This window comes from Pinus tabuliformis, chromosome 5_1, assembly GCF_031772625.1.
Source record: "Pinus tabuliformis cultivar Carrire ecotype Pingquan chromosome 5_1, CPIR1, whole genome shotgun sequence".
Taxonomy (NCBI): Eukaryota; Viridiplantae; Streptophyta; class Pinopsida; order Pinales; family Pinaceae; genus Pinus; species Pinus tabuliformis.
The window spans coordinates 413,005,466-413,293,823 of NC_142305.1; positions in this window are offsets into that span (position 1 = coordinate 413,005,466).

Below are 288,358 nucleotides of genomic sequence, written 5' to 3' on the forward strand. Positions count from 1 at the left end.
CCATAATTATTGTCATGTCGGCAGTATGTCGCTCTTGAACATGGCACTTTATTTGCATTCGTGTCTGGGTGGGGATATCTCATCTCATTTTTGCCTCCATGGGTTTGGGTGATCTTGTTTGACCTCTCATATGCTCATTGCTTTGTCACCATGACCTTTGCTCATTTGATGTCAAATACTGCCAAGTCCACTGTCGTGCCGCCGATATGTTCAAAGAGAAGTTGACCTCTGTAGAATAACAACCTCCCTCTGATAGCTCACATAATTCTGATTCACCACAACATTCTTCCTCTGTCTCGTTTCGATGATGTGGGAAACACTATGGCCCACCTTCGATCAAGGTCACTTCCTGTTGACTTCAGCTCATTATCCAGGAAGCTGATCTAGAGACTCCCTTCCGGTGCCTTGGAGCCTACATGCCTCAATGGTAGGTTCTTTGTGTTCGACGTGAGGTTTTCATCATTGGGCTCCGATCGAATGATTCTACGAGTGTTCGACGCCAGCTCACTGATTCGCACGCCGTAGATTGTACCTATAGTACCTTGAGGACCATTGTCATTATTGGTGGTACCTCTTGCGTCTGTTAACAATTTTCATTATTGACTGGTAATCAGACGATGTTCATGCATGTTCGACTTCAACTCATGTATTCACATGCTTGAACTTGTACTTTTGTTCGGGGCGAGATGGAGCGCAAGACCCTGGATTTTGTCTGTTGGAATCCAGGCTGCGATTTTGTGGATTATTGTGATTATTACATGACTCATTCACTGGATGGCTGCGACCATGCCTGAGTCTATTCATCGATCCTCACCAGATGGCTGCGCCCATACCTTGGATCTAGATTATTATGTACTCTGTTATAGATGGCTGTGCCCATACCACATATATCATGTACTTGAGATATCAGTTGTACCTCTCTATGCAGATTCTCCGGCGGCAACATTTTCAGTTGCATGTGTTCTTGTAAAGCATTTCACCCCTCTCTCTCTCGGGTCTCATGCTTTAGGGGGCATCTGTTACACAGTAATTTGTCACCATTTGTCACCGTCCCTGTTACCCCTCTCCCGCAACTTTGGAGGACTCATTCCGGGACCTGTGAGAAGTGACATAACTTGAAAACACTTGCATTATGTTCCCCTAAGTATGGACTTCATATGCCCTGAAGACATCTCCTGGAGAATATCCTTAAAAAGTTCCCTTTTCCCATTAGCGCGGATCCACAGTGTATTACTCGCACCAATGGGGGAAATCCTCCAAAGAGGGCGCGCCAGTTGGCGCTCTGTCTCAGAGATATACTCGCACCAACCGAGTTTGGGAAAGCTTTTTAACAAACACACGCGCGAAGGTTCTTTCCTTTCGACTCATGAAGCTTTTTAAGGATAATGCCAATCCCATGGATGTTGTGATTAATCTTATCTCCCTTTCCTCTATCCATAATAGCTTTTTGAGGATAAACCCAATCCCATAGATGGTGTGATTGATCTTATCTCCTTCTCCTCCATCTATAAAAGCTTGTTCTGTTGCCTTTGACAAGCTAGTTCGAGCATAGGGAGAATCATACTTTCAGAAGTCTAAGAGATTGCTACAAGAGTCTTCTTTGCATTCATAATCAAAGAGAGAGAGGCTTGTTCCCAATCCCAACAAGCTTTGCAAGGCATATGTAGCTGATCACCCAGCCAAAGGAGGATTTGACATCAAAACTATGGTTGTATTCTTCTTTGTCGTTTATCAATAATAGATGACTATCATTATGGTTCCACTCTCATTGTTTCTTGTAATGATGTTTGAGTTATATCTTTTCTGACCGGTATATAATTGCATCTATTGGATTTTATGCTTGTATTTGTGTCGTTCTTTGCGTGTGCAGGTGTCCATTCATGAAGATCGTGAGGATCGTGACCGACCAGAGCAAAGGAACGGGAGTGTCGACTCTTCTACAATACTAGCATTGGAATCCAAGTAGATTCTCATCATTGACCTTTAATTTGAAATTAGGAACTTGCATGATAGCATTGTTTGATTGTTGCTAGACCCAGTCTGGGCTAGTAGGGATCGCCTCTGTCTGCAGAGGGGATTTACCTCCACAACACTCATCATTATATCATAACTAGCCACACCCTTTATCGACATGGTATCTACATGATCTTCCAATAGTGCCTCACTCACAAGGAGGCCGAGAAAGCTTTGAATGATTCTCATTCTAGAGCGTGCAATAAACATATGTCTGGATATGCTAACGCCCATAAAATCTTAAGTGTCAGTTACTTTTGGCTGATTATGTTCAAAGATTGTATCGTAGTGGTCCAAAAGCGTCACGCATGCCAGATCCATAACCATAAATACTGTGATCCACATTCTCCTTTGCATCCAATTGTCATTGTTGGACCCTTTGTCAAATGGGGCATTGACTTCATGACCTGTAACCCTAGGTCGGCTGAGGGGCATGGTTACATAATCGTTGCAGTAGATTATTTTACTAAATGGGCTGAAGCGATGACTGCATATGACAACAACGGAAAAACTACTGCAATGTTCCTCTTTAATCACATTATTGCCAGATTTGGTGTGCCACAAGCTATAGTCACAGACCATGGTAAAGAATTTCTTAATTACATGATGTCTGAACTGACGGCCAAGTTGGGCTTACAGCATGATAGATCAAATCCCTACTACCCATGGGCCAACGGTTAAGTAGAAGCCATTTATAAGGTTTTGAAAACAATGCTTCAACACATGGTTGGGATTCACAAAATGAATTGGCCTACTATATATATATATATATATTTTTTTTTTTTTTAATTTTTTAAAATTTTAAAATTTATTTATTTATTCTTATTCTTATTCTTATTATTTATTTATTTATTTATTAATTTTAATTTTTATTGTTTTTAATTTTTTTTTTTAATTTTTTTTTTTTTCAGCATTGTCGTCATATCGCACCTCTGTCTAAACCATGAATGGATTCACACCTTTTCAGTTGGTGTATGGTCTGGAAGTCGTTCTTCCCATTGAATGTGAAATTCCGTCATTGAATCTTGTTTCTGAACTTCTTCTCACTACTTCCGCCGAAGAAGAACATTTTTTGCACTTAGCTCGTCTAGATGAGACTCGACATGATGTCATCATGGCTAATGAGGCTCATAAAAAATGTGTCAAAGCACACATTAGAGAAATTTTGAGGTATAAAATGGGCCTCCTAATAAAAATGTACAACCAAAATCAATTTTATAAGAACCAATATGATCCGGATTTAAACAGGAACGCAACAAATTGCAGAGCTAACCATATACACAAAGATGCAGCGGAAATAATACTTCATTTCATTAATGGAAAATACTGAAATATGCTTACAAACAGAAATGTCAATAAACTAGCTAGGGCGATGGTAGCTTATCTCTGAGAAGAGATGTGATGGCTACATGCCTCTGAACTGTGTTACAATGAGGCTCGAAGGCCTATTTATTGTTGAGAAACAATGGACAACCCTTAACATTCCAAAACCTAACTCTAGGAGATGAAACGCCAAACTGTGGGCCCCGTTTGGGTAAATTGGTACATCAACTTCCCGGGGTCGTAACTTTGGCATACGATCTCCGTTTTACGCGTACAATAGCTCGTTAGAAAGATCTATCCGAGCACTACCACTTTGGGAAGGGCAACATCGGTCCATGGACCCATGTTGCCCCCAGATTTCCCAAAAAACGTTGTTTAGGGCCTCAAAACGGCTCCGGAAGTTCAGGACCCGAAAAACTGCTAAAAATAGTAAGTTGTGCTACAATTAAGGAAACTAAGAATGCTGAGAAAGACAATGGTGGGGGTCCAGGTGGACTTGGCAGGTGGCCACCAATATCCACCTGGATCATTCCTCCCCCCTTAGGAAGCAATGGTCCCCATTGCGTTGAGCTCCTCCATGAGATGAGGAAACTTCTGCTGAACTTGTTCCCTGGTGAGCCACTTGCCCTGCTGAAGGAGTTGGCCCGCTTTGACAACTCGATACAGTTGGATATTCTGTTGGCGAGTGTTCTTGATCTGTGTGTCCATGATCCGATCAGTTGCAGCTTGTTCCATGCAATCTGGATTTAATTCTGTGGGTTTGAGCTGTTCTGCAATGTCGGATGTGTCTAGCAATGGTGGAAAGTATGGCCGAAGGCGGTCCACATTAAATACTGGGTGCAGGCCAAGGAATGGGGGAATGCTGAGCTCAAATGCATTGTCTCCCATAGCCTTAGTAATGGTGTAAGGACCATATCGGAGTGGTCTCAATTTCCGATAGGCTCCAGTAAGGCGTTCCTTTTGCAAATGCAACCAGACTTTGTCGCCCACCTGAAACTTGTGTGGCACCCGATGTTGATCATGTCGCTGCTTGTACTTGGCATTTGATTTCTCAAGAATGTCATGGACCTGCTGGCGAATATGTTGGATTCGCTCAATGAAGCTGGTGGCCTTATCTGTTTCAGACTGGACATGAGCTGAATTCATGTGAGTAGCTGCAAGTGGCATGGCCACATCAATGGGGCATAGTGGCTGGAATCCCAAACCCACCTGAAAAGGGCTATGGCCAGTGGAGCTGTGAAGAGCTCGGTTGTAGCTGTGCTGAACGTAGGGGAGGCTCTCGTCCCATGTGCGTGGATGCTTTGAGTTATACATGCGCAGAATGTGCACAATCATCCTATTGACAACCTCCGTCTGGCCATCAGTTTGAGGATGGAAGGCTGTGGACTTCGTGAGTTTGGTGTCCAACATTGACCAGAGACTGGACCAAAAGGTGCTGAGAAACCGACTGTCCCGATCTGAGATGATAGACTGTGGGATCCCAAAGTGCACCCACACTCGTTCAAAGAAGAGTTTAGCAGTGGCTTCTGCTGTGATATTCTTCTTGCAGGCCATCATAATGGCCATCTTTGAGAACCTGTCGACGACCACAAAAACACAGTCATTTCCATGCTTAGTGGAAGGAAGGCCTGACATGTAATCCATGGAGATGGATTCCCAAGGTCGACTAGGGGTAGGCAACGGGGTATAGAGGCCTTGCTTTTTAATGGTCGGTTTGGCAATGGCACAGGCAGTACATGATCGGATGTACTTCCCAACATCCTGTCGAAGATTCGGCCAATAGAAATAGTTTTGCAGTACTGCCACTGTTTTCTCGACCCCGAAATGCCCAGCAGCCCGACTGTAGTGTGCTTCCCAAATCATCTTGGCACGCTCGCTTGAAGGAACACAGAGGTGACCGAGGTGGCATAATAGGGCATCCTGGAGGTGAAAATCTGCAACCTGCCGACCCTCCAAGAGTGTCTGGTATGTGTGGCCGAATTCTGGGTCGCTTTTGTAGAGAAGTGGCCAATCAGAAGTCTCGTGCCCGCAAGAGTTGAGCACGGTGGTTAGCGCCATGATCGGTGGTCGACTGAGGCAATCTGCAACATTATTGGTGCTGCCCTTTTTATACTTGATATTCAAGTGAAACTGTTGCAGGTATGTAGACCACTTCTGATGGCGATCATTCTGCAATTTCCCTTGGGTCTGTATGAACTGCAGAGGTCGGTGGTCTGTGTGGATGACCGTTTCCTTCCCCAAAATGTAATGCTTCCATTGTCGGCAGGCCTGTACAATGGAATACATCTCTTTATCATAAGTGGGGTACTTCCGGACTGTGTCTGAAAGTGTTTCACTGTGATATGCCACTGGATGTCCATGTTGAGTAAGGACTGCCCCAATAGCATAGTCAGAGGCATCTGTCTCGACCTCAAATGGTTGTTGTAAATCTGGTAACGCGAGCACTGGTGCCGTGCAGAGGCGATCCTTCAACTCCCTGAATGCCTTCTGTTGAGATTCAGACCAAAAGAATTTTGCTTTCGCCCCGCCCTTGGTGACTTGACTCAAGGGCCAAGAAATATGAGAAAATCCCAACACAAACCTGCGGTAGAAGTTGGCAAGACCTAGAAAGCTGCGGAGCTCTGTTAGAGTGGTTGGAGAGGGCCAATCCCGAATGACTTGGACCTTGGCTGGATCGACATGCACCCCCTGTTCATCAATGATGTATCCCAGATACTGAACCTCGGTCATGCCAAAAGTGCATTTCTCCAAATTGGCACATAGCTTGTGTTGCCGCAGTGTTTGGAGAACCTGTCGGATGTGGTGGAGGTGCTCTTCCCAACTCTGGCTGAAGATCAGAATGTCATCCAAGTATACTACTACAAAGGAGTTGGTGAATGGCCGCAAGATGTCATCCATTAGCCTCATAAAGGTTGCAGGAGCATTCGTCAATCCGAAAGGCATGACCAACCATTCGAAGAGGCCCTCCTTGGATTTGAAGGCAGTCTTCCACACATCTGAGGGTTCAATTGGTACCTGGTGATATCCTGACTTCAGATCGATCTTGCTGAAATATTTCGCCCCCTTTAGTTGGTCTAGGAGGTCATCAATCCGCGGGATCGGGTACCTATTACGGACAGTGATCTTGTTCAGCGCCCGATAGTCAATACAGAGTCTCCACGTCCCATCCTTCTTCTGTACCAACACTATCGGGCTCCCACAGGGCGAAGAACTCGGACGGATGTGACCTTTCTGCAGGAGCTCCTGAATCTGTCTCTTGATTTCATTGTTCTCCAGAACGGAGCACCGATAAATTGGTCCATTGGGTAGCGGCGCACCTGGGGTCAGATCGATGGAGTGCTTGACTTGACAGTGCAGAGGAACCCCTGCCGGGGAGGTGAAGATGTCTTCGTACTCCTCCACAATCTTGTCCATCTGTAGCTGCCGTGCAGAGGAACCCCGTTTGGAGGCCGCGGCCACTGTCTTCTTCTTCCCTTGAGGGCGTATCATCAGGAAAACAAATTTCCTGGTTTTGGAAATGATCTTACTGCATTGTTTTGCAGTAATCAAAGAGATGGCGGCAGGTGGTGCTACCTCTGGTATCCTGAACAACTTATTTCCCAATGTAATAATAATAGCACGGGGCCTTGATTCATACACAGCATGTCGCTTCCACAAGTATGGTTGTCCTAGTAATACATCACAAACTTCAAGGGGAGCAATGTCACACAATACCTCATCCGTGAAGGGCTTGATGTTGTATGGAAGGCGACACTGCTGGCTCACGCGAAGATCTCGCCCTTGGTGAAGCCACCCAATGGTGTATGGTTGTGGATGTGCTGTGGTCGGTAAGCCCAACCGCTTCACGACCTCTGCCGAAATGAGGTTCTTTTGACTCCCGCTATCAACAATGAACTGTATCGGGGAGCCCTTTACCCACATCTGGGAGTGGAAGAGACGCTCCTCCTCCTCTGGATCTTCGTGTTCATTTTTCTGGATCTTTGCGGTAGCAACAGTGGCGCTGGGATCCGCATCAATGATCTGCTTCCCTTTTTCATACCCCTTATCGGGTTCTGACTCAGAGTCGGAACATGCATCTGATTTTGAAACCTTTAGCTCAGCCACCAGTGACTGCTTGGCCCGACACTCACTTGTGTTGTGAGTGGAGCTCTTATGGAACTCGCACCATTTTCCAGTGTCCTTTCTCGGCTTCGCGGCGTTGCTCTTTGCTTGCAGCTTCGGCTGGTTGTCTTGGGCTGTCCCGCCTTGGCTTTGTCCTTTGTTCTGTGGTTTAGGGGCACCTTTCCCCTGCTTTGGATTCGCAGATCCAAAGTCTCGCTTCTTTTGTTTAAACTTCTGCTCGACCTTGACAGCATACCGGTATGCTGCGCCGAGCGAGGGGATGTTTAAGAACTGTATTTCTTCCTGGATGTACTTGTGCAGGCAGCCACGGTATTTGAGTATCAAATGTTGCTCCGAATCCTTGATACCCAACTTTGTGCGAAGGGTATGGAAAAGATTGGTGAACTCCGGCACGTCTTGGTCCCTTCCCTGCCGCAGCGTGGTCCACTTTATGTATTCATCCTCATAGCTTCCGACAGGGTAGTACTGCTCCTTGATGGCATCCCTGAATGAATCCCAGGTGGGTGCGGCTGAAAATAGTGAGCCAGTACTTTCATCCTTCTGCTCGCAGTAGGTTTCCCACCAGTCCTTGACGTGGGGGGCTGCTTTGAGAAGAGCAAAAACAATCTTTTCCCGACTCGAAAATTCATGAACAGAAAAATAACCCTCTAGCAGATTTAACCATTTATCTACGGCATCGGCGTCTATCTGACCCTCGAATATGGGGATTTCAAAATTAACTTGTACCTTAAAGGGTGTGGCGTTTCCAGAGGAGCTACTGGAAGCCGATGCGCCGTTTCTGGGTAGCCGCTGAAGGATCTGCGCAAAGCTGTCCATCATCGCGTTCCGTTGTCGCTCGAGCGCTTCTTCGAGCAAGATTTTGATGGGATCTTCTGCCCCCTCGTCTTTCTTCTCGTCTGCCATGGGAGGCCGTCGGGATTTGCGAGGCTGGTCTTGCAAAGGTTCAACCAATTCAAGCCCTAACTCCTTATATCCCGACCTTGTTGGGGACATGCAAAGAAAAACAGAGAAAAAGCAAACCGCTTTGATACCACTGATCCGGATTTAAACAGGAACGCAACAAATTGCAGAGATAACCATATACACAAAGATGCAGCGGAAATAATACTTCATTTCATTAATGGAAAATACTGAAATATGCTTACAAACAGAAATGGCAATAAACTAGCTAGGGCGATGGTAGCTTATCTCTGAGAAGAGATGTGATGGCTACATGCCTCTGAACTGTGTTACAATGAGGCTCGAAGGCCTATTTATTGTTGAGAAACAATGGACAACCCTTAACATTCCAAAACCTAACCCTAGGAGATGAAACGCCAAACTGTGGGCCCCGTTTGGGTAAATTGGTACATCAACTTCCCGGGGTCGTAACTTTGGCATACGATCTCCGTTTTACGCGTACAATAGCTCGTTAGAAAGATCTATCCGAGCACTACCACTTTGGGAAGATCGGTCCATGGACCCATGTTGCCCCCAGATTTCCCAAAAAAACGTCGTTTAGGGCCTCAAAACGGCTCCGGAAGTTCAGGACCCGAAAAACTGCTAAAAATAGTAAGTTGTGCTACAATTAAGGAAACTGAAAATGCTGAGAAAGACAATGGTGGGGGTCCAGGTGGACTTGGCAGGTGGCCACCAATATCCACCTGGATCACAATAAGAATCAAGATGATGATGTCAACCATGGGGGATGAATCACCGTTTTTGGGGTAAAAAAGTAACAAATTTTAAAAATAATAAAATAATAAAACTACTTTTTTCAGCTTGTATTTTAAACTTATCTCCTTAAGTTTTTAGTCACATTTCTAGTGGGAGTACTCAAAGGATGAAAAATTTAATTCCTCATCCAAGGAGTACCCATGTTGCATACTTTCGATGGACCCTGCTACACAAAAAATGAGAAATACATGAAAAAACGTGCTTGAAATAGTATTTTTCATGTATTTTTCATTTTTCTTGTAGCAGGGTCCATCGAAATTATGAAACATGGATACTCCTTGGATGAGGAATCGAATTCTGCATCCAACGAGTGTCCCCACTTGAAATTTGAGTAAATCCATAGGGAGATAAGTTGAAAATACGAGTTGAAAAAGTGGTTTTTTGTTTTTTTCCCACTAAAATTTGATGATGTAATCTAATATTATTTTAATATTTACACTATTATTTTATAATTTTCTTAGAAGGCCCATTTTAGACCTCAAAATCCCCCTAATGATATGACCAAAATGTTAAACCTTGTGCCTTCTTGGAGGGTGATCTGGTCCTTTTGTATGACCAAGAAGCCAATAAATTAGGAGTTGAGAAACTCGAACTAATGTGGGTAGGTCCATATATAGTTAAACGTATACTTGCAAAAGGGGCCTATGAGCTTCTAGACTTTGACAGAATTCCCTTGGCGCAACCGTAAAATGGGTTGTACCTCAAAAGGTACTATGCTTAGAACTTTTCTACATAGTCAATGTGTACACACTGTATAAGTTTGTTGGTGTGTTTGTAGTGTTTTTTCTTGAAAGTTTTCTATCGCCTCTGGTTATCTTGGATTACATTTGATTTGAATATGTCAGTGTTCCCTCAACCATATGTTGGTTATGATGATGGTGCTAGCCGTAGTACCCAAAACCTTTCGTCTGCAACATGGGCAATCTATGCTCTTAATAACGAGTTAATGAGTTTGCAAGGAATTGCATCGGTCACTCAACTAATAATATCCTTGAGTATAGAACAGTGATCAAACTATTTTCTAATGCCATTTCACATGATATTCATCATTTAGTCGTCAAACTTGATCCATAACTCATGGTGCTACATATAAATAATGTTTTTTCAGTAAGAATTCTAATTATGTTGCGTATGTTTTTAAGAGTTCATCTTTTAGAGAGAAATTTTGACTACATTGCATATCAACATGTCCCTAGAAGTATAAATACATTAACAGATGCATTGGATAATCATGTTTTAGACAAACATTTGTAAATATACAATCATCATCAAATATTGTACAGGATAACAGAATAAAGTAGAAAACATCCATAGATTAAATCTGTAAATAGTGTTTGAATTTTAGAAAAATTGTGTCTGAGACACATAAGGCTCATGGCCTACAATATCTGAATACATGCAAAAGATAAAATGTGGCTTTAAATCCCTAGGTGACTAATCTTAGTGGTGATCACGGTAACACACAACCCGATGGGAAATTTTGTGCAGTAGTTGGTTGATTCGAGTTGGCACCCCTATAGTGTTGGTGGAAGGGAAAGTACCCCTAGAGTCCTTTGGGCTGAGACTCTACCAGACTGAAAATTGCTTATACAAAGAAACACACACACACAACCATCTTTTTTACTTTTAAGCAAATTCTAATGTTTAGGGTACATACCTAAGGTCCTACGTCCGAGAAGACCGTTAGGGTGCAAACCCTTCTTGGAGTTCCCTTCTTCTTTCTCTGACCTGCAAGACAAACAAATCAAAGAACTCAACAGTACATGTATAGAAGTTTATGTATAAATCATCTTTATGCTATAAAGTTAGTTATAAATAATCTTTAAGTAACTACTTTCATAAGAATTCAACACAAGAATCTCATAAGCATAAAGAAAGATTATTCGGGAACAAAGACGTGTTTCTTTATATATAAAGGCAAATAAAGTACATATATCGGAAAGATATCACCTGAACACCTTCAGCAGGCTCCAAGCAAGCTTCCTCCCGGATTCGTTCCAGCCTCCAGCCTTCAACAAGAGCTCCTTCCAAGTCTTACTCAATGATGATGTCAAGAATGAATGATCACCAATACACATGGAAACAAGGGTTTCCTATGCAAAATGGGGAAGTGCAGGATGCACCAAGGACTTCAGACCTGGTCTAAGAGAAAAATCTCAGCATAATAATCTTGCTCTCCTTTCTCTCTCCCCTTGGCCTTCCCTTTGATGTCTTTTTATACCCTCTCCAAAGTAGTTTTTTAGTTAGGAGTTGGTTGGGAACAGTTGGGCCACGGGCACTAACAGGTGATCCAGCAGGTAAACCCGCGATCACCGCCCGAAAAAGAGGAAATTATATTTTTTTAAGTGTTTTAATAGATACACGCGGGTTGGGTATGACAGACCCGCGTGTACACGCGTTTAACACAGGGCAAAGTCGCGTACAGGGAATAAAACACTGTTTTTTAAATTTTTGGACCAGGTCTGGAAGGAGGGGTTGCCCTAGGCCATAAGTGCAGCATCACAAACCATAAGAGTGAGATTTGGAGCTATAACAGATGCCCCCTAATGTATGAGGTCAGAAGGGGAACATGATGGCCGAAATACATTAAGTAAGTACAAGGAAAGGAACTCTGCCGAAAAACCGAGGAGGACTTCACCAGAATTCAGCCTGCCAAGCCACCGAAAGGAGATCAGAAAGAAACACTGTCTGAGGCGGGCATACCCATGCTCAGGAAAAGTAAAGCATGTCCGCATATCAAGTACAAGCGGATCCACTAAGTATACAAGTATAAATGACTGTAAAAATACATAATGGATCATCTGATCATAATGAGTAAGTACATGTCTGAATATCACATATAAAACTGTCAATGATGCTGAAAGATGCAACGGATCACTGAAATCAAAGACTGATCCCATAAGGTACCAACTGAACATGATGGAATAGGATGGTACTACACTGCAAACTCAGGTGCCAGCATATAGAATGTCGCCATGACTGACTGCAACATATAAGGTGGAATGGTATCAACTAGCAGCAACAGGAGCAACTGTCAAGTGAACCAATGAATGCTGATACAACCTGAGGTCTTCACCGACCGCCGTGGTACATTTCTACACCATGGGAATAAATGATCTGAAGTCGACCATGTGAGAAATCGTTTGATTACCGGTCATTGATGTATACCGTTAACAAACGCGAGACTACTCACCGATAATGATAATGAGCGTCAAGGTACCCAGTACAATCTAACAAGTGTGAATAGATGAGCTGAAGTCGAACACCTGTAAGAATCTATCAATCAGGAGACAATGATGGTTTCCCACTGTCGATAGCGAGGAATCTGCCACTAATGACTGCAAACCCCAAGGTACTGCCAAATGGACTCTAGATCTTTGCCCCAGAGCAATGAGTCGGAGTCGATAGGGAAAGATCCGCTAGAAGGAAGGCATTAAGGCATCCTCCATCAATCTAGCGCGAGTGTAACCCGTAGGCCAATAATGTGGAAGGAATCGGACGAAAAAGATGTAGTAACCCAACCGAAGTACGTTTCCGGCGTACACAAGATGTGGCTAGCGCACGGCAGAAACCCTCTGAACCAACCAATAATGAAAGCTGACACAGAGGCGAGGTATCCACAGAAACCTTGTGTGTCAAAAATCAATGACGCTTGCAATCAACGAAAAACAAGACTAGCACTCCTAGAGAGAGTTCGAAACAAGATGCCCCCTGTTAAACAGAGAACTGTCACTGGGAATTGACTGCTTTAAACTGACCCAAACCACCAGACAGACATTCAGCCAAAAGAAAAATTATAAATCTTGAAAATTATGTGATATACGCGCCTGCAATTATTTGCAGAATGCGTGTACACGCGACTGTAACTAAGGAAACCTGCGTATACGCGGGTTTACTTAGTGCAACTTGCGTATATACGCTTCTGTAATCCAGAAAAAGTGCGTATATGAAGTGTTTCAAGAAAAATAAAAAACACAAACTGAAAAACTGGAACAGCTTGGAGTTCAAGAAAATATCAAACAGTCAGAACCAACAAACAGAGGGACTGAGCCTAGATTGGCTTGAGGACTACCCAAACTAGGAACAACAAGAATGTTGTCCCCAGTGGAGTCGCCAATTCTGGTGGAAGGGAAAGTACCCCTAGAGTCCTTTGGGCTGAGACTCTACCAGACTGAAAATTGCTTATACAAAGAAACACACACACACAGCCATCTTTTTTACTTTTAAGCAAATTCTAATGTTTAGGGTACATACCTAAGGTCCTACGTCCGAGAAGACCGTTAGGGTGCAAACCCTTCTTGGAGTTCCCTTCTTCTTTCTCTGACCTGCAAGACAAACAAATCAAAGAACTCAACAGTACATGTATAGAAGTTTATGTATAAATCATCTTTATGCTATAAAGTTAGTTATAAATAATCTTTAAGTAACTACTTTCATAAGAATTCAACACAAGAATCTCATAAGCATAAAGAAAGATTATTCGGGAACAAAGACGTGTTTCTTTATATATAAAGGCAAATAAAGTACATATATCGGAAAGATATCACCTGAACACCTTCAGCAGGCTCCAAGCAAGCTTCCTCCCGGATTCGTTCCAGCCTCCAGCCTTCAACAAGAGCTCCTTCCAAGTCTTACTCAATGATGATGTCAAGAATGAATGATCACCAATACACATGGAAACAAGGGTTTCCTATGCAAAATGGGGGAAGTGCAGGATGCACCAAGGACTTCAGACCTGGTCTAAGGGAAAAATCTCAGCATAATAATCTTGCTCTCCTTTCTCTCTCCCCTTGGCCTTCCCTTTGATGTCTTTTTATACCCTCTCCAAAGTAGTTTTTTAGTTAGGAGTTGGTTGGGAACAGTTGGGCCACGGGCACTAACAGGTGATCCAGCAGGTAAACCCGCGATCACCGCCCGAAAAAGAGGAAATTATATTTTTTTAAGTGTTTTAATAGATACACGCGGGTTGGGTATGACAGACCCGCGTGTACACGCGTTTAACACAGGGCAAAGTCGCGTACAGGGAATAAAACACTGTTTTTTAAATTTTTGGACCAGGTCTGGAAGGAGGGGTTGCCCTAGGCCATAAGTGCAGCATCACAAACCATAAGAGTGAGATTTGGAGCTATAACAGATGCCCCCTAATGTATGAGGTCAGAAGGGGAACATGATGGCCGAAATACATTAAGTAAGTACAAGGAAAGGAACTCTGCCGAAAAACCGAGGAGGACTTCACCAGAATTCAGCCTGCCAAGCCACCGAAAGGAGATCAGAAAGAAACACTGTCTGAGGCGGGCATACCCATGCTCAGGAAAAGTAAAGCATGTCCGCATATCAAGTACAAGCGGATCCACTAAGTATACAAGTATAAATGACTGTAAAAATACATAATGGATCATCTGATCATAATGAGTAAGTACATGTCTGAATATCACATATAAAACTGTCAATGATGCTGAAAGATGCAACGGATCACTGAAATCAAAGACTGATCCCATAAGGTACCAACTGAACATGATGGAATAGGATGGTACTACACTGCAAACTCAGGTGCCAGCATATAGAATGTCGCCATGACTGACTGCAACATATAAGGTGGAATGGTATCAACTAGCAGCAACAGGAGCAACTGTCAAGTGAACCAATGAATGCTGATACAACCTGAGGTCTTCACCGACCGCCGTGGTACATTTCTACACCATGGGAATAAATGATCTGAAGTCGACCATGTGAGAAATCGTTTGATTACCGGTCATTGATGTATACCGTTAACAAACGCGAGACTACTCACCGATAATGATAATGAGCGTCAAGGTACCCAGTACAATCTAACAAGTGTGAATAGATGAGCTGAAGTCGAACACCTGTAAGAATCTATCAATCAGGAGACAATGATGGTTTCCCACTGTCGATAGCGAGGAATCTGCCACTAATGACTGCAAACCCCAAGGTACTGCCAAATGGACTCTAGATCTTTGCCCCAGAGCAATGAGTCGGAGTCGATAGGGAAAGATCCGCTAGAAGGAAGGCATTAAGGCATCCTCCATCAATCTAGCGCGAGTGTAACCCGTAGGCCAATAATGTGGAAGGAATCGGACGAAAAAGATGTAGTAACCCAACCGAAGTACGTTTCCGGCGTACACAAGATGTGGCTAGCGCACGGCAGAAACCCTCTGAACCAACCAATAATGAAAGCTGACACAGAGGCGAGGTATCCACAGAAACCTTGTGTGTCAAAAATCAATGACGCTTGCAATCAACGAAAAACAAGACTAGCACTCCTAGAGAGAGTTCGAAACAAGATGCCCCCTGTTAAACAGAGAACTGTCACTGGGAATTGACTGCTTTAAACTGACCCAAACCACCAGACAGACATTCAGCCAAAAGAAAAATTATAAATCTTGAAAATTATGTGATATACGCGCCTGCAATTATTTGCAGAATGCGTGTACACGCGACTGTAACTAAGGAAACCTGCGTATACGCGGGTTTACTTAGTGCAACTTGCGTATATACGCTTCTGTAATCCAGAAAAAGTGCGTATATGAAGTGTTTCAAGAAAAATAAAAAACACAAACTGAAAAACTGGAACAGCTTGGAGTTCAAGAAAATATCAAACAGTCAGAACCAACAAACAGAGGGACTGAGCCTAGATTGGCTTGAGGACTACCCAAACTAGGAACAACAAGAATGTTGTCCCCAGTGGAGTCGCCAATTCTGGTGGAAGGGAAAGTACCCCTAGAGTCCTTTGGGCTGAGACTCTACCAGACTGAAAATTGCTTATACAAAGAAACACACACACACAGCCATCTTTTTTACTTTTAAGCAAATTCTAATGTTTAGGGTACATACCTAAGGTCCTACGTCCGAGAAGACCGTTAGGGTGCAAACCCTTCTTGGAGTTCCCTTCTTCTTTCTCTGACCTGCAAGACAAACAAATCAAAGAACTCAACAGTACATGTATAGAAGTTTATGTATAAATCATCTTTATGCTATAAAGTTAGTTATAAATAATCTTTAAGTAACTACTTTCATAAGAATTCAACACAAGAATCTCATAAGCATAAAGAAAGATTATTCGGGAACAAAGACGTGTTTCTTTATATATAAAGGCAAATAAAGTACATATATCGGAAAGATATCACCTGAACACCTTCAGCAGGCTCCAAGCAAGCTTCCTCCCGGATTCGTTCCAGCCTCCAGCCTTCAACAAGAGCTCCTTCCAAGTCTTACTCAATGATGATGTCAAGAATGAATGATCACCAATACACATGGAAACAAGGGTTTCCTATGCAAAATGGGGGAAGTGCAGGATGCACCAAGGACTTCAGACCTGGTCTAAGGGAAAAATCTCAGCATAATAATCTTGCTCTCCTTTCTCTCTCCCCTTGGCCTTCCCTTTGATGTCTTTTTATACCCTCTCCAAAGTAGTTTTTTAGTTAGGAGTTGGTTGGGAACAGTTGGGCCACGGGCACTAACAGGTGATCCAGCAGGTAAACCCGCGATCACCGCCCGAAAAAGAGGAAATTATATTTTTTTAAGTGTTTTAATAGATACACGCGGGTTGGGTATGACAGACCCGCGTGTACACGCGTTTAACACAGGGCAAAGTCGCGTACAGGGAATAAAACACTGTTTTTTAAATTTTTGGACCAGGTCTGGAAGGAGGGGTTGCCCTAGGCCATAAGTGCAGCATCACAAACCATAAGAGTGAGATTTGGAGCTATAACAGATGCCCCCTAATGTATGAGGTCAGAAGGGGAACATGATGGCCGAAATACATTAAGTAAGTACAAGGAAAGGAACTCTGCCGAAAAACCGAGGAGGACTTCACCAGAATTCAGCCTGCCAAGCCACCGAAAGGAGATCAGAAAGAAACACTGTCTGAGGCGGGCATACCCATGCTCAGGAAAAGTAAAGCATGTCCGCATATCAAGTACAAGCGGATCCACTAAGTATACAAGTATAAATGACTGTAAAAATACATAATGGATCATCTGATCATAATGAGTAAGTACATGTCTGAATATCACATATAAAACTGTCAATGATGCTGAAAGATGCAACGGATCACTGAAATCAAAGACTGATCCCATAAGGTACCAACTGAACATGATGGAATAGGATGGTACTACACTGCAAACTCAGGTGCCAGCATATAGAATGTCGCCATGACTGACTGCAACATATAAGGTGGAATGGTATCAACTAGCAGCAACAGGAGCAACTGTCAAGTGAACCAATGAATGCTGATACAACCTGAGGTCTTCACCGACCGCCGTGGTACATTTCTACACCATGGGAATAAATGATCTGAAGTCGACCATGTGAGAAATCGTTTGATTACCGGTCATTGATGTATACCGTTAACAAACGCGAGACTACTCACCGATAATGATAATGAGCGTCAAGGTACCCAGTACAATCTAACAAGTGTGAATAGATGAGCTGAAGTCGAACACCTGTAAGAATCTATCAATCAGGAGACAATGATGGTTTCCCACTGTCGATAGCGAGGAATCTGCCACTAATGACTGCAAACCCCAAGGTACTGCCAAATGGACTCTAGATCTTTGCCCCAGAGCAATGAGTCGGAGTCGATAGGGAAAGATCCGCTAGAAGGAAGGCATTAAGGCATCCTCCATCAATCTAGCGCGAGTGTAACCCGTAGGCCAATAATGTGGAAGGAATCGGACGAAAAAGATGTAGTAACCCAACCGAAGTACGTTTCCGGCGTACACAAGATGTGGCTAGCGCACGGCAGAAACCCTCTGAACCAACCAATAATGAAAGCTGACACAGAGGCGAGGTATCCACAGAAACCTTGTGTGTCAAAAATCAATGACGCTTGCAATCAACGAAAAACAAGACTAGCACTCCTAGAGAGAGTTCGAAACAAGATGCCCCCTGTTAAACAGAGAACTGTCACTGGGAATTGACTGCTTTAAACTGACCCAAACCACCAGACAGACATTCAGCCAAAAGAAAAATTATAAATCTTGAAAATTATGTGATATACGCGCCTGCAATTATTTGCAGAATGCGTGTACACGCGACTGTAACTAAGGAAACCTGCGTATACGCGGGTTTACTTAGTGCAACTTGCGTATATACGCTTCTGTAATCCAGAAAAAGTGCGTATATGAAGTGTTTCAAGAAAAATAAAAAACACAAACTGAAAAACTGGAACAGCTTGGAGTTCAAGAAAATATCAAACAGTCAGAACCAACAAACAGAGGGACTGAGCCTAGATTGGCTTGAGGACTACCCAAACTAGGAACAACAAGAATGTTGTCCCCAGTGGAGTCGCCAATTCTGGTGGAAGGGAAAGTACCCCTAGAGTCCTTTGGGCTGAGACTCTACCAGACTGAAAATTGCTTATACAAAGAAACACACACACACAGCCATCTTTTTTACTTTTAAGCAAATTCTAATGTTTAGGGTACATACCTAAGGTCCTACGTCCGAGAAGACCGTTAGGGTGCAAACCCTTCTTGGAGTTCCCTTCTTCTTTCTCTGACCTGCAAGACAAACAAATCAAAGAACTCAACAGTACATGTATAGAAGTTTATGTATAAATCATCTTTATGCTATAAAGTTAGTTATAAATAATCTTTAAGTAACTACTTTCATAAGAATTCAACACAAGAATCTCATAAGCATAAAGAAAGATTATTCGGGAACAAAGACGTGTTTCTTTATATATAAAGGCAAATAAAGTACATATATCGGAAAGATATCACCTGAACACCTTCAGCAGGCTCCAAGCAAGCTTCCTCCCGGATTCGTTCCAGCCTCCAGCCTTCAACAAGAGCTCCTTCCAAGTCTTACTCAATGATGATGTCAAGAATGAATGATCACCAATACACATGGAAACAAGGGTTTCCTATGCAAAATGGGGGAAGTGCAGGATGCACCAAGGACTTCAGACCTGGTCTAAGGGAAAAATCTCAGCATAATAATCTTGCTCTCCTTTCTCTCTCCCCTTGGCCTTCCCTTTGATGTCTTTTTATACCCTCTCCAAAGTAGTTTTTTAGTTAGGAGTTGGTTGGGAACAGTTGGGCCACGGGCACTAACAGGTGATCCAGCAGGTAAACCCGCGATCACCGCCCGAAAAAGAGGAAATTATATTTTTTTAAGTGTTTTAATAGATACACGCGGGTTGGGTATGACAGACCCGCGTGTACACGCGTTTAACACAGGGCAAAGTCGCGTACAGGGAATAAAACACTGTTTTTTAAATTTTTGGACCAGGTCTGGAAGGAGGGGTTGCCCTAGGCCATAAGTGCAGCATCACAAACCATAAGAGTGAGATTTGGAGCTATAACAGATGCCCCCTAATGTATGAGGTCAGAAGGGGAACATGATGGCCGAAATACATTAAGTAAGTACAAGGAAAGGAACTCTGCCGAAAAACCGAGGAGGACTTCACCAGAATTCAGCCTGCCAAGCCACCGAAAGGAGATCAGAAAGAAACACTGTCTGAGGCGGGCATACCCATGCTCAGGAAAAGTAAAGCATGTCCGCATATCAAGTACAAGCGGATCCACTAAGTATACAAGTATAAATGACTGTAAAAATACATAATGGATCATCTGATCATAATGAGTAAGTACATGTCTGAATATCACATATAAAACTGTCAATGATGCTGAAAGATGCAACGGATCACTGAAATCAAAGACTGATCCCATAAGGTACCAACTGAACATGATGGAATAGGATGGTACTACACTGCAAACTCAGGTGCCAGCATATAGAATGTCGCCATGACTGACTGCAACATATAAGGTGGAATGGTATCAACTAGCAGCAACAGGAGCAACTGTCAAGTGAACCAATGAATGCTGATACAACCTGAGGTCTTCACCGACCGCCGTGGTACATTTCTACACCATGGGAATAAATGATCTGAAGTCGACCATGTGAGAAATCGTTTGATTACCGGTCATTGATGTATACCGTTAACAAACGCGAGACTACTCACCGATAATGATAATGAGCGTCAAGGTACCCAGTACAATCTAACAAGTGTGAATAGATGAGCTGAAGTCGAACACCTGTAAGAATCTATCAATCAGGAGACAATGATGGTTTCCCACTGTCGATAGCGAGGAATCTGCCACTAATGACTGCAAACCCCAAGGTACTGCCAAATGGACTCTAGATCTTTGCCCCAGAGCAATGAGTCGGAGTCGATAGGGAAAGATCCGCTAGAAGGAAGGCATTAAGGCATCCTCCATCAATCTAGCGCGAGTGTAACCCGTAGGCCAATAATGTGGAAGGAATCGGACGAAAAAGATGTAGTAACCCAACCGAAGTACGTTTCCGGCGTACACAAGATGTGGCTAGCGCACGGCAGAAACCCTCTGAACCAACCAATAATGAAAGCTGACACAGAGGCGAGGTATCCACAGAAACCTTGTGTGTCAAAAATCAATGACGCTTGCAATCAACGAAAAACAAGACTAGCACTCCTAGAGAGAGTTCGAAACAAGATGCCCCCTGTTAAACAGAGAACTGTCACTGGGAATTGACTGCTTTAAACTGACCCAAACCACCAGACAGACATTCAGCCAAAAGAAAAATTATAAATCTTGAAAATTATGTGATATACGCGCCTGCAATTATTTGCAGAATGCGTGTACACGCGACTGTAACTAAGGAAACCTGCGTATACGCGGGTTTACTTAGTGCAACTTGCGTATATACGCTTCTGTAATCCAGAAAAAGTGCGTATATGAAGTGTTTCAAGAAAAATAAAAAACACAAACTGAAAAACTGGAACAGCTTGGAGTTCAAGAAAATATCAAACAGTCAGAACCAACAAACAGAGGGACTGAGCCTAGATTGGCTTGAGGACTACCCAAACTAGGAACAACAAGAATGTTGTCCCCAGTGGAGTCGCCAATTCTGGTGGAAGGGAAAGTACCCCTAGAGTCCTTTGGGCTGAGACTCTACCAGACTGAAAATTGCTTATACAAAGAAACACACACACACAGCCATCTTTTTTACTTTTAAGCAAATTCTAATGTTTAGGGTACATACCTAAGGTCCTACGTCCGAGAAGACCGTTAGGGTGCAAACCCTTCTTGGAGTTCCCTTCTTCTTTCTCTGACCTGCAAGACAAACAAATCAAAGAACTCAACAGTACATGTATAGAAGTTTATGTATAAATCATCTTTATGCTATAAAGTTAGTTATAAATAATCTTTAAGTAACTACTTTCATAAGAATTCAACACAAGAATCTCATAAGCATAAAGAAAGATTATTCGGGAACAAAGACGTGTTTCTTTATATATAAAGGCAAATAAAGTACATATATCGGAAAGATATCACCTGAACACCTTCAGCAGGCTCCAAGCAAGCTTCCTCCCGGATTCGTTCCAGCCTCCAGCCTTCAACAAGAGCTCCTTCCAAGTCTTACTCAATGATGATGTCAAGAATGAATGATCACCAATACACATGGAAACAAGGGTTTCCTATGCAAAATGGGGGAAGTGCAGGATGCACCAAGGACTTCAGACCTGGTCTAAGGGAAAAATCTCAGCATAATAATCTTGCTCTCCTTTCTCTCTCCCCTTGGCCTTCCCTTTGATGTCTTTTTATACCCTCTCCAAAGTAGTTTTTTAGTTAGGAGTTGGTTGGGAACAGTTGGGCCACGGGCACTAACAGGTGATCCAGCAGGTAAACCCGCGATCACCGCCCGAAAAAGAGGAAATTATATTTTTTTAAGTGTTTTAATAGATACACGCGGGTTGGGTATGACAGACCCGCGTGTACACGCGTTTAACACAGGGCAAAGTCGCGTACAGGGAATAAAACACTGTTTTTTAAATTTTTGGACCAGGTCTGGAAGGAGGGGTTGCCCTAGGCCATAAGTGCAGCATCACAAACCATAAGAGTGAGATTTGGAGCTATAACAGATGCCCCCTAATGTATGAGGTCAGAAGGGGAACATGATGGCCGAAATACATTAAGTAAGTACAAGGAAAGGAACTCTGCCGAAAAACCGAGGAGGACTTCACCAGAATTCAGCCTGCCAAGCCACCGAAAGGAGATCAGAAAGAAACACTGTCTGAGGCGGGCATACCCATGCTCAGGAAAAGTAAAGCATGTCCGCATATCAAGTACAAGCGGATCCACTAAGTATACAAGTATAAATGACTGTAAAAATACATAATGGATCATCTGATCATAATGAGTAAGTACATGTCTGAATATCACATATAAAACTGTCAATGATGCTGAAAGATGCAACGGATCACTGAAATCAAAGACTGATCCCATAAGGTACCAACTGAACATGATGGAATAGGATGGTACTACACTGCAAACTCAGGTGCCAGCATATAGAATGTCGCCATGACTGACTGCAACATATAAGGTGGAATGGTATCAACTAGCAGCAACAGGAGCAACTGTCAAGTGAACCAATGAATGCTGATACAACCTGAGGTCTTCACCGACCGCCGTGGTACATTTCTACACCATGGGAATAAATGATCTGAAGTCGACCATGTGAGAAATCGTTTGATTACCGGTCATTGATGTATACCGTTAACAAACGCGAGACTACTCACCGATAATGATAATGAGCGTCAAGGTACCCAGTACAATCTAACAAGTGTGAATAGATGAGCTGAAGTCGAACACCTGTAAGAATCTATCAATCAGGAGACAATGATGGTTTCCCACTGTCGATAGCGAGGAATCTGCCACTAATGACTGCAAACCCCAAGGTACTGCCAAATGGACTCTAGATCTTTGCCCCAGAGCAATGAGTCGGAGTCGATAGGGAAAGATCCGCTAGAAGGAAGGCATTAAGGCATCCTCCATCAATCTAGCGCGAGTGTAACCCGTAGGCCAATAATGTGGAAGGAATCGGACGAAAAAGATGTAGTAACCCAACCGAAGTACGTTTCCGGCGTACACAAGATGTGGCTAGCGCACGGCAGAAACCCTCTGAACCAACCAATAATGAAAGCTGACACAGAGGCGAGGTATCCACAGAAACCTTGTGTGTCAAAAATCAATGACGCTTGCAATCAACGAAAAACAAGACTAGCACTCCTAGAGAGAGTTCGAAACAAGATGCCCCCTGTTAAACAGAGAACTGTCACTGGGAATTGACTGCTTTAAACTGACCCAAACCACCAGACAGACATTCAGCCAAAAGAAAAATTATAAATCTTGAAAATTATGTGATATACGCGCCTGCAATTATTTGCAGAATGCGTGTACACGCGACTGTAACTAAGGAAACCTGCGTATACGCGGGTTTACTTAGTGCAACTTGCGTATATACGCTTCTGTAATCCAGAAAAAGTGCGTATATGAAGTGTTTCAAGAAAAATAAAAAACACAAACTGAAAAACTGGAACAGCTTGGAGTTCAAGAAAATATCAAACAGTCAGAACCAACAAACAGAGGGACTGAGCCTAGATTGGCTTGAGGACTACCCAAACTAGGAACAACAAGAATGTTGTCCCCAGTGGAGTCGCCAATTCTGGTGGAAGGGAAAGTACCCCTAGAGTCCTTTGGGCTGAGACTCTACCAGACTGAAAATTGCTTATACAAAGAAACACACACACACAGCCATCTTTTTTACTTTTAAGCAAATTCTAATGTTTAGGGTACATACCTAAGGTCCTACGTCCGAGAAGACCGTTAGGGTGCAAACCCTTCTTGGAGTTCCCTTCTTCTTTCTCTGACCTGCAAGACAAACAAATCAAAGAACTCAACAGTACATGTATAGAAGTTTATGTATAAATCATCTTTATGCTATAAAGTTAGTTATAAATAATCTTTAAGTAACTACTTTCATAAGAATTCAACACAAGAATCTCATAAGCATAAAGAAAGATTATTCGGGAACAAAGACGTGTTTCTTTATATATAAAGGCAAATAAAGTACATATATCGGAAAGATATCACCTGAACACCTTCAGCAGGCTCCAAGCAAGCTTCCTCCCGGATTCGTTCCAGCCTCCAGCCTTCAACAAGAGCTCCTTCCAAGTCTTACTCAATGATGATGTCAAGAATGAATGATCACCAATACACATGGAAACAAGGGTTTCCTATGCAAAATGGGGGAAGTGCAGGATGCACCAAGGACTTCAGACCTGGTCTAAGGGAAAAATCTCAGCATAATAATCTTGCTCTCCTTTCTCTCTCCCCTTGGCCTTCCCTTTGATGTCTTTTTATACCCTCTCCAAAGTAGTTTTTTAGTTAGGAGTTGGTTGGGAACAGTTGGGCCACGGGCACTAACAGGTGATCCAGCAGGTAAACCCGCGATCACCGCCCGAAAAAGAGGAAATTATATTTTTTTAAGTGTTTTAATAGATACACGCGGGTTGGGTATGACAGACCCGCGTGTACACGCGTTTAACACAGGGCAAAGTCGCGTACAGGGAATAAAACACTGTTTTTTAAATTTTTGGACCAGGTCTGGAAGGAGGGGTTGCCCTAGGCCATAAGTGCAGCATCACAAACCATAAGAGTGAGATTTGGAGCTATAACAGATGCCCCCTAATGTATGAGGTCAGAAGGGGAACATGATGGCCGAAATACATTAAGTAAGTACAAGGAAAGGAACTCTGCCGAAAAACCGAGGAGGACTTCACCAGAATTCAGCCTGCCAAGCCACCGAAAGGAGATCAGAAAGAAACACTGTCTGAGGCGGGCATACCCATGCTCAGGAAAAGTAAAGCATGTCCGCATATCAAGTACAAGCGGATCCACTAAGTATACAAGTATAAATGACTGTAAAAATACATAATGGATCATCTGATCATAATGAGTAAGTACATGTCTGAATATCACATATAAAACTGTCAATGATGCTGAAAGATGCAACGGATCACTGAAATCAAAGACTGATCCCATAAGGTACCAACTGAACATGATGGAATAGGATGGTACTACACTGCAAACTCAGGTGCCAGCATATAGAATGTCGCCATGACTGACTGCAACATATAAGGTGGAATGGTATCAACTAGCAGCAACAGGAGCAACTGTCAAGTGAACCAATGAATGCTGATACAACCTGAGGTCTTCACCGACCGCCGTGGTACATTTCTACACCATGGGAATAAATGATCTGAAGTCGACCATGTGAGAAATCGTTTGATTACCGGTCATTGATGTATACCGTTAACAAACGCGAGACTACTCACCGATAATGATAATGAGCGTCAAGGTACCCAGTACAATCTAACAAGTGTGAATAGATGAGCTGAAGTCGAACACCTGTAAGAATCTATCAATCAGGAGACAATGATGGTTTCCCACTGTCGATAGCGAGGAATCTGCCACTAATGACTGCAAACCCCAAGGTACTGCCAAATGGACTCTAGATCTTTGCCCCAGAGCAATGAGTCGGAGTCGATAGGGAAAGATCCGCTAGAAGGAAGGCATTAAGGCATCCTCCATCAATCTAGCGCGAGTGTAACCCGTAGGCCAATAATGTGGAAGGAATCGGACGAAAAAGATGTAGTAACCCAACCGAAGTACGTTTCCGGCGTACACAAGATGTGGCTAGCGCACGGCAGAAACCCTCTGAACCAACCAATAATGAAAGCTGACACAGAGGCGAGGTATCCACAGAAACCTTGTGTGTCAAAAATCAATGACGCTTGCAATCAACGAAAAACAAGACTAGCACTCCTAGAGAGAGTTCGAAACAAGATGCCCCCTGTTAAACAGAGAACTGTCACTGGGAATTGACTGCTTTAAACTGACCCAAACCACCAGACAGACATTCAGCCAAAAGAAAAATTATAAATCTTGAAAATTATGTGATATACGCGCCTGCAATTATTTGCAGAATGCGTGTACACGCGACTGTAACTAAGGAAACCTGCGTATACGCGGGTTTACTTAGTGCAACTTGCGTATATACGCTTCTGTAATCCAGAAAAAGTGCGTATATGAAGTGTTTCAAGAAAAATAAAAAACACAAACTGAAAAACTGGAACAGCTTGGAGTTCAAGAAAATATCAAACAGTCAGAACCAACAAACAGAGGGACTGAGCCTAGATTGGCTTGAGGACTACCCAAACTAGGAACAACAAGAATGTTGTCCCCAGTGGAGTCGCCAATTCTGGTGGAAGGGAAAGTACCCCTAGAGTCCTTTGGGCTGAGACTCTACCAGACTGAAAATTGCTTATACAAAGAAACACACACACACAGCCATCTTTTTTACTTTTAAGCAAATTCTAATGTTTAGGGTACATACCTAAGGTCCTACGTCCGAGAAGACCGTTAGGGTGCAAACCCTTCTTGGAGTTCCCTTCTTCTTTCTCTGACCTGCAAGACAAACAAATCAAAGAACTCAACAGTACATGTATAGAAGTTTATGTATAAATCATCTTTATGCTATAAAGTTAGTTATAAATAATCTTTAAGTAACTACTTTCATAAGAATTCAACACAAGAATCTCATAAGCATAAAGAAAGATTATTCGGGAACAAAGACGTGTTTCTTTATATATAAAGGCAAATAAAGTACATATATCGGAAAGATATCACCTGAACACCTTCAGCAGGCTCCAAGCAAGCTTCCTCCCGGATTCGTTCCAGCCTCCAGCCTTCAACAAGAGCTCCTTCCAAGTCTTACTCAATGATGATGTCAAGAATGAATGATCACCAATACACATGGAAACAAGGGTTTCCTATGCAAAATGGGGGAAGTGCAGGATGCACCAAGGACTTCAGACCTGGTCTAAGGGAAAAATCTCAGCATAATAATCTTGCTCTCCTTTCTCTCTCCCCTTGGCCTTCCCTTTGATGTCTTTTTATACCCTCTCCAAAGTAGTTTTTTAGTTAGGAGTTGGTTGGGAACAGTTGGGCCACGGGCACTAACAGGTGATCCAGCAGGTAAACCCGCGATCACCGCCCGAAAAAGAGGAAATTATATTTTTTTAAGTGTTTTAATAGATACACGCGGGTTGGGTATGACAGACCCGCGTGTACACGCGTTTAACACAGGGCAAAGTCGCGTACAGGGAATAAAACACTGTTTTTTAAATTTTTGGACCAGGTCTGGAAGGAGGGGTTGCCCTAGGCCATAAGTGCAGCATCACAAACCATAAGAGTGAGATTTGGAGCTATAACAGATGCCCCCTAATGTATGAGGTCAGAAGGGGAACATGATGGCCGAAATACATTAAGTAAGTACAAGGAAAGGAACTCTGCCGAAAAACCGAGGAGGACTTCACCAGAATTCAGCCTGCCAAGCCACCGAAAGGAGATCAGAAAGAAACACTGTCTGAGGCGGGCATACCCATGCTCAGGAAAAGTAAAGCATGTCCGCATATCAAGTACAAGCGGATCCACTAAGTATACAAGTATAAATGACTGTAAAAATACATAATGGATCATCTGATCATAATGAGTAAGTACATGTCTGAATATCACATATAAAACTGTCAATGATGCTGAAAGATGCAACGGATCACTGAAATCAAAGACTGATCCCATAAGGTACCAACTGAACATGATGGAATAGGATGGTACTACACTGCAAACTCAGGTGCCAGCATATAGAATGTCGCCATGACTGACTGCAACATATAAGGTGGAATGGTATCAACTAGCAGCAACAGGAGCAACTGTCAAGTGAACCAATGAATGCTGATACAACCTGAGGTCTTCACCGACCGCCGTGGTACATTTCTACACCATGGGAATAAATGATCTGAAGTCGACCATGTGAGAAATCGTTTGATTACCGGTCATTGATGTATACCGTTAACAAACGCGAGACTACTCACCGATAATGATAATGAGCGTCAAGGTACCCAGTACAATCTAACAAGTGTGAATAGATGAGCTGAAGTCGAACACCTGTAAGAATCTATCAATCAGGAGACAATGATGGTTTCCCACTGTCGATAGCGAGGAATCTGCCACTAATGACTGCAAACCCCAAGGTACTGCCAAATGGACTCTAGATCTTTGCCCCAGAGCAATGAGTCGGAGTCGATAGGGAAAGATCCGCTAGAAGGAAGGCATTAAGGCATCCTCCATCAATCTAGCGCGAGTGTAACCCGTAGGCCAATAATGTGGAAGGAATCGGACGAAAAAGATGTAGTAACCCAACCGAAGTACGTTTCCGGCGTACACAAGATGTGGCTAGCGCACGGCAGAAACCCTCTGAACCAACCAATAATGAAAGCTGACACAGAGGCGAGGTATCCACAGAAACCTTGTGTGTCAAAAATCAATGACGCTTGCAATCAACGAAAAACAAGACTAGCACTCCTAGAGAGAGTTCGAAACAAGATGCCCCCTGTTAAACAGAGAACTGTCACTGGGAATTGACTGCTTTAAACTGACCCAAACCACCAGACAGACATTCAGCCAAAAGAAAAATTATAAATCTTGAAAATTATGTGATATACGCGCCTGCAATTATTTGCAGAATGCGTGTACACGCGACTGTAACTAAGGAAACCTGCGTATACGCGGGTTTACTTAGTGCAACTTGCGTATATACGCTTCTGTAATCCAGAAAAAGTGCGTATATGAAGTGTTTCAAGAAAAATAAAAAACACAAACTGAAAAACTGGAACAGCTTGGAGTTCAAGAAAATATCAAACAGTCAGAACCAACAAACAGAGGGACTGAGCCTAGATTGGCTTGAGGACTACCCAAACTAGGAACAACAAGAATGTTGTCCCCAGTGGAGTCGCCAATTCTGGTGGAAGGGAAAGTACCCCTAGAGTCCTTTGGGCTGAGACTCTACCAGACTGAAAATTGCTTATACAAAGAAACACACACACACAGCCATCTTTTTTACTTTTAAGCAAATTCTAATGTTTAGGGTACATACCTAAGGTCCTACGTCCGAGAAGACCGTTAGGGTGCAAACCCTTCTTGGAGTTCCCTTCTTCTTTCTCTGACCTGCAAGACAAACAAATCAAAGAACTCAACAGTACATGTATAGAAGTTTATGTATAAATCATCTTTATGCTATAAAGTTAGTTATAAATAATCTTTAAGTAACTACTTTCATAAGAATTCAACACAAGAATCTCATAAGCATAAAGAAAGATTATTCGGGAACAAAGACGTGTTTCTTTATATATAAAGGCAAATAAAGTACATATATCGGAAAGATATCACCTGAACACCTTCAGCAGGCTCCAAGCAAGCTTCCTCCCGGATTCGTTCCAGCCTCCAGCCTTCAACAAGAGCTCCTTCCAAGTCTTACTCAATAGAATGAATGATCACCAATACACATGGAAACAAGGGTTTCCTATGCAAAATGGGGGAAGTGCAGGATGCACCAAGGACTTCAGACCTGGTCTAAGGGAAAAATCTCAGCATAATAATCTTGCTCTCCTTTCTCTCTCCCCTTGGCCTTCCCTTTGATGTCTTTTTATACCCTCTCCAAAGTAGTTTTTTAGTTAGGAGTTGGTTGGGAACAGTTGGGCCACGGGCACTAACAGGTGATCCAGCAGGTAAACCCGCGATCACCGCCCGAAAAAGAGGAAATTATATTTTTTTAAGTGTTTTAATAGATACACGCGGGTTGGGTATGACAGACCCGCGTGTACACGCGTTTAACACAGGGCAAAGTCGCGTACAGGGAATAAAACACTGTTTTTTAAATTTTTGGACCAGGTCTGGAAGGAGGGGTTGCCCTAGGCCATAAGTGCAGCATCACAAACCATAAGAGTGAGATTTGGAGCTATAACAGATGCCCCCTAATGTATGAGGTCAGAAGGGGAACATGATGGCCGAAATACATTAAGTAAGTACAAGGAAAGGAACTCTGCCGAAAAACCGAGGAGGACTTCACCAGAATTCAGCCTGCCAAGCCACCGAAAGGAGATCAGAAAGAAACACTGTCTGAGGCGGGCATACCCATGCTCAGGAAAAGTAAAGCATGTCCGCATATCAAGTACAAGCGGATCCACTAAGTATACAAGTATAAATGACTGTAAAAATACATAATGGATCATCTGATCATAATGAGTAAGTACATGTCTGAATATCACATATAAAACTGTCAATGATGCTGAAAGATGCAACGGATCACTGAAATCAAAGACTGATCCCATAAGGTACCAACTGAACATGATGGAATAGGATGGTACTACACTGCAAACTCAGGTGCCAGCATATAGAATGTCGCCATGACTGACTGCAACATATAAGGTGGAATGGTATCAACTAGCAGCAACAGGAGCAACTGTCAAGTGAACCAATGAATGCTGATACAACCTGAGGTCTTCACCGACCGCCGTGGTACATTTCTACACCATGGGAATAAATGATCTGAAGTCGACCATGTGAGAAATCGTTTGATTACCGGTCATTGATGTATACCGTTAACAAACGCGAGACTACTCACCGATAATGATAATGAGCGTCAAGGTACCCAGTACAATCTAACAAGTGTGAATAGATGAGCTGAAGTCGAACACCTGTAAGAATCTATCAATCAGGAGACAATGATGGTTTCCCACTGTCGATAGCGAGGAATCTGCCACTAATGACTGCAAACCCCAAGGTACTGCCAAATGGACTCTAGATCTTTGCCCCAGAGCAATGAGTCGGAGTCGATAGGGAAAGATCCGCTAGAAGGAAGGCATTAAGGCATCCTCCATCAATCTAGCGCGAGTGTAACCCGTAGGCCAATAATGTGGAAGGAATCGGACGAAAAAGATGTAGTAACCCAACCGAAGTACGTTTCCGGCGTACACAAGATGTGGCTAGCGCACGGCAGAAACCCTCTGAACCAACCAATAATGAAAGCTGACACAGAGGCGAGGTATCCACAGAAACCTTGTGTGTCAAAAATCAATGACGCTTGCAATCAACGAAAAACAAGACTAGCACTCCTAGAGAGAGTTCGAAACAAGATGCCCCCTGTTAAACAGAGAACTGTCACTGGGAATTGACTGCTTTAAACTGACCCAAACCACCAGACAGACATTCAGCCAAAAGAAAAATTATAAATCTTGAAAATTATGTGATATACGCGCCTGCAATTATTTGCAGAATGCGTGTACACGCGACTGTAACTAAGGAAACCTGCGTATACGCGGGTTTACTTAGTGCAACTTGCGTATATACGCTTCTGTAATCCAGAAAAAGTGCGTATATGAAGTGTTTCAAGAAAAATAAAAAACACAAACTGAAAAACTGGAACAGCTTGGAGTTCAAGAAAATATCAAACAGTCAGAACCAACAAACAGAGGGACTGAGCCTAGATTGGCTTGAGGACTACCCAAACTAGGAACAACAAGAATGTTGTCCCCAGTGGAGTCGCCAATTCTGGTGGAAGGGAAAGTACCCCTAGAGTCCTTTGGGCTGAGACTCTACCAGACTGAAAATTGCTTATACAAAGAAACACACACACACAGCCATCTTTTTTACTTTTAAGCAAATTCTAATGTTTAGGGTACATACCTAAGGTCCTACGTCCGAGAAGACCGTTAGGGTGCAAACCCTTCTTGGAGTTCCCTTCTTCTTTCTCTGACCTGCAAGACAAACAAATCAAAGAACTCAACAGTACATGTATAGAAGTTTATGTATAAATCATCTTTATGCTATAAAGTTAGTTATAAATAATCTTTAAGTAACTACTTTCATAAGAATTCAACACAAGAATCTCATAAGCATAAAGAAAGATTATTCGGGAACAAAGACGTGTTTCTTTATATATAAAGGCAAATAAAGTACATATATCGGAAAGATATCACCTGAACACCTTCAGCAGGCTCCAAGCAAGCTTCCTCCCGGATTCGTTCCAGCCTCCAGCCTTCAACAAGAGCTCCTTCCAAGTCTTACTCAATAGAATGAATGATCACCAATACACATGGAAACAAGGGTTTCCTATGAAAAATGGGGGAAGTGCAGGATGCACCAAGGACTTCAGACCTGGTCTAAGGGAAAAATCTCAGCATAATAATCTTGCTCTCCTTTCTCTCTCCCCTTGGCCTTCCCTTTGATGTCTTTTTATACCCTCTCCAAAGTAGTTTTTTAGTTAGGAGTTGGTTGGGAACAGTTGGGCCACGGGCACTAACAGGTGATCCAGCAGGTAAACCCGCGATCACCGCCCGAAAAAGAGGAAATTATATTTTTTTAAGTGTTTTAATAGATACACGCGGGTTGGGTATGACAGACCCGCGTGTACACGCGTTTAACACAGGGCAAAGTCGCGTACAGGGAATAAAACACTGTTTTTTAAATTTTTGGACCAGGTCTGGAAGGAGGGGTTGCCCTAGGCCATAAGTGCAGCATCACAAACCATAAGAGTGAGATTTGGAGCTATAACAGATGCCCCCTAATGTATGAGGTCAGAAGGGGAACATGATGGCCGAAATACATTAAGTAAGTACAAGGAAAGGAACTCTGCCGAAAAACCGAGGAGGACTTCACCAGAATTCAGCCTGCCAAGCCACCGAAAGGAGATCAGAAAGAAACACTGTCTGAGGCGGGCATACCCATGCTCAGGAAAAGTAAAGCATGTCCGCATATCAAGTACAAGCGGATCCACTAAGTATACAAGTATAAATGACTGTAAAAATACATAATGGATCATCTGATCATAATGAGTAAGTACATGTCTGAATATCACATATAAAACTGTCAATGATGCTGAAAGATGCAACGGATCACTGAAATCAAAGACTGATCCCATAAGGTACCAACTAAACATGATGGAATAGGATGGTACTACACTGCAAACTCAGGTGCCAGCATATAGAATGTCGCCATGACTGACTGCAACATATAAGGTGGAATGGTATCAACTAGCAGCAACAGGAGCAACTGTCAAGTGAACCAATGAATGCTGATACAACCTGAGGTCTTCACCGACCGCCGTGGTACATTTCTACACCATGGGAATAAATGATCTGAAGTCGACCATGTGAGAAATCGTTTGATTACCGGTCATTGATGTATACCGTTAACAAACGCGAGACTACTCACCGATAATGATAATGAGCGTCAAGGTACCCAGTACAATCTAACAAGTGTGAATAGATGAGCTGAAGTCGAACACCTGTAAGAATCTATCAATCAGGAGACAATGATGGTTTCCCACTGTCGATAGCGAGGAATCTGCCACTAATGACTGCAAACCCCAAGGTACTGCCAAATGGACTCTAGATCTTTGCCCCAGAGCAATGAGTCGGAGTCGATAGGGAAAGATCCGCTAGAAGGAAGGCATTAAGGCATCCTCCATCAATCTAGCGCGAGTGTAACCCGTAGGCCAATAATGTGGAAGGAATCGGACGAAAAAGATGTAGTAACCCAACCGAAGTACGTTTCCGGCGTACACAAGATGTGGCTAGCGCACGGCAGAAACCCTCTGAACCAACCAATAATGAAAGCTGACACAGAGGCGAGGTATCCACAGAAACCTTGTGTGTCAAAAATCAATGACGCTTGCAATCAACGAAAAACAAGACTAGCACTCCTAGAGAGAGTTCGAAACAAGATGCCCCCTGTTAAACAGAGAACTGTCACTGGGAATTGACTGCTTTAAACTGACCCAAACCACCAGACAGACATTCAGCCAAAAGAAAAATTATAAATCTTGAAAATTATGTGATATACGCGCCTGCAATTATTTGCAGAATGCGTGTACACGCGACTGTAACTAAGGAAACCTGCGTATACGCGGGTTTACTTAGTGCAACTTGCGTATATACGCTTCTGTAATCCAGAAAAAGTGCGTATATGAAGTGTTTCAAGAAAAATAAAAAACACAAACTGAAAAACTGGAACAGCTTGGAGTTCAAGAAAATATCAAACAGTCAGAACCAACAAACAGAGGGACTGAGCCTAGATTGGCTTGAGGACTACCCAAACTAGGAACAACAAGAATGTTGTCCCCAGTGGAGTCGCCAATTCTGGTGGAAGGGAAAGTACCCCTAGAGTCCTTTGGGCTGAGACTCTACCAGACTGAAAATTGCTTATACAAAGAAACACACACACACAGCCATCTTTTTTACTTTTAAGCAAATTCTAATGTTTAGGGTACATACCTAAGGTCCTACGTCCGAGAAGACCGTTAGGGTGCAAACCCTTCTTGGAGTTCCCTTCTTCTTTCTCTGACCTGCAAGACAAACAAATCAAAGAACTCAACAGTACATGTATAGAAGTTTATGTATAAATCATCTTTATGCTATAAAGTTAGTTATAAATAATCTTTAAGTAACTACTTTCATAAGAATTCAACACAAGAATCTCATAAGCATAAAGAAAGATTATTCGGGAACAAAGACGTGTTTCTTTATATATAAAGGCAAATAAAGTACATATATCGGAAAGATATCACCTGAACACCTTCAGCAGGCTCCAAGCAAGCTTCCTCCCGGATTCGTTCCAGCCTCCAGCCTTCAACAAGAGCTCCTTCCAAGTCTTACTCAATAGAATGAATGATCACCAATACACATGGAAACAAGGGTTTCCTATGAAAAATGGGGGAAGTGCAGGATGCACCAAGGACTTCAGACCTGGTCTAAGGGAAAAATCTCAGCATAATAATCTTGCTCTCCTTTCTCTCTCCCCTTGGCCTTCCCTTTGATGTCTTTTTATACCCTCTCCAAAGTAGTTTTTTAGTTAGGAGTTGGTTGGGAACAGTTGGGCCACGGGCACTAACAGGTGATCCAGCAGGTAAACCCGCGATCACCGCCCGAAAAAGAGGAAATTATATTTTTTTAAGTGTTTTAATAGATACACGCGGGTTGGGTATGACAGACCCGCGTGTACACGCGTTTAACACAGGGCAAAGTCGCGTACAGGGAATAAAACACTGTTTTTTAAATTTTTGGACCAGGTCTGGAAGGAGGGGTTGCCCTAGGCCATAAGTGCAGCATCACAAACCATAAGAGTGAGATTTGGAGCTATAACAGATGCCCCCTAATGTATGAGGTCAGAAGGGGAACATGATGGCCGAAATACATTAAGTAAGTACAAGGAAAGGAACTCTGCCGAAAAACCGAGGAGGACTTCACCAGAATTCAGCCTGCCAAGCCACCGAAAGGAGATCAGAAAGAAACACTGTCTGAGGCGGGCATACCCATGCTCAGGAAAAGTAAAGCATGTCCGCATATCAAGTACAAGCGGATCCACTAAGTATACAAGTATAAATGACTGTAAAAATACATAATGGATCATCTGATCATAATGAGTAAGTACATGTCTGAATATCACATATAAAACTGTCAATGATGCTGAAAGATGCAACGGATCACTGAAATCAAAGACTGATCCCATAAGGTACCAACTGAACATGATGGAATAGGATGGTACTACACTGCAAACTCAGGTGCCAGCATATAGAATGTCGCCATGACTGACTGCAACATATAAGGTGGAATGGTATCAACTAGCAGCAACAGGAGCAACTGTCAAGTGAACCAATGAATGCTGATACAACCTGAGGTCTTCACCGACCGCCGTGGTACATTTCTACACCATGGGAATAAATGATCTGAAGTCGACCATGTGAGAAATCGTTTGATTACCGGTCATTGATGTATACCGTTAACAAACGCGAGACTACTCACCGATAATGATAATGAGCGTCAAGGTACCCAGTACAATCTAACAAGTGTGAATAGATGAGCTGAAGTCGAACACCTGTAAGAATCTATCAATCAGGAGACAATGATGGTTTCCCACTGTCGATAGCGAGGAATCTGCCACTAATGACTGCAAACCCCAAGGTACTGCCAAATGGACTCTAGATCTTTGCCCCAGAGCAATGAGTCGGAGTCGATAGGGAAAGATCCGCTAGAAGGAAGGCATTAAGGCATCCTCCATCAATCTAGCGCGAGTGTAACCCGTAGGCCAATAATGTGGAAGGAATCGGACGAAAAAGATGTAGTAACCCAACCGAAGTACGTTTCCGGCGTACACAAGATGTGGCTAGCGCACGGCAGAAACCCTCTGAACCAACCAATAATGAAAGCTGACACAGAGGCGAGGTATCCACAGAAACCTTGTGTGTCAAAAATCAATGACGCTTGCAATCAACGAAAAACAAGACTAGCACTCCTAGAGAGAGTTCGAAACAAGATGCCCCCTGTTAAACAGAGAACTGTCACTGGGAATTGACTGCTTTAAACTGACCCAAACCACCAGACAGACATTCAGCCAAAAGAAAAATTATAAATCTTGAAAATTATGTGATATACGCGCCTGCAATTATTTGCAGAATGCGTGTACACGCGACTGTAACTAAGGAAACCTGCGTATACGCGGGTTTACTTAGTGCAACTTGCGTATATACGCTTCTGTAATCCAGAAAAAGTGCGTATATGAAGTGTTTCAAGAAAAATAAAAAACACAAACTGAAAAACTGGAACAGCTTGGAGTTCAAGAAAATATCAAACAGTCAGAACCAACAAACAGAGGGACTGAGCCTAGATTGGCTTGAGGACTACCCAAACTAGGAACAACAAGAATGTTGTCCCCAGTGGAGTCGCCAATTCTGGTGGAAGGGAAAGTACCCCTAGAGTCCTTTGGGCTGAGACTCTACCAGACTGAAAATTGCTTATACAAAGAAACACACACACACAACCATCTTTTTTACTTTTAAGCAAATTCTAATGTTTAGGGTACATACCTAAGGTCCTACGTCCGAGAAGACCGTTAGGGTGCAAACCCTTCTTGGAGTTCCCTTCTTCTTTCTCTGACCTGCAAGACAAACAAATCAAAGAACTCAACAGTACATGTATAGAAGTTTATGTATAAATCATCTTTATGCTATAAAGTTAGTTATAAATAATCTTTAAGTAACTACTTTCATAAGAATTCAACACAAGAATCTCATAAGCATAAAGAAAGATTATTCGGGAACAAAGACGTGTTTCTTTATATATAAAGGCAAATAAAGTACATATATCGGAAAGATATCACCTGAACACCTTCAGCAGGCTCCAAGCAAGCTTCCTCCCGGATTCGTTCCAGCCTCCAGCCTTCAACAAGAGCTCCTTCCAAGTCTTACTCAATAGAATGAATGATCACCAATACACATGGAAACAAGGGTTTCCTATGCAAAATGGGGGAAGTGCAGGATGCACCAAGGACTTCAGACCTGGTCTAAGGGAAAAATCTCAGCATAATAATCTTGCTCTCCTTTCTCTCTCCCCTTGGCCTTCCCTTTGATGTCTTTTTATACCCTCTCCAAAGTAGTTTTTTAGTTAGGAGTTGGTTGGGAACAGTTGGGCCACGGGCACTAACAGGTGATCCAGCAGGTAAACCCGCGATCACCGCCCGAAAAAGAGGAAATTATATTTTTTTAAGTGTTTTAATAGATACACGCGGGTTGGGTATGACAGACCCGCGTGTACACGCGTTTAACACAGGGCAAAGTCGCGTACAGGGAATAAAACATTGTTTTTTAAATTTTTGGACCAGGTCTGGAAGGAGGGGTTGCCCTAGGCCATAAGTGCAGCATCACAAACCATAAGAGTGAGATTTGGAGCTATAACAAGTGTATCTCTATAAACAGATTAAGTTATCATCAACCCCAATATCTGTAGCATGACTAGTTAAGCCCTCCACATGGTGCTCAAACTCAGCTAATTTATCTACCAAGTCTAGATCTCTTAACTCCTCCATCTCTGCCTCATCGACTCTAGCATGTCCCAATTGCGACCGCGCTCGTCGATGAAGTGGGGACATATCCCACTAGTCTCATTGGTCTGATATCTGCATGTAAAACTGATAGTTAGTCTTTGATATGTTAAAAACATTTTTTTTTTGTTGTAAAACTTAAAGAACCAAAAATATCCAAAATGACATTGTTTTTACCTACGCCACTCCATTGGTCATCTTCAGGTAAAACGAGCTCTGGGTCTCCACGGAAATAAGCTCCAACATACAGGTAGTTCTTGATCATAATGAGTTGTTCCAGCAACCATCTAAATAAATTAGGAGTGAATGTCATCCTAGACCGTCAATCATGTCAAGCCACTAAGTCTACCCATTGCCTCATCTGAGGCTCCCTAGGTCTAGGTAGCTCACAAGACATTGAGGTTGCAGTAATGGTACCGTCTACAAAGTGAATGACACTATGATAGAACCATACCCAAAGTTATTCAATCGTTTAGTATTTGCTCTATTGAGTTGTTCCTTTAGATTGACCAAGACCCCCTCAGACCAGTGGAATATCATAGATGCCAAGCATTCTAAAGCATACTACATTTGGGACTTGGTAGCTAAATGTAGAGAAACACTGTCAGCCAACCGAGTAATGGTAAATAGGATTGTATTGAGGGGGGGTTGAATAACATCCTTTATTTCGATTTTCCCATCCTTAGTTTCTTGAGAGCGAGGCTAACAATGGATAACTATGTAATCCCGCATTGTCTCTCCACCTATCTTGTATCAAGATAATGAAATGGGAGCCCCTCTACTTGAGAGCCCTGTTAGAAAATAGATGTCTTCAACATCTATAGTGACAATGTTCTCTCCAATCCTGAAATATTTTCCACGTACGTCCCAGGCTCTTACCAAATATTCCAAAAACTCTAGCTGGGCCTTCATGCCTGGAATCTGGAAGAAATTAAGTGGCCCACAATTTCTTAAAGCTTGCACTGTTGCTTGATCATTTGCAACAATCATGACTTGAGCCTCATGCTCCCTTTCTCTCTGACTTAAAGCCATTTTTACTTGAGTAGATATCTGCAAAATAACATGAAAAAATACATAAAATTAGCAATGTGAAAACTTTTGGGAGAAAACTACTTAAAATCAAAATTTTGGAACCCTTACTACACTCATTACATTGTTCATTCATGAAAAAAGTGACCCATCAAACTTACCCTCCTTAGTAAGTGTGTTGGTTTGCACTGATCAGTGTAAACTAAGCTGACCCTTCACACCTCCTGATATAAGAAGAGTGTGATGGGCCTAGGGCGAATTCTAAGTGCCAAAACTTCAAAAAATCTTCCCAAAAAATGCATCAAAAAAGAAACGAAAACCATGAAATTGACGAGAAAGGATAAACCCCTTACCTGGAACTAATGGTGCTAGAAATGGTTCACCGGATTGGCTACAATAACCTGCTAAAGATTCAAGGTAAAAACTACTTAAAAATCTCTCAAATTGGTAAAATGACAATGGTAAGAAATAAAGTTACTTTTTACACTTTCAGGTCAAAATAAGTCATTATTTTAATAGTTTTTTAATGTTTTAAACCTAATTTTACCATATAGCATCTATTTTTAATGTTTTTATAGTGTTATGAGCAGGTTAAATGATAATGAAGGACGTAATGCATGTTACATTTAAAATACAGGTCATTTTGATGAATGAGTGTATTTTATTGCTTTTTCGGGCTTGTTAAACTTACAAAAAAGGATCCTCCTAGAATCCTCTTTAAGCTCTTTTTAGACTTCCAAAACATGAAAGGATTGTCGAGTACTTGTCTTTTCAAACTCATTAAAGTAAATGAATTGACGTATGCCAATATAAGTTTAGGCCTTTTCTGGACTGGATGGGCTAGTTACAAAAAAGGAATACTTTAGTCGAACATTGCTAAAAGGTTATCCTAGGTATTATTTTACACCTTTTCGGCCCTAAGAGACAAATTTACAAAAAGCAACATATTGGAGTTTTCTTTTCGCCCCTTTTCAAACTCTCTAAACATGAAAAATAAGTCGAGTTATGCATTCGCTGGACTCATAAAACTATTAAACAATGTTGGAATCGTCAAGCATAACGAGATCGAACAATTCCTTCTCAGGGTTCGTTAAAAATACTTAGAAGGAATCATCCTAAGGATGAGCTTATAGATCAATCATATGTTATCCTCCTCAAGCTTGTCAAAATTAAAGAGGTACTCTCTAGAAACAATTAGGAAATTAGGAAAACATGCATCAAACCTATTAATGGCAACGAGTCGATCTTGAACATGACACTCTTTCACTTCATCTTCGTGATTCCTTTGGGTTGGGGAATTTTATTGCCTCTCTGTTGATCACACCTTATTGGAAGCCTTCATGATGGGTCTTTGAGTCAATGCTTCCAACTCCATATCAATGTCATCTATATTTTCAAGAGAAATTCCACCCTCAGTTGACATCTGCTACAATACCCTTAAGCCTGACTTCATGTCTGTCACTCCTAGAATAGCTCTGCATCATCACATTCTGTCTCAAATCTTGATACCTATTTCATGTCGTTGATGGGGGATGCATTAAGGTCGTCTTGTGATGGGTCGATTCTTGTCAACATCAACACATTATCCAAGAAGTTGACTTAGAAACTCCCTGCAGTGCCTTGGAGCTTGTATACCTTAATGGAAAGTTTCCTTACTTTGGGCGATAGGTTCTCAACATCGGTCTTCAACCGAAATATTTTGTGTGATGTTCGACTTCAACTCATTTATTTGCACCACATATATTGTATTGTAGTACCTTGAGGGCCATTATCATTATCGGTGGTTCCTCTCGCATTTGTTAACGACTTACATCATTGGTCAATGATCAGATGGTGTCTACCATGTTTGACTCCAATAAATTTATTCACATGGTTAGACTCACACTATCGATTGACGAGGTAGGAGACCTCAGATCTACTTTCATCCATCCAGGCTACAATTTCAGGACTCACAAAAGATTACAAAATATATTGGCTACGATCATTTAGAAATTTATCCTAGCATGGGTCTACAATCTGTCATCATTGGATGTGATTCTTATTATTTTACATGTACATGTAAATTGGCTTATATGCTGAGTATGGGTATTCCTACCTCAAGAATGATATCATGATGATTATGTATTGTAACAAATAGTTAATGATCTCGACCAATCTATTCTTGATCCAGACTTGTCACATGGTAGAGCACCTCGATCCTCAACCACTGCTTATGAATTTGTACTTTAGGGAGAAATTTGTTACAGGTCATTTTGTCACATCCAATCGAACGGACTTGAAACCAGATCAACCAACGTCCATTGACACTTTGCATTCATCCCCTGCAAAGCCAAGAGCATCCTCTCTCCAAAAGTTTCAAGAACTATGGGTTAAACAAATTAAAGCCCTAATTTTTGGACTCATCACACTTAGCCTTCATGCAAACTTCATTTTTCCAAGTTGTGAACAGAGAAATTGCACTGACCAACACATGTTGCTTTCACTGCAAGCGTGATGGCCCTTGGAATAGGGTAAAATAAAAAAGAATTTCAAATTTTTTCTTTCTAGAAGCTTCCCAAGTGGTTTTAACTATTTACTATCTGATTACATCTTGAACTCCTACTCTTGAGGTCTTATATCTTATCCCTAGAACTTATCCTCCCTCTAATGTGGTTATAAGTCCTAGAATGGTAAATCCCAAACCACCACTTTTACCCTATAAACTCACTGCCTTGAATGGAGTCTGGATTGGATTTTGGAGACTCTTAGTTATGCCCTCATGTTGTTTCTTTTTGCCTAAGGATCCATTATCCATCCACACACTTGAGTTGTGATTGAAGGCTTGCTTTGTGGAAAAGGAAGGACTAGATAGTTGGGACACATCTACAAGGTCAAGATCGGAAAGGGTTGTTTCTTCTCCTACATTCATTAATATAAAAAGTGCTTTGTTTTCCTATACTTATGTCTCATTTATGAATATGTAGAGCAATTCCCTATGATATTAGTATGTCTTTTAATATTTTCCCCTTATCCTTCTCTACTTGATTGGATCAGCGTGGAAAACACCGAAACATAAGGAACCGAGTGTAGGAATGAGGTTACTAAAATAGATACAAATATCATGGTTCGATGCAAAACTTTTCTTATGCAAGTATTATATTTTCCATCAAAACATCATCGAGGAAAAGGTGTAACCAAGATGAAGAAGAAGGACTAAAATTTAGCCAAATGTTGCAGTGTCATAAGGTCCTTTTCATTTTGCCACATACATTGGAACCAAAACACACTTACACACAAAGCTTATACTCAAAATTAAAATACTGAATGTGACAAGCAAACAATACAACAAAGTATATACATAGGGCAGGTCACAACCCTAGATTGTCATTGAAAATACTATTTCAAATCTTGGCCATTTATAGGAAGAAAGTCAGTCTTCCCATCCAATAATTGGAGGTGATAAGTGCGGTGGCCAAGTTTGTCATGAAAAATGAAAGGTTTGATCCACATGGACTGGAAATTGGTGTGTTTCCCCTTCTCTTCGTGGTATTTGTCCCACTTCAATACCAGGTCACCCACACTAAATTCCTTCTTCCCCACAAACTTCTTAACAAACCATCTCTTGATATGGTTCTGATGAAGAGAATTTTTTTATTTTGCTTTCATCCTTTCTTTCGGTAACTTCAAGAGCCTATTTATCCTACTCTGAACCAAAAGACAAGGCTTACCCTGAGAATATTGTGATAGTTGAAGGGAAGGAAAGTAATTTTTCAGAGGTAGGATGGCTTCTTTTGCATATACCAAAAAGTAAGGGGAGGTGTTCAGAGAAGGTTTAGGCATGACATGGTAAGCCTAAAGAGCGTTCACCAAAGAATTGTGCCAGTTTCTCTATTTAGAGAAGATGGTATTCCTCTATGGATAATAATTAGCTGAATGTTTCGATACAATGCCATTTTCTAATGAAAAATCATAACGTTTAACGAATGAGAAGTATGTTGCATTACAAAAAAAAGTGATTTCGGAACGCCAAACTTTGTAATAATGTTCTTCTTGAGGAAGTTGATGACTTCCTAATCATTCACTTGCTTGAGAGGAATCACTTCTATCCACTGCGTGAGGTAATATGTAACAGCGAGAATGTAGCGGTGTTGCTTCGATGAGTGTGGAGGATCTCACTAATAACATCTAAGGCCCATTTTAGGAATGGTTCTTCTACAAGAATGGGCTACAATGGGGCAACCGACTTCTTATCTCATCCAACGCATTTCTAACAAACCAAACACTTGCAAGCATAAGCATGGGAATCTTTAAAAAGTATGGGCCAATAGAAACCGACTCACATAACTTTGTGCGCAGTAGTTTCATTTTGTCCTCCGGCTGGTCCATCATGGAAGTCACGCAATACCCTTTCTTAATCAAGTGCTTCCAAGCATTTGAGCAAGACCCCATTATGGTGCTTCCTGAAAAGCACCTTGTGTACCAATTGATAAGATAAAGCTTTCAATTTAGTATCCCTCTTCTATCTCATTGATAAATTAGAAGGCAGGGTACCATGCTCAAGATATTGTCACACATACACATACCAAGAGTTAGATGCGTCAGTGGGGTTAACTTGTTTGATATTATACATTTCTATTTCCTGCTCCCACTCAGAAGAATCATCTTCCGGTGAAGTGGTTGCTTTTGCTACTAGCTTTTGCTTTTGATGATATGAATAAGCTTCTTATTGGTTGACTCGACAAGACCCTTCCCCTATGGATAATAATTGGATGAATGTTTTAATACAATGCCATTTTCTAATGAAAAATCATAAAGTGTCAACAATGATAAGTATGTTGCACTATAAAAAATAAGTGATGTCGGAACACCAAACTTGGTAATAATGTTATATTTGAGGAAGTTGATGACTTATAGGTCATTCACTTGCTTGAGAGAAATTGCTTCTATCTACTGCGTGAGGTAATATGTAGCAGTGAGAATGTAGCAGTGTTGCTTCGATAATTGTGGAGGGATCTCACTGATAACATCTAAGGCCCATTTTTGGAATGGTTCTTCTACAGGAATGGGCTACAATGGGGCAACCGACTTCTTATCTCGTCGAATGCATTTCTAACAAACTGGGCAGTTGCAAGCATAAGCATGGGAATCCTTCAAAAGTGTGGGCCAATAGAAACCGACCCGCATAACTTTGTGCGCAGTAGTTTCACTTGCAAAATGTCCTCCAGATGGTTCATCATGGAGGTCACACAATACCCTTTCTTAATCAGGTGCTTCCAATGATCTGAGTAAGACCCCATTGTGGTGCTTCCTGAAAAGAACCTTGCGTACCAATTGATAAGATAGAGCTTTCAATTTAGTAGCCCTCTTCTATCTCATTGATAAATGAGAGCGCAGGGTACCATGCTCAAAATATTGTCACACATATGCATGCCAAGATTTAGATGCGTCAGTGGGGGTAACTTGTTTGATATTATACATTTTTGTTTCCTGCTCCCACCCAAAATAATAATCTTCGAGTGAAGTGGTTTCTTTTGCTACTAGCTAGCATAGACCATGGTCATTGATAGTGTGAACTGATTTGAACTCAAGATCGTATTCTTGCAAGCTAGTAATCTAGTTCTCTTTTATTTCACCCAACTCTTTTTGAACAAACAACGATCTAATAACTGGGTGTGGCACAAAGATAATAACATGATTCTTCAGAAGATAAGGACTAAAGTGTTTTAGCGCCTTGTAGACTGCATAAGCCTGTTTATTGATGGTGGAATAATTAAGTTCAGGTCCTTGCAAGTCAGCACTCATGAATGATAGGGATGCTCATTATCCTGATCATATTTTTGTATAAGAATGACAATGAGAGAAGTATAAGAAGCGAAGGTGTACAACAGGAAATCTCTGCTGAAATTTGGATTATATAACGTTGGTGCTTTTGTGATCACTTGCTTAATAAGGGTGAATGATTCCTTTTCCCTTTTATCCCATTTATAAATTTCATCCTTCTTTATCATCTCTTGCTACGAATTCGCTATCTATGTGTAATCATAGAGGAACTTGCGAAGGAAATTGATTTTCCCTAAGAAGGATTGCGTAGCTCTCTTGTTCACTAGGAATGGGATATAAGTAATAATTCTGACCCATTCAGGGTCCGCCTTAATCCCTCTCTTTGCGATGATATGGCCCAAGAGATCTCCCTTAGACACTGCGGTAATTCTCTTCTTAGGATTAAGAGATATCCCATATTTGTGACATGGCTTGAAAATTTGCTTTAAATGGCGTAAGTGGTCATATCTTTTTTCAAAAATACTGTCACATCATCCTAGTAGACCACAACGCTTTGTCCAATCCGTGAAATGTGATTTCCATAGTGCATTGAAAAGTTTGACTTGCATTGATAAGTCCAAAAGGAATCATTTTAAAAGTAAATGTACCCCACTTATCTCTAAAAGTTGTCTTAAGCTTGTCGGGTTTTGACACCAAAACCTGGTTGTATCCCGAAAATATGTCCAACAATGAAAACATTGCAGACACTTATACTGTCTATGAAATATATTCTATCGATGTAACTTGATAGTTTTCTTTGTCCAAGGTGATTCAGATTGCGAAAATCCATGCACAGGTGTATTTCCCCGAACTTCTTCCATACTAGAACTAGATTTGAGACCCATGTTGAACGACAAACTTTAAAAATTATCTGAGCGTCCAACACATTTCTCAACTCTTTCTGAATGAGGGGATCAAGAGTCAGATGAACTTTTCGCAGCTTCTGCTGAAAAGGCTTGGACCCTTCCTCAATTGGAACCGCATGCTGGATAGCTCGCACGTCGAAAGTCTTAAGATCATGTACGTCCACGCGAAAACATCTCGGTACTGCTTAAAGAGGTCGATGGAAGCATGTCACGCTTGAGGTGTGTAGCAAGTACCGATATTCACGAACTTCGGATCTTCCTATGTACCAAGGTTTATCTGTTCGTACGACAGGGTTGAGCTATGAGCCTTTGTGTTGACTGGTCCCTTAAAGTGATTTTGCAAATTGTACAACTTTTCCAATGTCACCACACCCTTGGGAATGAGGTTTCCTTTGTTTTCTTGTGTTGCATCCTGCAAAGTTTTATCGTGTTCGTCTTCATTAATGGTTGTGTCTTTGAATACATCAACGTTCGTCATAAAATCTAGTATCTACTAGTCATCATTGAAAATACGAAAAATTAGTGATATTAGAAGGAACGGATGGCCTATAAATAATTTCAATAGAAAATCCATCCCTTAACGATGACAACCTAGCTGTAGGATTTGATAATGTATATTCAACAATGTTTCAAATTCTATGAATAGAAATAATATTAAAAGCTTGGAATTGCGAAATTAGATGCCATAACTCTAGTTGATAGCTTTTGAGATTAGGTGAGATAGTGTATCATATTACGTCCCTAACGTGTGATTATTTCAGTGTCACCTATTGCTTTGAGAATCTCAACTTTGAGGTCAACAAATTTCTTCAAACCAAGAATGAGTGCTTCATATTCTGTGACGTTGTTGGGGCACTCAAATTCCAAGAGGTAAGAGATCATATGTTTTCTCTGTTGCGGGACTATTAAAATGAACCAGCTCCAAAGCCCTCCTACATTTTCGAATCGTCAAAGTATAAAATCCAAATGTTAGAAATGTTAGAGCTACGTCCTATACTACTACTATCTATATCTATTGTACAAAGGTTATTAGCACAAGTTATATTTTGAGGAAGGAGTTCCAACTGTGTATCAGGTGGGACGAGTGAAAGTTGTGCTAGATTACATCTGTGATCTAATTCCAGAAAATAATTTCCAAAAATCACCTTTGCAAAACCCATTGGTTCATTTTTTCCCTCAAGTTGTATCATGATATGCTTCATGCAGGGCTCTCTTTCAACTCGAATATGGTTATTTCTGCCCTTGTATGGAAGCCATAAGTGAGACAAGTTCATCACAAAGTATCCTTCGAGTTTGTTGGAACAATCTCTACTAAGAAATAAGCCATAGGCTTCGGGAATGTCCACAACTACGCTATTTATACACTGGTAAACTCTATGATTAGATGACAAAAAAATAATAAGATTGTTGAGTTCACCAATTGCCTAGACAAATGATCTGTCCAGTTGTATGATTCGTGCATTAGTTTATCCCATTTAGCATTTATTTTCTTAACAACATACAATGGCATAGAATTCACGTATGAAACAAAATCAACCAAACAGTTTTCAACATTATAATTAAAAAAATCCAAATTTAAAAAATTGGAGAGTAGAGAGTGTTAAAACTTAAATTTAGAACATTTACAATAGATTTGATAATTTCGTGAGAGATACCAGACATTACCTGAGAAGCATAAACTTATTTACCTGTCGAAGTGTGTGATGAGAGTGCCTGGATAACCAGTTCTCATTGTCCCATTATCTTTGAGAGCTCAAATATTAAAATGTTAAGACGAGTGGTTTTCATATCTTCAACAATGTTATAGTCAATACTTTTTGTCTTAACAGGTTGTGCTAATGAATCAGGTGGTGTAACTTTATCCGCTGCAACAGGAGTGGTGGACTTGTTCTTATTGCCATTGGAAGTGTTATTGGAAGAAGGAGCACTTCCAGACTTGTTCTGTGAACTCTAAGTTGGATTAGAAGGTGGTAGAATCCTTTGTAACGACTGTTTCTTAATTTCCTTCTTATAAATAGGTCCCTTGCTCCTCAAGTTGTATCATCCAATGCACTGCTTGGGAGGAGTTTCACTCGCTGATGGTTGATCGACACTCTGCTTATCATCATTGTATATGACACTGGTAATGTTCACTAATTGTCCAACACCTGATCTTTCTTCAGTCATGACAGGTTCATTTGTTTCTTCACTCTGCTCAGGTTGCTCTTCCGCTAATAGGGTATCAACCAAATTAGCCATCATAGTGTTCATGTTGTGGTTCCATTGTGGGGATATATTTTATGGATGTTTCTGCTGGTGAAAAGTGCAAAAATTATCCATGCCCAAGCTTTCGATATTGAACACTGTGTTATAAATCTGAGCAGATTTGGCCATCTGTGTAGATTTGGCTGGTTGAGAGTTGTTGTTCTTTTTAAAGAAATGCATCCTAAAAGACTTGTTGTTGGTGGTGGATGCCTCACTTGACCTTCTCTTCAACTCTGGTACTTTGTTCGTGAGCAGCTTCAGAGACTTGGTCAAGCTTTCCATATCGAGATATTCTTTGTATTTAGCCTTACTAGAAGAGGATTGGTTTTTCTTGCCAGCTTCTTTGGAGTCTTTTGGATCATGAGTGTCTTCAGTAACTTTAATAGAATGCAAATATTTTTCAACAACAAGAGCTTCTGCAAAGTTTAAGGCCAACGTGTTCTTCACATCTCTTTTAACAAATAAAAAAATGTTAGTAAGAAAGGCAACTATTAAATAATCCTTAGTGATATCATCATGAGGTTGTACATCAACGGGAACTTGTTCAACAAGCGAGTAAATATCTGGTTAAATTCTTTAACTCGCTCTTTGTCCCCCATTTTCAAGTTCCCAAGTTATTTTAATAACATGGCGAGAGTCTTATCATCAACATTTTTTTTCTAGAAATAGCTTCTTAAACTCCCATCTATGGATTGAATTGATTGGAAGTCTGTGATACCACATAGAGGGTCTACCTTCTAAAGTGTACGAAAAATTTATGCAAACAACATCGTCGAAACGTACCTCAAGAATCCATAAATGCATGTAGAACTCGTACAAATGGTATTCAACTTTGGTCTTCTTGTCTAGATCAAGCTTTGACAACAACTTTTTTTAATGTTTCAGCATCTCGTGAAGATTGTCCAGAAGAGTGAGCGGCCCTTGGCGCATCCAATCCAAATCAACATCAACCATGTCTGTTATCATGTGAAAACCATACACTCATCTGTACACATTAGAAGACTCTCAGTGTCAGTGATCAACACATAGATAGGTTACATCTTCAGCTGGAAGCACCATGAAGACCAAAAATTAAAATATTTCCTAAGGTTCAAGTTAAAAAATTGAACTGCGCGGTATCGAAAAGTCTAGTGAACACCTCACGACATGAACTTGCTTGAGGAACACTCCAAATCTTGACATGATGGGATGACAAATTCGACCCTTGAGACCCAAGAAGCCTTTAAGGAGAGGAGAAGGTAGCTATAATCTCATTTATGACGTGAACCACCACATTGATGAGCCAAGGAGGGAAGGAGTGTCCAATTTTTTTTATAAATACAAGTACATGGAGAGTTAAGAAACAAGAAGAAGTAGAACATTGTTATGCTGCCAAAATTTCTACCTAGCAACCAAGCATTTCATTGAGAAAATAATTCCATCATTGAGAGTGTCTTCTATACTTCTTTGAGAGAGAGAGAGAGTTTGAAAGGAGATTGAGAAAGATAATTCCTTGTTGAGGAATTTTTAGCACCATTGCTCAAACAATTCTCTTCAAGTGTATTATAGTCATCAATTGTAACTCTTCTACTTTCAACATTCAATAAAGAGGACCCTTTTCCTAATTTTTTTTGATTTGTTTGCTTCATTAAGCTTGTTTATATGTTATATAGCGTATTTTTTAGTTTATGTTAATTTCAAGCATTGTTTCCATTACTTTCAATGCTTTGTTTATCCATTTTTTTCCTCTAACAACATCCAATTACTTGTGTGATCCTTGTAGGTAACAAACAACTCCAAGGAAGGTTTCTTTGGTACTCGTAAGAAACAAACACACCAATACAATATGGAGACTCCACTTATTGCCTTTCTTTGATCTAATTGTTGGTTTGCAAGACCTTTCTCTCTATATTTTCACTCCATTGTGCCTCTATTAGTTGTCTAGAATTTTTGCAGGCCCCCTCGGACTTGTTTTCGGCAGGGAAAGACCTCTTCTTAATTTCTTTCGTTGATCATGCGACTTTTAGAGTAGTAAGAGAATCCTTGCATCAAATTGAAATCGGGATTACAAATACTCCTCCCATCACTGATACTAAGATCCAGAGTTTGACCGCACCCTTAAATGCCCCACCTCATGAAACCAACCATCCATCATCTTTACAAACTACGATAAATGCAGATATGCACACCATTCATTACATTAGCACAAAACATTCATTATATGTAGTACACACATGCAACATTTGTACCAACAACTTTCATAGTTTAGACACATATTCTATATTGCAAACATTTGGACAATGTAGCATACGACACCTCCCGTTTCAGGTAATCCCTGAACACCACCCTCACATAGAGGAAGATTCCCTGACCCCTAGGATTCCAACATCATCTTAGGAACCTTCTCCCACTCATCACCAAGCCACCATCATGGAAATTCTCCCACCACTTGGTGTTGACGACACACAACACCACATATGATTCATTTCCTCGACCGTAGGAATCCTAATTCACGTTGTATGCACATAATTTCTTAGTGTCAACACCGCTTCGCCCACTACAAAGGTACTACCACCACTGACTATCCAAACCCATCCAATATGCACATTGTCAACGTCTTTGGGTTCTACGAAAACAATCAACGAGTCGTTCTCTTGTTTGTCAACCAGCACCGCTAGGTCCCAATCCCATCCTCACGACCTCCCACAACCTCTTTCACCATTAGAAAATAATTTTCACTCAAATGAAGATATTTTGGAGGCCATGATGGAACCAGAGTTTCCTTGGGATGCCATGCATCATTACTCTTTCCTTTTACCTGAGAAAGTATTCTTACCTATTGATGCACCAAGCCACACTATATGCATAAAAGAAACAAATGAGTTCCCATCACCAGTACAAGTATATTGGTTCAAAAATCCCATTCATACACTAGATGTATTCAAGGAATGGAATATATCTAATATATTACCTATAGTCAAGGTAGATATTTCCACCAAGTCCAACTTAGTCGAAGAAATATCGTTGGGGGCATCATGCTTCCAAGACAAAGTGGCCTCATACAAAGCCCTCTTTCAAGAATATATAGACATATTTGCATGGTCTTACCAGAAATGCCATGAATTATTCCTACAATCGTGGAGCACCACATCGACACATCGTCTGATGCCTACCCTGTTAGGAAAAAACAACGTCAACTCCACCCCTCTAAAGCAAAAGGGATTAAATAAGAAATAAACAAGCTTCATAAGGTGAGTTTCATCTACCCAATCGCTTACGTATCTTGGGGTTTCTAACCCTGTACCCTTCATGAAGAAACATGGCACCATTCGAGTTTGTACTAACTTCAGAGATCTGAACTAGGCATGTCCCAAATACAATTATCCTACGCCCTTCATCGATCAGGTAATCGATGCATGCGTCGGACACGAAGCCTTATCCATCATGGATGGCTTCTCAGGGTATAACTAGATTAAAATATGACATATCTATCAGTACAAAACAACTTTCACTACCCCATGTGGCACATTCGCCTATCGAGTAGTGCCCTTCGACCTTAAAAACATTGGTGCCACCTTTCAGCGGGCCATGAACTATATCTTCCATGATTTTGGTCATCTTATACTAGCCTAGGTAGATGACCTTATAATGCGATGCAAAAAGCGCTCTGTAACAACCCTAGGTTAAAAGTTCATGTAATAAAGTTAATAAAGGAAAAATCAGACCAAGGTCATGGGACACATATTGCAAGTTGAATGTTGGGAAAACATCCTAGTGGGAATCACTTGTTGTTTAGTATCGCTAAGGGGAAATTGGAAAAGGCATTGGGAAAGGATTTGACAAGGAAAAAAGGAATTATTGGCATTTTATTAATGAAAATAAAGGAAAATACGAGAAAAGGGAGGTGAAAGGTCACATGTTACATCTGAGGAGGAAATTGAAGGAAAATAGAGGGAAAATGAAGAAATTAGAGGCATTAATAATAAAAAGGTTTCTAAGGATCAGTTCACAACTTTTTTCATTCTAGCTTTTGGCTGGTTAGGCTTTTGTTAGTTGAGTTTTGGAAATGGCTTCAGAGAGGAGAAGATCACCAAGAGGAGAAAGAAAGAAATCAAGCAAAGGAAAGCAAAGGAAGGACAAGGAAAGAAAAGAAGTCAAGGATCAAGCAAGAAAGAGATGGATCATGCGATTTCAATGGGAATACTTGCAGGTAACAGGTTGCATGTATGATTTCCTAGCTAGTTTTGGCATGCATGTTACATGCATGTGTGTATTTGGTTAATTTGATGTCACTGGCATGGATTTTTTTTGGGTTTGATAGTGGTTTCAACCTTGCCTTTCCATTTCCAGATAGCCATGATGTGATGGGATTCATTCTTGGTTGATATTTGGATTACCAAAAGGTTTTTTATCTCTGTGAGGTGGTCTCAGGAAAATCCCAAATGTTGGTAGTGGAGATGGTTTTCTTTGGGAAGCCCTCAAGAGGTGGTAGAGACAGGTAATTTCCTCAAGGGATGGTGAAGGATTTGATGGGCCTCCAAATTAGACATAAATTTAGTCCCATATAACCTTTCTTAGTAACATAAAGGCTATATTGACCCTCTCCTTCTACATTTAATAATGCTTTTCTATCTTTAATATGTTCATAGGAAGGTTTAGAGGTAATTGCATATTATGTGCCTAATATTATTCATTTTTTGCAGAATATTGAGAGACATTGGAGTAATTTTTGAATGAGATAATATAGGGAGTTTCTCCCTACTACAGGGGGATCAAGATTGGATAATAAATGAACAATATATTATGAAATTATTTCACAAATTATGGAGCTCCAATGATTGAGAAAATCTAGGAATGTGCTCTCTGTCATTTAATGTAGATTCCTAGTGTTGAGAACCATATCTTTTGTTTGAGGGATTTGGGAGGGGAAAGCTTCCTCCTTTCAAGGAGAATGCTTCCTCGTCATTTTGTATAAGTACGATGCGAATTGGCCTCTAGGGGCATGTATTTCTTCGTCTTCTTGTGGATAAAACTTGTTATTTAGCAGCTCCACTTTCATTTCTAGCAGGGATGTACTTGGCCATCAAATAATGAAGTTTGGCGCCATTTTTAGCTTCTAAAGCTTGGTTTCCTTCATAGGACTTTGATTTTCCTTGGGCTTGGCCATCTGAGGAGCCTCATATTCCTCTTGTACAATTTTTTTATTTCCTTTGAATGAATTTTTCACTCGCATCTCTTATTTTTTCATTTACTTTTCATGCTTCTTTTGTTGTAGGTTACATTGGTTAAATGATTGCAGTGATTTTTTTTGCAGGTTATTTATAGATTCACAAGCATGATCCATCTTTAGAACAACTTTGAAAAGTCATATTCTCCATTGAGCTACTTGGATTGGTCTACTAGTTCACAAATCTAGAATTTCTGGAAATCCTTTTTAGCAAAATAGTAGTAATTTTCTGCTATTTTTTAGAATGTGTTAATGAGCTTTATTTGAGTTAATTCCACCTGTATTGGGTCATAAAAACATTAAAGTTAATAACAAAATTTATCCTATATCATTTTCTTGGTAGGTTACCTAGCTCACTAGTTCTTGAATTTCTAGTTTTTAGAGTAGTAATTTTATGCTATTTTTTAGCACGTGTTAAAAGGGGTATTTTGGAGTGATTCCACTTGGAATGGAGTCCCAGGACATCCTACTTAATAAAAAAAATTCCTCATCCCATTTTCATTTAATTTACTTGGGAATTCAGTAAGTTATCTTTCTCCTGTAGCAAAACAAGGCCTCTTGTAGAACCTCCTATAACACTCATGTAGCACGTGTAAACTTGACCATATTTTCTCCAAAGCTTGGTTTTTCTCTCTTAGGCTTGAATAATGACCCCTAGGCTCTAAATCCATGATTGGGGAAGAATAAACACCACTTAGGACTTTCCTTTTTACAAAGTAGATTAGGCCTATTTCTTTGAATTCATGCTCTTAGGATTTCAATTACAAATTGTTGTTCTTGCATATGATTAGTTTCTTTTCAAGGAAAATTTCACATTCTTCAATTAGAATAATGATTCACATTGTTGCAAGTAGCACAAGGTTTACATTATGCAAATAGACAAGTACTTTTATTCCTGCAAATGGCATAAGCTTTACATTCTTGCAATTAGGATTAGTGTTTACATTTGAGCAAGTAACATTTCCATTTTTGCAATTAGTTTAGGATTTGCTTTCATGAAATTCACTCCATTATATAAGATCAACAAAATAAGGACACATTGTATGCTGCACATATAGTGTTGACACCTCTTAAGTTTGTACGAACCCCGGGTTGATAATTTAAGTTGGTAGCCTTGTGAGTTGCAACATTCTTGTTGCAATAATGGGGCTCATCACTTTTTGGCGTCATTGTCGGGGAGGTGTCAAAGCATGCATTTTTTTCTTCCATAGTTTATTCATTTCTTTTACTTTCTGCAAGAAAAAAAAATTCACTAGGCATATTTCATTTCAAAGAAAAAAAAATTGCATTGCATTAGCATTCTTATTCAATTTTTTTTATTATAAAAAAATACTTCTCCAACACCAAAGCCCCCCCCCGTTTGATTACGTGGTGCAGTAAGAACCACATCACCATCCAATTTTTCAGATATAAGAAGAAGAGGTGGTATAGAAGGTAGAAGAAATGGATGGAGATGATGAAGAAGATCCTCTTGGATTTCCCATTCAATATACTGATATCAATGTTCATGTGAAGAACATCCCTCCATATTTCCTTCCCAACTTCCATGGTATGAGGTCAGAGGATCTGGAACCTTTCTCTTTGAATTTTAAATCCTTTGTAGATATTATGGTTACTTATTAAAAACTCAAAAATTAAGATTGTTTCTGGAAACATTGAAGGATAGAGCTCTTAAATGGTTTATGAGTTTAGGGACTAATTCAATAATATCATGGAACGATATGCAAAATATATTTCTAGAAAAATATGAAGATCATGATCCTAAAGAAGAATATTTAGAATGACTAAAAAATAAGATGAGAGCCTTGAGGATCTAATAGAGAGATTTATGTAGAATGCTAAGAGGGAAAAATTGCATCATTTAGGATTTGATACACTAAAAACCCTCTTACTTAGAACAATTAGGGACGAGTAGATTGATCTCCTTGATATCATGAGTAGAGGTGATGTATACAAATTATCATTTGAAGAAATTTGTGAAATATGCAAGCGCATATCAAGAGGAAGGGCAAGAGTAAGTAAATCCACTCAAGATTGGTAAGTCCATCTGAACTTGGAAAGTTGCTTGATAACTTTAAAACATAAATTCTTATCAATCTAAAAGAATGAGTATAAATATTAAGAATGAAAAACGAGCAAAAAGAAGATGTTGATGTTTGTGTTGTCCATGAAAAATCACATGTTATTAAATATTTCCCATCATTATTGAGGTTGAATGAAGTTTACCAAGAGGAAAAGGGAGCAATTCAATCACCAAAGCAGCTATGTTATTGTTGACGGTGCTAGACCCGCCAACATGTCAAGGGGATCTCTTCGGTAAGAAGTCCCTCAGACTGTTTGGAGTACGAGTCCCAGTAGTGGGTAGTAAAGCTATGCCTTGACTGCGATAGCGCGCAGAGGTAAGTGTGATATCTTTGTCGAAAGAAAGTGTGTGACCTTGCAACGAGTCAAGTGAGATGCATGGGGGTTCTAACACACGAAGAGAAAGGGAAGTGCGTCCCTTAGAATCCTGTAATAGTGCGCAACTTTAAAGGAACACACGAGCTGGAAAGCGGATACAATCGTATACAAAATAGTTCATACACAAATGCGTAAGTTAAACAACATACATTTCTAAAGTAACCAGAATAGTCGAACTAAAATAACAACATATGCATGAAGATGTGTTGGCTCTGTTATATTATAAAATGAAAGTTCCATCCATACATACACCATTGATAACCACTAGCCCCAATAGTGGACCATTATAGTCAACGCCGCCTGCTCCTCCAAAAAGATGTACTTTCTTTGCACTATGGAGAAGCCAAGGCTTGTCCCAATACTCTCCAAGCCTTCTCTAAGTAATGCCTAGCCAAAATATTGGCTCCCAAAAGCTTGTTCTATGAGTTATGAAGTTCTATATATAACAAAGGGTGGGGTGACCCTTGACATTCCCCTTTGACTCTTGGACTCATGAATCTTCAAATTTGTTACATATAACTCTTTACATTATATATGTCTGTTTCCATTCCACTAATGGCACTTGGAATTTCACTTTCAATACATTTATAAAACACAATTTCTACATATGCCCATGTGGGACAAAATAGACTTGAGATAGCTTGACAAGACAAACAACATCACTCAGGGTCTTGGGGAAAGGCCAACTCAAAAACCTCTTCGCGGTGATCTTCGGTGATGAACTGATACCAAGTTTGGTACTGCTCTATTGTATCCCCGTACTGTTTGATGGCATCTTTGTCGAAGTGGACCCTTGCCTCCATGGCTTCCGGGTATATGGTTATGAAACCTCTGTCGAGCTCATCCTGAAGCATGCACAACACTGTCTTGAGTGCGGCAGGACCACTGATGTACCTTTGCATATTCTCTGCGTTGATCTACAAGTCATCACTGGTGGCTATGCACATCAAATGCTCTATGTACTTGTCGACATCCAAAATGAATTGGTTCTTCCTCAGGTCTTGTGTGAAGGTTCCAATGGAAGGGATCTTGTGCATTCGTACTATGACATCCAATCTCCTGAACAACCATGCATAGGAAGCCTCAATACTGGTGATGAGCAGAGGGAGCTACTCATAATTCTGGATCTACATCTGAATCCGTGCTTTGTCAAGCTCAACATGTGGCTTCATCTTCTTGTGCAAGTAAAGTGGGGATCCCTTATACCTCATTGTCCATTATTGCATGTACGCAATAGTAGTGTGAATGTCTTTGGGTGTTCGGGCTATCTGCGCACACTAATTCTGAAAGCCATGTAAATGGATAACTGCTTTGTGCATGGTGAAAAATCTATATACTCTCTGCATGGTGGCCTCCAAATGTGATATCTCTACCACCATTGCTTTCTTCATCTCTGTCATGGTGGATCCTGTGGACTGCTATGCTCTCTGACTGGCCTCTTGCAAGTCCTTCGCCATTTGATCATTCTCTGCTACCAAGAAATTGGCCGTTGAACTCATTGATTTTGCATAAGCCTTAGAAGCCTCAGCCATGGAAACTATATGTCTTCTAACATCTAGTACAATCACCCTTTCTTGTGTGTGAACAGGTGATGTATGATCATCCAGAAGTTGCTTTCTTTGTGCCTGTACAATCCTTTGCTATGTCTCGTCAAATTCCAGATTGTACACATCTATCTTCGGATCATCTTCAAGGAGAACAACTTCTCCTTGCTCGCTCAGGACTGGTTGTGGTTCTGGGGGTGACAGAGATTGTGGTTCAAACTCGAATGCCCTTGGACTGAGATCGATGTCTTGGTCCTCTATCTCTGGTTCTGTCTTTATGTCTGTTACCTCAACCAACTTCTCAATCTGTTGAGCAAGTTCCCGAATCTTCACCTGCTCACCTTGTTCATCATTTGTTGGGTGCTCTGCTGCTTCAACCTGTATCCATGCATTTTTCTCTGTCAATGTGCCTTGTCCTTCTTCCTGATCATGTTTATGCTTTTCTTCACTTTCTCTTCTCCTGATTTCTTGTTCTTCTTTTAGCTTCTTCTCTATCTCCTACAATCTCCCTTTTGTCTCTTCAAATCTTTGCTTCTCCCTCTTTCTCTGCACTACTCTCCTATCGCGTTGTCACCTCTTTGCATCTATCTCCAAATATAATTTCTTAATAAGTGGATCTTCTTTGAACTTGTAGCTTTTCTCAACCTATTCACTCTCGACAATCTTCCTGTTGCCTTTGTCTTGAGTCAGTTTGCTGCTCAATGTTGCTGTTGTTGTTGCTTCATGTGGTGTTGCTGCCTGCAATGCTTCTTTCCATTCTACAACCATGCTGACTAGTTCAATCCTGGAAAAGTTGTCTAGGAAGAAAGCTCCAAAGGAATCAGGTACAACTTACTTAGAAAGGTGTTATTATTTGCCTAAAAAGGTTGAATCCCTTGAGGATTTATCGTTAGATATTAAATTTGAAATTAATTTACTCAAATCTATGTATCAAAGTAGTCTTTCAGACACTTTCCTTGACTCGAAAAATTTAAAGACCTTCACCCCTAGTTCTTCCATCCCAAAATTAAAGCCATTACCACAACATTTCGGGATTTTGTCTCATTTTCAAAAAATAGAACCAAAAGTATAGTAAATTCAGGTGGTTGTTGCTAAGACTTCAACCTTTCCTTACTTCATACCATTTTTATTTTCTTCAACCATTCATTTGCCTTTTGTGGGTGTCCAAAATCTTGTTTTATCAACCATTATCACAACAGTCTCAACTCCTTTAACATTTGTTGTCCAAACTCTTATTCTTAGTGTAATTTCATCTCCGAGCCCTATGGCTGCTAGATATGCGCCTTTAATCCTCCAAGTATGATACATGACCACCCCTTCAATTATAGACATTGTATGATCCATTTTGATGGCACTGGACTTTACACAACTCAACAACATGTAGACAAGCTTAATGACTTCATTGATTTAGAAGAGATTGACCATGAGGACATCAAAATGAGACTTTTTCCATAAAGTCTATCAAGACGGGTAAAGATATGGTTTAGATCCTTACCTACAAAAAGTATCAATGCGTTCTAGTAGTTTGAATACATATTTCTCACCAGGTGGGAGATGATGAAAAATCCCCTATAGATTTTAGCTAAATATGAAGGTTTAAAAGGGAATCCAAGGGAGTGAGTGCAATAATTAATAGCTAGATTTAACAGAGTTTACAATTAAATTCTAGCTTGGTTAAAATCTCCTCCTCGATTAGCCTTGTTCGATTATCCTAATGGTTTTGATGCTGAAATGTATTATCAACTCTGGGAGATAAATCCTATCACTTTAGAGGCAATTAAGAGTAATGCAATTGGAGTAGAAGCCAATTTGTTGGCCAAGAAGGAAAAAATGAAAGCTGAGAAGAGAGTGGTGTTTAAAGAAGAATCATCTTCTTCACGTGATCTGAAATTTGATGTAATGTTGAAGACAATGGAAAAGTTGGTTGATAAGCCAACTCCTTCCAGGGCTGAAAATCAACCTTAGGTGAGAAATCAAAACTTTAGAAGACCTCAAGGGACTCAAAATCGTACAAGGTAGCAGAAGGGTGCTAAATATTAGCAAGTTGTCAGCTGACCTCCTTTTCTAGAGGGATTTTTTAATGAGGAGGTCATCGAGGAAGAAGATCATCAGATTGGATGTTATGATGATAATTAAACAAAAGTGTTTCTCACTAAGGAGGAGCATTATATTTTTGTTGGGTGCTCAGTGGAAAAGGACAACATTCACATTTGTGATTCAATAGTTTATCACTATGGATATAACAATGCAGTAGTAGATCTTCAAAGGTAGTACCATCTCAGAGGTTAGACTATTCCTATTAATACTCCATCATAAAAGACATCAACTGAGCAACATGTTGATTCAAGGAAGGAAATACTGAAGATATGAGATGAGCCTAAGAAGGAAAATTTGAGAAAAATAGAAGAATCTAAGAAAGAGATTAAGTAGTTTGGAAAAACACAATCAACTTTCAATATGGAAAGTGAAATCAGTAAGTTGAAAGCATCCATTCGTTTGATGAACTTTTAAAAAATTAATAGCTTAGAAAAATAATATTTACAATGGTTAATAGTTCAGAGAGTGATCAAGTTAATTTAAACTCAAAAGATTCCCTAAATTTAGATGATGATGCGATGGAAATTGCTTTTGGTCCACATGTCACTATTATAAGTGATGATGTTCCCCCATTCTATTTAATTCTAAACATACACGATATGATTCTTCATAATGCTATGTTATACTCTGGAGCTTAACATAACCTGATGCCTAAGTTATTCATGGACCATATAGGACTTTATATTACTAGGCCTTACAAGGACCTATTCTCATTTGATTGCAGAAAAGTAAAATGTTTAGGGTTGAAAAAAGATCCAGTTGTAACGCTCGCACATATACCTACCAAAAGTGAAATGAGGGACATAGTGGTAGAAGGTATTCTAGCTAGATTTGAGATGCTATTGTCTCAGTCCTAGGAAACAATATTATGAGCAACATTGCAGATGGACGTGTCGTACGCTTCAATATCATTGTTTGGTTAGTTGAAAAGATTAAGTAGGGAAGTCCAAATGGCCTATATGGTAAGCAGTAGAACTCAACTAGATAATCATCCCAGTTATGAAGTAGATACAAAGGTATGATCTTGAATTTTCTTTAATGTTTTTTGCATTAACAAAGAAGTATCTAAACACGTTAAAGTCAATGTCTTAAAAAAATAGGTTCAAACATTTTTAGATGAAGTATGGAATTTGTATTTCAATGGCTCCACTTGTGCAAAGGGTTGTGGGGAAGGAATTTCGATTGTTCTGCCATAATGTACTATTCAGTTACATTCATACAAACTGCATATTCACTGTACAAACAACGTGGCAGAATATGGAGGTATGATTATTGGGTTGAGCCTATTTAGAGAGAAGAAAGCGAATAAAATTCACATTTTTATAGTTTCAGAGGTAATTGTAAACCAAGTCAAAGGAACTTTTCAAAAAAAACACCCAAGAATGAGAGCCTACCAAAATGAGATGTAGGATTTGTTTTCAATTTATTTTTATGAGCATGAGATCTCTCTCTTCCATAGAGAAAAAAATGGAAATGTAGATTCTTTAGAAAAAACTGCCAGTGCATTTAGAATTCCTATTTATTGTAATGGAAAATATGCGATCAATTTGACACATAGGCCTTCTATCCTAGATTATACTAGGAATTGGGAGGTGTTTGAAGGAAAAAAAATTTAGAAGATTTCTTGAAAGAACTCATGAATTTCCTAGCACTCCAATGGAAAAATATGAAGAAGAGACCACAGAGAAATACACTGAAACAACACTTTTCTTGAATATTGTTGTTGGACAGGGTATAATTCAAGTATGTAATCATATAATCCCTAGAGTTTTAGTTCCTTTAAAGAGATTATTTGATTCAAATGGTGTTCAAATTAAGCCTAAAATCCTTCCAAGAGATGGGGAGATGGATTATTGCAATTTGAGAACTAAAGATAATGCAAAGATGGTTAAACTTTCTAACAATTTAAAACTAGAACATAAGCTAAAGTATGCAAAATTTTTAAAGGAGTTTGCAGTTGTATTTTCTTCGAGATATGAAGACTTAAAAGTCTATGACAAAATTGTCATCCAACATACTATACCACTTAAGGAAAATGAGAATCCCTTTAAACATAAGTTAAGAAGGATCAGTCCAAAGATGTTGTTGCTGATCCAAAAAGAGGTTAAGAGACCATTGGATGCAAAAACACCATCCCACTAAGATTTTCATATTGGATAGAAAACTTGGTACTAGTCAAGAGAAAGAGCAGGGAAATTCGCATGTGCTTGGATTTCATAAAGTTAAATAAAGTCCCATTGAAGGATAATTATCCTTTACCAAAAATGGATCAAATTCTGCAAAAATTGGTTGGCTCAGAAAGGATTTCGATGTTGGACATGTTTTCTGGATATAATTAGATAATGGTTAATCCAAAAGATCATGACAATACTACTTTCACCACACCATGGGGCACATATATGTATTAAAAAATGCCATTAGGACTCATGAATGTCGAAGCCACCTTCTAGAGAGCGATGGATATCACTTTCATTCATGAAAGAGATAGTTTTATTGTAATTTATCTATATGATACTACTTTCTTTTCAAAATACGCATTTCCTCATTTAAAACATTTGAGGACAGTCTTCATTAAGTGTAGGAAGATTTGAGTTTCTTTAAATCGGAAAAAAATCATTTCACTATGAAGGAGGGGAAGTTGTTGGGTCACATAGTATCAAAGGAGGCATTCAGATAGATCTCAACTGAGTGACAACAATACAAAATACTGAACAACCAAGAAACAAGAAAAAGTGTAGCCATTTCTAGGTAAGGTAAATTTTTGGGGAAGATTTATCGCAAAATTTGCAAATATTTTTAAGGTGATGTCAAACATGCTTAAGAAACGAAATAAGATTAAATGGAATTAACAAGCTAAGGAATCCTTTATTTACATACAAAAGGATTTAGGTCAAGCTCCTTTACTCACTAACCAATATTTCTCTAAAGATTATTTTTTTTTCATTTTCTTTCGAACACACGATCTCCTATGTTTTACTTAAGAAGAATGGGGAACGTTAGGAATAACCGATTTCATTTTTTAGTAGGGAATTATGAGATGTTTAACTGAAATATAAAGTAATGGATAAACATGCATATGCATTGATTAAATCACTGAAATATTTTAGGGTCTTTATACTCCATTATCATGTGATTTCCTATGTACCAGATGCTACAATAAAAAGTATTTTGATCCAACCTAATAGTGATAGAAAGAAGGGAAAGTGGGTTGCTAAGACATTATATTTTGATTTGGAAATTATGCCTACCAAATTAATCGAAGGACATGGTTTAGTTAGGCTACTGACTTAAACAAATATTGATACTTTTGATGTGAATTCAAATATTGAATTATTAGAATTCCCAAAGGATGAGTCAATGGTTAAAGAGGATGACTGTTTCAGATTTTTTTCATGGTATACTGGTGTCATTTATGTATTTCAGAATCTACAAGTTCCATTGGGGACAAATAAAGCTCGGGACCAATTTTTAAGGCTAAAGTATGCTAAATATTGTCTTTTGGATGGTTATTTAGCTTGGAAAGACCCAAAAGACATCTTATTGAATTTCCTAGTAGAAGAGGAAGCCAAAGCCATGATCAAAGAATATCATGAAGGAGCCTATGGAGGAAATCATTACTGGAAGGCTACTATTGATAATATCTTGAGAGCAGGATTCTACTAGCTACATTTTTTTCTAATGTGAGAAAGGAAGTTACAACCTCCCATAAATGTCAATTATTTGAAACAAAGACCAAATAAATTTGGTAGAAGCACCATTTCAACAATGGGGCCTTGAATTCATAGGCAAAATTCATTCGACATAATTACCCCAACACAATTCGATCTTAACATGAATGGATTACTTTACCAAATGGATTGAGGCACTTCCAAGCAAGAAATCTATCGATCTCATTGTTATTAAATTTTTAGAAAACTTTATTTCTAGGTTTGGTAGTCCACAAATAGTTATTACTCATAATGTATAGTGTTTCAAATCCAAAAGACTAATAAAATTCTATGATGAGTACGATATTAAACTTAGTCATTCAACAACCTATTACCCTCAAGGTAATGGACTATATTACACCTCAAACAAAAGTCTTATTAGAATTAGAAAAAAGATATTATAAGACAACCAAAAGGTTTGAAATAAAAAAATTATGTTTATTTGTGGGTAGATAGGATGAGTGCTAAAATTTCAATAGGTACTACCCCTTTTAAGTTAACATACAGTGTTGATGCAACATTCCTGGTTTTATTTGGAATTCGTGTTATGACATATTTACAAGAATTAGGAGAAGAACTGAATCATCTACAAATGAGGATAATCAGTTAATATATGTACAAGACGATAGATATAAGGTGTATGAAAAGTATTAAGAAGTTCATAATCAAATAAAGAATTTTTTTAATAAAAATACAAAGGAAGGTTATCTTAAGTGCCTAGACCTACTTTTGAAATGGGATGCTCACATTGAGGATAAATGTAATCATGGGAAGTTTGAAAACATCTAGAAAGGTCCATATATAATTGAAAATCTTTGTTGTAAGACCAATTTCAGTTTATAAGATCTGAAAGGATTATTGCTTCTAGGATTTCTAGTCAATGTACGTTTCCTGAAAGATTACATTTCCTGAACAAAGAATGTTTCACATTTCATTGTAAATATCTATATTTTTGAAAGTAATTATAGGTGTGGATGAGAATTATAAAGAAATTGAAGCCCGAGTAGATGTCCCTAAGGTTTTGATAATGTTTATTAGGGAATAAATTTTTTCAAAGGAGTTATTGTTTTTCCAAAAATCCCAACAGGGTCTGTAAAACAAACATGTTTTAAAAATATCGTTTTTCTTTATTTAAATTTAGTTGAAGTATTTCTTCGAGAAAGATTTTTTGTAATAAATAGGCTTTTGGTTTGTGGGGTTCTTGCTACCACCAATTATTGAAAACATCCCCATGGAGCCAACTATTATCACATTCAGTTAGGTTTCAATTTTTTTAAAATGTTGACAATTACAATGTAGACAATTTTTTTTGTCATAAACATGAGAAATGTTGATAATGGGACTATCAGTTCTTTTTAAGTTCAGAAAATTATTATAGGAGTACATTGACAATGGCAGTGATATCATTATTGAGTATCGACTAATAACAGGAGCATCAATTCCAAAATTAAATTAAATTTTTGATTTTGTAAACAATCTGACACAATCCACATCAGCAACAAAATAATCATTTCCCAATCATGCCACGATAGATCTAAATGTGAATGCTACGTGTTGAAAGGATGGTTTTTCACCACTGAAGAGGTATCATTTTTTTTATAATCATCGAAGGGTTAAAACGTTATTTCACTAGTCAATAAGGTATTCTTCCTTAAACATAAATGTTTTTTCTTGCATAGTAATTTAACCATTTCATTTGTAAGTTTTGTTAGTTTCTATTGCTAGAAAGTTGTTCGGCTCAATGTACTTGGCATAGATACAAGATTAAATTCTGGTCTCTCATATACATAATCTCAAAGCTTTAAATATAATGGGAAAAGGCGAGAAGCTTAACATAAATGAATGGAAAGGTCCCAACCTTCTAGAGATTTACCTAGATATTTAGTAGGAATTCCAGCGGACTCAGTGGCAGGAATTTTTCCAACGATGCACCAATTACCATGAGGATGTGGTGCCTCAATCATTTACCCAAGGGTTTTACAGTAGGCGTGTGGAGGTAGGAGGGCTTTCATTCTTGGTCATAGATGAACTAATGGAAGATGTTACAACTTTTCCTATAGATGGGAAAATGTTTTGAGAAGTCATGTTCTAGCTGGGATTGATGTCCCACATTTCCTGAAGCTCGAGTTCAAAGGAAAAAACTGGAAGGTAGGGGTGCGTATATCTTGGCTACAAGAAAAATGGCATAGGCTACTATGAGTTAGCCAATCATATTTCACGTGTGAAGGGATTTCTAACCGGGTAAACTCATACCATTTTCATTTATGAGATCATCTAGCAGGACAGGTAAGAATGAATACATGATATTTCTTCTTAGAAAGTCTCAAGCACACGATTGCTTGAGTTCAGACTAGAACGAACCCATCCCCACATTTCACTTATCACAAAGCCTTAATTAAGTTGTTAATTTAAGTTGAATTGGGCAAATCTAGAAGAATGTGGAGCCATTTCCTTTTATGGGGAGTCTTTCAACCCCATATTCCTAAGGGTAAATGAGGGAGGAATAAGGGTACCAAATAGGGAAATAAAACTCAGGTAGGAACCTCCTCTTAGTGCACCTCACTTAGAAAACCCAAATTTGAAAGGATAAATACATTCCCTCATCTTCTGGACCTAAAATTCCTAAGTTTTATGCTAGAATTGATAGTCTTGAAAAGACACAACATATTGTAAACCCTACCACAAAAAATATTCCTCCTACAAAGAATTACACTCACATTGAAAAGCCATCCATTGAAAGTTCTCCTGCAAAAAATCATCTCCCAGAGAATATCAAATGAAAGAGGCATGACCATAAACCCCATGATGAAGAAGTTCTAGATGAGGAAGAACCATCCTTATTTGAAATGTTCAAAGGGGTTTAAAGACCTCATCATAGGCCCTTAAACAAATTGAGGTTGAACATAACATTGAAACACAATCCTGACCTCACTAAGGAAGTAATGGATGTGGATAATGTCCCATTAAAGGACCTGCTACTAAATAAAGAGAAAACTATAGATTCTAAAGAGTTAAAGGCTAAGGAATCTATAAAGAAAACCCCTATGGAAACTAGATAGAGAAAGAGGTAGAGGATGGATAAGGTGAATGCTCTTTTGGAGGCGGCCAATACACTCAACTAAGAAACTAGTAACCATTTTTGGGTTTTTGATTATTCACATTTAAAGTGAATTTTGTTGATCTATCACTGATCATGGACTTGTCAACATTTAGGTACAAAATGTCATAGAGGAGAGATGACATTCCCATTGTCAGTGAATTTTGAGAAGAAACAATGACATTTCTATTTTCATCACATTTTGAAAGAAACAATTTCAGAAAATTAATGACAGTCAGCCCTTTAGCAAAGCTATTAGTTCAAGCACTTAAGAGTGTATTCCAACAGAATGACCGAGAAAACAGGAGGAAAATAGAACTTTGCTTTTGAAGGATGAACATGATTGATCTACAATGACGGAAGCACAACAATGATGTATTTTCTCATTCCCATTTTCAACATAATTTTCAACAAGTTGTTTTTATTTTGGGAAAAAACTTGATATGTTTAAATATATTTTCAGATGCATCCCCATAAGATATTTATACTTGTATTATTATATTATTGTAATTACTTTTGAGCTACATACATGCTTCAGTTATTGTAATTCTTGCATAATAAATAAATGTAGAATGAAAAAGGGTTGGTTTTTATTTGGGATACAAGATCCTTCTGTATTTTTAAGCAGATTCAATCAAAACAGTCTTCATGAGAATTTACAGAAATTCTTATGTTGTAATTTGTTGTTTGTCTATTGCTTTACTTCATATTTCCTCATGTCTTAAAAACTAAGTGTATATGATTGGGATTCATATTTTATGGCCTTTTTTCTTTATTTCCCAGGCATTAATAATTGTTGTTCAATTAACCCTTACACTAATTTCCTTCATCTTCCTATAAATCACTTCAGTTTCAAAGGAATTATTGATACCCTTCTTTTCTTTTTTTCTCATTGAAACCACATTTGTATCAAACCATATTGGGATGGACTCCATGACTAATGGTGGAGCTTTCACATATCTCAGCTAAAATTCAGTCATTTTTAGATAAATCTAGCGATTAGAGTCAATTGAAAACCTTCTACTATAGCAACCTTGATTAATTGAGTTTAGGGAGAGATCCCTATCTAGGTTTAAGGGTCAACTTTCAACCTCAAATTGGTATGAGGTTACCTTAGATTTTTTCTTGCAACCAACATTTTCTCTAAGTGATAACATTATCTATGCTTCATCTTCATGAAAAATTAATTACTTTTCATATATTCAACCTCCAAAGGGTCTTCAATCAACATTAGAATCCTTTGGGTCATCATGAAATGTCTTCTTTCCATTTTGGTCCATGATATGCTTCATGTCTCCATGAATGATGATAGCTCTCTTTCATTCTTCTCCTTCATGTGTCCTTCTTTATGCTTTCTCCTTACTATCTGCTCTTGGGCATCACCTTGTCATGGTGAGATAGTACTCCTGGAAATGAAAATCATTCATGACAAGGAAAAATCAATTTAAAACATCTATCATATTTCTACCTACCTCATGGAATGATTTCCTCATGATAGGCTCGTGAGAGGATTACAAGAAGAAGGCTTGATTAAGAGGGTGTAGTTAAGCTTGTCAAGATTCACAAGAGGGCTTCAAGGTGCACTTATGAGCTCAAGCAAGAGAGAGAGAGAGAGCTCACAGGGTAGAAGGGCATACTTTGAAGAGATGAAGGAGTGAGGCTTGAGGACTTCAAGCCTTCAAGGTGCACTTACGCAATCCAAGAGAAAATGAGGGAACAAGGTCACACTCTGAAGAGATGGAGTTAAGCTTTGGGCCCTTAGGACATCAAGGTGAACCCATGCGCATGATAAAAAGGATGTTGCACTAGTGCATGACATAATAGGCACAAAGGGAAAACATTCAAGCCTTCGATATATGCTCATATTATTAATGAGGGCACAATTCTTCGTGTCAGAGGAGTGCGCTCAAGCTTTAGGCTTTATGATTGATCCATGCACTGAAAGGGAAGGATGAAGCATCATGCTTAATGAGTGTGACACGTGATTTAAGGGTTCATTCTTTGTGAGTGTGACATGCACTGTAACACGACATAAGTCTTCATCTTGAAAGAGTGTGCTCAGAGTCTGGAAGCATGCTCATGGTTTTGAAGTGCACTCACGCTCTTAGAGTGGGATTTTTAAGGCAACAAGGACCTTTTTCTTCCAGAGTATGATTTTTTAGAGGAGAGAAGGACCTTTTTCTTTTGAAGTGAAATTTTTCGCTAATCGCTTCAAGTAAAATTGATTGGTTCAAAGTGTGCTTTATTGTTTCAAAGTGCAATCATGATTGCAATGGTGCAATTCTCTCCAACAATGGCTACTTGTTCATATAGAATGTACTTTTTAGTCAGGAGAGCCACATAAGGCTAGGTCACTTATCCTTAGGAAATACTAATGAACCATGAGAGTAAGGAGACCCTAGAAAGGACATAGTGCACATGTATGGGAGGGAATATGGGTCAATAAGGCTCATTGATAAATTACCCTTGTTACATACTAAGAAGGCTAATGCCTCCATTGAATAGTAGGACCAAGAAAGGGCTTTAGAACGTCTAAGTGTGAGACCAATATAGTAAAAGAGAGAAATTCATTTGATAAAATCTCAAACATGGGTCAAACACATGAATTCCATTAATGCATGCCAAGGGAATGCACAAGACTCACGAACAATAGTCACATCTTCAAATGATAGCAAAGCGACACTTGAAACAATAGGAAAACATGCAAATGAACTTGAAAAATATATATAAATTTAAGGAAACACATGCGAGAGAGAATATAACATGAATATGACACTTGTTAAGATAAAAGAGAGAGCCACAAAAGTTAAATTGACATTTCAAACATAGAGGTGAGTAAAAGTGATGGTTTAGAAAACTGACTAAAATAACAATACAATTGCAACCAAAGTGAGGGAGACTGTCAAAAAAATGTGCACCCACTATTGGCATGAGCTAAGAATCACACAAACATTGTCTTGATGGAATTTGCTATGTTTATTCAAGCTTCCATAAAAGAATTGTTCTCAAGAAAACATCAAAGACTACACATGTGAGTGCAAGTGACTTCACAATTTGAAGCTAGGAAGGAGACTTGAACATTGTGCAAAACATGAAACGATCATGCAGTAACCATAGAGCGATAGACCATAAGATCCTAAATAGGCTTGAAAATTAAAGTCTGAGAAAAATTTAGGAGGGTGTTGATCGTAGTGATAACACTTGGTGACACACTAGTAGCACTCTAGCTTCTTTGTTTACATTTAATTCTCTAAGTGCAAGGTATCAATATTTTAGGAAATATTGATTCATGTTGTGGATTACCTTGGCTTTCATACTTAACCTGGTTAGGGATACAGTCCCGTCCATTCCATTACTTGGTTAAACACATATAAATTCTTTTCAAATCATAATTATTTGGATATAGTAAAGGTAATATGTGCAATGTGTTTAAGATGTTCAGAGTATGAGTTTCATCTCTAGTGTTTCTTTGCTACCATAAGACATGGACACTACAGCGCTAGAGTCACTACGAGAGAAAAACTGTTGCTTCACTACTAATGATCATGGACAATAACCTGGTGAAGTCACTTGCATCACCTCCCTATGCAGGAAACCTTTCTCTTCTTTCAAGATTTTTTATTTAATAGGATTGTGCTTCAACGCTTATTATTTTGAATGGGAAGAAGAGGGATCTCGACTTATGGAGATTAGAGGAGGTTTTCCCTTCAAAGAATTATTTATCGTCCTTTAATTTTCATTTTCTCACTAATTCATTTTCCCCTTATCCTTTCTCTACTTGCATTGATTGACAAGAAAAAAACTATTTACTCATAATATCGAGTTGAGGAATGAGGATCCTAGAATATATCCATGATTTACAATATGACCAAAGCTATTCCATTCAATTAGATCATATTTTATATTCAGACATCAAGGACTCTAAAGATATGTAAACCCAAGATAGAGAAGAGGTAATACATTAGCCAAGAATTATTTTTCATCACAATTTCCCTTTTCAATTGTTTCCACATTGTCTTTTGAGCCAAACAAGAAAATATTTCATGCAAATTCCTGTTGAACAAAAAAAGGAAAATGGATGCCAAAAAAGAAAAAAGAAAAACCAAAATAATCAAGAAAATGGAAGCGAGACATAAAAACAATGTACAAGATAATAAAATAAACAAATGAAAAGACTCAATGGAGAATAGGGTAGAGGGCAGATGCAGTGCAAGGGAAACTAAATGCAATTAAGACTACTCATAAGCTAACAAGCTAGAAGTTCAGGGCTAAGTGTAATGATATTTCCAATGAAGCCAACATAATTTCTTCCAAACTACAATAAAAAAGATATGAGCAAGGAAAACCAATATAGAATAATGTACAAAATAAAAAACATTGGATAGTGGATGAAAAAGATAGTGAGGTGAAGGGGAAGTTCATATAAGAACATTTTCTTTAATGGAACTAGATCGGAGGTCTAGATATTCTAAAACAAAATATTCTTGAGAAACTGAAGATAAAATGGTGTACTTTGGAAACCATCATCATATACAGTAACAAAATGAGAATCATCAAGATGATTGTTGTCCAAGACTTCAGACTAATTAAGCTAATTAACTTTATTTTACTCATCATCAAGATTGTTGGATTCAAACTCTCGTAAGGATGGAAGAGCATATTCTTGAAATGAAGTATTTTGAAAAAGACAAGAAATATCAAAGAATCCTCACTTTATTTCTCCTCTACCTATGGGAAATGACTACCTTGTTCTTTATCAAATGTTTGAATTTGGAAGAGATTCATCAAGTAGATCAAGGATAAAGGGATCATAAAAAGAGATGATAGATGATAGCAGGTATAAAAATCATATTTAAGACTAGAGTTATGTGTGTCAATACCATATTGATAAATAGAGGGTTCAACCTTCACCTTGGGTTCCATGAACCATTCCAAGGATTTATCCATAGGCTCTGAACCATGGAATGTGGGACAAGGTTGAGAATATGGATTAGGAATTTGATTTCTAGATTTCCCAACTTCAACATTATCAGAAGGAGGCGCCCAAACTAGTACTGGAAAAGGAGGACAAGGAACAAAATGAATATTAGGTTCCTCCTCTGGAGTTAGAGAGGTCTCACAATTTACTAAATTTGAGGGAACATAACATCAGGGGGTTTAGATTCATCATGTAAAGAGATATCAACCAAAATTTCAAAATTCCTTTTAACTAAATCCCAATCCAAATTTTCTCTAGGGAACTCATAACACAAGTGAAGGAATATATTAGAAAAAACCTTTATTGATTCATTATAGAACCTTCTTAGTTAATAATTCCTTTTGAAAACATCTCGTAATCATACCTATCAAAGTCCTAATGAAGTTCCTTTATAAATTGATAAAACGAATGGATGGAAGTATATGGAAGGGTATAACACCACAAATTAACATGACATTCAAGAATGAGGAATAAAATCACATGAGAAATATTTTCATCATCAATTTCATAATATTCACAAAATTTAAGAAAATCAAAAATGTGCTTGACTATGGTTGTTCCATCCTCACTGTCAAATTTCACTTGATGCAAGTCATAAATAGGGTTATTGGGGATTAATTGTTAACCATCATATGTGTTGAGTAGCAGAAGCCCTGCGCAATGGTTAGAGGGCGTGAAACCTGAAGTTTTGGGTAAAGTTATTGTAAAGACTCCGCGAAACGCAATTTGTACTAGACTAGAGTCAAAGCGTAGTCTGCCAAAAACTAATGTAAATAAAGGTAGATTGAGTCGGCCCACCCATGGATCATGGTCCATGGAAAGGTATAAATAGAGCAAGGATCTATGGGTAGAGATAGTTAAGTTTTTGTTTTTGATGATCTAAATCTGAGATGTAATGGGTGATTGAGGGAAGAAGTCTGAAAGCATCTGTAAGTCCGAGTCAAGGGTTTGGGTAGGAGAAAGAAGCTCTGCATTTGTGTGCGCAGAGGCCTGAAAGAGTCTGCACCTATGTGCACAAATCCCTTCAACTGAGTGTGCAGGGAAAATCTGGATGTAATGGTGGTCAATTGGAAATAAAGATAAGTTTCTTCTGAATTTCTGTGGTAAATCTGAATTATCACAAATCTTCTTTTGTATCGTTAATACAACTGTTTGATTTATGCGCGTTGCCAAATAATTGTGAATCTAGGTTTGATCTTAACCTGCGAACTAGATAACTATGATAAATGTTTGCTTAAAGACCTCTCTAAGTAGATCTGGGTTATAATACTTAATCAAATAAATTAGATATGTAATCAGCATGGTAAGAGAAAGCTAAGGTTATCTGGATCTACGTGGATCTAGTGCAGCGCAAGGCTACACGACGGTGCATGAACCTCTCAGACCACATCTAAGCATGCCAAGGGTGCGAAAACCTAGTTGTAGGTCCCTCCCCTGCTACCTCAGGTGAGACCTCAGTCTGTGGGTTGTTTCTGAAAGGATCAATAGCTGCGGGATTTTCTTAGATAAATAATTCTTCCGAACCTAGGTTAGGCCCATATGAGCCAACAAATGGTTCTGTTGTCGGGACTGGGATTTGCGTAAGGGGTGTCTGATGTGGGAACACTGGAACCCTACAAAGAAAGAGATTGGAGAGTGGTGGGATATGAAATTCCACAATTTCGCAGTTCAGGAAAATAGAAACCCACAAATATCATAAGAAGATTGGTTGGACTGGCATATATTCACAGACATTCACGATATCTTCTTTGTGTCATTCCTGGTAGAGATGTATGAGTGGATCGCAAGGCTAGATGATAGTGTGGGAAGGTGTAGATTGGACTAGCCTATTGTGTGGACCCTGAAACTGGTGCGCCAGCTAGAAGCCATCGAGGATAAGATTTCACATGCAGTAGATCATTGGTTGGATTGGGTAATAGGAGTATTTATCATTGAGTTTGCGATAGATACCATCGTGAGCTATAGCGAAGCAGAAAGGTGATTTCTTCAAGGACCACGAGGTAGGTATATCAAGTCATTGAATACGTGGATTAAGATGTTGTTATGTGAAAAATAGATTATGAGAATTGATTAATGTCTGGAGTAACACGGAGTGGGAAGAATATAGAGCAGTCCTTTAGCTTCCATTTCTCGGGAAAGCGAGGAGGAGCTCATGAGGTTCTCATCGGGAAGTGCGGTCCGGTTGATCAGAGAGTGCTTCCCCCTGATACCACCTCCATCCATGCCACCACCCGCTTCACCTACATCAAATCCATCCACTCCAACGCCAACCCCACCCCCAACTCCAACAGCCTCAAAGATCGGGATGGCAAGTTCAGTTAAGCTGCCGATATTTAAAGGTGCGGGGAATGAGGAACTAGGACAATTCTAGTTTGTGATAACATCTCTATGGGATGCTCAGGGTATCTCAGACGATAACATCAAGAAGGATACCCTAATTAGTGTGCTTGAGGATCGCGCACTGACTTGGTACATGAAGTATTCAAGTGATCATCAAACTGAATGAATTACTGCAATCTAGGAGGCGCTAAATCGTGAACTTGGGCACCCAAAGTTAGGGGCCCAGTTGGTTATTGGGTTCAAAGAGATTGTAATGATGCTTAGTGAAACTCTGTGGGATTTGGATCAGAGGTTGAAAAGTGCTATCCGCGATGCCAACATGACATTAACCGATGAACAACACTGCGCATGGGTTATGGCATCATTGAAACTACATCTGAGGATGGCCCTATCACAAGAAAATATCTCAACCCAAGCCGAGGCACTGGAGATAGCAATGAGGTTACATGATACCCCAATACTGGACCTAGGATTGGGAGTTCAGCAAATCCACACACAACTTCAAAACTTGAATTTAGAACTATAGAGCTTGAAGCAAGAAAGGGTATCCCAATCGAAGGTATGTACAAAGGTAGGATGTATTAAATGCAAGAGCCAAGTGCACGATAAGGACCATTGTCTTGTCTTTCCGAACTATATGGCGGGGGGAGGCCTGATGCCATTAAAAGTGGAGATACAAGCAATACCAAGTGCCGTGCCTATGCTCTGGTGCACGATTTGCCAGGTGGCTGGGAAACACACAACAAATAACTGCCAACTATTGCAAAAGTATACCCAGATCATGCAACAGTTGTATTGTAACATCTGTCGATCGGTGGGACACGATGAGCGAACATGTCGAAGTTATGTCTTAATGGTAGAAGGAAACCCAGCTTACCGAATGTAGACTGAAGTGCGGGGAGGATTTCAAGGACGTGACCGAGGAAGAGGAATTCGGCGTGTGTAGGGTCGAAGACCGTTAATCTATTATAATTGTGGTGGACCGGGACACTACGCTCACCATTGCACTAACCCGATCAGAACTTCATGCCCCTACTGTGAGAAATTTGATCATGAAATGGTAGACTATCCTACCTTAATTTCCCAACTACGTGAAAAGGGAGCACTCCAACCTCCACCAACCCAGAATATCTAGATGATGCGAGCAGAGCCTCGAGAAGATGATCCCAGTAAAAATATGGTACTAAGAAGTGGTGCAACTATAGGAGGTCATCTGCAAGAAGAACGTAAGGGGTACGATACAACTATAAATGCACATGACTTTGAGCTAAAACAAGGAAGGATGATGACGAGGAAAGCTCAGCGGGGTGGTACGGAAGCTTCTACCGTGGGTAGAAGAAATCAAATGGAGTTAGGGTTGGACCCCTACATGGTTAGTACCTTTCTAGAAACCTACATGAAACTGTTGCGTGATAGTAAGGCCCTTCAAGGGTTGCAAGAACTGATCACTAGGTGTGCCGAATCCAGTGACCCACAGGTAGTCTAGAAAATAGGGAGACATGCTCTGCGCACCAGACAGCAGATGAGATTGACAGCACAAATAGGTGATTATGAAATGGATCAGGTCATTCTAGACTTAGGCTCTGATGTGAACGTATTACCTAAGCAAACATGGGAGTGCATGGACAAGCCTACACTGCAAAGGTCCCTAATCCAGCTGCGAATGGCCAACCAACAAGAGATCTTACCAATGGGTCAACTGCAAGGAGTAACCATGGATGTCGACAATGTATGTACACAGACCAAATTCAAAGTCATAGAGATTGTTGATGATAGTAACCCGTACCCAACACTACTTGGAATTGATTGGGCAACAGACATGAAAGGGATCATTAGCTTGAAAAAAGCGAAATATGACATTCGAAAAGAAGTCACTGCGAGTGGTAGTTCCGTTGGACCTCAGGGAGGGAGAATGCTACACCGAACCCATGCAAGACAAGGACAATGATGGTGAGCTTTATTGCATCTATCAGATAATAGCGTAGGACCATGATCAAGAGAATTCAACAGACAGTGGAAGGATCCCGTGGGAATGAAATACCAACAACACAGTGAATGAGGAAGAGGAAACTAAATGATGGAAGAACTGGTTGCAGGAAGTCACAACACTTAACTGCAATATGATGATTCACTCACTGAGACACGTAACCACTGAGGAAATACAACAGCCAAAATAAGGCGCCACAACAAATGCAATACAGCTCTCCTAGTTCATCACTAGGTACGCAACAATGACACTGCATAAGGGGCGGAAACTAAGACGTGCACACCTATGGGGGGGCCGCTAAAGATAAAATCTAAGAAACAGTTCGAGGTATGCATGGGAAGATGTACACGGTTGTTAAGAAACAAGTGCAAGATATGACAAGAGGGATGGATGGTCATTGAACTAGAGATTGTCTCCATTGTCAAAATAAATAAAGTTTCCTTCAAATCATTAGAGTTACAAATGTGTGGTTATTTGTGCCTACGATTCTTTCTTAGACTCATGAAAATCCTGTCAGTGATAGGAGCTAAGTTCCAAATGTTAAACAAGGACCTCACCTAACATATTTAAATTAGAGAGAAAATAAACCCAAATAGCTTCTCACTTTATTTCAAAATTTCATTCTGTGCTTAATTTGAAATTTGAAATCATGGTGTGCTAGTAGCATCATGCATGGTGTGTACCATGATTTACATCTTAATTTGAAATTTTAAATCATGGTGTGTACAATCATTTACAACTATATTGTAATGAAAACGAACATTAGGAGGATGTTTACCAAACAAAGGAGACAAACATTGTTGGAGCACACAGAGTGGGCCCATCCAAGTAGCTGGAAAATGATTGATGGCTAGCTAGGCAACAAAAACAAACATCAACTAGTTAGACTACAAACTTTTCTAATTTTATTTTCCTTCTAAAAATCTTAGAAAATTGTATTATTTTAACATGTTTCCTCAATTAAGTTTTTCTATGGAATTTCAAAGTTTTACAATTATTTTATAAAATCTAATATATTTAATATTTATAAATAAAATAGATAGTATAAACAAAATTGATTAAGAATAAACTTTGATCAAACATAGGAAAGGCTACGAGTAGTTATATATTTTCTTCTCAACATTACTTTATTAATAAAAGTGGTAATATTCCAAAATGTTTGGTTTCCTAGATTTTGTGAGCCTTGGTATTGCACCAAAAATGTTGCAATATCCTTGTGTTCCTCAACTCAAATTATAAAACTAGTGTTTGTACAAAATTCAAGGTGACAGTGCCATATGCATAGTAGATCGGGTTCCACTCATGCCACCATCAATTATGACATTAGATCAAAAATATCTCAGAGACCCTTCCTCCTACGAAATTAAAATGAAAACTTGCTAATAAAAGGACAATTAGAAATTGCTTCTAGCTATGAAAATAGAAATTCCATTGACCAACTTGTAAAAATGTAACTAATATATTTATGAAAGGAAAAATGCTAACTTAGTTGTAGAAATAAAGTTATGTTATCTTGTGGAAGAGAATTAGAAGACAACCCTAGAAGAGAGTAGAATCCTAGACAGTCTAGAACTGAAAATGAGTTTGGTACATCATCAAAACAAAAAAAATCAGAACACCCAGAGTAAGAGCCTATCCAAATTCAAGTACCTGCAAGAAAACTTCATTAAACTGAACTTTGAGAGGGCTTCCAAAGGAAACCCCGGATGATCCAGATTTGGAGGGATATTCAGGGATAGCCAACGACGCACAAGATGGGGCTATGCAGATCGGGGAGGTATAATGAGTAATAATGAAGCAGAATTGATGGCAGCATATCAAGGAATTAGAATAGCAATTAGAAATATATATACTTAGGTGGATATTGAAGGGGACTCACAGCTAGTTATTGAAAGTCTTAGGAAATTGGATAATGGCAAAATTTGGGAACAAGTAGCGAAGAGTTGGAGGACGGCGGGTTTAATACAAGATTTGGTAGACATCATGAGACGAATAGACTATAAAAATTTTAGCCATGTAAAAAGGGAATGAAACAAAGCTGTTGACTTCCTAGCCAACTGGGGATGCAATGAATAGGAGGGGCAGATCGATAATATATGGCCAATGCAGGTGGACAAACCACGATGGGAGATCTTTACATCAATTAACACTCAAGATGATAAAGAAGCGACAATGGCATGAGAAAAGCTACAGACGGCCCCCGATCGGGGTGGAGGAGATGGGGAAGCATGGTAAAATGATGAAATGGGCAAGGTGGTAGGATGAACCACCATGAGTCATTAATATAACTCAAGCCGGAATGATGGAGCTCAGAATCGGCAGGATCCCGAGGCCAGGATTTATCAAGGCAATCAAGACAGGTGATGGTAAGAAGGATAGTGATGAGAAGAGGAAGGGAGATGGTGAGAAAGGGGGCATGGATGCGAGTGGTCAGAAGGTAGATGGCAAAAGTTTAAAGGGCACTCCAAGGAAATGCAAGCGTCGAAGGAAGGAGACGCAGGGCAGAAGAAGAGGAGCGGTATTCCGACAGAGGGTGGTGGTGCAGAGGAGAAAAGGAAGAATGGTTAGTACCGTTAAGAGAATTTGGGATAGGAGCACTAAGGTAGCTCTCTCCCCCACACAGATAGTGAGTACAGGTGGCGAAATTGCAAGACACACCACACCTACAGAGAGTAAGATAGAGATGGAAGCAGCCACAAAAATGGAAGTAAAGGAGGTAGGGTAGAGTAGAATCACACGCAGAACTTGGGAAGGCATAGCCTAGGGTCAGCTGACAGGGGAGGAACGAGCATTCGATGCAAAAGTTCAGATAATAGAGAGGCCACACCAAACTAGATCTAGAAAAGCAGGAGAAAGGAAGACCCGGAGACCAGGGGGTGACCAACAACGCACAAGAACAAATGTCGAGAAGCGAACTAGAGGACAGTGAGGTGAGGGATTAACAGAGAGTATAAATTTTGAAATTGGGCAAGGAAGTGAACCAGCAGCAAGGAAAGAGCCCATGCATCCAGGCAGGAGAGGCAGGTGTCAGGGTAGGGGCAGAAGTAGGAAATTCGAAAGGCAGCAGGTGAAGTCGGAACCGCTAGTGGAGTGGAGACGAGGGCGTCGAACCATGAATCAGATGGTTCAAGAAGTGGAGAAAGCTTACAAAGAAGGCACGGATATTGAGATCCGTAGGATAATCTAGGAGATGGAAGCTAAGGCTCTGCAAGAGGATTCATAAACTAAGATGGAGGACTCAGGAAATTTGATTCCCGATCCAGGTAATACCAGAAGTTGACTGTCTCTTTATAGGCAGGCATTACATGTTTACTGGGTTGTAAAGAGAGTTATGGCAAAAGCGATGGAACAGGTAGCAATGGAATTGGCTAAGGAGGCCCAGGGCATCCCGAACTTAAAGAAAGAGATGAAGAACTTCCAGATTACCCTGCTCATGCAAGAATGAAAATCTAGAAGAAATTAAACAACTCTTGAAGATGATAGTGCCAGAGACAAAAGCTAAAGAGACCCTACTTGAAAACGTGGTAGACTAATATGTCATGCTTCTTTTTTTTATTTTCGTTTAGTTTTTTTTAAGAGATTGTTAGATAGTCATGTCCTCAGTTTCATTTACAGTTTGCTTACAATGTTGGATAGTAGCAAGTGTAGTGCTTTTGATAGTAGAGTTCACTTGGCATGGACTGATGGACTGAAACTTTTCTTTTACTAGATGGCTATTAAGGATTTTAGGTGGCCAACAAAACCAGTTTCCCTTCGGGGTGGGTTGAGGTCACCAAATGTTTGTAACTATTATAACTTGATGCAATAGAAAATGAAAGATCCCACTTTTACAGACAAAATAAAAAGTTATGTTATCTTGCGTAATTCATCAAATTAACTCATGTACTTGTAGAAATGAAACCAACCTATCTTGCATAATTAATCAAACTACCAATCAAAATTGCATGTACCATCTCCCTAGTTCATACTTTCTCATAAATCATTAACATACTTGCATGATAAAGAAACTAACTCTACTCTATTTTTGCACTGAAGAAAATTAATGTTTGGAGTGGCCTAGGAGGTTTCCCAAATCATATTTTCCCAGTTGGGCATCATTATGAATCTATGCTAAGTTGAATTTGTAGTGGGGATCGAAACTGACGAAGGAAAATGCTGCTAAAAGTCTATTATAGGTGATTGCTACACGAGGTATGTAATGCTACATGCAGGCCTGTAATGCTACAGGAGGGCATCTTAGTGGCTTTTTTAGGTGAAAACATTGTCTTAAGGGTATGGAGAGGTGTATAGTAGTTTAAGAAAATGAAAGAGGGTTGCTCTGAGCCTGTAGCCAAGCTCAAGACCTCTCGAAGGCCCATATTGCACTAGGATGAGTGCTCTCGTTCACCTAAGAAGAATGAATTATAAAATAGGTTTTTGGGATAGATTTTTGAAGTGGAAGGGGAAGATGAAGGATATTAGGATGGAAGTGGTGAAGGTGCCCTTTCCTATAGATCAACCAACCTTGCAATCAATCACATGCATGCATCCATTTATCATTAACAAAATGAAATAGCTTATGATGGAAAATATTAGTTCAATTTAAATAACATCTAATTCATGCAATACCACTCATATAATCACTAAACTGACTTCTAAACTATACAAAGAAAATGAAAACCATGACAACTAACTCTAATATATTTCCAGGAAATCATAAACACAAGCTTTCTCGGTTGTGGTTGTGCATCCTTCCACTCTTTCTCCCACAAGACACTAATAGAGAAAAAGAAATTACTAACTAGGTGACTAAAAACGTTAGTCACCATATCTTTTCCAAGTGAAATTCTACAAGAAATGAGCAATGTTAGGTGACCGAACTAAAAACTACAAACATAAGTCACTAATTTAGTCACGGGTTAAAATATGTGAGAAGCTAATAAGCAATACAACTAAAAATGACTAAAATGAATGACTAATTTAGTCTAGGAACAAAAATGCAACTACCTAACAAGTACTACAACAATATGAATCAGTTTTTCATGTTAGTCATCTTAATTGTGTCAAGCAATCTAAACTTAGAAATGATAGGCGATTGAAAGGTCATCCTTCCTCAAGCACTTCTTCGTCCTCACATGGTGTATAGGTGAGCCAACTTTGCATTATTTATCTCTAATACTTTGTAATTTAAAAACAAATTATTTAAAAAAAAAAAAAAATATTTTATTTGGTTTAAAAAAATCTATTCATTGAATCTAATTGGATCTAGTTCAAATTTGAGATTAATTTGAAGAGAAATTTTAATTTCTGAGACTATATTATCAAATAAAAAACACTTTAATTTCATATTAACCGAACTAGGTCCATCTTAACCCTGGATCTGTCATGCACAGAGAGGGATCCAATATCTCGAGGTGAATCATTTTTTTCTAGTGAAGAACATGAGGAAATGTTTGCACCTCGAGATATTGGATCCATCTCGACACTTGATGGTTATAGGGTTAATATGGATTTAGGATGGTTATATAATACTATATAATATCTATATTTATATTTGTGTCTCTTTTTTATTCCCTCTCTCTATCTTACCCACCAAACATACACACACTCTCTCCTCATCTCTATCTTCCTTCCTCTCTATCCCTTAACTCCCACTTCCCTCTATCTCTCCCCCCCAAATCACTCTCCTTCTCTCTCTCTCTCTCTCTCTCTTCCTTCCAAATCTATCACTATATCCCTCCCTTCATGTCCTTCTCCATCTCCATGTCTCCATCTCTCTTCCTTACCCTTCTCTCCATTTCTCTATCCTCTCCTCTTCTTTCCCGTACCTCCTCTCCTCTCTCCCTCACCCTCTCTCCATATCTTCCTTCTCACTCCTCTCTCTCTCTCCTCCTCTATATATCTATGTCTTTGTTATTTCCTACCTATCTCTCCCACTCCAACTCCATCTCTCTATCTCTCTCCTCTTCCTTCATTCCTCTGGCTCTGTCTCTCCCACCTCATTCTCTATCCCCCCATCACTCCCTATTTCTCTCTCTCTCAGCCCTCTAACTTTTTCACTATCTCCCTCCCTCTCTCTTCCCCCTCCCCAACTCTCTCTTAAATTTGATCACATTGTATTGTGTTTAAGAAATTATCTAAATTAAAAAACTTAATTGGTTGTAAAATATTAAACCTATATTTTCGATCAATCATGTCAAAGAAAATAAAAAATTTCAAAAATTTAAAAAATCATCAACTATATTTAATCTAGTATAATTAGTCAATTTTCTTGATCTCATCCCTTGGACCATCAGCTAATATGGATCTAAGAAAGTTCTTTATATATATATATATATATATATATATATATATATATATATATATATATATATATATATATATATATATATATATATATATATATATATATATATATATATATATATATATATGTATATATGTATATATATATACATATATATATATATATATATATATATATGCATATATATATATATATATATATATATATATATATACATATATACATATATACATAGAGATATATATACATATATACATATATATATATATATATATATATATATATAATTTTATTAAAACCTTAATTTAATTTCTATGAGGATAGAAGGTTTAGATATATCTCAAATTGTAACATTTTCCCTTTTAGATTCAATTAAAAAAATGTTGTAAAATTAAATTAAAATAAAATATTTTTACTATGAAATAAGTTATGGTTTTTTGGCATGTGATATGGATAAGCCATGGCATTGTAACAAAGCTTATTTACAAGTTCATATTCATAGTAAAGTGAGGGTGAATATCCCTCGTTAGCAATATTTTCGTATTGTTATAAAATATTTTGACTGTGAAATAATTTATAGTTTCTGGGTATGCAGTATTGATAATCCATGGTATTACCCCATGGTATTGTAACAAAGGATATTTTTACAAGTTAATAATATCTACCATATTGTGGGCATGAATATCCACGGTTAAGAATCTTGTCATATTGTTATAAAATATTTTGGATGTGAAATATTTTATTGTTTTTTGAGTTGTAGTATTTATAAGCCATGGTATTGGCCCATGGTATTGTAACAATGCCTATTCACAAGTTAATAAAAAAATAAAAAAATTCTCAAGGCACATATGGCCAAACAACCTATCCTATCAAAATGTACACATGTAGTCCAAATATGGCTATAAGCTTCCTAGTAGAATAATAATAGTGCTCATGTTAGCATGCCACTACGTAAGCTATCTTGCACAATAGCTGACTAGTATGACCAGGCACACCAATAGTATGTCATTATAGTCTCATAGGAAGTCGGTAAACCCTAGTCTTTGTTATTCCATGGGTAGACCCATCCATGTGACACTCACCCTTTGCAATGGCCTCGGCCACATTCACATCATGCAGTACCTCTCCTTCTTCTGCAACAACCTATACTACTGTTTGTGCTTGTTTTCAGTATCGTTTACACCGAAGATAAGAGGAACCCATAGGTCGAATGGATCTAATTTATACATGTAGAAATAAATAGTTTAGTCTTGGATGTATAAAAAAATTATCTAAAATTTGTTAAAATCGAGAAAGGATCAAAATGTTTCTTGTTTTACCTATGGCACACCATCGCTTATCATCAAGAAGCACAAGCTTTGGGTGTATACTGAATTCCATCGCTTCATATGAATATTCCTATATCATAATGAGTTGCATGAGCAACCATTTGAAGAAGATTGGTGTGAAAGTCATCCATGACAGACTTGCATGTCTGGACATGAGACCTACCCACCTCCTCATCGATGGGACTCTCAGATTTGTGGGCTCGAGTGAGATATGATATGTCCTAAGTAATGGAATCTTCTCTAAGGAAAAATAAATCAAGATTGAACCATAGCGAAAGTTCTTCAACCACACATCCTTGGCCTTGGTTAATTCTTCCTTCATGTTTGCTGGTACTCCCTCACTCCAGTTGAATACTATCGGCATCATACATTATAGAGCGTACTGCATATAAGACCTATTGGCCAAATGTATAGTAGCACTACCGACAAATATGGTAATGATAAACAAGATCATCCTCAGAGGACTCTTATTGTTGTAGATGAGAGGAGTTATGTGAGCTGAGAAGAGTTATGTGACATATATTAAAGGATGCACTGCACCATTTTATGACACCAATCATCTCCATGCCACAGTAGTGGATATCTATTACATAGGGGGAGAATCAATAAAGTATTCCACTGTAAAGAATTTCTACGTCGGGGACGAGGAATGAAAACGTGGGATTTATAATTTTATTACAAAACGAGGCTTATGCGATGGAGAGAAATCAAGGATTTCATGGACCTAAGTAGAGGCTGGTTCGACAATCACCTATAAATACTCAAGCATTATTTTGGAAGGTGATGATACAGTTTGATAGTTTTATTTTGTTAGCTTGAAAAATAAATATCAATAGGGGTCACAAAGATGATCCATATAGGGAAGAATTGCAAGAGTAGGATTGTTTCTAAAATTATATCTATAGGCAATTCAAGGAACTACTAAAGAGGATTAGTGCAGGTACAACCAAATTCTCATAATGAAAGGAATTTTTCATAGTGTGATTCGATGTTCATCGGTGACTAGGTAGCTACAAATACTTATTGTTACATTTAGGTACAATTTGAGTCCCATTCTGAAGTCTCTAATTTCATTTATTGATAGTCATTCTTGTGTCCTTGCCTCTCTTAATTTCATTGTGATAGGATTTGAATGGGTTCAAAAACCAAGCATATCATTGAGTAAAATAGACACCCACATGTCACTACATGTCATTGTGCATACTCTCTATTTTTTAGACACTTATAAGTGAGAAATATGATGTCTGCACAACTAAAAATCCTAGCATGCATAATGAATCTAGTCTTAGAATGGAAATCGAAACCATGAATCATAAAATACCAATAAATTTGTGACACGGAGTAAAAAACACAATAAAGGATTATGTGCCAACATTGTCTATTTAGTGCAAGATACTACTAATACTTCATAATTTTTAGCGATGGTGGATGTCACGAAGATGCCTCAAGCAAAGTTACTGACTTGAAGATAAGATGGTCTATGCAACTATTTACTTTAAATAGGCTAAATTTAGGTAATTAAAACAAGTTTAAAAATCACTAGAAATACCACCCCTGTTTATTTTAAATAGCCTAAATTTAGGTAATTAAAACAATTTTGAAAAACACTATAAACCCCACTCCCACATCATTTTATTTCTAGCTGTACAAGATAATATTGAATATAGTTAACAAAATATACATTTCACAAGTACTTTACTACTTCTTCAAGTCTTTGATGACTCCAAGAAGTTTTGATTCATTTTCAAATATGGAATGACAACCATGATGTTGTTCACAATGTAATATCATTTTTTTCACCTATTCTATTACAATCTACTAGTATTATTTTATAGAAACTTAAAAATTCATCACTAGAGATCAAATGACGATTAATCTTCAATTTCCCTAGATATAAAAAAGAAGTGCCATAAATTGGTCACATATGGAAAAATTACATATCCGAAGAAAAATATCATATCTTAAACAATCTTTTGTCCCTCAAAATTGATTAAAAATAAAAAATAATAAACCTTAAAATAATATACGAAAACATGTTCACATAAACAACAACTACATGGATAATGGATAACCTCTACATGACACTATTATTATTTACAAAATATCCATATTCAGAATACACATAACTAATAATTGAAACTATTACTTACTATCATCCACCCTTCCTTTAAACAATGTCCAGTCACATGTCGCTATTCTTCAACACTTTATGCCTTACGACGTTTCCTTTGCAACATCTGGTGCAAATGCTAGTTTATTCTTGTTGTGATATGAAGGTAAAGTAAGTGACAAGTTAATTTATGAGCTTTATCACCTTAACTTAATCGACTCTTACTTGGTTGTAAAATGTTTTTCAATTTTATTTTAAATTCTAAAAATTGTTTTATACCATAAAGTGATTCAAAATAGAGTTTTGGATATAATCAATATATATATTTTTAAGGTATAATTTTTGAATGATAAGAACATATTGAACTCTACCTTTCTGAATTAAAATCTACGAGGTTTTGAGGAATTCTACTTATGTGTTTCAACACATTAAATGCCTATATATAATATATATGAGATCAATAGATATTTAAATTATTCTTGGAAAAAAATAGCATGGCAAATGTAAAATATTTTTTCCACATTTAAAATATTGATTGAAATGTTATTTTGGCTCTTATTTATAACGTTCTAAAAATTGCAAACTAAACTTAATTTTCATTATCACACTCTAAACCCAATAAATATTAAAAAGCTAAGGCTTATGAATTCCTCCCAATGGGACAATTTGAAGTTCAGGTAACGAAAACTATCCACCTACCTCTAAAAGTGATCATGCAACCAAAACTTCAAAGCTCTAAGTTTATTACATCATGCAACCATAAGTTGAAAGCTCTAATTTTCTTTCACTGTGAAAGTTAATATGCAAATGATAGGTTGCATTAAAATAATTATAACTGGATGAAATCAATGAATGAGAAGTGTCTTACACATTTAAAGACCTATTATTATCAATATTTAAAGAATCAACACAATAATTTTTTTGTCATGTTGTCTGTGCTCCTTGAGACTTGACCTGTGGCTTAAGGAGTTGTGACTTTGGGGAATATTAGTCGTCAAAGTCATTTGGGGATTGCATCTGGCCTGGACCATGCCAACCCTTAGATAACTAGATTTTTTAGCATGTCTTCTCCCCTAAGCACAGGGCACAACCACCCCTCGTGAGGTTTGATCCCGGGTCACCATGCTAATGAGGCCCATTGTCAAACAGTTGTGCTAGTGAAACTTGACAATAATAAGCACAATATTAGAAACAAGGAAAAAAATAAAAAAAATGAAAATCACATTTTGAATTTCAAGATTAAAATTAATTTAAAAATATTTTTATAAATAATTTATTTTATTAATTGTTTCTTTCATTATTTACCTAAATATGAAATGTAAATTTATTGATTTACTTTAAATTAAATTAATGAAACTACTATGTTTTAATCATCCATAAGCCCATTCATTAATGGAATGCTTTCAAGAGAGAATTTATTTGGTATCAATATCCACTTTGTCCTTGGAGTTCAAACCTTTGAAATCTGAACCAAACCAATCATATGATTTAAAATTGACACAATCTATAAATTGTACTCAAAAGTATTTAAAACTTGAAATTATTTGGTTTGAGAGTTTTGTACGAGTGACTTTGACATAATGGTGATTTTTTACCTTAAATTATGTGTATGTAACTCCTTATTCTAGTGGATGCAACTCCCTTGTTTCCTTGTTACAGTTGTTGCAACTCCCCTATTTCCTTGTTACAATTGTAGCAACCCCCCTTTAATGATGAAAACTCACCTATAACTTATTACTAAAACTTTACTACTATGGTGTCAACTTATATACCATATTTACATATAAAGAAATTAATTAGAAAATGTTCTTTTAAATTGTAAAATTAATTATGTTTCTTTAACTATTTTTTCTTTTGTTTGATTTTATTATTTCAAAATTTAGTCAATAATAGTTTGATTTTTTATTAGAACCATCTTATTTAATGCAATTTTTATCATTTTGTAGTTTTGATCATTCTGTTAGGTAATGTGTTTCGTCATAAGTTAAGTTTAGCTAAGTGACAAGTAAATTTTTTAGAGTTTCTCACATGAATTTAATTGGCTCTGACTTGGTTGTAAAATGTTATACAACTATATTTTGAATTTTAAAATACATTTTATGCCATAAAGTGATTCAAAATCAAATTTTGAATACAATATTTGAATTGCAGAAATTTTCATCCTTATTTATGATTCATTAATTAAGCATTAGTCTTGTTAGGCATGCATTCATCACCATAATTAGTTTTCCACTAGATTAGATTTTTATCTGCTTCTTTTTTTATTGATTTAGCTATTATGCAAGTCAATCATGTGAAAGGTGAACCAAATAAAATAGATGAATAAAACAAATTATATAATTTTAAATTTGAGTGCAACTCCTTCTTTAGTGGTGTAAATTCCATTACTTTTAGGCAGGGAAACTCCCCCGTAATGGTGGAAACTCCCTTGTACGTTACTAAAACAGAGTATTGTTTGTTGAAATCTATGTTTTACTTGTTGAAAATTATATTTTTGTTTCTATGTTCTTGATATTTATTTATAAGTTGGAAAAAATAGTTATATATTATGTTGTGTTTCACCACATACTTCTCCTATTGTTCACCTTCTCATATATTGGCAACTCAGCAGAAGGCATCAAAGCCATTTATTAAAAAAAAAAATCTATAAAAAAATATGGTTATATGCTTAAAACGTTTGAATATTTTAGGTGATTTAATAATTTTTTTGATAAAACTATACCCATACACCGACTCTTAAAATTATGCCAAATTGTTTGCATGAAACAAGTCCAACATTGTCCATGAGCAAGAAGAAGAAAATATTATTATCGCTCTTCCTTAAGGGATAAATTAAAAAAAGACTAGCATTGTCAAAGAGCAAGTTACATAAAATATTTACCATGAGCTTCAGAAGAAATTTACTATTATTATCCCTCCTCCTTAAAGCTGCAAAAAAATAAGTTTACCATTGTCCATGAGCAAGTTGCATAAAATATTTACTGTTATTATTGCTCCTCCTTAAAGATGCAAAAATATTTACTATTATTATCAATCCACCTTAAATGTGCACAAAATTTCAAATTATATTTCTCTTATCATCACTTCAAGTTAGAGTCAAATTTGAAGTAAAAAAATAATCTTTTAAATAAAACAATACAATAGATACTTAGAAATTTACATGCTCAGGAAGCAAGTGCAAGATATGACGAGAGGGATGGATGGTCATTGAACTAGAGATTGTCTCCATTTTCAATATAAATATAGTTTCCTTAAAATCATTGGAGTTACAAATGTGTAGTTGTTTGATCCTACGATTCTTTCTCAAACTCACAAAATCCTGTCACAGATAGGAGATAAGTTCCAAATGTTAAACAAGGACCTCACCAAACATATTTAAGTTAGAGAGAAAAGAAACCCAAATAGCTCCTCACTTTATTTCAAAATTTCATTCTGTGCTTAATTTGAAATTTGAAGTCATGGTGTGACAATAGCATCATGGATGGCAGCATCATGCATGGTGTGTACAATCATTTACAGCTAGACTATAATGAAAATGAAAATTAGGAGGATATTGATGAAACAAAGGAAATAGACGTTGTTGGAGCAGACAAAGTGGGCCCATCGAAGTAGCTAGAAAATGACTGATGGCTAGTGAGGGCACAAAAAAAAACATCAACTTGTTGGACTAAAAACTTTTCTAATTTTATTTTCCTTCTAAAGAGCTTAGAAAATTGTATTATTTTAACATGTTTCTTCAATTCATTTTTTCTATGGAATTTCAAAGTTTTACAATTATCTTATAAAATAAAATAAAATAAAATAGATAGTATGAACAAAATTGATTAAGAATAAATTTTGATCAAACATAGGAAAGGCTACAAATAGTTATATCGTTTCTTCTCAACATTAATTTATTAATAAAAGTGGCAATATTCCAAAATGTTTTGTTTCCTAGATTTTGTGAGCCTTGGTATTGCACCAAAAATGTTGCAATATCCCTGGGTTCCTCAACTCAAATTATAAACCCAGTGTTTGTACTAACTTCAAGGTGATTGTGCCATATGCATAGTAGATAGGGTTCCACTCATGCCACCATAAATTATGACATTAGATCAAAAATATCTGAGAGACCCTTCCTCCTACTAAATTAAAATGAAAACTTGTTGATAAAAGGACAATTAGAAATTGCTTCTAGCTATGAAAATAGAAATTCCATTGACTCAACTTGTAAAAATGTAACTAATCTATTTATGAAAGGAAAAATGGTAACTTACTTATAGAAATAAAGCTATTTTATCTTGCATAATTCATCAAACTAACTCATGTACTTGTAGAAATGAAACCAACCTATCTTTCATAATTAATAAAACTACCAATCAGAATTGCATGTACCATCTACCTAGTTCATACTTTCTCATAAATCAATAACCTACTTGCATGTTAAAGAAACTAACTCTACTATGTTTTTGCAGTGAAGAAAAGTAAGGTTTGGAGTGGCCTAGGAGGTTTCCCAGATCATATTATCCCAGTTGGGCATCATTATGAATCTATGCTAAGTCAAACTTGTAGTGGGGATAGAAAATGAGGAAGGAAAATGCTGCTACAAGTTTGTTATAGGTGATTGCTACATGAGGTATGTAATGCTACATGTAGGCCTGTAATGCTACGCGAGGGTGTCTTAGTGGTTTTTGTAGGTGAACACATTGCCTTAAGGGTATGGAGAGGTGGATACTAGTTTAAGAAAATGAAACGGGGTTGGTCTGAGCCCACAGCCAAGGTCAAGACCTCTCAAAGGCCCATATTGCACTAGGATGAGTGCTCTCATTCACCTAGGAAGAATGGATTATAAAATAGGGTTTTGGGATATATTTTGGAAGTGGAAGGGGAAGATGAAGGAGATCAGGATGGAAGTGGTGGAGGTGACCTTTTCTACAGGTCAACCAACCTTGCAATCAATCACATGCATGCATCCATTTATCATTAACAAAATGAAATAACTTATGATGGAAAATATTAGTTCAATTTAAATAACATCTAATTCGTGAAATATCACTCATATAATCACTAAACTGACTTCTAAGTTATAAAAAGAAAATGAAAACCATGAAAACTAACTCTAATATATTTCCAAGAAATCACAAACACAATCTTTATGGGTTGTGGTTGTGAATGCTTCCACTCATTCTCCCACAAGACACTAGTAGAAAAAAAAATTAGTGACTAGGTGACTAAAAACACTAGTCACCATATCTTTTCCAAGTGAAATTCTACCAAAAGTGAGAAATGTTAGGTTATCAAACTAAAAACTACGAACATAAATCACTAATTTAGTCATGGGTTAAAATATGTGAGAAGCTAATAAGTAATACAACTAAAAATGAGTAAAACGAATGACTAATTTAGTCTAAGAACAAAAATGAAACTACCTGTTGATGCCTCGAAAATCGCTGCAACAACAATGGGGGATAACCACCTAGTCCGGACCTTAAAGCAACTCCTTTTTCGTTTGGTGTGGTGGCTCCGACTGGTTTAACTAGGTCCAGTTACCTTCTCCCTATTGTTATTGGTTTATGATGTATCTTTACCTACCAATAGACAGGGATATCGGATCACTTCTTCTTGTTGATCAGGCAAGAGAATGACCCTTAAGTTGATTTGGGTTCAGCCAAGCCACAACTAAAATTTTGCCTCTTTGAGGAGAGGACTTAAAAGAATGTAGAAATTACTCTAAATGCAAGCTTATTCTATGATGCAAGAAAAAGAAACTAATCTAAATCCTATCTTAATTAGGCAGATATAGATCTAACCCAACTAAGAGCAAGATAATTAAAGTATTGGGATTTAAATATGTCTTGTTTATAATGAATATCAAGTTAATGAAGTAGTTCAATTAACTGATACTATGGTTACGAAAACACATCCTATTGAGACCTCTTAACTGAAATAATAAACCAACAACATTCAGGAAGTAGTTCACAAAAATGATATTAATTATCAAATCAGTAAAGCGAATAATTGAATAATGATATGTTGAAATAGTTCACAACACATTACCATTCAATAAATCAGTTTTATAAGATAGATTTATGAGTAAATAGTTACTCAAAAATGAGAAATTAATCCATAAAAACAGAGATGCATAATAAAAATATTGAGACAAATTACCCATATTAATAGTAGTACACAAACATGAATAAAATGACACATTCTTGTTACCATAAAAATAAAACTGATATTTGAAATAGTAGTATTAGGAATACCAATTTATTTCATCCATAGTCTCCAACAGCTCTTTACATTTATTTACTGCAAACTTTGCCCTTCATGTATAGTTCAAGATACAAAGGGAAAATCCCCAATAATCCCCAGTTCTGAGATTTTCTCTCCTCTCTCCTACAACTCTAAATTCCTATTACAGTAATGCTTTTAGAAGTCTATAATTGCAGAGGAGAGCAGCCCCTTATTACATTCTGCAATCTATTATTTATACTATTTGCAAAGGAATTCTTGAGAGGAAAGTTTATTGAAGGTAAATCTATCAAATGCAATTTTATTTGCTCAAAAATTTAATCTTCAATTGCTGGAGCATTCTCATTAATTAAGATCCTTTTCTTCATATCTCTTCTATTGTTTTCATGTAAAAAGAAATAAAAAATGAATTAAGATGCAACAATAAAATCAAATTATCATTTCTGGCATTAAAACAAATCCAATCAAATTTAATTAAATAAATAATTAAAAATAAAATATAAGCTCTCTATTGATGCCTGGGATGTTTCAATTGGCCAAGGGTATCAATGACAAATGGATCTGCAATTAAAAGAGGCTTGGGCAAATGAAAATGCAGAAAATAACTCAAAAAAATGATTTTGTTTTAGAAATTCGTAGCTTGATATTCTACTTGATTTTTGACCCAATAAATGACCAAATCTGTTAGTGAAACTTCCTCAGAAATATTCTCCTTGATTTTATCTTTCCAATGAGCCATCTTGGGCCTCATTTGGCCAAGTATAACTAAATCTATGAACCTCCAAAGTTGATGGATCAAATCTAACATAAATCTGGAGATTTTGTTGCTGGGCTAAAAATCAGAATTTTTAATTAAAAATCTAATCCTAATTTAAAATTATAATTTATTTGTTAATTATAAACTAAACTAATGAATTAATATCTAATTAACTAAAATATTAACTATTTATAAACTAATTAATATTAATATAAATAATATTTAAATTTTAATTAAATTAATTAAATATTACATATTATTAATTAATATAATATGTTACATATAAAATATTAATATAAAAACTAATATTAAAAATATAAATATACACTAACCTCTATTACCTTTATTCATTCCATTCCTTTTAACTCATTTACTCACGTATGAGTCATGGCTTGAAGTTTAAAAAGAAAACCAATTGAATAACCAAAGTGTCATGAGACTTTCGTTTGCTTTGAGTTTTAATGATCGGCATCGGGGTATGGTATGTATCAGGGTTTCAAAAAATGTGCTCATTCAAAATGTCCCGATGCAATAAACAATCTCCGATATGATGTAATAAAACTTTTGTTTAATCGGTGATCGACATTGGGAGGGGGAGGTGTCAGGGGTTCATTAAACTTGTCACATATGAAACCTCCGATGCGATTAAAGCCTGCGATGTGATTTAAAATCTCTGATGCGATCAGAAGAATTTTATTATATTCAATTTTTATGTATTAACTTTTATTTTAATTAAATTAATTATATATTAATTAATTTAATTAATTTAAAATTTAACATTAAATATCAATTTTAATTTTGGTTTTATTTTATGAATTTTAGTTTCTAAACTACAGCCACTTGGAAAATAAATAAAAAGAATAAAAATAAACTACAACCACTTGGATGTTTGGGTTTTCGAGATTAGTGATCTATTTTGAAAATTGGAATAAATTACTAAAATCCCGATGTTTCATGATTTGGCTGCATAACTAAAAATGGAAAAATGTTAGTAAAAACTCACTACGGGTTAATATTTAAAATGAATGCATTATTGAACTAATTTATTTACAAAATGCAATATTGTACATTTTATGCATTTTTAACCCAGGCTACATAAATGATGAGACTTCAAAGGAGTACCATTTTCAAACCAGTTTACCAAATGAAACGAAACAAGCGTCAATGGGAAGCTTATAAAAAATTGATTTTAAAAAAGAAATCAAAACAAGAATCCAAAGAAAACGAAAAATTAACAAAAGCGTAGGGAAATCAACTAAATAAAAATCCAAAAAGGTGTTTAGCCAAAATTTTTATAGAAAGGGTCCCCATTATTTGAGTTGAGTAAGTCAATAATGGGGGGTTGTGTTTTCACCACAACAATGGCGACACACGGGAGAAGAACCAGTTATCTCTATTTGATATTAATGAGATTTTCTGAAAATTAAAGTAAAAATAATTAAAGAAGAGAAAATTATGTTTGAAGTGTTTGACTAGGTTCATTAATCTGAATAAATGCCAGAATCATCTAACTGTAATTTTCCTTAAAATTCCTCATAAATTAAAATATTTCAAAACTCTATATGAGTCCTTAATTAATTGTAGAGATAAAGCAGGGGTCACTTTACAGCTTAGCTTTTAAAATATACTCATTTGTCACAGGTAGAGCCACTACTACCAGCAAACATCTATAGTCTCGACATGGTTACCTTTTAATCATCAATGATTCAGAATCCTATCTTTTTAAGAATTATTGACCTAGAGATAAATCCATTATTATTATTATTATTATTATTATTATTATTATTTGTAATTCTTAAAAGCCATTGTCCTGGTTTTCTAGCCAGATAGTTGACAATGCCATTCACTGGTTATAATTTGACTGAACAAGCTGGCTCGTGATGAGATCCCTTGTCTTATAATTGTTGGCAATCATAAGCCATTACCCTGGTTTGTTTAGCAGTGTTGGTAATGTCAGCCTATTTTTCCACTATGATCATGGTAAGCAGGCTCATGATGAGACGTCTTATCTTTTAAGTTTAAATATATTTCTGGATCACACTCTAGAAAAATAAGACTTTCTGGGACAGGGAGAATCATTGACTCCTTAAGAGTTAAGAATGACAATTTCACAGTTAAAAGTGCTTTGCTGTAAAGTGTCTTTACTTGGTTAAAAATAACTTTTCTTGACTGATAATAGAACTTTGAAAGATCTTAATAAAATATTGAAATCTCAAAATGATTACAATTTTGATGAAAAATAAATTTCTTCAGATTTTATAATACTTTGCCAACTTCTCTTGATTGGTAATCCCTTCCTTAAGTATGTCTACCTTTATAATAAGAAAATCAAACTTTACTAAGAGTTTTAAGAAAAAGCTAATAGGTGCCTATTAAATTTTTTTCTCCCTGTATGCTAACCATTGTTAGGTAACAAATAAGCCTTCCATATAAATCACGACAAAGTCACCAAAATCAAAACTGAAAACCAAAGGAAAAGAATTTAAGCCAAAGTGAGAAAAGAAGTCAGCAAACCAAAATAAAAATGAAGAAATTTAAAAGTCGAAAGGAAAATCCAAGTTTAGAAATACAAACTCTGACAAGAATGGTTATATCAATGTCTCAACAATATGAGGTAAAAGAAAATAATCATGTAATCATTCCTTCTTATATTGAGATTCAGAAAAATTACACCTTGTAGGGTTGTAAGTGTTTTAGGCTTTTTGGATAGCGGCGATGATAAAATTCAGCCACAATGAAAAATTTCTGTCTGATATCATTCTTCTTGTTTCAAAGCATCATCTTAATCATTTTCTAATTAAAAATGAATTCTTAAAGAAACAGACTAAAGGTTATGAAACTTCCTGGTGTGGTTGTTTCAATGAGGATTATCGCTGCTTCTTGAAATAAAGCCAGGAGAAAAGTATAACACTTCGAAAATATGATCCGGCCGAGGATTGAAAGCTTTTATGAAGAGCTGCAAAATAGATTCATATGTCAGAAAAAGAAAAATGAAACTAAAGTAACGAAATGGAAATTAATGAAAGTGGGTACATGAATCTTACCATTGGATAATTGCTTTTGATCTTACCTAAAAGGTATCAGTTTTTCCAAACTAGCTGACTTCTTATTTTAATTAACATTAAAAACATGAAGAAGTCAAACTAACAAAAATCCTATAACCCAAAATCATTATTTATTTTATTTAAACTAAAGCAAGCAGTAAAATGTAAAAATGGAATGCTTAGTGTTCAAGGGAAAACAAATCCATCAGAAATGAGAATGAAATTTTGCAGTAATGACTGTTTTTCAAAATATTATAAGTTTCATATAAACTCCATGATTTTATAAATTGTCCAGAATCAAAACCAAATCCAAGATAATAAAATTTAAATATGAAGATAGAGAGGTATTGAATTCCTTTTTTAAGTATGGAATTATATATTTAAAACTGAAATACATGAGAAATGAAAATAATTTAAATATGCTGCAAATTGGTGATTAACTGCTTTCTTACCATAGTGGTTATCCAAGCTTCATTTTAAAATAATATATTGTCGTATCAAATAATTCGCATCACATGTTTCTTCACCATGCTTCAAGTTAAATTTGCAAGACTTCACCTTTGTTGCTATGGCATATATCAATTAAATGTTAATGGCTTAGAGGCATGCATTGGAAGCTATCACATCAGAGATTGCAATGGCAAATTTCCTATTAAGACCATGCGATGAGAGCATGTGCAATGAAATGAAGCAATCGCATCATTAAGGAAATATTATATTAGGGATCGAGGCATATTTACATTGTGCTTCCCACATCGCACATCGCAGATTCGGAGATGTGATGTGAGCATAAATAAAAATGCGATGAAGCGATTGCGATATCGGTGATTGCTAATCGGTGTTTGGCAAACTTTTGGTACCCGATGTAACACAATATGATTCTTGCGATGCCGATATGCGATGAAAGTATACTCGATAACTTTATGATGAAAATTTAATAACATATCGGATCTGAGACGCCCGCTCCTTTTAAAGTTATGCTCCTATCATTATTGCGATTGAATGGACGCGATATTTTATAAACTTGATTTGAATTTCATATCGGGTCCAGAATTATGTGGTCATCGCAATATCGGTAAAGTTGCTTATCGGAGATCGGCGATTCATGATAATGGAATTATATTCAACTGCAAACCTCCGATATGCGAAATGTGATGTGACATATGAGCGAGGTAATACATCGGAGATATTTTATGAACATTTTGCTATCAAAAATGCTAGAAGCTACTTCTGATGAAATATTTCGCTACCAATGCTTGTGATATGGATGATGTGATTGACGAAGATGAGAAAAATGAGAATATTGCAAACATTTTCATTGAAGTATCAACAATATGAAAATCAAGTTGAATCCTATGATATTGCTTGAAATTTCAATTGGGTTTTTTGATGGTTGAAAGCAAAGTTTAAAATGCTCAAATTCTAATGAATTGCAAATAAACTTTCCCTGAACCTGTTGCAAATTTGAAATCGTTTGCTGCTTACTTCAAGTTTTTGAAAACAAATGAAAACCTGTAAATAAAATAGAACACGAATAAAAAATAAACTAAGGAAAAGAGAAACTAATAAGAGATGAGAACGAACTTGTAAATGCGTACCTGGAAGGAAATCGTCTGTAGATTTTACCTCATGAATCTTCAAATCTTTCCTTGGATCTATCAAAATTCTGACTTTGTTCAAAATCATCCCATCATTTATTCTAAATCAGAGTGTGCAATCAGCTTAAATAAAATCTGTTTATTTATGTTCAGAAAATACAAAATTTACCAAAAATAAATATGAAACTATGCTTCCCTTTTAAATTGCAACAACAATTTATTACCTCTGCTCATTCCGAATTAATCTTAAGAAAAATCTGTATTGTTAGTGACTTGTTCAATAATGCCTTTAGTAAATAAATATGATGTGTATTACAACATCAAATAATAAACTAAAGATCAGAATGGGATAAAGCCACTAATTGTGGAAAAATGTCAAAACAGATTTGAATGTGTGCACACAACAAAATGGGTATCTTTAAGGTCAGCTTAGCAAATTTCAAGGAAGATAATATGAACTTCATATGATTACCATGAAAGATTAGACTGACTAATAATGATTGAGTTAGAATTAAGCTTATCATAGACAGTCATACATTTCATGAGATAATGAGATCGTGAAGCTTTTATATCCTCAAAACCTTTATCATATAAATTTCGAAAGAAAATCTTAGAAGGAAATCCTGAAATGAAGAAAAGTGGCTTTGAGGCGATTGATGCCAAGCAGGGAAAATTTTAAGAACCCCCCTAAATTTATAAATATAATAAATGGGCGAATCTCTATGGTATATAGGAAAAATGGAAGGCGATTTTATCAATAATATAATATGTATATATAATTTTTTGGCGAATCTCTCACCAGGCATGGCGAATATTTACTCAATTATAAAATCTTGTAAAATCTTGGCGAGTCTTTCACTAAATAATAAAACTTTGTAAAGTCCTAGTGAATCTTAGCATAGGCTACATGCTGGTTTAATTCCCCCATTTAAATAGGCTACATTCCAGGTGAATACCATGGGTCAATACCATGTGCCATTTTGGTGAATACCATGGGTCAATACCATGTGCCATTTTTATTTTTATTAATTCTAATATTAGGGTTAATAATGTTTTTTTGCATGGTATTAATAACAATCTAGTCCATGGTATTTGTCCCATAGTATTTTGGCCATAGGTTTCACCTAAATATAACCCATTTTTTGAGTGTTCGTAAATATAAGGTGACTTATGGAGTAAATATAAAAAAATGTTTTATTTGTTTACCATACCTCTCGTTTATTTATATTTTTATTAATTTACCATACCTCTTTTACAAATATGGTATTTGGCCCATAGGATTCACTTAAATAAAACCTCTTTCTTGAGCCTTCATAAATAGAACGAGGGTTATGGACTAAATATAAAAAGAGGTTTTATTTATTTACGATACGTCTAGTTTATTTATATTTTTATTTATTTACCATACTTTTGAGTAAGTATAAAAATACGTTTTATTTATTTACCATACCTCCACTTTACTTATATTTTTATTTGTTTACACCCTTACATGTATATAAGGTGACTTATGGAGTAATATAAAAAATGTTTTATTTATTTACCATACCTCTCATTTATTTATATTTTTATTAATTTACCATACCTCTTTTATAAATATGGTATTTGGCCCATAAGATTCACTTAAATAAAACCTATTCTTGAAAATGGGCGAATGAATTCACTCAAATAAAACCTATTCTTGAAAATGGGCGAATGGAAGGTTGTAAGTCCTAATTTCAAGGGCTAAATTTACCTTTTTTACCCTCTCCCTTAAAATAAGGTGGGCTATTTGAGGTAATTTGTAAAAATGCACTATGATACAAAATATTCGCCCACTAAAAATTTAAAACCCCTTAATTTCGCCAAAGGGCGAACATTCGCCCCTAAAATTATCCTTGATGCCAAGTGAAATATTAATTGAATTTAATCAAGACATTATTCAAAATAGGCAGAGTAGAGGTATTGATGTAAGAAATTTAAAAAGGAAAGCAAGAATTAAAATTTTATGATATGGAAAAAATGTTTTCACTGAACATGTATGAGAATGGCTGATTGATTTGTTTTATTTTTAATCTACAGAACTGTTGAAAATAAATTAACTACATAAATTAAACTAACTAAATTAATTATACTCTTATTCTAACCATATACATGGAAATGACTAAGTATAGTCATATTTCCAGTGTAGCCATTCTCTCATTTTTATTCCTGCATATATGTACAGTTCAAATGTTAGTAATAAAAATACAAATCTAACTAAACTAAGGAAAATAAATATGAAATTAGAATGTACAGTTATTGTTAACAACTTAATTAAAACTTCTTTCTCTTGAAATTTCCTTTCCAATTGAATACCAATTGGATCATAGAAATCTGGATGGATTTCTATTAAAAATTGGGAAATGTTCAAAGGAAGAGATAACAGGCCAGATTATGAAGATGAATTTTTAGATTCAAAGGCCTGAAAAAAATTGTTAGTGTTATGTACAAATATTAACTTATTGACAATCTTCTTTGAGGGAAAAATTTCCAAATATTTTTCAAATGAATTAATGAAAAATGGATGGAAATCTTTCAAATGAAATGAAAAATTATTAATTAAATAAGTGAGGAAATAAAAATAAAATGAAATCACTATTTTTACAACTAATGTTACAACACAATTGGGATCATTTTGAAATAATTTCTTTTTCACAAGGATTGGCCAAAATTATGGAATTTGAGTAATTTGGAATTCCAATTTGTGAATTAGAAAACGAATTATGATTATGAGTAGGGATGGTAGTTTGATCATGATATGAATCATAAATTGGGATGTTTCATCAAATAGTGAAATCATGAAGATAATTTTCTGCTCTAAAATGAGGATTAGTTGAGATAATTCCTAAATTGAAGCATTCCTCATTCTCAGATGTTATTTGAATTTTATCATGAGGATTTTCTTGAGAAAAAATGAAATCAACATCCTCAATATCAGAGTAATTATCATAAATGACGTCACAAGATTCTCTAGAATTCCCTTCAATCTCATCCAATATATCCAAACAAGGAGGAACAAGAATTTCATGTTCATTAATGGCAAAAGAATGATAATTAATTTCTTCTCTATATTGATAAAAACTTAATGGTAATTCATTTAGATCAACCTCTTTATTTTCTGAAATATATTAATACCAAGAGGGGAAAAATCACCATCATTAAAAATATCATGATAAAGGGAAAAATGTGAACCCGAAACAATGTATTTAAAAGTGTCTATTTGAGAACTCTTGTACATTATGCTCAATGTAAATTTCAGATTTCAGATCATTCCTTTGCGTGCTCATGCTTTTTTGAAGAACGCTGCTTTACTGCTCTGATTTTGACATTTGTTCATCATGGAAAGATTCAGAAATTTGTACAACAGTTTTCATTTTATTATTTACTTTGATCGTTGCTGGCACTTGCTGATTTCCAATCTGATTTTATGAATTTACCTCAAAGTAGCTTTCAGATTTCAAGGCGGCTCTTTCTTCAAAATTGCTGCTATTGTCTTTTTGAATTTGATTAGAAATATTTTCCAAGCTTTGTGAAACCACTTCATTACAATTTATTTGCACATTCAAGTTGGAATTCTCATTTATATTAGAAGGGGATGGAGCAAAACTTAAAACCAATTTCATATGGATTGGGAATGGGAGGAAGAGAACAAATATATTCAAACCAATCTAGTGATTCTTCTTCTGTAGGTTTATCTTTGATTTTGAATCTTAAGCAATTAAGTGAAATCAAATATTAAAATAATTAATAGACTCATTTTCAAACCTTCGTAGATATTCAATTTCTTCACATACCTGTTCATAATCATAGCCGCCGAATTTACAAATGAAAATTGTAACAAATTGATCCCAGCTGCGAATTGAGGCAACTTGAAGAGTTTTACACCAGTTTCTGGCTTTTGCTGCAAACGTGAGAGTTAAAATTCTGCAGAAAATGCCTTCATCAATTCCTTGAAAATCATAATTTGAAACATTTTGAATAAATTGAAAGACATGATTAAAAGCAGCAGAATTTCTCTTACCATTGAATTTTAATTGATACAAGAGTCTTACCACTTCGGGTGGAGTATTAGAATATGCACGTCCATGGATACAACTCCAAATTGGAAGTTTAAGAGGAGCCATCATAATAAATAAAATATTAAAATTGAAAAGACTCCGATAGACAAAAATTCTCGGCCCTCCTTCTAGTGCCAAAAATGTTGATGCCTCGAAAATTGCTGCAACAACAACGGGGGATAACCACCCAGTGCAGACCTTAAAGCAGCTCCTTTTCCATTTGGTGTAGTGGCTTCGACTAGTTTAACTAGGTCTAGTTACCTTTTCCCTATTTCTATTGGTTTATGATGTATCTTTACCTACCAATAGACAGGGATATCATATCACTTCTTCTTGTTGATTAGGCAAGAGAATGACCCTTAAGTTGATTTGGGTTCAGCCAAGCCACAACTAAAATTTTTCCTCTTCGAGGAGAGGACTTAAAAGAATGTAGAAATTACTCTAAATGCAATCTCATTCTATGATACAAGCAAAAGAAACTAATCTAAATCGTATCTTAATTAGGCAGATATAGATCTAACCCAACTAAGAGAATGATAATTAAGGTATTGGGATTTAAATATGTCTTGTTTATAATGAATATCAAGTTAATGAAATAGTTCAATTAAATGATATTATGGTTACCAAAACACATCCTATTGAGACCTCTTAACTGAAATAATAAACCAACAACATTCAGGAAGTAGTTCACAAAAATGATATTAATTATCAAATCAGTAAATCCAATAATTGAATAGTGATATGTAGAAATAGTTCATAACACATTACCATTCAATAAATCAGTTTTATAAGACAGATATCTGAGTAAGTATTTACTCAAAAATGAGAAATTAATCCATAAAAACAGAGATACATAATAACAAGATTGAGACAAATTACCTATATTGACAATAGTGCACAAACATGAATAAAATGGCACATTCTTGTTACCATAAAAATAAAACTGATATTTGAAACAATAGTATTAGACATACCAATTTATTGCATCCATCTCTCTGTCCCTGGTCTCCAACAACTCTTTACATTGCTTGAACTTCTACTTTCAAGGCTGAATCCATAATAGTGCAAACTTTGCCCTTCATGTATAATTCAAGATATAAAGGGAAAATCCTCAACAATCCTCAGATCTGAGATTTTCTCTCCTCTCTCCTACAACTCTAAATTCCTATTATAGTAGTGCTTTTAGAAGTCTAGAATTGCAGAGGAGAGCAACCCCTTATTACATTCTGCAATCTATTATTTATACTATTTGCAAATGAATTCTTAAGAAGAAAGTTTGTTGAAGGTAAATCTATCAAATCCAATTTTATTTGCTCAAAAATTCTAATCTTCAATTGCTGGAGCATTTTCATTAATTGAGATCCTTTTCTTCATATCTCTTCTACTGTTTTCCTGTAAAAATAAATAAAAAATGAATTAAGATGCAACAATAAAATCAAATTATCATTTCTGGCATTAAAACAAATCCAATCAAATTTAATTTAAATAAATAATTAAAAATAAAATATAAGCTCTCTATTGATGCCTGGGATGTTTTAATTGGCCAAGGATATCATTGACAAATGGATCTGCAATTAAAAGAGGCTTGGGCAAATGAAAATGCAGAAAATAACTCAGAAAATTGATTTTGTTTTAGAAATTCGTAGCTTGATCTTCTACTTGATTTTTGACCCAATAAATGACCAAATCTGTTAGTGAAACCTTCTCAGAAATATTCTCCTTGATTTTTTCTTTCCAATGAGCCGTCTTGGGCCTCATTTGGCCAAGTATAACTAAATCTATGAGCCTCCAAAGTTGATGGATCAAATCTGACATAAATCTAGAAATTCTGTTGCTGGGCTAAAAATCAGATTTTTTAATTAAAAATCTAATCCTAATTTAGAATTATAATTTATTTGTTATTTATAAACTAAACTAATTAATTAATATCTAATTAACTATTTATAAACTAATTAATACTAATATAAATAATATTTAAATTTAAATTAAATTAATTAAATATTACATATTATTAATTAATTTAATTAATATAATATATTACATATAAAATATTAATATAAAAACTAATATTAAAATATAAATATACACTAACCTCTATTACCTTTATTTGTTCCATTCCTTTTAACTCATTTACTCACGTATGAGTCATGGCTTGAAGTTTAAAAAGAAAACCAATTGAATAACCAAAGTGTCATGATACTTTTGTTTGCTTTGACTTTTAATGATCGGCATCGAGGTATGGTATGTATCGAGGTCTCAAAAATGTGCTCATTCAAAAAGTCCCGATGCGATAAACAATCTCCGATATGATGTAATAAAACTTTTGTTTAATCAGTGATCGACATCGGGAGGGGGAGGTGTCGTGGGTTCATTAAAGTTGTCACATATGAAATCTCTGATGCGATCAAAGCCTCCGATGCGATTTAAAATCTCCGATGTGATTGGAAGAATTTTATTATATTCATTTTTTATGTATTAAATTTTATTTTAATTAAATTAATTATATATTATTTAATTTAATTAATTTAAAATTTAACATTAAATACCAATTTTAATTTTGGTTTTATTTTATGAATTTTAGTTTCTAAACTACAACCACTTAGAAAATAAATAAAAACAATAAAAATAAACTACAACCACTTGGATGTTTGGGTTTTCGAGATTAGTGATCTATTTTGAAAATTGGAATACATTACTAAAATCCTGATGTTTCATGATTTGGCTGCATAACTAAAAATGGAAAAATGTTAGTAAAAACTCACTATGGGTTAATATTTAAAATGAATGCATTATTGAACTAATTTATTTACAAAATGCAATATTGTACATTTTATGCATTTTTAACCCATGCTACATAAATGATGAGACTTCAAAGGAGTACCATTTTCAAACCAGTTGACCAAATGAGACGAAACAAGCGCCAATGGGAAGATTATAAAAAATTTATTTTAACAAAGCAATCAAAACAAGAATCCAAAGAAAACGAAAAATTAACAAAAGCGTAGGGAAATCAACTAAATCAAAATCCAAAAAGGTGTTTAGCCAAAACTTTTATAGAAAGGGTCCCCATTATTTGAGTTGAGCAAGTCAATAATGGGGGGGTTGTGTTTTCACCACAACACTACCTAACAAGTACTACAATAATATGAATCATTTTTTTATGTTAGTCATCTTAATGGTGTCAAGCAATCTAAGCTTACAAATGATAGGGGATTGAAAGACGGTTAAAGATTGGTTGAAAGTTTATCATTTCTTAAGCACTTCTTCATCCTCACATGGTGTATAGGTGAGCCAACTTTGCATTATTTATCTCTAATACTTTGTAACTTTAAAAATATATTTTTAATAAAAAAAATTATTTTATGTATTTAAAAAAAATCCATTCATTGAATCTAATTGGATCTAGTTCCAATTTGAAATTAATTTGAAGAGAAACTTAAGTTTTAAGACTATAATATCAAATAAAAACACTTTAATTTCATATTAACCGAACTATATCAATCTTAACCCTGGATCTATCAAGCACTAAGAGGGATCCAATCTCTCTAGGTGAATCTTTTCTTTTCTAGTGAAGAACTTGAGGAAATGCTTGCACCTCGAAATATTGTATCCCTCTCGACAATTGATAGCTATAGGGTTAATATGGATTTAGGATGGTTATATATACTATATAATATCTATATTTGTATTTGTGTCTCTTTGTTATTCCCTCTCTCTATCTCACCCACCAAACATACACACACACTCTCTCCCTCCCTTCCCTTTTATGTCTCTCCTCCCCTTCTCTCCCTCTCTATTTATATCCTTCTCTCTATTCCATCCCTCTCTCCTCTCTCCCTCACTCTATCTCATGACTCCCATGTCACTCGCTGTCTCTCTCTCCATCTTTCTCACTCTATGTTTTTTTTGTTCCCTCCCTCTCCTGCTTTCTCCAATTCCATCTCTCTCTCCTCATCTCTATCTTCCTCCCTTTCTCTCTCCCTTAACTCCCACCTCCCTATATCTCTCCCCCCCAAATCACTCTCCATCTCTCTCTCTCTCTCTTCATTCCAACTCTATCACTATATCCCCTCTCCCTGTTGTTCACAATCTCCATGTCTCCATCTCTCTCCCTTACCCTTCTCCCCCTTTCTCTATCCTCTCCTCTTTTTTCCCTTCTCTCCTATCCTCTCTCCCTCACCCTCTCTCCATCTCTCCCTTCTCATTCCTCTCTCTCTCTCCTCCTCTATTTATCTATGTCTTTGTTCTTTCCTCCCTTTCTCTCCCACTCCAACTCCATCCCTCTCTCTCTCTCTCCTCTTGCTTCCTTCCTCTGGCTCCCTCTCTCCCACCTCACTCCCTCTTTCTCTATTTCTCTTCCCTCCAACCTTTTCACTATCTCTCTCCCTCTCTCTGCCCCCTCCCCAAATCTCTCTTAAATTTGATCACATTGTATTGTGTTTAAGAAATTATCTAAATTAAAAAAGTTAATTGGTTGTAAAATATTAAACCTATATTTTGGATCAATCATGTAAAAGAAAATAAAAAATTGAAAAACTTTAAAAAATAATCAACTATATTTAATCTAGTATAATTAGTCAATTTTCTTGATCTCATCCCTTGGATCATTAGCTAATATGGATCTATCCAAGTTCTCTCTCTCTCTCTCTCTCTCTCTCTCTCTCTATATATATATATATATATATATATATAAAGAACCAGCATAGATCCATCTTAGATTAATTTTATTAAAACCTTAATTTAACTTCTATGAGGATAGAAGGTTTAGATATATCTCAAATTGTAACATTTTCCCTTTTAGATTCAGTTAAAAAAATGTTGTAAAATTAAATTAAAATAAAATATTTTAACTATGAAATAAGTTATGGTTTTTTGGCATGTGATATTGATAACCTATCGTATTGGCCCATGGTATTGTAACAAAGCTGATTTACAAGTTGATATTCATAGTAAAGTGAGGGTGAATATCCATCGTTAGAAATCTCATAATGAAAGGAATTTTTTATAGTGTGATTCGATGCTCATAAGTGACCAGGTAGATACAAATACTTATTGTTACATTTAGGTACATTTTGAGTGGCATTCTAAAGTCTCTAATTTCATTTATTGATAGTCATTCTTGTGTCCTTGCCTCTCTTAATTTCATTCTGGTAGGATTTGAATGGGTTAAAAAATCAAGCATATCATTGAGTAAAATAGACATCCACATGTCGCTACATGTCATTGTACATACTATATAATTTTTATACAATTATAAGTGAGAAATATGATGTGTGCACAACTAAAAATCCTAGCATGCATAATGAATCCAGTCTTACTCGAAATCATGAATCATAAAATATCAATAAATTTGTGACACAGAGTAAAAAACACAATAAAGGATTATATGCCAACATTGTCTATTTAGTGCAAGATACTACTAATATTTCATAATTTTCAGATATGGTGGATGCCATGAAGATGCCTCAAGCAAAGTTATTGACTTGAAGATAAGATGGTCAGTGCAACTATTTACTTTAAATAGGCTAAATTTAGGTAATTAAAACAAGATTAAAAATCACTAGAAATACCACTACTATTTATTTTAAATAGCCTAATATTAGGTAATTAAAACAAGTTTGAAAAACACTATAAACACCACCCCCACATCATTTTATTTCTAGTTGTACAAGATAATATTGAATAAAGTTATGAGTAGTTCCATTTAAATTGACCGCATATAAAATAAGAAACAAGGTTGATGCTTTTCAAATCTATATCCATCATGAAATATAAGATACGACAAACATGGCTCATAATTTTAAAGGCTATGTCCATCACCAACTATAAGATAAGAGTTGATGAGATGAGAAAACGTTTGTCTTGATATAACATGTAAACGTCATCACTTATAACTCATGCATATTGTATCTTGTTGTGCATATGTTAATTGTATAACTTCAATATGGGTAATTTTTCACATTTAAATTGTCAAATATGTAGAAGTTACATTACACTGGCTTAAATCCGCACATAAATAAAATATCAGAAATATGGCAGGGGAATGAGTAAGCATTTTTGCACTAGTTTAAAATTTCCCCTTGGTTAGTGAAGAACCAATTCAATGATATTTTTGGTGGAGTGTTAAGTTATTAACAAAAGATAAAGAAATGTTAGTCTCTTAAATGACTAAAAAAGGATATTTATAATGTTATATATAAGTTACATTTCACGTAGTTATATCTACCCTAATGTAACTATAATATTCCAACTCCATTTTTTTATATAGAAGTTACATTTCATGTAGCCATAGAAGTTACATTTACATGTTTTAGATAGAAGTTACATTTTACATAGTTATATCTACCGTGACATAACTATAATATTCCAACTCCATTTTTTCACACTTTTCAACATTTTAAATATTTGTCTATTTTAGTGTGATTATGCAATTAAATAGTTGATATGGTTTAAGACGTCTCCTATTTGTAACATTTTGAATTATGAAGTGGGATCTTTGGTAGGTTTGTGTTACTACTATATATCATGTTTTAAGTAGATGGTGTTTTATAATTCACCCAAGAGACTTTAAGAGCAACCTTGAATTGCATGTTGTTTCCATTATACATCTAATATTTTCAACCTTTTGCACATGAAGAACCCAATAGCCCATGTTGAACATGAAAAATACCTCAAAAATTAGTGAATATCAGTTATTCTATTTCTATAGGGGGATAGATCCAAAGAAGGCAATGACAACTATCATAAATGGATTTTGTCGGGTTGTATTTAATGAAATCCCACTAGCATTTGCTACTAAAGTAAATCAATTGTTAAATTTGAAGCTTGGACATAGTGCTAAATATTTGTTTCAAGGTATCTCTGTAAAAATATCTATCTACATGATTCTAATGCCATGAGATGGTGTCTCAATAACACTATTGTCCAGTGATGGGTGCTAGATGTAGTGTGTTTTTCATGTCCTACAAGTAAATCGTATCATTATATTTCTATGAAATCTCATAATGTGTTCAAAGTTTGTCTTAGATAAGGAAATATGTACGTACTCTTGAATTTATCTATGTTGCAATAACATCAAGAATAAAGTTTTCGTTGGAAATAATTTGGATCTACCATGTCAGTTTACCTTACTACATGAAATTCTTGATTTGCTAGATCCTAACTAGTTAGGGTTGAATTTATTTTTGTTGTAATGAGATTAAAAATAAAGTTGTCATTTTAATCACTGAAATATACCATGTAAGATTTATTCACCACATGAAATTGTTTATTTTTTAGAGCCCAGGTTATTAGGATTATGAAGAGTCTTGCTTCATTACAATATTTATGAAAGCTCTATTCTTGCTCAAAGAATTAGATATAATAGAAAGGTGGAAAATAAATGAGACACAGTTGAATGGTTTATGTTTTAAAATGTGTGGAGGGATTATAAAATCATTTTCATTTGTGTTCAAATTTTTTGGAGCACCCACTAAAGTGCTTTATTTTCCTCCTAGTTAATTCCATTTCTACTATCCCAATGCTTCTAGAAGTCCTTCTCTAAAGTGATATCTTAACTATCATGGAGGGAAACTGATGACTTGATTGGAACCCACAGATTACAATTTCATTAGGAACAAGGGATGAAAAAGCTTCATATTCTTCAATATATTCCGCAAGTTAAAAGCATATCAAATGATTTCCTTTATTTTAATTGATACCACAATCACTCGAGAATTTGTTAGGAATTTCAAATCTTTTTCAATGATTTTTTTTCTTTCTGAAAGTTATGTTCACAATTAAAGAAATGAAAGAAAAGGTGAAAATGATGCAATGGAAGGATTTTATATTTTAGTGCCTAACAATACCTTGCTAATGTGAAGGGCTCAGTATCTTCTTGACTCAATATTAGTCGCATTTGACTTCCTCGCATTTCTTTAATTTCAATTTTGTTGTGTTTGTATTGCTATCCTTGAAGTTGGTGTTATATTGTGTGTGTAATAGGAAGTGTTAACTATTAAGCACTCTCAAAGGTGATATTGAAAGACGACTAACTTTAAATGTCTGTACTTGACACTTTATTATTACATGATCATGCAAAGAAATTATTAATCAATATTAAAGGGAAGATGATTAATGTGCAATGTTTCTTGGATTGTCACATAATTAATGCATTTTGGACCCCAATAATATATTTGAGACTACTTTTTGGTTGTTACTTTTGGAGCTTCCCTTTGGCTTAGAAAAACATCGAGGATAAATGTCCATTGCATTTCCATTGGACATCATCAAAGAGGAATTCACCAAAAGCAGTAGAGGACATAGAAGAAATTGGTACAATGAGTGGATAATCGCTAGAGAAGCACTGAGGTACCATAATTTCTTGTGTATTTAGATTCACTCGAAATTAGCTAGTCACAAAAAGTGCCTTTTCTTTTCTGAATATTTTCATGTATATAGAAATACTAAAAATTCAATTCCAGACTAATTATTCAAACTAATAATTATCTAATAGTCATAATTTATAATTAAATAGTATAATATGATTAATATTATAGGACATAACTACATGGTTTGACTGTGAGGGGCATTGTGACAATATATGTACACTTCTCATTGTATTATACAATCATCTCTTAGAGTGTGATATCCATCCAATGAAATGGAATACCAGAGGCCATTGTGGGATTGCAATTTTTTCATTTAGTGGATAGGTGGTGTTCTGCTTCCCTAAGTTTTTGACACTACTCACAACTAGCACCTTCATTCAACTAAGTGAGGTACTCATATTGGAAAGTTGAATCATTTTATCTCCACAATCAAATATGAAGTTGGATCAATCTCATGATCCTAAAATAATAGGCCATAATAGTGAGGAACTTTTACTATGGGTAAAAGAATATCCAAATTTAAGGAACATGACTCTTTTGGAACAAGGAATCAGGATGTTTTTTACACTATTTTTTTTATTCCATTTATTTTCACAAGTTATCTATTGCCTGATATTTTTAACATGTAACTTGTTTGGTATGATTGTTCATAAGGTTTTGTTGAAGGTTGAATACTAAGTTCCTAAGATGTTATTTTCTATGATGACATTTTATTTTCTTTGTTTATACAGGTCATCTAGCCGCATAGTGGCCACTATCAAATGTTGAGGTATATGTCGTATAAATATTTTATAGTCTAATTTATTTTATATTCAAGTATTCTTCATCTTTCATGTCTTATACTCTGCATTGTATCTTCTTTCATTTTCAGGATAGAAACTTAATATTGATGTTCCGAAGCAGCAATTGAAGAATGAGGAGATCAATAACACTGGAGTGACAAATGCAAAATGAGAGAGAGAAGAGAATATGTATAATGATACCCTTTGAGCCAATATATTTGATAAGACACACTCATAGAGATTGATAGTCAAGCCTTCAGAGTTGGTGAATTCCCTTGCAATGCTTTGGCAACACAACGGTAAGCTTTTGAAATGATGAAACAATATTTCATGTGTAAATTGTAGTCCAACTGATATTAAGTTGGAAAATCATATTTTAATACTTGATATTTTATGTAATAATATTTATATGGTTGAAATTATTTTTATTTTCATTTGATATTATTTGGTCTTGTAACTAACATATGTAACTTTGCGTTATAATATTGGATAAGCGTGAACATTTTATGGCATTTTTTAAAAATTTAGTCACAAAATCATACTAATTAATTTATATTGATTAATAATGAACACATAAAATCAATCTAAAAATACTAAATTAGTATTTTATATTAATTAATGATGAACACAAATAAAATGAATATATGACTAAATTAGTCATTTTTAATGATTATGAATTAAATTAAATTAAATGAATAGAAGCTATTGAATCCGTCATTTATATAATTAATATGATAATACCAAAAAAAGATAAATGACTATTGCAAATGATAATTTTTTTATTAAAATGATGACTAAATTTTGTATATATATGACTATTAGTAGCCAATTTACAGTATCTTATAACACGACTAAACTTTAGTCATATTTCTTTGGTCATTAATTGTGTTCAAATGATGATTAAAATTTGCATATATATGATTATTAGTAGCTAATTTATAGTATCTTATAACATGACCAACATTTTTGTCATATTTGTTTGGTCATTAATTGGTATTCTCGATGATTCATATAGTAAGATATTTTGTGGTATATTTGGTCATTAATTGCGACAATTAATGACTAAACCAATGAAAAATTTATGACCAATTTAATGACTAAATATACTACTAAATGTTAAATTTGAGGAAACCAGTTAATGACTAAGCTAAAAATGAATATAAGTTGGTCGCATTATAAGATACTATAAATTAACTACTATTGGTCACCAATTGAAAAATGGTCATTTATATGTAAATTTTATTCCTTTTTTAGTAATTAATTATTAATTTTGTACTAGTGAGAGAGCACAGTGATGTAGAGGCTGCAACTACAGGATTTTATAGGTTAATCTCTACTGAAATGCAAAAAACTATGAAATTCTTGGAATCAAGAAGAAACATAAGTACAAGAAGTGGGACCAAAGCCTCTAGGTTGGGCCCAAACCCAAGGGTCTCAGCCCTCCGGAACTAACTCATATGTAGTTTAAAATCCAACTTCCCATTATCATAAAGTGCAAGTCTAGCACATCACATAAAATTTGAAAATAGCAATGTCAAGCTTGAGGCTCAATAACTACACCTATTTGTTTTCTTTTTTAATCATAATGATTTCTTCTTCTAGTTTATTTATACACAAGGGAAACTGAAGAAACTCCCTTAAAAGTAGGAGTGGTTCCCTCCTTGACCTTGAAAATAGTGGATCTTGTACTTCTTGATCTTCAATTGGACTAGGATTCACTTGGTTGCCAATGAACTCAAACTGGTGAGAGAGGATACCATGATCCCAAACCGTGTTTAGGGAGGTAAGGAGGTGGAGAATTCCCCCTACATTCTCTCGTAGTTGTCTCCATTAAGCCCTTACATAGTAATAGCCTAATAAATGCTTTATTTTCCAGAAATTAAGTCACATTAGGCTCCATACTATGAAAAACACCATTTATTCCTCTTACTAAGTATAATCTAACAAAAAATGTGAATTAAGGAAAGGTAAAGATATATTTAAGGTTGTATGATGGCATATTGATCTTTAAAATGTCCCTATTGATGAGACTCATCATCACCCCCCTACTGAAGGTGTTTCACATCCTCTATGAAACTCAGTTATCCATGTGCAGCTCTTTCATGGCCCTTGTGGCCTCTTTGACATCCCAAGGCTCCTAAGATGGTTTGATTTATTGGGGGTTAAAACCTACATTCCTCTCTATTTATGTCCATTCCTTCTACTCTTTGGGGTGGATAAGTCTTTTTAGGGCTTATTTTTTTGTATCCTTTCTTCTCCTCCTCTTCTCCTTTCATCTTTACTTCTCCTTCCTCTGTCACTGCTACCTTTGTTTCCTCTGTTTTAATTTCTTCTTCTTTTGTTCTTACTACCTCTTCCTCCTCTATCCTTCTTTCTTATTCTTTTGTTCTTGCTGCTTATTCCTCCTTTATCTTTGATCCTTGTTCTTCCTCTCTTTTCCCTTCTCTTCCTCCAACACTAGAGGCTGGAGTCTCTCTTAGTGTGAGGGCTTGCATTTTTATGAAATTATCCCTATCAATGTCCATAAATTTGTTCCATATGACAGGGATTCTTAAGCGGTTCAAAGCATCTACCACTATCAATTTGATGAGTCCATGGTGAGCTAAATGTTGGTGTTTTCCTTCCCTTACATTCTAATTCATCTCCATGATTGATTACAGAAGGAAATGAGGGACACTAAGTATTTGATACAGTGGTAATTCTACCTTGAATATCAACTCTTGGAGTAACCTCAAGTGGTAGGCTCAAACCACACTTAATCTCCATTTGCAATCTATATATTTAAGGATACGTAAAGTTACCTCATCCCAAGGGTAAGGCATACTTTAGCTTCTCACTCCATTCTTTTCTTCTACATGATTCTCTTTTTAAGGGATGAAGCTCTTCCTAGCCATGATACTTACTTTATTGTCTTCTTTGCTCCATATAATTCCTAGAGGAGAGGTGGTCACGCTGGTGATAGTTTCTGGACTGAGAGAGATGGCCAACCCTATGACAACAAGTTTGGCACTATATTCCCCTTGATAGTGCAATTACATGAATAATTTATGGGAAAGATCATCATCCTACCCCTTTAGTAAATCAAATAAACCAAACCACTGGTGATTTCTGAAGATGTCAACCACATGAGGATGTTGTTGAATTATCCTAGTGTCTGAGGGTTTCCTTATCTTAAATACTAGCCCCATATCTTCTCTATTGCTCCTTGATGCTATGTAGGTGTGGAATTAAAAAAAGTAAAGAAATATTAGTGGCAAAATAGTGGCATAAAAGGTGGTGAAACAATCGCAAGTGCTTGTTAATAGTGAGGAAGAAGGGCGCTCAAATTGATATTAAACAAATTATTTTGCTTTATCTTAAGCAAAAACAATTCCAGAAAGGATCCCATACTAATCTATTCAGTCATGTCTAGACTATTGGGGGTCAATTCATTTATGTATGTAATCCCATTTTGGGCATTTCATGTAATGTTGAGTCAAATATGTAGCCCCTCTATTTGGGTGATTAATGTAAGCATGAGTTCTTGGTAGGAAAGGTAATACTTGGCTGAGTCATAGAGTCATGTAATTCATTGGAAATATTCCAAAAGATTCAACATATGCTTAGGGAGAGGATGGTTAGTGTTCATATTCCACAGACATGCCTACAATGATCCATTCTACAAAGAGAGAAATGAGTCTTCATTTAGCATTTGTTAGCCCTTTCCCCTTGATGTCAAAGGGGGAGAGTAGCTTTTTGTTTGGAGAAGAATTCTTGGGGAGAAACATGGTATGCTTACAAATGTATTTGTAGGTATTTATAGGTTATGGTGACCAAATACCAAAGTGGTTTCCATCAAGTCCAAAGGGGGAGATTATTGGAATTATGACTAAAGTCTTGTCCTTGATTGAAACCTACTTAATAAATATTTCAACATGATGATATTTGGATGATTATGTAGGTTGGAATATATGTGAAATAGAGAATGGATAATGGAATATCAGTTCAGAGATAGAAGGATTATAAAGGTGAAGTTTAGGAAAGTATACATTGGTCTTGTGCGAAAAGCCCCATACATACACATGTATAATGAAGATAACTTACATACAGTTTTTTCACCATGGTATTATGAATACGAGGGGTATTTACCATGGTATTATCCCATAGTATTGAGCGTGACAAGAGATATTTGATCACGTCAAAGAATACCAATGAAATTACTAAGGGATTGGCATAAAGTACTCGTTAAGGCCTAAGTTATATAAGGAGATGGAGATGAAGTGTTAGCGTGTGCATGTGATGGATTATTTATGAAGGACTTGATATGAAAAAGGTGTGTACCAGGGATCATGGAGATGGATTAGATCTGCTAGATCAGAAATGAATACATATTGGCTAATCTATTTATGGTTTAATAGAGCTCTGATGATGGTATTATGATGTGTTTCCGTAACAATTTGCATGCCGAAATTTGGGTTTGACAAATTTTGTGTTATGAAGCGAAGGTATGACTTAGTGCTTATAGATCTATACATTGGTTTTCCATTGAGAAGTCACGTACATACCTAGATCTTCCTCTTGCTATTTATGTGTATATTCTAGGAAAGGTTATGAATTTGTATGTAGGTGTCAAGCATGAAAAGCATGCACAAATGTGTAAGTCATTTGTAAGAGTTGCGTACATTTGCTAGGATTTCGTAGTAAAAGTTGTTAATCATGTCTGATCAATTCTGTTATTTTTTTGATGTTTGTCAATGAAGTCTCTCTTATGATATTCTATGTTTCGCAATTCTGCCCGAATTCAATTGTTTGTGGTATGTTGATTAGGGATGATGCTATTGTGTGGTCATCTATATTTGGTTATGTGATTTATAATGGGTTCAGTATGTGATTTAGTGGTACAATAATTCAGATTCAGTTATAATTGTGTTGAGATTTGTACGTAGATATTCTTCAGGGAAAGCCTATACATATGCATGTATGACTCAGAACAGTAGCATATATAATATGATGTATGCTTGATCAGGGTTAGTAGTGATAGAAGTTTCCTTTTGTGATGGGCAACAGTGTTTGGATTCATATATTGATGAATGTATATTTGATTTGATGGTTTATATTTGTTATGAATTGGTTAGATTCAGTTGCAAGAAATGGTAGAGATTTAAAATGATTTGATACAATGATTGGTTTCAGTATTGTTTTTTGGTATTGAGCTTAAATGTTGGAAGTGGGTTTAGTTTGAAAATATGATGAAAATTCCCCTATAGGTTTGATGTTGTGAGTCAGGTGGATCCAGTATGAAAAATTATGAAACGTGGTTCAGAGAGGTGTCGAAGGTCGGAGCCTTTAGTGAAGGGTTTGAGGCTTCCTTCCTATGGTAGCTAGTAAATCTGATCAAGGGGTTGGAACTCCCTTCTAGTGGGTGTTGATAAACAAGATCAGGGGGCTCGAGATCCCTTCCAGTGGCTGCTACATAATGAGAGAAGGTTTTAGCCTTCTACATGTGGGTGCCTGCATACCAGTATGAGTCTGTAGTAGTACAATGACGTAAGATGTTTTCCTTTATAATAAAAGATGAAGACAGAGATGATGGCAATGTTGGTTTTCTCCCACATTGGGTTTCCACATAAAAATCCTGGTCTCCTCATGTGTTGCTGTCTTGCTTATGTGTCATGGTTTATTTTTTTCTTACTGCTCATTGTTCATGTTTAATTAAAGCCTAATGAAGTAATGATACATTGGTTAAAGTAGAACATATGATGAAATATATGAAAAGTTAGTTAACTGGGTATATGTTGTTCATAGCCACATAGTTGTGTTGGTTTACTTAATGACAGTAACATACAAAAATATGAATAATAAATTGAAAGGTTTAAATATGTTTTAAAGTACTGACTCACCCCCCCCCCTCTCAGTATTTTTTGCAGCAAAGATAAGCCAAAAATATAATTAAAAAAGGTAGTTTTTCTTCTTTTCCTTCAAAAATATTTACATATACCTCTTTTTTAAATAAATGATTTTGATTGGACTACATATTATGACATGAAAATTACATGAAAATTTCATGTGCACTTTGAGAGTGAAATTTCCTTTAATGCGTTATCTATCAATAGAGTTCACATAGACACAATGAACATTAAATCACATACAACACACCTTCGATAATATAAGTATCAAGGCCACTGAAATAGATTTATTTCCTTAGTACATATGAACAAAACATATATAGAAAACATCCAAAGAATAGTCCTAAGACATTCACAATACATGCATGAAAGTGTGTTGACTCATCGAGCTTCAATTATAAGGCAAAATATACAATCGAATCGATTACAATGGTGGATGCTAGTTCCAAAAATGGAACATTAAGTCACTTCTTGCTTCTCCAAAGAATAGTTTTCTCTCTTATTCCAAGTAGAGAATCGAAGACTATCTCCCTAAAGCTTAATCCTCCAAAATCCAATTACTTGAGTTACGAGTTATTTTTCATAACAAGAGGAATGACCTTTCATATCACCATGACTCCTGGATTACCTTCATGACTCTTGGACCTCTAGTGTCTCCTTTGGACATGTATACAACTCTTGAACTTCTAAATGACTTTTGGACTTCTATACAATATTTCCCCACATATGACTATGTGACTCTTCATGTTCCACATATGACCCTTGGAATCCCATAGATCACATCTCATACTTTTCTTTGAACATACATCATTACACTCCACATGATGATATGGCATGAAACATGGACATACATTTACCAATATAATGACACCTATACAAGTTACAACTTTACAGTGATGACATGGACTTCATGATGAGGTGGAAATGTGAAGTTGTCTTTCTTGTTGCTTCATATTAAATTCTTGATGATAGATATGATCTGTTATAAAATTTAGTTAAGTTTGATTTTTTTTTAAATGCTGACTATTATAGTGTCGACAAATTTTTTTCTAATAAAAAAAGAGAAATGTTGATAATGGGACTATCATTACTTTTTAAGTTCATAAGATTATTAGAGGAATACGCTAACAACAAGATTGTCAATGTTATTGAGTATTAAATGATAACAAGAGTACCAATGCCAAAATTAGAATTAGAATTTTTATTTTTGAAATGTGTTGATACATTTGACGTCAGCAACAAAATAATCATTGCCCGGTCATGGGACGATAAATATGAAAGTGAAAGGTATGTGTTGAAAAGAAGGTTTTCTGTCGCCAAAATGGTATGATTTGTTTTTGTAATTATCGAAGGGTTAAAACATTATTTCACCTTTCAATCAATTATTCTTCCTAAAACTTCACTGTTTTTTCCTACATAGTGATTTGACCATTTCATTTGTATGTTTTGTTAACTGTTATAGCTAGAAATTTGTACAAATCAAACTATTTAGTGTAGACACAAGATTGAATTCTAGTTTGTCATCTGCATAATATCCAAGCTATAAATATAATAGGGAAAAATGGGAAGCTTAATAGAAATGAACCAAAAATTTTCGACATTTTCAAGACTTACCCAAATATTCAGCAAAAATTCTAGTGTTCTGGGTGGTAGGAATTTTTTGAATGATGCATTGATTACCATGACGATGTGGCTCAAATATTTTGGCAAGGGTTTGACAGTCAGCGTGTGGAGGTAGGAGGGCTTTCATTCCTGGTCATAGAGGAACTAATGGTAGAGGTTACAACTCTTTCTACAAATGGGGAAAAAGTTCTTAGAAGTCATGTTCTACCTAGGATTGATGTCCCATTTTCCTTAAAGCCGAGTTAAAAGATAGAAACTTGAAGGAAACAGTGCAAAGATCCTAGATGGAAGACAAATGGCATGGTATTCTATGGATTACCCAGTAATATTTGACGTGTGAATGGATTTTTAATCAAGTAAACTTATACCATTTTATTTTCTTAGCTCATCTAGTAGGACAAATAAGAATTTATATATATTATTTTTTGTTATAATGTCTCAAGCATGTGGCTTCTCATGTTCGGGCCAAAATAGACCCATCCCACATTTCGTTTATAAAAGAGATTTAATTAAGTTGTTAATTGAAAATCAATATGCCAAGGTTGGAAGAACATGGAGCCATTCCCTTTTCAAGGCAGGGTTTAAACCCCAACCTCCTAAGGCTAAATGAGGGAGGAATAAGAGTACCAAACAGGGCAGGAAAACGCAGCCAGGAATTTCCTCTCAAGGTACCTCCTCTAAGGAAACCCAAAGGTGAAAGGATAAAGAAATTCCCTCATATTCAAGTGCCAAAATTTCTAAGGTTTATGCTAGAATAAATGACAGTATTAAAAATACACAGCCTACTATAATGTCTCCCACTAAAAATATGTCTCCTACTAAGAATTCCCCTCATGCTGAGAAGCCACCCATTGAAATTTCCCCATTAGAAAATCATCTACCAGAGGAGACTAAAGGAAAGAGGCCTAACCATAAACCCCATGATGAGGAAGTTTTAGCTGAAGAAGAAACATCCTTGTTTGAAATGTTCAAAGGGGGTAAAATACCTCACATGAGGCCCTTAAAAATATTAAGAATGAAGATAATGTTGAAACAAAATCTTGACCTCGCTGAGTAAGTAATAAATGTGGACAATGTCCCATTAAGGATGTGATAATAAATAAAGAGAAAACTGCAGGTTCTAAAAATTCAAAGGTTAAGTGAACTGAAAATAAAATGTATGAAACCAGCTCACAAAAAGATAGAAAAGAGAGATCAACGCCTTATAATTCAACCTCTTCGAGGGGGCAACCTCCTTTACATTACACAAATGAACAATTCTTCGATGATTCAAATGAAAAAACCTCCTTTCTATATATAGGTGTCTAAGGAGTCACGATATGACCCAACCAACATAACAATAATAATATAAAGCCACAAATATAAAAATAGAGGGATTCTATGGGGCTCAGTAATAACAATATGGGGACAATAGGGGCACAACAATATTAATAAGGGATACAACTACAATAGTAATGGGGTAATCACTAGTATTATAGGGAGCCAACATGCCCCTCTCCTTCAAGAAAGTGTTGTCCTCAACACTTGAGTAGTTTTGGATGCTTTTGTATAAAATTCTCATCCTCCCATGTGAAATGCTCAGTGGATAAGTTCTTCCACTTGATAAGATACTACGAAATTGATCGATTTCGTAACTGTCGAGTTCTTATTTCTGTGACTGCTTCTAGTTCCAATATAATTTATCCTTCCTCATCAAGTTCTGGCAATATTGTTTGAACTGGGAGCTTGTCACCTATAACCTTCTTTAAACATGAAACATGGAAAACTGGGTGCAATCGAGAAGCTGCAAGAAGCTCCAATTTTTATGCCATAGTACCAGTCTTTTGCAACACCTTGTATAGACCATAATACTTCGGTGATAATTTATTATACTTCTTAGCTTGCTTGAGGGACATTTGCTTATATGGTTGTATCCATAGGAATATCGAATCACCTACATCACAACTTCTTTCGCTGTGATGTTGATCTGCCTGTTGTTTCATTCTATTCTGTGCCAACACAAGGTTATCCTTTAAGAGTTGGAGGACTTCTTGTTGATGTTTGATGTGATGTTCCACTGCTTGAACCTTAGAATTTTCTCTTAAATATGATTTGATGGATGGTGGGTGATATCCATAAAGTGCCATAAATGGGGTCATTTTTGTTGTTGTATGGAAGGAAGTGTTATACCGCCATTCAGCCAGAGGCAACCATTTGACCCATTATGTCTATTTATCAGATACAAAGCAACGAAGATATCCTTCCAAATATTTGTTTACTATCTCACTTTGCCCATTAGATTGAGGATGATAAGATGAGCTATGAGCTAACTGAGTACCAAGACAAGAAAATACTTATGTCCAAAAATTTCGGTGAAAATGGGATCTATTTCACTTACAATAGTCTTTGGGTTTCCATTTAGCTTTTGAATTGTTTCCATAAATGCAGTAGAAACTGTACTAGCTTTAAATGGATGTGATAGTGCACAAAAGTGTACATACTTGGTAAGATTTGGAATGTTCTATGCTAGAGCAATTTATTTAAATTTTCACAGTTAGCAATCACATCAACATTAAAATAAACTGCAGATAGAACACAATTACAAATCACAGAATACAAGCCAAGAAAAGAGGACACAAGATGTGGCACGAGCCAGGGACAAACCCCACAATGTGTGGGGAAACCCTTTGATCAAATCTTCTTTTATCTTCAAATTTCAGCAGAGAAAGAGAGAGAGAGAGAGATAGTACAATCACAACAGAAGTCAACACTTTGACTTGTCTAGATCTAAGCATAGATCATCTCCTATAACGGTGAGATCAGTTGAAGAAACTCTGCTTCAACTAATACCTATCATCGTGTTGCATCTGGTATTCTAGTTGCACTACTGCATACTGCACCATGCTGCTATCCATGTCCATGATCTTATCCATCATAATGCTGCTCCGCTATGATGAGAGGATTATACACTATGACTGTTCCTAGAGGCTGAGAGGATCTTAGTACCTTGAGATCATAACTGCACCTTACTGTATTCTAAGATTATGATCCTGCCTCTTACCTTTGGTGAGAACGACATATTGGTGCATCATTTAATACTTTAAGTCACAGTTGTACAGGTTGTATGTCACTATGATCTATATACTGAGATCTTCTTTTCAACGTGACGTAGCACATAAAGACCGTTCTTAGATGTGCCCAGATTACATATCATGTACAAGGTATATAGTTTACATGATCTCTGTATAAATTCCTTTAATGATCTACGCATGTGTCATCACGTACAACGTACATACGCTTCCATTATATGTCTCTATAACTGCATTTTACTTGACAGTTTTGAATGCGTTTGAGTGTCACTATTGACTGCGTATGAGTCTTCATGACCTGCATAGAATCTTCATGATCTGCGTATAAGTATCATTATGTACAGCGTATATGAGTCTCCCTAATCTGTGTATGAGTGTATAGGGTTTTCCATGAATAACGTATCAGGTTTCCATGCACAGAGTATAGAGATTCACCATGAACCGTGTATAGGTTTTCATACACGACTGTAATTTAGGGTTGTGTTTAATGCCTCCATTTAATATTGATAGGGACCTTCATTTTCTGTGGATGGATACCTTCATGACTGCGGTTAACCCAACGTATACGCGACCTTGACTGTGGCTTTGATTAGACTGCGGTTCTCTGCAACTTCATACCTTGGTTGCGGCTTCGATACATAAACTATTGCGTCCTCATCCTGAGATCATAATATGACTACACAAACTTGCTCCTCCATGTGCGAGTTTTGTTCTTCTTCTTAGGCTAGGTCAACATAAACAAGTCTCTATTTATTTTCATGATAGGACTGTGTTTAGGCTTCAACAAGCAGCGTGTTAAAGGCTCCTTCTTTGGCAACGTATAACAATGTATTAGAGCCTCCATCTTTTGACTGTGTATAAGTGATATTGGACAACGTATTATATTTCCATATAAACCTGCGGCTTACTACTACTAGGGCATCACGTGGCTGTAGTTTAGGGCTGCGTTTAATACCTTTTCCTTTATTGCATTTAATACATTCTTCTTCAAGACTTGTAGGCTAGTGTATTCTTTTTGTTCTCTCCTTCTCCAAAAACCCAAGACGTGGAGAGGAGATCACCTCAAGAATACATGTGTGCAAATGATATCAAATCCTCATCTATTTATTCAAAAACGAGGATGATGAATAGACACGTTGGTTGGGCTTTTAGAGCCTGCATAAGAGCTGGTTTGCTTTGAGTATAATTACATGAACAAAATAAATTCATATCTCCATAAATAATTATCGGTATCGGATGATCTTTGGATCAATCCTACACTTCTCGACGAGAGGAATCCAATAAAAATATCAGCTGCCATAAATAAGCTGACCCACCTATTCCAAAGGAATCTGTAGCAAATCTTTTGAATTCGGGCAAGGATTCCTTTAGGGATCCAAGACAACGACATCTAGTAGACTAAGGTAGCCTCCAAGACATATTTGATGAGGACTAACCGACCAACCCTGGATAGGAATCTGTGGTTCCATTTCTGTAAGCGTTTTTCAATTTTAACCACAAGCCAGATCCAATCAACTATTCTGTAGCAATGCGAATTGATCTAGAACCCTAGGTACTTGAGGCCATCCTCTAGATTTTTGGCTCTAAAAAGGGAATTGTGCATACCTTGTTTTTGGAGGAGATGCATTGGAAAGGGTAATGGTAGACTTGGAGTGGTTTGCTTCCATACCTATAGCCAAGGCAAATAAGGTGAGGATTTCATGGAAGGTAGATGAGTCCCTGATGCTTCCATTTAGGAAGATGAGAACATCATCTATGAAAAGTAGATGAGTGAGGAAATAGTAGTCAAACATTTTTAGCCCTTGTATTCGCCCTTCCCGCTTGGCAGATGCAATGAGTTTGCTGAGACCTTCCATGAAAATCAAGAAGAGGAGCAGGGAGAGTGGGATCCTTGCCGAAGACCTCTCTCAACATGGAAGAAATGTGATGCTGAACCATTGATGAGAACACTGAAGGTGGTTGAGGTGATACAACACATAATCCAGTCGATGAAGTGGGGAGGGAATCCCAGATGGGTGAGGATCATCTTAATGTATAGCCAACTGACCCAGTCAAATGCTTTGGCAAGGTTAATCTTGAGAATGACCCCTTTTAGATTCTTAGTTTTAAGGGAGTGTCGGGCTTGTTGGGTTGTGTTATATTCTTTATATGACTAACCCACGTAGTGAACTGGGGGGTTAGAGGGGGGGCACAACCCCCCCTTCGTTGTGCCGATTGCGTAGCAGGGGCAGCAGCCCCCCCTGTCCGGGGGGTTTGATGGGGACGGGTAGCCCCCCTCTACAGGGTTCGGGGCAGCGCCCCGAGAAATTTTTTTTTGGACCCTATATTAGGTTGGGCGAACCTACCTATGGTTTTTGGTCCATGGTTTTGGACGCGATGGTTTTCGGTCCATGGTATTGGATGCTTCGGCATGTATAAATATGTATTGTAACATTGAAAGGAATATAATGAAAAATCAAGCTGGTAGTCCCGGTTTTGGGATCCAGGGGAGAATCTCTGTGTATATGTTTTATGTGTTATGCTCTCACATTGTTTATTTTCTGTGTTTTAGAATTCGTATGCAGGTAATTTCTGTACAGGGTTAAAACCTACATTTGGTATCAGAGTTGTTTTGGCTTCAAGGGTACGCCTTTGTTGCTGAGAGGTTTCGCTCGGGCCTGTGGTAGACCCTGTTCAGTGGGAGATCTGTGAGATCGATTCTGGTGGTGAAAGAAGATGGCGAGTAGCGGAAAGATAGAGATCGAGAAGTTCAATGGTCAGAGTTTTGAGTTTTGGAAACTCAAGATGGAGGATCTGTTGGTGGATAAAGATCAGTGGATCGCGGTAGATCCAGGTACTAAACCAACGGGAGTGATCAATGAAGAATGGAAGAAGTTGGATCGGAAGGCAAAGAGCACAATACGATTGTGTGTCTCAGATTGAGTATTGTTGAATGTATCAGGGGAAGCTACGGTGAAGGCTTTGTGGGACAATTTAGGGACTTTGTACCAATATAAGTCTCTGGTGAATAAACTGTTCCTGCGGAAAAAGCTGTATAACCTGAGGATGAAAGATGGAGACTCGGTGACAGAGCATTTGAATGCATTTAATATTGTGGTAAGTCAGTTAGCGTCTGTTGATATTAAAATTTCAGATGAAGATAAGTGCATCAGTTTGTTGTGTTCTCTACCAGATTCGTGGGATAGTCTGGTTATTGCAATAGGTAGCAATGCAACTGCTTTGCAGTTTGATGAAATAGTCTCAGCCTTGCTGACGGAGGAGATGAGACAGAAAAATATGGAGAGCCAGAATGGTGATGCCTTGTCTGTATGAGGACGGTCCCAGAATAGAAACAAAAATAATTCATCGAGTGGGAGATCTAAATCTAGAGGGAGATCTAAATCTCCAAGAAAACCTGTAAAGGTGGTGTGCTAGAAATGCGGAAAGGAATGGCACTTCAAAAGGGACTGTAAATCTAAAGCTCCTGATAAAGGAAAGGGATCTGATGATGCTCCTTCTGCAGAGGCGAAAACCACCTCAGATGAAGGTGGGGATGTGTACTTGGCTTCTTCAAGTACACATGTAGATCATGAGGCATGGTTGATTGACTCAGGTGCATCCTTTCACTTCACTCCCCATAGAGAGTGGTTCTATGAGTATGAGAAATACGATGGTGGTGATGTATTCTTAGGAGATGATAGGAAGGCTAGAATCATTGGTCGCGGAAAATTAAAGTTAAAGTTGCAAGGTGGAAGGGTTAGAACACTTCCGGGTGTTCTGCATATTCCTGCATTGGCCAGAAATCTGATTTCTGTAAGCAAGTTGCATGATGCAGGTGTAAAAACAATGTTCGAGAAGGATACCTGCAAGATGGTTCGGGGAGCACTGGTATTGATGCGAGGAGTTCGGACTGGAACTCTGTACAAGCTACAAGGTAGCATTGTTGTTGATGGGTGCAACAGTTCTGTGGTTCCTGAAAGTGGAGCTGAAAATCTAGTGGTCTCTGGAGAGAAGACCATGCTGTGGCATCAAAGGCTTGGACATATTGGAGAGAAGGGCCTTCGAATACTTCATGGTAAAGGTATGGTAGAAGGTATGAGTAATAGCTCTCTGGATTTTGATTTCTGTGAAAATTGTGTATATGGGAAGCAGAATCGGGTGAGTTTCCCCTCTGGTGCTAAGAGGGCGAAATAGATATTAGAGCTTGTGCACAGTAATGTGTTTGGACCTGTGAAGGTTCCATCACTGGGTAAGTCTGTGTACTATGTATCATTTATAGATGACTTCTCAAGGAATACATGGATATATTTCCTTAAGAAGAAATCTGAAGTCTTTGACAGGTTTAAAGAATTTAAGGCTCTGGTGGAAAGTCAGACAGAGAAGAAGATAAAGGTGCTGAGGACAGATAATGGTGGAGAGTTTTGCAGCAAGGAATTTGAAGAATTCTGTGAGAAGTGTGGTATAGCACGACAGAAGACTACTCCATATACACCTCAGCAAAATGGAGTCGCAGAAAGAATGAACAAGACATTGATGGAAAGGGCAAGAAGCATGCTTAGTGGTGTCGGGTTAGGACAAGAACTCTGGGCAGAGGCGGTGGATACTGCATGTTACTTGGTCAACAGGTCACCTTCATCAACGTTGGAGGATAAGACTCCACAAGAAGTATGGACTGATAAGAAACCCTCTCTTTCACATCTAAGGGTATTTGGATGTGATGCATATGTACATGTTCCAAAGGAGAAACGAACCAAGTTGGATAGTAAATATGAAAAGTGCATCTTTATTGGGTATAAGGATGGTTTAAAAGGTTATAAGCTTTGGAACCCAGTCACACAAAAGATTGTGTACAGCCGAGATGTGGTGTTCAGAGAGGTAAAAGATGTTATTAAACATGAAGTCCAACCAAAGGAACCTGAGAAGATAGAGTTTGAGCTAAATGAGGAAGAATCAGACTCTGCAGCAGAGGAGGAATTAGAAGATGAAGAGCCACAAACTCCAGCTGTGATAAGATTAGTTCGAGAAAGAAGGCAGCCAGAAAGGTATAGTCCTTCTGCTTTCTATTCAAATTTTTCTTTGTCTGTTACTGATGATGATCCCAGAACTGTTAAGGAAGCAGTAGATTCAGAGGATGGAAAACTCTGGAAAGAGGCCATGGTTGATGAAATGGCATCTTTGCACAAAAATGAGGCTTGGGATCTGGTGGAGTTGTCACCTGGAAGGAAACCCATTGGCAGCAAATGGGTGTTTAAAAAGAAGACAAATGCAGAAGGGAAGGTGGAGAAATACAAAGCTCGGTTGGTAGCAAAAGGATATTCCCACGTGCCGGGAATTGATTTTGGTGATATTTTTCTCCTGTTGCCAAGGTAACTTCTATTAGATTACTTTTATCTGTTGTTGCTGCTTTTGATTTTGAGGTAGAACAGATGGATGTGAAGACAACATTTCTTCACGGGGATTTGGAAGAGGAAATATACATGAAGCAACACGAAGGCTTTGCGGTGAAGGGTAAGAAAGAACTAGTATGCAAGTTAAAGAAGTCTCTGTATGGGTTAAAACAGTCACCAAGGATGTGGTATCGGAAATTTGATACATTTATACGGGGACTTGGCTTCACCAGAAGCAAAGCAGATCACTGTGTGTATTTCAGATTAATTGGTGACCATGTTATTTATCTAGTCTTGTATGTGGATGATATGTTGTTGGTTGGAAATGACAAAAAAATTATCCAAGATTTGAAGACCCAATTGTCCTCCAAATTCGACATGAAAGATCTTGGTGCTGCAAACTATATTTTGGGCATGGAAATTAAAAGAGATCGGGGAAAGAGGAAGCTCTGGTTAAACCAGAGGAAGTATGTCGAGACAATACTATAGAGGTTTAATATGCAGGATAGTAAACCGGTGAAGGTTCCTATTGCTCAGGGGATATGTGACATGATAGGATGGGCCTGATCCAGTTGGCAATGATTTTATAGAGACAATTACAAAGGGAAATAGGCAAAAAATCATTGAAAGATGAAGGAGAGTTATATTTATGGATTAGGGCTATGAAAGTGGTGTTGATGACATCATACATACGCCTAGAATTCCTGCATTCCTCCACCACATTGAGTAGATCTTGCCTAATGATCTCATAAAAGGCAAGGTAGAATTCAATTGTCTAGCCATCTAGCCCTGGACTCTTATATTTTTTGAACCATTTCAGAGTACTTTCTAGTTCCTCCTGAGTGATAGGGGAAGTGATCTCCTCGGCCATTTCCAGGTCCACAAATATGGGGAAGTGTCCTACAATTCTGATAATTTCAGCAAGAGAGGCACCAGGAGGGGCCTTGTAAAGTTTTTGGAAATGAGAGTTCCCAAGGCGAGAGAGCTGGTTATAGGTTGTTGTCGTGCCCCCATCCTCCATGGGCATATTCCAAATTGTATTGCTGACTTTCCTTCCCTTGGAAATTTTTTGAAAGAATTTGGTGTTCTCATCTCTTGTTTTTAGCCAGACAGCTCGACTCCGGAGTCGCCAAGTTTCTTCCCTCTCCCTCAGGATTTTTGATCGCTGATTTTCCAAATTGATGAGATGAGACTTTGGCTCTACTGAAGTAAAGCCCCATTCCTGATCATGCAGAAGAGTGGCCAATGTCTGTTCAATATCTCCAAGTGTTTTCTCCTCCCTCATTCTTTTATTCTTAGCCCAATTAATGGAAAGTCTCTTGATATTAGTGAGATTGGTGCAGAAGCTTTCTGCCAAAGTTCTCCTCGAGGAAGGAGGATTTGATGGCCAGAAATCTGAAACCAGTTGAATATATGAGGGGTTCGATAGCCAAGTGGAGTTGAATTATACAAGGCCCTTGTTTTCTGAGAGGGGCTAGTGATCTCCATATAAATGGGGGAGTGGTCTGATAGTACTCTAGGACAAACCCATTGTCCAAATAAGGAGAGTCTTTGAACCAGAGAGTCCTTGATGAGGAAGCAATATAATCTCCTGGCTAGAGCTACCTCACCGATTCTGCAATTTCACCAGGTAGGGAGGGGCTTTACCATGGGGATATCCATCAAATGATGTTGTTCAAGTAGCTGCTCCATAACATTCGAAAGCGGATCCACCTGAGCATTTGTCCCCCATGATTCCCCATATCCAATGGAGAAGTTTAGGTCTCCACCCAAAATGATTTTTTCAGAATTTGTGAGGGATAGATTAAGGAGGAGGTTCCAGAAGGCCTCTTTGTTTTGGCATGGGCCATATACACTGACCATTTGAAGTTCCATGTCCAAATCTGATGAGAAGATGTCCATTTCAATAAAACCAACACCACCCCAAGAGGTCTTGAGGTTAATAGTATGGGGGTTATATCCCAGGGCTAGTCCACCTGATCGTCCCATGACATCAAGGGATTGAAAGATCCATCAAGGCTTTAGGGAGCGAAGAACCAGAGAGATAAGGTCAGCCTCACCCAATGTTTCTTGTAGGAAAATAATGTCTACAGTCTCAGATTCAAACAATCATCTGAGGGCTCGCTTTTTGGGTGAGCTAGCCAGACCCTTGCAATAAAAAGAGAGCCACTTCATGGGGGAGATTTTGGAAGGGTGTTCAAAGCTCCAAGTACCCGGTCAAGAGATGATTGTCTACCCGAAGCCACTTCTTCCCCTGCTAATAGGATGGCTTTAGACAAATGTGATTTATGACCTCTTTTGGATTTGGGAGCACATGTAGGGTGGGTCAGTCCCAGACCAGAGGATACAGAGTAGGCCGCTGAGAGAGGGAGGCGGGGTCGGAGATTGTAAGGGTGGGGGGACCCAGCAGGGAGGATGATAATTTGACAGAAGAGGGTGGAACCTCGGGAGGGAGGGATAGTGGAGTGGTCAAGAGGACCGGCTGATGAGGGACGAGGGGATGGAGGAGGAGGTGAAATCCTGAATCGACACAGATGCAAAGTGAAAATGCAATGCAGAACAAGCAGGAGAGTAATAAAAAACAGAGTCAAGGAGAGGAGTACCCGAGGAGCACGCGGCCTCAACGACAACCCTCGATCGGGTCATCGGTGGAGAGGGAGGACAAGGAGCGCTCAAATGGAATTTGATTTGATGTCTTCTTGTTGTTCATTGTTGAAGCAGCCAGAGGATTCTGCCCTAGAGCAAATGCAGGAACCCTAACAATCTCACCCTTTGGTACCTTAGAAGAGTCTAAGTCCTTTTGCACCAATGGGAATTCCTTGAAGAGGTGCCCAACTTTGTGGCACCTGCAACATCTGAACGAGACTCCTTCATAGTCCAAGATTTGGGTCCTGGTGAAATTCTTCCATTGCAGGGTGATTTTCTCCTCTAATCCATCTCTCGTGTCAAGATGGACCAATATGCGAGCCAGAGACCTGTTCCTGGATTGGAAATAAGACCTATCATCGTCCAAATAGGTACCCAACGCGTTCCCAATACGAACAAACACATCCTCGGACCAATACTGTAGAGGGAGCCCTGACAACCTAACCCATAATGGCCCAACACCGATCTTTTCTCCTTCAAGGTCAAAGAGTGGGCTTGATCGCTTTAGCATGACCGGGGCCATTTCGATGTGCCAATATCTGGCAAGTGCCCAATTGGTGTATTCCTCCTGCAAAAAATAGGGTGCAAACCAACCTCGATGCAATGTCTGCACCTCAGGAAGATCTTTGAAAATGTTGCCCCAAATCTCCTTGACCCAGAGGCTAAGCCGCTCCGCTGAATAGTTACATCCCCAGACCTTACCCACCAGAACCTTACCAGCCGTAGTGACAAATTTTCCCATGTTCAAGCCTTCTCCAAATTTGAGGGTGAGGTCCTTACCTGATGCCTTTACACACTTAATCTTCTGCTTGCCCGATCTTGGCGTAGTCGGGTGGTCTTGCAGAGGGTCTGGAGAGCCCTGATTCTCCTGGTGTTGATATTGCGCAGAGTGCCAGACCTTAATGACCGGGGTCTCGAATCATTTGGATGGAATCGTGGAGGGAGACACCGTAGCAGAGGCAAAAGGGGAAAATGGCTTAGGCAGGGTCTACTCAGGCACAGTGGTGTGATCGACTCCAGAGGGGTGCACAAAGGGAAGAGAGTGCAATAGATCCCTGGAAGGTAGGGTTCAAAGGGAGGGAATGACGAAGAACAAGTAGGAAGCAGGTGGAGGGTCGCCGGTGACAGCGGAGGGCAGCCAAGCTCCGGGGAGTCAATGGAGAGATCGGTGAAGGAGAGGCCAACTATAGATGGTCCGGGAAGAGTAACGATGGGAGGAGAGACAGATAGCAACAGTTCAGTCGGTTCCTGGTGAGCAACAGAATATACTGGTGTAAGGTTAGGTCTACGAAAGATAGGGACTGTTATCACCCCAAGAACTCTCCTAGGTTGTATCTCAGAGATGCTTAGGAACATTACAAACTCAACATAATGTTGGAAATGGATGAATGGAAGAAATGATGCATATTCAAGCCAGATAACCACTTCTACTATGCTTAACTCCAGACATGGGTGAACAGCCCCAGACTGCAAGGCTTTAGACCACCAATCACTCATAGTTTAAGGAATAGGTGAAGATGGAGAATACTGAGCACACCAACAGATGAACAAGACCATGTGATGGTCGGCTGCAACCAGTAAAAAGGTCTGCAAATCTATTTCCTAATGCATAGATAGGATGACAGCTCTCTGGCACTAAAATAACAGAAACCTGCATAACACATTCAATGATACATACTAGATTCTAACACAGAGGTGGGATGACAGCCCCTCAAATGCTAAATATCAAGAGCACATGAAAAATGCATAACAGGCACAACCTAGAACAGAGAAGAAGTGGAAAGTGAGCAATTAACAGCAAAAGAAGCTTGTATTAGCTGGAAATGAAGACCAGACGCTGCAAGTATCAAAGTAGTTATACTCTCCAAAAGTTGAACCTTACATCAAAACAAAAACCATCAACCCTGATTACATCTGTGTTCTGGGTATATATAGAGTTTGTTTACAAAGATATTTTGTTGTTCTATGCGTGGAGGGGTCATAATGGACCACCAACCACCTTAACTCTTTGATAGAGTCTCTATTATGATCTGCTTGCTTTAATGAACAAAATTGATCTTCTCTGATGTTCTGTTGTCCTTATCGATCGGGTGGAGTGAAATATGGATGAAATTCCATGCCTGATAAATGCTTGTAACTGCTCAAGGCACGTCCTTTTCTTCTCGGCCATACTTTCTGTTGAATGCAATTGTTGAGGAGTAACTGCGCCGGGTACAGGTAGCTGGCCACCTTCACCCTTCAGAAGCACAGAATGGTTATGGGTAGTACGGATAGTATGGCGGAGGCGTGAGCAAGACGGGAACAAATATCGGCCATTGGGTCCAACAGATGAACGGTGGAGATCGTTTTGCAAGAGGAATTAGGAGATGTGGGATTGGGATAGACGCAGGTCGTAGGATCTCATGCAAGTCGATCCAACGGTTATCGGGAGTTAAAAGTATGCGGGGGTTAATGAGCGGGGAGAACAGTTTTGGCAGTGGGCGGTATTCCCCGCACCACTTATGGGAGGGACGCGGTAAACGTACACATCCGCGCGATCACAATCATCGCGCGACACATGGCGGATGGGACAGGCGGAAAACCGCTTTCCCCACGGGTTAACGAGTGGGCAGCTTGTGCGATCGGGAGGTGCGAATGTCGTTAGATCGCGAGGTGGAGGATCGGACGGTAGGGAACAGTTGTGCGAGTTTCTGCAATGGGAGTCGTTAGATCAAAGTGGCGGAGATCAACGGCTGGGGTTGTAGGGCGGCTGTACAAAGGCAGGTAAGTGTGCGGTCACGGATTTATAAGGTTTTGTGCGTATTAAAGCCCGGGACTCGGAAAGGGCTTTGATTATGGTTTTGAACGAAAGCACGGGAAGTAAAGATAAAGGAGGGTAAGAGAGGTAAAAGGGGAAGGTGAGGGCAACCATCACGAGCCTTTCTTTGAGCACGACAAAGGGCCAAGTTGGCCTCCAGCTTTAGAGAATGTAGCAGAGCTAACACTGGCTCCTTCTGGGGATGAGATCCTCCCTGTGAGGTCTCAAGAACTGCAGACCAACACCTTCATACAAAACAAGCTTAAAAACATTGCCTAGTATTCCATTGGGCATGGAGTCTAATTAAGTCTACGCTAAAGCCTGTAAAAGAAAATTCTTACAATGATTAAGGCTCGAAAACCTTAAACAAAATAAATATTCAAAAACTAGCCATCTGTAGGACCATAAAAACTGTTTCTTTGCCTCTCGGCCCGTTCATCATAGATCTGCAAAATTGGATTTATTTGATCATCTACCTCAAACAATTTGGGGCATTTGACCTTATCAGGTAGAGATGATCTATATTTCATTCCCACTCTGTATGCTTTCCTCCTTGGATGTTCTTCATGGGAGCTTCTATACACCTGCTGAATAACCATGGTTGTTGTGTACTTATCCTTGTCATCCGTGGCCTGCACAATTAATATGAATGGCAAACCAATGTATTCTTGTGTGGAGGACACACAGACTTCATCTACTCCTGCTTCTTTCTTATAATAGTCCACATCCAAGGAGAAGTCCCAAGACTGTGCACCCTCTTCCTCTGTCATCTGGCAAGCTGCCTTTTCAATATGTGTGGAGGATACCTGAGTAGGTTTCAAAATATCAAGATAGATATTATCCATATCAGCCTTGAGCATTGAATTTTGTCCTGCCTCAGTGTTCAGGGGGAAACTTTGAGGGATTCTCTTTTGAGCAGACAAAGAAACATAAGATGATGGGGAGCTTTCTTCTCCCTTATTGATCACTGGGCAAGGGACAAAAGAAGGTTGGCTAATTTGCATATCTGCATAGTCATTGGAAGATGGGCCAGCTTTAGGCTCAGCTTCTTTGAGGATGGTAGGACCTGCGGCTGATTTCTTCTGCTAATAAGCTTATTGTTCTGCAGGTACAAAAAACTCACGAGAAGTGCCTTTGGATAATGCTTCTTCATATGTAGCTCTTGTTAAGAAATGGGCACTTCCCTTATCTTCCAAACCACGGACTTCATCCTCTTCTTCAAAACGCTCTTCTTCCATGACTATACTCTGAAAAAGGGTCTTCACCCTTTTTTCTTCGTTTGCATCTTTGTTTCTTTGCAAAATCTGCAACTGCTCCTTTGCTCCTCTATATAGATCTAGACTTGGAAGAGAAAAGGTACAAGGAGCTCCTGCTACCTCAGAATACTGCTCAACTTCTAGTCTGGAAACTTCAGAGGCTAATAACTCTATCATCCTGGATAATTTATCGATCTTAGGATCAGAGGATGATGAGGACTCACCTCCCTGTCTTCTACTTTCAGCATCACCTTCGAGTCTTTCTACAACAATGATGTTTGCTTCTACTTCAAAGGCTGCATCTTGCATATCAACCAAAGAAGCACGTCTTCTTTCTCTTAACAGCAGGCAGAACTGAGAATCGAAGGCATTGGCATAAGTAATCATAGCAAAAGTAGGGGTAGGCTTTATTTCACATGGTATTCTGCTGTACATATGGTTGAATCTCTTGTTGAAATCAGATAGCAGCTCACCATCTTCCCTCTACAAGTTCCCAAATTCAGTATAATAAAAGAGCAGATATTTCTTATCCCCCCAGTGCTTTAAGAACACATCATTTAGGGCCTCAATGTCTGCAATAGACCTAGGGGGTAATTCTCTAAACCATTTTCTAGCTTCCCCATCTAGGCTTTGGACAAAAACCATCATCCACACATCCTCTTCATTGATATCCAGGTTATCAGCATAGCTATAAAAGGCCTCAAGGTGCTCTTTAGCTGTTACTCCTTTTGCACCAGTAAACTTAGGCATATATTCCTGATAATCTCCTGTAGGCATGGCATTTAAAGGGACAAGAAGGACCAAAGGTCCATACGTAGCAGCAACGATTCTTTCTATCTTTGTGAGGGCTTGCTGGCTTGCCATGACTGGAGTTAAGTGTAAGGATACTGGTAGGCTGAGTGGTATGAAGTAATGTAATGGATGACAAAAACGAAGGAATATGATGGATTGTATGGGATGCTTTCTTTGGACTGAGATCCGAAAGGGAAATGAATGACTAAGGAGCTTTATGAATCTCTGAAGGTGATTTTTCACTAGCAGAGATACATGGGATTTCTAAGGCTTACCTGATCATGATGCTCCTTTATGTTAGCACCTAAATCTGCCTTAGGCTAAAGGAAGGCAAAAATTAGGGTAACCACAAACCACACTCAGTCTGGTAGCTATCCCTACCAGAGCAGGAGAGGGCTCTCTCCGAGTCACACTCAGCGAATGGATCAGAAAAATGGTCTGAGATGACTTACAATGCAATATTTACCTTAGGCTAGTAAGTGAAAAGGGATTTTGGAAAATATTTTATGAAGTGACAGAGCTTCTGGGATGTATATGGGACTGGCGCTCAGCAAGGAATAGAGAATCTAATATGAAAGCACAGATTATTCCGTGAGGCAAGGTAGGCGGCAAGCGCAACAATTTCGGCTTAAGGTAACGCGGAATGGAAAGATTGTTGAAGAGAGTGAAAAGGGCATGGTCGCATGAATCCTTTTCAACAGAAGAGTAACACTGTACATGAAATTTTCCCACAGGCAGAGCAATATAAATTGAATTCTACCTAATCTCACTTAGAAAATTTCACTGAAATGAATTATGAAACATAAAAAGATACATATGGAACATAAGAACATTTTCTACACTCACAACCACAAGAATCTCATGAAACAGAGCCGCTTCCTTTCATTAATTCTCTGTCAAAAATACACAGTGCAGAAACATAGTTTCTTTCCCACAGTCTCCCAGAAGTTACAAGCCAGCCAACCCTTTGCAAATAACTTACATACAATATATAGAATGTGTGGAGAAGAGATGGAATTCCCAGGGGTTGGAAAGTTACTCAAATCATTTCGAAATGGAGATGGAGAGCCAACCATCAGCTACAGGTGCAATGCTCTCAAGCATGACATTTGGCTGGGGTGACCCTTTGCATTATTTTGCCACTTGGATAGATGCCCATCTGGAGAGAAAAATCTTTAAATGCCGCATTTTGTGCCAAAAAACCGAAGTGTAGATGAATGGACCCACTTAGAGAAGTCGCGACCCGAAATTTCACGAAACGGGAGAAAATTGGCAATTTTTTCCCCTGTGCGCCGCGCCAAATTCTCTGTGCGTCGCGCCAGTTTGGAGCTTGTTTTGGGGCACTTGCAGGTGTCCAAAATGTGCCCAAGTGGTCTTGTTGGACAGCCTGTCCTGTCTACTTTCTAACTCCACTAGAATTTCTCAATTTTGTGCTCATTTGCCCCTCCAAATCTTCATTCTCCCAAGACTGCTTTCTGTGTGTCAAAGAAGTGGCAGAGAGGCCATTTTTGGGTGTTTTTTGACCTTTAGGAGGCCCAGATATTGTCAAAATTTCTTGCCCAGACACTAGTAGTAGTATTTTTCGATGCTGAATCCAAATATGCAAGTTGTTCCTCAATTACAGTCCTAGATTTTTAGCGTCGCGCCAGTGGCGTGGTGCACAGGGAGGAATTTCCTGTTTTGTGTCCAAAAATTTTGCCTGTGACCAAAATTTGCCCAAATTTTTTGAAATTTGGGCTGGAGGTTCCCTATGAAGTGCTATGCTATGCCAAGGAAGCCTCAGCCAAGATTTGAAGCCGATCTTGCTCCTTTGCCTCCTTTGCCTCCTTTGCCTCTTTTGTCGCTTTGCTCAATTTTGCCTTTAAGCTCTTGATTCTTGCTTTGGAACTCATGTTTCGGGCCTGGTAGTGATGATTCATGTGCCTCAGCATGTCTTTCTCCCTGTTTTCTTTATCCAACCGCTGCTCCAAGTGAACGTTCACTTTCTCTAGCACATACTCCCGGTCTTCGTCTCTTTGCTCCATAGGTCTGCCTTGTGCTGCCAGGATGTGTCGCCGGTTTTCCTTGATCATTTGCAACTCTATCTCAGCTAGCCAATCCTCAAGTTGCTTGTTCCTCTGCTCCAGATACTGCACATTCCACTTGGCCCTATCCAAGTCCAGGGATAGGTTCTCAATCACTGACTGCTGCTCTTGAATGATCTCTCACGGGAGAAGCATTTCTAAATTCTAGGTTCTGCATCTGTCTCATCATCCTAGAGGAGAACAAACTCGGTCTCTTGCTCACCTGATGGCTCTTCCTCCTGCACTGGCTCCTTGCCCTTACCCTGCTCTTGTGGTGCTGATGTCAGAAGCGAGGCCCCTTCCACCCCGGGTGGAGATAACACTCGCTTTGCTGCTGCGAACAATGGTCTACTGCCCTTTTGGTATGTGATGTATACTGGTATGGTGGCAGTCTCATGGCACTCAAACTGATGTGAAGGACTTCCCATCTCATGATCAAACTGATGTGAAGGACCTCCCACCTCATGTTCTGCCTCTGATATCACCGGTGGAGCGCTGAAGAAATCACGAGAGATGAAGTCCTCCCAAGAAATACCCTGTAATCCCAACTGATGGTCCACCAAAATTCAGATGAGAGCAAAATGATAGACACTGTTTAGCTACTGTCGTGGGGTCTTGTGCTGCATGAAGTTTTTCATCTTCTCAATGTTGTTGCAGATGAAAAATGGGATGCTCATCATCCGCACCCTGGTGAAGTGCATGAGCAAGCGGATGTGATAGGCATAAAGGCGAGAAAACCTCCCCTCGCAACTGAAATACTTCATGATCAATCTCGTGAGTGGGGCATACTCATCCCTCAAAAATCTGAATGGAAAAAATCTGGTGAGCTGGCTCAAGCAGCTGTTCTTGATGTAAGGCTCATAGTGATGCCTCTCCACCTTCTTCTTCTTGTGCCACTGTTCTCCAATGTTTGGTATTCCTGTTGCCACTGATATGGTTTTCGGTGTCAATGTGAAAGTGACCCCAGCTAGGACAGATTGGCCTCCCTGTAGATGAAGTGCAAAAAGGCGGGCCAACTCATGATGGACTTTGACATTCGACACCCTTTGACAAAATTCATAACATGCCAAGTGCTGTAAACAAGACATAGCAAGTGGGCATGCCTGCAGCTCAGTGAGGGTGTTTGGCTCATCTCTAAGATGTCTGCCGCTCCGGTGATGTCTCCTATGGGCCCTCTCTCCTGAAGATGTGTCGCTGTGGGTCCCCTCCTCATACTTTGATGAATTTTCTGATGCCATTACTGCTACTTGTACCCTGAGTTTTATGCTGCCCTCGAAATCCAATGAAACTGATAGATGCTCTGAAAATCTGTCACCAAGGGGACAATAAAACAGGGGAGTGTTAGGAGGGGAATGATGAAAAGGGGAATAGGGGTTTAAAGGAGAAATTTATTAGGGATTTGGGAGTGTTTGGGGTATGGTTTTGATGGGGTAGGGTTAGGGATATTTTGAGCTATAGGAATAAAGGGAACAAATGGATATGATTAGAGTGGAGCTAGGGTGATTATTAGGGGAAATTGCTACAGGGGGGTTGGCTGATAGAGGTAGGGTAGGAGCATATTTTAGCAATAAAGTCACTGTAGCAAAACCCTAGCTTTCTTGACCTTCTTTATATCATCTCTGTTTTACTTTTAAAAAAATTTTGCATTTGATTTCATGGTCGTCATAATAACATTCCCCTTCAAGTTTTATGCCAATGGTGAATTTAGATGGGCTACCTCTCCAACCTTGAGGGTCATTCACAAAAATTTTGGGCAATTTAGTGCATTTCTGGGCTTATAAGTCTGTGCACCGCGTGCTCTGCCCAATGCGTCGTGTGCCGGGTATGCACCGCGCCAGTGGCAAATTTGCACTGTGGTCGGGCTCCCAATGCGCCGCGCGCCTTGAGTGCGCCGCGCCACCTCATGTGTGCGTCGCGCACTGTAAATTCACCGTATATTTGCTTGAAGAACAGGGGAGAGGGTTTTAGGGCGATTTTAGGGTGGTTTCTTTAGGAAACATGACGAAGTGGAGGTGGGAATGATGAGGAGTGATGGGACAAGGGAAGGGGAGTGAGACCTTGGTGCTCATCATCACATTTTTGCATCCCCATCTATCGTTTTTCTTGATGATTTTTCATGGTTGACCTTGTGCTTTTGGGGCACCATTTAAACATCTAATGCACACCAAATCATTGACAAATTTGAGAGAGGAGAGGTGTCAACAGGGCCTACCTCTTTACTTGCTATCCTTCACCGAGATTTGGCATGATTTGCACTTGTTTTTATGCCCTGGCTGTGTGCGTTGTGTGCAAGCCCAGTGTGTCGCGCGCTGGGTGTGCGTCACACCCTTGAGAAAGTTGAATGGTGGGTAGGCTGCATGTGCGCCACGCTCTTTGGAAACCGACTCTCCTTCACTCAAACCCTCATGAATTTGCTCTCTCACCTTTGTAATTTCTCTCCAAGCTTGCCAAAGCACAAATGGTTTTTGTTTTGGGCAAAAACAAGTATATATAGGCTTGAGAGAGATGGGTTTGATTTTTTCTTCTTTTAAAACCCACTTTCTAATGTTTATGTTTTGCACTTTTTTCATTGACTTTAAAACACCCTGATTTTCATTTTTCTTTGAAATTTTGGCTCTCATGATGAAATTTTTGGCATTTCTTTGTGGGGACTGTGTGACTGGGCATTTGGCCATGAAAACCATGACTGCATCTGAAAAATTCAACTGGCAATATTTTGGAAAATTTTGTCATAGTTGACCTTGTTTGACTTTTCTTCAAAACAGAGTTTTGAAGAAGAGTCGATCTCTCTTCAGGTGATGATGAAGCTTTCAGAACTATATCTGTATAAGGTCTCCCTCTGGCCTGCATGGCTTGTTCTGGACATGTTTTTCAAAGACCACATTGATGATTTCCTAGACCCAACAATAAAAATGACTTCGTCCTGTAATATGACCAAACCTTGACTATCATGAATTTTAGTGATTATGGACCAAGACCTGAACCAGCAGGGGCCAGACATGAGCGAAAATGAGTAGCATGACTTTCTCCTTCAGATCATGGCATGTCCCTAGCGAAATGCAGCTGAGTGAATGGAGCGGGACACCTAAAATTGAAATGCACAAAGAGTTTTGATCTCTGACGGAGGGCTGACCAGACCGACTCTAACATTGGCTCCAATGGGGGATGGTAGCTCCTTGGAGGTGCCAAGAACAACAGATCTTTGGAGGAGCTAGACAGTGCCTTTTGTCCATTGGGTTATGGAGTCATCATTTTAATAAACAGCACAGGACTCTGACTTATTTATACAACTGGAATAACCAAGAAATTGCCTCAAACTTGACCTTGAAATAACTCAAAAAACTGACTTTACAGACTGAAACCGAACTAAAATAAAAATGGTATTTACAATGACAGTGGAAGCAGCGTTGATAGATCAACAACGATACCTCTTGAGCAGCCAACCATTGATCGGCCCCCCAGGACAGTCTTCCCTGTTCATTTCCTTCATAAGAAAGGCATTCTGACCTCTATATGCTTCGATTTTGAAAGGACCTTTCCACAGATTTTCGAACTTTCCGTGCTTGCCTTTCTCTTCATTCCTTGCATCCCACTTCAGCACCACATCATCCAACTGAAATTTATCTGCTTTAGCTTTTCTGTCATAAATTTTCTTTATCCTCTCCTGCAACTTGGATGTGTTTTTGAAAACTTCTTCTCTTGTTTGCTGCAAGTGGATCATTTGATTCAGCCTTCTCTGCATGGGATCTTCCTCACTGCCGGCCTCCTAAAGAAGTTTGACCACCGGGGCAGCAAGAGAAGCGGGAAATACTGTGTCCACTCCATAAACTAGCTCAAACGGTGACATGTCAATAGACTTTTTCTGACTGATTCGATCTGCCCAAAGCGCGTGGACCAACCTCTTGTTCCAACTCTTCTTATTTATTTCCAACAATTTCTTGACGATGTTGACCAAAGATTTATTCGAAGATTCTGCCAATCCATTGCCTTGCGGATGATAGGTAGTTGAATGACCCAAGATTATATGATATTTATGACAAAATTCTACCATCCTTTTCGATTTGAAAGCTGCTACATTATCAGTGATTAATTTGTTTGGACAACCAAAGCGAGACAAGATGTTATTTTCGAGGAATGAAATGATTACCGTGTCCGTCGCTTGTCTGGTAGGGGCTGCCTCAATCCATTTTGTGAAATAGTCCGTTGCTGTAAGGATCCACCTATGCTTTCCGGAAGAGGTGGGATGAATTTCCCCAATGAAATCCAACCCCCACTGCTGGAAGGAAGCGCTCACTTCAATAGGCTTAAGTGGCAAAGGATGTAATTTCTGTTTCCCTTCCAAAATCTGACATTTATGACAATGCTTGACCATCTTATGCACATCAGCAAACAAAGTAGGCCAGTAGTAACCTGCTCTCAAAATCTTGTTCGCTGTTGATTTCCAAAAAAGATGTCCACCACACTCTCCTCCGTGGAAATCCTCCATGACTTTCTTTGCCTCCTCTTCCACCAGACAATTTAACAAAATGCCACCGAGATCTTTCCAATACAGTGCAGAATTCAAGATACAAAACTTGGCAGCCTTCAATTTGAGTGTTCTCGCTTTGTTTCTAGCCATGCCGGGTGGTGGTGATAGATTTTTCAGCACATATATTATATCAGAATACCATGGGGACAAAGCAAACATTTCGGATACCTGAATTGACGTTCCTTCCTCATTCTCATCGGACATGGCAACGATCAGATTTATGTCCAATGCATGCAAATTTGATTCAGCCATTAGCTTCGCCAACCCCTGCCCTTTGACCAGCTTTGTAGGCTTTTTCTCCACATCGTATTCTAGCAAGGCTGCGATCCAGTTGCCTCTTCTCCCTTCCGGATCGGTCTGCACTAAAAAATCTTTCACAGCAGTATTAGGAACATAGGCCAGAATGTGAGAATGTAGGATATACACCCGGAAATCCTTCAATGCCTTCACCAATGCCAGGGCTTGCTTCTCAATGATTTTGTACTTAAAAGCTGCATTCCTTATAGCCCTGCTGAAGAATGCAATGGGTCTTTCATGATCATACCTCTTCTGCAATAGTACCGCTGCCATAGTGTGCTCAGAAGCAAATGAACAAAATATGAAATCTTGAGTGTAGTCCGGGCTGACTAGAACTGGAGCTGAAGAAAGGGCCAATTTGACCAAGTTGAAAGATTTTACTGCCTCATCCATCCCTTTCACCTGGCTGTCCTTCTTAAGCATATTGGTCATTTCTTTCAAGTGTTCCGCAAGATTAGGCACAAAGCGACGCAGAAAATTCATCTTACCATTGAATGACTGTATCTCCTTTTTGTTCCTGGGCAGATCGATCTGCTGAATTGATTGCACACGCGCTGGGTCTATACGAATGCCATCCTTTGAAATGATGTGCCCAAGTAATTTTCCTTCCTCCATGGCGAACAAGCTCTTCTTTGGATTCAGTGATAAACCATATTTCTTGCATTTTTGAAAGACAATTTTTAGGTGATGCATGGGTTCTTCATCAGATTTTGAAAACACCGTCAAATCATCCAAGTACACCACCAAAAACACATCCTTCTCATTCGTAAACGCCAAGTCCATTGCCCGCTGAAATGTGGCACCTGCATTCTTTAAACCGAATGGCATTTTGGCATAGTGAAAGGTTCCCCATGGAGTTGTGAATCCTGACTTATCTCTATCATCTTCGTGGACTGAAATTTTAGTTATATCTGGAATAACCATCAAGCAACGACATACGAGATGCCCCCACTACTCGCTGAAGTATATGGTCCATCTTGGGCAGTGGATAGTTGTCCTCCAATGAGACCTTGTTTAGATTTCTGAAATCAATGCATAGGCGGATCTCACCTGACTTGTACAACCTATTTACCTCCTTTTCGATAGATGGCAGCAACTTTGGATTGATCCTTCTCAGCTTTTGTCTAAATGGTTTCTGATTGGGCTTGATAGGTATTATGTGCTGAATGATATTCGTATCATAGGTCTTTAAATCAGAATAATCCCAAGAAAATACATCTGCAAATGAAGCCATCAAATTGTCCTTGATCTTTGGCGGTAATGCTTTGGACAATTTTAACAACTTTGGATTTGCAGCTGTACCGATGTTGACCTCTTCTACACCCTTCTCTGTCGGCTGCAATGTTGGCTTGCGGGCTACATCATCCTGATCGAAAAGTTCCTCTAGGGGTATCAATCCTTTAGGAATGATGTTATTCTTCAGCTGCAATACGTCCATTTGATTAATCTGCACTTCTTCTGTTCCATTCCCTTTGCCCTCATCATTTTCCACATCGATTGCGGTTTCTTTGAACTTGCCTTTGTTGAGCAGAAAATCCTTAATCTCCTCATCATCTTGGAACACTTGCCAATGTCGCTGATTGTCTGGAATGGTTGGACAATGCTTGACATGGATTTCAAATTTATTGCTGGAGTTCATGGGGATCTTCAAGCTGCTCGCTGCCTTGGCAAGAGCATCAACAATACTATTTTGTATTCGTGGCACACATGTCAAGGTGTATTCGGAAAATCGCTTTAAGATGTCCAAAACTGCATTACGATAGGCCCGCATCTTAGGATGTTTTGCTTGATACTCACCTCTAACCTGTTTTATCACCAACTCGGAGTCACCATATACCGAAATCCTCTTTGCGTTCAGTTTTCTAAGAATCTTCAGGCCAGCAATCAAAGCTTCATATTCGGCTTCATTATTTGAACATTCAAAGGCCAGCTTGTAAGAGCAAACTCTCATGCTGCTATGCACTTTGTTTGGGGCGGAGAAAGGACTGTGTACCCAAATACCAATACCAGCGCCATCATTCCCTACTGCTCTATCAAAATCCATGGTCCACAAGCCTTCTTCCTCCTCTTGTAAGTGCTGGAAATCTATTTGTCATGCCTTGTCTACTTGTTGTCCATCATTTTCAGCTGATTGCCCAATATTTTGCTGCTTTTCTTGTCCTTCTTTCTTCAAGATTCCTCTAAAATTTTCTGTTATCCTTGAAATGTCGTCTGCTTCTAATATCTGACTATCTATCTCATTTAAACTATCTGAAAACAAAACAAAAGACTCTAAATCTGTATGTACATAGCTAATAGGATGATTTATTGGTTTCTCCTTGCTTGTGATCATATATTTCATCTTTTGTTCCCTATATAATTTCCTCATTTGTCCAAACACTGGGATTGTTGCATAGGAGAAATCGAGCTGAGTGTCCCTTTCAATTTTGCTACCCAAGACCTGGAAAAGCATGCCAAACCTTGGAGGAATATCTGCTACCACTACATCCATCAGAACATTTTTCATAGGAAGCTGATCCAAACTCACAACCAAGTCTTTGATGAGTCCTATACATCTTACTCTGTTGGAATTGAATGAATATAGATCATGATACTGTCGGGTGATGTCCAAACCAAGCTTATCCATGATAGCCTTGGGCATGAGATTGTGAGAAGCTCCGGAATCGAACATGGCGTTGTGTAACACAAAATCATGCAATCATAAACTAATATAGAAGGGTGGCACATCGCTCTCAGGAGACTCACCATTCGTTGCTGGCCCAAAAATAATTTCAGGCTGATCATCTTCCACATTTACCATGTTGGACATTGGGTCCAAGTTCAACATTTTAAAAATCTGTCCTCTATAACCACTGTTCTTCATGATTTCAGTCAAAGGGATGGATACTTTTTGCTTAGAAATCTCATTCTCTAGGCTGAAAGCGAGAGTTCTTTCTACCTCTTTGACTGGGATCTCTTTCCTTTCCTTCTCTTTTGAGGTGGTTGGTTGCTGTGATTGTTCTGCTGATTTCGATTTGCTGCTCTCCGGAACAACTGCCTCCTTTCCCTTTCTTTGTGTAGCTGACGGATCCTTCTTTGTTGTTTCATCCTCCTTCCTTTTCTGAATTGGTTTGGCCAGTACATCTCTGTTTCTAAGGGAATATCGCTGCTGTTGTGCGGACAAAGCATTCATATACCCTCTTTGATATTCTTCCGATTCTTCTTCTAACACGGTGTCGCTAGCTAGAATAAAATCGGTGTCTTGGTGTGTAGCTGAATTTACTGCACATTCTTCCTCTTTGGTGATGTAAGTAGGCAGCTCATCTGGAGTAAAGAGATGGTTTTCCTCACCTATTACATTCCCGTCCTCATCTGACTCCGGTCCATGCACAAAATTCTGTTGCAAAGGTGTTTGTACCGGCTGTTGTGCTGTTTTCTCTTGAGTTCGCTGATCTCTTTGTGTTATCCTATATTGTGGCTGATGTTGGCCACGAAAGTTAGGATTCCTAACCTGTGGCTCTGGCTTGTCAAGTTTTACCCTCTCAAGCATCTGTTCTACCTTTTTGAGCAGCTGATCCATTGAAGAAGATTCTTCTTTCACCATGGTTTTCTTCTCTGCTTTCGCTCTTGCTCTTTTGGACAACAAATTTGCCTCAATGCTGACCACAATTTTCTGCATGTCTTCCATTGTAGCCGGTTCTCTCTCTCTTAATTGGTACGCCATGTCAGCATCAAAACCATATGGAAACTTCATCATTGCTAGTCCCACAGGTGGCTTTAGATGGTCTGGGATTTCGTTGTAGACTGCATTAAATCTAACACAATAATCTTGGACCGATTCACCGGCATTCTGTTTGATTTGCTCATATTCGGCTAGAATTTGAAGGGGATTCTTTTTCACTTCCCACCGGTTCAAAAATTGTCTTTCTAGCTCAGCCAAGGTAGTGATACTTGCAGCCGTCAAACCTCTGAACCATTTCCTCACATCACCTGCAAAAGTTTGTACAAAGAGCCTCATTGCCACGTTCTCCGTATCGATCTCATGAAGTTCATAGAAATATGCCATTTTATCCACATGTTGCTGAGCTGTAATACTGTTAGGAGTGCCATCCAAAAATGGGATTTTACTTTGATAGTCATTTGGCATGTCATCTAGGACTTGGGGCAGAACAAGGGGTGTGAAACGGGCAACCATCATTCTTGGTGGATTTAAGTTTGGAGGTGTTGGAGGAGTGTGCACAGTTTGCAAGGGGCTTGCACTTGGAGATTGGGGCTGTGTTGCAATGTAATTATCGATTAATCTATTAGCTCTTTCTGTTCAAGGTCTACAAGAAATTGCGGATTGGGGTGGTATAATCAACAACCCTTTTGGATTTGGACTCAAACAAAGATATTTCAAATCGTTCGTCAAACTCAAGCTCTTCAAGATACTCAAAAATGTCGGGACATGAATGGGATTTGAACACGGGAGTTATGGTGCTTTCTTGACGAAGGAGTCTTGGGATCAAATTGGGATTTTTGTAAATATGAGGAGGGTCCAGGTCTGGCTTCGCTCTGGTATATTGTCTCAAAGCCAGTGTGCTATTGGGATAAATTACGGAACACAACCAACTTACTAAGCCTTTCCGATCCTAAGCTCATCATCTGGAAGCCTAGAATTCTTATGAAACAAGGGGATTTGATTTTCAACTTGTCCCCAGTATGGTCGCCACTATGTTAGCACCTAAATCTGCCTTAGGCTGAAGGAAGGCAAAAATTAGGGTAACCACAAACCACGCTCAGTCTGGTAGCTAGCCCTACCAGAGCAGGAGAGGGCTCTCTCCGAGTCACACTCAGCGAATGGATAGGCAAAATGGTCTGAGATGACTTACAATGCAATATTTACCTTAGGCTAGTAAGTGAAAAGGGATTTTGGAAAATATTTTATGAAGTGACCGAGCTTCTAGGATGTATATGGGACTGGCGCTCAGCAAGGAACAGAGAATCGAATATGAAAGCAAAGATTATTCCGTGAGGCAAGGTAGGCGGCAAGCGCAACAATTTCGGCTTAAGGTAATGCAGAATGGAAAGATTACTGAAGAGAGTGAAAAGGGCATGGTTGCATGAATCCTTTTCAACCGAAGAGTAACACTGTACATGAAATTTTACCACAGGCAGAGCAATATAAATTGAATTCTACCTAATCTCACTTAGAAAATTTCACTGAAATGAAACATGAAATGAATTATGAAACATAACAAGATACATATGGAACATAAGAACACATTTGCTACACTCACAACCACAAGAATCTCATGAAACAGAGCCGCTGCCTTTCATTAATTCTCTGTCAAAAATACACAGTGCAGAAACAAGTTTCTTTCCCATAGTCTCCCAGAAGTTACAAGCCAGCCAACCCTTTGCAAATAACTTACATACAATATATAGAATGTGTGGAGAAGAGATGGAATGCCCAGGGGTTGGGAAGTTACTCAAATCATTTCAAAATGGAGATGGAGAGCCAACCATCAGCTACAGGTGCAGTGCTCTCAAGCATGACATTTGGCTAGGGTGACCCTTTGCATTCTTTTGCCACTTGGAGAGATGCCCATCTGGAGAGAAAACTCTTTAAATGTCACATTTGGTGCCAAAAAAATGAAGTGTAGATGACCGGGCCCACTTGGAGAAGTCGCGACCCGAAATTTCGCAAAACGGGAGAAAATTGGCAGTTTTTCCCCTGTGCGTCGCGCCAAATTCTCTGTGCATCGCGCCACTTTGGAGCCTGTTTTGGGGCACTTGCATGTGTCCAAAATGTGCCCAAGTGGGCTTGTTGGAAATCTTGTCTTGTCTACTTTCTAACCCCACTAGAATTTCTAAATTTCGTGCTCATTTTCCCCTCCAAATCTTCATTCTCCCAAGACTGCTTTCTGTGTGTCAAAAAAGTGGCAGAGAGGCCATTTTTGGGTGTTTTTTGACCTTTAGGAGACCCAGATCTTGTCAAAATTTCTTGCTCAGACACTAGTAGTAGTATTTTTCGATGCTGAATCCAAATATGCAAGCCGTTCCTCGATTAGAGTTCTAGATTTTTAGCGTCGCGCCAGTGGCGCGGTGCACAGGGAGGAATTTCCTGTTTTGTGTCCAAAAAATTTGCCTGTGACCAAAATTTGCCCAAATTTTTTGAAATTTGGGCTGGAGGTTCCCTATGAAGTGCTATGATATGCCAAGGAAGCCTCAACCAAGATTCGAAGCTGATCTTGCTCCTTTGCCTCCTTTTCCTCTTTTGTCGCTTTGCTCAATTTTGCCTTTAGGCTCCTGATTCTTGCTTTGGAACTCATGTTTCGGGCCTGGTAGTGATGAGTCATGCACCTCAGCATGTCTTTCTCCCTATTTTCTTTATCCAACCGCTGCTCCAAGTGAACGTTCACTTTCTCTAGCACATACTCCCGGTCTTCGTCTCTTTGCTCCATAGGTCTGCCTTGTGCTGCCAGGATGTGTCGCCAGTTTTCCATGATCATTTGCAACTCTATCTCAGCTAGCCGATCCTCAAGTTGCTTGTTCCTCTGCTCCAGATACTGCACGTTCCACTTGGCCCTATCCAAGTCCAGGGATAGGTTCTCAATCACTGACTGCTGCTCCTGAATGATCTCTCCCAGCTCAGCATCCGTAGGTTCTGCATCAGTCTCATCATCCTGGAGGAGAACAAACTCGGTCTCTTTCTCACCTGATGGCTCTTCCTCCTGCACTGGCTCCTTGCCCTTACCCTGCTCCTGTGGTGCTGATGTCGGAAGCGAGGCCCCTTCCACCCCAGGTGGAGATAACACTCGCTTTGCTGCTGCGAACAATGGTCTACTACCCTTCTGGTATGTGATGTATACTGGTATGGTGGCAGTCTCATGGCACTCAAACTGATGTGAAGGACTTCCCATCTCATGATCAAACTGATGTGAAGGACCTCCCACCTCATGTTTTGCCTCTGATATCACCGGTGGAGCGCTGAAGAAATCACGAGAGATGAAGTCCTCCCAAGCAATACCCTGTAATCCCAACTGATGGTCCACCAAAATTCGGATGAGAGCAAAATGATAGACACTGTTTAGCTGTTGTCGTGGGGTCTTGCACTGCATGAAGTTTTTCATCTTCTCAATGTTGTTGTAGATGAAAAATGGGAGGCTCATCATCTTCACCCTGGTGAAGTGCATGAGCAAGCGGATGTGATAGGCATAAAGGCGAGAAAACCTCCCCTCGCAACTGAAATACTTCATGATCAATCTCGTGAGTGGGGCATACTCATCCCTCAAAAATCTGAATGGAAAAAATCTGGTGAGCTGGCTCAAGTAGCTGTTCTTGATGTAAGGCTCATAGTGATGCCTCTCCACCTTCTTCTTCTTGTGCCATTGTTCTCCAATGTTCGGTATTCCTGTTGCCACTGATATGGTTTGGTGTCAATGTGAAAGTGACCCCAGCCAGGACAGATTGGCCTCCCTGTAGATGAAGTGCAAAAAGGCGGGCCAACTCATGATGGACTTTGACATTCGACACCCTTTGAAAAAATTCATAACATGCCAAGTGCTGTAAACAAGACATAGCAAGTGGGCATGCCTGCAGCTCAGTGAGGGTGTTTGGCTCATCTCTAAGATGTCTGCCGCTCCGGTGATGTCTCCTATGGGCCCTCTCTCTTGAAGATGTGTCGCTGTGGGTCCCCTCCTCATACTTTGATGAATTTTCTGATGCCATTACTGCTGCTTGTACCCTGAGTTTTATGCTGCCCTCTGAATCCAATGAAACTGATAGATGCTCTGAAAATCTGTCACCAAGGGGACAATAAAATAGGGGAGTGTTAGGAGGGGAATGATGAAAAGGGGAATAGGGGTTTAAAGGAGAAATTTATTATGGATTTGGGAGTGTTTGGGGTATGGTTTTGATGGGGTAGGGTTTGGGATATTTTGAGCTATAGGAATAAAGGGAACAAATGGATATGATTAGAGTGGAGCTAGGGTGATTATTAGGGGAAATTGCTACAGGGGGGTTGGCTGATAGAGGTAGGGTAGGAGCATATTTTAGCAATAAAGTCACTGTAGCAAAACCCTAGCTTTCTTGACCTTCTTTATATCATCTCTGTTTTACTTTTAAAAAAATTTGCATTTGATTTCATGGTCGTCATAATAACATTCCCCTTCAAGTTTTATGCCAATGGTGAATGTAGATGGGCTACCTCTCCAACCTTGAGGGTCATTCACAAAAATTTTGGGCAATTTAGTGCATTTTAGGGCTTATAAGTTTGTGCGCCGCGCGCTCTGTCCAACGCACCACGTGCTCTGTCCAATGCGCCGTGTGCCGGGTATGCGTCGCGCCAGTGGCGAATTTGCACTCTGGCCGGGCTCTCAGTGCGCCGCGCCACCTCGTGTGTGCGTCGCGCACTGTAAATTCACCCTATATTTGCTTGATAAACAGGGGAGAGGGTTTTAGGGCGATTTTAGGGTGGTTTCTTTAGGAACCATGATGAAATGGAGGTGGGAATGATGAGGAGTGATGGGACAAGGGAAGGGGAGTGAGACCTTGGTGCTCATCATCACATTTTTGCATCCCCATCTATCGTTTTTCTTGATGATTTTTCATGGTCGACCTTGTGCTTTTGGGGCACCATTTAAACATCTAATGCACACCAAATCATTGACAAATTTGAGAGAGGAGAGGTGTCAACAGGGCATACCTCTTTACTTGCTATCCTTCACGAGATTTGGGATGATTTGCACTTGTTTTTATGCCCTCGCTGTGTGCGTCGCGCGCCAAGCCCAGTGTGCCGCACACTGGGTGTGCGTTGCCCTTGAGAAAGTTGAATGGTGGGCAGGCTGCGTGTGCGCCGCACCCTCTGTGTGCACCGCGCCCTCTGTGTGCGCCACGCTCTTTGGAAACCGGCTCTCCTTCACTCAAACCCTCATGAATTTGCTCTCTCACCTTTGTAATTTCTCTCCAATCTTGCCAAAGCACAAATGGTTTTTGTTTTGGGCAAAAACAAGTATATATAGGCTTGAGAGAGATGGGTTTGATTTTTTCTTCTTTTAAAACCCACTTTCTAATGTTTATGTTTTGCACTTTTTTCATTGACTTTAAAACACCCTGATTTTCATTTTTCTTTGAAATTTTGGCTCTCATGATGAAATTTTTGGCATTTCTTTGTGGGGACTGTGTGACTGGGCATTTGGCCATGAAAACCATGACTGCATATGAAAAAGTCAACTAGAAATTTTTTGGAAAATTTTGTCATAGTTGACCTTGTTTGACTTTTCTTCAAAACAGAGTTTTGAAGAAGAGTCGATGTCCCTTCAGGTGATGATGAAGCTTTCGGAACTATATCTGTATAAGGTCTCCCTCTGGCCTGCATGGCTTGTTCTGGACATGTTTTTCAAAGACCACATTGATGATTTCCTAGACCCAACAATAAAAATGACTTCGTCCTGTAATATGACCAGACCTTGACTATCATGAATTTCAGTGATTATGGACCAAGACCTGAACCAGCAGGGGCCAGACATGAGGGAAAATGAGTAGCAAGACTTTCTTCGTTAGATCATGGCATGTCCCTAGCGAAATGCAGCTGAGTGAATGGAGCGGGACACCTAAAATTGAAATGCACAAAGAGTTTTGATCTCTGACGGAGGGCTGACCAGACCGACTCTAACATTGGCTCCAATGGGGGATGGTAGCTCCTTGGAGGTGCCAAGAACAACAGATCTTTGGAGGAGCTAGACAGTGCCTTTTGTCCACTGGGTTATGGAGTCATCATTTTAATAAACAGCACAGGACTCTGACTTATTTATACAACTGGAATAACCAAGAAATTGCCTCAAACTTGACCTTGAAATAACTCAAAAAACTGACTTTACAGACTGAAACCGAACTAAAATAAAAATGGTATTTACAATGACAGTGGAAGCAGCGTTGATAGATCAACAGTGATACCGCTTGAGCAGCCGACCATTGATCGGCCCCCCAGGACAGTCTTCCCCGTTCATTTCCTTCAGAAGAAAGGCATTCTGATCTCTATATGCTGCGATTTTGAAAGGACCTTTCCACAGATTTTCGAACTTTCCGTGCTTGCCTTTCTCTTCATTCCTTGCATCCCACTTCAGCACCACATCATCCAACTGAAATTTATCCGCTTTAGCTTTTCTGTCATAAATTTTTTTTATCCTCTCCTGCAACTTGGATGTGTTTTTGAAAACTTCTTCTCTTGTTTGCTGCAAGTGGATCATTTGATTCAGCCTTCTCTGCATGGGATCTTCCTCACTGCCGGCCTCCTGAAGAAGTTTGACCACCGGGGCAGCAAGAGAAGCGGGAAATACTGTGTCCACTCCATAAACCATCTCACACGGTGACATGCCAATAGACTTTTTCTGACTGATTCGATCTGCCCAAAGTGCGTGTACCAACCTCTTGTTCCAGCTCTTCTTATTTATTTCCAACAATTTCTTGATGATGTTGACCAAAGATTTATTCGAAGATTCCGCCAATCCATTGCCTTGCGGATGATAGGTAGTTGAATGACCCAAGATTATATGATATTTATGACAAAATTCTACCATCCTTTTCGATTTGAAAGTTGCTACATTATCAGTGATTAATTTGTTTGGACAACCAAAGCGAGACAAGATGTTATTTTCGAGGAATGAAATGATTACCGTGTCCGTCGCTTGTCTGGTAGGGGCTGCCTCAATCCATTTTTTGAAATAGTCTGTCGCTGTAAGGATCCACCTATGCTTTCCAGAAGAGGTGGGATGAATTTCCCCAATGAAATCCAACCCCCACTACTGGAAGGAAGCGCTCACTTCAATAGGCTTAAGTGGCAAAGGATGTAATTTCTGTTTCCCTTCCAAAATCTGACATTTATGACAGTGCTTGACCATCTTATGCACATCAAGCAAACAAAGTAGGCCAGTAGTACCCTGCTCTCAAAATCTTGTTCGCTGTTGATTTCCAAAAAAGATGTCCACCACACTCTCCTCCGTGGAAATCCTCCATGACTTTCTTTGCCTCCTCTTCCACCAGACAATTTAACAAAATGCCACCGAGATCTTTCCAATACAGTGCAGAATTCAAGATACAAAACTTGGCAGCCTTCAATTTGAGTGTTCTCGCTTTGTTTCTAGCCATGCCGGGTGGTGGTGATAGATTTTTCAGCACATATATTATATCAGAATACCATGGGGACAAAGCAAACATTTCGGATACCTGAATTGACGTTCCTTCCTCATTCTCATCGGACATGGCAACGATCAGATTTATGTCCAATGCATGCAAATTTGATTCAGCCATTAGCTTCGCCAACCCCTGCCCTTTGACCAGCTTTGTAGGCTTTTTCTCCACATCGTATTCTAGCAAGGCTGCGATCCAGTTGCCTCTTCTCCCTTCCGGATCGGTCTGCACTAAAAAATCTTTCACAGCAGTATTAGGAACATAGGCCAGAATGTGAGAATGTAGGATATACACCCGGAAATCCTTCAATGCCTTCACCAATGCCAGGGCTTGCTTCTCAATGATTTTGTACTTCAAAGCTGCATTCCTTATAGCCCTGCTGAAGAATGCAATGGGTCTTTCATGATCATCCCTCTTCTGCAATAGTACCGCTGCCATAGTGTGCTCAGAAGCAAATGAAAACAATATGAAATCTTGAGTGTAGTCCGGGCTGACTAGAACTGGAGCTGAAGAAAGGGCCAATTTGACCAAGTTGAAAGATTTTACCGCCTCATCCATCCATTTCACCTGGCTGTCCTTCTTAAGCATATTGGTCATTTCTTTCAAGTGTTCCGCAAGATTAGGCACAAAGCGACGCAGAAAATTCATCTTACCATTGAATGACTGTATCTCCTTTTTGTTCCTGGGCAGATCGATCTGCTGAATTGCTTGCACACGCGCTGGGTCTATACGAATGCCATCCTTTGAAATGATGTGCCCAAGTAATTTTCCTTCCTCCATGGCGAACAAGCTCTTCTTTGGATTCAGCGATAAACCATATTTCCTGCATTTTTGAAAGACAATTTTTAGGTGATGCATGGGTTCTTCATCAGATTTTGAAAACACCGTCAAATCATCCAAGTACACCACCAAAAACACATCCTTCTCATTCGTAAACGCCAAGTCCATTGCCCGCTGAAATGTGGCACCTGCATTCTTTAAACCGAATGGCATTTTGGCATAGTGAAAGGTTCCCCATGGAGTTGTGAATCCTGTCTTATCTCTATCATCTTCGTGGACTGAAATTTTAGTTATATCTGGAATAACCATCAAGCAGCGACATACGAGATGCCCCCACTACTCGCTGAAGTATATGGTCCATCTTGGGCAGCGGATAGTTGTCCTCCAATGAGACCTTGTTTAGATTTCTGAAATCAATGCATAGGCGGATCTCACCGGTGTTCTTGCGTACAGGTACTAAGTTAGATATCCAATCTGAAAATCTGATAGGCACAATGATACCTGACTTGCACAACCTATTTACCTCCTTTTCGATAGATGGCAGCAACTTTTGTTTGATCCTTCTCAGCTTTTGTCTAAATGGTTTCTGATTGGGCTTGATAGGTATTGTGTGCTGAATGATATTCGTATCATAGGTCTTTAAATCAGAATAATCCCAAGAAAATACATCTGCAAATGAAGCCATCAAATTGATATACTTGTCCTTGATCTTTGGCGGTAATGCTTTGGACAATTTTACCAACTTTGGATTTGCAGCTGTACCGATGTTGACCTCTTCTACACCCTTCTCTGTCCGCTGCAATGTTGGCTTGCGGGCTACATCATCCTAATCGAAAAGTTCCTCTAGGGGTATCAAGCCTTTAGGAATGATGTTATTCTTCAGCTGCAATACGTCCATTTGACTAATCTGCACTTCTTCTGTTCCATTCCCTTTGCCCTCATCATTTTCCACATCGATTGCGGTTTCTTTGAACTTGCCTTTATTGAGCAGAAAATCTTTAATCTCCTCATCATCTTGGAACACTTGCCAATGTCGCTGATTGCCTGGAATGGTTGGACGATGCTTGACATGGATTTCAAATTTATTGCTGGAGTTCATGGGGATCTTCAAGCTGCTTGCTGCCTTGGCAAGAGCATCAGCAATACTATTTTGTATTAGTGGCACACATGTCAAGGTGTATTCGGAAAATCGCTTTAAGATGTCCAAAACTGCATTACGATAGGCCCGCATCCTAGGATGTTTTGCTTGATACTCACCTCTAACCTGTTTTATCACCAACTCGGAGTCACCATATACCGAAATCCTCTTTGCGTTCAGCTTTCTAAGAATCTTCAGGCCAGCAACCAGAGCTTCATATTCGGCTTCATTATTTGAACATTCAAAGGCCAGCTTGTAAGAGAAAACTCTCACGCTGCTAGGCACTTTGTTTGGGGTGGAGAAAGGACTGCGTACCCAAATACCAATACCAGCGCCATCATTCCCTACTGCTCCATCAAAATCCATGGTCCACAAGCCTTCTTCCTCCTCTTGTAAGTGCTGGAAATCTATTTGCCATGCCTTGTCTACTTGTTGTCCATCATTTTCAGCTGATTGCCCAATATTTTGCTGCTTTTCTTGTCCTTATTTCTTCAAGATTCCTCTAAAATTTTCTGTTATCCTTGGAATGTCGTCTGCTTCTAATATCTGGCTATCTATCTCATTTAAACTATCTGAAAACAAAACAAAAGGCTCTAAATCTGTATGTACATAGTTAATAGGATGATTTATCGGTTTCTCCTTGCTTGTGATCATATATTTCATCTTTTGTTCCCGATATAATTTCCTCATTTGTCCAAACACCGGGATTGTTGCAGAGGAGAAATCGAGCTGTAGTGTCCCTTTCAATTTTTCTACCCAAGACCTGGAAAGAAGCATGCCAAACCTTGGAGGAATATCTGCTACCACTACATCCATCAAACATTTTTCATAGGAAGCTGATCCAAACTCACAACCAAGTCTTTGATGATTCCTATACATCTTACTCTGCTGGAATCGAATGAATATAGATCATGATACTGTCGGGTGATGTCCAAACCAAGCTTATCCATGATAGCCTTGGGCATGAGATTGTGAGAAGCTCCAGAATCGAACATGGCGTTGTGTAACACAAAATCATGCAATCGTAAACTGATATAGAAGGGTGGCACATCGCTCTTAGGAGACTCACCATTCGTTGCTGGCCCAAAAATAATTTCAGGCTGATCATCTTCCACATTTACCATGTCGGACATTGGGTCCAAGTTCAACATTTTAAAAATCTGTCCTCTATAACCGTTGTTCTTCATGATTTCAGTCAAAGGGATGGATACCTTTAGCTTAGAAATCTCATACTCTAGGCTGAAAGCGGGAGTTCTTTCTACCTCTTTGACTAGGATCTCTTTCCTTTCCTTCTCTTTTGAGGTGGTTGGTTGCTGTGATTGTTCTGCTGATTTCGATTTGCTGCTCTCCAGAACAACCGCCTCCTTTCCCTTTCTTTGTGTAGCTGATGGATCCTTCTTTGTTGTTTCATCCTCCTTCTTTTTCTGAATTGGTTTGGCTAGTACATCTCTGTTTCTAAGGGAATATCGTTGCTGTTGTGCAGACAAAGCATTCATATACCCTCTTTGATATTCTTCCGATTCTTCTTCTAACACGGTGTCTCTAGCTAGAATAAAATCGGTGTCTTGGTGTGTATCTAATTTACTGCACATTCTTCCTCTTTGGTGATGTAAGTAGGCAGCTCATCTGGAGTAAAGAGATGGCTTTCCTCGCCTATTACATTCCCGTCCTCATCTGACTCCAGTCCATGCACTAAATTCTGTTGCAAAGGTGTTTGTACTGGCTGTTGTGTTGTTTCCTCTTGAGTTCGTTGATCTCTTTGTCTTATCCTATATTGTGGCTACTGTTGGCCACGAAAGTTAGGATTCCTAACGTGTGGCTCTGGCTTGTCAAGTTTTACCCTCTCAAGCATATGTTCTACCTTTTTGAGCAGCTGATCCATTGAAGAAGATTCTTCTTTCACCATGGTTTTCTTCTCTGCTTTTGCTCTTGCTCTTTTGGACAGCGGATTTGCCTCAACGCTGACCGCAATTTTCTGCATGTCTTCCATTGTAGCCGGTTCTCTCTCTCTTAATTGGTACGCCATGTCAGCATCAAAACCATCCAGAAACTTCATCATTGCTAGTCCCACAGGTGGCTTTAGATGGTCTTGGATTTCATAGTAGACTGCATTAAATCTAACACAATAATCTTGGACCGATTCACCGACATTCCGTTTGATTTGCTCGTATTCGGCCAGAATTTGAAGGGGATTCTTTTTCACTTCCCACCGGTTCAAAAATTGTCTTTGTAGCTCAGCCAAGGTAGTGATACTTGCAGCCGTCAAACCTCTGAACCATTTCCTGTTAAAATTAGGTATGTTCTATGCTAGAGCAATTTATTTAAATTTTCACAGTTAGCAATCACATCAGCATTACTATAAACTGCAGATAGAACATAAATATAATATGCAGAAGACAAGCCAAGACAAGAGGACACAAGATATGGTGCAAGCTAGGGACAAACCCCACAATGTGTGGGGAAACCCTTGATCAATTCTTCTTTTATCTTCAAAGTTCAGCAGAGAGAGAGATGGTACAAATACATTTTAAGTCAACACTTTGACTTGCCAAAATAAGAGATTAGACATTAGAGATATTTCATCATGAAGATGACAGGATAGTTCTGATGACAAGGACTACAGATCTGAACTTAGGTGAAGGCACACTTCTCAGTCCTCATACTTCAACTGATTCACCATGCTACATCCAACCATGCTGCGTCCATCACTATGCTTATCCATGCCTTAGAACAACAGTATTTAACACGTTGTTACAACGATTTCCATGCTGCTCCTTTACATCGATCTTCTCCTTGTGACTATTTTTCCTTTAAGATCGAGATCATAACTATGCTTAGATCATTACTGTACCTTGAAATATGTCAAGACAGTATATGCTATACCGAGACCATAATTGAGATCTTGACTGCATCTGGAGGTATGCCAAGACAGAGTGTTCTCTGTTGGATAACATCATTACATATATACTGAGACCATGACTGTGTTTTCTTCCTACACCGAGATCTTCATGAGATCGTTCATTATGCCAAGACAAGGATCATTGAGAGGCTTTACTTTGAGTTACCCATCCGAGAAATATAGGACCACTGTACTCATCCGAAGTACTGAACCACTACACTTGTCCGAAGTCCTGAACCACTATAATTTCCTCTGAAGAATATCAGATGAATCCTAGTTCTGTGTGGTTGTAATTACCCCGAAGTTTCAGAGATATTCGAGATTCTTGTACTACTGTACTTGTTATGATTATGCCGAGAATGTATACCGAGACTGCTACAGGAATATCTGCATCAAAGATATGTCGAGACCAAAGTTATGCTTGGAGAGAATGTCGAGGTTACTAGAGGCAAATCCAAACCCTTATCCGCGGTTGCTTCTGAGATTGAATACCCTTCATTGTAATGTCGAGGTTGTCATGATTATGCCGAGAATGTATACCGAGACTGCTACAGGAATATTTGCATCAAAGATATGTCGAGACCAAAGTTATGCTTGGAGAGAATGTCGAGGTTACTAGAGGCAAATCCAAACCCTTATCCGCGGTTGCTTCTGAGATTGAATACCCTTCATTGTAATGTCGAGGTTGTCATGATTATGCCGAGAGTATCTATCCCAAAACGCATGTCAATACTGTATCTATATCCGCAGGTTTCTCTGCTCTATCCATTTGATAACTTCACCTTCAAATCACAGGTATGCCGAGTGTAGATTAGCTTGGGTTCTTCTGCTCCTTATACCCATCCGAGGTAGCAGTTGAACCCTAGATTTATTTCTCCATTTATGCAGATCTCTGCTCCTTCAATCACCTGAAAATTCAGAGAGGAATGCGAGTTTTTCCTTATCTTCTTAAGCTACGTCAACAAGTCTCTATGTACAGCGTATAAGGTCTCCTCCTGAACAGCGTATAAGTAATTGACTGTGTTGGATCAGCTAGGGCATCATCTGCAGCTAGGGCTCCTTCTTAGGCCAGCATATTCTTTTGGTTCTCTCCTTCTCAAAAACCCAGACGTGGAGAGGAGATCACCTCAAGAATACATGTGTGCAAATGATATCAAATCCTCATCTATTTATACCAAAATGAGGATGATGAATAGACATGTCGGTTGGGCTTCTAGAGCCTACATAAGAGTTGGTCGGCTTGACTATAATTACATAAACAAAATAAATTCATATCTCCATAAATACTTATCGGAATTGGATGATCTTTGGATCAATCCTACACCTCTTGACGAGAGGGATCCAATAAAATTATCAGCTGTCATAAATAAGCTGACCCACATGGAGTTTTTCCCTAGTTGCCAATTTAACACTCCCTCTCAACTAGGGGAAACTCCATCTGCTGATCCATATGTCCGACTGTACTATCTCTGCCATCAGTGCCCTGCACTGTTCTGCCCAGCTCTGCTGGCTCTGCTCTGCTCTTGCTCAGCTCTGTTGGCTCTGCTCAACTCTGCTGGCTCTGCTAGCTCTGCTCAGCTCTGCTGAACTATGAAGAAGAAGAAGAATTGATCGAGAATGTCTCATACCATTCTCCACTTACCCGAAGTCAGACTCAGAGTGCGTAACACTGGTCCTAGACCAGTCTCAACCGACCCAAAGTCAGCATCATAGTAGGTACGACTCTCACTGGTCCCAGACCAGTCCTGCACTGACACGAAGTCAGTCTCGGAGTATGTACCACCGGTCCCAGACCAGTCTCAGCCGACCCGAAGTCAGCGTCATAGTATGTACAACTCCTACCACTGGTCCCAGACCAGTATCATTGATCCCAGATCAATAGAGTACATCCTAGCGTAGGGAGTACGGTAGATACAACGATGCGTCCATCGGTACTACTATGGTCCCTAACTTCATTTCCCTGCTCATTGATCAGATGAGAGGTACTTCCCATGAGTCCCAGACTGCATGGGTAGGATGCCTCGACAGGAGAACTTAATCAATCCTGTCCTCACAGGAGAACACATCAATCCTACTACAATCACCATGGAGAACACATCAATCCAGGCTGCCATGGAGAACACATCAATCCAGGCCTCACAGGAGAACACATCAATCCTGCTACAATCGCCATGGAGAACACATCAATCCAAGCCTCACAGGAGAACTAATCATCCTGCTACACAAGAGAGCGAATCATCTTGTCCCACAAGAGAGCGAATGATCTTGTTCCAGCGCACCACCAGGGGAGGGTGAGTCACCCTGCGGTCGGATGTTGCTCCAATAGAACTGCAAGCCCCCCAAAGCTCCCAGAGCTCAATGTATGCAGGACCATTTTACAAAGGTCTCTCGACGACTCCAAGTCATTCGGGAAAATCACAAATTTGGTCTTTCCACGGGGCTCTAACCTGAACATCATCTTAATGCGATGGAGCCTCCTCGATCATCGACTTACCATAGATAAGGCAGTATTCGATGTCTATCTGCTGGAGCAATTGTCAAATACGGGATTCCTCAATAATCGAATCCCATCTCTGGTTGTCACAGAGAATCACAGTGGTATTCATCATGTGTACAAACAGCTCACTGAAGGGCTTCAACAACCAGACCGCCTCACAGAAGGCCATACTATCAGCAATGTATTTGCCTTGGTGGTGCTCAGAGTCACCGACTTCTACTTCCTACTCATCCAGGATAACGAGGCAGATTCCAAAGAGAAACAACACTGAGAAGTGCTCTAGTGATCCTCCACACTGCCTGCCCACCCTTCATAATCATGTGGTTTCATATTTCCAGCAGTGTATCTCAATCCATGACAGATTGTGCCCTGAAGATATCTCAGAAGATTCTTGGTACCAATCCAGTGAGGCTCAACCAAATATGAGCTCACCATGCTAACTGCAACACATATGTTCGAACGGAGGTTCTCCAAGAACATCAATGCGAATGAGTTTATGAAACTCAAAGGCATTTCCCAAATCTGGTCCGACATCATTACCATATAACTTCTGAAAGTTAAGATCCTCGAGGTAGTCACAAGCTTGCATCTTATCTTCCCATATTCAGAATCCAACTCCCTCTGTCTCCTATAAATGAGAGGGTCTGCACCTGTCAGACATAGGTGCCGGTACGAGAGGTTTATCATCCACAACCTTCGAGTAAAGGTTTGGATCGGTTTCACTCCTAGTGAATCTCAACGGCATTAGAAAGCTATCAATCCTCTCATATTATGCCTGAGGTGTTTTTATTCAAGCCATAGAGGGCTTTCTTCCACCTGTATACATGAGATTCCTTGATCATGATTCTCAGACTCCTCGGGTTGTTCCAAACCTGTGAACCTGCTGCATGAGGGGAATGGTACCCTTATAATATTTTCCTTCGGTACATTTCAGACATGTACCTTCATGCTCCTTTTTGAATTCAGGCATCCAAGTCACCATCTGACTCACAGACCTCCAGTGCTGAGTCAATGGACATGGTCCCCAGTGGACTTCCTGCAACTTGATACAACCCTGAACTCAAAAACATCTTTGAAAGATTTTCAAACACGTACCTTTCCATCGATAAGTTCCATCCTGTAACCTTTGACTTCCATTTCTGAGATGGACATCAGGTTCTTCATGTGATCAGGTACATAAAAGAGATTTTGGGGTTCCTTACTTTCGTGGAAGAGTCGACCATTGTCTTTGATGACCCGCATCTCTGTCATCCGGGCACTCCTTCGCATAAGGGCCGAACCAACACATCTACCTTTCCTTCCTATCCTTAGATCTGAACTTCCCAATGAAGTGATGCCATCAGAAGTTTTGTTGCGCCATTCTAATAACATTCTCTGCTTCAACTTCACCCTAGGTGAATTATGAGGAACCCATTGATCCTTTTGTCTTGTCCCAACTGTCTTCGGTGATTGCCTTTTCACTCCTGCTTGGGCATTGTCTTCACCTCAGCTCTGATACCATGTTAAGATTAGGTATGTTCTATGCTAGAGCAATTTATTTAAATTTTCACAGTTAGCAATCACATCAGCATTACTATAAACTGTAGATAGAACATAAATATAATATGCAGAAGACAAGCCAAGACAAGAGGACACAAGATATGGCGCAAGCCAGGGACAAACCCCACAATGTGTGGGGAAACCCTTGATCAATTCTTCTTTTATCTTCAAAGTTCAGCAAAGAGAGAGATGGTACAAATACATTTGAAGTCAACACTTTGACTTGCCAAAATAAGAGATTAGACATCAGAGATATTTCATCATGAAGATGACAGGATAGTTCTGATGACAAGGACTACAGATCTAAACTCAGGTGAAGGCACACTTCTCAGTCCTCATACTTCAACTGATTCACCATGCTGCATCCAACCATGCTGCGTCCATCACTATGCTTATCCATGCCTTAGAACAACAATATTTAACACGTTGTTACAACGATTTCCATGCTGCTCCTTTACATCGATCTTCTCCTTGTGACTATTTTTCCTTTAAGATCGAGATCATAACTATGCTTAGATCATTACTGTACCTTGAAATATGTCAAGACAGTATATGCTATACCGAGACCATAATTGAGATCTTGACTGCATCTGGAGGTATGCCAAGACAGAGTGTTCTCTGTTGGATAACATCATTACATATATACTGAGACCATGACTGTGTTTTCTTCCTACACCGAGATCTTCATGAGATCGTTCATTATGCCAAGACAAGGATCATTGAGAGGCTTTACTTCTGAGTTACCCATCCGAGAAATATAGGACCACTGTACTCATCCGAAGTACTGAACCACTACACTTGTCCGAAGTCCTGAACCACTGTAATTTCCTCTGAAGAATATCAGATGAATCCTAGTTCTGTGTGATTGTAATTACCCCGAAGTTTCAGAGATATTCGAGATTCCTGTACTACTGTACTTGTTATGATTATGCCGAGAATGTATACCGAGACTGCTACAGGAATATCTGCATCAAAGATATGTCGAGACCAAAGTTATGCTTGGAGAGAATGTCGAGGTTACTAGAGGCAAATCCAAACCCTTATCCGCGGTTGCTTATGAGATTGAATACCCTTCATTGTAATGTCGAGGTTGTCATGATTATGCCGAGAATGTATACCGAGACTGCTACAGGAATATCTGCATCAAAGATATGTCGAGACCAAAGTTATGCTTGGAGAGAATGTCGAGGTTACTAGAGGCAAATCCAAACCCTTATCCGCGGTTGCTTCTGAGATTGAATACCCTTCATTGTAATGTCGAGGTTGTCATGATTATGCCGAGAGTATCTATCCCAAAACGCATGTCAATATTGTATCTATATCCGCAGGTTTCTCTGCTCTATCCATTTGATAACTTCACCTTCAAATCACAGGTATGCTGAGTGTAGATTAGCTTGGGTTCTTCTGCTCCTTATACCCATCCGAGGTAGCAGTTGAACCCTAGATTTATTTCTCCATTTATGCAGATCTCTGCTCCTTCAATCACCTGAAAATTCAGAGAGGAATGCGAGTTTTTCCTTATCTTCTTAAGCTACGTCAACAAGTCTCTATGTACAGCGTATAAGGTCTCCTCCTGAACAGCGTATAAGTAATTGACTGCGTTGGATCAGCTAGGGCATCATCTGCAGCTAGGGCTCCTTCTTAGGCCAGCGTATTCTTTTGGTTCTCTCCTTCTCCAAAAACCCAGACGTGGAGAGGAGATCACCTCAAGAATACGTGTGTGCAAATGATATCAAATCCTCATCTATTTATACCAAAATGAGGATGATGAATAGACACGTCGGTTGGGCTTCTAGAGCCTACATAAGAGCTGGTCGGCTTGACTATAATTACATAAACAAAATAAATTCATATCTCCATAAATACTTATCAGAATCGGATGATCTTTGGATCAATCCTACACCTCTCGACGAGAGGGATCCAATAAAATTATCAGCTGCCATAAATAAGCTAACCCACATGGAGTTTTGCCCTAGTTTCCAATTTAACATTTCCTCACATCACCTGCAAAAGTTTTTACAAAGAGCCTCATTGCCACGTTCTCTGCATCGATCTCATGAAGTTCATAGAAATCTACCATTTTATCCACATGTTGCTGAGCTGTAATATTGTTACGAGTGCCATCCAAAAATGGGATTTTACTTTGATAGTCATTTGGCATGTCATCTAGGACTTGGGGCAGAACAAGGGGTGCGAAACGGGCAGCCATCATTCTTGGTGGATTTAGCCTTGGAGGTGTTGGAGGAGTGTGCACAGTTTGCAAGGGGCTTGCACTTGGAGTTTGGGGCTGTGTTGCAATGTAATTATCGATTAATCTATTAGCTCTTTCTGTTTCAAGGTCTACAAGAAATTGCAGATTAGGGACGGTATAATCAATAGCCCTTTCGGATTTGGACTCAAACAAAGATATTTCAAATCGTTCGTCAAACTCAAGCTCTTCAAGATACTCAAAAATGTCGGGACATGAATGGGATTTGAACACGGGAGTTATGGTGCTTTCTTGACAAAGGAGTCTTGGGATCAAATTGGGATTTTCGTAAATATGAGGAGGGTCCAGGTCTGGATTCGCTCTGGTATATCGTCTCGAAGCCAGTGTGCTATTGGGATAAATTACGGGACACAACCAACTTACTCGGCCTTTTCGATCCTAAGCTCATCATTTGGAAGCCTAGAATTCTTATGAAACAAGGGGATTTGATTTTCAACTTGTCCCCAGTATGGTCGCCACTATGTTAGCACCTAAATCTGCCTTAGGCTGAAGGAAGGCAAAAATTAGGGTAACCACAAACCACGCTCAGTCTGGTAGCTAGCCCTACCAGAGTAGGAGAGGGCTCTCTCCAAGTCACACTCAGTGAATGGATAGGCAAAATGGTCTGAGATGACTTACAATGCAATATTTACCTTAGGCTAGTAAGTGAAAAGGGATTTTGGAAAAGATTTTATGAAGTGACCGAGCTTCTAGGATGTATATGGGACTGGTGCTCAGCAAGGAACAGAGAATCGAATATGAAAGCACAGATTATTCCGTGAGGCAAGGTAGGTGGCAAGCGCAGCAATTTCGGCTTAAGGTAACGCATAATGGAAAGATTGCTGAAGAGAGTGAAAAGGGCATGGTTGCATGAATCCTTTTCAACAGAAGAGTAACACTGTACATGAAATTTTCCCACAGGCAGAACAATATAAATTGAATTCTACCTAATCTCACTTAGAAAATTTCACTGAAATGAAACATGAAATGAATTATGAAACATAACAAGATACATATGGAACATAAGAACACATTTGCTACACTCACAACCACAAGAGTCTCATGAAACAGAGCCGCTGCCTTTCATTAGTTCTCTGTCAAAAATACACAGTGCAGAAACATAGTTTCTTTCCCACAGTCTCCCAGAAGTTACAAGCTAGCCAACCCTTTGCAAATAACTTTCATACAATATATAGAATGTGTGGAGAAGAGATGGAACGCCCAGGGGTTGGGAAGTTACTCAAATCATTTCGAAATGGAGATGGAGAGCCAACCATCAGCTACAGGTGCAACGCTCTCAAGCATGACATTTGGCTGGGGTGACCCTTTGCATTCTTTTGCCACTTGGATAGATGCCCATCTGGAGAAAAAACTCTTTAAATTCCACATTTGGTGCTGAAAAACCGAAGTGTAGATGACCAGGCCCACTTGGAGTAGTCGCGACCCGAAATTTCGCGAAATGGGAGCAAATTTGCAGTTTTTTCCCCTGTGCACCGCGCCAAATTCTCTGTGCATCGCGCCACTTTGGAGCCTGTTTTGGGTCACTTGCAGGTGTCCAAAATGTGCCCAAGTGGGCTTGTTGGAAAGCCTGTCATGTATACTTTCTAACCCCACTAGAATTTCTCAATTTCATGCTCATTTGCTCCTCCAAATCTTCATTCCCAAGACTACTTTCTGTGTGTCAAAAAAGTGGCAAAGAGGCCATTTTTGGGTGTTTTTTGACCTTTAGGAGGCCCAGATCTTGTCAAAATTTCTTGCCCGGACACTAGTAGTAGTATTTTTTGATGCTGAATCCAAATATGCAAGCCGTTCCTCGATTAGAGTTCTATATTTTTAGCGTCGCGCTAGTGGCGCGGCGCACAGGGAGGAATTTCCTGTTTTGTGTCCAAAAAAATTGCCTGTGACCAAAATTTGCCCAAATTTTTTGAAATTTGGGCTGGAGGTTCCCTATGAAGTGCTATGCTATGCCAAGGAAGCCTCAGCCAAGATTTGAAGCCGATCTTGCTCCTTTTCCTCCTTTGCCTCCTTTGCCTCTTTTGTCGCTTTGCTCAATTTTGCCTTTAGGCTCCTGATTCTTGCTTTGGAACTCATGTTTCAGGCCTGGTAGTGATGAGTCATGCGCCTCAGCATGTCATTCTCCCTATTTTCTTTATCCAACTGCTGCTCCAAGTGAACGTTCACTTTCTCTAGCACATACTCCCGGTCTTCGTCTCTTTGCTCCATAAGTCTACCTTGTGCTGCCAGGATGTGTCGCCAGTTTCCCTTGATCATTTGCAACTCTATCTCAGCTAGCTGATCCTCATGTTTCTTGTTCCTCTACTCCATATACTGTACGTTCCACTTGGCCCTATCCAGGTCCAGGGATAGGTTCTCAATCACTGACTACTGCTCTTGAATGATCTCTCCCAGCTCAGCATTTGTAGGTTCTGCATCTGTCTCATCATCCTGGAGGAGAACAAACTCGGTCTCTTGCTCACCTGATGGCTCTTCCTCCTACACTGGCTCCTTGCCCTTACCTTGCTCCTGTGGTGCTGATGTCGGAAGCGAGTCCCCTTCCACCCCGGGTGGAGATAACACTCGCTTTGCTGCTGCGAACAATGGTCTACTGCCCTTCTAGTATGTGATGTATACTGGTATGGTGGCAGTCTCATGGCACTCAAACTGATGTGAAGGACTTCCCGTCTCATGATCAAACTGATGTGAAGGACCTCCCACCTCATGTTCTGCCTCTGATATCACCGGTGGAGCGCTGAAGAAATCACGGGAGATGAAGTCCTCCCAAGCAATACCCTGTAATCCCAACTGATGGTCCACCAAAATTCGGATGAGAGAAAAATGATAGACATTGTTTAGCTGTTGTCGTGGGGTCTTACGCTGCATGAAGTTTTTCATCTTCTCAATGTTGTTGCAGATGAAAAATGGGAGGCTCATCATCCGCACCCTGGTGAAGTGCATGAGCAAGCGGATGTGATAGGCATAAAGGCGAGAAAACCTCCCCTCGCAACTGAAATACTTCATGATCAATCTCATGAGTGGGGCATACTCATCCCTCAAAAATCTGAATGGAAAAACTCTGGTGAGCTGACTCAAGCAGCTGTTCTTGATGTAAGGCTCATAGTGATGCCTCTCCACCTTCTTCTTCTTGTGCCACTGTTCTCCAATGTTTGGTATTCCTGTTGCCACTGATATGGTTTCGGTGTCAATGTGAAGGTGACCCCAGCCAGGACAGATTGGCCTCCCTGTAGATGAAGTGCAAAAAGGCGGGCCAACTCATGATGGAGTTTGACATTCGACACCCTTTGACAAAATTCATAACATGCCAAGTGCTGGAAACAAGACATAGCAAGTGGGCATGCCTGCAGCTCAGTGAGGGTGTTTGGCTCATCTCTAAGATGTCTGTCGCTCCGGTGATGTCTCCTATGGGCCCTCTCTCCTGAAGATGTGTCGCTGTGGGTCCCCTCCTCATACTCTGATGAATTTTCTGATGCCATTACTGCTGCTTGTACCCTGAGTTTTATGCTGCCCTCTGAATCCAATGAAACTGATAGATGCTCTGAAAATCTGTCACCAAGGGGACAATAAAACAGGGGAGTGTTAGGAGGGGAATGATGAAAAGGGGAATAGGGGTTTAAAGGAGAAATTTATTAGGGATTTGGGAGTGTTTGGGGTATGGTTTTGATGGGGTAGGGTTTGGGATATTTTGAGCTATAGGAATAAAGGGAACAAATGGATATGATTAGAGTGGAGCTAGGGTGATTATTAGGGGAAACTGCTACAGGGTGGTTGGCTGATAGAGGTAGGGTAGGAGCATATTTTAGCAATAAAGTCACTGTAGCAAAACCCTAGCTTTCTTAACCTTCTTTATATCATCTTTGTTACTTTCAAGAAAATTTTGCATTTGATTTCATGGTCGTCATAATAACATTCCCCTTCAAGTTTTATGCCAATGGTGAATTTAGATGGGCTACCTCTCCAACCTTGAGGGTCATTCACAAACATTTTGGGCAATTTATTGCATTTCTAGGCTTATAAGTCTGTGCGCCACGCGCTCTGCCCAGTGCGCCGCGCCAGTGGTGAATTTGCACTGTGGCCAGGCTCCCAGTGCGCCACGTGCCCTGAGTGCGCTGCGCCACCTCGTGTGTGCGCCGCGCACTGTAAATTCACACTATATTTGCTTGAAAAATAGGGGAGAGGGTTTTAGGGCGATTTTAGGGTGGTTTCTTTAGGAAACATGACGGAATGGAGGTGGGAATGATGAGGAGTGATGGGACAAGGGAAGGGGAGTGAGACCTTGGTGCTCATCATCACATTTTTGCATCCCCATCTATCGTTTTTCTTGATGATTTTTCATGGTTGACCTTGTGCTTTTGGGGCACCGTTTAAACATCTAATGCACACCAAATCATTGACAAATTTGAGAGAGGAGAGGTGTCAACATGGCCTACCTCTTTACTTGCTATCCTTCACCGAGATTTGGGATGATTTGCACTTGTTTTTATGCCCTCGTTGTGTGCGTCGCGTGCCAAGCCCAGTGCGCCGCGCGCTGGGTGTGCGTCGCACCCTTGAGAAAGTTGAATGGTGGGCAGGCTTCATGTGCGCTGCGCCCTCTGTGTGCGCCGCGCTCCCTAGTGTGTGCGCCACGGTCTTTGGAAACCAGCTCTCCTTCACTCAAACCCTCATGAATTTGCTCTCTCGCCTTTGTAATTTCTCTCCAAGCTTGCCAAAGCACAAATGGTTTTTGTTTTGGGAAAAAACAAGTATATATAGGCTTGAGAGAGATGGGTTTGATTTTTTCTTCTTTGAAAACCCACTTTCTAATGTTTATGTTTTGCACTTTTTTCATTGACTTTAAAACACCCTAATTTTCATTTTTCTTTGAAATTTTGGCTCTCATGATGAAATTTTCGGCATTTCTTTGCGGGGACTATGTGACTGGGCATTTGGCCATGAAAACCATGACTGCATCTGAAAAAGTCATCTAGTTATCTTTTGGAAAATTTTGTCATAGTTGACCTTGTTTGACTTTTCTTCAAAACAGAGTTTTGAAGAAGAGTCGATGTCTCTTCAGGTGATGATGAAGCTTTCGGAACTATATCTGTATAAGGTCTCCCTCTAGCCTACATGGCTTGTTCTGGAGATGTTTTTCAAAGACCACATTGATGATTTCCTAGACCCAACAATAAAAATGACTTCGTCCTGTAATATGACCAGACCTTGACTATCATGAATTTCAGTGATTATGGACCAAGACTTGAACCAGCAGGGGCCAGACATGAGGGAAAATGAGTAGCATGACTTTCTCCGTCAGATCATGGCATGTCCCTAGCGAAATGCAGCTGAGTGAATGGAGCAGGACACCTAAAATTGATGGAGGGCTGACCAGACCGACTCTAACACTTTCTACAAAGTTTTATTCTGCTTATCGATCTTCTCAGGATCAGGCACTGGTCAGCTGGTGATTTCTAAAGATTTATCCGAGCATGCCTCACAAACTGAGCCAGGACTGCGATGTGGAGTCGCCAAAGGTTGGTCTTCCTGCAATGGAATCGCCAGATAGATGATTACAACCAAAACTGTGTCCAGGCCTTGTCTATCATCAAAACCTGGAACTGTGTCATTCTCCTAGGGAAGCTGAGCTTCAATCTCCTCTCCCCGGCAACGACGCCAATTAATGTTATCACCCCAAGAAACTCTCCTAGGTTGTATCTCAGAGATGCTCGGGAACATTACAAACTCAACATAATGTTGGAAATGGATGAATGGAAGGAATGATGCATATTCAAGCCAGATAACCACTTCTACTACGCTTAACTCCAGACATGGGTGAACACCCCTAGACTGCAAGGCTTTAGACCACCAATCACCAATAGTTTAAGGAATAGGTGAATATGGAGAATACTGACCACACCAGCAGATGCACAAGACCATGTGATGGCCGGCTGCAACCAGTAAAAAGGTCTGCAAATCTATTTCCTAATGCACAGACAGGATGACAACTCTCTGGCACTAAAATAACAGAAACCTACATAACACATTCAATGATACATACTAGATTCTAACACAGAGGTGGGATGATAGCCCCTCAAATGCTAAATATCAAGAGCACATGAAAAATGCATAACAGGCACAGCCTAGAACAGAGAAGAAGTGGAAAGTGAGCAATTAACAGCAAATGAAGCTTGTATTAGCTGGAAATGAAGACCAGACGCTGCAAGTATCAAAGTAGTTATAGTCTCCAGAAGTTGAACCTTACATCAAAACAACAACCATCAACCCTGATTAAATCTGTGTTCTGGGTATATATAGAGTTTGTTTACAAAGATATTCTTTTGTTCTATGCGTGGAGGGGTCATAATGGACCACCAACCACCTTAACTCTCTGATAGAGTCTCTGCTACGATCTACTTGCTTTGATGAACAAAATTGATCTTCTCTGATGTTTTGTTGTCCTTCTCGATCAGGTGGAGTGAAATATGGATGAAATTCCATGCCTGATAAACGCTTGTAACTGCTCGAGGCATGTCCTTTTCTTCTCGGCCATCCTTTCTATTGAATGCAACCGTTGAGGAGTAACTGCGCCGGGTACAGGTAGCTGGCCACCTTCATCCTTCGGAAGCACAGAATGGTTATGGGTGGTACGGACAGTATGGCGGAGGCGTGAGCAAGACGGGAATAAATATCGGCCGTTGGGTCCAACAGATGAATGGTGGAGGTCGTTTTGCAAGAGGAATCGTGAGATGTGGGATCGGGATAGACGCAGGCCGTAGGATCTCATGCAAGCCACTCCAACGGTTATCAGGAGTTGAAAGTACGCGAGGGTTAACGAGCGGGGAGAATGGTTTTGGCAATGGGCGGTATTCCCCGCACCACTTATGGGAGGGACGCGGTAAACGTACACAACCGCGCGATCACAATCATCGCGCGACACGTCTCGGATGGGACAGACGGAAAACCGCTTTCCTCGCGGGTTAACGAGTGGGCAGTTCGTGCGATCGGGAGGTGCGAACGCCGTTGGATCGCGAGGTGGAGGATCAGACGGTTGGGAACAATTGCGTAGGTTTCTGCGACAAGAGTCGTTAGATCAAAGTGGCGGAGATCAACGGGTGGGGTTGTAGGGTGGCTGTACGAAGGCGGGTAAGTGTGTGGTCGCGGATTTATAAGGTTTTGTGTGTATTAAAGCCCGGGACTCGGAAAGGGCTTTGACTATGGTTTTGAACGAAAACACGGGAAGTAAAGACAAAGGAGGGTAAGAGAGGTAAAAGGGGAAGGTGAGGGCAACCACCACAAACCTTTCTTTGAGCACGACAAAGGGCCAAGTTGGCCTCCAGCTTTAGAGAATGTAGCAGAGCTAACAGGGACATTGGGGTTAGGGTGCAGAATAATCCACCTCCTCTAATTCCATGTCCTCCATAATGCAGCAGGCCCAACGAAAATGGAAGGCAATGTTGTCAACAGGCAGCACAGAGGGTAGCCAACAGGAGACGGAGAGTGACGACGTGAGCCTGCAGAGATTGAGCGGTTACAATGGAAACGGGGTTGTGCTAACTGTAACCCTTGTTCGGAACGACGCCAGAGATGGGGTTTCCATCATGCTCCAGTAGCTGTCCAGTTGTTCCCTTAAGTTACATGATTAGTGAAATTTATTCTTGTTTATGATGGAAGTTGGAAAACTTTGGCATTATTAGAGAGAAAGAAGAGACAATTATCCCTAAAAGATGATAGATGTGGAAGTAATCTAGATATCAACACAAGAAAGTAAGACAGAGGCCATTGGCCTATCAATACATTGATGGGATGACATGGACAACAATGATGGTTTAGATGTACATTTCTAGTTGATATTTTTTATTATAGTGCTACTTAGAGAGACTTGAGAAACACAAGCATTCATATTAAAATGCTTAGAGTTTAGGTTTTGGAATTTTTAAGACATATTGTATTTTGATTGTAGGTTTAGTGTTATTGGTAAACACCAATTTTGTAAGGGCCTTTCCAATTTAAACATGATATGTAATGTCTCAACATCTAGTTAACATGACCAACTAAATATAGGCATATTAATATCTGCCATCATAATTAAATACCTATATTTGTTTGTCCTTGTTGGTTGTGTTTCAATTTTATGTTAGGACTTGGGGGTCCAACTACTGCCGTTGTATTAGCCATGTGGACAAAAAAATAAATTTCTTTTTTACTTTATATTTATAATGAATCCTTAGGAAGTGGAGCGATAATATATGGCAACAAATGTTCCCTATTAATCTCATGACCTAATTCTCATTGACAAACATGAGTTGGGTATGTGGTAACCTCATTGGATCATTGAATTTATTTGAATAGAGCTATTAGTTGGATTATAATCTGGTGGTCAGTTGTGCAATTTGGTGGTTTAAAATCTAACCTCTTAAAGTTTTCGTTGTGGATGGACCCCCTCCACAAGGATTCAACCGACAAATTCCAAGATTCAAGTTTTATATTTTCTATTGGGCTACCTAACATTGCTTTAGACTGTGCATTTACCACATTATCCTTTGAAAACTACCTAAGCTTCTAACCTAGTGCAAATAGATAACTTTATTAGTTTAATATGGATTACACAAGGACCCTTTGAGTCTTGTAATATGTTATTTTGGTGCCTTTTGATAAGTCATAGAGCATGATATTACCTGTTGAGTTAATTATATCAACAATCCATTTTTGAAGAAACTCATATGAAGTCAGTCTTACTCTATTGCCTTGGTGAGAGAATAAAACATCAGGCCAACGTGTCTTTAATCCATGCTATATATTTGTCTAAGGTTTTTGTTTTATTGTTGAGAGGGATCCATTACAAAGCAAAGAAAATGTTCTTGTCGTATTCTCTTTGAGGAATGCCCAAACTTGAAGACATAAGGCAATAGTAATTTGAGAGGACAAAAGACATTGAATTTTCTTGTACTTAATCACTGAGATTTTATTGTTTAGACAGTAACTTGGTAATTAATCTCCATTTCAAGATAAAGTAGATCAATGCGATACACTCAAGATTCACCATTGATAATATAATCATTTGGGATTAATTTAGGTTCCACAAGTCTCCACATACTCCCATGTAACTGGAGTAAATATAAGTTTCTTTTTTGTTGTTGAATTTTTGTAGCTATGGTCAATCTTCATAATTATTAATCATTGATGTATTTGTAAAGAATGTTTTCACACACACACACATATATGGGATTAATTCAGGTTCCACAAGTCTCCACATAGTCCCATGTAACTGGAATAAATATAAGTTTCTTTTTTTTTGTTGAATTTTTTTAGCTATGGTAAATCTTCATAATTATTATTATAACCATTAACAAATTTGTAAAGCATGTTGTTGGTTATAATAATAATTATGAAGATTGACCATAGCTAAAAAAATTCAACAAAAAAAAGAAACTTATATTTATTCCAGTTACATGGGACTATATTTGACATTTTCTTCATGTCGATTTAAAAAAAAAAGAAATTTTGAATTTTGAAAAAATAAATTTTGGCTCCAAAATAGCCAGGTCGACCCTCATCGTAGTCAAGTCAGCTCAACTTCTAGAGACACCTATTCAACCTATCAAGACACTATGTATAAACATCATTTGACCTCCCTCCAAGTGCGATAAATATCGATTCTATTGAAACAACTTCAGACTTCATGAGGCAAAAAGACAAGCCAACATTCTAAGGCATAATCGCATGCTTATCCATGCAAAGGAGACAAGGGAGAAGGATGAGTTCAAGGAAGTGCAGATTGAACATTTGAAATGACACCTTACCTATCTTTGTGAAAAATAGAATTTTTGAGGCAAGACTCTAAGACAAAAAAAGGCTAAGCTTCTGAGATATAATGGATTTTTAGGACCAAGTTCTATGAATGAAGAAGAAGGGTAAAATTCTGCCCTGGCTGAGTATACTAGAGCATGTTTCTTGGGAAAAATTATGACTTGGCTAGGAGGTAGTGGACCAAGTTTGATCTGGCTACTTTGTTGGTCTGGTTGACCTTGTATTTGGCTAATGTATCTTTGTTGAACTTGATGATTTCTCTAAGGAAAAGGTCATTGGGTTTCCCCCCTATGGGTTTTCCCAAGGTAAACACTTGTGTTCTTTGTGTGGTTATCTCTTCATGATCCTACTGTCATAAATCTTATTTTGTTGATGTCTTCTATGTAATTGCTTACTAATGAAATATTAGATAAGTATGTGAAAACTATTTAAATAATTTGAATTAATTATCAATATAAAAGACACTATAAAAACTCAACATGGTATCAGACCTTGAGTAAAAGGAGTAGCCCTAAAAGAAGCAATTTACTTCAGGTTATCATCTGTCTTAGAAACCTTACTTTTATTTTGTTTGTAAAAGGACAAAATTCTTTGATCCTGAAAGAAGAGTCTGTCTTATATTTAAGCAAAGGTTGAAAAGGGTTGAAGCCCTAGTTAATTTTTTTAGGAGGATAGAGATATCCTCAGGTAGGCTAAAGCCTCATGTAAAAAGGACCAGGAGTCATTCTTAAGTTTGCGAGAAGGTCGAAACCTTCTTCAAGAAGATTGAAATCTCATATTGAAGTTAGGTGGAAAAGAGATTCAACTTGTCTTCAGAGGAAGGTCTGTAAATGTCATAGCTTATTACACAAGGCGGAAACCTTGAACCTCAAATCAAAGTTATCCAGAGGGTTACATAATTCCAAGAATATCAAAGCTGTCTCAGACAATTTCCTTAGAAGGCTGAGGATCTAGACTATGTTAAGGAATGTGATCAAGAGCTTACAAAAGGAGACCTAAATTTTCATTGAAACATACAAGGAGAAGTCATATCTTATCTAATCATGAGTCTAAGCCTCTATGGCTAAGGCTGAGGAATCTGTTATCACTTAAAAATTTCATCTTGGCTGTGAAAGAGGAAGTCCTAAGATAATATTTTCAAACCAATCTTGTAGATTGAAGGCCAACCCCTTCAATCCAGAGAGGGATCTCTCTGAAAACCTAATCACTAAGCTTAGCAACTGGTTGTGTCTTCAAACAATGCAGCTAGATTTTCAGTAGGGTTTTTGGATTTTGTGTGTGGTGGTTGGGATGAAACAATTAATCCATTGGGTAATGGGGTCAAAAAATCAGGTTTTTAGATGCAATTACCAAGTTCTTAATTGTATGAATCAAGAGTGACTGAGACAGGATATATGGAAAACTGTAGACATATCAAACATCATATGAATGGTAGTAGAAAGAGAAAACAATCCATTATAGAAGGGCATGAAACACAAATCCCGCAAGCTTGAGGAGAGATAGTGCATATGTCTAAATCATATGAACAAGAGCATTAAACTAATGAATTCTGTCACATAATCTCATTTAAGCACCAAAAGATAATGGATAAATGATATCACATAGAAAGGAAACTTTCACAGAAGAAAACTGACTGAGCATACCATCACAAGAATCTTTGTATCATGAACATAATATCCTAGTCCTCTTGGCACTTGAAACTATGAATAATTTTGTCACACACAAAGAAAAATAATACTTTGTTTCAAAGTCCAACCTTTCTTCTTTTTCATTCATTATATAGGAAAAATACATAAATCTGAGATCCACAATGTTTGGGAAAACAATATTTAAAATAACCATCAAGATCCAAAAGAAATGGATCTTAAAAACCTCTTTACCCATCTTTAGTCTAATCCCCAAGTCAAATTTTATGAGGTGGCCTTCAGCTGTTGACTTGACATTTTTATAGGAAACATAATTTCGAAAAATTTGGAAAATTTCTAAAAAATAGGCTTCAAAGAGGCATTCAAATCTCCCAAACCGTGATAGCTGTGTAAAAATTGAAAGAGGTTTTTTAAACTCAGATCATTCCCCACAAAAACCTCTTTTATATTTAGAAAATGCATCTTCATATTTTCGAAAACTGTGCCAAAAATGGATGACTAAAACAAGAAATAATTAAATATTTAAATCCTGAAAATTAGGCTAAAATATTCCTTCATATGCTTCAAGCCATGCAAGCTAGGTAAAAAAACAGAGATGTTTTTTTAAATTGGTATGTTACCAACAAAAACCTCTTTTTGTTTTTACAAATTCATCTCCATATGTTCGGAAACTGCATTTGAAAATAGTGACTAAAACAGGGAAAATGTTGAAAACTGCTATTTTAGGGCAAACTATCGTTTTAGGGTTTAATTTAAAATCCCTCTCTTAGAATTGAAAACTTTGCCAAATGTCATATAAATATTTAATAAGGGTTAAGATTATTGAAAAATGGTTTGGGCACTTGAAAAGAAATTTGGAAACTCATATTTTTAAACTTTCTATGAGTGCTACGAAATATTTTCGTAGTGCCACCTATAGACTTCCGATAGGTTAATTTTGCTACAAAAACTTAGGGAACACTTAGGATTAGGTGAAATATCTACTTAGAAATTTTCCTAAGCTTATGTTACATTTTCAAAAAAAAAATTCATATGTGATTACATAACCCCTTGCACAATGAACTGATAATTATAACCTTTGGACCTTTAGGAAAGGTACAAACTTGGTGCTAAGAGAATCCTTGAAGCCAAGCTAGTGTCATTGTGGAGGAAGCAGTTCAAAGGAATTTTAAATCATCTTTGTATGAAGACACACCAAACTACAATTTTTTTATTGAAGCATACCCTTAAGTCATGAGCGTGATCATGAGCCTTTGTAACTAAGGATGAGAAAAAGCATACATGGCCTCATGTGAATGCATCAAAATATACCGATGATCTTGACAAGATGAAACTTTTCTAATTTGATATTCATTTACCACCTATTTTAAAATCAAGTCTCAAAACAAATTTTATAGTTGGATCTGTACATATGTGTAATTTGTGAAAAGGAGGAATCACTGAAACCTCATCCAAAGGTGTGAGTTCTATTCTATGCAAAGATAATATAAGACAATATTTGGAAGAATTCTAACAAGTCTCTAATTCAACCCACTGTGGAAGGTTGAAAGGTTCCAGATGATTCACTAAAGCTTTATGGTAAGGTCGAATCCGAGAAAGAGTTCAAAATATGTCTTTTGTATTCTTCTAAAGTTCATTTAAACAAAAGTAAGATCTTTACCTCAGAAAGAAGCCTCTCTCCAAAATACTTGAAGTAGCATTGGATTTTCATAATTTATAAGATTGAAGCATTTCTTCAAGTCGATTATTTGGCTCCTAGCTTAAAAGAGTTTCCATGCAAAGCATACTACAATTTGAAATGTTCGAAAGCTATATTTGAATGTTGATGCCTCCTGGAACCTTTGAAATGAAAGGTATGTATCTTCACTATAAATTTGTTTGAAGATCTAATAGCATCATAAAATGAGCTCTAACCAAGTAGGAGTCTGAATGCTTGAATCATAATATTCTTTGGAACTATTCAAAAAATCACATAATTTCTCCTTTATCTGAAATTGTGTCAATAAAATACGATCTTACAACTCATATGCATTATATGAAGAACAATTATGCATAGACCTACTGATGTGTGGTATGTAAGCCATATTGATATGATATGGACTATGACCTATGTGTAAAGTGCTGAAGATGTAAGGTCTAGTGTGTCTTCAAAACAAAACAAAAACACACATAATATTGAAGGTTTGAAGATGGTGGATGTTGAAAAGATGGCATGAATATCATGCTATACTAATGACAAGGAATGATTTCCCAGTCCTAAAGTCTATTCTCTAGGAAGTCAATATTCCAACTAAGAAAGCATACCTTGATGAAATGAGTTCATTGGACATGACATGATTATGAGGCCGAGTTCCTATTCAAGATTTAAGGCTGAAGTTCTCATAAGAAAAATGAGTCATTCTGTTGGGTTGAACAAGTCAAATATGATGTATAGCTGATTTGTGAAAAATGTCATTTATGATGTAGAACTGTCATCGCATTGAAAGATCATTGATCTTGACCCATTTTCCTATTCAATGACAATGATAAACATCATCATGTGTGTTCTGGGGTTTTGGACATTTCACAGTCTAGGTTTTGTATATCCTAGCAAGCAAAATAGGCTTAGATAAGAAAGGTCTAGTGTTTATGGACAAAGCCCTAAGATTAAACCTAGATAAAGTATTCCGCTAAAAGAACTATCCCTGACCCTAGCAAGGAGGGAATGATAACATGATAATTCAAGGATGATGAGGTTGTGGATGCAAGGGAGCTAAGACCAATATGGAGCTGACATTCCCGTATAATCCCCAAATGACAAGTATTTTATATCTCTCTTGATTGATTATTACTATTGTTGATTTACTATTAATTAGTCTCTTGTTTTTGAACTTTTTGCTTGGTTGTAATTTTTCTTCCATGGCCTCCTAGTGAGGATTGCAGGTACATAACGAAGACTTCCAAGGCTTTGGCGGTATATGAAAAGAATGGAAGAACAAAGCAAAGCTTTTGTTGAGAGATATTGTACTAAATGAGATCCAAGCTTAGAGGGAGTAGGCAAATCAAAAATTTTGAAGTATGCATGGATTTGTGCCGATGGGAAGTCAGTGGTAACTTCCAAATGAATCTTCAAGATCTAGCATGCAACAAGTTACAATATAAAATTGAGAATAAAAGGTTCTACCAATAAGAGGGAGAGGATCGTGACAAAATACTTTCTCCTGTTGTAAGGTACACTTCTATTAAAATTATTGTCATTACTTTGAAAATGCACTAGGTGGGTGCAGAGACTATTTTTCTAAAAAGGAAGTGTACATGAAGCTACCTAAGGGATTTGAGGTACATGAGAAGAAGTATTGTGATTAAAGAAGGCTACTACAAGCAGACACATTGGGCTTGGTTGATCTCATTTCGTTTGTCTCTGATGGAAGCTGGAGGACTTGTGTCAGAGGGAGGAGTTGTGGCAGAAAGAATTGCCTCTAGGAGAAGTCAGAGAATCGAGTATTAGTTTAAGAGGGATCAGATCTCTAAGTTCAAAATTTTTGGCTGCTATTAACATTGTTAGGCTAGATAACTTATTTGTTTAAAGGCCACATTGGCATAATTACCACAATAGGATTTGTTTTAGTGCGAGAGGGAGCACCTAGTTAGGGTGATAGGGAAACAACTGTGGTGAGAAACCCAATAAAAGGGTTGGTATACCAGCATGGTACATTTGGTCATGTAAAAGTCATCAATGTTTTGAGATTTGTCTCAAATAGTGAAGTACAACTGCAGATTCAAATTGGGTAGAGCGTTGAAGACATAAAGAGTTCATCATGCTATTGTTTTAGTTTGGGATCCATTATGATTATGAGCACGAGGCATATATATGTTGCATTCAGTATTGCAGTGGTCACATATGTCACAATTGGATTGGCTAGCTGAGAAGCAATTTGGCTTCAGAGGCTACTTGTAGGATTGTTTTGATTAGGTGCAAGTGATGACCGTGATGACAAGTCGAAGCACCATGAGATTTAGTATTGAAACATGGTACAAAAAGAAGCAGAATGGCTTCAATATTATTCTACATTATAGCAAATTGTAGGCAAAGCCTTTTTCCTTGAGTAAAGTATTTATGCTTCAAGGACAAGATTGGACTTGTTGAGAATTTCTCTCTCATTGAGAGGGATTGCTGATGCAATAACACCGTGGACTGGAATTCTCCATGTGTCAGGTACTTTGACCAAAATTAGGGAGATTATCCGTGTGTCAAGTCCATTGACCCGAATTAGGGAGAATGGTTCGACAAAAGACTAACATTCTTCTTGTGTCATATATGACCCGAATTAGGAAGAATGGCCCTGGTACATCAGACTCATTTAACATAGGGCCCCAAATTACTCTGATAAGAATGTGACCTTTGGCGATTCACCATGTGTCAAGACATTGAAGACTAGACCAGATGCCATGTGTCAAGTTTTGACCCGAATTATGATGACTAATTGATGCTAAATGATAAACCATATGTTTGAAGTACTGAGCCGAATAATGGCGGGGTTATACCATAAGTCTGAAGTATTGACCCAAATTATGAAGTGGATGTACCATGTGTCTAAATTATCGACCTGGATTATGGCGAGGATGTACCTTAGGTCTAAGATACTGAGTCGAATGATGGTACTGTGCTAATGATATTGATTTACCATGTGTCAAATATGTGTGACTCAATTATGGTATTAGGTTGATGTTATCGATGTACTATGTGTCACAATTTTTGGCTCGATTATGGTATACTGTTTTACCATGTGTTACAAGTGTTGACCCGATTATGGTGATGATTTGTAATAACCTTTTCTTAGAGAAATATGTCAACATGAGAACGTCTAGATAGTCATTATGAAAACCTCCCTAGCTAAGAAGGAGTGTTGAATTTTTGTAGCTGTGGTTGTTCTTCATTAATGTTGTTTTAATCATTGATGTTTTTGTAAATCATGTTCTTCATGCTATTTTCAAATATATATATTTGACATGTTCTTCATGTCAATTTTTGAAAAAATAAAATTTGAATTTTGAAAAAAATAAAATTTGGCTCCAAAATAGCTAGGTTAGCCCTCCTAGTCAGGTCAGCCTAGCTTCTAGAGACACCTATTCGACCTATCAAGACACTATACACACACATCATTCGACCTCCCTCTAAGTGCAATACATATATGTTCTATTGAAGCAACTTCGAACTTCTTTAGACAAAAGAAGCATAATCTTTTGCTTAGCCATGCAAAAGAGACAAGAAAGAAGGATGAGTTCAAGGACAAATCTCTTGCTCAAGTGCACACCAAACTTCTGATATGACACATTACCTATCTCTGTGAAAAATCGAATTTCTAAGGCAAGACTCTAAGACAGAAAAACGTTTAGTTTCTCAGATATGATGGAGTTGTGGGACCGAGTTCTATGAATCAAGGAGGATGAAATTCTACCCTAGCTAAGCAGACCAAAGTGATTTTTTAAGGCAGAATTATGACTTGACTAGGAGGCAATGGACCAGGTTTGATCTAGCTACTTTGTTGGTATGGCTGACCTTGTATTTGACTGATGCATTTCTGTTGAACTTGATGATTTCTCTAAGGAAAAGGTGATTGTGTTTTTCCCCCATGTGGGTTTTCCCAGGATAAACACTTGTGTTTTTTGTGTGGTTGTCTTTTCATGATCCTACTTTCTTATATCTTATTTTGTTAATTTCTTTTGGGTAATTTCTTACTAATAAAATAATGGATAAAATGTAAAAAATATTTAAATCATTTGAAGTAATTATCAGTATAGAAGACACTATAAAAACTCAACACTTTTGAGTATGATTAACGAGTAATGCAATACAAATCTCACATATGATATTGACTTGAACTTTTCTATTTCTCATCGCTCTCACATTATTCATCTTGAACAAGTATGATATTAGACATAGATGAAGTGTTTCAAACCTAATGCAACATATGTATCCCTCGTTAGCTAATTTGGTATGGCTTGAATTAATTTTAACAAGAGGACTATATTTATTCACTAATAAAAAGATCCTTGGGTTCCTATAGTGTAATTTAATTTAATTTTATCATCTTTGGGATTCATTGGATTATTTTCAAGGCAATATTTTTATTATCCTAAACATATAACAAATGGGTTTTGATCATTTTTTTTTTCTTGAAAATGATATTTTAATTAATAGAAAATATTAATAACTTACAAACAAAGTATTTTTCCTACCACTAAGAGAGATTGGGGAGAATGCATACTCTGAGGAGATACATAGGAGATCTATTTAGTTAAATAAAATTGACCCTTGGGAAAACCATAATATATAATATGCGCAAAAATGGTTAGACTCTTTGCTTTGTGGTAATAGTGTCAATCCCCAATGATATAGGAGCTCCACCAAATGGTTGAGATCTAGTTGTACTTTGTTTTCTTAGAATCAGTTGAGTAGAAACACCATTGAAAATCACACTGTTAAGTGTTCCTAGATGCATTATAGAATTTTGATCTTCTTCATGCATGATCCAACCCAATAGCAATAATTCAATGATGAATTATATAAGTAATTACGGTTCATTCCTTAGACAAAGATATGTCATTCTGTGAGAGATATTATTTATGTAATTATGATTTGAGAAAACATGCTCCTATTTTATAGCTTGCGGTGGTTCATCGATTTTGTGAAATCACCTCATTACATTATATATGTTGTGGTGGTTGCAACATTTTGGATTGTGACCAATCACGATGCACTAGTTTCATTTTTTTTTTATTAATCCCTTACCAAAATTACCAATGACATTATATATGAGTAAGTGGCTGTACAAGATTGATATCTTTTCCAGTGATTTCCTGAGAGTGTTTAATGTATTTTCCTTCCTCACTTGATGCACAATGAGCCATCCTTCCTTTTATTCCTTCTTTCACCTTACCATGACCTTACTGAGAGAGTGAGAATCTCATTCTCATGTTACTTAGAGAGCCTTACGTCAGATCATCTCATCATATCATTCTATTACTGGGACTGGAAGAATCAAAATTATGCTTTCCTTTACATTACCATTAGAATTTGCTGGCAGAGAAATATATATGTAGCGCTAACCTTTGGTACCTGGCCTAGCGAGAACAAGACCTTCAACTAAGAACTTATGTAACCTCACCTCACATATAATAGGTAGGTTCCTTAACCTTCGAGGAACACCTTCCTGTTTGAGAGACATGCTTATGCAATATCACCTTACTTACCCACAGTCAACACCGCCAGTCTTAGTACCTTGCCTTACACAAAACAATCATTCTAGGATGGGGAGCCGTCACAGCTCTAAAACGAAGACAACCAACCTCATCCCTAGAGAATATCACTGATCAGGGAGGAGGATAAATCCCTAGCACCTGACCATTTAAGGATAGACTTTATGGAGAGATGGCTAGGCTCAAACTTTATAGCTAGAGTGCTTGGCTATTACCCGCACGTCATTGATATAAGTTTGTTGCCTGCACCTAATTATATAAGTTTTTTTTTTGGCTGGTCATGGGTGAGAATATCATGGGATACTTTCCCGTCCAACTAATACCATGTTCCTTCTTGTGAGAATCTCATGCTACTGTTATATGAGTCACTAGTTCCTCATAACTAGGGCTCGCGATTACAAAATTTAATATAGAACTGATACGACGACCCAATGTTCATCCTTGAGAGTGGTGATCCTAAGTTAAGGTAAGTCCAACATGAGTTTACCACACCTTCCCTTTAGAGACAGTAGGACCCTTTAGAGTTGGATGAGTTTACCACACTTTACTTTTAGATATAGACCTTCCTTTTAAAGAGAGTAGGAATTCCTTTTGACTGAGGGAAGGATTGCTTGCTCGAGGTTAGGAGGGTGAGGAATTTAGAACCCAGAAACATGAATGCTTTTAAGTTATGTGAAAATAAAACAAATTGTTTTCTTATTTTTTTCTTCTTATCTACCATCCACTAGTACAAAATGACTAATTAGTTATTAACAAAATGACTAAAATTTTCATATAAATGACCATTTTTCAATGGATTACCAATAGTAGCTAATTTACAGTGTCTTATAACATGACCAACTATTTGATCGTATTTAACTTAGTCATTAATTAGTTGTCTCAATTTTATCGTTTAGTAGTATATTTAGTCATAAATTTGGTCATTAATTTAGTGATTAATTGCCACAATTGATGACCAAATACAGAACAAAATATACTGCTATGTGATTAGCCAAGAAAACCAATTAATGACCAAAGAAATATGAGCAAAATGATGGTCATGTTATAAGATATTATAAATTAACTACTAATAGTCATATAGATGCAAGTTTTAATTATTTTTAGCCAAGAAAACCAATTAATGACCAAATAAATATGACTAGATTTTAGTGATGTTATAAGATACTATAAATTAGCTACTAATAGTCGTATATATGCAAAATTTAGTCATCATTTATAATCACAAATTTATCATTTACAATAATCATCTTTTTTTTGTAGTTTCATATTCATTATATAAATCGCTGATTTAATAGTTTATATTCATTGCATTTACTTTCATTAATTATCATTATAAAGGTTCAACTTAGTCATCATATATTCATTTTATTTGTATTCATCATTAATGAATATAAACTACTAATATACTAGTTTTAGATTGATTTTATGTTTCATTATTAATCAACATAAATTAATTAGTATGATTTTGTGACTAAAATAAAATAAATACCATACAATGTACATGTTCATCTAATATGAAAATGTAAAGTTGCATATATTAATTACAATACTAAATAATATCGAGTATAACTATAAATAATTTTAACCACATAAATTATATTATATGAAATGTCAAGTATCACAATATGAATTTCCAACTTAATATTGGTTGGACGACAATTTACACATGAAATATTGTTTCATCACTTCAAAACATTATCATTGTGTTACCAATACATTGCAAGTGAATTCACCAACTCTAAAGACTTGACCATCGCTCTGTATATGTGTGTATCATGTGGGATATTGGCTTTAAGTGTATCACTAGACTGGTTCTTTTCTCCTTCTCTTTCTACAATTACTGCTCCAGTGTTATTGTTCTCCTCTTTTTTCAATTCCTACTTCTTACCATCAATATTGAATTGCTCTTGTGAAAATGAAAGAAGATACGATGCAAAGTATAAGTCATGAAAGACGATGAAAATTGAAATATAAACTGAAGTGGACTATAAAGGATTTGTATGACATATACTTCAACATCAACAATGTCAATGTTATTTTTCCCCCAAAAAACAAGGAACTCAAACAAGTTTTCTTTAGTTGGGCGATAGTGGCCACTATGTGGTAAGATGGCCTATATAAAAAGAGAAAATAAAATGTTACCATAGAAAATAACACCTTAGGAACTTAGTATTCAACCACAAGGAAAAGCTTAGGCACAATCATGCCAACTAATTTGCATGCTAAAAATCTCAGGTTGTAGATAACTTGCGAAAAGAAATGAAAAAAAACAATATATAATAAATAATGTATGACAGCTAGTTGGAAAATTGCATCATAGAAGAAAAAATTTCAGCAGTTAGGGATCTAAAAATAAAAATATAATACAATTTCAACATTTCACAAATTGAAGACAAGTACCTGTGCAAATACATTACTAATATTCACCTACTTGTAGCCATGCAGAACCTAGAATATGTTAGTGTGTAAATTCTCACTTTGTATTTCTTGAAAAGAATTTTTAGTAAGCAATGAATGTAGACAAACAATTAAGTAATTTTGATTTTTAATTTCAAATGAAAGAGATTGTTCACATATGCAAAGAAAACACATTAGCTATGAAAAAATAAGTAACTCACATGACAACTTGCAATGGCTTGACACATTTGGACAAGAAAGCTCAAATCACTTTGGATTTTATGCTAGTAGAATCTAAGGAGGCTTGATTGTCACACAAAAATGTTTTGGAAAAAAAATCCAAAATAAATGCAGTGGAATCATAATCAGATTATTGTTGGATCAAGAACTTGGAAGTTAAAAATAATTTGCAAACACATTTAAAAATTCAATTACCCTTCCTATTCAATGGCGGGGATAAGATTTGGAGTGGCATTGCCTTAGGCTCTGGTGTTCCTTGTGAATAGAACCAAAATCATTTAACAAATATAGCTTATGATATAGTTCTACTTTTTGAACCAGGTCAAGGGCGACTGATCTTGAAGTTTTAATGGATATTTCCCTTATCAAGGGGCCCTATACACAAATCATGTAGATGCAATGTATTTCATAATGTAATGTGCGAGGTTGAACATTGACGTTTTGGGATTTAGTAGAAGCATGGGAAATATGCACTGGAGTATTGTTGGGGTTCCTCACAGTTGGGTTGAGAGAGCACCAATTTACCTAAAGAAATAAAATATTTCTCACATCAATTTCATAATCTTGACTAGTTTTCACCTCTATTCGTTTGTTTATTATTTGCTTTGCATTGTTTTTAATCTTGAGAAATGTACTTCAGTTCCAGTATTAAGATCTTTGCTAGTTTTTTATGGATCATATCAGATACTAAGTGTAACTTGTATGGTATGGGGCTACATGCATTCACAAACAATTCACTGGCCACTGAATATAACATGTTAAATTACAGAAAAACAGAACAAATTTCATACTAAGAGAAATTTTTAATTCTAAAGTTCAATTTTAGTGATGCACTGAGTTTCTAACAAGCACATAAAATCACCCATCAATTGACTTCTGAAAAACTCAACACACAAAATCACCCATCAATTGGCTTATGAAAATTTGTTACATAACGAGAAATTAGCAAGATCTTTGCTTCTAATGTTTAATCCTTTTTGTTGAATGAGGAATTCATTCTTGCTTGAAATGAATGTTCCATACACATTTTCATTCCCATTGAATGAATCTACTATATCTAAGAATAAATTTATCTGAAATTAAGTTAATCTTATCTTAAATTTCCTAAAGACTGTGACAAAGTCTTTTTTCCTGCATTCAATAATTACTCCCTTGCATAATAACGTGCTCAAGCCTTACAGTATTATGGAGAAATACGCTTCCCAATGACAACAACATGCACCAAATGCAATACTCCAGATGTTTAAGCTTTGACATAACATTCTTAGCCACATAGAATGTAACCTTGAGACCAATTGTGAATATAGAACATTGAAGGAATTTTCATATGCCTAAGTAAAATGGAGGCCAAGTGCAAGAAATATGTCTTTCCATCTAGAATTGTCTCAAAAAATATTTCCTAAATCATTTCCTTAAGTAACCAGGGTGTAGGGAGGGTTAGACACTACACAACTTCCTCAAACATTCAATATAGCATGAGTTTCAAGGTGGAATTTTGCATATAGGTATATATAGTGGCACATCGTTGCTTAGGAAGCATCTTATATAGAAGAAACTCTTCAGCAAAGAAAATGCTCCATCATAAGGAAATAACAGGGTTGTTCTATGCAAATAATGGTTCCTCATTATTAAGGAGGCACATCCTACACTTATAAGCCTCCATGAAAAATGAAACATAGAAAATAGAGGGCCTTATTACTAATAAAATTGGTGCCTACATTGGTAAGGAGGCACATTCTATGGAAGAAATTTCAAGAAAATAAATGTCATAAGGAAATAAAGAACCTCTTGAATATCTTAAAATATGATGGTACCTACCTGTAATCTCATTATAGAGTAGTTAGCATAGGTTGCCATTGGGAAGGTCATGAATGAAATATTTAGACGCCACCCAAAGCATGAACATTTTAACATTCTAACGAGAAATATCTAACCACTTGACATGTGAATTTCTAACATATTCTAATTGCATAATGGAGTAAGTTTGTCCCTAATCAGGGTTCCTTGAAAATCAATTTTGTTGTAACATTCACGACCAAATATTTTAATGTTTGGCAATGCTTTGAGATGCATTTATAATTGTCTCTAGCAATAGGAAAGTGGTCTCTGGTTTAGTTCCCACAGAGTCCCAACTATGCTCCACTAAAATAAACTCTAAAACAATAGCTAGAATAAACCTTTACACGTGTTAGTCCTAGATGATTTTGAAACTCATAACTGAAACTTCAACAATTAGATTGTATACCCAAACACATACAACATGAAGCATGCATTCTAATCATCACAATTCTTCTACCACAAAAGAATATATTCATTATTAAATCTAGGGAGGAATCTTGCACAAAAACTAAATCAGAGATTTGAAATATAGGTACAATTTGTTAGTTGGATGCTTATCACTACATTGACCCACAGAGAAATCACCTAATTCGCTATGACAAAAGTTAAGATTCTATTACACATGTAATTCCATAGCGAGGCTGGAGTGCATTTGAGTTGCATAAACCCATCAAGCGTTCATAGCTCCATTACTAAAATAACCCCCAAAAAATACATAAATCCCATGAGTCCCTGGAATGACATCAAATCATCACTAAAAATATCTTTGTAAAATAATATGATTCTTTTTCAATTAAAGAAATGATCAACAAACCCAAGTAATATAAATTTTGTTTTAGATATGATATATTCATGTATCATTACATGTAAAGCCCAACACTATTATACAGAGAAATCAAACAATACATAATGCTACATGAACAAATAAATTTAATACTACTATGGAACCTATAGTAGAAAGCCTCCGCGACATGGAATGCCACCAATCTGGTTGATCCAGGGAAGTTTTAGCAACACCCTCAATCTCCTTATGCTTCTCTATTTTCCTCTTCTTTCTTGCTCTCCTTGAATGTGCCATGGCAACAAACAGATTTGAGGCAAACTAAAGGATCAAGAATATATATATATATATATAGTCAATGAATTATGTCAACTGGGGTTGCAAGAGTCTGTATGGATGATGTGTATGAGCTCTAACAAATATGAGATAATTCCAATATTAGCTTATTATGCTAAATTGTTGGAAAATAATCTCTTTTGTTATCAGAGAATAATGGAGGTAGGCATATGGATGATGTGTATGATCTCTGACCAATATGAGATAATTCCAATATTAGCCTATTTTGCTAAATGGTTGCAAAATAATCTCTTTGGTTATAATGGAGATAGGCTTAATTGGACTCCCCAGTGGAAAACACACTATGTGTGGTTGTGCAAAACTAGTGGAAAAAAGAATGGATTAAAAAGTGAAAAAAAAATCCTCAGCTAGGTTCTCATTAACATATGTGAGAACTAATTTAGTGCTTTAGGATATGGCGTTGGATTACATTGATTCGTGGTGTAAGGGTTTCAACAAAGGATGAGATGGAACAAGAGATGCAAGCAATATTTGAAGGTATAAAACATGAAAATATTGAGTGGCAAGATATAGTTTTATGAAGTGGTTAATTGTGAAATGTCTAAAAAAGAAAGTCATTGGTAAGATTTATATTCCATTTTCTATTAATATAACTATTTTTATTTTACAATGATATTTTTCATTTATAGAAGATATATAACAGAAAATGAATGGTCTCCAATCTATGCGATTAATTTCTATTAGCAAATCAACTGATGATGATGTCCATTCCATCATTTAGCCTTGCATATTAGAATGATTCCTCTAGGTGGTTGTTCAATGTTATATTTTGTAGCATCGGATTTGTTCTAGCCATGAAATTTGGTGAGAATTCTCTAGAAACTCACACGGATCGACTCCAAGGCCATGATCCTAACCCTTGATTAAGTTTTTATCTTGGCCATTGGTGCTCCAATAGTGGATTATAAGAGGAAGTCAATGGACACTTGGAGAACACATTAGATACACCAGAGACACTTGGAGAATTTGATTTTCCAGAGTAGCAGTAGTCAGTCGCTGGAGAGCTTGAGGTTTGGGAGGAAGCAGAGATAATGAGGGGCAGGGACAATGAGCCTAGAGGAGATTTTCCAGATCCTGCGAGTCAGCTACAGGAGGGCCGATTTTCCTTATTAAGGATGTGCAGAAGCAACACAGGAGCTTCAGAGGCAAAGTTCAATTTGGCCAGACAAAGGGTTGATTCAGTTGTTGGAGGCCAGGAAGATTTCGGGAAGGTGCACGCGAGTCATTCTTGGAGGTTGGATTGGGCATACGACTTGATCAATTGCAGTTGCAGGCAAAGCATTCTAGTGCCAACGTAGGCTTGACGCAGAGGCTAAAGCAGGGATTTTGTGGAGCCCTTTCAGAGTCAGTTTTAGAGCTGGATTAGTGCCAGGTGAGACAAAATTTGTCTCACTAATTTTTGTGGCCAATTTCTCCTATAGTGGATTGCCAGTTTATGCATCTAAATTGCACTCAGAATTTCTCATTGCTGCTTAATAATATAAACCCTCAGCTGTTGCACCGATTTTACCAAGTTGGGTTTTTTCTAAGGACATTTGTCAAAAAATAACAATGTCATTTTTGTGTGCGTGCTAGAATTTTCACAGTTTCTAGTGCTATTTTCTTCCGTAGTTTATTTGTGAAAATAACATTGTGAATTATTTGGTATTTTTCGTAGCAGACAACAAATAAATTGTTAAATAAATTAGCAATTAGGAAAATAACTTCCAGTTGTTATGATAATGAAATTTTCACATGGTATCAGAACGTAAGTGATTGGCTAGGAAGCCCGAAAGCGGAAGAAAGAATTTTTCTATCCAGAGGGAGCAGGAGGCCGAAATTCTCAGAGGCTACGCAATATCCAAATAGGTAGACCAAATTACTGGGGCAAGTGTTCGAGTTTTAGTTGCAAGTTGGAAAAAAAGTCAAGTTGCCCAGGATAGTGATTCTTCTGTTGTTTATTTGTGAAAGTAACAGTGTGACTTATTTGGTATTTGTCGTAGCAGACAACAAATAAATCGTTAAATAAATTAACGATTAGGAAAATAATTTCCAGTTACTGTGATAGATGAAATTTTCACATGGTATCAGAGCGTAAGTCATTTTCCAGGAAGCTTGGAAGTGGAGGAAATAATTTTTCTATTCAGAGGGAGCAGGAGGCCAAAATTCTTAGAAGCTATGCAATATCCAAACAGGCAGACATAATTACTGGGGCAAGGGTTTGAGTTTTAGTTGTAGGTTGGCAGAAAAGTTGAGTTGCCGAGGATAGTGATTCCAAATGTCAGAGGGAGCAACAACAACTTAGATTTTCTGTGAGAAAATTTGTGGTTGGACGCAGAGGGTTTTGCAACAATTTTAGTTGCAAAATCAATGTCGAGTGGAAGAGAAATTGCACACATAGAGGGAGATTTTTCTTACAGGGTTTCTAGCCAAGAAATCCAATTTTCCAAGTTGCAGATTGGCATCAGCAACTAGTAGATCTTCGCATTCCAAGAGTGAGTGTGAATAGAAGAGCAACAACCGAGTAGAGGAAAAAGGGACATTTTCTGTTTTATTTTCTCCAGTTTTGAGTTTCACAAATTTTGCACCTTTGGAGATATGGACATAGGAGATTGCTAGAGAAGGTCATACAAGTTTTTCAAATTGCAGATCTGGATAGTAAGTCGACTTCTAGTTGCCAGTGACAAGCGCTGCAGGAGGTAAGAGCTGCAAAGAAAAGACGGGTCCTAGCCAGGGACTAGGCTTAAAAGGAGATAGTGGGGCACCACATCCAAGAGGAGTATGAAACTCCAATGTGCTGAATGGACAGGGTCCAACGCAATTGCAACAAGGAGATCAGTCAACTCCATTTTGGATTGTTGCAGCGGGACCGTCACCTTTGCTACAGGAGCGCACAATATCATAGTAGCAGGTTCGATGTCAACAAATGCAATCTGTCATTACACAGTTGCAAAGCTAGTTGCAATTAATACCTGAGAGACAATTGCAATACTAGTTGCAGTGACACAGGCAATGCGAATTTCCCAGTTGCAATATGTAGGTGCAATTCCAACTAGGAGACTCCTAGCATAGAGCTACGCAGTCTAGTTTCCAGTGCAGGAGGATAGTGCAAGTTGCCAGGAGGGAGTAGAGAGATTTCCCATAGGGGAACCGATACTTCGAGGGAGTCTAGTTTCAGAGGGAGCATCCTTAAGGGAAGCCAATACTTCAGGATCTAGGGAGATCATACTCATTATTATAGTAGCAGTGCAAAAGCATCAACAAATCATTAGCAACAACAGTATGAGTAGATCAAATTTCACTATGTTGGCAGCGATACCTCTAGGGGTGAGTTGGGGTGACTTGGAGCTGTAGCCCTAGAGAGCTACATAGATGGGCAAGGTCCTTGAGGAGTCCACCTCATGGATCATTACCTAGCTATGGGGGCCCACAATATTCACTGGCAATATGGATTAGTGTCAAAGGTGCAGTCAGAGTCCAGAGTGACAATCGCAGACCAGTAGCTGCCAGATGCTTGGGGGTGCAGTGCAGATTTGGCAATAGTTTAGAGTCAGCAACATCATAGAGTCTTCATTGGATAGTGCAGTAGATAGTAGCAATCAAAGACTCTGGTGACAGATGCATCATACTGAACATAGTTGATTCAATATTTTGGATGCTTCCCACTTGCAATTATTGCAGTAGCAACAACAACAGATGAGAGGGAGTTGCAGTGCAGATGCAAAGTTGGTAGTAGTATGGCAGTGTCAGCAGAAACACAGATGCAACATCAGAGTTGTGCAGTAGTTGGTGGGTAGCAATAGCCATACATCAACAACGTGACAAGGGATGATACCGAGACAACGTGTTGTGGCAGAGTGTGCAACACTAGGACACAATCCTCGCTAAGAGGGAGTGTTATATTTTGTAGCTTCATATGTGTTCTAGCCACGAAATTTGGTGGAGAGGCTAGAATACATAAGATCCCCAAAACCCCGAAATCGTTTCTAGAAATTCCAACTAGAGATGGATTAATTAGATTATTAACCAATTTTAAAATATTTCTTAAGTCTAAACTTAGGGAATATGGTTGATTAATCCAAATTAATTAAGTAAAGGTGAGACTTCTCTAGAAACTCACACAAATCGAATCCAAGGTCATGATCCTAGATCTTGATTGTTGGTGCTCCAATAGAGGATTATAAGAGGAAGTCGATGGGCTCTTGGAGAACACATCAGACACACCAGAGACACTTGGAGAATTCATTTTTCATAGCAGTAGTAGTCAATTGTTGGAGAGGTAGAGCTTTAGAAGTAAGTAGACATGGTGAGGGGCAAGGACACTGTGTGCAGAGGAGATTTTCTAGATCTGGAGAGTCAGCTACAGGAGGGCCGAGTTCCCTCAGTGAGGTTGTGCAGAAGTAGCGCAGGAGCTTCAGAGGCTGAGTTCAATTTGGGTAGATAGAGGTTTGATTCAGTTGATGGAGGCTAGGAATATATCCAGAAGGTGCCAATGAGTCATTCTCAGAGGCTGGATTGGGAAGATGACTTGATCAATTGCAGTTCTAGGAAAAGCGTTCTAGTGAATGTGCATGCTTGAAACAAAGGCTGATGCAGGGGTTTTGTGGAGCCCATTCAGAGCCAATTTCGGAGTAGGATCAATGTTTGGTGAGACAAAAATTGTCTCACTAATTTTTGTGGCTAGTTTTGCATGTAGTGGATTGCTAGTTTGTGCATCTAGATTGTACTCATAATTTTTCATTGTTGTTTAATAATAAAAACCCTAAGCTGCTGCACCAGTTTTCCCAAGTTGGTTTTTTCCAGGGACATTTATCCAAAAAAAACGGTGTCATTTTTATGTGTGTGTGTGCTAGAATTTTCTCAGTTTCTAGTTCTATTTTCTTCCACAGTTTATTTGGGAAAATCATAGGGTGAATTATTTTATATTTGTCATAGCAGACAACAAATAAATTGTTAAATAAATTAACAATTAGGAAAATAATTTCCAATTGCTATGATAGATGAAATTTTCACATGGTATCATAGCGTAATTGATTAGCCAGGAAGCTCAAAAGCGAAGGAAATAATTTCACTATAGAGGGGGGCAGTAGGCCGAAATTCTCAGAGGTTGTGCAACATCTAGACAGGAAGACCAAATTACCAGGGAAAATGTTTGATTTTCAGTTGCAAGTTGGCAGAAAAGTTGAGTTGCCCAGTATAGTAATTCCAACAATCAGAGGGAGTAGCAACAACTCAAATTTTCGCTGAGGAGATTTCAAGTTGGATGCATAGGGTTTTGCAGTAGTTTCAGTTGTAGAATCAACATTGGGTGGAAGAGAAATTGCACACACAGAGGGAGATTTCTCTCAGAGGGTCTCTAGCCAAGAAATTCAATTTTCCTAGTTGCAGATTGGTAGTAGTAGCTTACAGATTTGTGCATTCCAGGAGTGAGTGTGAATAGCAGAGCAACAACCGACAGTGGAAAGAGGGAGACTTTCGGGTTCATTTCCTCCAGTTTTGAGTTTCACAGATTTTGCAGCTTTGTAGAGATGGTCGTACGAGATTTCCAAAGAAGGCCATACGAGTTTGTCAGATTAAAGATCTGGAAAGTAGATTGACTTCCAATTGCTGGAGAAAAGTACTAGAGGAGGTGCACGCTGCAAAGCAAAAAAGGGTCCCAGCCAGGGACTAAGCTTAAAAGGAGATAGTGGGGCACCAAATCTAGGAGGAGGAGTATGAAATTCCAGTGTGTCAATGGGAAGGGTCCAATGCAGCTGCGACAAGAAGATCAGTCAACTCAGTTTCGGATTGTTGTAGCAGGACCAACACTTTTGCTACAGGAGCCCACAATATCATAGTAGCAAGTTCAATGTGAGTAGATGCAATCTGTCATTAGACAATTACAAAGCTAGTTGCAGTCACTACCCGAGAGGCAGTGGCAAAACTAGTTGCAGTGACACTAGTGCGAATTTCCCAGTTACAGTATGTAGGTGCAATTCCAGCTAGGAAAATCCCAATGCAGAGCTACACAATCCCATTTCCAGTGCAAGAGGACAGTGCGAGTTTCCAAGAACGAGTAGAAAGATTTCCCATAGGGAGATCAAGACTCATAGGGAGTATAATTTCAAAGGGAGCATCCCTATGGAAGCTAGTACTTCAGGATTTGGGGAGATCATACTCATTATTGCAGTAGTTGCAACAGTGGTGCAAAATCATCAATAAAGCAGTAGCAACAACAACATGAGTAGATTAGATTTCGCTATGTTGGCAACCATATCTTCAGGAGTGAGGTGGGGTGACTTGGAGCTGTAGCCCCAGAGAGATATAAAGATGGACAAGGTCCTTGGGGAGTCCACCTCATGGATCATTACCCAACTATAGGGGCCCACAGTATTCAATAGCAGGATGGATCAATGCCAGAGTTAGATATTGGGGGGTGTAGTGCAGAGTGGCACAGTGTAGAGTCAAAAACAACACAGAGTATTCAGTGGACAGTGCAATAGCTAGTAGCAACTAGAGACTCAGATGACATATGCATCATACTGAACACATTTGATTCAATATTTTGGATGCTTCTCAGTTGAAATTGTAGTAGCAACAACAACAAATGAGAGGGAATTGCAGTGCAGATGTAGAGTTGGCAACAGTATGGCAGTGTCAACAACAACAAGGATGCAACATCAAATTTTCACAGTAGTTGGTGGGCAGCGTCAGCCAGACATCAGCAACGTGATAGGAGATGATACAGCAACATGATAGGAAATGATACAGAGACAAAGTTTTGTGGCAGAGTGCGGAACACTAGAACACAATCATCGCTAAGAGGGAGTGTTAGTTTTTGTAGCATCAGATGTGTTCTAGCCAAGAAATTTGGTGGAGAGGCTAGAATACATGAGCTCTCCAAAACCCATAATCGTTTATGAAAATTCCACCTAGAGATGACTTAATTAGATTATTCACCAATTTTTAAATGTTTCCTAAGTCTAAACTTAGGGAATATGGTTAATTAATCAAAATTAAGTCAAAGGGGAGAATTCTCTAGAAACTCACACGGATCGACTCTAAGATCATGATCCTAGCCCCCTATTAGGTTTTAATCTTGGTCATTGGTGCTCCAACAAAGGATTATAAGAGGAAGTCGATGGGAACTTGGAGAACACATTAGATACACCAGAGACACTTCGAGAAATCAATTTTCTAGAGTAGCACGAGTTAGTTGCCAGAGAGTTCGAGCTTTAGAAGGAAGCAGAGACAGTGAGGGGCAGGGATAGTAAGTTTGGAGGAAATTTTCTAGATCCGAAGAGTCAATGATAAGAGGGCTAAGTTTTCTCAGTGAGGCTGCGCAAAAGCAACGCAGGAGCTTTAGAGGCAGAGTACAATTTGGTGAGACAGAGGTTTGATTCAGTTGTTGAAGGTTGGGAAGATTTTCAGAAGGTGCTAGAGAGTCATTCTCAGAGGCTAGATTGGGCAGAAGACTTGATTAGTTGCAATTCTAGGTAGAGCGTTCTAGTGCCTACACATGCTTGATGTAGAGGCTGGTGCAGGGGTTTCGGGGAGCCCATTCAGAGCCAGTTTCAGAGCTAGATCAGTGCCAAGTGAGACAAAATTTGTCTCACTAATTTTTGGGGCCAATTTCTCCTGTAGTGGATTGCGAGTTTGTGCATCCATATTGTCTTCAGAAGTTCTCATTGCGACTTAATAATACAAACCCTTAGATGCTGCACCAGTTTTCGCAAGTTGGGGTTTTTTTTTTTTTTTTGGGGACATTTGTCCAAAAATAACAGTGACTTTTATGTGTGTGTGTGTGTGCTAGAATTTGCTCAGTTTCCAGTGCTATTTTTTCTTCCATAGTTTATTTGTGAAAATCTCAGTGTGAATTATTTGGTATTTGTTGTAATAGACAACAAATAAAATGTTAAACAAATTAACAATTAGGAAAATAATTTCCAATTGCTATGATAGATGAAATTTTCACATGGTATCAGAGCATAACTGAGTAACTAGGAAGCTCAAAAGCGGAGGAAAGAATTTCGCTATTCAGAGGGAGCAGGAGGTCGAAATTCTCAAAGGCTGCGCAATATCCATACAGGCAGGCATAATTACTGGGGCAAGGGTTCAAATTTCAGTTGCATGTTGGCAAAAAAGTCGAGTTGCCCACGATAGTGATTCCAATAGTCAGAGGGAGCAGCAACAACTCTGATTTTTGCTGAGCATATTTTTGGTTGGACGCAGCGGATTTTGCAGCAGTGTCAGTTGCAGAATCAACATCGGGTGGAAGAGGTATTGCACACACAAAGGGAGATTTCTCTTAGATTGGCACTCACAACTAGCAGATCTGTTCATTCCAGCAGTGAGTGTCCAAATTTTGCAGCTTTGAAGAGATGGCCATACGAGATTGCTAGAGAAGGTCGTATGATTTTGTCAGATTGTAGATCTGGACAACATATTGACTTCCAATTGTCGGAGACAAGTGCTGGAGGAGGTGCGAGTTGTCTAGTGTGAGCTGAAAATCGAAGAACGGTCCCAACTAGGGACTAGGCTTAAAACGAGATAGTGGGGCACCAGATCTAGGAGGAGTATGAAAATCCAGAATGCCGAATGGGCAAGATCTAGCGCAATTTCCACAAGGAGATCAATCAACTTAGTTTCAGATTGTTGTAGCGGGACCATCACCTTTGTTACAGGAGCCCACAGTATCATAGTAGTAGTTTTAGTGCCAGCAGACACAATCTGTCAATAGACACTTGCAAAGCTAGTTGCAGTGAATACTTGAGAGAATTGCAAAACTAGTTGTAGTGACAGGTAGGGAAAATAGCCCAGTCGCAGTATGCAGGTGCAATTCCAGCCAGGAGATTCCGAGTGAAGACCTATGCAATCTAGTTTACAGTGCATAAGGACAGTGCAGGGTGTGAGGAAGGAGCAAAGATATTTCCCATAGGGAGATCAAGACTCATATGGAGTCTAGTTTCAGAGGGACCATCCCTATGGAAACTTTAGGATCTGGGGAGATCAGACTCATTATCACAGTAATTGTAGCAACAGTGCAGAAGAATCAACATAGTAGTAGCAAGAGCAGTATGAGTGGATCAAATTTTTCCATGTTGGCGGCCATACCTCGAAGATTAAGGTGGGGTGACTTGGGGTTGTAGTCCCAGAGAGCTACAAATATGGGTAGGGTCCTTGAGGAGTCCACCTCATGGATCATTAGTTGGTTATAGGAGCCCACAATATTTAGTAGCAGGATGAATCAGTGTCAGAGGCGCAGTCAGATTCCAGAGTGACAGTTGCAGACTACTAGTAGTCAAATATTGGGGGGTGCAATGCAGAGTTGGTAGACGTGTAGAGTGGCACAATGCAGAGTCAAAAACAACAAAGTTTTCAGTGGATAGTGTAATAGCCAGTAGTAGTCTGAGACTCGAGTGACAAATGCATCATATTGAAGACAATTGATTCAATATTTTGGATGCTTCTCAGTCGCAGTTGTTGCACTAGCAACAACAACATATGAGAGGGAGTTGCAGTACATATGCAAAGTTGGAAGTAGTATGGTTGTGTTAGCAACAACACAAACACAACATCAAAGTTGCATAGTAGTTTGTAGGAAACAACAACAAGACATCAACAGCGTGACTGTGATGATACATAAACAAAGTATTGTTGCAGAGTGTGCAACACTAGAATACAATCCTCGCTAAGAGGGAGTGTTGGTTTTTGTAGCATCGGATGTGTTCTAACCACGAAATTTGGTGGAGAGGCTAGAATACATGAGATCTCCAAAACACAAATCGTTTCTGGAAATTCCACCTAGAGACAACTTAATTCAGAGGCTGAGTTCGATTTGGCCAGATAGAGGGTCGATTTAGTTGCTGGAGGCCGAAAAGATTTCCGGAAGGTGCCAACGATCCATTCTCAGAGGCTCGATTGGGCAGACGACTTTATCAGTTGCAATTCCAGGCTGAGCGTTCTAGTGCCTACATAGGCTTGACGTAGACGCTGATGCGAGGGTTTCATGGAGCCCATTCAGAGCTAGTTTCAGAGCTGAATCAGTGGCAAGTGAGGCAAAATTTGTGTCACTAATTTTTGTGGCTAGTTTCTCTTGTAGTGGATTGCCAATTTGTGCATCCATATTGTACTCATAATTTTTGACTGCTGCTTAATAATAAAACCCTCAGTTGTTGCACTGGTTTTCACAAGTTGGGTTTTTCTGGGCATGTTTGTCCAAAAATAACGATGTCATTTTTGTGTGTGCTAGAATTTTCATAGTTTCTAGTGCTATTTTCTTCCGCAGTTTATTTCTGAAAATAACAGTGTGAATTATTTGGTATTTGTCGTAGTACACCAAATAAATTGTTAAATAAATTAAAAATTCAGAAAATAAATTCCAATTGCTGCGATAGATGAAATTTTCACATGGTATCAGAGTGTAAGTGATTGGCCAGAAAGTTCGGAAGTGAAGGAAAGAATTTTGTTATTTAGAGGGAGCACGAGGCCGAAAATCTCAAAGGCTACACAATATCCAGATAGGTAGACCAAATTACTGGGGCAAGTGTTCGAGTTTTATTTGCAGGTTGGTAGAAAAGTTGAATTGCGTAGGATAATGATTCTTCCATAATTTATTTGTGAAAATAGTAGTGTGAATTATTTGGTATTTGTCGTAGCAAGCAACAAATAAATTGTTAAATAAATTAACAATTAGGAAAATAATTTCTAGTTGCTGTGATAGATGAAAATTTCACATGGTATCAGAGTGTAAGTGATTGGCCAGGAAACTTGGAAGTGGAGGAAAGAATTTTGCTATTTAGACGGAGCAGGAGGCCAAAATTCTCAAAGGGTACGTAATATCCAAATAGGAAAACCAAATTACTGGGGCAAGGGTTCTAGTTTTAGTTGCAAGTTGGCAGAAAAGTTGAGTTGCCCAGGATAGTGATTCCAATACTCAGAGGGAGCAACAACAACTCAGATTTTCGCTGAGCAGATTTCTGGTTAGACGCAAGGGGTTTTGTAAGAGTTTCAGTTGCAGAATCAACGTTGGGTGGAAGAGAAATTGCACACACATAGGGAGATTTCTCTTACAGGGTTTCTAGCCAAAAACTCCAATTTTCCCAGTTGCAGATTGGTAGTAGCAGCTAACAGATCTTCTCATTCCAAGAGTGAGTGTGAATAGCAGATCAATAACCGAGCAGATGAAGAAGGACATTTGCAGGTTTATTTTCTCTAGTTTTGAGTTTCACAGATTTTGAATCTTTGCAGAGAAGGTCGTACAAGATTGCCAGAGAAGGTCGTACGAGTTTGTCAAATTACAGATCTGGACAATAGATCGACTTCCAGCTGCCAAAGACAAGTGCTGGAGGAGGTGCAAGCTACAAAGCGAAGAAGGGTCCCAGCCAGTGACTAGGTTTAAAAGGAGATAGTGGGGCACCACATCTAGGAGGAGTACGAAACTCCAATGTGCTGAATGGGCAGGGTCCAACGCAATTGCAACAAGGATATCAATCAACTCAGTTCTGGATTATTGCAGTGGGACCATCACCTTTGGTATGGGAGCCCACAATATCATAGTAGCAGGTTCGATATCAGCAGATGCAATCTGTCATTACACAGTTGCAAAGCTAGTTGCAGTCAATACGCGAGAGACAATTGCAAACCTAGTTGCAGTGACACAGGTAATGCGAATTGCCCACTTGCAGTATGAAGGTACAATCCCAGCTAGGAGATTCCTAGCATAGAGCTACGCAGTCTAGTTTCCAGTGTAGGAGGATAGTGCGAGTTGCTAGGAGGGAGCAGAGAGATTTCCCTGAGATTTTGAGGGAGTCTAATTTCAGAGGGAGCATCCCTATGGAAGCCAATACTTTAGGATATGGGGAGATCAGACTCATTATTGCAGTAGTTGCAGTAGCAACGCAAAAGCATCTGAAGAGTAGTAGCAACAATAGTATGAGTAGATCATATTTCGCTATGTTGGAAGCCATACCTCTAGGAGTGAGGTGTGGTGACTTGGAGCTATAGCCCCAGAGAGTTACATAGATGGGAAAGGTCCTTAAGGAGTCCACCTCATGGGTCATTACCTAGCTATAGGGGCCCACAGTATTCACCAACAAGATGGATTAGTGTCAAAGGTGTAGTGAGATTTCATAATGAGAATCGCAAACTAGTAGCAGTCATACGTTGGGGGCGTTGTACAGAGTTGGCAGCAATTCAGAGTCAACAGCAACGCAAAGTCTTTAGTGGACAGTGCAGTAGCTAGTAGCGGTCAGAGACTCATGTGACAGATGCATCATACTGAACATAGTTGATTCAATATTTTGGAAGCTTCTCAATTGCAGTTGTTGCAGTAGCAACAACAACAGATGAGAGGGAGTTGTAGTGCAGATGAAAAGTTGGTAGTAGTATGGCAGTGTCAACAGAGTCATAGATGCAACATCAGAGTTGTGCAGTAGTTGGGTTTTATATTAACAGCTTAGGTGCCAACTAATATTCAAGTCAAATAATCCAAAAGATAATATGGTAGAAAGTAAGATCACAGAAAGATTATAGTTTTGTAATCAAACTCTAGAGTTTTAGTTTGTGATCATGAAGTAAATGAATTTAAGTGTATTCATTGATGAGTTGAACACGACTTACTGGCTATAGGAATTTGTATTCTTGTAGAAGGGTTTGGAATACCCTTTGGTGAAAGGAAATTGCTATTGTTTGGTACGAATTAATCCTCCCCGTAAGAAATTACTGATCAAAAGCAAAGGTGAATGAGAAGATGGGATTTTGAACAAGGGAGAGAATTGTCATTGGATGTGTGTAGTCCAGTATTACTTCAAGAAGTTCTGGTAACTCTTGAGATTCAGGTAATTCATATGTGATTCTGGCAGTTGCTTTTTGTACAAATGTATTTGATGATGATGAAGTTGTTAATGAAGAGCTGAGCCTGAAACACGCTGAGATGAAATTGAAAGAGAAATCAATCAAGTCAAATTATGACTTCTGATGGATAAAGTGATAGTATTCCTTTCACTGTGGGCATAGTTTGACAAAATTGTGAATCGCAGTTATGAAACACTCCAAAATGGGGTTGGCATTCATAATTCTATGAGGGATTTTAATCATATTACTTTGAAATCTTGTCACTACCTTGACCTGTTTCATCCAGTATGACCTATGATGGCTCTAGCAGTTTTATAGTTCTAGAACTATCTTCTCTCTCCCTTGATCTGTTTCATCGCCCGGCATAATCTGAGATAACTGCAAGTTTCATAAAATATGCTATGAGACTAAAAAGAAAAAGAAAAAAGAAATTGTAACTTAAATTTCCAGAATGAGGTGCTGAGTTGAAAGTGAACATCATATGTATACAGCCCCAATTTGACAAGTTTCAGAGCTTTTTGTGTGTATTCTACCTGTACAGATTTTAAACTTAGAATTTTCCCGATATTTGTGGCATTTTTGTCAAAGATGTGCCCCTCATACCCTTGATGGAAAACTACATCTCTAACACAGCCATCATTCAAGAACAAGTAAATCATGCATGATCTTCTAAGAGGACAAGGACATCTTTGACTTATTAGCAATATTTGAGCAGTTGGTTCTTGACACATTGGTTAACACAAGAACCAAGAAGAACAGTAATGACTCATTTGTTTTTGTATTGTACCCCATCAACAATGACTCACTGGGCAAAGGAAAAACAATCCCACCGAATGCCCTTTCAGTTATATGGAAAGATGTTCACAGACCTTGCTACATTCCTGTTCAAATTTGAAATATTTGCCAACAGTATAATTATGTGAAGGATGAACAGAAACTTTGATTATTTCTCTTCATATTGAAGGATGACGGGGTAAAATTGTTCATGGCCTTGGAAGACGACCTCAATAAATCATGGAAAGATATCAAGCAAGACTGCTGAGACAAATGCAAAGAATACTGCAGAACCACAGACCAAAAGAAGGAAATTCTGAGGATAAAACAATGAGAGAATCAGAACTTAGAAGGGTGTTACTTGCTGGAATGTAGGGAAATTTAGATATAATGAGAGGTGGAGATGTAACTACAAACTCCTTTACAGGTGGAGCATCAAGAGTTAATCACCTTACCTGTCTTCGGGGAACCTCTACTCGTCCTTGGGGAACCCAAATAGCCTGCGAGCATTCAACTATAGGTCTGACAGCTACAAGTTCTATGTTTCATTCTATAATCTGATCATCATACTGTATGCTCTAAGGTTTTATTGGTACCATGATGTTTTAAAAAACATTGCATAAGTTACTTTGAAGGTGTGTCAAGGAAAATACCAGTATGGAAAACCTTGCAAGAAAATGCAACATAAAAGGCCTTGCACATTATACTATCTCACAGATCCATAATGGCCATACCTACATGGTAAACATTACAGAGAATGCTATAAAAAGAGTTGACATTAAATGGAAAAGGCTCATGATGTAAGGCATGATATGTTCTATTGGGAGCATCAATAGTTTGTCTACCAGTATCCAAGTTTTGATTTTAAACCAACAAGCCCAGCACACATGTTTTGTGAAATTCATGATTCAGCCAACTATTCCATCATAATGAATGAAAACCATCATCACTGGGATAGTTAATGTAAGTCAAATTCCTTTTTCAGCTCAGCCTTCGGTGGAGCTGCTTCATGATAGAATGATGGCATGGGAGATGCTTTAAATGTCAAACTTTTCCTGAGCATCTTTATCTCATCTTCTTGCAACTCCTGCATTTTATGCACAGCCCATAAGAAAGTTAAAAGAATAGAAAATGCATAAGAGCAGATTAAAAAAATAGAAGCTAACAAAGAATATTAACAGTAGATGGATTAACACAACATTTTGTTATAGTGTGAAAAACACCTTTGTTTTAACTTGCAATTGGCTTTTCTCCACTTCTTTTGCATTCAATTTTGCCTCTAATTTTGTAAAAAACTGAAATATTTTAACAAAAATAATATTCAGTGACAAATTCTAAATCCATGATATGGAAGGGATACGATTATCAAGACAATGAAAGAGTGTCATACCCACATTCAAAAACAATTACCTCTTTATGCTTCTCATCTCTCTCATTACATCTAAAGCTGAAAACAGGTCCAAAAGGAGCACTGCCAGATTGCCCTTAGAATCTCTTATTGATTTTGCACTAGCAGTTCTAAAAGAAGTGAAAGATAAATCTTTGTATAAACGGCAACCAAGTCAAACAAGAAGGCAATTTCCAAGAGTAAACAAACTGACTAGAAGATTTCTTAAATCATAAATTCATAAGATATTCATTTCCTTACATTCCAATTAAAAGATTAAAAGATACGAGGAAAAAGTTGAATGAGCATCTTCCTCTAGCTTTGTATTCACTTGCTTGGGAGGATTCACATTCTGGTCATGTAGACTGCCCATTTCACTATATGCAAGGAAGAATTCCACATTAGAGATTAAATGAACATCTTCAAGGATACTATTCAAACATGAAATCTGTTTATTCAGCATAAAAATTATCGATCCAGACAAGCAATAATTTACAACAGAAACATTCTTAGAATATAATATAACATTTGAAAAAGTTGAAAAGGCAAAATGAGGATTACTCTCTTGTAGATTTTCAGACAGCAAAGGATTGCAAGCAGCTTGTGTATCCAGTTTCACTGACATCTGCGATTCTGCACAGACACAAATATAATAAAAGTTGAACTCATTCTTGCCAATTGTCATAGACCTGACTAACCATCTGATAATAAATTAGGAAGCATGAGTCTTCATTGTAGCCTCCTGTTTTCACAAAAATAAATACACCTAGACAATGGACTTTGTCATAATTTTTCACTATTATTTTTATCTGATATATCAATATTCTCTTTCAGCTGTTTAAGGAAGACACAAACTCACTAAAGTTGAAACTTTTACAAGTGATACTGCAGTATGAGTCCTACATCTAAACCTAACAAATTTTCTGCAAATTTCTTGTGAACCTTCTTTAAGCTTTATGTCCAGCCTTAAATATAGAAATACCAGTTACACCTAACTTTTACCATGTCCTTCTTAGGAACTGAAGAATATGGGGTATCTCTTGCACCCATACGCTTGTTCATGTCATAGCTGCTACATCAACAGGCCATACTCCTGTAGAAGCCCTTTTGTCAGTTGTCTAAGTTTAACCCATTAGAAATTCTTCCTGTACTATCGGGTTTATTTCTTCCTACTTGTTTAATTATATACAAGTTATTTACTATGTAAATATTGAAAATAAACACAAGTACAATATCAACATCTACAAATCATTAACTGAAAGAAAACAAGCACACAAGTGACACCGTTATTTTTGGACCAATGTCCCCGGAAAAACCCAATGCGAGAAAATTGGTGTAGCGATTCAGAAGGTTTTATTATTATGCAGTTTTCAGAATACAACCGGGGTGCTAGAAATGGCTCACCCAACAGAGAATTCCCTCGACAGTAGTACCTCTCGGAGACAAATATTTTGACTGATCAATCATCAGATGAACAATCCCACATCAACAATTGCAACTTCACTGCTCTGTGTCACTCTAATAGGGACTGCATCACCCTTCCTTGGCTCACCAACACCCAGTTTGCCCCACGAAAACCTCCCAGCGCTGCCTCTTGGCACTGCGTTAGCCCTTAGACCCTCTGCGTCACACACGCTGGCCTCTCCTGGCTCTGTGCAGCTCCTAGCTGCCTCTCCGTAGCACCCAGTTGCCTCTTGTCAACCTCTCTTGGCTCTGCACTATCTCTCTAGTACCAACTCTGCCTCTCTGTTATGTATTCATTGCCCCTCGCTACTGATCACTGATTCTATCTCCCTTAGCAAACCCTGCTCTAGAGAATAGAATGACTGATCACTCTAGTGTGTTCTCCAACTGACCCTCAAGCCTCCTCTTATACTTTTCTCGTTGGTCCATCAACGACCAAGATTAAATCTCTAATCAACGACTAACATTAGATTTGGCTTCATCCATGACTTTTGGAACCTTCTAACCCATTTTCATATTAATACCATTGTTTTACAACCAGGCCGACTCAACTCGGAAACGGCTGAGTCAAACCGAGCCGGTAAAAAAATGTGTGACCAGGCCAGCAAATCGGCTCGGTTGACCGAGTCATTGATGACCAGGCCGAGTCATCCAATGACTCGGCCTAGTCATCAATGACTCGGTCAACCAGGCCGAGTCCGTATTGACCAGGCCTAGTCATTGGAAAACGGCTGGGTAGCGTAAAAAATAAATTTTATTCACTTTTTTTTTTGGATTTGTGGTGTGAAATTAATCTGTTTGGATGTTTGTAATTTTATTATGAAGTACACAATGCATAAAGTATGCCATGAACCATGGTATGAAGCAATAATGGGAAAATGATAATTATAAATCTTACGAGCCATGTCTGAGAAATGTCAAATCTGAAGTTGATATTTTCGAAATATATCAGGACTGAGGGCCAGCTGAATGCCCTTCTCCTGCTCAGAATATCGGATCTGAAAATGAGTTATTTCAACTCAAAATGATCTCGGAAACTTAACAAAAATGCTGCCCTAGCAATGAAAAACTTGGTTGTGAAGAAACCAACGTTGAAAATATGCTTAAAGTGTTCTATAGCTGTGCTTTCTGGTGAAAAATCAGGTCTGAAAGTGTGCTCTAGCTGTCATAGAAGTGACAAGATGAAGCTTGATTCTTTGAAAATCAGATCATAAAGTTTTGCCTTAACAGCTAGCTGGTGAAAACAGCCTGAGAAGTGCAAATTTGTGCCCTAGCTCCCCAAATTAGTTCAACAAAAATCACAAAATGTGCCTGAGATGCTATTGCTGTTGAAAATCTGCAGTATTTAGTTTACCCTAAAAATAGTAGAGGTATGTTGTAGTTGTGTCCTAGCTGCTTGTTGGAGTTTGGTCTCACCAATCAAAAATCCCTTCACAAAAACAGAAAAAGAGCTGAAATGGACAACTTTGGCATTCTACTGGAGAGTGTCCAGTTGACAGTGGTTTGTGGGTCAGACCACATATGTCTTGACTTGACCTGGTTTTTAGCTCATTTGTGTCTGAGTGCCAGCTGTGGTTTGAATTTTTGAATGACTTTAATCATTGCATAGAGGATCAATGGTAAATCTCTAGATACCAAGTTTGTGACCTTCCGTGGAAGAGATGGAAGGTATTTCACCTCTTGGAAATTGAAGCTCCATGAGCCTACTTTGATCATATGTTGTCTTCCATCTATATTATAATTCTATGTGTTTGGAAACATGAATGAAAATCTTTAAAATTATGTTTAAAATATTTAAAATTATGTTTTTTTATAAAAAAAATAAATATTTAATGTATTTTTTACAACGACCGAGTCATTGAAATCGACTAGGCCGAGTCATTACCGATTCGGAGTCGGAGTCGGAGTCGATCCTTGGCCGAGTCGGAGTCCTGGTCGGAGTCGTAAAACACTGATTAATACCCATTAATATTTTATTTTTCCCAAGTTTAGACTTAGGAACTCCATTAAAAATATTAATTATTTTAATATCTCCCAAACTGGTTAGAATCTGCCCAACCCATTTTTGGGTCTTGGAGATCTCATGTGCTTTATCCTCTCCACCAATTTTCATGGCTAGAGCACATTCGATGCTACCCCAAATCAACAACTATCTCCAAAACACTTGAAGTAGCATTGGCATTTCATATTTGTTAAGGTTGAAGCATTTCTTGAATTCAATTATTTGGCTCCTCGCTTGAAAGAGTTTCCATGCAAAGAATACTACAATTTGAAATGTTTGAAAGCTATGCTTGAAGGTTGATGTCTCCTAGAACCTTTGAAATGAAAGGTATGTATCTTCACTATAACTTTGTTTGAAGATCTATTGTCATCATAAAAGCAACTCTCACCAAGTATGGGTCTAAATGCTCGAATCATAATATTCTTTGTAACTATTCACAAAATCGCATTATTGCTCCTTAATCTGAAAATTGTGTCAATAAAATACGCCCTTACAAATCATATGCATTATATGAAGAACAATTATGCAAACACCTATTGATGCGTGGTATGTAATCCATCTTGATATGATATGGACTATGACTTGTGTTTGAAGGTGCAAGGTTTGGTATATCTTCAAAACAAAACAAAAACACACATAGTACTGAATGTTTGAAGATGGCAGACGTTGAAAAGATTGCATGAATATTGTGCTATATTGATGACAAGGTATGTTTGCCCAGTCCTAATGTCTATACTCTAGGAAGTCAATATTCCAAATAAGAAATCATACCTTGATGAATTGAGTTCATTGGACATGTCAGGATTATGAGGTCGAGTTCCTATTCAAGATTGAAGGTTAAGTTCTCTTGAGAAAAATGATCCATTCTCTGGGGTTGAACAAGTCAAATCTGATGTATAGTTGATCTGTGAAAAATATCATTTATGATATAGATCTATCATCACATTGGAAGATCATTGATCTTGACACATTTTCCTATTCGATAACAATGATAAATATCATCACATGTGTTCTAGGGTTTTGGACGTTTGAGAATCTAGGGTTTGTAAACCCTAGTAGGGAAAATAAGCTTGGATAAGAAAGGTCTAGTGTTTATGGAAAAAACCCTAGGATTGAACCTAGATAAATTATTCTGCTAAAAGAAGGAACCCTAACCCTAGCAAGGATGGAATGACATCATAATGATTCAAGGATGATTAAGTTGTAAAATTGGATGCAAGGGAGCTAAGATCAAGGGGGAGCTGACATTCCCCTATAATCCTCAAAAGATAAGCATTTTATATCTCTCTTGATTGAGTATTACTATTGTTGATTTACTATTAATGAGTCTCTTGTTTTTTAATTCTTTGCTTGGTTGTAATTGTTCTTACATGGCCTCCTAGTGAGGATTGCAACTACATAATGAATACTTCTAGAGCTTTGGCAGTAGATGAAAAGAATGGAAGAACAAAGCAAAGATTGTGTTGAGAGATATTGTACTAAATGAGATCCAAGCTTAGAGGGAGCAGGCATATCAGAAACTTTGAAGTATACATGGATTTGTGTTGATGGGAAGTCAGTGGTAAATTCCAAATGAATCTTAAAGATCTTGCATGCAATAAGTTGACAAGATAGAATTGAGAATAGAATGTTCTCCCAGTAAGAGGGAGAGGATCATGACAAAATACTTTCTCCTGTTGTAAGGTACACTTCTATTAAAATTATTGTCATTGCTTTGAAAATGCACTAGGTGGATGCAAAGAATATTTTTCTCAAAAGAAAATGTACATGAAGCTACCTCAGGGCTTTGAGGTACATGAGAAGAAGTCTTGAGATTAAAGAAGGCTACTACAAGAAGACACACTCGGCTTGGTTGATCTCATTTGATTTGTCTCTGATGGAAGTTGGAGGACTCGTGTCAAAGGGAGTAGTTGTGGCATAAACAATTGGCCATGGGAGAAGTTAGAGAGCCGCATATTAGTTTTAGAGGGATTAGATCTCTAAGTTCAAAATTATTAACTATCATTGACATTATCAGGCTAGATTAGCTTATATGTTCAGAGGCCACAATGGTGTAATTACCACAACAGGATATGTCTTAGTGTGAGAGGGAGCACCTAGTTAGGGTCATAGGCAAACAGTTGTGTTGAGAAACACAATAAAAGGGTTGGTATACCAGCGTGGTACATTTGGTCAATGGTAAAGTCAGTTATGTTTTGAAATTTGCCTCAAATAGTGAAGTACAACTACATATTCAGATTGGGCAGAGAGTGTTGAAGACATAAAGAGTTCATCAGGATATTGTATCAGTTTGGGCTCCATTATGATTATGAGCATGAAGAAGATATTTGTTGCACTCAGTATTGCAATGGCTACATAAATTACAACTGGATTGGCTGGTTGATAAGTAGTTTGGCTTCAAAGGCTACTTGTAGGATTGTCTTGATTAGGTGCAAGTGACGACCATGATGACAAGTCGAAGAACCACGAGATTCAGTACTAAGACATGGTACAGAAAGAAGCAGAATGGCTTCAGTATTATTCTATAGTGTAACACACTATTGGTAAATCCTTTGTCCCTGAGTAAAGTATTTATGCTTCAAGGACAAGCTTGGACTTGTTGAGAATTCCTCTCTCATTGAGAGGGATTGTTGATGCAATAACATTGTGGACTGAAATTCTCCCTGTGTTTAGTACATTGGCCTTTGACTAGAATTAGGGAGATTATCCCTGTCTAGTACATTGACATTTGACTAGAATTAGGGAGATTATCCCTGTGTCTAGTACATTGACCTGAATTAGGGAGAATGGTCCTGCAGAGGGTTGGCATTCTTCACGGATCCGAATTAGGAAGAATGGCCCTGGAACATCAAGCTCATTTAGCATAGGGCCCCAAATTACTCTGATAAGAGTGTGACCTTTGGCGATTCACCATGTGTCGGGACATTGACCTGAATGATGGTGAACCAAGACTATTCCAGATGCCATATGTCAAGTTTTGACCCAAATTATAATGACTAGTAGATGCCAAATGATACACCATGTGTTTGAAGTACTTACCCAAATTATGGTGAGGTTATACCATAAGTTTGAAGTATTGACCCAAATTATGGTGTGGATGTACCATGTATCTGAAGTATCGACCCTGAGTTATGGTGAGGATGTACCATAGGTCTAAGGTACTAACTTGAATGATGGTATCGTGCTAATGATATTGATTTACAGTGTGTCAAAAATGTTTGACTCGATTATGGTATTAGGCTTGATGCTATCGATGTACCATGTGTCACAATTGTTGGCTCAATTATGGTAACTTGTTTTACCATGTGTTACGAGTGTTCACCTATTTATTGTGATGATTTGTAATAACTTTTTCTTAGAGAAATCTGTCAACATGATAACATCTAGATAGTCATTATGAATACCTCCCTAGCTAAGAGGGAGTGTTGAATTTCTGTATCTATGGTTGGTCTTCATAATTATTATTTGAGTCATTGATGTATTTGTAAAGCATGTTCTTCATGTTATTTTCAAATATATATATATTTGATATGTTCTTCATGTCGGTTTTGAAAAACAGAAAATTTGAATTTTGAAAAATTAAATTTTGGCTCCAAAATAGCTAGGTCGACCCTCCTGCTAGTAAAGTCAGCCTAGTTTCTAGAGACACCTATTCGGCCTATCAAGACACCATATATAGACATCATTCGACCTCCCTCCAAGTGCAATACAAATCCGCTCTATTGAATCAACTTCAAACTTCTTGAGGCAAAAGAATGAGCAAACATTTTGAGGCATAATCTTTTGCTTGGCCATGCAAAGGAGACAAGAAAGAAGGACAAGTTCAATGACAAATCTCTAGCTCATGTGTAGACCAAACTTCTGAGAAAACACCTTACCTATCTTTGTGAAAAATTGAATTTCTGAGGAAAGACTCTAAGACAAAAAAAGGATGAGTTCCTGAGATATAATAGAGTTGCAGGATAGAGTTCTATGAATTAAGGAGGACGAAATTCTACCCTAGCTAAGCATACTAGGGCAAGTTTCTTAGGCAGAATTATGACTTCACTAGGAGGCAGTGGACCAGGCTTGAACTACCTACTTTGTTGGCATGGTTGACATTGTATTTAACTGATGTATCTATGTTGAACTTGATGATTTCTCTAGGGAAAAGGTTGTTGGGTTTCCCCCATGTGGGTTTTCCCAAGGTAAACACTTGTATTTTTTGTGTGGTTGTCTCTTCATGATCCTATTGTCATATATCTTAATTTGTTGATTTCTTCTGTGTAATTGCTTAATAATGAAATAATGGATAAGAATGTGAAAAATATTTAAATCATGTGAACTTTGAAGTAATTATCAGTATAGAAGACACTATAAAAACTAAACACTTTTGATTATGATTAACGAGTAAAGGAATACAAATCTTACATATGCTATTGATTTGAACTTTTCTATTCCCCATCCCTCTCACATTATTGATCTTGAACAAGTATGATATAAAACATAGATGAAGTTTTTCAGACATGATGCAACATACTTATCCCTCGTTTGCTAATTTGGTATGGCTTTGAATTAATTTTAACAAGAGGACTATATTTATTCACTATTAGAAAGACACTTAGGTTTTTCTAGTGTAAGTTAATTTTGCTTTTTCATCTTTGGGATTCATTGGATCCATTTTCAAATCAATCTTTTTTTTATCCTAAACATATAACAAATGGGATTTGATCACATTTTTTTCTTGAATATGATGTTTTAATTAATAGAAAATATTAATAACTTACGAACAAATTATTTTTCCTAGCCCTAAAAGAGCTTGGGGAGAATTCATACCTTGAGGAGATACATAGGAGATACATTTAGTTAAATAAAATTGACCCTTGTGAAAACCATAATATATAATATGCAAAAAAATGGTTTGACTCTTTGCATTGTGGTACTAGGGTCAATCCCCAATGCTATAGGAGCTCCACCAAATGGTTGAGATATAGTTGTACTTTGTTTTATTAGAACCAATTGAGTAGAAAAACCATTGAAAATGACATTGTTAAGTGTTCCTAGATGCATTATAGAATTTCAATCCCCTTCATGCATGATCTGACCCAATAACAAGACTTCTTCTCATGTCATTGATGTGGGATTCATCAAGGCCCTCCTTTGACGGATCGCTTCTTGTCGACATCAGCTCATTATCCAAGAAGTTGATCTAGGAACACCCCATTCAGTACTTTGAAGCTTGCATGCCTCAATGGCAAGTTTCTCACTTTCGGCGATAGGTATACATCAATGACCTTCGACCGAAAGATTTTGCGTGGTGTTCGACGCCAAGTCCTTTATTCACACCACGTGAATTGTACTGCAGTACCCTGAGGGTCATCATCCTTATCGGTGATTCCTCTCGCGCTTGTTAACAGTTTACATCATCGACTGGTAATCAAGCGATGTCTTTCCATGTTCGACTTCAAAACATTTCTCACATGGATCGACTTGTACTTCGAGTGAAGATCGGACGAGATTGAAGACCCCGGATCTAGTTTCATCCATCCGGGCTGCGATATATATTCAGAAAAAATAAAGACATTGACATGTACAACATTGCAGCACAGATAATCATCCTACCAAAAGGATGATGACTTCATCAAAATCATCAGTCTACCATCAGACGATTGTCTATCCTGTGTACATAAAAATGAATTTATAAAGCTGAGCATGGGAATGCCCGCCTCAGCTAGATCATGAAAACAGTATGAAGATAATGTATTGTATTGTATCTTATTACAGGTCTCCTCCCAGCATTGAAAGAACTTCGGATCCTCCTTGTTGACCACTACTGGTCAACTGCCCATGCAGTACACCTCCTTTCTGTTGGCAGAGAGGGGTAGCTCCTGAGCAGCATGTCCGTGCCATCCTGCCATCATCAGCAGTTTGATCTTTTTGATTGTAAACCCAGTCTGCATGTATTAACTGTAAATAATCTTAGCAGACATGAAGTCATGTATGTAATTTGCCTAGGTGGACCTAAGTTTATGATGATAATCTACGTCCGGGAAGGTTTTTTGTCTCACCGATCCACGGATCGGCAGAGTTTTCCTTCAAACCTGACCCCAAAGCCGGGATTGATTTTGTCATTTGAACTTTAGGAGAATCCTAGTGTGTTGATCTGCTAGATTATCGTTGTGTCGCAGAGCTGGGTGTTTTGTGAGGGTCTGTATTAAATGGGTTTGTCCCTTAAGATGTAATTTTGTAAAAGTCATGATGTAATGTGTCCTGAGGGTCGAGAAATGTTTTAAATCCCCTCATGAGTCCTAAGTCCTAGGTCCTAGGTGATGTTTCTGAAGGTTTAGTTCAGTGATCCATTTTAAAATGAATTAAAAAATTAAAAAATGAATAAAAATAATAAAATAATAAAAAATTAATAAATGAAGCAAAAAACCTAACTAATAAAATGATAATATTTTAAGTGAATAAATCGACGGATGAGATCAAGATATGTCTTGATCCTCATCAACGGTCGAGATCATTTCTACATGGATCACTCGAACTAGCCGTTAGGATCATTTCCTTTATATAGGGTCTTAGGGGGTCATTTCAAGGCATTCGATCTGTGAGTCAAAGACTGAAGAAGCTCTCTTGTAAGTTTGTTTCTGGTTAATAAAGAAGACTTTGGGGTCCATATCTTGCTGGTGTTACTCTCTTGAAATGCTGTGAGATTGTTTTGATTTTCTGCATATGTTATTTTCAGCTGTTAATAATAGCTTTTGTAGAGTATTGTGGGTACAGGTATCTTGCTCGCTTGCTAGGGTTTGGGTGCTGCTAGGGTTTCTGAAGTAATGGCAGGTATCTCCATTACTTCCTGAGATCTAGCAGCATTCTTGCCCTCTTTACTGATGGTTGTTTCTGAGCTGTGCAGAAAAACCCTTGTTGAAGAAGATTTGGTGGGCGTTAGGGGAAGTTCTCGGCTGAACCAGCCAACTCCCACAAGCATTTTCTGCTGAGCCCAGTGGATTTGATCCTGGGTCCATCATTCGGTTTTATTTTTCTGATCTGCATGAGAGAATTTCTGAAGTTTCTTTTTTACAGTGACAATCTGAAATTTCTTTTCTTTAAAATTTTCCTGTTCTTAATGTTAGATCTGGCTGTGAAGGGGCTAAATCTGTAAATTATTAGCTATCTAGGGTTTTATTTTTAATTTTTGATTTTTACAGGTTTCATTAGGGTTTTGTATTTTTGTGTTTTCAGATACAGGATTTTCATCAAGAGCAATTTTGAGTCAGCTGTAGAAGAGCATTTCTGGAACCAGATCGTCAATATTTACATGAGATCAAAAACGGTGGAAAGCCCTCAGCAATCGAAGCCGTAGCATGCATCATTCCGAAACCGAAAGCATACGCTGTGGTTTTCCTGGGCAAATCGCTTCATCAGCTGACGTTTATCATTCCAGTTTCAAACACGCAGAGAATAAAGTCTCTAAAACAATACGCGTGAGATATCCTCGCTGCGTGAGCAGATCCTTTGAAAACGACGGTGCAAGGGTCGATGTATTTGACATGAAATAATATTGTGAATCCAGTTGTGAATCGGTTCAATCAGAAGCACGTTCTGGGGTTTTCTGAGCCTCCATCAAAAGCTCCGCGTGATCGAACGACATCAGCCAGGTCGTGAATTTCACTTTTAACGCAGTCAATATTTCGAAGTTTCTTTGAAATCGAATCAATTTCTGGCTATACGCAGGTATATACGTTTTTCGTTTTTGCTGTAGCGTGGAAATCGTTGTGTCCATTACAAATCCCTGCGTTTTTTGCTTGCTCAGGTTCTCATTTTCGGTCTCACCGCATTGGCATATCTCTGTTTCGATTTTGTCGTAGTCTCCGCGTCTTAGCTTCATCGTTTCCGCCTTTCTTCATATGCATATCGTTTAGCTGTAGTGTAGGGTTTCGATTCACTGTTTAGCTTTCATTTTGTTTTGTTATTGGTAGCGTAGGATTAGCGTTAGGCAAATGTTTAATGTAGTTTCTTTTATTTCACGTTCTAGATTTTAGATTTTAAAAATTTAAGTTAATCCATAATGTTATTTGTTTTAGATTTAATTTGATTTGGTTAGTTTAGATTTTAATTCTTTTATAGTTTCATTTTTTTATATATAGTTTCGTAAAAAATCAAAAAATAAAATGTTTTGATTTCTATTAGTTTAGATTTTAGTATTTAGTCTTTAGATTTTATGTTTATAGTTTTAGATTTTAATTTTAGACTTTAATATTTAGTTTTTTTTAGATTTTCATTATTTTAGACTTTAAGTTTTGTTTTATTTTTGATTTTTTGAATAAAAAATAAAAAATGAAAAAAATATATTTTTAGCTTTATTTTTAATGATTAGAATTTAGTTTTAGAATTTTAACCCTTTTTAGGATTTTTAAATTTCCATAATACTGAAAAATAAAAAAAAATTGAAAAAAAGATTTAAATTTTTTTTGAAAAAATATTAAAATTTTGGAAAATTATTTTTGCCAGATTTCAGTTGCTTTCACGTTATATCTTTATTGCTGAGATCTAAAGTTTTCAAGCCGAGATGCGAAATTGATATCTGGTTAATGGTTTATGATTCTCGTGGTGATTAAAAGCATTCATCTTTTCAAATTTTCAGTTGCCGGGTATCGTTTTGGTCATATGATTTAGCTGATGATAGATGGTTGCTATTCATGGTCCATGTTTCTATATCATTTAAAAAGTAATCATTTAAACATTAACTCCACAAGGCACTGGTCTGCTAAATTAACCAAATCATCGCGTGCTTTTTTACATCGTGTCTCGTGTCTCCCAACCAACTGGTCGACAGTTGGTCACATCATCTCACAGGGTCTACCCCCCTTAGCCGCGGGAGACAGGCTCAAACGGAGGGATCGGGGATCAGAGTGACAGCCCCCGGTCCGAGCGTTGTCGTGCCAATCTGCGCGACAACATTTTTTGGCGCCGTTGCCGGGGACAGAGTTTTTTCTGTTCCTGGAGTTTCATCGACATTCATCTTCTCATCTCTCATTTGAGCTGGCAGATTCAATATTTTGGCATCTTTTCATCACATATCAGCAGCATCTCTTTGGTGTGTTTCTTGTTTGGGTGGCGACTCCATTTTTTATTTTTTCCCAGACAAGAAGCCTCCCGCATATCTGTTTGTTGGTTACTTCTTGGATCTTAGAATCAGTTTTATTGTTCAAGTGGCGACTCCACTTCTTTCATCTTTTGATTTTCTTGAGCAAAGAGCTAGTTCTATCATCCATCTGATCCCTTATTGTTCATCATGGATTATTCATTTAAACCATGTCATTTTACTGATAATCTCCATGATCTTCCGAAAGAGGCCATTGGTAAATTACTTAAGTTCTCGAGTGATGATTCGGTCGCTGTTAAGAGGCATTTAAACATGTTTACTTGTGTAATGATCTTATACTGTAGATTTCCTCAATATAATAATGAAGATTTCAAGATGCGTCTATTTGTCCGTTCTTTAGAGGGTGATGCCTTGAATTGGTTTAATAACTTTCCTAATGATTTTTTCACTTCTTTACAAGACATTCTCAATGCTTTTAAAGATAGATATGATAGTCCAAACAGCTTGCCTTCTACTTCTAACATTGTTGAACAGAAAGAAAGTAATTCAGCTGTTGAAGAAAGATTTCAAGGTCAGAATGTGTCATCCACCGGAAATATTGCAGATCATCATAGTGAAAAATCAGGGATAAATGACAATGAAAAGGAGGAGCAAAAGCAAATAATACAAGATTTAAAGATGCTGGTAAAAAATCTGGAAAGCAACCAAACTAATCTTATCAATGATGTTAAAACTTTACTCACCCATCTGGAAAAACGTAATAAGGAGATTGAGGACACGCAAAATCAGCATGCTAAGGAAATTGAGGCCATGAAAACTAAACATGAAACGGAAATTGGAAACATGCAAGCGAATCATGAAGAAGAAATAAATTCCATGCAGCATTGCTTGATGAACATAAAGGAAGAAAATGTTAAAGTAATAAAAGACATGGAAGAACATCATGCCAGACAAATTAGTGCTATAAAGGTTGAACACTCTAGACAGATGGATGCCATTAGAATACAGGTTCAAAAATTTCAGCACTTGGAAAATGAAAGAAAACAGATAACATCAATAGATCAGGAGCCTTCTGATTTGTTGCAACAAGATCCATCTTATTATGAGGAGGTTATTAGTTCAGTTGAAAGATGGTTGATCGAGGATGGACTTAAGAATGATAAAGATCAGATGCGGGCTAAAGAGAGACATATCACGCGTACTTCATCTAATAGTTTCGAGACAGAAAGTTCCAGCTCATCAGTAATTCATCCTGCCAGAAAGAAAAAGCGCAAGAGGAAGAAAATGAGAAGAAGATTTGACGCATCAGACGGTCGCGAGCAGCTTGATTTTCGGATAGGAAGGAGTCCTACCATATGCAAAATGGGACATGGCACATCCGACAAGCAGCCGACAGATTTGCCTGAAAGCAGGCAAATGCTCAGTATGCACTATATTGAACACATCTGATGCCGTGGGGCATCTTTTGTATTGTATTTATGTCCCTACTCCTTGTCTTTTCAGCATTTCATTTCTGCTTTGGGGATTAGATTTACTTTTCATGTTATTAGATAGTCAATAAATGAAGAGCTTTTATCTTTCCTGTACTTAATGTATATGATGACTTTGGAATGGACGCTACTTATTTTCATTTGTGTGTTGTATGGATGCAGATTCTGGATTCTCACATTCCTACCAGTGCAGCAACGTGTCCCCAAGTAGAGCCAGATGTTGACCACTACTAGTCAACTGCCCATGCAGTACACCTCCTTTCTGTTGGCAGAGAGGGGTAGCTCCTGAGCAACATGTCCGTGCCATCCTGCCATCATCAGCAGTTTGATCTTTTTGATTGTAAACCCAGTCTGCATGTATTAACTGTAAATAATCTTAGCAGACATGAAGTCATGTATGTAATTTGCCTAGGTGGACCTAAGTTTATGATGATAATCTACGTCCCGGAAGGTTTTTTGTCTCACCGATCCATGGATCAGCAGAGTTTTCCTTCAAACCTGACCCCAAAGACGGGATTGATTTTGTCATTTGAACTTTAGGAGAATCATAGTGTGTTGATCTGCTAGATTATCGGTGTGTCGCAGAGCTGGGTGTTTTGTGAGGGTCTGTATTAAATGGGTTTGTCCCTTAAGATGTAATTTTGTAAAAGTCATGATATAATGTGTCCTGAGGGTCGAGAAATGTTTTAAATCCCCTCATGAGTCCTAAGTCCTAGGTCCTAGGTGATGTTTCCGAAGGTTTAGTTCAGTGATCCATTTTAAAATGAATTAAAAAATTAAAAAATGAATAAAAATAATAAAATAATAAAAAATAATAAAAAATTAATAAATGAAGCAACAAACCTAACTAATAAAATGATAATATTTTAAGTGAATAAATCGACGGATGAGATCAAGATATGTCTTGATCCTCATCAACGGTCGAGATCATTTCTACATGGATCACTCGAACTAGCCGTTAGGATCATTTCCTTTATATAGGGTTTTAGGGGGTCATTTCAAGGCATTCGATCTGTGAGTCAAAGACTGAAGAAGCTCTCTTGTAAGTTTGTTTCTGGTTAATAAATAAGACTTTGGGGTCCATATCTTGCTGGTGTTACTCTCTTGAAATGCTGTGAGATTGTTTTGATTTTCTGCATATGTTATTTTCAGCTGTTAATAATAGCTTTTGTAGAGTATTGTGGGTACAGGTATCTTGCTCGTTTGCTAGGGTTTGGGTGCTGCTAGGGTTTCTGAAGTAATGGCAGGTATCTCCATTACTTCCTGAGATCTAGCAGCATTCTTGCCCTCTTTACTGATGGTTGTTTCTGAGCTGTGCAGAAAAACCCTTGTTGAAGAAGATTTGGTGGGCGTTAGGGGAAGTTCTCGGCTGAACCAGCCAACTCCCACAAGCATTTTCTGCTGAGCCCAGTGGATTTGATCTTGGGTCCATCATTCGGTTTTATTTTTCTGATCTGCATGAGAGAATTTCTGAAGTTTCTTTTTTACAGTGACAATCTGAAATTTCTTTTCTTTAAAATTTTCCTGTTCTTAATGTTAGATCTGGCTGTGAAGGGGCTAAATCTGTAAATTATCAGCTGTCTAGGGTTTTATTTTTAATTTTTGATTTTTACAGGTTTCATTAGGGTTTTGTATTTTTGTGTTTTCAGATACAGGGTTTTCATCAAGAGCAATTTTGAGTCAGCTGTAGAAGAGCATTTCTGGAACCAGATCGTCAATATTTACATGAGATCAAAAACGGTGGAAAGCCCTCAGCAATCGAAGCCGTAGCATGCATCATTCCGAAACCGAAAGCATACGCTGTGGTTTTCCTGGGCAAATCGCTTCATCAGCTGAGGTTTATCATTCCAGTTTCAAACACGCAGAGAATAAAGTCTCTAAAACAATACGCGTGAGATATCCTCGCTGCGTGAGCAGATCCTTTGAAAACGACGGTGCAAGGGTCGATGTATTTGACATGAAATAATATTGTGAATCCAGTTGTGAATCGGTTCAATCAGAAGCACATTCTGGGGTTTTCTGAGCCGCCATCAAAAGCTCCGCGTGATCGAACGACATCAGCCAGGTCGTGAATTTCACTTTTAACGCAGTCAATATTTCGAAGTTTCTTTGAAATCGAATCAATTTCTGGCTATACGCAGGTATATACGTTTTTCATTTTTGCTGTAGCGTGGAAAATCGTTGTGTCCATTACAAATCCCTGCGTTTTTTGCTTGCTCAGGTTCTCATTTTCGGTCTCACCGCATTGGCATATCTCTGTTTCGATTTTGTCGTAGTCTCCGCGTCTTAGCTTCATCGTTTCCGCCTTTCTTCATATGCATATCGTTTAGCTGTAGTGTAGGGTTTCGATTCACTGTTTAGCTTTCATTTCGTTTTGTTATTGGTAGCGTAGGATTAGCGTTAGGCAAATGTTTAATGTAGTTTCTTTTATTTCACGTTCTAGATTTTAGATTTTAAAAATTTAAGTTAATCCATAATGTTATTTGTTTTAGATTTAATTTGATTTGGTTAGTTTAGATTTTAATTCTTTTATAGTTTCATTTTTTTTATATATAGATTCATAAAAAATCAAAAAATAAAATGTTTTGATTTCTATTAGTTTAGATTTTAGTATTTAGTCTTTAGATTTTATGTTTATAGTTTTAGATTTTAATTTTAGACTTTAATATTTAGTTTTTTTTAGATTTTCATTATTTTAGACTTTAAGTTTTGTTTTATTTTTGATTTTTTGAATAAAAAATAAAAAATGAAAAAAATATATTTTTAGTTTTATTTTTAATGATTAGAATTTAGTTTTAGAATTTTAACCCTTTTTAGGATTTTTAAATTTCCATAATACTGAAAAAAAAAAAAAAAAAAAAAAAATTGAAAAAAAGATTTAATTTTTTTTTGAAAAAATATTAAAATTTTGGAAAATTATTTTTGCCAGATTTCAGTTGCTTTCACGTTATATCTTTATTGCTGAGATCTAAAGTTTTCAAGCCGAGATGCGAAATTGATATCTGGTTAATGGTTTATGATTCTCGTGGTGATTAAAAGCATTCATCTTTTCAAATTTTCAGTTGCCGGGTATCGTTTTGGTCATATGATTTAGCTGATGATAGATGGTTGCTATTCATGGTCCATGTTTCTATATCATTTAAAAAGTAATCATTTAAACATTAACTCCACAAGGCACTGGTCTGCTAAATTAACCAAATCATCGCGTGCTTTTTTACATCGTGTCTCGTGTCTCCCAACCAACTGGTCGACAGTTGGTCACATCATCTCACAGGGTCTACCCCCCTTAGCCGCGGGAGACAGGCTCAAACGGAGGGATCGGGGATCAGAGTGACAGCCCCCGATCTGAGCGTTGTCGTGCCAATCTGCGCGACAACACTCCTAATAAAGCATTTCACCCGATAAACGGCCTCATACTTTAGGGGGGCAACTGTTATAGACATTTTTGTGCCTTATAGCTCTAAGCATGAAATGTCCATAAACCAAGGGATCCTAAGTCCCTAAAAGAGTTGTTCCTGCCCCTAAAGGAACAAGGTCAACCAATTACAGCTTCTCCCAGAAGTTCTCCACCAGAAACTGCTTAGAATTAGTCAAATCAGGATCATTTCAGCTGCTCCACTAGCCAGCTGCGTTGCATAGCACCTCAGTACACTAGCTAGGTGCGTTGCAACACGCCTAAATGCACTACCAGGGTGCGCTGAGCGGGAAATGACAAATGGCAGTGTCATTCCGCGAGGTGGACAGACAATGGAAGCTTCCAGAATCTTCCCCAATGACACTTGCCTCACTGAGTTCGACCAAGGATGAGTAAGAGGCTCTCAGTCTCCAAGTGGAAGCAAGAACTGACAGAGAGAGGCCACAAGTCAAATCATAAGCTGACTCATCCTCTTTGCATACATCTATATATGGATCCCTCATCCCAGAGATCCAGAGGCTGGAATTTTGTACATTGCAGAGAATTGTTGTTGGTTTTGAGATAGAGATCAGTGCATTGGGTGTTTTATGCTTTGTTGGAGGTGAAGAGGGGATTCCTTTGCTGGGGGGTTGATGCTGGATCAAGAATCATCGGTTGTAACTCCTCCTGGACCTTCTTGTGATATCAATAAAACTATTTGAGTTTCTCCTACATGCTTGTGTATTAATGATGTTTTTGTTATATTTGCATGTTTAGCTTAAATCTGATCTTAAGCTGTTTATGAATGTAAATCCATGTCTTTGTGTAGTTTTCCTCTTCTGTGACCTTGCAGGAACTTGGTGAAGCTGGGCAAGTAAGGGAGCAGGTAGCTGGAAGCTGTCAAAGAGGAGAGAGATTGGATCAAAGGACTAGCGCAAGACACAGGTTGGTTCATCCTATTCCTCTTCGTTTACAGTTCATAAAGAAGAATACGAAAATAGTTTTCCTTGTTTGTTGCTAAGGTACTGTCACACCTTAGTGGGATAGGGGCGTTCTGAGTAGACACTTTTCCCGACAACAAGGGGAAGGAAGCAATATCTACCAACCAGTGGTGATTGCAAACGAGTTTCCCTCCCTAGGGAATGGATATTGATAGGGATTTCATAATTGAAGCATCGAACTCTCATATGATATTTAAAAACAAGGCTAGCACTAAAGGCAATGGCATCTTGGACTCGCAAAGCTTGTTCAACACTGCAAAGGGAAAGGTACACATTTATCCATATGGGAAGCAGGAACGGAATATTAATAATGCAAACACACCTTAGGCCAATATCTACCATAAGTCTTTTACCTATTGCTGTTATTTCTACCAAAAGAGAAGGAAGGATAAGCACTCTAATAAGGCTTTAGGGAGTACTGGAGTCTCTATCCTTCTATCCTTAATACACTTGGCCCAGCTGGGAAGAAAGAGCTTTGGATTTTCCTTCCCAGCCTTAATAGAAGAGGAAACAAATAGAAGAGAAACTTAGGTCCATAAGTATAGGAAAATTCATACCCCATTAACACCAAAGAAATATAGACAAATAAGAGGAAGACCCATTCTCATGGACATATGCATATTCAATTGCTTGTAGTAATATTGTGGAGGTGCAACAAGGTACCCAACATTGTTGCATATAACTTGTGCCCATGCCATATGGCTGCATAGAACCTCCCCAAGGAAGAGCATGACCTATACAACTACCAATAATCTAAATGGGCATGATACAAGACTCCATTCAGTCTTTTTAAGGGTGGTAAGGGCTCAATAGAAATTCCATACACCACTCACAAACTCACCAATGGAAGGTAATAGCATCATAACCATAACCATTGATTCCTTTTAAGAAAAGTATGGTATGATCTGGGTTATTCAAACATTAAGCTTATGATTTTTAATCCCTGTGAAAATTTCATCTATTAGAATAACTAAAAAATATTCTTCTAATTTTTTAATAAATTATGCAGTTTATTTGCTACGACAAATATCGAATAAGTTTACTACTGCAATTTTCATAATAAATTACTGCGGAAAATAAAATGCTGGAAATAGAGAAATTCTATCACCCACATAGAAAATATTAACACAAATATTTTTGGACAGTTGCCCCTGGAAAAACCCAATGTGGGAAAATTGGTGCAGCAAATTAGGGTTTTTCTATTAATTTTCAGCAGTGAATATGAGTACAAGAATTCTGGCAATCTATATAGAGAAAAACACTGAGAGAAATTTTATAAGAAATTTCTCACTCTCCACAGCAACTTCCTGACGAAGAGATAGACCATCTGCCCATACGTTGGTGCCTCTCCGTCACTCTCTATGCAATGCTCTTGTGGAATACTGTTGATTTGGGGTAGCATCGGATGTGCTCTAGCCATGAAATTTGGTGGAGAGGTTGGGGCACATGAGATCTCCAATACCCAGAAAGGGTTTGGACAGATTCTAAACAGTTCAGGAGTTATTAAAATAATTAATATTTTTAATGGAGTCCCTAAGTCTAACTTAGGGAAAATGAAATATTAATGTGTATTAATATGAAATTGTGTTAGAATTGTCGAAAATACATGGATCAAGCCAGATCTAATATTAGTCGTTGATTAGGGACTTAATCTCAGCTGTTGATATGTCAACAGGGAAAGTATAAGAGGAGGCTTGAGGGTTACTTGGAGAGTACACCAGAGTGATCAGTGATTCTATTCTCTAGAGTGGGGTTTGCTAAGAGAGATAGAATTAGTGATCGGGAGATGCAGCTAAGGGGCATTTGAGTACAGAGAGACAGAGAGGTAGAGATAGTGTCAGGAGAGCAGCGCAGTAGCCGGGGAGAGTGACACAAAGCCAGTCAGGGTTCATGCAGGGTCACGCAGAGGGAGCCGGGAGCTGCGCAGAGCCTTAGAGAGGCCAGCATTGCTGACGCAGAGGGACAGAGGGCTGATGTAGACCCATCCGGGGTGAAGCAGGACCAGCGCTGGGCAGAGAGGGCTGACGCAGTCCAGAGAGAGGCTGACACTGGGGTTTCTGGGGCAGATTGGTGCTAAGTAGCTGCTAGAAGGATTATCTGGGGTTTCAGCGAAGAGATTTGTTAGAAACTGAGGTATTACTACCAAGGAAATTCTCTGTTGGGTAGGCTAGTTTCGGTACTTAGATTGTACTCTGATATTGCTTAATAAGAAAACCCTCAGATAGCTGCACCGGTTTTCCCACATTAGGTTTTTCTGGGGACATTAGTCCAAAAATAATGGTGTCATATGGTGTGATTATTTTTGTTTCCTTTAGTTATTGATCTGTAATATGTTGAGCATGCACTAGTGTTTATTTGCAGTATTTACATTGTAAATAACTTGTTAAATAAAATAACAAGTAGGTAGGAATGAATCAGATAAAGTGCATGGAAGGTTTCTAACTAAGTAAACTTAGAAACTTCAACATGGTATCAGAGCGTGATTGCAGATCACAAGAGGACTAAGGACATCAGCCGAGCGAAGCAATAGCAGCAGAAAACAATTGTCCCGAGGTGACAAAAGTTGTTTCTAGTAGAGCAGCAACAAGGAAGGGTGACGCAGTGCCTGCATTATCAAGGGTGAGCCAAGAAGAGGCAGTGCAAAGGCTAAGGAAGGCAAAAGGAGCCTCACGCAGAGCCACGCAGTAGCTGGAAGGGCTGACGCAGTTGGCTGAGGAGGTCGGGTAGCTGGTGCCGGGATTGCGCAGAACCTAGGAGCTCTCACCTTCAGGTTGCTGGGGTTTAGAAGGCTGCAGGAATATTGCAGAGTGGAGTTGGTGAGGTATTGTACTCAGAACAGTACCTGACAGAGCAAGGCCAAGAGGAGTTGCTACCGAAGGTTTCTAGCCGAGGAACCTAGATCAGTGGTGCGGTTGCACAAGATGATCAGAGTAGGGGGCATCTCGACAACAGCAGAAGGATTTCCAGGAGGGAAATCAGGACTCAAAGGGAGTCCATAAGAGAACTTCCAGACGGGAAGTAGAGACTCGGAGGAGTCGAACAGAGAACTTCCATGAGGGAAGTAGAAAAGCATCATGGCACTACACGGAGTAAGAGACCAGGATAGACTGGATGGAGCGTCAAATTTCGCATTTTGGAAGGCCAGAATCTTATCCGTACTTTACAGAAATCATGTCAAGAACTTCACCTTGAAGGTAATAGTTATCCCAGTCAACCCCAATGATAACGACAAGTACGAGGAGGCAATGGCGAGGGCCAAGAGCATCATCCTTGATGGGGTCAAGGATCATGTAGTACCACATTGTCGAGAAGGAAACAACATATGAGATGTGGGAGGTTCTCAAGAAATTGTACCAGCATACTTTTATGCAGAGAAGAATGCTACTTGAGAATCGATTGAGGTCGTATCAGATGAAGAAGGGAGAACCGAGTGACACCTTCCTCGGAGGACTAAATGAGATCCGAGATCAATTGACTGCTATAGAAGCCACACCAGATCAGGAGCTAATGGTGAGGACAACCCTGAATGTTGTCTCGGAAGACTGGGAGGTATTTTTCCAGAGTATACTGCGCAGAGGGACTCTCCCACCTTGGGACGAGATGTGGGCGGCTCTTTGCCAGGAAGAGATCAGAAGACAATTGAAGACGGGGTAGTAGCAGCAAGGGGATCAAAGTCAAACAGGAGGAGGAAGATGTTGCCCTAGCATCTGAGGGAAAGCAAGAAAAGCAGAAGAAGAAGGATCTCTCCAAGATCAAGTGCTTCCACTGTGGGGAGCTGGGTCATTATGCGACCCAGTGTCCAAGGAAAAAGAATAAGGGAGAGTCTTCCGAGACTGAGGCAGTGCCAACGAGGGCAGAGAAGGAAGTTTTGACAAACGATGACTGTGCCATGAGTGCACACGCACCACTTGAGCGGAAGTGGGGAGACATCGAGGTGTAGTCAGGTGGACTACAGGCGGTGAGGGGCAGAATCCTCAAGGTACCCAGCCTCTTGGATTAGACCTTGCTACAGAAGCCTCGAAGAGGAGTAGCAGGACTAGCTGAGTCGGGTAGAGACGGATTTAGATGGAGCAACAGAGAGAGCTACAGTGCAGGAGTCTCGAGACAGCGCAAGGCTAGCAGGCTACAACAGTGCGAGAGGCACAAGAGTGTTGCACCAATGGAGGATGGCACAGAGAGGTGTGCAACGGTGCGAGAAGCATGGAGTTGTTGCAACAACATAGAAGTTAGAGAGGGAGCACTTGTCAGTGGTAGAGGAAGCTTCAGCATCAGTGGGTGTCTCTAGCCAAACAATGAGGTCAGATTGGGAGATCAGTTACTTACTTCAGTAACTGAGTTGCAGTGCAGTAGTGGGAAGCACGATGCAACATGATGAGAGGAGGTGAGTGCGGATGCAGTGCTGGGAGAAAGGACCAGTAGCAAGCACATATGCAGAGGGAGTTGTCGTACAGATGCAACAGTGGCAGTGGCAGAACCATGGGCAGCAGTACAAGATACAACAGTGTAGAGGATGGTGGGCAGCAGGCCTAGCATTAGCACAGGGACTGATGCCGGATGATCAGAGTAATGCTCAGTGAGGAGTATTGCTAGAGCACAGTCCTCGCTAAGAGGGAGTGTTGATTTGGGGTAGCATCGAATGTGCTCTAGCCACGAAATTTGGTGGAGAGGTTGGGGCACATGAGATCTCCAATACCCAGAAAGGGTTTGGATAGATTTTAAACAGTTCAGGAAATATTAAAATAATTAATATTTTCAATGGAGTCCCTATGTCTAACTTAGGGAAAATAAAATATTAATGTGTATTAATATGAAACTGTGTTAGAATGGTCCAAAGACATGGATCAAGCTAGATCTAATCTTAGCTGTTGATTAGGGACTTAATCTCGGTCGTTGATATGTCAACAGGGAAAGTATAAGAGGAGGCTTGAGGGTCATTTGGAGAGTACACCAGAGTGATGAGTGATTCTATTCTCTAGAGCGGGGTTTTCTAAGAGTTAGAATTAGTGATCGAGAGATGCAGCTGAGGGGCATTTGAGTGCAGAGAGACAGAGAGGCAGAGATAGTGTCGGGAGAGCAGCGCAGTAGCCAGGGAGAGTGACACAGAGCTAGCCAAGGCTCACGCAGGGCCACACAGAGGCAGCCGAGAGCTGCACAGAGCCTCAGAGAGGTTAGTGTTGCTAACGCAGAGGATGAGAGGGCTGACGCAGGGCCTCCTAAGGCTGACGCAAACCTATCTGGGGTGACGTAGGGCCAACGTTGGGCAAAGAGGGTTGACGCAGTCCAGAGAGAGGCTAACGCTGGGGTTTATGGGGCAGATTGGTGCTGAGTAGCTGCTGGAAGGATTATCCGGGGTTTCAACCAGGGGATTTATCAGAGTAGTTGTTGATCTGTAATATGTTGAGCATGCACTAATGTTTATTTTTAGTATTTACATTGTAAATAACTTGTTAAGTAAAATAACAAGTAGGTAGGAATAAATCAGATAAAGTGCATGGAGGGTTTCTAACTAAGTAAATTTAGAAACTTCAACAAATACGCTCTCCCTCACGCTGCCTCCTCCTAAATTCGGAAATCTGCCTTCCAGACTCTTGTTTCTACCCTTTCTCTCATCTACTACTCACCCTCTATCTCTCTCTCCTCTATTGAATCACAACCACTGAAAAAATCGATCTGCCTGGGCAACTAAGTAACTACGCTGGTGTATTCTGCAGCTACCCATCAACATATTCTTATAATATTTTGTTGGAGCACCAAAGACCAAGATTAAAACATAATCGATGGCCCAGATTATTTCCCTATCGGTCTGTGTGAGTTTCTAGAACATTCACACCATGACTTAATTAATTTTGATTAATTTGTCATATTCCCTAAGTTTCAACTTAGGAAATATTTAAAAAACGAATAATAATCTAATTACGTCGTCTCTAGGTCGAATTTCCATAAACTATTTCTGGGTTTTGGATATCTCATGTATTCTAGCCTTTCAACAAAATTTCATGGCTAGAACACATCCAATGCTACAAAAACTAACACTCCCTCATAGCGAGGAATGTGTTCTAGTGTTGCTGCCCCTTGTAGCACCATCCCGTCTCTGCATCATCTCTTGTCACACTGTTGATGTCTGGCTGTTGCTTCCCACCAACTACTGCGCAACTCTGATATACGTTGCACCTATGCTGTTGTTGCACTTGTGCTACTGCTAACCCTGTTGAACTACTACCAACACTGCAACTCCCTCTCATCTATTGTTACTGTTGCAACTGAGAACCATCTGAGATACCCGGTATCTGCTACTAAAACAAATTCTCCACCATACCCATTTGTTCCCTGAACTGGATGAACTTAGCTCTCCCTAGAGCCTTCATGAGTATGTTTGCTACTTGATCTCCCGTGGGAAAATATTGCAGCAGGATTTCCCCACACTGTACACAGTCTCTGATGAAATGACATTTGATATCTATGTGCTTCGACCTGTCATGAAACACTAGATTCTCAAAGAGTTTTATGCAACTCTGATTATCACAGTAGACACTGGTTGCTCCCATCGTCTGCCTGAACAAGCTCATGAGCAGCTTCCTAAGACAAATATTTTTGCATGTAAGTTTGTTGGTTTCCATATATTCCAATGTTGTTAAAAGCGCGAGAGGGATTAAATCGGCGTGGGGAACAAAGCGGAAAAAATTGGAAAAATCGGGGAAAAAAGCGTTTGGCACAAAAATATTCATTTTTTTTCAATTTTTTTAATATCTAAACCATCTACAACATACAATAAATACACTGACACATAAATATGATAAAAAAACTAATATATAAGATGTTTAATATCATTTCTAGCGCTAAAATCACACATAACATTGAATCATGTCCTGAATAGTAAGTCCTGACTCTTGAGGACTTGAGTCCCAACTCAGCCTCAAAATATCAACAAAAAATATGATAATGTATCTCATCATGTCATAATGTCATATACAATAAAATGAAGGTCTAATCCTATTGATTTCCTCTGCCCCTCTTGCGAGAAAATGTCACTGCTTTCCCTTTCCCTCTAGATGTAGATGCTGGTGCCTGTGCTGGTGGAAATGGCAATGGAGTCTGACGTGCTCTAGAAGTTGAAGAAGTAGAAGTAGCAGCTACAGGAGGTAGACGGAGACCACGTCCTCTACTGGTGGTAGTGGTAGCCCGGGTAGGCGGTGTCACCTCCTGCTCCTGCTCCTGCTCCTCCTCCTCCACCTGCTCCTCCTCCTGCTCCTGCTCCTGCTCCTCCTCCTCCTCCTCCTCCCCCCTCCTCCTCCCCCTCATCCTGCACTAACCAATCATCAGTGGGATCCATGAGAGGCCTCTCGGTCTCAACCCTCCATTCAGCAGTGGTGTCAATCCCGTCCAATGAGATGGCATCCATATCAGGTGTCCTCTCTAGTTGCCTCACCCACAATCGAAGATTGTAGTAGACATAGACCATGTCATTAAGTCTATGGGACTCCAACCTGTACAAAGTTCATGAAGTAATAATTAATAATTAATATTATAAAAAAAATATTGTTTAATGAATTCAAAAATTTATTTGGAAATTCGCAATATTTTAAATGTTTAAGTGTTAACCTATTGCGCTTCTTGTTGTGTATTTTTTCAAATACACTCCAATTGCGCTCACATCCTGAGGAGCTGCATGTTTGGCTGAGGATGCGTACGGCAAGCTTTTGCAAAAGGGGTACTCTGCCACCATACATCTTTCACCATGCGTCTAGAACAAAATTACAAATAAAATTTTAAATAAACATAAGAAAAAAATGGAATTTGAAGAGAATGAAATTTGAAACAAAGTTACAAAGTACAAACTAAAAAATACCTGGCATTTTAATCATCCTATCAATGATAGCCATCTCAAAGCCAAATGTGCCACCTGCCATCTTATATGTCTCAATTTGTTTAGAGATCTCCATACGTTGTTCTGGAGATCGCACCATCTTCTGGACATAGGATAAGAATCCATCCATGATCTCAGCATCAAAATCAAACCCACATGCATAAGAAAATGTAGGGTTCAGGAAAAGCCCAGCAGCATGAATGGGACGATGGAGTGTGTTGTTCCATCGCTCATCAATCACTTCCCATAGAAGGAGTTGTTTCTGAAACCCATCATCTCCCTTATCATCATAGTAGGACCAAATGGCTTCTTTGGCCCTGTCCATGGCTTCATACAAATAGCCCATTGCGGGCTTCTCACCATCAACCAACCGAAGAACCTTTACCAAAGGTTTAGTAACGGCGCACACCTCCTGCACTCCTGCCCAGAAGCCTTCCTGGTATGAAACTAGTCTGCACACGGCCTCTCCTTCTGGTTTGCGGCTCATTGACGAAGCACGCCACTCCTCTGAAAGAAACATTCTCTTCAAATCCCACATAGAATTCAAGAGGGATTGAAGAGATATGACTCGTCGCAAACCATGTAATGGCGGGGCGCACCAACTCTTTGTTGTTGGTGCATTTTCTCATCAAGCTAAGCACATATGTATGATTGTAAATAAATTTTGTGATGCTTTTTGATGAGTCAACAATATCTTTGACAAAGGGAATTTTCCCTATGTCCTCTAACATCAAATCAATACAATGGGCAACACAAGGTGTCCAAAATAAAGTAGGATGCCTGTCCATAAGAATTCTACCAGCAGCAACATAATTTGCAACATTGTCCGTTATGACTTGGACAACATTTTCTGCACCCACCTCCAAAATAAACACATCCAGCAAATCACATAAAGCTCTTGCATCTTTGATTTGATGAGTTGCATCAATAGATTTGATAAACATAGTCCCCTTGGGACAACTAACCAAGAAGTTTATAAGGGTTCTCCCCTTTTGGTCAGTCCAACCATCTGACATAACAGTGCATCCTGTTTGTGCCCATGATGCCCTAAAATCCTCCAATCTTTGGGTGCAGTCACGCTTTTCATCTTGAAGAATCCGGCCTCTGAAATCATGATAAGAAGGGATTTTGTACCCCGGGCCAACACTGGCAATAGCATCAACAACATGTTGGAAAAATGGATTATTCCTTACAATGCTGAAAGGAATATCACTCCAGAGGAGAAATTTTGCCATCAACCTATCAGCTTGTTCTTTTTCAGTTCTTTTTAGCATTGAACCGATAGTTGGTTGTGAACCAGGTGTGGTTCGAGGAACAAAAAATGATGATGCAACTACCGGATTGCCTGACGTTGCAGTAGAACCAGTGCCACTTGGCCCACTTCCTTCAGCTGACCTTTTTAGTTGCCTTTTGAGTTCTTCTTTGGCCTCTCTAGCGTGCTCTAATTCTCCCAATGCTCTCATGGCTCTTTGGATAAGTTCAGGATTTGTATTTATACAGGGCCCCACATCATGTCCAGGGATTTGTGCAAGGTGATACTTCAACCTGTACACCCCCCCGCGTATCTCCTTTCCACACAACTTGCAATACAAGTTTTGTCTATCATTCGGAGTTTTAGGTTCACCATATTCCTAGAAAGGATCCAATTTCCTTGGCATGTTTGTTTTTGATTTTTGAATTTGCAAACCTATGGAAAAATAAGGATTAGGAAATAGGAATTTAGGATTACAAATTACAATTTAGCATTTACAAAATTACAAGATACAAATTTCCAAAATCCAAAGTTCCAAACCCAAGTTACCCAACCAAATGGCAAATGCCAAAAAACAATGAAAAAACATAAACAATGTTTAAAAAAATGAAAAAAAAAATAAAAAATTGGTTCCCATAGTCATACCAAGTTACCCATCCCAAATCAATGAAAAATTACAAAAAATTCTTTAAAAACAATGAAAACAAAAGGAAAATGGTGCCCATATGAAGTTTCCCAACCAAAAACAATGAAAAACAAAGTTTTTAAACAAGGAAAACAAAAAAAAATTAATCTACATACCGTTTTTATGGACAAATTGGTGATCTCCTCTTGAAATTCTCCTACAAGCACTTGGATTCGCTCCCAAACCCTTCAGCTCCTCTCCTCAACGCTTCTCCTCCTCCTCCGCGCGCCCATAGTCAGAAATGACAAAATAAAAATCGAAAATCATAGTTATAAACCCGCTGCCGCCGCCCTCGCCGCCTTTTTCCCATAAAATCGCGCTTTTTCGAAAAAAGCGCACTTTTTTCGAAAAAAAAGCGGTATAAAAAACCGCCGCTTTTTACCTATAAAAAGCAGGTTTTAATCGACAAGGGTAAAAAATCGCGCTTTTAACAACACTGATATATTCTGCTTCTGTTGAGCTCAGTGCTACTGACTTTTTCTTCCTGCTACACCAAGAAACCATCCTTGATCCAACACTGAAGCAGTACCTGAAGATACTTTTCCTATCCATTGAACTACCTGCCCAATCTACATATTTGAATCCACATAATCTGACATCATCTCTTCAAGTATATTTCAACCCATACCCAACTGTGTCGCGCACATACCTTAGGATGTGTCTTGCTATTGCCCAATGTACCTTTTTCGGCTCAACCATAAACTGACTAAGGGTATTGACAACGAAACAAATGTATGGCCTAGTGTTGACCATATACATGAGAGACCCAATGTGATGTCTATACAAGTTGGGGTCAACTTCCTTGTCCCCTCATGCATCTATCTTCTTCCAATTGGTGATCACTGGCGTAGTCATGGGCCGACAATCCTGCATTCTGAACCTCTTCAGAATATTTGTAGCATATCTCCCTTGCCCAAGGAAGATCTCCCCATTCTTTTGTCAAACTTCCAATCCTAGAAAATAGTGCATCAACCCCATATCCTTCATGTCGAATTTTGCTGCAAGGTTCCTCTTGCAGTGTTTTATGAGCCCTATTATCCTGTCAAAAAGAGATCATCCACATACAAAACCAGAATGAGTGGCTCGTCCTCTACCATCATGTAGTAGAGGTTGGGATATGCATCACTCTCGACAAATCCCAACTGCTGCAAGTAATTGTCAATCCAACCATACCACACCTTGGGTGCGTGCTTGAGCCCATATAGGGATTTCTTCAACCTGCACACATGAGTGCGCTTCTCGTGAATTTCAAACCCTTCAGGTTGTTCTATACACACCTGTTCTTCTATCACCTCGTTCAGGAATGTTGTCTTGACACCCATCTAGTGAATCCCCCATCCCATCTGAGCTACTAGGGATATAACATATCTGATAGAGGTATATCTTTTGACTGGGGCGAAGGTCTCCTCGTAGTCTATTCCTTCTTTCTGTGCACACACTTTTGACATGAACCTAGCCTTGTACTTCTCTACATTGCGATATGCAGCGTACTTAATCTTGTAGATCCATCTGGAACCTACAACTGATCTGTTTTTCGGCCTTGGCACTACCTCCCAAACATTATTTGTCATGATAGAACTATACTCTTCTACCATGGCATCCACCCACATTTGATGTTGTGTGGCTTCTTGAAAGTTGGAGGGTTCTGCAACCTGAGCTACCAAGGCTTGATATCTATCAAGTTGTCTGCGTTGTCTCTTGTTCGTCCTAGAAGTTCTGATAAACTCCTTTGCATCTCTCAATGTATGACAAACTTCCCTGTTGGTTCTACCATTGGTGGTGGGAGGTCCAATCAGTTCCTCCTCCTGTTCCTGCTGCTTCGTTTGTTGAGAACTCCCCGAATCTCCTACCCCTGAGGAAATACTAGCACTAGTCACTGTACTTGATCCCTGTGACTATCCTCCTGCTAGTCCCACTCACTGTCCCTACTGCTGGACTAACAAAACTTCTATTGATTGATTATGATCACCTGTAAGCATCTCTCAAGATCTCCTAAAAGCTCTGTCATCCATGTGTTGAAGAAAGCGTAACTATGTCCGGTCTTCATAAATCTACTTTTGATATTTGTATTTATTCAAGAAAAGAAATATTATTTTTGTTATATTTATCAATGAGTTTCTTGCTCATTGAAATAGGTCTAGCACATGTCAAAGTTCTATAAGTGAGTCAAAGACTCAAAAGAAAATGTTAAAGACCCTTAAGGGCATGTTACACCATGTACATATTTGTATAAGAGTCAAAGAATATCCCTCCAAGCAAACACAAGTCCTCTCCATGCAACGCCATCATCAAAGGAATAAAAAATGATGAAGTAACTCAAGTCGGCCTACAGTCATCATGTTGGCCTCAAGTCAGCCTAAAGGAGGGACAATCCTCTATATATAGAGGTTGTCCACTCCCTCAAACGACAAGCAATCCACCTTTGAAATCAGCGAGTAAGGAAGACCAAGAAAAGGGTGAAAAAGGACGAGTATAAGGAGCCTTTAGTGCAGCGAAGAAGGAGAAGTCATCACCGAAGGTTGGCGGATTGTTTCTAGGGTAAAACACAGTCACACTGTGAGAAAAGGAGGCATCTATGCGGTCATAACAGCAGAAAAATAATAGTCTCATACTTCTCATTGTTTGGGCTTAAAACTTAGGCCTATAAGGCCTCCCACTAGAGCAAAGAAGAGACCCTCCAAATTGAAGAATAAAGGAACCAAATACTCAAGGAAACCTCCCACACTTGTGACAATTTAGGGCTGCAAGATAGTCATATCAAGTCTGCAACTACACCTTCAAGAAGAAGCTCGGTTGGTCAAGAGGAAGGAAGGGATCATCACAAGTAAAGGGTCTCACTAAAGATCAAGGATAAGTGTATCTTCTAGAGAAAGTACAACAAGGAATATCAACAGTTGTAAGAAGAACGAAGTTCCGAAAGGAGGACGAAGTGTCGGGGAATGAAGTGCAGGAAGAAGGAAGGACTTGACTTGTGCTTGGACGATATTCATGTCAAGGGTCTAGGGTTTGGCATTGATCAATAGAAGCTCCAATAAGAGAAATTTACGAAAAGGTTTTCCTCTATAAGAGAGAGAGGTTTTTGCCTGGCAAAGAGCCAACATCTTGTGTGCTTGTTCTTATGTTTTTGGTAGCAGTTTGATGAAGTAAACACATGCATTAATAATAATAAGAAGAAGATCAAGCTAACAAGATAAATTGTAAAAGAGCTTCACAAATTTTTATAAAGTCTAGAAGAATCCTACTATACCCCATTGCCCTAGATTCTTCAACACCATGAACTTTACATCTCGTCTCACTACAATCTTCCTACTACTAGGAATGTAGATCCTGTATGCCTTTGAGTTCTTGCTATACCCGACGAGGAACCCCTTCTCTGCAGTCTGATCCAATTCACTGTGTTTTTCATCTGGCACATGGTAGTAAGCTACACTCCCAAAAATGCTCAAGTGACTTACTTCGGGCTTCTTTCTTGTGAAGGCTCCCTCTAGCGTTTTCTTCCCCAATGCTCTATGAGGAGTTTTGTTCTGAATGTACATTGTTGTGTTACATGCCTCTTCCCATAGAAATCTCGGTAGTTCCTGATCATACAACATAACCTTTGCAACCCCAATTATTGTTTTGTTTTTCCGCTCCGCTACTCCATTCTGTTGAGGGTTATATGGAGTTATCCATTCTCTTTTAATGCCTTCCTTTGTGCAGAAATCTGTGAAATCTTTATCAATATATTCTCCACCATTATCTGATTGAAGCACCTTGATCTTCTTCCCTGGCGCGTTCTCTACAAGTGCCTTAAACTCTTTGAACCAACCAAATACCTCATCTTTGGTCTTTAAGAAATAGATCCAGGTCTTTCTGGAATGGTCATCAATAAAAGTGACGAAGTATTCGCCACCACTAAGAGCCCTAGTGGACATAGGGCCACAAATCAGTCCTAACACACCATTTTCTTCGCAGTCACTTCTCGGGAATGCTTCCTTTGCGTACTTTCCAAGTACACATCCTCTGAATACATCATCGCACTGTGCACTGAGAACTAGAACACCTGTTATAGTTTCTCTAAGAATTTTGAGTGCTCCATGGTGTAAATGTCCCATGCTCTTGTGCCACAATTCATTCAACTCCTTTCCACTACCACTGGCACTGTCTATTAGTGCCATTGGAGAATCAAGCTACAACCTGTATAGCCTATTGCTTCGAGCTCCAATTTGTTTCACCTTCTTCCAGCTTGAGTGTTTGACATACACTTTCTTCCCTACGAAGTGTACATCATACCACTTGTCCTGCAACTGGGACACTGAAATTAAGTTCATACCCAATCCAGGCACATGAAATACATTAGTAGCGCTGGTGCTGACTCCTGACTCCCTCTGAAACTCTATCGTGCCTCTCCCTACAAGAGTACATTTAGTTATGTTGCCCATTTTGATCTGGAAGTCCATCTGCTCTTCTTGATAGCTAGAGAAATATTCTCTAACTCCTGTCATATGAGCTGAAGCTCCACTATCTATATACTAGACACTAGGTGAAGATGATCCTGATAGGCAAGAAAATTCATCCTCCAACCTAGAAGATAAATCTGAATCATCCTGACTGTTAATTCTGTCCATAATTTTATGTGATATTTCTAATTCCTCTCGATGCTGAATCTGCTTAGCAAACTACTGCAAAAATTACTACATTTGGCTAGAGATTTGCTCTGCAAAAAGTATAGGGCTGCTCCCTCTGCCTCTGAACTTTCTTAATCTGGAGAAATCAAGTTTTTCTGTCGCTCTCTCAGAAAAGCTGATTTTCCTCAAGAATTACGACATCCTAGCCAAGAGACTACGCTGCCCTTTGGGGATTCGAATTGTTGCTCACATTGAGCAGTGAACCTCTTCCTTTCTCTGCTACTGAGATCTCTGACTGATCATATCTACTCTGATACCATGTGAAAATTTCATCTATTGCAATAACTGAAAAATATTCTTCTAACTTTCAAATAAATTATGCAGTTTATTTTCTATGACAAATATCAAATAAGTTTAATACTGCACTTTTCACAATAAATTCTGTGGAAAATAAAATGTTATAAATAGACAAATTCTAGCACACACATAGAAAATATTAACACAATTATTTTTGGACAATGGTCCCCAGAAAAACCCAATGTGGGAAAATCGGTGCAACAGATGAGGGTTTTCTTATTAATTTTCAGCATTAAATCTGAGTACAAGAATTTTGGCAATCTAGACAGAAAAACACTGAGAGAAATTTTAAAAAAAATTTCACTCTCCATAGCAACATCCAGAACAAGATATGGACCCTCTGTCCATACGTTGGTGCCTCTGCGTCACTCTCTGTGCAGTGACTATGCAGTGCTCTTGTGGAATACGCTCTCCCTCACGCTGCCCCCTCTCTCTCACCTATTGCTCACCCTCTGGCTCTATCTCCTCTATTGAATCATAGCCACTGAGAAAATCGATCTTCCTAGGCAACTGAGTAACTACACTGGTGTATTCTCCATCTACTCATCAACTTCTTATAATATTTTTTTGGAGCACCAACGACCAAGATTAAAACATAATCGATGGCCCAAATTATTTCCCTATTGCTCCGTGTAAGTTTCTAGAACATTCACACCATGACTTAATTAATTATGATTAATTAGTTATATTCCCTAAGTTTAGACTTGGGAAATATTTTAAAAAAAGACTAATAATCTAATTAAGTCGTCTCTCGATGTGATTTCTGGGTTTTTGAGATCTCATGTATTCTAGCTTCTCCACAAAATTTCGTGACTAGAACACATCCAATGCTAGAAAAACTAACAATCCCACAGTCCACTCCAAGGTTAAAAAGAGAGTGGAATTATGTGTATAGCCCAATAATTAGAGACAGTGACGACTCCAAGGTAAAAAGAATGCGATCTAGGTTTATAATTCTTTGCATCGTAACTAGTGAGGAAATAAACCAACTATCACACAATTGAGAGCGGGTGTTATTCTTTCGACCAAGCTCAATGTTCAAGAACCATTACGTGTCATCAAAGATTCAACGAATGAATTATGCTGCTACATGAGTCTATAATTTAATAGTAATGTGGAAATTACCTTAGAATTGAAGGAAGTAATCATGGTTAAACTTACAAACCTAGTTCATACAACAATTGAAACACACCATAGGACAAATATTTCACCCTGGAAACCCAAATGGGAAATCCAACTTCAAATGGGTCATAGTTTCTTTATTTTGACAATCTCTGATTATAATGCTCTGATGGCTCTCTCTGTCTCTTTCTCTCTACCAAAAAAAGCTATTGAGAATAAAATACGATAAAAAATAGGGACATAGGAGGTAAAAGAGAGCCAACAAACATGACCCTTTGTTCCTCATTCCTCAACCTTCTCTCCTAATTTTATTTTTTAATTCTTTTAGTTTTCTATTTCATTCTTATCTTATTCAAGTATACATTTACATTGATTCACAATGTTTGCTAACTCTCATACCATGCCTAAATAATTTTGCAAATATTGAGCCTTGCACCCATTTCATAACCATTTTAAATCAGATTACCATAAGATTTGTTGACATTGACAGTTAATTTATCCTACAGTGAGTGAGAGAACCCATTGCCTACATCATTCTAGAGCCTAGCAATTGTGTAAAATTCATTATGTTGGGGAAGTAAATTGTCTAAATTGTTCCTTGACAACCATTATTCTCGTGTTAATTCTTATTTTCATTTTCTTTCCTATATATTTATTGGAAAAAAATAAGAAGTTAGAAGCTCTAGAATGTGTCTGTCAAAATGTTTGCAATGTTGAGAAGAATATTTCACATGTTTGTAAAGATATTTGGAATCTTGTGATGAATATTTGGTGTTAATTGTTTCAAGGGATTTCATTTGGAAGGGCTTATCTACCTTATGCTTATGTTAGAGAGCCCATGCTAAATTTTGTTGTTGTAATGAGTTATCTTGGATATCTGTGAGTTAAAATTTCTGATTAGAGAAGCACTTGTAGCTTATCCTTTTCCATGATTGTCTTCATGTGAAATTTCACTGCTACTCAAGTTTAGCAATTGTTATAGTAGTTAGTAGACCAGTGATTTTGGGACGAATTTAATGGATGCCATATAATATGTACCTCATTCCCTCGATGGAGTTCACAGACAATGCCCATGAACTTGCTCTACAATATTTTCGATTTCAAGAGCCATGTACCTCATTCCCTCAATGGAGTTCATAGACAATGTCCATGAACTTGCTCTACAATATTTTCGATTTTAAGAGCCCGCAGATTCTCATCCTGCCTCCTTGCAGTAAAAGAGCACACATTCTGAACAAAACCCCACAACTGGGAACCATTTCTACGGTTCTTACACTAATCCATCATGAGATGAGGGCAAGTTGTGGACTCTAGAAGCGTGAGAACAACAAAGTGCAAGAATGATGGTATTATAATATTATTGCAAACTTTGTTGTCCTCTTGAAAATATCACTGATTAAATTTATAAACATCTCTCAAGTCAGAAACCCAAAATTCTGCAAAAATATATGATGGGGGTCATGGTGGATAAAATATAAATGTCGAGCAAAGATTTCTACTGCTCACGACTTCAATATTTAATTAGCGTACGCATGTCGAGATAACATGTAATGCTCTATACCGCATTTACTTGGCATTGCTCTCAATGGATCTTCAAAATGGAAGAAGAGTTAAGCCCTTCATCATGATTTAATAACAACACCTCACAAATAATCTATAATAATTCTTATAATCATGTCGAAAAGGTTAGCCACAAATTCCAAAAGCTGGTAGTGAAAAAATATATATGATCAGTTTTGGAACTCATACCGTCAAATATTGGATTTCCCTTTTAAATAAAATTGATTTAAATGCAAAAATTTCTGCATGCTTTAGTATATATAATTTTACATTTTCTTACACCCCGATATGGAATGTGTTTGGAATCCACAAAAGAAAAAGTATGCATATTAAAAGTAATCCTTTCTATAGGTCATGAGTACTTTTAAGGAATAAATTTCCATTTAAGATTTTCCTACAATATGAAGACTTGTAGACTTTGATAAGCTGACCGTCATTCTTATTTGTGTGATTTTGCAAGTTACATGGAGAATAAAAAATAATAGATAATATTACACTTGCCACAGAATGGCAACTAATGACCCTTCACACCAATTCCAACTTGTTTCTGGGCAGAACAAGAGATCAATCTGCTAAACTAACAATCTAAGTCATTGGACACGTCCCTCAAGGTCACGTGTCTCGTATTTCATGTGTCGGACACAAAATACGACCTAAAATGCGTCCAAAACGTTTTTTATCATGTCCTCCAATTGTGACATGAGTTTTCGACGTGGCAAAAATGTGCCCTAACGTTTTTGCCCCTTAGGACACGTGTCCCACAAAAGGTCACTCATAGAGCCCGTGCATGGTTTATTTTTTTGGTTTTTTCAGTCATTTTTCACCATCAAAGCTCGCTGGAGTTGTTGTTGTGTTGGAACTTGGTCATTGTTTGCTCGTTGGAGTCATTGTTGTGTTGTGTTGGAAGTTCCTTTAGCGATTCCCCACTATCGACTTCACATCGACCTAGGTCCTAGATAATAGTGTTCATGGTTTGGAGTTTGTGGTTTGGGGCTTAAATTTCTTGTTTTTGAGCGTGTGGGGACCAGGTCAGCATTTTCTTGTAGTCCATATGCCCTTACCTATATAATTTCTGTCAATCTATTCAAGAGACTTTCCAGGTGCTGGCTACCATCCACGATTTTTAACTTTTGAAATAGCTTTCTTCATGGTCTCTATAGCTTGATTCATTTGCTTGTTCTCTAAAATATCCATCCACAAACATTTCCCATGTTTTGAAATTTGGTTTTCCTTCTTTTTCTAAAACATGTTCAAGAAAGACTCTGCGGCTTGCCTTTTCAACCATTCCTTTTGTGATATAGGCATCAATTAGTACATTGGGCACTCTGATATCATAACTTAGGCCATCGAATTCCCACTCTTCAAAACATTTTTCGACTCCCTGCATATCTCCAAGTTTGACCAATGAAGAAAGCATGCATACATAGCTAGTGTATTGTTTTGATTGCAAATTTCAATGGCTACAGAGAGTTGACTTAAATATATAGGGCTCCACCTAGTTGAGTATGTCTTGCACTTGCCCACATTTTCCAGGATGTGCAACCTGAGTAAGTCAGATTCATATACTAGTCAACAAGAGAGCTAGAACTGTCGAGAAAGAAAATATTAGTGTCCGATGTCATATGTGCCATATGCGGAATGCCCCTGTTGAGATCCTTGATTTGGTTCTCAATCTGTTTAATAAGTTAATAACATGAAGATTCAAGAATGAACAATGAACTGTGATTAATGAACATCATTGATGTAGTAAATTAATAAACTAATACTATATTTCAGTATTATAGATATATATATATATAACGTGTCCGTCGTGCCCTGTTTCTGCGGTTGCTGTGTCTCGTGTCCTTGTGTCATGTGACTTAGCGGGAAATAGAATCAGAACCATATACTGCATAAAAGTCAACTTATTAAAACTGGTCTCATGCTGCAACTGGTGTTGGCCTCTTACTGGTCATGATTTCCTTAATAGATGCAATGCAAAACTCATCTTTAGCTTGTACAACCTCGATTGTTACTAGTGCCTAGAACTTCAGATACCTATCCGGACGGTACAACAGATCAATATTATAGTCAAATTTAACCGTATTGATCATTTAGCGAATAAGAACCTACCTTCAGCATAATCGTTTGCTCCAAATACTGCAGATCCTGCTACTAGTGCTTTGGCACTAGCTTCAATAACTTAAATTAGAGAACGATTAGTAAAATCTGCAAATGTGAGCAAACAGAAGAAGAAGAGAACAATAGCATCTGAGAAAAATCCCTAATCAGCAACAATATAAAAGCTTTCATACCCACCTTGTGGACATTTGAAGGAGTAACAGAAATGTTAGTTTATGATTCTCAGGTTGAAGGATCTCTGGTGGCCTGTAATGCCACACAAATCTGCACAATAGAGGCAACATTAACATAGTGAGCTTGAGAAAGTCCATCTACTTCCTTACTCTATCCACACACATTCTCCTTAGGTCTGAGATTTTTTTGACTTGACTTTCTATAAAGCTCTACCCACCAAAGCCGGGATTGACTGACATAATCAAGACCAAGCCTACCACTGGCAACATTACCAACAACACAGTGCAACATCTGTGATCAACCTTCTCAAAATCAAGGTTCCTTGCAAACTCAATAATCACAAGCTAAAACACAATGTCATATTCATCTCCACTTTTAGATATGCTTGCTGCAGCACAGGTAGGTTTTGAATATTCAGCATATCATCTGTCTTATTCTCTTACATAAGCATGCACTAGTGCACACATGCAAAGAATGTGCATTACCCATGTAAATAAATAATGGAGTTCAATGATGAGGTGAAAAAATGTTGCAATAAGCTACAATTGAAAAGTTCATTGGAAGCCAAGTCCAATTGCCGATTGCAGAAACAAAACTGGGCAAAAGAAAACCCTAGTGTCAAGAAAAATTTAACAATACAAGATTAAGTCAAAGACAAATAAAATCCACCATACCTCTTCTAATAGATACTGTACTAAATTAGAACTATTTCATCCAATTTATTAAAAAGAAATGCTATTTGATACCAACAATCAATTTGTTACAAAACATAGCAGATAATGTTTAGATAATCACGAAAGAGTTGCATTAAATACCATTCCAGTGCCTGCGTAAATAAAATTGAAGTGCAATTTCGAATAAATTGTTTGTTAACATATTTTGCAAACATAAATAGATATAAATGCTATTTTTTTAACAACTATTTCTGAATTTTCTGTCAAAACTTACTATCAAGCACATATTTTATACAACTTAACGGAGTTGTTGGGTTCAACACTACTCCAGCTTTCGCTCCAAGACTCTTGATCTGAATTTCAAAGAAAAAAATGTTGAAGACAACCATTATAATTTGACAAACAAAAAAATATAAGCCAATAATGAATGTGACTGTTCATATGTTTATATGAGGAAAATTGCTCTAAGGCCATGTCGAAAGCAGAATATATGTACCGTTTTGCATGCTAGAAATTAAAATTTACAGCAAAGAGAACAATTTTCCATTTAGAAATATGCCCGAGCAAACAACCACAAACATTGGAAAAAGGTTGGACTCCAGACACCAGAGCTTGGATGGAAAACTTGCTAATGAAAATGGAGATTTCCCAAAGAATACCAAAGCCACAAGAATTTCTCCCAGTAAGAGGTTTTGCATAACAATTTTATTGTCCTCTGGTATGCAGTTTCCTTACGATCATAGGGAACTTTAAACCAACACATCACAAATCAATAAATTAGATTTACATGAAAACTGAAAAAACGTGGTTGAAGCACACATATCAGGGTCAATTTAGCATCACTACCCATTAATGTCAATTAAAGTCAGACAAGTAATTTTATTGATTATAATAACAAAAAATAGAAAATTATAAGGCAGGAAAGCAAATTGTGATAGGGAACTGTGTAGATACCCAAATGACATCACATCTACAAAGTTACAATTATAATTTATAATATGAACAAAAAAGCATATTAAATGAAACAGGCCCAAAAAGCTTGTGATTTGTGAGGAATAGGATCCAGAAGAGCAATCTGAATGGCTCTGAGCAATATAAGTATGGCCATGCTAATATCTCAGAAAAGAGTGAACAACAATCTAACAAATAAATCCAAAATACCTCAACAGTTCTTTAAGCTTGAGAAATACTTCAAAAAGATTATTTTTAAATTGCTTAAAAGTAACTAAAATGTTACTCTTGGTCTTTATCGTTGAGAAATCAATATGCTTGTAGATTAGGGTGATTTCTCTTACTGGATAATTACTTGTGAATGGTTGTTGACTTCTTATTTAATTTATTATGTTCTTCTTCATCAAGCAATTACCAAAATACAAAATATGAAGACCACAAGAGTCAAAAAACACGGGAACTTAGGCTCCAAGTCAGGGAAAAACTCCACAAAGGGTAAAACCCAAGAAAATTATCTTCTTATAGAATCATATCAAGTGAGATATCCAATACCCAAGACCAAACAGTCACAAAGAACCCAAGTCAGCCCTCTTCCAAGTCTCTTCCACCAAATCAAAGTCATCAAAGTCAATGTTGGTCAAATCTCTGAATTTTAGTCATCCCCTAAAAACTTGGCCTGTGAAATCTCGGGCCATGTATCAGCTCTCAAAAACCATAGAGAATACTCGCGCATGTGGACAGATTAGGGCAGAAAACAAGACTCTCTTTCTCCTTAGACTTTTCTCTCCTCCTTTTACTTCGCTGATTTTCTTCTTCTTCCTTTCACAGAAATCGAATTGGTAATGTGAAGCATAGTTGCCAATATATAGTTGTTCGAGCATATGAAGAGGCACAACTTATGGGCTGGCTGACTTTTCCATCTTGAGGGCCGACTTGGTCTTGTGGTGACAAAATTGACTAAAATAAAAGTTTTCTTTTCTTACAAATAGTCCAAATGGAACTTTGACTCATGACAAATTTTCTTATTGACTCAATAAACCCGAGAAGCATGAAGAACATGCTTTGACTTAGAAAATAATAATAATTATAATAAATTTATTTTTCTTCTTTTTGTTTTTACATGAAATACATATTGATACAAGTACAATGATAATTATGAAGATCGAACGTAGTTACATTTTTCAACATTTATTCCCGATGATGGGTGATGCATTCACCAGAAATGTCTAAATTTCAAATCTACATGGTTTTATCCAAAAATCTTTATAGCAAGATAAAAATGTTGGTAATCAGGATTGTTTTTCACAAATTTATCCTCATGAAGTCTGAGTGGGCTATGCTGACCTCTACTGGTCAACTACCCATGCAGTGCACCCCGTTTTTCTTGACAGAAAGAAGCAGCACCTGATCAGCATGTCCGTGCCATCCTGCCATCATCAGCAGCTTGATCTTTTTGATTGTAAACCCAGTTTGCATGTATTAATTGTAAATAATCTTAGCAGACATGAGTCATGTATGTAATTTGCCTAGGTGGACCTAACTTTCTGATGATAATCTACGTCCCGGAAGGTTTTTCGTCTCTTCGATCCACGGATCGGCAAAGTTTTCCTTCAAACCTGACCCCAAAGCCGGGATTGATTTTGTCATTAGAACTTTAGGAGAATCCTAGTGTGTTGATCTGCTAGATTATCGTTGAGTCGCAGAGCTGGGTGTGTTATGAGTGTCTGTATTAAGTGGGCTTGTCCCCTTGAGATGTAAATTGTAAAAGTCATGATGCAATGTGTCCTGAGGGTCGAGAAATGTTTTAAATCCCCTCATGAGTCCTAAGTCCTAGGTCCTAGGTGATGTTTCCGAAAAGCTTAGTTCAGTGATCCATGTTAAATGAATTAAAAAATTAAAAAATGAATAAAAATAATAAAATAATAAAAAATAATAAAAAATTAAAAAATGAAGCAAAAACCCTAACTAATAAAATAATAATATTTTAAGTTAATAAATCGACGGATGAGATCAAGAGATGTCTTGATCCTCATCAACGGTCGAGATCATTTCTACATGGATCACTCGAACTAGCCGTTGGAGGCATTTCCTTTATATAGGGTCTTAGGTGGTCATTTCAGATTATTGGATCTGTGAGTCAGATACTGAAGAAGCTCTCTTGTAAATTTGTTTCTGGTTAATAAAGAAGACTTTGGGGTCCATATCTTGCTGGTGTTACTCTCTTGGAATGCTGTGAGATCATTTCATTTTCTGCATATGTTATTTTCAGCTGTTAATAATAGCTTTTGTAGAGTATTGTGGGTACAGGTATCTTGCCCACTTGCTAGGGTTTGGGTGCTGCTAGGGTTTCTGGAGTAATGGCAGGTATCTCCATTACTGTTTGAGATCTAGCAGCATTTTTGCCCTCTTTATTGACGATTGTTTTGAGCTGTGCAGAATAACATTTTCTGAAGGAATTTTGTGGGCGTTCGGGGAAGTTCTCGGCTGAACCAGCCAACTCCCGCAAGCGTTTTTTGTTGAGCCCAGCTGGATTTGATCCTGGGTCTATCATTCGGTTTTATGTTTTAATTTGCATGAGAAAATTTCTGAAGTTTCTTACAGTGACAATCTGAAATTTCTTTTCTTTAAAATTTTTTCCTGTTCTTATTGTTAAATCTGGCAGTTAAGGGGCCAAATCTGTAAATTATTAAGCTGTCTTAGAGTTTCATTTTTTTTCTAGGATTTTTTCATTAGGGTTTCAAGAGTTTGCTTTGTACAGTTTTCATTAGGGTTTTATTTATTGTTTCCAGGATCTGGTAGTGTGTTCCATTACAGGTTGCAGGCATCAAAGAAGAAAAATACTTTTGACATACGCTGTTCAGTTTTCTGAGCCATCATTCCACACATCAGCACGTTAGAGGCAAACACGTTTGCTCCATCAGCGTTAAGCGGCATTGGGCATTTTTGATTTTGAACATTTGAAAGGGTTCCCTGCCCGTCCAGAACGTTGGCCTCCAACCTGCATTGCAAAAACAAGTAAACTCCGCCGTCAGATTCAGGCATTCTACACGGATCGGTGGCGTTGTGTGTGTAAAACATTGAAACCGTAGCGGAAATCCTCGTGGGCCTGCAAGGTTTTGAGATCCTTATCAGCCGTCAAAAAATCCCTTTGGTCAATAATCAGAAACGTGCTCAATCGGAGACGAAGAGAGGCTTCAGTGTGATTGACAGGCAAAAAATTTCGATTCACTGCAATACGTTAAGGAAAAGCCTGTGTGTGGCTGCCGCTGAGGATATTTAAGTGGGCTTGCAAAAGTTTATGATTTCTTCTCCGCCGTAGAGCACATCGTATCACGCAGAGGAAACTTCACGCAGTTGATTTGTGGTGATCAGGTCTCGGTTTCCATGTTGCTGAGGGCGTGACTGCGTGGGAAAGATAGGTAAAGAGAAGCACGGGTTCACAAATCGTTCACGTTTCTCACCATCGAACACCAGACAACACGCGTTTATTTTACCCACCGTCCAGCGTGAAGGATTTTCAAGTGAAACAACGTTGGGCAATCTGCGGAATGCTTCAGATTTACATGGAAACCAGAAATCTTTTACGCATTCGTTCGGCCATTTTGTTTTACGCTGTGCATTTCAGGTTTGATCTTCTTTTTTTATTATATGCATTCGTGGGTAGGATTACGTACGTGCATTTCTTGTTTGCCGTAGGTTTCATTTTTTTTTATTATATGCGTTTAGTTTTTGGTATGTCATAAGGGAAATTCAAAATCATTGTAATTAGATTTTCATTTTTTCTTTTTATTTAGACTTAGGTTATATGTATATACCTTTTAGATTCAGATTTAAATTTTTTTTAAATTTTGATCTTAGGCATAGTTTTAACATTTTCGTAGTTTTACTTTTAAGTTTAAAGTTTTATAATTTTTAGATTTTTTAATTTTCATTTTTTATAATATAAAAAATAAATAAAAAATAAAAAAGATTTTTGGGTTTAGTTTAAATTTTTATTTATAGTTTAGCCTTAGAATAGATTTTAAATTTTAAATTTTTAGATTTTTTTTTTTTTTTTTCATCTTTTTATAATAGTGAAAAAAAAAAAAAAATTAAAAAAAAAAAAAAATTTGAAAAAAAAAAAAAAAAACTATGAAAAAATAAAAATTTTTGTGGAAAATTATTTTTGCGAGATTCAGTTATTATCATGCTATATCTTTCATGCTGAATATTCTGAGTCGAGATACGAATTGATATCTGGTTAATGGTTTAGAATTTTCGTGGTGGCTTAAAGCATTTATCTTTTAAAATTTTCAGTTGCTGGATATCGTTTTGGTCGTTTTAAGAGCATAGTGATTTAGCTGATGATAGATGGTTGCTGTTCATGGTCCATGTTTCTATATCATTTAAAAAGTAATCGTTTCTACATCAGTCTCTTAAGGCACTGGTCTGCTCAATTAATTAAATCTTTCAAGTGCTTTTATATCGTATCTCGTGTCTCCCAACCAACTGTTAGGCAGTTGGTCTTCATTATCTCACAGGGTCTACCCCCCTTAGCCGCGGGAGACAGGCTTAAACGGAGGGATCGGGGATCAGAGTGACAGCCCCCGGTCTGAGCGTTGTCGTGTCAATCCGCGCGACAACATTTTTTGGCGCCGTTGCCGGGGATATTGTTTTCTCGGCGTTTCAACGACAAATCATCCTTCTCTTTTCATCTGGCCCGGCAACGCCAACATTTTTTTGGTGCCGTTGCCGGGGACAGAGTTTTTCTGTCCTTGGTGTTTCGTCGACATTCATCTTCTCATCTCTCATCTCTCAGTTGAGCTGGCAGATTCAATATTTTTGGCATCTTTTCATCCCATATCAGCAGCATCTCTTGGGTTTGTTTCTTGTTTGGGTGGCGACTCCATTTTCTCATTTTTCCCAGACAAGAAGCCTTCCTCATATCTGCTTGTGATTCCTTTTTGGATCTTAGAATCAGATTCATTGTTCAAGTGGCGACTCCACTGTTTACATCTCTTGATTTTCTTGAGCAGATATCTAGTTCTATCATCCTTTTAATCCCTTATCATTCATCATGGATTATTCATTTAAACCATGTCATTTTACTCACTGTCTCCATGATTTTCCAGAAGAGGCAATTTCTAAATTACCTATTTTTTCAGGTGGTGATCCAATCACTATTAGAAGGCATCTATGCTTGTTTGATCGCATCATGATCATATATTGCAGATCCCCTCAATTTAATCATGAAGATATCAAAATGCGTCTATTTGTCCTTTCTTTAGAAGATGATGCTTTGAATTGGTTTAACAGTTTTCCTAAGGAATCTTTCACTTCTTTAGAAGACATTATTGATGCTTTTAAAAATAGATATGGTTATCCAAACAGCTTGCCTTCTGCCTCTAAAATTGTGCAACAGAATGAAAGTAATTTGATAAGAGGTCCAGCTGAAAGATCCCAAGACGATTCATCATGTCAGAATGTGTCATCCACCGAAAATATTGCAGATCAAGTTCATGATAGTGAAAAATCAGGGACAAATGACAATGAAAAAGAAGAGCAAAAGCAAATTTTACGAGATCTAATGATGCTGGTGAGAAATATGGAAATCAATCAAACTAATTATATCAATGATGTGAAAACTTTATGCACCCACCTGGAAAAACGTAATAGGGAGATTGAGGTCACGCAAAGTCACCATGCTAAAGAAATTGAGGCCATAAAAACTAATTATGGAATAGAAATTAGAATCATGCAAAGCAGGTTGTCAGACTTAGAGGAAAATATGGTGAACATTAAAGCTGATCATGATAAGGAAATTGACTCTATGCAAAACAAGTTATTCACTATGGATGAGGAAATGACTATCATGACATTCAATCATAATAATCAAGTGGCTGACATGCAAGCGAATCATAAAGAAGAAATAAATTTTATGCAGCATTGCTTGATGGACATAAAGGAAAAGAATGTTAAAGTAATAAAAGACATGCAAGAGCACCATGCCAGACAAATCAGTGATATAAAGGTTCAACATTCTAGTCAGATGGATGCCATTAGAATACAAGTTCAAAGGTTTCAGCAACTGGCAGAGGATAAGAGAAACCAACAAACATCAACAGATCAGGAGTCTTCTCATTTGCTGCAACAAGATTCATCTTATTATTGGGAGGTTGTTGATTCGATTGAAAGATTGTTAATTGAAGGTGATCCGGATAGACTTAAGAATGATAAAGATCAGGTGCAAGATGAAGAAAGACATAGCACGCATATCTTACATACTTCATCTGATAGTTTTGAAACAGAAAGTACCAGATCATCAGTAATTCATCCTGCCAGAAAGAGAAAGCGCAAGAGGAAGAAAATGAGAAGAAGATTTGACACATCAGACGGCCGCGAGCAGCTTGATTTTCGGATAGGAAAGAGTCCTACCATATGCAAAATTGGACATGGCACATCCGACAAGCAGCCGACAGATTTGCCTGAAAGCAGGCAAATGCTCAGTATCCACTATATTGAACACATCTGATGCCGTAGGGCATCCTTTGTATCGTATTTCTAACTCTACTCCTTGTTTTTTCCGCATTTTCGTTTCTGCTTTAGATAGTTAATAAATGAAGAGCTTTTATCTTTATTGTGCTTAACGTATATGCTGATTTTTGGATGGACGCTACTTATTTTTGGTGTTGTATGGATGCAGATTCTGGATTCTCACATTCCTGCAAGCAGCAACATGTCCCCAAGTAGAGCCAGATGTTGACCTCTACTGGTCAACTACCCATGCAGTGCACCCCGTTTTTCTTGACAGAAAGAAGCAGCACCTGATCAGCATGTCCGTGCCATCCTGCCATCATCAGCAGCTTGATCTTTTTGATTGTAAACCCAGTCTGCATGTATTAATTGTAAATAATCTTAGCAGACATGAGTCATGTATGTAATTTGCCTAGGTGGACCTAACTTTCTGATGATAATCTACGTCCCGGAAGGTTTTTCGTCTCACCGATCCACGGATCGGCAGAGTTTTCCTTCAAACCTGACCCCAAAGCCGGGATTGATTTTGTCATTAGAACTTTAGGAGAATCCTAGTGTGTTGATCTGCTAGATTATCGTTGAGTCGCAGAGCTGGGTGTGTTATGAGTGTCTGTATTAAGTGGGCTTGTCCCCTTGAGATGTAAATTGTAAAAGTCATGATGTAATGTGTCCTGAGGGTCGAGAAATGTTTTAAATCCCCTCATGAGTCCTAAGTCCTAGGTCCTAGGTGATGTTTCCGAAAAACTTAGTTCAGTGATCCATGTTAAATGAATTAAAAAATTAAAAAATGAATAAAAATAATAAAATAATAAAAAATTAAAAAATGAAGCAAAAACCCTAACTAATAAAATAATAATATTTTAAGTTAATAAATCGACGGATGAGATCAAGAGATGTCTTGATCCTCATCAACGGTCGAGATCATTTCTACATGGATCACTCGAACTAGCCGTTGGAGGCATTTCCTTTATATAGGGTCTTAGGTGGTCATTTCAGATTATTGGATCTGTGAGTCAGATACTGAAGAAGCTCTCTTGTAAATTTGTTTCTGGTTAATAAAGAAGACTTTGGGGTCCATATCTTGCTGGTGTTACTCTCTTGGAATGCTGTGAGATCATTTCATTTTCTGCATATGTTATTTTCAGCTGTTAATAATAGCTTTTGTAGAGTATTGTGGGTACAGGTATCTTGCCCACTTGCTAGGGTTTGGGTGCTGCTAGGGTTTCTGGAGTAATGGCAGGTATCTCCATTACTGTTTGAGATCTAGCAGCATTTTTGCCCTCTTTATTGACGATTGTTTTGAGCTGTGCAGAATAACATTTTCTGAAGGAATTTTGTGGGCGTTCGGGGAAGTTCTCGGCTGAACCAGCCAATTCCCGCAAGCGTTTTTTGTTGAGCCCAGCTGGATTTGATCCTGGGTCTATCATTCGGTTTTATGTTTTAATTTGCATGAGAAAATTTCTGAAGTTTCTTACAGTGACAATCTGAAATTTCTTGTCTTTAAATTTTTTTCCTGTTCTTATTGTTAAATCTGGCAGTTAAGGGGCCAAATCTGTAAATTATTAAGCTGTCTTAGAGTTTCATTCTTTTTCTAGGATTTTTTCATTAGGGTTTCAAGAGTTTGCTTTGTACAGTTTTCATTAGGGTTTTATTTATTGTTTCCAAGATCTGGTAGTGTGTTCCATTACAAGTTGCAGGCATCAAAGAAGAAAAATACTTTTGACATACGCTGTTCAGTTTTCTGAGCCATCATTCCACACATCAGCACGTTAGAGGCAAACACGTTTGCTCCATCAACGTTAAGCGGCATTGGGCATTTTTGATTTTGAACATTTGAAAGGGTTCCCTGCCCGTCCAGAACGTTGGCCTCCAACCTGCATTGCAAAAACAAGTAAACTCTGCCGTCAGATTCAGGCATTCTACACGGATCAGTGGCGTTGTGTGTGTAAAACATTGAAACCGTAGCGGAAATCCTCGTGGGCCTGCAAGGTTTTGAGATCCTTATCAGCCGTCAGAAAATCCCTTTGGTCAATAATCAGAAACGTGCTCAATCGGAGACGAAGAGAGGCTTCAGTGTGATTGACAGGCAAAAAATTTCGATTCACTGCAATATGTTAAGGAAAAGCCTGTGTGTGGCTGCCGCTGAGGATATTTAAGTGGGCTTGCAAAAGTTTATGATTTCTTCTCCGCCGTAGAGCACATCGTATCACGCAGAGGAAACTTCACGCAGTTGATTTGTGGTGATCAGGTCTCGGTTTCTATGTTGCTGAGGGCGTGACTACGTGGGAACGACAGTTAAAGAGAAGCATAGGTTGACAAATCTTTCACGTTTCTCACCATCGAACACCAGACAACACGCGTTTATTTTACCCACCGTCCAGCGTGAAGGATTTTCAAGTGAAACAGCGTTGGGCAATCTGCGGAATGCTTCAGATTTACGTGGAAACCAGAAATCTTTTACGCATTCGTTCGACCATTTTGTTTTACGCTGTGCGTTTCAGGTTTGATCTTCTTTTTTTATTATATGCATTCGTGGGTAGGATTACGTACGTGCATTTCTTGTTTGCCGTAGGTTTCATTTTTTTTTATTATATGCGTTTAGTTTTTGGTATGTCATAAGGGAAATTCGAAATCATTGTAATTAGATTTTCATTTTTTCTTTTTATTTAGACTTAGGTTATATGTATATACCTTTTAGATTCAGATTTAAATTTTTTTTAAATTTTGATCTTAGGCATAGTTTTAACATTTTCGTAGTTTTACTTTTAAGTTTAAAGTTTTATAATTTTTAGATTTTTTAATTTTCATTTTTTATAATATAAAAAATAAAAAAAAAATAAAAAAGATTTTTGGGTTTAGTTTAAATTTTTATTTATAGTTTAGCCTTAGAATAGATTTTAAATTTTAAATTTTTAGATTTGTTTTTATTTTCATCTTTTTATAATAGTGAAAAATAAAAAATTAAAAATTAAAAAAAAAAAAAAAATTTGAAAAAATATATAAAAAAAAAAAAAAAAACTTTGAAAAAATAAAAATTTTTGTGGAAAATTATTTTTGCGAGATTCAGTTATTATCATGCTATATCTTTCATGCTGAATATTCTGAGTCGAGATACGAATTGATATCTGGTTAATGGTTTAGAATTTTCGTGGTGGCTTAAAGCATTTATCTTTTAAAATTTTCAGTTGCTGGATATCGTTTTGGTCGTTTTAAGAGCATAGTGATTTAGCTGATGATAGATGGTTGCTGTTCATGGTCCATGTTTCTATATCATTTAAAAAGTAATCGTATCTACATCAGTCTCTTAAGGCACTGGTCTGCTCAATTAATTAAATCTTTCAAGTGCTTTTATATCGTATCTCGTGTCTCCCAACCAACTGTTAGGCAGTTGGTCTTCATTATCTCACAGGGTCTACCCCCCTTAGCTGCGGGAGACAGGCTTAAACGGAGGGATCGGGGATCAGAGTGACAGCCCCCGGTCTGAGCGTTGTCGTGTCAATCCGCTCGACAACACGCTGCATAGACTTACATAACTACTAATAACCATTAAAGGGCTTAATCTATGTGATTCTCTGTGCCATATACACATGCCTGTGAACTAAGCAATATTAATTTAATCGCAGTTTTGTTCTTGAGTAATGATATGAACATGCCAGGTTTTGAAAGGGAAGGGCCAATGCATCATAACTGAACTATAAACAGACTGCAAAAGTCAGTTTGGTAGATCTCAATATCTTTTACTGTAGCTGTTCTAGTTAGTATCTAGTAATGTATTCTGTTACCAGTACATCATAAAACTTGAGCTATTAACTTCCACCAAACTGTCTCTCAAATAGAGATATTAGATAATAATCCCACCTGATTTACTGTTCGGTACAAATGGATAGTGGAAGATTGCTCATAGTGGACACTAACAATGTCTGCCCCAGCCTTGATAAAATCTAGTACATGTTGTTCCGGTTCAACAATCATCTATATTGAATGAGTTGAAGCATTACTAAATCAATTAACACATTTAACTGCAAGACCATAAACTCATAATCATCAACATCAAAAACAGTAATCACATTTTACTATCAAATCAACCCATCTTTTATCTCACAACTAATACACAAAATCTAAAATATCTAAAGATCACATCTAGATGTTCACTCTGAACAATAGACACTCAAACAGAAAGAGTCATATGAGAAAGAGTGTCAATTAGACAAATGTACATCCAGTGACAAATCAGTCATGGGTCACAATGCAGCAATCACCCGAGGTCCGATGGTGATATTTGGCACAAAATGCCCATCTAGGATATCAACATGAACCCAATTGCAATATGCCAACTCCACAGCTTTGACCTATGAATTGTACAAACATATGTCACTCTAAAATCAATAGTTAGACCAGTGAAGGCGAAAAATCAAAGATTTTGCAACTAAAAAATTTTTCAATCATATAAAGCAGCCCCTTTTTTTCTTTTTTGGTTGGTAGATCACCCTGTGTTAAGGAAGTGGGCTTACATTCATCTTATGGATAGCATGACAGAGTTGTATCTATTCAGTCGAACTAACATGACATCAGAACTCAGGGAAACTTGATCAACAACATTACCATGGAAAACATGCCCACCAGGTTTGCACGTGTGTAATCCTCATGGGAAGTGCTCCAACTTTTCACCTGACCATAACACAATAGACATGCAAAACAGCATCTAGCTTTAGCACATTTTACATAAACCCTTGAGGAATGGCAGCTTTCCCTAGCAATAGATAAATCCATATTTCTAATAAGTGCCTCAAGTTCCCCATTCCAGGAGAAACTACAGGAGCTCAAAATACAAAGAAATCCAGACCCAAACTAGGATTGGATGATAAGCCCAGGAGTTCATTATCTTGCACAGTGTTGATTTGGGGTAGCATCGGATGTGATCTAGCCATGAAAATTGGTGGAGAGGTTAAAGCACATGAGATTTCCAAGACCCATAAATGGTTTGGGCAGATTCTACCTGGTTAAGGAGATAGTAAAATAATTAATATTTTTAATGGAGTTCCTAAGTCTAAATTTAGGAAAAATAAAATATTAATGGGTATTAATATAAAATTGGGTTAGAAGGTTCTAAATGACATGGATCAAGCCAAATCTAATCTTAGCCATTGATTAGAGATGTAATCTCGACCGTTGAAGGACCAACAAAAAAAGTATAAGAGGAAGCTTGAGGGTCAGTTGGAGATACACTAGAGTGATCAAAGTTGCAGCGAGGGACAGTGAGTACAAGACAGAGAGGCAGAGATAGTGTCGGAAGACCAGTGCAGAAGCAGAGAGGCAGACGCAGATCCAGAGGGAGCCATGCAGAGGCCAGAAGGGCCTGCGTCATCCACGTAGAGGCTGTAGGAGTGACGCAGAGAGCCAGAGAGATTGCGCAAAGCCTCAGAAGGCTGATGCAAAGGGTTTTAGGTTGATGCAGAGGCCAGGAGGGCTGACGCAGTGCTTTAGATTGTCCTGGAGAGGGTTTCATGGGGCTTAGTTTCCGAATATCTGCTTCCGAAGAGAGGTATTATTGCCAGATATTTTATCTCTGCTGGGTGAGCTAGTTTGGCACCCAGTGTACTTAGAAAAGCTGCTTAATAATAAAAACCATTAGAACTGCTGCACTGGTTTTCCCGCATTGGGTTTTTCTAGGGAAGATTGTCCAAAAATAACGGTGTCACTTTTGTGTTTGTCTATTTCTTTCAGTTGTTGATCTGTAGATAGTTGGGACTATATTATGTTTATTTCAGTGTTTATATGGTTAAATAACTTGTTAGTAATTAAACAAGTAGGCGAAATAAACCAGAGAATACAAAGAAAATTTCTAATGGGTAATACTTAGAAATTTGTAGGTTTTAACCATGTACAGAAATTACATGCATACGAATTCTTAAACAAAGAAAATAAACAATGCGAGACCATAACCCATAAAACACATATGCATAGAGATTTTTCCCTGGATCCCAAAACCGGGACTACCAGCTTGATTTTTCATTATGTTCCTTGCAATGTTACAATACATATTTATACATGTCGAAGCATCCAATACCATGGACCGAAAACCATCGCGTCCAATACCATGGACCGAAAACCACCTACTAACTACGTGGAAAGAATATAACACAACCCAACAATCTCCCACTTGTTGTTTTCTTTCCACAGGGGGCCACAGGAGAGCTTAGTCATTTTTCAGCCCTGAGATTCCCATTGCTTCTCTACACCAAGAGAACTTCTCAGAGCTCACAGATTTTGTCAATGCATCTGCAGTATTCTTCAAAGTGTCCACCTTTACCAGCAACACCTTTTTGTCTTCTATCATATCCCTCACAAAGTGATATTGAACATCAATGTGCTTTGTCTTTGAATGATAAGCAGGGTTCTTTGCCAAGAAAATTGCACTTTGGCTGTCACAGTCTATTCTTATAGCTCTCTGTACTAACCCCATACTTGAACACAATCTCTGCAACCAAACCGCTTCCTTGCTTGCATGAGTGGCTGCCATGTATTCTGCCTCTGTAGTTGATAGTGCCACTACAGATTGTTTCTTACTCATCCAACTGACTGCACCTCCAAATAGGTTAAACACATACCCACTTGTAGATCTTCTCTGATCCAGATCTCCAGCTCAGTCTGCATCAACAAAGCCATGAATATCCAACACTCTGTCCAATCCTGGTCTTCCTTGGTAGCACAAACCACAATCACTAGTGCCACGCAAATACCTAAAAACTCGCTTCACTGCTGTCTAGTGCTCCTTCCCAGGTTTTGACATAAACCTGCTCAATACTCCCACTGCATGTGCAATGTCTGGTCTAGTACAGACCATTGCATACATCAGGCTACCCACTGCACTTGCATATGGAACACGGGACATGTCCTCTTCCTCTTCTTGTGTCTTGGGACACTGTTCAGCAGATAACCTCACACCTACAGGAATATGAACCTTCACCGGTTTACTATCCTGCATATTAAACCTCTGGAGTATTGTCTCAACATACTTCCTCTGGTTTAACTAGAGCTTCCTCTTTGACTGATCTCTTTTAATTTCCATGCCCAAAATATAGTTTGCAGGACCAAGATCTTTCATGTCGAATTTGGAGGACAATTGGGTCTTCAAATCCTAGATAATTTCTGTCATTTCCAACCAGCAACATATCATCCACATACAAGACCAGATAAATAATACGGTCACCAATTAATTTAAAATACACACAATGATCTGCTTTGCTTCTGGTGAAACCAAGTCCCCGTATAAATGTATCAAATTTCTGATACCACATCCTTGGTGACTGTTTTAACCCATACAAAGACTTCTTTAACTTGCATACCAGTTCTTTCTTACCCTTCACCGCAAAGCCTTCAGGTTGCTTCACCTGTTGCTGGGATCTAATTTACCTTGGCAACATGTATCACCAGACAAAGCTAAACTGAGCTTTGTAACCTGCAAAGCAATGATGGACTGCCATTTCACCTGGCCTCTTTCCAGAGTTTTCCATCCTCTGAATCCACTGCTTCCTTCACAGTTCTGGGATCATTATCAGTAACAGACAAAGCAAAATTTGAACTGAAAGCAGATGGACTATACCTTTCTGGCTGCCTTCTTTCTCGAACTGATCTTCTCACAGCCGGAGTTTGTGGCTCTTCATCTTCTGATTCCTCCTCTGCTGCTGAGTCTGATTCTTCCTCCTTTGGCTCAAACTCTATCTTCTCAGGTTCCTTTGGTTGGACTTCACGTTGAATAACATCTTTTACCTCTCTGAACAACACATCTCGGCTGTACACAACCTTCTGTGTGACTGGGTTCCAAAGCTTATAACCCTTTAAACCATCCTTATACCCAATAAAGATGCACTTTTCAGATTTACTATCCAACTTGATTCGTTTCTCCTTTGGAACATGTACATATGCATCACATCCAAATACCCTTAGATGTGAAAGAGAGGGTTTCTTACCAGTCCATACTTCTTGTGGAGTCTTATCCTCCAACGTTGATGAAGGTGATCTGTTGATCAGGTAACATGCAGTATCCACCGCCTCTGCCCAGAATTCCTGTCCTAACCCGGCACCACTGAGCATGCTTCTTGCCCTTTCCATCAACGTCTTGTTCATTCTTTCTGCAACTCCATTTTGCTGAGGTGTATATGGAGTAGTCTTCTGCCGTGCTATACCACACTTCTTACAAAATTCTTCAAATTCCTTGCTGCAAAATTCTCCACCATTATCTGTCCTCAGCACCTTTATCTTCTTCTCTCTCTGAATTTCCACCAAAGCCTTAAATTCTTTAAACCTGTCAAAGACTTCAGATTTCTTCTTAAGAAAATATATCCATGTATTCCTTGAGAAGTCATCTATGAATGATACATAGTAAACAGACTTACCCAGTGATGGAACCTTCACAGGTCCAAACACATCACTGTGCACAAGCTCTAATATCTTTTTCGTCCTCTTACCACCAGAGGGGAAACTCACCCAATTCAGCTTCCCATATACACAATTTTCACAGAAATCAAATCCAGAGAGCTATTATTCATACCTTCTACCATACCTTTACCATGAAGTATTCGAAGGCCCTTCTCTCCAATATGTCCAAGCCTTTGATGCCACAACATGGTCTTCTCTCCAGAGACCACTAGATTCTCTACTCCATTTTCAGGAACCATAGAACTATTGCACCCATCAACAACAGTGCTACCTTGCAGCTTGTACAGAGTTCCAATCCGAACTCCCCGCATTAATATCAGTGCTCCTCGAACCATCTTGCAGGTATCTTTCTCGAACACCGTCTTTACACCTGCATCATCTAACTTGCTTACAGAAATCAGATTTCTGGCCAATGCAGGAATATGTAGAACACCCGGAAGTGTTCTAACCCTTCCACCTTGCAACTTCAACTTTACTTTTCCCCGACCAATGATTCTAGCCTTCCTATCATCTCCTAAGAAGACATCACCACCATCGTATTTCTCATACTCACAGAACCACTCTCTATGGGGAGTGAAGTGAAAGGATGCACCTGAGTCAATCAACCATGCCTCATGATCTACATGTGTATTTGAAGAAGCCAAGTACACATCCCCACCTTCATCTGAGGTGGTTTTCGCCTCTACAGAAGGAGCATCATCAGATCCCTTTCCTTTATCAGGAGCTTTAGATTTACAATCCCTTCTGAAGTGCCCTTCCTTTCCGCATTTCCAGCACACCACCTTTGTAGGTTTTCCTGGAGATTTAGATCTCCCTCTAGATTTAGATCTCCCACTCGATGACTTATTTTTGTTTCTGTTCTGAGACCGTCCTCGTACAGACAAGGCATCACCATTCTGGTTGTCCATATTTTTCCGTCTCATCTCCTCCGTCAGCAAGGCTGAGACTATTTCATCAAACTGCAAAGCAGTTGCATTGCTACCTATTGTAATAACCAGACTATCCCACGAATCTGGTAGAGAACACAACAGACTGATGTACTTATCTTCATCTGAAATTTTAATATCAACAGATAATAACTGACTTACCACAGTATTAAACGCATTCAGATGCTCTGTCACCGAGTCTCCATCTTTCATCCTCAGGTTATACAGCTTTTTCCGCAGGAACAATTTATTCACCAGAGACTTAGATTGGTACAAAGTCCCTAACTTGACCCACAAAGCCTTTGTCCTAGCTTCCCCTGATACATTCAGCAATACTGAATCCAAGACACACAATCGTATTGTGCTCTTTGCCTTCTGATCCAACTTCTTCCATTCTTCATCGGTCACTCCTGATGGTTTAGTACTCGGATCTATCGCGATCCACTGATCTTTATCCACCAACAGATCCTCCATCTTGAGTTTCCACAACTCAAAATTCTAACCATTGAACTTCTCAATCTCTATCTTTCCACTGCTCGCCATCTTCTTTCACCACCAGAATCGATCTCACAGATCTCCCACTGAACAGGGTCTACCACAGGCCCGAGCGAAACCCCTCAGCAACAAAGGCGTCCCCTTGAAGCCAAAACAGCTCTGATACCAAATGTAGGTTTTAACCCTGTACAGAAATTACCTGCATACGAATTCTTAAACAAAGAAAATAAACAATGCGAGAGCATAACCCATAAAACACATATGCACAGAGATTTTTCCCTGGATCCCAAAACCGGGACTACCAGCTTGATTTTTCATTATGTTCCTTTCAATGTTACAATACATATTTATACATGCCGAAGCATCCAATACCATGGACCGAAAACCATCGCGTCCAAAAAACATGTGCCCTTCAAACCACCTATTAACTAAGTGGAAAGAATATAACACAACCCAACAAAATTTCAACATGGTATCAGTCTTCAGAGGGTTGCAGATCACAGGAGAGCTGAAAGCGCCAACTGAATCATAGAATTTGCAGTAGAAACAGCTGTCCCGAGTGACAGAAGTTGTTCCTAGGCAGAGAGCAGTTGAGAAGGGTTGACGTTGAGGGCCTGCGTCATCAGTTCAAGCCAGAGAGAGGCCAGTGCAGAGGCTGAGGAAGACAGAAGAGGCTCATGAAGAGCCACGCAGAGACCGGGAGGGTTGACACAGTTGGCCAAGAGAGCAAACTAGCCTTGCCGGGATTGCGCAGAGCCTGGAGGCTCAGTTCTTCAGCTACCGGCGTATAGGAGGTTGTGGATAGATCTGAGAGAGTGAAGATGGTGGGGTGCTAATGCGGCCGAGATAGAACAGTTCCTAACGAGGCAAAACCAAGGTAGAGGGAATTGCTACCTAGGCGGATTTCCAACCAAGAAATCCAGGTCAGTGTTGCAGTTGGATAGGAGATCAGAGAGGTGCGACTCGACGGTTCAGGCGAATATCCAGGAGGGAAATCGAGACTCAGAGGGAGTCTAGCAGAGAACTTCTAGGAGGGAAGTAGCGACTCAAAGGGAGTCGAAGAGAGAACTTCCAAGCGGGAAGTAGAGACTTAGAAGAGTCGAAAAGAAGAGCAGAGAGATGGCTATGAACGGATTGAGGGATCAGGATAGGCTGGACGGGGCGTCCAACTTTGTCATCTGGAAGGCCAGGATCCTGTTCGTTCTAGATAGACATCGTATCAAGGCCTTCGCCTTGAGAACCGTGGCTATCCCAGTTGACCCAGCTGACAATGAAAGGTATGAGGATGCGATGGCCAAGGTGAAATGCATAATCCTTGCTGGGGTCAAGGATAATGTGGTCCAACATTTTGCCGAGAAGGAGACGGCAAAGGAAATGTGGGATACCTTGAAGACATTGTATCAAGGCACTTCTGTGTAGAGGAAAATGTTACTGGAGAATTAGTGGCGATCGTACTAGATGCAGAAGGGGGAGCAGATAGATCACTTCCTTAGCAGGTTGCAGGAGATCTGAGACCAGTTGACTTCTATAGGGGCAACGCCGGATCAGGAGTTAATGGTGAGGACTGCCCTAAACGCAGTCTTCGAGGAGTGGGATAAGTTCGTCCAAAGCATTATGGGCAAAGCAAATCTTCCAGGATGGGAAGAATTGTGGGCAGCACTTCGCCAAGAAGAGATCAGATGGCTGACCAAGACGGGAAGCAACAAGAAAGAGGAGGAAGAGGATGCAGCTCTGGCATCTGCGGGAGAGCATGGGAAGAGGAAGAAAAAGGACCTCTCCAAGATAAAGTGCTTCAACTGTGGGGAACTGGGGCATTATGTGAACCAATGTCCGAGGAAGAAGAATAAGGGAGAGGCGTCTGACTCCAAGGCAGCACCACTGAAGGCGGAAAAGGAGGCAGAAGATGATGACGATTGTGCCATGAGTGCTCATGTACATCTAGAGAAGAGGTGGGGAGACATTGAGCTGTTGTCAAGAGGACTACAGGCGATGAAGGGCAGGATCCTTGAGGTACCCAAACTCTTGGATCATACCTGGCTACGGGAGCCCCGAAGAGAGAGTAGCAGGATGGCGGATGTCATTAGAAAAGGACGCGGATGAAGCAGCAGAAAGTGCTAGTAGTGCAGTAGTCCCAGACAGCGTAGAGAGGGTTGCAGTAGTGCGAGAGGCACAGGGGAGGTTGCAGTAGTGGAGGATGGCACAAAGAGGTTTGCAATGGTGCGAGAGGCACAAAGTTGTTGCAGCAGCACAAAGGTAGCAAAGGGAGCTCAACATCGGGAGGGTTTCTAGCCTGACAGGGATGTCAGTGATTGGGTGGATCAATTACTTACATCTCAATAACTGAGTTGTAGTGCAGTATCAATTAGAAGTAGCACAATGCAACATGATGAGAGAGAACTGCAGTGCAGATGCAGTGTTGGGAGAAAGGACCAGCAACAACACAGATGCAGAGGGAGTTGCCATACAGAGGTAGCAGTGACAGTGGCAGAACCATGGGAAGAAGTACAGGATGCAGCAGTGCAAAGGATGTTGGGCAGGGACACCAAGCACCAACACAGGTACTGATGTTGTATAATCAGGGTGATGCTAAGTGTGGAGTATTACTAGAGCATAGTCCTCGCTAAGAGGGAGTGTTGATTTGCGGTAGCATCGAATGTGCTCGAGCCATGAAAATTGGTGGAGAGGCTAAAGCACATGAGATCTCCAAGACCCATAAATGGTTTAGGCAGATTCTACCTGGTTAAGGAGATATCAAAATAATTAATATTTTTAATGGATTTCCTAAGTGTAAACTTAAGAAAAGTAAAATAATAATGGGTATTAATATAAAACTGGGTTAGAAGGTTCTAAATGACATGGATCAAGCCAATCTAATCTTAGTCGTTGATTAGAGATGTAATCTCAGTCGTTGAAGGACCAACAGGAAAAGTATAAGAGGAGGCTTGAGGGTCAGTTAGAGATACACCAAAGTGATCAATCATTCGATTTTCTAGCGCGGGGTTTGCTAAGATAAATCGAATCAGTGATTAGAGTTGCAACGAGGGGCAGTGAGTACGAGGCAGAGAGGCAGAGATAGTGCCGGAAGACCAGCGCAAAAGCCAAGAGGCAGACGCAGAGCCAGAGGGAGCCACGTAGAGGCTAGCAGGGACTACGCAGAGGCCAGAAGGGCCTGCGTCATCCACACAGAGGCTGCAGGAGTGACACAGAGAGCCAGAGAGGCTGCGCAGAGCCTCAAAAGGCTGACGCAAAGGGTTTCAAGCTGACACAGTGCTTCAGATTCTATTGGAGAGGGTTTCGTGGGGCAAACTTTCCGAATATCTGCTTCTGAAGAGAGGTATTATTGCGAGATTTTTTATCTCTATCGAGTGAGCCAGTTTGGCACCCAGTGTACCCAGAAAATCTGCTTAATAATAAAAACCCTCAGAACTGCTGCGCTGGTTTTCTCGCATTGGGTTTTTCTGAGGATGATTGTCCAAAAATAACGGTCTCACTTGTGTATTTGTATATTTCTTTCAGTTGTTGATCTGTAGATGGTTGAGACTGTATTGTGTTTATTTCAGTGTTTATATGGTTAAATAACTTGTTAGTAATTAAACAAGTAGGCGAAATAAACCAGAGAATACAGATAAAATTTCTAACGGGTAATACTTAGAAACAATGTTGCATTAATCGTTATTGGGATAATATCGGCGTGAGGGAAAAATCGGAAAAAATCGTAATTATTGGGAAATAATAGGAAATAATCGGGAAAAAATCGTTTGGTACCAAAATATTCATTTTTTTCAATTTTTTTAATATCTAAACCATCTACAACATAAAATAAATACATTGACACATAAATATGATAAAAGAACTAATATATAAGATGTTCAATGTCATTTCTAGTGCTAAAATCACACATAATATTGAAACATGTCCTGAACAGTAAGTCCTGACTCCTGAGTCCCAACTCAACCTCAAAATATCAACAAAAAATATAATAATGTATCTCATCATGTCATAATGTCATATACAATAAAATGAAGAAAATAACTAAAGTCTGATCCTATTGATTTTCTCTGCCCCTCTTGCGAGAAAATGCCACAACTTTCCCTTTCCCTCTAGATGTAGATGCTGGTGCTGGTGGAGTTGGTAGTGGAGACTGTTGTGCTCTAGAAGCTGAAGAACTAGAAGTAGGAGCTATAGGAGGTAGACCATGTCCTCTACTGGCGGCAGGGGTAGCCCGGGCAGGTGGTGTCACCTGGAAACATTACAATCTCCCAATCTTGAAATCCTGAAAAATTGATAAGTCTGCTGGATTTTGAATGAAATCTAAAATTCTACTTTCTCCATATGAAACCCAATGAGGCCAGAACCATTATCAAACATCCTGAGTCATTTCATGGTAATGTTAAAAATTTAAGTAAAAGGATTAATCTTCATTTTCATCCTTTTACTTTAAGAATTTAACATTACCATGAATAGCATATCAATACTAGGGCCTAGACTTGATCATTAAGCTGCCCCATTCAAAAATTATTTGTTTCTTTCAAAAAAAATTGCATTTCAAACATTTGGCATCCCTTATAAAACCGCGTTGCCCCGACCCTCGACGATAAATTGGGAAAAAATAGTGATTTTTTCAAAATGATCAGGTATAAAAAAAATCCACGATTATTACTCGCGATAATATCGGCTTCGGGAAAAAATCGCGATAAAACAATAATATTGCGATATTATCGCGATTTTCACAACACTGCAGAAATTTCAACACATACGAAGGGAATGTTTTCCTAATATTTTGTAAGGGACAGTGATATTTATGACAATTAAGCTAATTTTATTAACTGATCTTAGACTTGGACCTAAGTTGGTCTTTGAAGATGTAATATTCCTCTTTGGGAAAACCCTGAAGTGTCCATTGCATTTTCCAGAGCTTGTATAGTTTCCCAGTGAAGTCTTGGATGAAACCAATTGATAAACGTAATACCCACTGTATTTTTTCATAAATTTGTTTGTTTACTAGTGATGTCTTTCATCAAACAGTATTATGAAATACTCCTGTAGATGTAATCTCTTTGGGTTTTGGTGCCAATGAGTAGACAATGCCCAAATTAACACTTAAGGGAGTATTTTATGACAACACCACCATATTTATAATTAAGAAAACAAGAATAACAATGTTGATATACTAAAATCAGTCATAAGTAACCAAGCTCTTCACTGATATATTGTTTCAGCAACACACTATTGAGATTGGTAGCTTGGGAGGTACTCCAAGCCCTAGGGTTTGGGGTTTTGGAGGAAGGAGCACCAAAAGTCGCTTTGTGGGCTTAGGACCCAAGGTGTAGGCTTTGCACCCAAGCTTGTGGGTGTAAAACCACAAGGAGTTTGATTGAATTGACACTTGGAGGATGTAAGGGACCCTTAGAAGAGCAAGGGGACACATTAAACACCAAGAGATGTGAAGTAGAAATGAAGTTATGAATTTATTTGTATCACTGGTGGGTTTTCTCAACAATAGGAGAGGTCGGCTAGGGTAAAGAGTTGCCCTCAAGACAACTCCTTGGAGCTACACATGAGCATATAAAGAGATGAAGGCGTGGAGGTCATGTAACATATCCCCCTTATTAACCAGAGGTAGTTACTATGATGAACGACTCCCATGGTTAGATTATGAGAATAAGGTAAAATTCATTTTTTTTAGCATCTTTTCTTTCTAAGGGATCCCTCATACATTCAATAACTATTCTTACCATGAGCTACTACCCATTATTAACAGAGCCTAACCCTGAGGGCATCGATGAAAATTGACCCTGTGACCTTGGTACTTTAACAATGAGAACTCAAGCAGCCAAATTTAAAGGTACCATCCTCAGCCAATTAGTTGCCAGCAATCAAGATCTGAAAACACAACAATAATGTCATCTTCTAATGTTCAAAGCTACTAGAGGCCACAACATCCCTTACATAGTCAAGTAGAAATGATTCTAGAGCTTAAACTCAATCAGGGAAAGTGTATCAGCCCTCTTTTTTTTTCTTGAAGATCAATGAAAGAAGATTCTTTCCATGCCCACTCACATCATATACATCATCAAGTGGAAAGCTCTCAATTGTTCCAGAGCTGTTTACGTTCACAAGATTTAATAACCATCATTTAAAGCTTTGTGTTCATGTATTCTTTCCAGCCAAAAGACTGACCTTTTCCAGCCTATATTTAAAAGCACAAGCACCTTCCTTAAGAAGTGAACCAGTCAACTTATTGTAGATTTTGTTTCATTGAAGTGCTCCACCTATTGATGTATCTATCCATTTGAATAGGTTCCCTTGCACACATCTCCATGTTATTGGTTCAAGGCACCCACACATGGAGGGCATCTTTTCAGATGATATACTACTTATTGAACACTTTTTTTTTGGAATCGGCCAATATGGCTGAAGCATCATTGCATCAATTGAAGCTACACAAGGATCTATCATTTTTAGGTTCTAATACTGCTACATAACTTATACTTGGTCAGAAAGGTGTAGAATATTCTACATGTGATGGCCTAGAGATAACAATACAGAGAGAAGATGACCTTCCTTTTAGTCTCTTCCACAAACATGTGATTAGAACGGACCTCATATTAAATGATTATAATATGTGGTGCTCCTTTGTTGGAAGAATATATGATTTGGGTTATTTTTCCACTGTTCATGAGCAGCCCTGATATTAGAAGCTCTTCCAGCCTTATAGAAAAAAGAGTGAAAGAGAGGGATTATGTTCATGACTGCCACAGCTTGATCTTGAGTTTGGTACTCGTATTGTCACTTAGCTTTGTGTTTAGCTTGACTTTTGCGTACATTAACACAATTAAGGATTGGTGCGCTGTCAGAGACCTTTCATCGTTTATAATAGAGGTCTTATTAGCTGACGCAAACAGCCCATGGATAGATTTTTCATATGATGCCTGCTTAAGCTCTTGTTTTAAGACAACAAATTTCCCACCTTAATTAAAGCATTGTTACTTCCAGAGACTGTAATTCCTTGAAAGTACACCCTGCGTAGCCATCAAATAACAATACTCCATACCCAGCATTGAGTTGAATAACTATATTTAACAGTATACCTAACCATGAATGCAGTTAAATGATTTCACACATTATCATGCTCAGTGATATCCTAACGTGACTTCAAATAACATCAGTGTGTGGCAGTACTTTATAACAATAACCAAAATGCTATGGTGACAGCATATTGCTCACACTTAGATATTCACACCTAATTATTGCAACATGTTATGACTGTGCAGTAAGAGTAGATGTCAGTATAATTTAGAAGCCATAGAGATCACATAGTGTCATGAGTTTCTCTTGTTGCCTATGAAATAAGGAACCAAACATAGCTACAGCAACTAGTACAAACTTCTCTTTCCTACTGTATCTGTATATATGAGGCAAATAACACTTTGTATAGTCTTTAAAGAGGGCATACATCAATGAAATTCACACAGGGAAATTAGAGGTAGTGACTTGATAGGACTTATGTCCATAGATTTTAAGCTAGGAACCCAACAGAGATAAAACTACAATAAACATAGTCAATCATGCTAATCTGTACATAACACAAACCTTGTTGCTCCAGATGACTTCAAAACACTAGGCAGCATTCCTATGAATCACATTTAAGACAACAGGGGAAGTTTCACCCTGATGGTGTCTTTCTAAATGCCTAGTCATGCTACCTGGTGACTCAAATTTAAGAAGACTTGAGACTTTGCATCATGTCAAGGTTCCTTGTGGGCAATACTGTCCCAGAAGTCTGTATATTACTTGCCTATGACGTGTAAATCCTCCGACTTGTGGAAGTACATTAAGCATATGGGTTAACAACAGTGCCAAATTGTACAATTTTATCCATGACTACAGAATCCCATTAATCCACCTCCTACAATGCAAATTAGGAAGTACCGTAATCTAGTGTCCCTGGTACATGGTGAACTGTCCCAGAAAATTTCAGGCATACAGTCAATAAGGTACCTAACATTGTGTGACTCAGAACGAGCATTGGGATAAGGTCCATAATTTTCCTCCCTACCATTGACAAGCTGCCAACAATGCAGCTGCCACCTCCTAGCTTGTGCAGTCTATCCCAATGACCAGACAAAGGATTCCAGAGGTCTGTCCCACCTCCACCCTGCATATAGATGTTCAGCTATAGGATTGTACAGGAGTTCCAGAGGTAATTCTCCTCCACCCAACAGCTCCCAGGGATTCCAGAGATCTGCCTCCGCCCTGAAGTTGCTCAGCAACTCCTTACAGTGCTGGGAATCCAGAGTTTACTAATTCTGAGCACTTAACAAGGAAGGGTCTGTCCCACCTCCGCCTTGCACATAGATGTTCAGTTGTGGGCTTGTACAGGGATTCCAGAGGTAATTCTTCTCCACGCGACAGCCAATGAGGGGCTCCAGAGATGAAAATCTCCACCTTCACTTATCCCAGGGATTCCAAAGATCTTCCTCCACCCTTCTAGCATAAAAAGTACTCATTTATAGGCTAGTCCAGGGACTCCAGAGGTAAGCCACGTCTGCCCACCAGCCAATGAGGGGTTCTGGAGGTGAAAACCTCCATCCTCACCCAATTCAGGGACTCCAGAGGTTTTCCTCCACCCTGAACTTGTTGCTGCAGTAACCCCACCCTGTGTAAGGAATCCAGGATCTACCACACTTTGAGTGTCCCTGCAAAGATGATTAGCCAAGGCAACCAGAGGTCTGCTACCTCCACCCACCAAGAAATGCAGAAAGGAAATTTTGACAACAGGGCTCTAATCCATGCCATAGATTACACAATTGAATCATAGTTTGAAATCACTGCTACCATCAGCACAGAGAAATAACGTGGCTCATTGAAACTGCTTTTAACAAAACTTTTCGTGGCTTCAGCAGTAGAGCTATAATCCATCTTAGTTGCAATCACAGTCCTACAACAAAGACAGTTTGGTTTCAAATTCAATACCAAAGCTAATTTCACCCAGTAAATATTCATAGTTCACAGATGCAGCTTTTAGAAAAGTTGTGCATGACTCTTGGAGCAGAGTTATATTCCCTATTTAGGTTATACTTACTGCCTCTCAAACAACACGGTTTGGTTTCAAAACCAACTTTCAACAGAGAAATAGTTTGGTCTCAGATTCACTATTAAACAACTTTCATCAGAGAGAAACATGATTCTCTATTTTAAAATAATTCTAGAATGGCAGAACAGTCATAGATAAAGAAAAAAAACCTTTCAATTCAGTGATTCCAGGATTCTAAATCCCACCCCAACTTGTAATATAGTAATTTTACTTATCCACAATGTTAGACCCACAGTTTACTCATTAGTTGGTATGCAGGAAGGGAATATTAATTCTGAAATTTATATATTAAATGAGTGTGGATCAACAACTTACCCAAGGGAGTTGCTAGCCTAAGTCCTTCGTTCCCTGGTATTGTCCAGGTCTGTTCTGCTCTCTTCACCACACAGGATGCACAACCAGGCTTCATGTGCCTCTCTTCTCTGCTGTCACACACTAAGTCTCCCGTTCGCTCTTCTCTTTCATTTCCTGCCTTGACCTACGCTCTTTGTTTCCTTTTTTCTTTGTCTCCTCCCTTGCTTCTCCTCCATATCGGCATAGATCCTCTCTATCTCCCAACAGAAAATCCTTCTTTTTCTTCCCCGCTCCATTCCTTCTTTTTTATGCTGTTCGATCTCTGTCTATGATTGGTTAGGGTCCAGTCTAGCCCAACTCCTCTGGACCAACCAAAAATGCCCCCGTCCTAGGTTTTTAGAATTTTTTGCCATCTGTCAGATATTTCCTTTTCTTGCAATGTTTTTCATGAAGTTTTTAATAAACTGCATGCATCTAAGTGTTACCTCCAAGACAATGATTTCCCCAACTTAAGATTCACACACGTATAATTAAGTATATATATATCCACTTTACCATACTTGTGCAGTTTGGACATGTCTAGCTAGTATTCACATTGTTGCAAAGTGACCAAGGAGGTCTATATATTTATCACTGGCAATATTTACAAAATAACCCAAAAAGCCGTATATGTATATTTACCATTTTTTGAGTTGTAGACAATATTTACACAACTAAACAAGACAACATTTACCATATCTATTTGAGTGGATGATGGTTGGGATAATCAATATATTTGCAGAATAATTGGAGTCATTACAACGCCTCCCCCTTGGAGGAACACCGTCCTCGGTGTTCTATGACCATATACCGCAAAAACAATACATGCTTAAAACAAACCTTACCATTAGATTCATCTCGTCAAAGATGATTCTGTTGATATAAAATTTCATGTCAAATGGGTATTGGAATCATAAGATATGGTGTTATACTTATTTAAAATGCACTCATTATTGAGCTTGTAAAGAAGGAAACATTTACATCGGTCTTCAAGACACAAGGTGAGATGATCATGCACACTCATTGTGACCTGAGTAGACTGTAAAAGACTAGACCAGAAAAGGAATACACTCGAAATCAAGTTCTGGAATTGGAAGAGAATGCTTAGGGCTACTTGACATCACCATATACAGTTAGATGCAAACTTCCAAGGCATCACCAATTGGGCAATTGAGTCACACATTTTCACAAGGCACCATTAGTTCCATCTTTTCTAGTGGGGAAAGCAATGCCCTTGGATGTTAGGAAACATCTCCCTTCTACACCTACCATGTGGGGAGTAGGTTACACCATTCTGAATTATTATATTTCTTGGGCGTTATTAGCCTAGCCCAATGTCTTAATGACATTTGTAGAAATTTTGAAAAACTGCCCAATTCTGAAATTGCCACCTCACTTTAAATGAGGTCATGAATTTATACGCAGGACTTCCAAACTTAGGGTTGCACTAAAATATTTACATATCCAGACCTTAGTCTTGGCAAGTTCAACTGGATAAACACCAAAAAAAAATCTTCCAAAACTGGATCAATACAACGACCCTTAGGGTGTAGGGTGTAGTTAATCAAGTATGCAAATAATATGAAAATTACATTAATTGACAGAAAAGATATGACACACATTTCATAGCTGAAGTTTTCAACTAAGGCATGCCAAATCACTCAACATTTCAACCTTGTTAGTTCAACAAACCAGAATATCCAAACAGTCATAAAGGAGAATTTAGGACAGCAATGGTAGAATCTCCTTATTATCACACTATATTAAATAAAGCAATATACCTCAGTTCATTTTAAATTAGTACAATAATTCCTATCAGCTTATCTTAAGCAAAGATTCCTCCCAAGCTTCCCAAACCCTAGCTAGGGAATCTACAGTCATTGTAAATTCTAACCAGTGATAATAAGGCATCGCAAGGGATCCAACCACTACTACAAGGGCCTATCCAAGGAGCTCAACAATGCGCTAGATCACACCAATTATCCAAGTTACAACCAAAGCACTTTCATCACACAAGCTCTATGCTCTTCAATTGCATTTCACAAGCCAAAGAACCCTAGCACAATGCAGTCAACAGGGACTACCCTTGTTAGAAGAGTGAGTGTACGATCTTTAAGATCTATCACATAGCTAGCATTACACCAACCAAAATTTTCTATGGCATGCTTTCTATGAGTGTTTCATTACAAGGGAACTTCCTTCTTTTATATATTTAATAGGTGAGTGAAGCCAACAATAAGACATTAACTAAATCCACAAGCAAACCCTAGGCTAAGTCAACAACAAAGGCTCCAAGCGGAGTGCTAACCAAAGTTGGCATACACCCACCAAACACTCCAAATGTAAGTCTACCAAAATATGAAATATCATTTTTTTTGTATATCTAAAGCTATCGAATTGGTCATGAATATGAACAGTCCTCTTAGTGATAACTAAATTTCTCATGAATTTAAATAGTTGTCGTGATATTCCTATAAGAGTGTGTGTCTATCTTAAGGCAAATTTGCTTCATGAGAACTACTCAAAATGAATGATTTCCCTAAATTTGAATATTTCCTTTGTTACAAGCATTTTTCATCCTTAGCCAATTCCACTAATCGGAAAGTGAGGAATAATTTTATTTTTGAGATTTATAATATAATATTCAGTTTTCTCTATTTAGTATTTAGTTGATTATTGTAAGAGAGGATTTCAAATTCACGAGAGAGAGTGCTCCTACCTATAGCACCTATTTTAATTGTTATCTCGCTGATGTCTAGTTGATTGTACTCATTTTTCTTCTTTGAAAGATGCCTTTGTGTACTTTATGATTCACATTCTTTAATCTAGCTTATTATGACCAGTAGGCTACTTTTGCTTGTGACGCAGAGAAATGCAGAAAAAATATGGAGAAAGACTAGAAGAATGGAACTCAATGCTAGAGATATACAAACAAAAATATCATGTTGAGGCATGTTGAATTTTCTAAGTCTGTCCGTTAGAAAATTAATCTGTATTTTGCTAATTTATTTCTTCTACTTGTTTAAATTCGAACAAGTTATTTAATACATTTAAATATCGAAATAAACACAATACAGTCACAACATCTACAGATCATCAACTGAAAGAAAACAAGCACACAAGTGACACCGTTATTTTTGGACAAATGTCCTCGGAAAAATCCAATGCGGGAAAACCGGTGCAGCTATTCAGAGGGTTATATTATTATGTAGTCTTCCTGAGTACAACTGGGTGCCTAACCGGCTCACTCAACAGAGAAAAATACACGGCAGCAATACCTCTATATTCAGAAACAGGTATTTAGAAAACCTGTCCCACGAAACCCTCTCTAGCACAACTGAAGCTCGGTGTTGGCCCTTCTGGCCTCTACGTCAGCCTCCTGCTGACCTACATCATCCCTCTGCGGCACTGTGCAGCCTATGGGACCCTTTGTGTCACTCCAACAACCTCTGCGTGGATGACACAGTCCCTCTACCTCTACGTTGTCTTGTTGGGCTCTGTGTGGCTTGGACTGGTTGCTGCTCTCACTCTCTCTGCTTCTATGTTGGTCTCTCAGTACTGTCTCTGCCTCTCTGCCTCGTACTCACTGCCCCTTGCTGTTGATAACTGATTCAACTTTGCTTAACAACCCCGCTCTAGTAAAATGAATGACTGATCACTCTGGTGTGTTCTCCAACTGACCCTCAAGCCTCTTCTTATACTTTTCTTGTTGGTCCTTCAACGGCCAAGATTAACTCTCTAATCAACGACTAAGATTAGATTTAGCTTGATCCATGACTTTTGAAACCTTCTAACCCAGTTTTATATTATTACCCATTAATATTTTATTTTTCCTAAGTTTAGACTTAGGAAATCCATTAAAAATATTAATTATTTTAATATCTCCCAAACTGGGTATAATCTGTCCAAACCATTTCTAGGTCTTGGAGATCTCATGTGCTTTAGCCTCCCCACCAATTTTCATGGCTAGAGCACACCCGTTGCAACCCCAAATCAACACTCCCTCTTAGCGAGGATTGTGCTCTAGTAATACTCCACACTGAGCATCACATTGATTGTCTAGCATCGGTCCTTCTGTTGATGCTAGGCCTCCCTGCCCAACATCCTCTGCACTGCTACATCCTATATTGCTGCCCATGGCCTTGCCACTGCCATTGCTACATCCATACGACAACTCCCTATACATCCGTGTTGTTGCTCGTCCATCCTCCCAACACTGCATCTGCATTGCATCCCCTCTCATCATGTTGCATTGTGCTACTGCAAACTGCTACTGCACTGCAACTCAATTACTGAGAAGTAAGTAACTAATCCACCCAACTTCTGACATCCCTGTTAGGCTAGAAACACTCCCGATGCTGAAGATCCCTCTGCCACTAACAAGTGCTCCCTCTACTGACCTCTACGCTGCTGCAACAACTCCTTGCATCTCGCACCGTTGCACACCTCTTTGTGCCATCCTGCACTGGTGCAACACTCTCGTGCCTCTTGCACTATTGCAGCCTGTTAGCCTCACGCTGTCTGGGGACTCTTGCACTGTAGCACTCTCTGCCGCTTCATCCGCATCCGTCTCTACCTACATCCGCCAGTCCTGCTACTCCTCTTCGGGGCTCCCGTAGCAAGGTATAATCCAAGAGGTTGGGTACCTCAAATATCCTGCCCCTCATCACATATAGTCTTCTTGACTATAGCTCGATGTCTCTCCACTTCTTCTCAAGTGGCACATGAGCACTCATGGCACAATTGTCATCCTCCTCGACTTCTTTATTCACCCTCGCTGGTGCTGCCTTCGAGTCAGAAGCCTCTCCCTTACTCTTCTTCCTCGAACACTAGTTCGCATAGTGACCCAGCTCCCCACAATGGAAGCTCTTGACCTTGGAGAGGTCCTTTTCCTCTTCTCCTGCTTTCCCGCAGATGCTAGAGCCGCATCCTCTTTTTTTTCCTTCTTGATAATGACCCCTTTGCTGCTACTCCCCACCTTGGTTAGCCGTCTAATCTCTTCTTGCTGAATAGTCACCCATAGTTCTTCCCAATCCAGAAGACTCGTCTTGCCCAGTATGCTCTGGACAAATGTCTTCGAATCCTCGGAGATTGCGTTTAGTGTGGTCCTTACCATCAACTTTGGATCGGCTTGGCCCCTATGGAAGTTAGTTGGTCACAAATCTCCTTCAACCAACCAAGGAAGATATCTATCTGCTCTCCCTTCTGCATCTGGTATGACCTTCGCTGATTCTCCAGGAGCATCTTCCTCTGCACAGAAGTATGCTGGTACAATGTCTTCAAAGTGTCCCACATCTCCTTTGCCATTTCATTCTCAGCAATATGTGGTACCACATGATCCTTGACCCCATCAAGGATGATGCAGTTTGCCTTAGCCATTGCCTCCTCGTACCTTTCATTAGCAACCGGGTCAACTGGGATAGCCATCACTCTCAAGGAGAAGCCCTTGATACAATCCCTGTCTAGAATGGACAAGATCCTGGCCTTCCAGACCACAAAGTTGGATGCTCCGTCCATCCTGTCCTGATCTCTCAGCCCATTCACGACCATCTCATTGCTCTTCTGTCGCCTCCTCCGAGTCTCTCGACTTCCCGCCTGGAAGTTCTCGGTTCGACTCCTGTTGGGTTTCTTTACTTCCCGTCTAGAAGTTCTCTCTGGACTCCCTCTAAGTCCCGATTTTCCTCCTAGAAATCCTTCTGCCAACTGTCAAGTTGCTCCTCTCCAATCGCTTGTGCAACTGCAACACTGCTCCAGATTCCTTGGCTAGAAATCCACCTCGGCAACAACTCCCTCTACCTTGGTCTTGCCCTATTAGGTACTGTTCTAACCACAGTACCCCACCAGCTTCACTCCACAAACTACCCACAGCCTCCTATGCCCTAGCTACTGAAGGATTGAGCCTCTTGGCTCTGCGCAATCTTGGCATCGGCAAAACAACTCCCTCAGCCAACTGCGTCAGCCCACCCGGCCTTTGCATGGCTCTGTGTGAGCTTGTTTCTGCCCTCCTCAACCTCTGCGCTGCTTCTCTCTAGCCCAGAATGATGACGCAGTCCCTCTGCGTCACTCCTTCCTCTGTCGCTTTCTGCAAGGATCAGCTCTGTCACTCGGGACAGTTGAATCTGCCGCAAATGCTTTGCTAAGCTGATACCTTCAGTTTTCCTGTGATCTGCAACCATGCTCTGATACCATGTTGAATTTTCTAAGTCTGTCCGTTAGAAAATTAATCTGTATTCTGTTGGTTTATTTCTTCTACTTTTTTAATTCAAACAAGTCATTTAATACATTTAAATACCGAAATAAACACAATACAGTCACAACATCTACAGATCATCAACTGAAAGAAAACAAGCACACAAGTGACACAGTTATTTCTGGACAAATGCCCCCATAAAAACCCAATGCGGGAAAACCATTGCAGTTATTCAGAGGGTTATATTATTATGCAGTTTTTCTAAGTACAACTGGGTGCCTAACCGACTCACCCGACAGAGAAAAATACATGGCAACCATACCTCTATATTCGGAAACTGGTATTTTGAAAACCTGTCCCACGAAACATTCTCCAGCACAACTGAAGGTCAGCGCTGGTCCTTTTGGCCTCTTTGTTAGCCTCTTGCTGACCTGCGTCAGCCCTCTGAGGCACTATGCAGCGTCTGGGACCCTCTGCGTTACTCCAGCAGCCTTTGCGTGGATGACACAGTGCCTCTGCCTCTGCGTTGTCTCTGCTGGTCTCTGCGTGGCCTATACTGGTTATTGCTCTTGGTCTCTCTGCTTCTGCGCTGGTCTCTGAGTACTGTCTCTGCCTCTTTGTCCCGTACTCACTACCCCTCGCCGTTGATCACTGATTCAACTTTTCTTAGCAACCCCGCTCTAGAAAAATGAATGACTAATCACTCTGGTGTGTTCTCCAACTGACCCTCAAGCCTCTTCTTATACTTTTCTCGTTGGTCCTTCAATGACCGAGATTAAATCTCTAATCAACGACTAAGATTAGATTTGGCTTGATCCGTGACTTTTGGAACCTTCTAACCCAGTTTTATATTAATACCCATTAATATTTTATTTTTCCTAAGTTTAGACTTAGGAACTCCATTAAAAATATTAATTATTTTAATATCTCCCAATTTGGGTACAATCTGTCCAAGCCATTTCTGGGTCTTGGAGGTCTCATAAGCTTTAGCCTCTCCACCAATTTTCATGGCTAGAGCACATCTGATGCTACCCCAAATCAACAAGGAAAAAAATTCATGACTTTCTTCAGGGTGGACTTCTTTCTGACTGGAATTAGCTCTGCCAGTAAGTACTAAATTACAATGCCTTTTTATTTTTTCTTGATACAGAATAATAATAGATGTTGCTGCTAATTGTTGCAAAGTTTAATTTGGTCTGGTCGATTAGTAAGAGGGTACTTCCACACCCAACACATGACTCCCTTCCACACATGGACGTGCTTGGCAAAGTGGATTTTGTATGGTTTGTTGTAAACTAAGTTCAATTATGTTGTGCATCATATAATTTATGTGTGGTTGGGTATATGAATACATAGATTCTCGCAATCAGACCTGATAGATGCAACACATGGGTATTTTGGAAAGTGCTTGAATCGAATTGCAAAAGTCATACCTAGTCCAATGGGAAGAAGTGCTGACCTAGCAAGCTCAACCTAAGTCTACCTAAAAGAATTTGAGGATTTCATGCGGCCAGAAAGGTCATGGGGCGGAAACATCCATTATGGTTGTGAGAACATGCCACGGCTGGGATCGCCAATGGAATTGTCTTGCATGGTAGTGGGTTAATCCCATTTGCAGCAATTTTCCTTGTGTTTTCAAACTACATGAAGAGTTCAATGAGGCTCTCTTCTCTCAGCAACGTTGTGGAGTGGGTACATACTAATCCATGACTCAATTGGTCTAGTGGAAGATGGCCCAACACACCAGCTAGTTGAGCATCTTGCAGATCTGCGAGCTGTACTGAATTTGTTGGTCATGAGACCTGGTGATTACAATGAAATAGCAGGTGCATACAAAATAGCAATTGGATATATAAAAGGACCATCCATAATTGCACTATCTAGGCAAAAGTTGGCTGCAAACCTGGCAGGGACAACAATTGAGGGCGTGGGTGATAATTCTGACAAAGATCTTGATTAGAACTGGATCAGAGCTCTGCCTTTGCAACACTGCTGCCAAGAAACTCAGAAAAGGATGAATGAAGATAAGAGTGGTCTCTTTAGCTTGTTGAGTATTGTTTGAAGAACAATTGCAAGGATATAGGGATGTCATTGTTCCTCCAAGTATTGAGAAGAGACTAAGTGTTGAAGCTGGTTCTCCTCTGGGATGGAGAGAGTATGTGAGATCTAAGGGGCTAATACAAGTTGTGAGAGATTTTGGAGCTAGTGGAGCTTAAGTGGATGTCTTTGAGAAAATGGGATTTACAGAAGAAAATATAACAGAACTGTATTCTAAGCTTCCATGCTCATCCCACCCAAAACAGTTTCAGAATCAGCAGCACCATAGTTTGCTACATGAGAATAAATGTTGGTTTGTGTATATGTACAAAATTAAGACCCCCACAACCATCTGCAGTTGTCTCGCTATTGCATTCAATCCTTTTAAATGCATGTTTTTACTTTTCAATTTTTTGTATCCTACACATACACGGTCAAATATCTCCTTTATGGTTAGTATGTATTCTTATGACATGGGAGAACCTCATGAGAGTAATTGGCAGAACGATAATTGTAATCTGTGCTATTCTAGGGGCACCATTCTCATGGGCATTTCCTACTCCAGAGGTGTTAAGATTCATATACTTGTCCCCTTATTTTTATTTTTTTTTAGATGTCAGTTGGGCATGTGATGTGATTAGTAGTGCTCCTGAGGATATTTGTTCTCTCTTGGTTCTGGATCAATTTGATAGTGTTCCAATAAGCAACAGGGGGTTGGGCTTTCCTCTACTTAAATTGAATATGCTAGTTTAGTTCCTTTCGAGAGGCATCTTTCTTGGAATTCAGATGTACTTGGTGAGCTACGTTTTGCTCAAGATCATCCTTTTGTCATATTTTGTGACAATTAGAGTATTATTGAGCTTAATCATAATCTAATGAATCATACAAGTCTAAACACAACAAGGTTTGGAAGCACCATAGTTGGCACCCCCATGCTTAGGGAAAAGTTGTACATTTTTTCTTCCATTTATAGATCAATTTGGACTTGCTTATTGACACATATTGGTGGTATGTGATCTGCAGCAACCCCTAAGCCCTAGGGCATAAACAGAGTAAGCATTAAATAGTGAAAATGCCAAGGGAGGACTTTGCTTGGGCTTATTATAAAAAAATTCCAGCTCCAGTTAAGCTTTGTTACTTACGTAAATTTTGCAAAGATCCATGTGTTGATTTCTAGTAGCACCGGATGCGCTCTAAGTCTCAAATTTTGTAGGGAGGCTTGGGCACATGTACTCCAAAGAACCCAAAAAGTGTTTTGGGAAATTCCACCCGGATACAGTTTTATTAAAATAATTAATTATTTTTTTAAAATAATTAATAGGTGTTAATCTAACTGTGGGTGTAACTTCTAGAAGAAGACGAAGATCAAAAAGAAATGATCTTAGCCATTGATTAGCTTCTAATCTGGGCCATTGAATGTCAACGAGAAGATCATTTAAGGAGGCTTGAGGGTCATTTGGAAGACACATCGAGAGAGATCAAGAAGATCAAATTTCTCAGAGAGGGCAGCGCAACAATTGCTAGAGTGATCTTAGTGATCTTTTGCAGTGAGGGGTAGAGATAGTATCCAGAAGAGGGAAGCTTTTCTGGGCTGGAGAGTACAAGGTAGAGAGGGCAGAACGACGTCCAGACAGAGGTAGATGCTAGCCCATGCAGCGCTGAGGCAGTGGCAACACAGGCCTTAGAGGGAGATCGAATTCCTACTGAGGAAATCGAGTTTTAGAAGTTGAGAGCCGGGGTGAGAGACCAAGAGGCAGATATTCGGAATTTCCAACCAGTAGAGGGTCTAAAGGAGGAGCAACGTGATTCCCAGCAGGGGTGATGCAAAGACTACGTCAGGCTTACGCAGTTCTGCGCAGAGGCCACGTAGAGGGGACGCAGAGACTACGTGAGGCTTATGTAGTTCTACACAGAGGCCACGTAGAGGGGACACAGACGATCCAATCCAGCGTGATTAGACTCACATTCGTCTAGTGACAGGGTGAGAGCATCTCAATACTTGTTTTGTCCAGTTTCTCTTTGTATTGGATTGCTAGTTGAGCATCCAAGGAATTGTACTCAAATTTGCTACTGCATAATAATAAAACCCTCAGATTTGCTGCACTTGTTTTACTGCATTGGGTTTTTCTGGGGAAATTTGTCCAAAAATAAAGGTGTTATTGTGTTGTATTTTCTTTCTTGCTCAATGGCTTGTTTCTGTATATAAATTAATTAAGTGAAGGTTGTAGTGTATGTATTTCAATATTTGTCATAGGAAACTGCAAGTAATTTGTTTAAAGCTAAGTTGCACAAAATGGGGAAACAGGTACGAGTTTCAGAAACGGACACAGGTACGAAATGCGACCTCCCCAAATTTTGAAAACGGGGAAACACGAATATATATATGTGTGTGTGTGCGTGTGTGTGTGTGTGTGTGTGCAATCATAAAGCATACCTGATACATTATAATTTATTACATTTAAACATTATGATTAAATTTACATCACATTTACTCATGAATGATCACATAATGAAAATAAAAATATCAGAATATCCAAAAGCAACCTTTATTATATATCCAAAACTCAAAATCAGCCTTTATTATATATTAATATATGAGGCTGCAAGTACAATAAAGACTATAAGGCTGCAAGAACTATAGAGACAAAAGAATAATCCTCATCATCATAATCCTCATCAAAAATAGAAGCAGAACAATGCTCAACAGTGGATGGTGGTGCTGATGAAGATGATGGGCTAATTCCACTTCCAATTTGGACCTCAATATTCAGGGCAGCAAGAGAGAGATCCAAATCAGGACTTTCTGCATCCACATCCCATTCTTTAGAAGGACCATTGTTGTATTCTGGACCCCTACAAGATGCAAGGCGAAGGTTGGAGTGCACATAAACAAGATCCTCTGCCTTCTGTGAGCCCAACCTATTGCGCTTCAAAGAATGAATAAAACCATAAGTGCTCCAATTACTTTCTGCTGATGAAGAGCTTGCCACTCGTGAAAGAATACGAATGGCAAGGTTTTGCAAATGTACACCATTTTCTCCATGACAAATCCACCACCTAACCGGATTCATGGTGCTTCTCTCCTCCAAAGCTGATATATCTGCATAATCATCTATTCCTGCAGCAAAACTGGCAAATTCTTCCTTTACCTCCCTGTGTAGATGAGAAGGAAACATTCTCATAAGGGCTTTTTTCACCCCATTCGCCACCTCTCTATCCTTATGGGGTGCCTTCCTCTTCCCATTGCTTTGAGCAATAAGCTCCTCATCATAAAATTTGGGGTTCAAAGCATGTGCTAAACTGTGCAATGGAGTGTTGAAATTGTTTCACCTATCAACAATGATTTTCTTGACTAAACCAGCAAAATGATCATCAACAAACAAAAGTTGTGGAGACTCTTGCAAAATAATTTCCATAGTTTTCTCAACCATGGAATCCATGCCATCATATACCTCTCCTAAGAAAGGTTGGTTAGTGTCAGCACTCCAAAGAAGCTCAAATGTAGGGGTTGTGAACTTTAGCTAGAAATCTACCTGGCTCCACCAATCCTCATCAAGGCACAATCTACGCACCATATATCCTTGCTCTGAATCTGCTTGTCTCCACTCAATCCAAAGTTGACTCACCACCATAGAAACTAATGCATGCTTAACCTCAACAAGGCGGCGCAGCATAAGGAAGTTTGAGGAATATCTTGTCTCAGCAACTTTTAACAACTCCAATTTGGAGTACTCTCGAAATATGGCCTGAGATTGGTGGTGGTTGGTAATGAACTTGACAATCTCCCTTGCTTCCCCTGTGATTTCCTTTATCCAGGAAACTTTGTTGTCAATCTCCTCTAAGATCAGATTCAGATTATAGACAATGCATGGTGTCCAAAAGATGTGGTCATACCTCCCCTCAATAACTAAACTTGTAGCTTTGCAAACTGGTGCATTATCCGGGATAACTTGCACCACCTTGTTAGGCCCTATTTGTTCAATAGCTTTTGTAATAAGATCAGCAATGAACTATGCATCTTTTACCTCTCCTGAGCAGTCTTCTGCCTTGATAAACATTGCTCCTTTGGGGGAAGTGGCAATGATATTTATCAACGGTTTGCACCTTGTATCTATCCATCCATCTGAGACTATGGTAACCCCAGAGCTACTCCAGGAAGAACGAAATGGTGATAAAATATCCTCCACAAGCTCCTCATTTTTGAGAAGCTAAGTTCTGACTTTCTCATAGTTGGGCCCCTTGTACCCTTGAGGAGCTTTGTTAATTGCCCTTATCATATCTTGCCAGTAAGGAGAGCGAACAACATTGAATGGGATACCACATGCATAAATGCACCTAGCCACTCTGGAATCAATTTCTTTTCTCGCTTGCACATTCACCAATTTAGCAATTCTGCTATCTTGAACTGAAGGGGATGCCCCTCTGGTATTTTTGGGTGCTGGTTGTTCATGTTGTTGAGTGGCACCGACTCTCCTCTTTCTTGCTTCAACTACAATCCTTTGCTCAATGTTAGATGGAGCTTGAGTAGCTTGACTAAGCTCATCATGCCTTCTCTTAATAACATCCACCTCATCTTACTCTCTTTGATATGCCCTCCTTGCCATTGGATCTGTTGTTTTTGTGCAACCCACAACCCCCTATCCTCCTCCATGCAAAATATGTGCCTTCACTCTTGGGTAGGAGCCCTTGTATAAATTATTGCAAAGATTACATCACCATTCCCATGAGCCACCACCTCCACATTTTTTAAGCTTCTGAACATGCCTCCAAAGAGGATAATATTCAACCCTTGGGTTGGCCCTAGGGCTTGAACTTGTAGCTGCACTTTGGTTGGAAGCCATTACTACAAAAATAAATTAAAAAAACAAATCTGTAAATAAAAAACGTTTTTCATATTTTTGGCAACATAAACCCTTGAAAAATTGAAGAAATAGTAGGGAAAAAACTAAGAAAATGAATGTTGCTTACCCAAATTAATTTTATGTAGCTGAAGCTACACCAAAATGCCAGAAAAGACGAGAAATATGGCTGTAGCGGAGCCAAAAAACCAAGAATGCCATAGCCGGAAACTCTGCACTCCAAATATGCTGCTAAAATCTCTTTCTCTTGCTGCTGAAATCTCTTGCTCTTGCTGTTGAAATATCTTTTGCTCACTGTTGAAAACACCCTAGCTGAAACCACTGCTCTCTTCCTCTCTTCTCCTTTGCTAAAATCGTCAGTCTCCAAGAGAAACAACTTGCTCAATTGTGTGATGAGAGAATGAAGCGAAGGTCACTTTTATAACTTGAGAGAGGCATCTAGAAGCAACTAGAAGCCACTTTAGTCACCTAATTAAAAAATAGAAAACAAAATAAATAAATAAAAATTAAGAAAGTCAATCTGCGTCAGGAAACTCTGTCGTATGGCCTGGAAACTCATTTTCGGTCGTACTGGCCACGTTTCCTCCTCAACAAACAAGCCAGTACGGCTGGAAACGAGTTTCCAGGTTGTACTGTACGGGTTTCCCCATTTCCATTTTGTTTTTGTACAGAAATGGACCCTCTGCCCAAGTTTCCTGCAACTTAGGTTTAAAAATATGTTGTAGGAAATGTTGCCCAGGGATCCGTTTCCGGCCGGAAACGAAACAGAAATGAGAAAACTCGTATCACAAGGCCTAGAAACTCATTTCCGGCCATATTGGCACATTTCACACTGGGAAAATGTGGCCAATACGACTGGAAACGAGTTTCCAGGCCATATGGCAGAGTTTCCACTTAACACTTGTCGTTTTCTTTTATTTTTTCGCTCCTAATTTTTTATTGGGCAACTAAAATATCTTCTGGATGCTTCTAGATGCCTCTCTAAAGTTATAAAAAAGACTCTCCCCTCATTTTCTTATCACACAATTGAGCAATTCGTTTCTCTTGGAGACGGATGATTTTAGCAAAGGAGAAAAGAGGAAGAGAGCAGTGGTTTCAGCTAGGGCATTTTCAATAGTGAGCAAAGGAGATTTCAGCAGCAAGAGAAAGAGATTTCAATAGAAAGAGAAAGAGATTTGAGCAACAAATTTAGAGTGCGGAGTTTCCGGCTACAACATTCTTGGCTTTTGGCTCAGCTGCAGCCATATTTCTTGTCTTTTCTGGCATCTTCGGGTAGCTTCAGCTACAAAAAATTAATTTGGGTAAGAATCATTCATTTTCTTAGTTTTTTCCTACTATTTCTTCGATTTTTCGAGGGTATATGTTGCCAAAAATATGAAAAACGTTTTCTCTTTACAGATTTGTTTTTTTTATCTTTTATTTTTGCAGCAATGGCTTCCAACCAAAGTGCAGTTGCAAGTTCAAGCCCCAGGGCCAACCCAAGGGCTGAATATTATCCTCTTTGGATGCATGTTCAGAAGCTTAAAAAATGTGGAGGCGGTGGCTCATGGGAATGGCGATGTAATCTTTGTAGTAATTCGTAGAAGGGTTCCTACCCAAGAGTGAAGGGACATCTTTTGCATGGAGGAGGACACGGGATTGCCGGTTGCACAAAAATAGTAGACCCATTGACAAGGAGGACATATCAAAGAGAGCAAGATGAGGCGGATGGAATTAAGCGAAGGCATGATGAGCTTAGTCAAGCTACTCCTCAAGCTCCACCTAACATTGAGCCAAGGATTGTAGTTGAAGCAAGGAAGAGGAGAGCTAGTGCCACTCAACAACATGAACAACCAGCATCCAAAAATACTAGAGGGACATCCCCTTCAATTCAGGATAGCAAAATTGCTAAATTGGTGAATGTGCAAGCGAGAGAAGAAACTGATTCCAAAGTGGCTAGGTGCATTTATGAATGCGGTATCCCATTCAATGTTGTTCGCTCTCCTTATTGACAAGATATGATAAGGGCAATTAACAAATCTCCTCAAGGGTACAAGGGGCCCAACTATGAGAAAGTCAGAACTCAGCTTCTCAAAAATGAGAAGGAGCTTTTGGAGGATATCTTATCACCAATTCGTTCTTCCTGGAGTAGCTCTGGGGTTACCATAGTCTCAGATGGATGGATAGATACAAGGCGCAGACCATTGATAGAGCAATGTTTATAAAGGTGGAAAACTGCTCGGGAGAGGTAAAAGATGCACAGTTCATTGCTAATGTTATTATAAAAGCTACTGAACAAATAGGGCCTAATAGGGTGGTGCAAGTTATCACAAATAATGCACCAGTTTGCAAAGCTGCAGGTTTAATTATTGAGGGGAGGTATGACCACATCTTTTGGATACCCTTTATTGTCCATAATCTGAATCTGATCTTAGAGGAGATCGACAACAAAGTTCCATGGATAAAGGAAATCATAGGGGAAGCAAGGGAGATTGTTAAATTCATCACCAACCACCACCAATCTTAGGCAATATTTTGAGAGTACTCCAAATTAGAGTTGCTAAAAGTTGTTGAGACAAAATATGCCTCAAACTTTTTGATGTTGCGTCACCTTGCTGAGGTTAAGAATGCATTAGTTTCTATGGTGGTGAGTCAACTTTGGGTTGAGTGGAGACAAGCAGATTCAGAGTGGGGATATATGGTGCATAGATTGTGCCTTGATGAGGATTGATGAAGCAAGATAGATTTCTTGCTAAAGTTCACAACCCCTGCATTTGAGCTTCTTCGGAATGCTGATGCTAACCAACCTTTCTTAGGAGAGGTATATGATGGCATGGATTCCATGGTTCAGAAAACTATGGAAATCATTTCACAAGAGTCTCCACAACTTTTGTTTGTTGATGATTATTTTGTTGATTTAGTCAAGAAAACCATTGTTGATAGGTGGAACAATTTCAACACTCCATTGCACAGTTTATCACATGCCTTGAATCCCAAATTTTATGATGAGGAGCTTATTGCTCAAAGCAATGGGAAGAGGAAGGCACCCCATAAGGATAGAGAGGTGGCTAATGGGGTGAAAAAAGCCCTTATGAGAATATTTCCATCTCATCTACACAGGGAGGTAAAGGAAGAATTTGCCAGTTTTGCTGCAAGATTAGATGATTATGTAGATATATCAGCTTTGGAGGAGAGAAGCACCATGAATCCAATTAGGTGGTGGATTTGTCATCGAGCAAATGGTGTACATCAGCAAAACCTTGCCATTCGTGTTCTTTCACAAGTGACAAGCTCTTCAGCAACAAAAAGGAATTGGAGCACCTATGGTTTTATTCATTCTGTGAAGTGCAAAAGGTTGGGCTCACAGACGGCAGAGGATCTTGTTTATGTTGACTCCAACCTTCGCCCTACATCTTGTAGGGGTCCAGAATACAACAATGGTCCTTCTAAAGAATGGGATGTAGATCCAGAAAGTCCTGATTTGGATCTCTCTCTTGCTGCCCTGAATATTGAGTTTCAGCCTGGAAGTGGAATTGGCCCATCATCTTCTTTAGCACCACCATCCACTGTTGAGCATGCTTCTGCTTATATTTTTTATGAGGATTATGATGATGAGGATGAGTGTTTTGTCTTTATAGTTCTTGTAGCCTCATAGTTTTTATTGTACTTGCGGCCTCATATATATAATAAAGGCTGATTTTTAGATTTGGATATATATTAAAGGTTGATTTTGGACATTCCAATATTGGTATTTTTATTATGTGATCGTTCATGAATAAATGCGATGTAAATTTAATCATAATGTTTAAATTTTAAATGTAATAAATTATAATCTATCATGTATGCTTTATGATTGCACATAACATTTCTTACATGTCCTAAATTGTAATATATATATATATATATATATATATATATATATATCGCGTTTCCCCGTTTCCAAAATTTGGGGGGTCACGTTTCGTACCCATGCCCATTTCAGAAACTCATACCCGTTTCCCTGTTTCGTGCAACTTAGGTTTAAAGGAATTTAACAAATAGGAGAAATGTCATCAGTTCTTGCAGTAGGGATTTCGGTTTAGGGAATTTTCACATGGTATCAGAGTTGTAGGTGAAACAAGAAGAGCAGAGCCAGAGAAACCAATGTTGAATAGAGAAGGAAGTCGAATAGCTGCAGGAGGTAGTAGTTCGAATCCCTAGAGGAATTGCATAGTCCAAGCCAGGAGGGCTGAATTTTCGAAGAAAGTCTCTCTCTGAGTTAGTCGACGAAGACGAAGGGCTTCCAAATCGAAATTTTGTCGTGCCAAAGGGAGCAGCACAGAGCCTCAGCGTGAGGAAAGAGCTACTGGGACACAGTTTTCATCAGGCAGATTGCTGGGCTGAAAGATGTCAGAAAAGAGAGGAGAAGCACAGTGAGGGAATTTTTCCTCAATAGACTTCCCACCAAGAAGTTTGTTTTCTTATTGTCTAAGCAGCAGCAGTAAGAGACAGAAAGGAGCAATTCGACATTTTCGTGGTAGAGATGGCAGCTTCAGGGCTAAGAGATCAGGGCAGGTTGGATGGGGCATCCAACTATGTCATCTGGAAGGCAAGGATGTCGTTCCTTCTAGATGAGCATTTTCTCAAGGCCTATGTCGACAGCGTTGTGGTTGAGCCTGCAGATCCAGATCTGCTGAAGAAGTACAGAGGAGAAATGGCGAAGGCCAAGAGGATGATCCTAGATGGAGTAAAGGATCACGTGGTATGTCACATCGCTAGAGAGGGACTGCTAAAGAAATGTGGGATGCATTGGCAACGTTGTATCAAGGATCTTCCGTGCAGCAGAAGATGTACTTAGTGTTGAAGTTTCTAACTTTACTTAGTTTAGAAACCCTTCATGCACTTTTTCTGGTTTATTCCTACCTACTTGTTATTATTCTTGAACAAGTTATTTACAAAGTAAATACTGAAAATAAACACCAGTGCATGCTCAACATATTACAGATCAGCAATTAAAAGAAACAAGAACAAACACACAACATGACACCATTATTTTTGGACCAATGTCCCCGGAAAAACCCAATGCGGGAAAACCGGTGCAACTATCTGAGGGTTTTCTTATTAAGCAATATCAGAGTACAATATGGGTGCCGAAACTAGCCTACCCAACAGAGAATTTCCTTAGCAAATATACCTCACAGTTTGAGATAAATATCCTGGCTGAAACCCCAAAAAATCCTCCCGGCAGCTCCTCAGCACAAAACTGCTCTGCGACCCCAGCGTCTGGCCAAACTGGACTGCATCAGCCCCTCTCTATCTCATGTTGGCCCTGTGTCAGCCTTTCTAGGCCTGCGTCTGCCCTAGGAGGCCCTGCGTCAACTCTAGGAGCCTCTGCGTCAGCTACGCTGGCCACTTTGGTGCTCTGCTACAGCACTTGGTTGCCTCTGTGTGGCCCTATGTCACAGGGTTCGGCGAACCTGAAGGTTCAAGTTCGAAATTCGCCGAACGTGAAAAAAATTTTTGAAATTCGTTCAGGTTCGCCGAACCTGAAAGTCGAACCTGATCGGCAAACCTGAACGAATTTGAACCTGATCGAACCTGATCGAACTTGAAAATCGAACCTGAAAAATCGAATTTGAAGATCGAACCTGAACGTACTTTAAGGCGAATTTCAGCGGTTTTTTTAAGGTTCGATGGTTTTTTTTTTGGCAGTTTTGGGTCGCACACCGGTTTTCTTCATCGCTTCCCAGCCTGTTTCTCATTCCGTTTCCAATTATGTGTTAATAATTTCATTGTTGCGGCTGCCTAGCTGTTTCTCATTCCGTTTCTGTTCCCGTTGTCATTCCCATTCCCCCATTGGGACTACATTTATACACCACCATTCTTTTTTATATGCATGAAATATGCAGGGAGGGGAGTGGCCCGTGGCCTGTGGCCCGTGGGTACACGTTGCTTATCCGCCAAAACTCTGTAGTCTTTTTTCTTGTTCTGTTTTGTTTCTCGTTATGTAACATGTTTATGTTTCCTATTTTTGGTAACCGTAAAGCCTTTACTAAGAGGTTTCTGCAGATGCTCGTGAGATAGTATACAGTTTCATTGTTAAATAGAGGGGCGCATATTCAACAATCAAAAGCCTGGTCATGTGTAAGTCTGGACTCTGATGTGTTGAAGAACTCTATAGTCAGGTAAAAATAGTGATTATTCTTTGTCCAAGAATGGTTTTGCCTCGTCCTACTGTGCTTGTATTGTAAAAATAAATTCTTCTGTTCCTTGCAATTCATATAGCCCAGTTGCAATTATAAATTAGATTGCTTTTCTCGTTGGTAATGGACTTGTATTGTAATGTAGATAATGAAGAAGCTAAATTGCCTTCATTTAGTATATCTGCTTTTCACATTTCTTTAAACACAAATTCACTTTTAGTGTATTAAGAGGTTTTCGCAGAACTAGCATATATAGTTTTGTCGTCAACAAAACCAAAAGCCTGGTCTAATACAAATCTAATAGTGAAGAACTTGACAGTCATCGGTTTTCAGTTGAGTCTGGGCTTGTAGACTTGTAGTATAGACTCTAGAATCCATTACCTTTTTATCTAATAGATATGTATTTAACATTTTCTGATCCCGTTTTTGAAATGTAGCTTTGCCATGCACTGGTGGATGTCTGAACCTGTGGATGTCTACCACCATTTTTTCCCAGGCGTTTATAAATGCCACCAAAATTGAGGAATTTTTTAAAACCTACAACTTGTGAGCAAGATGTAACATTATCAACAAATTTATTCTGCACTTGCTTCTCAGTTTTCATATTCATACTGATATTTTTAACTTTTTGCTATAACATACCATTGTCTTCTCTATCTACCACATCTTCAGTCTTATTTACAAATTACAGGGGGGGCAGCCTCTTTGTCAATAAGATCATCTTCCACTGTGTCTAAAACCCAAAGATGTTACAATTTTGGGCAATTTCAAACAATCTTCTCCAACTCCCTGCTACCCATAAGTTATAACAGCATCGTTGAAGTTCAGCTCCATTAAGTTATTGCAAACAGAATAGATTGTTGGCAGATACTCAAGAATAACTTCCCAAAATCCTGACAAATACTGTTTATGGATCGATTTTGAATTTTCTATTATTTTTTCATATATATATATATTGAAAAATATGTATAGTCGAACCTAATGCCGAACCTCATTCGAACCTGATCGGAAAATTCGAACCTGAATCGAACCTAATCGTTGTCGAACTCGAATTCGAACTCGAACCGTGTGACATAGGCGTGGCCCTGTGTGAGCCCTTGCTAGCTCTGCGTCACCCTCCTTGGCTACTGCGCTGCTCTCCGAGCACAATCTCTGCCTTCTTTGTTTCTTTGTACTCAATGCCCCTCAGTTGCTCTCCCGATCACTGATTCTACCTCTCTTAGCAAACCCTGCTCTAGAGAATAGAATGATTGATCCCTCTAGTGTACTCTCCAAGTGATCCTCAAGCCTCCTCTTATACTTTTCCTATTGACATCTCAACGGCCGAGATTAAGTCCTTAATCAACGGCTAAGATTAGATCTGGCTTGATCCATGTCTTTTGGACCATTCTAACACAGATTCATATTACATTAATATTTTATTTTCCTTAAGTTTAGGCTTAGGGACTCCATTAAAAATATTAACTATTTTAATATCTCCTGATCTGTTTAGAATCTGCCCAAACCCTTTCTGGGTATTGGATATCTCATGTGCCCCAACCTTTCCACCAAATTTCGTGGCTAGAGCACATCTGATGCTACCCCAAATCAACACTTGGAGCATAAATTGAGATCTACAAAGATGCAGAAGGGGGAGCGCATAGATCCGTTCCTCACGAAGCTTTAGGAGACTCTGGACGAGTTAGCAGCTATGGGGTCTACACCTCAAGGTTCCGAGATGATGAGACTGGCCCTAAACTTAGTCTCAGAAGAGTGGAAAGTCTTTGTCCAGAGTATCTTGGGCAGGGCAGCTTTGCAAGATTGGGATAGTATGTGGGCAGCTCTCAAGCAGGAAGAGCTAAGGAGAGATCTAGTCAACTGTAAGCTTGACAGAACTAGCAACAATGGGTCGAAGCCAAAGGAGGAGGAAGAGACTGCAGCCCTTGCATCCAAG